At 44.4% G+C, this 268,905-nt stretch overlaps 1 protein-coding gene across 4 annotated transcripts; it reads left to right on the top strand.

Moving 5' to 3' along the window:
• The first annotated feature begins 93,935 nt into the window (after positions 1-93,935).
• Positions 93,936-248,507, top strand: PI4KB (phosphatidylinositol 4-kinase beta). Of its 4 annotated transcripts, XM_078670474.1 has the most exons (13): positions 93,973-94,137; positions 121,007-121,991; positions 170,552-170,596; positions 199,067-199,294; positions 203,063-203,290; positions 206,972-207,081; positions 207,529-207,633; positions 207,981-208,104; positions 212,423-212,688; positions 216,753-216,885; positions 237,862-237,982; positions 239,562-239,624; positions 246,801-247,133. In XM_078670474.1, exons 2-13 carry the CDS (start codon positions 121,035-121,037, stop codon positions 246,980-246,982), a joined length of 2,562 nt encoding a protein of 853 aa, XP_078526600.1. In that variant the 5' UTR covers positions 93,973-94,137; positions 121,007-121,034; the 3' UTR covers positions 246,983-247,133. The 4 variants fall into 4 exon arrangements, with proteins under 4 accessions (XP_078526603.1, XP_078526600.1, XP_078526602.1 ...); XM_078670477.1 differs by lacking the exon at positions 239,562-239,624 and having other exon boundaries at positions 93,936-94,137; positions 246,801-248,507; XM_078670476.1 differs by lacking the exon at positions 170,552-170,596.
• Positions 248,508-268,905: the final 20,398 nt, after the last annotated feature.

Raw genomic sequence — 268,905 nt, 5'->3', positions numbered from 1 at the left:
AGCAGATACATCAGACTGTCTTGTTTTTTAATCTGTCCACTTTTAGTACATTATTTTGTCTTCTACCAGACATCATTATGTCGTTTTTTGCTGACTCACCCTGATTTCACATGGAATCTTGGAAAGGCTGTGTCCTTGCTTCCGAAAGCTGTGATCACTTAAGTGGCACTTCAAGGGTTCTTCACCTGTATTTTACACTGAAAAGAACTAACCAGGCTGCAATTAGAATTTGGTTCTGTTGGCCTGGTCTCCTAAGTTGGTTTAGAAAATGGTAATTGTCACTCTCTGGATCCAACACGAGTGATGCACTCTCCCACACCATCCATGCATCCACCACTAATTGTACTTGCTATTATATGCTGGGCAATAGTAGAATCAAGGAAAGCCAAATTGAATAAGAGAAAAAACACACTGGATACAACCACTCTGTCACTTCTAGACGGTGACATCTGCAGGTCAGAGGAGATTTAAAGGCAGTAAAAGATATAGTAGTAATCTGCCATCATTGTTTTGCATCTAATGTAATCAGTGAAGGGATACTGTAAAGTTATCTCTGCAGAACCTATTCTCTGTGTTTTTGGTATGAAACATTTCTGATGGATAGATCCACCAGCAGATTCCTTGCATGTTGAATCTGGAAACTTCAAAGTTCTTTGATGCCGGTAGGGGGCGCTGGCTCTGAATTGCTGCTGGAAGTCTTTTCCTGGTGATGTAACCGAAACCATATAGCACCCACCCAGGGCAATAACATCAGTTCCCTTTTTTCCACGCCTTCATTGCAGATCCGGAGCTCGTGCTCTCAGTTTTGCACTAATGCCACCAGTACCTCAAAAAATAATAATAAATAAGAGATGTTTCCCCCGCTTTAATCCGTATAGGGACAAATTCCCATTACTGACCCTCACTCGATCTGCCTATGGTGCCTGGGGGTCAGACCATTACTCTAAGTCATGTGAGTCTCGCCTCAGTATGCAGCTTCATGGCATGAGCACATGATGACAAGAGATGCAGGCATCACTCCCAGGTCCGCTCGAGGTCACCATCTTCCTACTCTTCTATATGCATGCCATTCATGCGGATTAGGGCGTCTTTTGGAGTCGACTCAACACCAGCCACGCTCATTACTTCATGCAGGTCGAGAGGTGCACGACTCCACAAATGGCACTACCCCGCAAATGGCACTACCCCAAGGCTGCTGATGCTGTCTCCTCACCCTTTTGAGAACCCACTGAGTTAAGCACCACCTGCGCCTAGTTTCAGACCCAAAGATTATTGGAAGAGGTGAGCTATAGCAAAAACAATCTGCTCTTTCCTATGGCCACACAATCCACGATCTCTTTTGGTCTAATTCTGATCCCCTTACTCTTTATGGGACTGAAGAAGGGTTGGAACAAGGCTCTATTTACCCAGCTGCTGACTGTGTTGGCTTTACTCTGTCCAGTGCCCTCTACCTCTCCTGAAATAGAAATAGTGTACCCTTCCGGTCCTCTCCACCTGAGATCACATCTTTCCACTCCCTGGTGAGGAAGTAGACCGAGGTTCTGGAGTTGACCCTGCGTCCACTGAAACCAAGACCAATGTTCTCACTGCGGTTCTTAGGGTTTTGTCCGGTCATTTGAACCACTAGTCAACGTTAATGAGGCAGTACTGGACCAGTACCGTTAATATAAGAGAAGCCCTCTTCTGCAGTAAATAGATAGGTGGAAAAATACATTTGTCCTGCCCCTGGGGACCCATATTTCTGTCCACCATTCCTCTCCAGAGAGCTTGGTAACTTAAGCTTCTTGTTCTCCAGGACAGGTCTCTGGAATGTTTTAGTCTCTTACGTCTGATAGAAGATCTAAATGCCTGGATACATGGGGTAATTTTTAGGTCGAGCCTAGAGCAGCTGCTTGCTCGACTTTTAGTAAGGGGGTTTTCAAAGTGCTACCCGCAAGCTTTTCCTGGGCTCAAGCTCGCGTGCACGCGCGCAGCCGCCATCTGCCTTTCTTAGCTATTCCTCCGCATCGCTGGCCATTACTTTCACTTTCGCGGCCTCACACGCCACGATTGTATCCGGTGCAACCCCGGTCAACTGGAATTCCCAGCAGCAGCACTTACCGTTTCCAACACTGCAACCCGGCTCGGGGTTTTAAAGTTTATTCTATCTACTGAGCTAGTGGCTTAAGCAAGTGCTTCGGTGTGTGGTGTTTTCTCGAGACCCGCCAGGAATATCAATGAAACCCCTGGTGCTGCCCCCCTTTCGCCAACACAAAGAACTACTTTCTCTGTGTATTAACCTTTTATAGACTGCCATGGATATTTGTTAAAAAGAATTATGCAAGGCGCATTTCAAACAGGAAGGCTGTACCCCGCTCACTTCAATCTGCGAATGAAAAACAATTACATATAAATACAACAAACAGAACCACTGTTCCATCGAGTTCAGAGTAACCGACTTTAATAAATATGAAAAACAAGCCGAGATTCAATCTGACACCACAAACATCTTACTTCAATTTGCCGCACAGCCCTCATTTTAAAGTTGCCTTTCTGAATATTAAATGTAAAGCGGTGTAAACAGGCAGAACTGAGCGCGCTTGCCGTTCTTAGTCGCGTTGGCCAGCTCTGACACTTTTCTCAATGGCATGGCGACAGCGTCCTCTGGCACTCTGGGGCTCTCCACATACTTCACCCTTCGGATTGGCCTTGATTCTTTCTTGAGTCAAGTCAAGTCTTGTTTTTTTTACTTTTCACATTCTTGTTCTTTTCCTCTTCTCCTCCATGTTACTCTCTCCCTGTTAGTTTGCTTCCCTTCCCTCCACCGACCGTGTTGCTGCCCTTCCCCCCATGCATTCCCTGCCCTCTGTTGCTTCCGCCGCTCTCCTATTTCTCCCCTCTCCCGTGGTGTTTGTAATCCTGCCCCTTGCGTGCCCCCTCGCCCTCCACTGGGCTGTCTCTCACTCATGCTGCTTCATTTCCACTTGACTCCCAGAGAGGCTGAGGACATTTGGATCAGGTTCACCAGCGGGGCAAATGAATTGCACAACTCTTGATAACTTTTGTGGGGGGCGGCCTGGGGTGTCACAGTGGAGGTCAGGCCCCCTGCTTTCTATCTCTGAAGTGCACAACTGCCCCCTCTAATGCATAACTCCAGCTATACTGCTGCTCTCCCAGAGACTCTGCAGAAGAGCAAAGCGGACATACCTTCCTTTTGCTCCACAGCTTCAGATTGGAATCTGAGGGTTGCACAGTTTTACTACATTACAATTTGTAGTTATTCCTACGCGGCCGCTTTTAGCTGCCTATAGGTGAAACATTGTTGTGACCACAGAGCTTCCAGTGGGATGAAAAACAGTGGAATGGCCTTAGTAATGAAGGGCGTGACTTAAATCATGTGAGCGGCTATCGTGTGCTTTACAAAGTGTGCTGTCTGACCGACATTAAGGTGCCGTTTGTGAGTATTCTGCTGTTGCTTCCAGACTTAGGTCTGGCTGCTTTGTGAGTGCTTGTTTGCAGTTTGATATAAATGAAGAACAACAAGGATTATGTTGTAAATTATTATAACTAGTCATTATAGATGGTACACACGTGACCATCACAATGTGTGCACTGGAGAGAGGCCAAAGACTGGATGATCCTGTAGTCTGAACACTGTTATGGCTTGCACTGCCTTCAGCCTCATCTCCAGTGCTCTCAGTCTTGCCCCTCTTGTGAACACCCTCCCACCACCAGAACTCATCAAAATGCGACTCAGCTGACAAATATATACTGCGCGAGCAATGGAAAACCCAATGACTCAGCAAAGAGTTTACCAATGTTAACAAACACAAAGTCTTTACTTGCATAAAATATGCAATGTGCGTACAGTGACTTGATGCTAAAACCAATGGAAATCCAACAGGTTCCCAAAGGCAAGGCCTTTTGGCTTTGTAGTGAGTTTTAGTGCAAAACATCAAAGAGCTATGTTGCCCTTCTTGCAAGGTTTGTGCTATTTGGCCAAACCCAAAACGTGACCTCCAAATACTTGTAATCATGAACCCACACATTGAGTCATACACGTTTCGACTCATCATCCCACATATTCCTGTGTATCCTAAGCAGGCGATCATGTTGATCCCACCAGCAACTTCCACCAAGAAACGCCCCAGACCTGTATCCATGCAGTAGTAACACAAGGCCTATCCCACTGTTAACTGCTGCCCAGTGGCTATTACTTGCCTAAGAGATGTGTAAGTAACTTTTACGTGCCCTCCTGCAGACTTGTCAGGTACCACAGCTCACATGCTTACTGCTCATGGAACATAACTGAGCCACCCAACCAGAGAGAGATACGAGAGCACAGAAACCAAATAACAAAATCACAGGAATGACTGACTCTGGTCTGAGATAGAAACCTTGGAATCCCCTCTGGAGCTACAACATCGTATTATTGCAGCCTGTTTGCCTTACCTGGTAACCAAAAAGTGAGCAACCCAATATACCCTTGAGGGTTTGGGCAATATGTACGGTAGGGTGAAAATACATTCAAGGGATTTTACTGCTGTTAGATTTTAAACAAAGTTTCAAACATCAATTGGCGGTCTAAGCAACTTGGTGCCGATAGTGCAAAAAACTGCAACAGAATTGTTATATGGAAGTTCTCTTTGATTGATATACATGAAATGTACTTCTTATAACAGTGCTATCTATTTTGTACCCTTTATCTTGTGAAGTATTAAATACAAAAAAGTTCATATACACCTGTTCTTAGCTCTCATTCTCATTAAGATCACCTTTGGTGGCTTGTGTATATTGACCAAATACTTGCTGTTGCAGTTTTTTGCACTATCGGCACCAAGTGGCTTAAACCGCTAATTGATGTTTGAAACTTTGTTTAAAATCTAACAGCAGTAAAATCCCTTGAAACTGTTTGCCTTACCAGCAGCATCGGATGTCAGCTGAAAGGTACTGGCAGATGCACCTACCAGTGTCGGACAGAAATGGCAACAGGCTGCACTGTAGTGAAGTATAACAACCATTGGCATAGCCAATAGGTCTCGCCTTTGGGACCTTATAAGTGTTTAGCCATGCAACACTTGATGTTGTACCAAGGATATTGTACTGGATAACTAAACAATTATAAGGTCCCAAAGGCAAAACCTATTGGCTATGCCAATGCTTGTTTTTTATGTCAGCAGTATCACAATATAATCTTTGAACACCACAAGCCTTTTGCCAGATATACCGTTTAGGACATGACCCAACCGGTTAGTTCCCAAGTTCCTGATGACCTTAAAGCTCATTACTTAGAGGTAATTTGGGATGGCCTAGATGCTTCAAGGCACATGATCAAATCTGATCTTGATACTTCTGACTCAGTGGCACAAGCTATGGGGTCCTCTGTCACTGCTCATCATCTTGCTTGACTTTGCACGTCTAACTTTTCTACGGACAGGCCGCACTCATGGACCTCCCATTTCACAGGGCACAATTTTTTGGAGACAAGGCTGACTCCGCCTTGAAATAATTCAGGCCAGTATGGCTACTACTGGGTCTCGAGGCCAGCAACAACAACCTCAGAAGAAATATCGGCCGTTTTGCTACTTTCTGGGATTTTCAAGAGGTTTCAGTTGTCGTCAGTGACATTCTGTCCAGTCACAGCAGCAATCCCCAAATCTCCACATCAGACAATTCAGGGGCAGAAGTAAAGGTTGACATTAACAACATCCTGGTATCTCCTTCTCCCCTGCACCACTGGGAATGCAGCTTTAGTTTACCAGAGCACCCTGAACCTGTGGGAGGCTGGATGTCTACCCTTCTAACGGAAAGCCATCACTTTGGACTACAGAGCCCTATAAATAGTAGAAATCTGGTATCCCCTACCCTCCCTTCATGCCCCTCCACTATTGCTCCCGAAACTTCTTCCTTTTCAGAAGATCACCTCTCCACTTTATAGCTGAAGGTGGCAGTGCTGCTTCTGAAGGGAATGGATGAGTTGGTGCCAGAGCAGAAAATTGGACACGTTTGCCGTTTTTCAATCCTTCTTTGCTCCCAAAAATGATGGTGGTCCATGTCCAATGCTAGACCTCCGGATCCTGAACTTTTTCCCCAAGAAGGGAAACTTCAAGATTCTGAACCTAGCTCATTTCCTATTGTTCTTGACTGGTTGGTGTCATTCGATGTGCAGGATGTATACTTTCATGTTCCGAACCTGCAGTCGCATAGGAAGTACCTGCCTTTTGTGGTGGGCTCCATCCATTACCAATTTAGCTGTACTCCTGTTCGGCTTGATATTAGCTCCTCGGATCTTCACCTAGGTGACGGTAGTGCTTGTGGCAGATCTGTTTCTTGTGGATCCCGGTTTTCCCATACCTGTACGGCTGGCTGATCACAGCTGAGTCCCCAGAGGTGGTGAGATGCTCTCAGCAATAGTCGGCAGTTCTGAAGTTCGACCTGGGCTTTTTGAATAACAAGCCCAAAACTCACCTGGAGCCCTCACCCTCTATTTCATAGGGCATTGCTGAACATTACCCTTGTGCTTGCCTTTCTTTCTCAGCGGAGGATCCGAGACATCCGGATGATGGATACATCTTTACAGGAAATCACACAAGATCCAGTCCTGATGGTCTTGCTCCTTCTAGGTCTACTAGCCTCCTGTGATCAGGTCATGCATGTGCATTGGCACACTAGGGCTCTCCTTTGTTTCCTCCACTGGCAGTGGTTCCAGCATGGAGGAGACCTGTCAGGCACCATTGTGGTCTCATGAAATGCTGTGGCAGATGTGGTCTGGTGGGGGACTGAGGAAAACCTTTTGGAGGAATGTCCTTTGTTACCCCACCAGTCGTCACCACAGTAGTGAAGGATGCCCATCTGGAAATCAGGGCCTCTGATCTCTAAAAGAGCAGGTGTTTCTTTTTAATGTGCTAATGCTGAGGGAGATCCAGCTGGCACTGAAGGCCTTCATCCCCTCCATTTGTGGCCGGTATATCAAGATCGTGATGGACAAAACAACATCGATGGTTCACATGAAAAAACAAGGAGAGTAGGGTTTCAGCTCGTTTGTCATGAGGTGTTGAGGCTGTGGTTTTGGGCACACCATCAAGGGGTCTTGGTTAACAGTCAATCACATAGTGGCTTCTCTGAATGCCATAACTGACAACCTGAACTGGTGTTACCTCTGATCACGAGTGGTGTCTTCTACCGGATGTCATCCTAAACGTCTTCCTCCGGTGGGGCACTCTTAAGGTGCACTTGTTTGCTCCCTGGGAAAATGCTCAGCACCAGCAGTTCTGTCCCTCAAGTATCTGTTTGGGGGAGCATTTCAGTTGAAGTGGAACTTTCTGCTTCACCACATGTTTCCCCCATGCCTTGATTCCTCGAGTTCTGAGAAAGATTTGCCAAGATCAGGACTAAGTTATTCACCCAGTTTGGCCTAGAAGGGTGTGGTATGCAGACCTTCTGCACCTCTCCCTGTGTCTCCTTCATTGTCTTTTTCCAGGGCTGGACTGGGAACAGAAACCAGCCCTGGTAAACTGCTCAGCAGGCCCCCCCGGGGGTGAGGGGGAGTGCAGCCGAGCAGTTTGTGAGGGCCAGTTTTGGCCGATTTTGTTACAGGGGGTCAATATTGCCGACCCCTGGTAAAAAAAAACGGCCCCCCAGGGGCCCAAAACCGGCCCCCACCCTGGTGGCCTACTGGGGAAACGCCTGGTGCCCGCTATGGCCAGTCTGGCCCTGTCTTTCTCTCATGGTAGACCTCTTCTCCTAGTCAGGGGAGGATGGCTCTGCACCCCAGTCTTCAAATACTCCACCTTCATGCCTGGAAATTGAACAGGGACACCTGAACTTCTTTCGACTGCCACCGGAGGTGGTGCATAGCAATTGCCCGCTCTCCACCTTTCCAAGAAATATATGTACTCCAGGAGGTGGAACTGTTTTTTCTCATGGCAGAGGGACAAAAATGTAGATCCTGTGTAGGCCCAATCGACAGACGTCCTTTAGTTTACACTTTCTCTTGCTCAGAAAAGATGTGCGCTGGGCACTGTCCAGGATTATTTGGCTGCATCGTCTGTGTTCCTCGTATCTTCCAAACTAACCTTGTTCAGGTCTCCTATTGCAATGAGGTTCCTTAAAGGACTTACCAAGTAGTAGCCCTAACCTACTTGTGTTGTTCCTCATTTGGCCCTAAATCTCATTCTTAATTTTTGATGGGTTCTCAGTTTGAGCTTTATAGTTGCCGGTTTCAAATGTTAACCTTAAAGATGGTCGTTTTACTTTCCATTACATTGGTGAGACACATCAGTGAGCCATTCAAGATCTTTTTCTTTTACAGGGTAGTGTTGTGAACCGGAGCTGCTTTCCCTCCCAACATGGTAACTTCCTTTCTCCTTCTATCACTCCTTCACCCGTCATTCTTTCTACCCCACCACACAACATCCCACAAAGGCAAAGTAGCAGCTTTTTTTGTCTGGCTCCATGGAGGGTGGTTAGTTTCTATATCAACTACACAAAGGACAATAGATCAGACGGCCAGCTTTTTGTGGGCTACTGAGACAGTAGGAAGAGCAAAGCGGTTCAGAAGTGAGAGTTTTCCTGCAGGACCATCCTCCGCATCAGAATGAGCTATGCCCTTGCCTAAAAATAACCATCTGAAGGAATCAGGGCCCGTTCCACCAGAGCGAAGTCATTGTCTTCTGCTATTGTGAACGGTATTTCCATCAAAGAGATCTGTATGGCAAAGGCATGGGCAACTCTACACATTCGCCAAGCACTACTGTTCAGACTCGGAGGTTCACAGGACACATAGCCAAATTAGTGCTAGAAGATATCCTCATTTAACTACCAAGCAGCCTTCCTCCTGGGTGGTATTACTTGGAAATGTATTGAACATGGAAAAATCTGCAGGTAGAAGTATCCATCAGAAGAAAAAGTTACTTACCTTCAGTAACAATGTTTCAGGTGGCTACTGTATCTGCGTGCAGATTCCTCACTAAACCCACCCACCTCCCTGTCTGATGAATGGATATACAGGGGCAGTTTTATAAGGTTCCAATTAGTGTTTTGCACTGCACTATATCCGATGGCTGTTGTGCCATCTGTTTGCTTCGAAGGCACGAAAAACAAGATGGAAATTGACATTGTCACATCAGGGTTGGCGCTCTATGGCTTTGTGACATCACCAGGTCTGACGTCCAGTGCCCCCTACCGGAGTCAAGGAGTTTTGAAGTTTCTGTATCCAGTGTGACGCCTGGGTTAATTCAACAGGTGAAGAATATGTAGGTTGATATGGTATCCACAAGACAGATAGTTACCGAGGGTAAGTAATTTTTTCATGTGAAGCACACTGTGATAGAAGTGACTTTAAAGGGCGGACAACTCTCCCTTTTTGTTAGTAAGGTAGCTACCTCAATCTTCATACATATGCACCTTCTGTTACTGATTGCCAAAGGATCTCACTTCTTTTTTTTATGCAACTGTAAAAGCAATTAAATAATGACCTTTCATTTTCAAGCTGCAAATACCATTTGCACCTTAAATTCACATTCATGAATAATATTCTCTTGGTGCAAGAATTTTTCTGTTTGTTTAAGAAGAACTCCAATGGTCATGAAATGTAATAAATCCTTTAATAAAGTTAAATGTTCAAAAATTCGTTCAAAGCTCGTTTTCCAGCACAATTTGATTTTCACAATATTTCTCTGTATTCAAAATGCTCTTTCACAAACTCTCAAGAACATAATAGTTCACCAACACAAATTCAAAAGCAAGGTTCCTGGCAGCATCAACATTGTAGCAGAATTGTCGTGAGACAAGAGGAAAGGTATACACAATCATACAAGATGGCTACCTCCATCTCCAAACATTGTGAGAGTTGGCGGCTTCCTCGAAACTCTAGTTTCGTAGTAGCGCGTTGCCCTGTAAGGGCATTCACCACTAACTTAAGTCCAACGTAGTACGCTATGCAAACTTCCAGAGTTTTCCCCCTACCGAGTCACCATTAGTAAGCCACCATTAGTAAGCCCTGCTCCAGGTATGCCTCTAGATGGTACCTTGTAATATTCAACTAGTCTCATTGAAGTTGGCTTTTGTGGTAGAGGATAAAATGGGTGAGTTGCAATCACTGTTTGCTGTTGAATGTTACACAGTATTTCAAAGGGATAAAGTTGTCTTCAGGATGCATTGTTTGCAGACGTTCCTTCAGCTCTATACCCCTAGTTATTCGAAATAGGGCACTGGAATCACCCGGATACAACACATGGTTTTAAACAATTTTCTGCACTTGCCCAGTAAAGGCTCATCTTGCTGAGATGGCTCTCAAGAGTGCAGAAGCTGCTTCCTTCTGCAGAATCTTCTATTGTTACAATCAGAGGATGATAGCAAAGGTCACTTAACGCTGGAAATTCAGAAGATCCCGCCCTCTCTTTCTTGAAACGTCCTGTGCCTGCTGCAATTAACTTCTGGGACCACGGGAAAGTGACAGTCTCCAGGAGTGACCCCGGCTTTCAAAACCAGCCTCCAATGGCTCCAGCCCACCGGAGAAATGTTCGGTGGAATAAAAGGCCTGTCCACCCCACTTGAACCAACTCTACTAGGCAATGCAATGTATTTGAAATATATTCACATTTTGAATTAGAATGCTCCACCAAGCCATTTGGATTCTTAATTTGTTCTGAGCTCACCCTGTTCAAAATATCCGCAACATTTATTACAACATTTTTTACAACATTTGTTGCTTACTGAACAGGTAGGGAAAGCCATTGCAAGATTTATGTGAAGAATATGTGGATTTAGGAGTCCTCTCCTAAGGAGGTTTTGCGTAATCTGAGATTAGTCGCAGAGAAACTTTTCAATCTCAGTCTTTAGGTGAACATGGCCTAATCATCTTTAATCCTTTCTCAGAGGGCATATTTCATAGATAAGGAGGCATGGATGTGATTCTGGATTGGGCTTGGGGTACAGGGCCTTATTTAAAAAGTCACCCTTTCAATTGTTTGATTTCCCTGCTCTATTTAGAGGTTGGGGAAGCACCAGTTTCCCAGCCTCTGCTGGATCCACAAGTCTAAACCTCTTTAATGTCAGCCCCTCTGCCAAAGCATCACCAGTCCACAGTGATAGCTGACCTACCCTATTAAGAACAGTGTAACCATCACTGATTTTCCCTGCCCACATAATGGACACAGACTGCAAACATGTAGATTGCCCTCGCGTGCGGGGAAAAAACTCTCTGCACATTGAGGCCATTTATTTTTTGTTTCGCAAAAGGAAACTCGTGCAGAGCGGATGCTTTAAATATGGGCGCCCACTGTGCAATATTTCAATGCATTGAAGGGAGCCGTGAGCAGAGTGTATGAGGGGACATAGCCGCAATACCATCTGCTTATCGTTGTGTCCAAATTAAATCAAGGCTACAGTGGTGGGCATTATGGAATTCTATTCTGCTTTCTAGTGGCCTCCCTTTATTTACTGATTGATTTATTAATATCACATTTATGACGAGCACAATTCAACATTATTTTTCGGCTATGTGTGATCTTAATTCTCATGACTGCGGGTCTACAGTGAGAAAACCAAATCACGAACTTGCTGTTACCCTCCACACTGAATAAAGTTACAAAGAAGTATGACTGAGGGATTTGTCTAAGTCCAGTTCTGTTTTTGTTTTGCAGTTTTATATAGTGCACACTCGACCCAAATTTATTGGAGTGTTTTACATGAGCACCAGTTACATTACACAAGGACACATTCAATTTTTGTAGGCAGGGGGAGATTAAGTGATTTGCCCCGAATCTCAGGATGTTGAGCCAACGCCGAGACTAGAACCCAGTTCCCCAGTTTTAAAGTCGCCAGCTCAGGTTGTTAGGCCACATCCTCTCCCTTGTTCTACTTCAGAGGTTTAAAGGTAATTTTTTGTAGAGTTTAGCACCCAAACAGCAAACCATCTTTCCGCCATAGTGTAGAGTTTAAGATGCTGATGCGTCTGTAGACTCAGTTTTTTTAATCTTATTATTCCGATTGATTTGTGCATTGTGATAGCTTTTTATTAATATATCACACAAGTAGCTGTGGTATTTCAAACAAACATATAGGAATGTAATATATATTCTGTCTCCCGCTAGAAGCCAATGTTGGGACTGTTTGTCCTTCAACAGGTGATATTCCTCATGGAGGCCAAATATGAGGCCTGTATTCTGTACTTTTCTTTATATTTTAACTAACAGTATACAGAGCGCAAACATAATCAATACAATATTTAATTATAAACAAGCTTTCATATTTCAGGGAATCGTGTTGATCACTTTATTTCATTTTGTGAGGCTGGTACAGAAAAGGCTCTTCTGTCGCATCAACTTCTGCATCTATAGATTAGGTGATATCCAGAAAATAGGCACTGAATACTTAATCCTAGGGTTTGGCAGTCATGTGGATGGTTACATCTGCGTATCAGGTTCTGGTACAAAAGACACTGTTAGGTCCTGACAGTGGACCTAGCAGGAAAATCTGTTTTCCTCAATAAAATGAAGTAAGCTTCATTCACTGCTCAATATATTTAAGGCATATTACAGATTCTCCTGATTGAGAATCCTGCACTTTGATCATAACCTGTGCATCTGCATATGATTAATACAGATGATGCCTGTGGATAATGTCCATCAGTGGCTAAGGATACATATTTAAAAGAGCTCCTGTTGTAAGTTCTGCAGGCTTTGGAATCAAATGACCTTCATTCCTATGGGTCCTCCAAGGACCAGAATAGATTACACTTGTAGGAAGGTGGATACCTGACTATGGTTACCCCAGATGTTTTACCTTGTGTTTAGCTGGTTTTCGACTTAGTTGGCCTGGGATCCTGCTAATCAGGGCCCCAGGCTATCTGCTCTCACTGTAAAATGGACTCCATGTACTTTAGGTACATCTCCAATTGAATGTTGAGTCACCTTGTGAGACCCTGTATAGTGTACCATAGGTACCCAGGGCATAGGTGCATCCAAGGCCTACCAGGGGCTGCAGCATGAATTATGCCACCCCTGGCTGGCCATCCAAATTGACACAACTGGGTGATCACTCAGCTGGGGCAAGGTTGTGTAATCACCCCTTGCTTAGGTATAGTATTCCTATACCTGTCATTATATATAGACACATATATACCTATAGGTCACTCCTATGGCAGGCCTTAACAATCCTGAAGGCCGAGTGCTTGGTTTTATGTGAGATGAGGCTCTAGCATGAGCTGAGCCTGTCTGCAGCTTTCGGAATCATGTCCTTATAGCTGTTCTATGATATAGCCATACCATATACTCTTAAGTGCATTATAATCCTCGCGGTTAAATGCTAACTCTGGTTTGGCTTTATCAAAACATGTTGTGTAAGGTGTCATACACTTTGGAATACTACCCCCTCACCAGTTCTGGTGACGGGGGTAGCATTCCACCCTTCTAGAGGGAGAAGACATGTTGTTCCTGTTAATCCCGGTTAAAGGTAACCAGTGCCTCAGCATCACAAAAAGGATGCTGCTGCCACAGACACAAATCTGACCTCCTGCTGCTGGGAGTCCTTGCAGCGAGGGAGGCTTGGACAATAGGTTTCCTGTCTTGGGAGGTGCTAGCACCACCCCAGACAGGCCATAGTGTATTGGGGCAGGGAGGGCTGAATGAAATGAGACTCTGTCTGGGGCACACAAGGTGTCCCATGCATAGCTCGGTTCAAACCAGTTGCTGGGGCACTCCAGCCCCAGCTCTGGTACGAAACTGGACAAAGGGAAAGGGGTGTAACCACCCCCTTCCCTGGTCCCACCCATAGGATTGACCTAGCAGGTAATCTAGCCCCTCAGATTAGTGTATAGGTAGGAGCTGAGTCAAGAGACGTTAGATTTATCCTGAACTGAAACTTGTAACGAAACTCTGGACCTTCGACATTCTACTGCAACTAGAAGACTGAAGAATCTCCCTTGTGGACAAGGAGTGACCACCCTGTGCAAACAGGCACCATCCAGCGATCTGCGGTTTACTTTGTCGACGCTCCCGCCAGAGCCCGAGCACAGAGTCCGACAAGAGCCAGACTTCCAGACTTCTTTAACCCCGATCCACAGTCCCTGCAAAGCTGAGACCCGTGGAGGCGACGAGAGACGTGGGACCGGCCATCTTGAAAAACCTGCTCCTTGCTACTTGTGCAGCTTCTGAGGCACCCTCGAAGTTGTGCATTGGGGATTGAGAAGCCCCAGCCCCGAGCATCATCTGCACCGAAGATCAGCCCTCCACACTCCACGAGTTCTGCCTGGGGCCCTTCTGCATTTTCCTGCTCGACGCGTCTGTCCGGTTACTTGCCCGTTGGCTAGTGGCCTCTGTAACAACGAACCTTTGAATCTACACCACCTGCCTGGTTGCTCCAGGTGGGCCCTGCTTCCCTGCAAAGGAGAAGCCCCATAGACCTTGCTGGTCTAACCCGAAGCGAATATTCGATTCCTGCGTGGGTTGAATTTACCAAGGCCTGTTGACTCCAATCCGGAAGCCGACGCCGCCAACAGCGAGATCCTTCGTGGGACAGTCCGTATCCAGCTCCTGGTCATCATCGACGCCTCCTGGTCCACGTGGCTGCAGAGTCAAGCTTCACGACATCACCTGATTGCATCCCGACATCGCCTGGTTCCTTCCTGGTCACTGGCTAGTGACCCAGACTCTGTCCCCTCTGCTTTCAGGTACTCTTCATCCTCGATCCGCCCTTGGATCCAACCGGACACTTCTCTCCTGGTCGCCTGCAGCATCTTTTTACAGGTCTCCATAGGAATCAGCGACGAAACCCGACACACTTTGACACCTATGCACCCGGCTCCTGTGGGTGAGGTAACGCGAGTACTTTGGTGCTCCTGTGGGTATTGACTATCCTAGTGTCTTAGTTTTAAGTAGCTTTCTCCCAGTCCATCCGGAAGTGTCCTAAAAGAACTAGTTTCCAATTCTTTCGTTCCCAATATAACTCTATGGTAACTCGCGTGTGTGTGTAGACACTGCACACGCTTCCCGTGGGCCTCCTGCTTCCTAACTCTTGGTAGTACAGCGTAGCCCCAGCGATTCCCTAGGCCCTAGATCTATTCCTTGTCCGTGACGTGGTTCTTATACCACTATTTTAGTATATGGTTTTACGTGCCCCTCGGGCTTTACTGTATATTGTGCAACTTATTGTATGATAATTAAGTATCTTGTTATGTGCTTGTGCCTCTGACCTCATAAAGAGTTCAGAGGGTTGTGTTAGTAATAAATACATATATATTTTATATATAACCTGTGTGGTGTCTTTTCATTTGATTTTAAAGGGGTTACATATGGTAAAACAGCTTGCTTCACATGCTCTCTGAAGTTTTAGCCTAAGACTGCTTTGTCCATGCTACCTCTAGGATAGCTGGTCTATAAGGTTGACTTTACAACCATCACCATAAGGGTTGTATGGACTGGTGCAAGGTGCTCACTAGAATAGTGAACATCATTTACCAGTGAAGAAGTGTGGCTCACTGGTTAGAGGCGGCAGACCTGTAAGCAGAGGACGGCCCGGGACCAGGGTTCGATTCCCGACGCGGCAGGGTCGTGGACCAGGGTCAGCGGGCTCGATAATTCTCGCCTCGGTGCCTACTCTAGTCAGGGACCACACTCGGCAACTCTGGGCATTAGCTTGCCTCATCTTCACAACGGCCCCCCCAGACTGCCGGGGATGCTTGGTCGCACCTTAGAGATACCCATTAGGGACCATCTCTCAGGGTGAGCCAGGACGGGTTCCCCAGCGGTCGAAGCGCGGAGATACTCCTCCGGGAGTCGATCCTAGCGCTATATAAACCTGCAATTAATTAATTAATTAATTAATTAATTAATTAATTAACTTCTCACATTGGTGTGCAGCGGTTGGGATAAGAGCTTGCTGTTGTTTTACCAATTGTAATCTTTGAGATATCATTTGAAAGATCACATTAGGTACCATAGGTACATATAACAAAACTTATAATACTTAAGTTCTACTGAACTTAGTTGTTGTAGACCAAAGGGCCTAGCACACCCTGACTACAACTCCTAGAGAGGTTTAGTAGGAAACACTTAGTGTAGGTAGGTGCACACACCACACCTCACTAGATCATGTCTCTGAGCACAGAACCAAGTGGATCTCTCCCAGCGGAGGTGGATCCTATAAGGATACCTTCCAGATATGATACTCTAACTTTCCAAGAGCTAAGGCACTTGTGCACCTCTAGACGGTTAAAGCAGGGTTCTCACCCTACCCTCAGACACCTGATTGAGCTCATGGAGGAACATGATGCTCTCAAGGCCTCTAGCAAAGGTCTGTCAGTCAATGGAGATGAGGTCCTACCCTCAGCAGAAGATGCCACTGACCCTACTATCATAGATGATGATGAGGATGTGGAGACAGAAGATTCTGGGGAGGAAGTAGACAGCCAGGTCCAAGTTAGTAGACTTAGCCAGGCTAACCTAAGCCTACATGTGGCTGTGAATGGGCTAGCCACATACAGGCCTCTAAGTGGACTTGACCAGAGGTATAGGAGGAGAAGGTCCCACTCCAGGGACTCTCTCCACTCTAATGCTTCTAGGCACTCTAATGGCTCTGCTCAGAGGGGAATGACTTCCCCTCAGAGGAGAGAACATCAGGCAAGAATGAAGGAAGTCAATCTGAGGATCCAGAGGGAGGAAACTGCCCTCGTCAAGGAGAAACTTGCCCTTGCCAGAGAGCAAAAATTATGTGGATTAGATTCCACTGGTGGCAGCAATATCCCTTAGGATAAAGATAGGTCCTATGATACTAGAAACCTAAGCAAGATTGTCCCACCCTAAAAAGTTGGGGATGACATCCACAAGTGGATTACTGCTTTGGAGAGGGCTTGCAAAGTGCAGCAGGTACCCCAAAGTCAGTGGGCAGCAATCTTACGGCTCTCCTTTTCAGAAAAAAGGCAGAGATAAGCTCCTCACAGTTAGTGATGAGGATGCTAACAACTACTCAGTCCTGAAGAGTGCTCTAATTGATGGGTTTGGCTTAACCACTGAGCAATATAGGTTGTTGTTCAGGGATACCCAGAAGACACAGACTCAGGACTGGACTGATTTTGTAGATTGTGCTACTAAGGCTCTGGAGGTCTGGGTATTGGGCAGCAAAGTACAGGACTTTACAGGATTGTATAATTTGATTATGAGGGAGCAGATCCTTAATAATTGTCAGAACCAGCTTCTACGCCAACACCTGGTGGACTCTGATCTGACCTCCCCACAAGAATTGGGTAAGAGGGCAGACAAATGGGTCAGAACCAGGATAAGGCCTAAAAATCAGGGTGGTGACCAGAAGAAAGATTCTACCAAGCCTCAAGAGAAAGGTGGGGATAAATCAAAAGACAAATCCTCCATAGGGCCCCAAAACTCCAATGGTGGGGGGGTGTCCCAAAACAGTTCCTCTACCCAAAAGAAACCTTATTGCCATGTCTGTAAACAGCCTGGCCACTGGAAGACTGACAGTAGTTGCCCAAAGGCCAACAATAAGGAAAACATTCCACCAAGTAATACTCCCAGACCTCCTGTTACTATTAGTAGTAATCCCCCAGGTGGTGGGAGTGCACCCCACAATGTGGCTGGGTATACTTGGGGATCTCAGGTGGACTCTGGCCTAACCAGGTCCCCTAACAAAGAAACTCTAGTCTGTGAGGATGGCATGGGGTTGCCAACTTTTCTGCTTGTCCCAACACTTTGGACAAGTACAGACAGGAGCCCATCATCAATAGCCAGAAAGTTGAAGCCTACAGAGACACAGGGGCTAGCATCACTATGGTGACTGACAGTCTAGCCCCCTCATGACAACTTTTAACTGGGTTCACCTATCAGGTGACCAACATTGATGGAGTGCAGAAAGATCATCCCATGGCAGTAGTAAATCTGAGCTGGGGAGGTGTCACTGGCCCAAAGAGAGTGGCAGTGTCTACAAACTTGCCGTTTAGATTGTCTACTGGGAAATGGCATACTCAGCAGCTCAATTAAGAGCTCTTCAGGGGACTTATGAACTTGATGGAACTTCCAAGGCCATTTTAGTGCGTGAGGGCATACTGGCCCATAACATCTACCCACACCCAGACCGCCGCGGCTATCTCCCACCTCAGAGCGCTGAACTAGCCCACTTTAACTCAGGGGCGGAAATAGAGCCTAACCGTTGCACGAAACAATCTAGTGGTCTGGAAGTCTACTATTTAAATACACGGTCCCTTGGGAAACATCAGCTAGAGACTTTTTCTCTGATAGACATACGCAGGCCTGACATTCTATTCTTGGCAGAAACGTGGCTGTCCACCGACTCAAACCCTGACATCTTGGCGGCCATTCCGGACTCTTATTATATAATCCATGAAGATAGAGCAACTGGAAAAAAGGGTGGGGGTGTTGCGGCTATCATTAACCAGAAACATCAATTCACCTCGCTCACAACCAGACGGATTCCTTATACGGAAAGCCTTACAATCAAACTTGAATCGTCCCAAACTGCCTTGGCATGCGTGATTATGTACCGACCTCCCCAACATATGCCCTCATTTCCCCATGAATTTGGCGACATGATTGCGCAGCTGGTGATTAATCACTCAAGAGTCCTAATAATAGGGGACTTTAACTACTGGCCTGAGGACAAAAATGAATGCACTTCTTCTCGAGAATTTACGGAAATCCTCGCCAGCCTAAATCGCACGCAGCATGTACAAGTCGCCACACATATCAAGGGTCATTCCCTTGACCAAGTGTGGACACAAAATTTGACCATCTCACAGTTGGCAATCTCCCCTTGCACCTGGTCTGACCACTGCCTGCTAACCTTTAAGATCCTTGACATTCCCGTCCCTATTATGCTAAAGCCTGGTAACATGAAAGCAAGAAATTGGAGCAGAGCATGTCTTGAGTCATTCCATTCCACCTTAGTAGACTCGGCTCCCCCGACCTTCGATGGCTCTCTTTAAAATCAAACCAGGAATCTCACAACTTGGTTAAAGCTGGCCAGCGATAAAGTAGCTCCCCTGAAAAACATTAAAATTAAAAGAGCTCATGATGCCCAAAGATGGGTTTCTCCCAGCCTAAAAAAGCTCAAACTAGGATTGCGATGTTGAGCGGCGTCCTCGGCCAGATTCATTCGGCGTCACATTTCTGAAACTTGGCTCGCCAGTGCGAGAAGTAATGGCGTCTCCTGCCAGATTGATTCGGCGCTTCATACCACGGAGTCTGTATACCCGTAGACCCACTTCTCAAGAGCCGTCAACTGTGGATCTTACTATACGATTTTTCTGGAACCATAATAGTGAAGTCGTGCCTGACTCTTCTTAGTTATGGGACCCATACCATGGCAAGTGATCCCATGTGACCACAGTCCTCGACCTTGTACCAATTGATTCAACAACCAAGGTTGCTGGCCCCATATTCTGTCCTGATGAAGACCCCACAGCAAGGGCACGATTAATCCCTGCGAACATTTGAGGGTCGAAACGTCGACAACAACCTATTTGATTATCAACTTCACGCCATTATCCTTACATTCATTGTATTTTGTGAAGTATGATATTGTTTTTGATTTAAACTTCGAACCATTGGTCCTTTGTTTTGTATATCTTGCTAATTCAGTTATGTCAACTGGCTGATTTTACTGTCACTGATTCCCTTCCATCACCACATCCTCACTTGATCACCCTTTCCCTTCCTCCCTGGTGCACTGTACAACCGTTTACTATTATTGATCAGTTGTGTGTATATTAAGTATACCCAGTCCCACTGTGAATAAAACAGTGTGGATGCATTCATTGTTTGTATGAATAATTTGTTGAATCGTACAATTTACATTTCACACACGCTGGGACCCCTTCCTCTCAGTAACTATATAACCCAGGTCCCAGTGACTATGTTTGGGTAAACCCCCCTACTTATACACAAACTAGGACTCAGACAAGCTGAGCGAAAATGGAGAAGGAACTATTCACCGGAACTTAAATTAACTTATCTGTCCCTCCTTAAAGAGTATAAGTTCTCCTCTTGTAAAACTGAGTATTTTTCGTTAAAAATCCAAAAATCTGCCAATAAAACAAAAGAGATCTTCTCTATCGTGGACGAACTGACAGGCCCCGAGCGAGTCTCTGCGCAATCAGTACATTCACAATCTCTTTGCGACTCACTAAACCACTATTTCTTTGATAAAATAACCACAATAAAGGCTAGCATGCCAGTGAATAACATCTCTATGGCTTCATCTGTCGCAACGCAAAAACCGGATGTATTAAGCCATTTCCCTCACATCACCACGGAAATCTTCTTCAATCTGATAGATAAAGTTAAGTCGGGAACCCCACTCGACAGTGGCCCTCCACACATCCTGCCTGAAGCTTTCCGCACCTGCCCTGACCCTCCTCGCTCTCTTCTTAACACCTCTTATCAGTAGTGGCACGGTCCCCGAATCTTTTAAAGACGCAGAGATACTTGCCATTCTAAAGAAACCTGGCGCTGATCCTCAAGTTATGAGCAATTATCGCCCGATTTCCCTTTTATCGTACTTGAGCAAGATTTTGGAGGCTCATGTGGCTGGCTGCTTGAGCTTGTTCATAGAGGAGTCACTCCACCTTGATTCCCACCAGGCAGGTTTTCGACCAGCTCACTCAACAGAGGCAGTCATTTTGACAGTCTTGGGCGAATTAGGAGCTGGCGCAGATCAGAACTCTCCCCAGGCATTGATACTCCTTGATCTGTCAGCTGCATTTGACACGGTCGATCACAACATCTTGATCGACCGTGTCCGCAGTGCAGGGGTTGGAGCTCAGGCATTAAACTGGATCCAGTCCTTTCTGACAGACAGACATCAATCAGTCCGCCTGGGCAACTTCTGTTCAGAAAAAGGAAAACTTCAATGTGGAGTCCCACAGGGCTCCTCATTATCTCCTCTTTTATTTAATCTATATCTGCAGCCCCTGATCCGCGCACTGAAGGAAATGGAAGTCTTGGTCTTCAACTATGCAGACGACCTCCAATTAATCTTCAACATACAACCCACCAGCTCTTCAAAGGTCAATTTGAAGTCTGTTATGACATACATCAGCAACTGGATGAGCGCCAATCAGCTCAAGCTGAACCCTGATAAAACGGAGCTTATTTTGACAGGAGGCACCCTTAATGCTTGGAACACCAATCTTTGGGCTCCCCACCTGTCCCTGCACTTAAAGTAAAAAGTCTGGGGATAATGATAAGCAACGACTTATCGATGAATCCTCAGATCAGCTCCGTAGTGTCGACTTGTTTTTTCCTTCTACGGAAAATAAAGAAAATAATAAGATTCCTCTCAAGAGAAGCAATAACTCTGGTCGTCATGGCACTCATCATTTCTCGACTGGATTATGCCAACTCCCTTTATGCTGGTATCCCAGCCTATCAAGCTCAGCGTTTGCAGCTGATTCAGAATCATGCGGCCAGACTTATTCTCCAACTTCCTGTGCACCAGCATGTGAAACCAATGCTGAGACAACTGCATTGGCTTCCGGTGCGCCAACGCAGTGTCTTTAAACTGGCCTGCATTGTTCATAAGGCGATACTTGGAGGAGGTCCCAGGTTTATCTCTAATAAGATCAGGAATTATACCCCGTCCCGCACTCTTCGTTCCTCTAGTCAACATCTATTGACCATCCCTAAGTTCAAGCGGGTCAAACACGGAGGGTTGTGATTTTCCACACTTGCCCCTCAAGAGTGGAACAAAATCCCCTTACCAATACGGACAACAAATAATCACCTTCAGTTCAGGAAGCAGTTGAAAACCTGGCTCTTTTCACAAGCATTTTCTAACTAACCATTTCTTACAGTCAGAGCCCTGCCCTCCGAAGCGCCTAGAAACCTACCCGGTGAACGTAGCGCTATATAAGCACCTTTTTACATTACATTACATTACATAAATGATCTAGAGATCTCAGCCTGGGCTGGGGTAGAAAAAGAAACCCATTCCAAAATGGTAGGCCTCCCAGAAAAGGTTAGTGGGGCTGTGATGGCTACAGCCCCAGCTCAAGCAGAGTTCCTTCCTAAAGAGGTTGGAAGGGCTGTGATGGCCACAGCCCAAGCTCAAGCAGACTTTCCTGAAAAGGTTGGCAGGGCTGTGATGGTCACAGCCCACACACAAACGGAGTTCCTTCCTGAAAAGGTTGGTAGGGCTGTGATGGTCACAACCCAAACTCAAACAGATTTTAGTGTTGTGAAGCCTGAAACTATGGATCACTCCACTCAGACAGAGAGTATTGGGGAGGAAGAGAAGTCTCCCTCTCACCAGACCTTAGGTGAGAGTCAGCCTCCTCAGGGAACTGACCCTACCCCTTGTGAAGGAACTGCCCCAGAGGTAGTCAGGCCTAGCCTGGCAGAGCCCCTGATGTCAGTGGACCCTTCCAAGGTGGGACCCAGTCTGGAGCAGGTAACCCGCCCCTCTCTACCCTTCCTCAGTCAGCCCAGGGCTGTAGAGGTCAGGGAGGCCAGTGGACCCCAAAGGGCCCCCTGTCCACAGGAACCCCCCATCAGCAGATTAGGGGCACCAAAGCTAGCACCCTTGCAAGGTGAAAATTCCAAAAACTCCTGAGGGATCTCGCTTACTCTTAGTTAGGAACCTCCCCCAGATGGACTCTGTTGGGCACAGCCAAACATGGGACCTGATGGCCCCAAACCTGACCTGTCCCTTCAGTAAGCCAACAACAGGGACCCAGCCTCCAGCTATAGGCAGCCAGAGGTTGACCCTGAGAGCCCAGTGCAACTCAGTCATGGAAAGAAAGGCATGTATGGTGGATAGTGATTGGAGGAAGCTGAGCCCTACATTAGTGGAGCCTCACTTCAGTACTCCATCTCAACACCAGCCTTTTACTTTGCCAAAACACACCACAGGTAGAGATTCCCTATGGTGAAGACCCTCTGATACCCCTAGGGTGAGGGATTGCTTAGTGGACCATGAGACAGGGGGTAACCATGCTAGTGCAGGTACTTCCTTATATGGCCACTTAGGCAATATAGGCTTACCTGGTCAATGATAGCCTTATCTCCTTTCGTTTTGGGGGGGGGGGGTTGTGTAGGAAGGTGGATACCTGACTATGGTTACCCCAGATTTTTTGCCTAGTGTTTAGCTGGTTTTCGACTTAGTTGGCCTGGGATCCTGCTAATCAGGGCCCCAGGCTATCTGCTCTCACTGTAAAATGGACTCCATGTACTTTAGGTACATCTCCAATTGGATGTTGGGTCACCTTGTGAGCCCCTGTATAGTGTACCATAGGTACCCAGGGCATAGGTGCATCCGAAGCCTACCAGGGGCTGCAGCATGAATTTTGCCACCCCTGGCTGGCCATCCAAATTGACACAACTGGCTGATCACTCAGCTGGGGCAAGGTCGTGTAATCACCCCTTGCTTAGGTATAGTATTCCTATACCTGCCATTATATATAGACACATATATACCTATAAGTCACTCCTATGGCAGGCCTTAACAATCCTGAAGGCAGAGTGCTTGGTTGTATGTGAGATGAGGCTCTAGCATGAGCTGAGCCTGTCTGCAGCTTTCGGAACCATGTCCTCATAGCTGTTCTATGATATAGCCATACCATATACTCTTAAGTGCATTAAAATCCTTGCGGTTAAATGCTAACTCTGGTTTGGCTTTATCAAAACATGTCGTGTAAAGTGTCATACGCTTTGGAATACTACCCCCTCACCAGTTCTGGTGACGGGGGTAGCATTCCACCCTTCTAGAGGGAGAAGACATGTTGTTCCTGTTAATCCCGGTTAAAGTAAACCAGAGCCTCAGCATCACAAAATGGATGCTGCTGCCACGGACACAAGTCTGACCTCCTGCTGCTGGGAGTCCTTCCAGCGAGGGAGGCTTGGACAATAGGTTCCTGTCTTGGGAGGTGCTAGCACCACCCCAGACAGGCCATATTGTATTGGGGCAGGGAGGGCTGAATGAAATGAGACACTGCCAGGGGCACACAAGGTGTCCCATGCACAGCCTGGTTCAAACCAGTTGCTGGGGAACTCCAGCCCCAGCTCTGGCGCGAAACTGTACAAAGGGAAAAGGGTGTAACCACCCCCTTCCCTGGTCCCACCCATAGGAGGGCCCTAGCAGGTAATCCAGCCCCTCAGATTAGTGTATAGGTATGAACTGAGTCAAGAGACTTTAGATTTATCCTGAACTGAAACTTGTAACGAAACTCTGGACCTTCGACATTCTACTGCAACTAGAAGACTGAAGTATCTCCCTTGTGGTCAAGGAGTGACCACCCTGTGCAAACAGGCACCATCCAGCGATCTGCGGTTTACTTTGTCAATGCTCCCGCCGGAGCCCGAGCACAAAATCCAACAAGAGCCAGACTTCCAGACTTCTTTGACCCCGATCCACAGTCCCTGCAAAGCTGAGACCCGTGGAGGTGACGAGAGACGTGGGACCGGCCATCTTGAAAAACCTGCTCCTTGCTACTTGTGCAGCTTCTGAGGCACCCTCGAAGTTGTGCATTGGGGATTGAGAAGCCCCAGCCCCGAGCATCATCTGCACCGAAGATCAGCCCTCCACACTCCACGAGTTCTGTGTGGGTCCCTTCTGCATTTTCCTGCTCGGCGCGTCTGTCCGGTTACTTGCCCGTTGGCTAGTGGCCTCTGTGACGACGAAACTTTGAATCTACACCACCTGCCTGGTTGCTCCAGGTGGACCCCTGCTTCCCTGCAAAGGAGAAGCCCCATAGACCTTGCTGGTCTAACACGAAGCGAATATTCGATTCCTGCGTGGGTTGCATTTGCCAAGGCCTGTTGACTCCAATCCGGAAGCCGACGCCGCCAACAGCGAGATCCTTCGTGGGACAGTCCGTATCCAGCTCCTGGTCATCGTCGACGCCTCCTGGTCCACGTGGCTGCAGAGTCAAGCTTCACGACATCACCTGATTGCATCCCGACATCGCCTGGTTCCTTCCTGGTCACTGGCTAGTGACCCAGACTCTGTCCCCTCTGCTTTCAGGTACTCTTCATCCTCGATCCACCCTTGGATCGAACCGGACACTTCTCTCCTGGTCGCCTGCAGCATCTTTTTACAGGTCTCCATAGGAATCAGCGACAAAACCCGACACACTTTGACACCTATGCACCCGGCTCCTGTGGGTGAGGTAACGCGAGTACTTCGGTGCTCCTGTGGGTATTGACTATCCTAGTGTCTTAGTTTTAAGTAGCTTTCTCCTAGTCCATCCAGAAGTGTCCTAAAAGAACTAGTTTCCAATTCTTTCGTTCCCATTATAACTCCATGGTAACTTGCGTGTGTGTGTAGACACTGCACATGGTTCCCATGGGCCTCCTGCTTCCTAACTCTTGGTAGTACAGCATAGCCCCAGCAATTCCCTAGGCCCTAGGCCTATTCCTTGTCCGTGACGTGGTTCTTATGCCACTATTTTAGTATATGGTTTTACGTGCCCCTAGGGCTCTACTGTATATTGTGCAACTTATTGTATGATAATTAAGTATCTTGTTATGTGCTTGTGCCTCTGACCTCATAAAGAGTTCAGAGGGTTGTGTTAGTAATAAATACATATATATTTTATATATAACCTGTGTGGTGTCTTTTCATTTGATATTAAAGGGGTTACATATGGTAAAACAGCTTGCTTCACATGCTCTCTGAAGTTTTAGCATAAGACTGCTTTGTCCATGCTACCACTAGGATAGCTGGTCTATAAGGTTGACTTTACAACCATCACCATAAGGGGTGTTTGGACTGGTGCAAAGTGCTCACTAGAATAGTGAACATCATATACCAGGCCAACTTCTCACAACACTTTCCACATCATGTGTTCAAGTTCACTTTCATCAAATCCAGTTGATTGAGCCGCGTACTTGTACCTTTTAACAACATGAACATAGTGTTCTACAAAAATATGGTAGTTCTCAGTAGACATCCATCTTCTCTACCAGCATACTGCCTACCTCCCACCAGAGTCTGAGATTTACAGTTCATATATTTAGCAGTCAAAGAAATAAAAAAACAAAGTGGTCAAGAAAGGATAAGGTATGTCAGATCCTCTGAGAATGTATGACTTTCTCAAACAGTAATCTATAAGATTTCCAAAGGTCAGTTTTCCTTTGCTTTTAATGCTGTTTGGTTTTCTACCGGGAAATTCATCTGTCGTCCCCCCCCTTGCTAAACTGCACACCACAGCCAGCTATATAAAACATGAACTGAGAGGAAATCTGACATTTTGCCTTTTCACTCTCATTTTCTTCTGCAACATTTGTTGTAGCATTCCAGCTCACGAGCCACTGACGCATGATCATTTTGGCACTTTTTATATGTTGCCTTCCTGTAGTCTTAATAAGTCAGTTACCTGGTGTATCTATTTGGCTCTTGAAACAGTTGCTTATTTTGTATTGGGGTTTCAAGGTGCCCTGTGCACGTTTTTGGGTTGTCACCTACCTTCTTGAATCCTGTTTGGTTCAGTGTATTCCTATTCTAGCAGGATTTCAACCTCTGGCGATTAACGCTAAAGCTGTTTGCCCATCCTCCTAAAGACACGCCCCTATCAGTGTTATCTGTAAAGCATCCACCTAGTCTACACCTAATGTTTTCTGTAAGCTTTAAACTTTGTCTGTTGTTTTGAGGTCCAGTTTTGTTGGTGCCACACTAGAAAAAGTTGACCTCCTAAAGCGTCAGTCCCTTCTCGCTGGACTCGCATGATTAGGTATAGCACTATGATGCTGAATCAAGTGGCCTGGGAAGTGAGATTCAGTCACTATGTATTCTGATTTACACAATTGCCATGTTGACCTTGAATCACACAAAAAGCTTTGTGTATCAGGCCCCTGTGTGTAAATACTAAAGCTCTTTAACAGTAATACTAATTTCAAGAGGAACACTTTGATGCACAATATAATCACCACTGGTCAGTGGTGTGGGATGACCCTTTAATTTAATGTTCACCGTAAGGGCAATTTAGACAATTGAGCAATATGTACAAATATGGCTTCATCCGATATTACAGCACCGCCTTATCGATAGCATGACAGCATCCAAATGAGGCTATGACCAGGACTCATTTGGATTGTAAATTTGCACTTTAGTGAGCTTAGTAAAATACTTACCCTAGCAAGCAAATATTGCAGTCTTCTTGGTACTGTTAATTGCCATTTAAAAACTTTAGGAATGAACATTATGCCACAGCTTCTTTGGTAGTTTGCCACATTTGACTGTTCCCTCCTTTCACGGGTTGCCTAGTTTTATTTGATAGTGGCCCATCGCTCCTGTTCATGACCACAAGGCCTGGCTGCCTGTACTCACAGAATACCTGTATGTTGCTCCTCTGTCATCATTCATATCATTTTTATTGCTAGTTAGGGATCATACAATGTTCGTAGAATGTGTGGCTGTAGATACATATACTCTGCATACTCTAGTGTTGGGCTCAGAAGTTTCAACTTGTTTGTTTTTCTGTGAAGAATTCTTTTGAATCAGGTGGTATAGTAACATCCCTCTAAGTTGGCAATGCATAGGTATCGGCTCCATTGCTAGATTGTTTTACTCCACCATCGAGTTCAGAAGTGTTTTGACTGCTTCCAGAATCAAAGCGTTCGATGTTTTTGAAGCACCATCTCTCCAGTTTCATCATCGAGAAAACCTTTCTAGGTTGTTCTTTCTTCACCCTTGATGCACTTCAGAGACTGTCATCAAAGACAGGGCTCCTTCCCTTACGTATTGACTACAGACAATAATGAGACCCTCATTGCTACGCCTAATACTCATGTGCCGAACCTCATAGGGTTTGTAATGTTTGTCTCTTCTCAGAACACAGCGGCACTTGATGTGCCTTCTGCCTTGCCTACAAGTGCTAAAAGAACCTTTGGCAGTGGGAAGACAAATGCTGGGCTCACCTCAAGATGCAGGAATCATTCAAGGAGATGCAGGACATTTTTGGCAAAGCAGACCCGTTCAGCACCAAGGAAGACAACGCAGGCTCCCCAGACATCCCTGCCCACCAGCTCAGTCTGTGGGTCATGGTCTCTAACTCTTCGGAGCCCCAAAAGATGTAGAAGGAGGAAGAGGTCAAAGGTGCTCCGCCCCCCTCCTCATCACAGGCCCACACACCAGGACGATGCGAGAAGATGTGAGTACATCCTACTCACAAGCCTCTTAAACGGCCACACATGAATCAGAGCACTTCCCCCACTGGGGTCAGCCATCTAGCCCCATGCACAAGTCACTACCAGTTCAATATGTGACGTTGTCCATGTGCACCGGACATCATCAAGGCAAGGCGTTGAAGCCTTGATGGGATCCAGTCAAGGTGCTCAACTCTCATCAGCCTTCGAGACCGAAGACACATCAAAGTGGTTCTCATAAAAACCGACAACCTGACCACCATGTACTATCTACAGAAACAAGGTGGCATTCATTCCCTGCAGTTGTCAGCACTGGAGCAGAGTACTTGACATTGGTCAATTCACCATTGATCACTTCCAGCTGGAGTACATTCTGGGAACGGACAAGGTCTTTGCAGACCTGCTCAGCAGTATGCAGCAACAAGCCCACGAGTGAGAACTCTACCCGAAAGTCACACTCTTGTACTTCCAACATTTCTGGGGTCCAGAGGTCCACCTACTTATCACTGCACAAAATGCCACAACTTTGCCTCCAGGTTTCCCCACCTTCAATCCATGGGCAATGCTCAGTGGATGAACTGGTCAGGGATCTTTGTGTACGCTTTCCTCCTCTCCAACTCCTTCAGCACATGGTGGGAAGCTCCAGCAAACCTCCCTTACTTTCATATGGTGGCTCCCACAGGGCACAGACAACCCTGGTCCGCAACTCTTCTTGAGGTGTCTATTGAGCCCCACGAAAAGCTCCCCAAAAGGCTGGACCTTCTCACGCAGAACCAAGGCAGAATCAGACACACAAACCCAATGCAGCTCAATCCAGCAGTTTGGCTCCTTAGGTCTTGGAATTTGATCACCTTAATCTGCATCAAGAATACACAGACATTCTCATACAATATCGCAAACCCACTGTGCGCACTTGTTATGCTGCCAAGTGGAAATCATTTGTCCACTACTGCATTCCAAAGCACCTGGATCCTCTCAAACCTGAAGTCCCAAATATTGTCTGGCACCTCCTTCACCTGCAGAAATCCGGTCTAGCTTACACGCCATACGCCTCCAATTAGTCGCTATTGCAGCTTACATGCAGAACAGGGAACTGTCTTCATTGTTCAGAATCCCTATCGTCAAGGCTTTTATGGAAGAGCTCAAGTGGTCATCCCAGCTAGAATTCCCCCTGCCCTGGAATCTTAAAGTTAATCTTACCAGACTCATGGGCCCTTTCTTTCAACCACTACAGTTATGCCCCTTACAGTTCTTCTCTTGGAAGGTTGCTTTCCTTGTCGCTATTGCCCCTAAGGGGTGTTAGCGAGCTACCGGCCCTCACTTTTTAGGAGCCTGTCTTTCAAGTCCTTAATTAGAGTTTTCCTTGGTACAAATCCCAAGTGCCTTCCAAAGTATCCTCTTTCCATCTCGATCAGACTATATTGCTCCTTGCCATGTTTTCGCTCAACCAGACCCAGATGCAAAAGGGCTCTTCATACATAGGCTGTGCCCTCATGTACTACATTGAAAGGGCTAAGCCTTTCAGCAAGTCACAGCAACTCTTTGTTCCATTTGTTAAACCTCAGAAAGGTCATTCTTTGTCAAAGGTGGGAATTGCCAGGTGGACTGTTAAATGCACCCAATCCTGCTACCTCAATACTTAAAAAGAACGTTGCCTGCCCTGCCCAGGCAGCCTTTCACACATAAAAAAGGAGCCACCATGGCTTTCCTTAGTCATTCCCTCAAACTGGTAAAGCAGCTACATAGTCTATTCCACACAGTCAGTCACAAAACTTTATGTGGGCAATCAGGGCCATAAAAGTAAAGATAATATAAAAATTTCATAAATATAGCAGCATCTCAAGATTCAAAACACAATTAATTGCAGACCGTAAACTACAAAAATGTCTTACCAACAATAAAAAGCATACAATATATATAACAAGCCCATAGAGTCTTATACGAAAAGTTTGGAAGATTAAAAATTATGGGATCGGATCCTAAAAGTTAATAAAACAAAAGAAGAGAGATTAAACTGACCCATATTTATTTCTAACCCCCAGTGAGTAGAGGACAACATTTCCCACTGCTAGTCAAATTTCTCTCACTTTCGAACCTTTGCAGTCACTCAAAAGCCTCCTTATAGGAGTTTGCGTTAAAAGAGCGAAAGATAGGACACAGAAATCAATTTCTGGTATAAGCATTTGTTGAAAATTAGTACGTTTTGGTGAACATTATCTGCGCCATCTTGCCTCTTCCCCTGATGCCACACTTTTGTCGTGCGCGCCCGCCATTTTTTTAAGATGCCCCGATCAGAGCGAACCCTTTTGCATGCTGCTGGCCCCTGACATAGCCCTTCGCCTTCACTAAGCCTGCACGCTGACCACCCCCCTGCTTGCACCTGCCTTGAGTCATAAACCCCTCTTCGGCGCTGCTCTGCCCCAGGCCCTCATCCTGTTCCCAGCGCGACACCTCCCTGCTTCCCTTTCATGATCTCCGGCCCTTAGATGCAAACCCCCTTTTTTCCCTGTGTGCCCGTTTTGTCTTCCCCGTTCCCAGGCCGACACCCAGCTCTGCCGATACCATTCCTTGCCCCTCCCCGTACAATAGAAAGCTTCCCCCATCAAAGGATCCCCGGGTTGATCAAAGCCCCCACTCCATGAGATCCGATCAAACCCCCCACATTCCGTGAATCGGCGGAACATCCAGCTGCGTGATACTCATCACCTATTATGATTAGGGTGGGGACTTCAACTGTAAATGTGTGTGGGAACGGGCCCAAAGGGGATTTCCGGGAATGTCTTTTCCATACATCAAAGCTTTAACATGAATGTGTAATCTACAATAAAGTCATAAACCAGTGTATAAGAGGCCAGGCCTCAGAAATGAATGTAGAGCACCTCAGAACGATACCTTCTGTCCGTTTCGTTGTGTTCTCCTCCGGAGAAAATAAAAACCTTGTTTCCTGCTTTCCAGTCTCCAGCGCCTGCCTCTTCATTGGTTAATTAACTAGAGGGTCACAGAGGCAATACCGCCGGGCAAATATCGATTGTCCCCGACCCGACTCAGGTTTTTACAATTGGCGTCCCAAGCGTGGGGCCCATCAGCGACTCGTGGATCCAGTGGGAGAGGTCCCGACGACAGAGTGAACGACTGCAACGATCGGGAGAGCTCTTGCCCAATAGACCCTCGTCTGGCAGCCGATCATCCGAACTTCACTAGTTCCGAACAGACCTCTCTCGAGTGATCTACGGTCCTGACTGGGGACCATCAGGAGTGCCGTGAGAAATACGAGAAAAAGAGGACGATCGGGCGCTGGATTCGGAAGACAAGAAACTGTCCACATGGTCCGGGTAAGGTCGTGTAATCACGACGAGTCGCGAAACAATTGCTTGATTGTTTGATTGTTTAAAAATACTAGTATTGCTCTTTATTTTATTTGGAGATTCACTGTCTACAAACGGAGAAACAACGGGCTCTCTCTTTGCAAGCAGTGGAGGATAGGTAGGGCAGCAGCCGTGCTTATTTTTTCTCCCCCACTCAATAATTACTTGAAACTGAACTGTTGTTCGCAAAACTATTGTTTCCTGGAGATTCCCTGTCTGCAAACAGGGAAGAGACCACCCTTTTTGCAGATAGTGAAAAGGGTAGGTAACGCAGATCTTTGCGGACCTACTCATTCTCCCCATTGTTATTTATTGGTCTTTTTATTATTTTTGATCCATGAGGTGTTCACTGCCTGCAAACAACGTTGAATAGAAATATTCTGTCCGGTCTTTGCACCTAGTGATAAGATAGGCAGTGCTGACTTTTTAGTCCCTCGTTACGAGCCGTCATGTCTGTCTTCTCCCCACTGATTAATAGCCTGTTTAGCCCGGACCGTTTATTAGAGGTGGACCATATAGCTCCACTAGAAGGCACCCCTAATAAGGACATGTTCATAAACTATGGATTAGTCACCATAGCCTATAATAAATTGTGGCACAGGTATACCGAAGAGAGTCAAGACAAACAGTGGCCACTGGCAGGATCCTTTGACCTTGATAAAATAGAAACGTTAGAAATAGCCCTTCGAAATAATAAGACAACGCCAATTATGCTCGACAGTCTCGGTATGTGGCGCAGAGAGGCTATGCAACGACAGAGAAAAGACGAGGACAAACCAAGTAGAGAAATATACCGACAGGACAACCCCAGGACATCGCTACCCACAACTTATCCCCCGACACTAGGCAAAAGACGACCAGACTTAGGGCCAGACCAATGCGCTTTTTGTAGGTATGTCGGACACTGGAAAGCCCAATGCCCGACTCTACTGAGCGTGAGTAAAGGCAAAGGGCCGACAGGAACGACAGACCGGCAGTACAAGAAGAAGCGCGAGACAAAGAAGAACCCGACTTACATAGACAGACCAGACAGAACCACCACGTTTGATTATGCCCGATGGCACAGATTTCGCCAGGACAATTTCAGCGGCATGCTCAAGTTCTCCTAGGTCGGGCAACGTCAAGACGGGAACCCAGCCTCGTTTCAAATTCACAGACGGAAAGAGATAATTATGACCAATAACTGTTTTATATTCGTCTTGGGTCTTTGTATGTCGTACTTGTACTGTCCCCCCCCCGTCTGAGTTTGTGTGTATGTAATGTACAAATCTGCGTCATCCCTCTACACGTGTTTCCGTGTTATTCAACCTCTGTTAGCAGAAACTTAGCATAAAAGCAACCTGGAAAGGAAGAAATGGTAAAACAAAATCCGTAGACCATTAATGAACTTGAACTTTTAATTTAGCACAACAAACAAGGAATAATAACGGTAAACTGTAGAAAATGAAAGTCAAACAGAACATTCGCCCCCCCCCATTCTGGAACCTTCCAAAGTAGGGCAGGGTTACGGCTACGCCCAACCAACGGCAACCCATATAAGGCGGGCCCGGTCGCCAACTCTTGGTCAGGAAATCTTAACGTATGGGGGAGCCGGAGGAGAGGCAGGAGCCAGCAGCCCGGGCAGTTGTAGGTAGTCCCGCCACATGTCTCCTCAGCCAGCCGCAACGGGCCTGGATAGACTTAAGTAGTCCCGCCACATGTCCAGAGGAGAACGAGGCACCTTTTTTTTCCTTTTCTCTTCCGTAACAGCCGCAGCAGCTCTGGACGGCGGGATGTCCTGCACGTACCTCCACAACAATTTGTCCAAGTTGGGCTGGGAGGGAGAGGCGACGCGGACGAGCCTCTCCCACCTCCACCGATAGGAGGTCTCCCAGCCCCCGGCCCGACGCCGAACACCCCCAGTCAGGCGATGGTGCCAATACTTCCACAGCACCGAACACACCATGGTGGCACCCCGGTACTTGCGCAGCACCGAACGTGCAATGGTGGCCATATTTTCGGAACACCAAACCTGCAATGACTGCACTGATACTCGTGCCGCGCCGAATGCGCGCCACAGGTGGCCATACTCCCACAGCACTGAGCACAGGACTTGGGGAACACCGGATGTGGAGAGACCTTCATGCGGGGCGATGAAAAGGAGCGGCATGGAGTGCACCGGGAGAAGGAGACGATGCGGACGAGTCTCCCTCGCCCCCCCCCAGGTGGGGGCATCACAGCTGCACCCCAGCTGAACGTCCCGCTTTCACACAACAGGGACCTCTTCCTTTCACTCCGAAGGATCTCTCCCACTCTTGCAAACTCGACGAGAGTGGCCCCTGTAGGGCCTCAAAATGGCGTCTGGGTCCGCTGGAAGGCGGGCCCCGGCCACTAGAGTAACTTTGACCAGCAATATAACTCGAACATTTGCCCCCTGGAGCACGAGCCCCCATCTCCGACAGCATCTCCGCAGCCTTGAAAATCCTACAAAGGTCCCCGGCGGAACCTTCGGCCTCTGCAGGCTTCCGGTAAGGGACGACTGCCTTGGTCGCCAACGAAACAAACATGACATTACCACTCCTTCTGTTAGCATGAATTCTAGAACTGCCGAAAAGGACTCTGGTCCAAACTGCCAGTAATGGGAAACATTTCCCCCTGATGCTGCTTCCGGACTGAGCCGGCCCCGCCCAAAATGGCGCTGGTATCAGTCGGAACTTACGAACACCTCGTGGTGTTCCTTCGCACTAATATAAACTTGATGTTCTGAGATTTTATATGATCCTTTGTACACTTGGCTAGAAAAGACAAGGAGAACTCACTCGACGAACAGTATGAAAGGATCCCCGTTACAAATGTTGATTACAAATGTACAATGTATTATATTTTTATAACTGATGTAAACCTCATTTACGACGCACACGTACGGTATGCATATAGGAAATCTGATTACCACTATTATGATAATGCTTCTAAATTATGAAAATAAATGCCCCCGAACCCCCAGCCAATTAATAGACGTTTTAGTCTCTTACAAATGAATGAGTAAAACTTTCCGATGTTTTTATTGCTGCAAACGACACCCCCCACTGTACGCACTTTAGCCATTGCCACGACCGGCCAAATACGACCGCACCCTCATAATCCTCATGCTGAAATGATTTTGCAAAATAAAGTTTTTGAAACTATGGACGGGTATTGCATGCTTTATTTTAAAAATGTGGGATCGGTGGGAAAGTTCTTTTCTGTGCACCCTACTCTGCTCTCTCTTTAAGGTTAAAAGAAGATGGTTGCCCAGCCCTGGAGGACGGATCGGATCGACGACACGACACTCCGCCTTCAAAGTACGCGACTGACTCATGAACTCTCGCGTAGAGGAAGACCTTGACCCCCAAGGATGGGTAAAACGAACGGTGTAAATGAGGGAATGTAAAAGGAGGGTGAAATGAAATAATGTAAATGTGATAAAGTACAACGTTCCAAAGTATCAGGGAACGGAGCTGACCCAAGAACCGAAGAACCTTAGAACGCCACAGCGTTGAAAGAGGTTTAAGGATCCCGATAGCGAGATACATCCTTTGACTAGATACCTCGCACTAAGCACCTCTGGTTTCCTTTTTACGTTTCCCCGCACACGACCTATATGGACACACTACCCCCCCTCGACTCCAGAAACCATATCCCCGGGGACCCTGCCCCGAGGAGGAAAGACGAGTAAGAGGTAAGTAAAGGACTTATGAATTCATGTATTTGAATATGCGCGAATGCTGTCTCCCCCACCCCCTTTTTTCCCTCCCTCTGCAGGTTACATCAGAGATTACAGCCGAGGTGTGGCGAAGATCTGAAGCCTTGCCATGTCTAATACACGAAGCTGACTAGCGCCGCAAGGTGGTGTCTAAGCGCGCCTGCAAACTACTCACGTATCGAACAAACCCGAAAAATTAGCGCAACCTGATAAAAAGTGATCACCCTTAAACCCGACCGGACGAATGAACCCATGTCACGTATGATGCGAAACTATGAGGGAATGTGTGTGTGTGACTGAGGCGTCGACCCAACTGGTCGAAGGACCGAGAATGCGAGAAGTGCGACAAAATGGTACCTCCTTTCTTCTTTCCTTTTTCTCAAGGCACGTCCCCTCTACCCTGTCTAATGCTCAAACTGCATGATTACAAGATTCTAACGCAGACCCGTGAATGCCCTTTACTGTGTAATGCACTAAATAGCCTTTCTTGAATACACTGCCACCCTCTCTGTTGCACGTGTACTATTTAGCCTGCCGTTGCACTCTCTCTCTCTCTCTCTCTCTCTCCCTCTCTCTCTCTCTCTCTCTCTCTCTCTCTCTCTCTCTCTCTCTCTCTCTCTCTCTCTCTCTCTCTCTCTCTCCCTCTATTTTTGCACTCCCACTCTTCCGAGTGATTAGCCCCGAAATTGGCAGACTGCCACCCCTAGCACACCACCTAATTGGCTTCAAATACCGTCCGTATTTGCACAAAAACTTGTCTTTAATACAATCACCCTGAAGCCGCGTCATTACCTCTCCTTTTCCGCTAGAGGTCAATGAACCGAGGTTGGGCCGTAAGGGAAAGGACAGGTAAGACGACAGAGGTTCCCTAATCTGACCCGAAATAAGGGAACTACCTGTCAACGGCTCCTATGGTATAAAACAAGGACCTCAGAATACGCGACCCTCCCCTCCCCGAATTGTCGCAATACCCAAACCGGAAAAATGATCACCCCTGTTACCTCCCCTGTATCGGCCGCCCAAAAACTGGAATTATGAAACTACCCCTCATTTCCGGTTGTGAGAGATGGGTCGATTTATGCCCTTACCACAAGTTTCCTATGTCCCTGGTTGTTCCCCATAAAACCCCTGTCCTTCCTAATTAAGTAATCGGGCTGTAAAAGGTTACGTAGGATCCAGAGTGATGTTTTACAAGGTTAACAGACTAGTCCAAGGTAAAGAAATCATCGAAATGAACCCCGTAGTAGTTGAAAGGCAGGATGCATCGATAGAAAGGAAATGTTTAGCCATGTTCGTCTCTCAGCAAAATACCTGTGTAGTACCATGTTGACGACTCACAGTACCCTTTGTAAATGTAAAACTCTAGAGAACGACATATCTTTGCCAGGTTCGTCTCACGAAGGTGGGTCACCATCAGATGAACTGTCGTAACTGTAATAAATAATTGTAAAGGAAAGTCATAGTAAATCCAACAGGCCCGTCACCGGTCATTCATATGCCAGTTGTGAACACTAATATAACGGGCATTTTTCATTCTTTGCCTGGAGCTGGGAGAGAAATAGACTTTTTGATTATCTTCATCTGCAAATTCTCTAAAGACTGTCTTTTCAAACTTGTTTAAGGGTACTGCTGTTGGAGGAGAGAAGGACCGGATGTGGGAGCACGAGGCCTGACTACAGACTAAGGAACACCTGCGACATTAGCCAAGGCGAGACCACGACAGAAAAGAGCTGCAGGACGAGGCACTGTTTTCGACAACATGAGAAGAAAGGGTCGACCTGATGCCCCTGCTCGATGTCCAGTGTCTGTCGACAAGTCCCCGCTCTCTGAATTCGGTCACACGCCCGCCTATTTGAAGTCTCTCGTTCCCCTAGTTTGTTCCTAATTTGGCCTTGCTCCATCCCCCTTTTCCTCTGACCTACCCTATGGACTGTTTCGTACACTCTTCTTCCCTCTGAACTTTTTGACAATCACTTCAAAGGACACAGGGCGAAAAGGACCTTTCCGACCAGAAACGCAAGGAAAGGGTCGTGCCCTGCAACGCAGAACTTAGAACAGAGCTGGACTTGTAGCTCCACCGCCGGTGCTCAACAGCGCCAACGAAAGGCAACAAAGAATGATGAGAACTCGTTAAACTTCGAACATTTGACATCCCCAATCGCCGTTTCTGCTAGACCTCATTTCTCTCCCAGCCGCCATTGTATTGATCATGCTCCAATCCGAACCTGATATATATGTAATAACTTGCCAGTATGAAATATGCTTGCTGCTCTCGCTACAGAATCGTTTTTGTATTGCATTCCTATGACTTTCCTGCTAAACAAATTGATCAAAGTTTATCAAATAGGCCCACCTCCTAAAAACTAGAAATGTTAAAATGTATTGTTTACGACTCTTTTCATCTAGGGTTCCTACCGTTTTCTTTCTCATGCCCACCACAATAGAACCGAGTAGAAAATGAACCAGCAAGATGTCTTGAATATGTTAAAGGGAGGACTGTTGAAAATTAGTACGTTTTGGTGAACATTATCTGCGCCATCTTGCCTCTTCCCCTGATGCCACACTTTTGTCGTGCGCGCCCGCCATTTTTTTAAGATGCCCCGATCAGAGCGAACCCTTTTGCATGCTGCTGGCCCCTGACATAGCCCTTCGCCTTCACTAAGCCTGCACGCTGACCACCCCCCTGCTTGCACCTGCCTTGAGTCATAAACCCCTCTTCGGCGCTGCTCTGCCCCAGGCCCTCATCCTGTTCCCAGCGCGACACCTCCCTGCTTCCCTTTCATGATCTCCGGCCCTTAGATGCAAACCCCCTTTTTTCCCCGTGTGCCCGTTTTGTCTTCCCCGTTCCCAGGCCGACACCCAGCTCTGCCGATACCATTCCTTGCCCCTCCCCGTACAATAGAAAGCTTCCCCCATCAAAGGATCCCCGGGTTGATCAAAGCCCCCACTCCATGAGATCCGATCAAACCCCCCACATTCCGTGAATCGGCGGAACATCCAGCTGCGTGATACTCATCACCTATTATGATTAGGGTGGGGACTTCAACTGTAAATGTGTGTGGGAACGGGCCCAAAGGGGATTTCCGGGAATGTCTTTTCCATACATCAAAGCTTTAACATGAATGTGTAATCTACAATAAAGTCATAAACCAGTGTATAAGAGGCCAGGCCTCAGAAATGAATGTAGAGCACCTCAGAACGATACCTTCTGTCCGTTTCGTTGTGTTCTCCTCCGGAGAAAATAAAAACCTTGTTTCCTGCTTTCCAGTCTCCAGCGCCTGCCTCTTCATTGGTTAATTAACTAGAGGGTCACAGAGGCAATACCGCCGGGCAAATATCGATTGTCCCCGACCCGACTCAGGTTTTTACACATTTGCCCCTAGATTCATCAAAGTCCTGTTTTGCGAGTCCTTAATAGCGATTTTTGAGGAATCGCTATTAAAGACTCGCAAAACGGGATTCATGTAGAAATCGCAATAATTAAAGCGATTTCTACTGCCTCCTTATTTGCGATTCGCTAATTGCTAATCGCAAATAAGGAATGGCATTCCCATTCATTCCTATGGGCCTGAAGGCCCATAGGAATGAATGGGGAGTCATAATGTCTTAATGACTTCGTTTCAAACTTCTGCACTGTCCACTGGCTGACCATCGCTTATGAGAGTACTGCTTTGTAGTCTTTGCAGAGCATGTGTATCTACAGGCAGACTTGAAAGGAAAATGTTACTTACACTATAAGTATTGTTCATAGCGTGCATTGCTGTACATTCACATGCGCACACCAGCCTCCCAGGGAGCCCGTGGTTGCTGCAGATGTTCTTTTTTTATTTATACATTTAATATGTTCTGCATAACTTCACACAGGGCCATTTATCTGTGCTACCTAGTGCTCCATCACTACACTTACCTGATGTGCGAAAAACAATCTAACAATGGAGCTGAGGCTCATGCATTACCAACTAAGGGAGGAGTCACTATGCCTTGTGACCTGAAAGGCTGTTTTGAAGAAAAACAAATTGCAAACGTCCAAGCCCAACACTAAATGGCAAGAGTATGCAGAGCATGTGAATCTACAGCACGACACACTACATACAGAGGCTTACAGGGTAATGTTGATGATTTTACAAAAGTGCTGGATTGGACCAAATAGGAAGTGAAGGTGTTCTTGATTGGTGGCACCCAGGGGAGCAATTCAGCACAGTTAGCTTTCAAAAGAACTAAAACAGCTTTTTGATGTACACTTGCAGCCTCAGTTGCCCGACGGTTGGCCCTCATGAGGACTGCTTTCATTTACTCCAAAAGAATACAACATTTAACTCTAATTCATCTTCAGCAAATGCCTGGCAGTCACAGGGGAAGGCTTCACAATTTCCCCAGGTAGGCATCATGAGTCAATAACAATGGTTTGATATTTAAATGCCCCCCTATTCTGCCACATAAATATCTCCTGCAGACGACTTAACTCTGAGTAACTCTAATGGGGCATGCAGTTGGCAGGGTCTCCACTTATGGTTTTAGGCAGACAGCACATGCCCACAAGTACTCAGCATACCTACAGTTGTTTTTTTTTTACTTTGGCATTGAAAAATCAATTCAAGCAAAAACGGATAACTAACCAGTCAGATTATTCTACAAGTTCCATTTTGTTGTTATTCAATGTAAAAAAAACGTTTTAGACACTATCTCTGAACCACTTTTATGTCTTTGGTTGGACATTAGCGTCTAGCCTCTTAGAAATACTTCTCAAAAGCTGCTAAGACCTGTAACTCCTGCCTTTGTACCTCAGGCAATCACCATCACTGCCGCAATTCAGGATGGACCTCAAGACCTGGCTCTTCACCTGAACCGCAGACCCACCTCTCCGCCAACCCACCCCTCACCCCACTCAGTGCCTTGAAACCCTCACGGGTGAGTAGTTGCACTTTAGAAGAAATATGATTGATTGAAAAGCAGCATGTCAAGAGGAAAGCATGTTTGATTATTGCCAGCAAAAGTACAATATCTGCATATAATAGGCATGGGACCTTCATCTGTTATCCATAGGGCAATACATGCCAGAGATCCTTAAGGTACAGTACATATCATTAATAAAGACATCAAATAATGTTGGTCCATAAGGCACCCCTCCCCCACTCCTTCAGTAACAGAAAACGGTACCATACATGGCTCCTTGTTAATGAAGACTGGATTTCACTACTCATCACACATGACAACAAAACACTTCCCAGACAGGCATACAACTAAACTCTGACCATGTGCACTGTCCTTCACTCGTCTTCCCTCTGTTACACGTTTATGCGACGCAATCGATGGCAAAGTAAGGGCACCTCTTTGGTCAATCACACATGACACCAAAATACTTCCCACATAGGACACACTCCAGTTGAACAGCCTCACAAATAAACACTTCACCCACATTGTAGTGTGCGATCCGTCTGCCAATGGGCTTTGGCACCTCCTCTGGGGTGCGAAACATTATGCAAGCACAAAAAAAAAAAAAACAAAAAAAAAAAAATGATAACACAAAATAATAGCAAGGCCCTGCATCCTGTTCAAATTCTGGAGTAGAGTCATGAGTAGAGTGCACTTTTTTTTAAAAATACGTTTAATTGTAATTTTCACATTATTACAACATTTTTCCTTATATCGGAAACATATTAAGAGCCGTTCTTCTTTTAATCTTAGGGTTCGGTCCTCATTGATCACATTCACATTAGTTTCTATGCCAATTCTAACAAAAGTCAACTTCCCCCCTTATGTGTCTAATCGTCACAGAACTCAACTTCCTTCACCATCACAGTAGCCATCATCCAGAACCCAGTACATTTAACTCCGATAACAATTTATTTTTCACCCTCTCTCCCAGTCCCTTCCTTTTAGAGCAGTGCCCTTCTGTAACTAGTTGGTGAGCAATAGGACATTTTTAAGTAGTCCCATTGAATCCTCCCAAATCCTAGATAGTACAAGAAAAAAACTGTAGATCAGCGAAGTTAGCTACTGACAGCAAAAATGTCTGTAGTCCTTGCTCATAACTGTTTTACCAGATATATGTCTCTAAAAAGGGCAGGAACCTACCACCTCCCAACGATATATAAGACATGCTTCATCATCGGGACCCACTTTACTTTGACTTATCCTGTGTTGGTCCACAGCAGGCTCACAAGCAGCTCTTGGGGCAGGGAATGCGGTTTGTCAACACAATTCAGTATCACAGTATGCAGTCTAGCTATGGTTCCCAGTCTTATAAAGGACTATGTTAACACCACTCTTCTTTTCTCCGAGGTTAGATGCTAAAGACCTAGTTATAAATGGGTTGGGAGTGGTACGTCAATGCCTCAATTTAGTACAAACTCTCTTCTCACATGCTTTAAAGTAACCTACCTATAGGGGGGGTTAGTGCCCCTATAGGATAAGTGTCTTGTTTCTGCCCTCTAGGTGCCTATCTTGAGTCAAAAACATTCATCAATAGGGGGTCCTTATCAATCTGGTGCTGTCTATAAAATATCTTAGACTGAAACAAGAGGGCGTGGTATTGACACAGAGAAAGTGATTCACACACATGCATTGGTTGGGTGTAGGTGTAGATGGAAACCCCTCCCGCTCCGGTTCCAGTGACCAGACATTTGACAGCCTAGTCCCCTGGCTTTGCAGTTGTCACCAAGTGGAGCACTTAAATATAGGACTCCAGCTCCTTGCACCCAGTCCCCAGCAAGCTTTAAGCAGCGCACTACTATAAGTAAATTCATGAAAGGTCATCTTGTCACCAAGACGAAGTCACTGTAACGTTTATTGTACGCGCTCATTTTTTGTGGTTTTGACCCTTCCGCTGAAAACCGGAGGAATTTGTTTAGTGTCCTCTTTTTAGTGGTGCTGCTTTTATGGAGTAAATGAAATCCACCATTTGTAGGTAATGATACAGAACATACTCTAGCAAATTTCCTGTATATGGGTATTGTCGCATACGTCGTGTATATAAGGTTGCCAAGTTTTAGCGCGGGGATACCGAAAGGCCAGAATCCCCACTGTGTCCAGTAATCCTACACCAAAAACTGGTGATTATGACGTTTCCCTTCGAATGGCAAATAATTGCCCAGATCCAAAGGTCCGGGTTCGTTTTCTGTGTGGTTTTCCCCAAAACCATCTGCCATTTTCTGCCTGCTCTGAGCCCGTGGAATGCATCACACGGAGGGCACTGGGGCTTGGCGATGGCTGTGGTGGGGCGGGGGCTCTTGGCAGGCTTGGGCTGTTTGGCGGGTGGCTGCATTGTCTGCTCCTCCTGTGCTGAAGCAGGGATATCGGAGGAGCCAGGTTACATACAGTCCAACATTTCAGGCGGAAGACTCAAGGTTTTTGAAGGCTTTATTTTTAGCTATCTCCAGACCATTCTCCTACTTTCCTCTTCTAAAATGTTAGCATGTATCAGGGTATGCTCTGCTTGATGCTCTTGTAGCATGTAAAAGAGTTTGGTGCCTCCGAGCCCATGATTATCAGGTGTACAGACTTTTAGGGACCTGATAATTCCTGGCCCGGAGACGCCTGGAGTGGTTATCACGACCAATGGAATTCCACCACCAATTATAATCAGACCCTTAATATTCAGTATGCAAACGCTGTCCATTTCTGTGGTCATTCTGATTCTGCGCAATGTCAGAATAATTTTTTTTCTAGCTGACGCGACACGAATTTTCAATTCTCTGTGTTTTGCAGTAAAGCAAAGAGAAGCATAATCAGAGCCTCCGTGGACTGACATAGAATTAATAATATGTAAACTGTGAATTGTCAGCATTCACACAGCTATCAAGAGCCTGGTCTGTGAGAGAGGCTTCCGGGCGGGCAGGAAGCCTTGCGCTGATAGGCTGCCCTGGCTCAATGACATAATCCCGTTGACCTTGACGTGAGTGAGCCAATCACGTGCCACTGAACCGCATCGAAAGCTTCACTTGTTTTTAGTGAAAAGGCTGTTTGGTAAATACAGGTCCCCGATTTAGGATACGGCCGCATGCACGGGTTATTTACAGGACACACCATGGAGTAACCTGTAAACCAGCAGCAAGAGGACAAACGAAAAGGTCACTCGGGAAGCAGAAGTGGCCCAGCTCAGACCAGAGCACGGCTTCTGGTGTGAGCTGCGACCGGCAGGAAGAGGTTTAAGTGAAAGCAATTTAACTAGACGATAGGAATCAGCAGAGAAAGACACACGCTTTAGATTAAGAACATGTTTCCAGTGATAGAGGCTACCTTTGACAAGGGCTTGGCAGAGTCATTTCAAGGAGGGCTGTCTTTTTTCCTGCCTCCTCTCCTTCTGAGTGAGTTGTTGCTGAAGGAAATAAATTCACTTGTTTCAGGAAAGACAGACTGTGGGCCAGTCACAATATAGTGTAACTCATTCACTTCTGGGATTCAGAGTTACACAGACAGCTCAAGCTGACAAAAAACATCTCCACATTTTTTTTTATTAGAGGTTAATTGTGATGTCACAACTCAGCTTTATTATTAAAATAGCATTACTTCTGTACTAGACTAGTTTATTACAGATGAACTGTGAGGTCAGAAGGCCTGCTGCCAGTAGACAGAGTGAAAGGTAGGCTAGTGAGCAGAATTACAACAAATGTTTAAAAAATGGAAATGAGAACTAGCTTTTCTACTCCTTCTTTTAAAATAAATTCTGTGACATTTTACAGGTAGCTGATAAGGAGACGTTTGTGACGTTAGGTTTATGTATTGCTCAGATCCAGTTCTTCACGTGGAAGCAGGAATCTCTCTACATGTGCTGTGAGGGGCCCTTGTTCTCAGGATGAGATGCTCTTAGATGTAGGTGGAAAGCAGCTCTAGTTTGGATATTTCTATCCCCTTCCACATGGAGCCTCAAACCACCCTGTTTGACCGCATCGAGGGCATAGGGATCAGATATGGGACTATTCTGCCACTGCCCTTCCTTACTGCTTTCCTTGGTCTTACCAGAAGGTTCACTCAAGGTTCATCTTTAAGTCACACTTTAATCAACAACTAAGTCTCTTCCTGTCTTAACTCTTATTCAGGTTTATGCTTTATATGTACCCAATGTATTATTTCTTAAGACTTGAACATCTATGCATAGTGTCATTTTCAAGACTGTCTCATTAAAACTCAATCAAGCTGAACACATATAAGCTCGAGATTTAATTATTTGCCCCTCTTGTGACCTCTGGTAAGGTGAGCAGTGGCTCCCAACTATGGGACTAGCTCCTAAGCTACGCTACTCTCTCTGTAACTTGTAAGTTTGTAGGACAGTGTTATCCATTAGGTCATAAATTAGCAAACTTGCCTCAAGTATTTCCTCCGCCTGAAAACCTCAAAGAAAACCTTACCTTTTCCAATGCTTAGCCACTGAAAACTGTAATCTAAGCGGCTGTCATTCCCTGCTTGGACTTCAGCAATTCCCAGTATTTGAAGGCATGCAAATATTTAATTTCCAAAATGTAGCTTAGCCAAAGTGTTGTGGCTTGTCTGACCCTGGGATTGAATCTTGCTCCGTACCCGCTAGATTAGGCTTTTCTCTAATGGAAGTACAGTAGCTTTTATCTCCCAGAGTGTGAGTACCTTGGGATACCTTTTATGTGTCATCAAGAGGGACATACTGTCAAGGGGCCAGCAAGGACTGTACACAAACCAAACCTGCTGCTCGGCAGGCGTCTATATCAACCAGAGTGGCCAGCAAAGCATTCTATACTGTGCTGATACATAGAGCGCGCTGGAAGATATGAGAAGATATGAGAACTAAACAAGGGAAGAGAGGCACTTGTCTGGGTTCGTATGAAGTCTCACAGATGGTTCCAAAAGCTGGGAGACTGAAACAAGAAATGCGTAAGTAAGAGTATATATATTGATTAGGAATGGAACACAGAGAACATGGATGCTAAACCCACCCTCCAAAGGCCAGATGGGAGCTTTGATCTGAGGATGAGTTCTGAAGACATCAAGGATGAACCAGGACTCTGCAGAATATATAAAAAGAGAGGGGAGAAGAGAGAGAGAGCAAGTAAAGCAAACGCTAGCCCACTAATCAAAGGAATTGAGGGAACGACAAAAATAAACATGCAGAACGCAGAGTAGTGGGATGCGAAATTAAAAAGAAGTGAGCAAGCCCACCAACTCGCAGTATTCCAGCCAGGCAATACATGATTTTCCATGTGGCCTTCTATACTTCTAACATAACATGGAAGTGAAACCATCACGGGAAGTTAACATGCAAAATGTGGTAAAGAACAGTGGTCCCCATGCAAAATATCCCAAAGCAAGATGGCCGCTTGCCCACATCTTACATCAATGTGCCCATTCTCTGTAACCCCTTTTTCTTCCCAATTTGGCCACTGCTAGTGCCAGCATAGCTACTGCACACTGCTACAAAAACACACAACTATGCAATATCCAGCCTCCACCGTTCCCACCCTCTGTGAATTCTTCTCTTGGGTACAGTTTTCTGTAAGGAAGTAGCCACATGCTGCTGCTGAGTGTGATGCCATGATAGACACTGAATCCCAATACATACAATACACTGGTCCTTTTTAGGCAGAGATTCAAGAGTCACTCATAACCTCCTCTATTATCCAATGCTTATATTAAATTAAAAACAGGATTATTTTGTGCCAAGAAAGACTGCACAACAGTGGTTTTCTGCAATCAGATGAATACTGGAAATGCAAGTCAAAAATAGCACGTCTATTGAGCACACATTTTTTCTTTATTCATGTCTCAATATATTCTGGTCAAAAATACATTTAGCAAAGTCGTCTTTCGAAGCCAGGCCCTAATATTAATTACTTAATTTAGCCTTTTGCTACAATCCCATAGCTACCTATCAGTGCAGGATCAAACTCCTGGATACGATTTTGGCCTGCACACTTCTGTTTTTTTTTTGTTTAATAATTGTATTAGTTTTTAGGTCGAAGCCTGCGTTTCAGCGCATGCGCTGTTGCAGGCGAGAGTTCTTGTAAGCAAGAAGGGGCATGAAACCACGCCCCTTCTGCCATTGGCCGGCCTCGCGAAATGGAGGCCTGCCATTGGACAATGCCCCTGTTTGGATGATTTGTCCGCTATACTCCCTCCTTTTGAGGACTCCCTGACCTGACTTCTGGTGTCGCAAGCCGATTTCCTGAAACATTGCTATGGCAACCACAAGGCCGGTCACGGAGTCCTGGAGGCGAGGGATTCAGTAGCTGTTTCCGCCCCTTTTTTTTTTAATGCGTGCGGTTTTCTGTCATTGTTACCTCGTTCTCCTTGCTGGAAGGAGGCATTGCAGTGGTTGTATATACATATTATTACCTTTAGGAGTTAGAGGATGGACCCTCCTTGTCTTTGGAGGATGACCGTTTACGGAGCAACACAAAGGTAACAGTGTTTTCATTCTTTTATTAACATTATAGTTACTGCGTTTGTCCGCAATGTTCCCCGTTGTTTGTTATTAATGCTTATTGTCTGTTTTTCCCCCTTTAGGAGTTTGAGGGTGGACTCTCCCTGTCTACGGAGGATGACCGGTTACGGAGCAACACAAAGGTAAGTGTGTTGTCATGCATTTATTAACAGTATAATCACTGCGTTTGTCCGCAATGGCCCTCGTTGTTTGTTATTAATGACTGTTTTCTGTTTTATTCCCCTTTAGGAGTTAGAGGACGAACCCTCCTCGTCTACGGAGCAACTCGAAGGTAAGTGTGTTGTCATGCATTTATTAACGTAATTCTCCCCCGTTGTTTGTTATTAATGACTGTTTTTTGTTTTATTCCCCTTTAGGAGATAGAGGACCCTCCTCGTCTACGGAGCAACTCGAAGGTAAGGGTGTTGTCATGCATTTATTAACAGTATAATCACTGCGTTTGTCCGCAATGGCCCTTAACATGCATGTTCATTTTTTTAAATATCAAATGTGCGTACTTTAAAGTTATTCTACTGGTGTTCTTTCATCAACACAAAACAACTGCAGGAGATTGCATACACTATAAAGGTAAAAGTAGATTTATGTTTCTTACGGTATATATGTTAACAATTGAAAACGTTGTTTTTAAACTACTCATTTACCCTTAATGTAGCGACGTATTTTAGACATGCTTGCATTTGTTTACAGTAATTCTCCCTATAAAATACACAAATGCTTATTAGCAATATAAACATATCTCTTTTGCATGTATTTATTGTAATCTGAGTGGACATAGTTGGATAACCGGTATTTTGCTAATGAAGCAAACTGTTTTCTTTTGTAATGTGTGTGGCCTTCTTCTGTTAAGATTTTGCATCCAACAACAAAATGGTCTGCTGTAAACATGTGCTGTGACTTCTAAAATCTGTTTTACACATTTAGCTATGTCTAAAGTGTTAGTTTTTAGGTCGAAGCCTGCGTTGCAGCGCATGCGCTGTCGCAGGTGAGAGTTCTTGTTAGCAAGAAGGGGCATGAAACCACGCCCCTTCTTCCATTGGCCGGCCTCGCCAAACGGAGGCCTGCCACTGGACAAAGCCCGTGTTCGGATGATTTGTCCGGCTGTGATCCCGCCTCTCAAGGACTGGGTGACGTGACTTACGGTGTCACAAGCGTAATTTCTAAAATATCGCCATGGCAACCATGAGTCAGGTCACCAGTCCGGGAGGGGCGGGATTCATTATCGCGTTTCCGGCTATTTTTTTGTTTGTTGCTTTTTTGCAGTCATTCCTGCGCGTTCCTCGGCGGTGGAGGAGGTAGGGGAGAGGCGGTGCTGGTTATATATGAGATGCAAAATCTAATAAGAAGGCAAGCAGTAGCGATATGTACAATCAAAGTGCATATTAACCAACTTCACATTTAAAATCCCAGAATATACATTTCCATTAGCCTTTTAAATTAGAACGTAGCGAGCGAAAAATTCCGCACCTTAGGAAACACGAGAAAACAGAGCAAACGGGGCGTGTTTTTACTAGGCCAACAATGCATCACACACACTCACGGGGACAGGAGGGTGTTTCCTTTCTAGCCTCTCGGTTGCGTTTCAGGAGCAAGGGCCCAGTCAATCTTCGAGTGTGTCAGCCATCACTAGGCCCCAGCCAGGCAGCTGTGACTGGTTGGGTGTTATTTACTTTAATTCAAAGTGCGGTGCCCGCTTCACGGACACAGCGCTCTGGTTTATTTTTATATACACAAGGACACATTCATGTGCTCCGAAACTAGGACTGCAGGGCACAGGGTCGTCAGACATAAGAGGGTCAGGAGCGCCTTATCATACCATACGGAGGATTTCCGCTGCTCCTGCACCCGCTCACACCCTATGCACAGTGCTCTAACTTTAACACCATACTTAGCACCAAGCACGAGAGGAGCGAAAATTTTTTAGGAGCTTGCTGGTTTGATTCCGCCGATACCTCAGATCTAGGCGCCCCTCTGGGTAAAAGACGCTCACTCAATTTGTGGAGCTTAGATAACACAACATATCACACTATACAGAACACTGCCCTCCTGACACATTCCTGACGCTTTCTTGATGCAATCTAATACGCTTTGCTTGCTTGGCTGGTCTGGACACAATCCACTCGCCAGACCTGTTACTTGCTTTATACTTGTCTGCAAACTGGCATTCCTGCCTCAAAAGCCCTACAGCTCCAGCAGTCAGGCAGCAGGACCAGTAGGATCAGCAGGGCGGACTCAACACTGTGAGTGAGTATGAACAAACCCAGCCGGAAGAAGAGGTGGCGGAGGCAACAACAGGCAGCAAACGGGACGTAAAAAACGCAGACCTCAGGTGCGTCACTTGGGTGCATCAAAGAAAAGTAAGTCTCTGTGGCACAGGGTTGAGTGTGGAAGCAGCCAAAATAGTGTCCACTGCGGCTTGTTTTTCCTTCCATTTTGCTAATCTCCGACACCAGCGCTGGTGAGTCCAGTTTATAACAACAAAAAGGTGAGAGCTTTAATTGTGTCACTAATACTAATGGATGGATGCTGGTTCAAGATGTGACTAAACAAATGTGTCTACAACTGAAGCGTGCCTGCAAAAGTGTGTCAGCTTGATTTTATGTTATTCTCTCACAAAGAAGGAAGTAGGCTTCTGTGATTTTTCTGTGTTATCTTAGGGTATCTCGCGGGCATGCTGTGAATGGCTGCTTCTTCTCTCAGTACATGCTGTCTTGCCCTGTTAATGTCTTCCTGTCCCTGCTCGTGTGGTTTTCAGTGTTCATCCACCGTTCCACCAACAGTGTGCTCTTGTGGTGCTCCCAGCTCTCTCGAACGCTGTTCCGGTTCTCCAGTGCGTCTGAACTAGGCCTTGCGATGGTAGTTCTTGGTGTCCGGTCCTGGCCAAAGACTAGTGGAGTGATTTGTCTGCTGTGAGTGCTGGGGCCGTCGTTGGTCGGATGTGCAAAGAACCAGCTCGGGGGTGATTTGAAATGCTGGATGGACTCTGGGTGTTGTGCAAATCAAAGGCTGTAAACATAGCTCCCCAGCTGTACGATAAATGTAATTTTATTTCTAACTAATTATTATGACAACAGAGAAGATAAACTAAAACCGTACACACGCTAAAGTGCCACATTACCTTGAATACCTGAATAATGTCTCACATTCTAAGCAGGAGCCTAAGAGGGTCTCTAAGGTGAGAGAGAAGGGTGGGAGGAAAGCTTCTCAGCGTTAGCAATGTTCTGAAATGGAGATAGCTGTATTTATCTTAAGCTTTCTTCACCTGCCCCACCTTCAGAGCACTGAGTACGGGGCGTGCCCTGCCACACCTGCCCCATAGGTGTGTGATGTACAAGCTAAAAGCAGAATCTTTGTACCAAATTGTGGAATTTTGCAGGGGTATGTGGATGGGTGTGCAAAATTACAAAAACTCACATATTAGATTCTTGTAAAAACTCCACAGTTTCATTAATTTTTCAAACTTTATCAGCAGGAAGGGTAAAAACGAAAATAGCTTTGTAAAACTGTCACAGGCGTAATTGTTTAAAACAAATTTCTAATAATGTATTTCGCATAAAAGCTAAAGTTTTGCACGATCCTACATTTAGATATCCCTTTTTATGACGGGCAGATGCTGATGAGCTTGGCGGGGTTAGCAGGGGGTAAAAGACATTATTATTTACAACGCCAATAACTAAATTAAGCGAATGCGAGACCTAATGCATTTCCAATGCTTGTTATGGCAATAGATAACATAATCTACAAAATACACTGTTGAAATAGGTCTGACAAGATCTATGTGGGACAAGGACAGAAGGGGGATTTAGTGCCTGATTTAGATTTTGGTGAATGGAGGATACCCTGTCGGGATGGCACAGACCATTACATCCTCGATCCAGAGGGACGTCCACCTGCTAAATTTAGAGATGTCCGGTAGCCCTGAGGACAACTCTATACAATGACTGGAACCGCCATCATGGCGGCTGCTGTCAGTGTATGAAAAGTTTAACGGATGGTACCATCACCAATAACCGACGGACGTCAACTTTATAAAAAAAATTTTTTTTTAAATCCTCCAAAATTGGGAATTACCTTCACAAGTGGGAATTTGTTTTTGAAAAATAGAAAACCAATGACCACCATACTGTGGGAGGAAGGGTTTGCTAAACAGGCGAGGAGGCTGGAGAAGTGGTTTGAAAGAAGGAGTTTTATTAATAACAGAAGGGGTTGTGAATTGGTGGGTTGACTGTTCCTCGGGTTCTTCCTCTTCTGATGTATCCTGTGATGAGCTGGAGGGGGTCGAGACTTGCAGAGGTGATGACTTGCTCTCTTTGTCCTCTTGACTGAGGCGGTCTCCCCGGAGGCTCATAGGAGGGTGAGAAACAAATGAGGGAACCGTAAGAATTATGTTCTATGTAAGATTGTTTTACTTCCACCTTCACCGCACCTTTTGTGTTCTAGATATTTCGGGTGTGCATAAGAAAATCAGGGGTGGGAAAGTTTGGGTGCCCAGGTAAGGTTTTGAAAGGGGCGGGTCAGGTTAGTTTAGTGCCTAGGGGTGGGTTTGTAAAGGAGTGCTTAATGGGAACAAAATGACGGCAAGATGATGTGACTGGTTTACAAAAGAAAACACGATATGTTGCAATATCACCGAGTATCCTGGCCAGGAAGACATCTAGAGACCTCCCTCTATCCCTGGCCCCACCCGATACTCCCTCCCGCTTCCCCCAACCCACTCCCTGGTAACCTTGAGCCGCTAGTACTCAACGGCTCCGCCGCAACTCTCCAGAGTCGTGGCCGCTCCCCAGCATCCTCCGGACACCACCAGTACTCGCACCAGCTTTCTTCTCCCTCCTCCAAGTTCACTGGGGGTCTTGCATCCGGTGTCTCGGGTCCCGCGTCTTCTCTCTTGGGTCCCGCGTCTTCTTCCTCGGGTCCCACGTCTTCTCTCTTTGCTTCCTCGCTCCAACTTCTCTCTGCTCCCTTCGCGCCAACGTTCTCTGACCTTGCCCTTTGAACTTGGTCTTTTTTCATTTGCCCGTCCCTAATGCTTCCGGAGTTCGTAGGGGTCGCTTCCGGGTTGTTGTTCTCGCCGGCGCTTTCCTGTGGAGAAACAGGAAAGGAGCATGGGATCGGTAGTCCTGGGTTAAAACGCCGAGACTGAATCCGTGGTTGTTGCTCCACACCCGGCGATAGTCCGGTAAGTCTGTCCACTACTCCCATGACTCCCTCACACATACCGTGGGGGTACTCACCCATGGTGAGTGGCTTTTTCTCTTGTCCCTTACGACTAGGCTTTTTCTGACCGGGACGCACAGGAAAAAGCCTTTACACCATCCACCCTAAATAGGAAGGATGGTGTAAACTTTTCCTCCAACGTACTCTACTCTATTAGGCTGTCGGAGGAAGTATTCCGTCAATGGAGCCTCATTAGCTCGCATAGCTTACTTATGGTCTGCCTGACTATAAATGAGGTGGGGAGACAGTTAGTTTGGAGGACAGGGTACTTTGTTGCATTAGCGATGAAGTACCATATCTGCTAAAATCTAAGTTAGCCCCTTTGTTGTTAATTGGTTCATTTAGTATGTGGCTGAATTTTTCTGCCCAAATGTTGATGGTTCAGTGTTAGGGTATTCTTAACATGTCTAAATTATGTATTTTTATATATTATTACATCATTCCAGATTTAGGTAGACCTGTTGATGTTGGCTGGTTTGTGTTCAATTGTAAGTGGAACCTGTTTTGAAGTTCCATTTTGTCATTGTCCTTTTCGTACTAAGGTTTAGGCTTTGAAAGTTTTTTTAATCGGATGGTGGGAGATTAAACTGTTTAAATCATTTTGTCAGGGGATTTATGAAGTTGCTGGATGAGGTTAAGATGAATAATACCACTCTGTATCCGTTTATCCCAAAAGGGAATGGGATGCTGCATTTAGATAACTACTGCGCCTGATGCAGTTGCCACACCATATATTTTTTTGTTGAGCCCCATAGTTTGGTATATTTGTTTAAAAATTTGTAAGTGTTTGTAACAATGGTTATGGCGTGGGTTTTGGTAGGGAGGCTTCTATCTTATCCCCTTGTGGTGCACTGCGGCTTATCTGGCCTTTTTGCCAAAGGTTTGTTTTATCCGGATTATGTCTGGATATATATGAAAATTATTGGGGAAATTAATTTCTCTTCTTGTTTATTTTTGTAGTCTTTGTAGGGATGGTTTGGGGTGTTTGCCTTTACAGAGGAACTTTGTTACTGTTTTGTTGATCCCCTTTAAGAAATGTGTGATAGTGGGATAGGGAACATGATAATGGGGCATAAGATTTTGGATGTAGGCATCATTTTGATCATTTCTAGACTGCCCCACCAAGATGGGTTCAGCGATGACCATGCTAGAGCTCCCTTTTTGATATCTGCTAGTATTTGAAATCATATATTGTTGATTGTTGCGGAAATGCAGTTTGCTCATGGAATTGCTGAATAATTCATATAACAGGGGTTCCATATGAATATAGATTTTGTTATGTAGTGCTTTGTAAATAACTTACCCAGCAGAATCACCTCCATATTAATGTAATTTAGTGTGTAGCCTAGCCAGGAATGTCACCATAGCCCGTGCTTTCCTTCAGTAGATTAGGTAAGGAGTTTTCCAATTTGATTAGAAGGGCAAAAATGTTATCTGCATATAGCGCGCAAACTTTATAAATTGACTTACACCTAGATGCCACGAATCTGGGCATTTCGCACACTTAGGGGCAGATTTACAATAACTGGCGCATCCCTGCATATCAGCAGGGATGCGCCAGTTATTGTGCGCCACGGCTCCACCACCATGGATGCGCCACATTTACAATGCGGTGCACCATGGTGAAAAAACGGCACAGATGCGTGGCGCATCTGTGCCGTAAGGGCGGTGCATTGCTTGAGTTGCGTCGCAAGCGCTACGCAGCTCCAGCAATACTCTGGGGTGCCCTTTCTGTACAATGCTGCGTCAATCCTTACGCCTGCTTCAAGCAGGCTCGGGTTTTGACACAGCATGGGTTAAAAAGTGACTGAGTTAATCTTGTAGATTTCACTCAGTCATTTCACACATGTTATTTTGGTTATTTTTTTGGGGGGGTACCATGCCATTCTAACAAGCTTTAAAGCTATGTCTATTCTATGTGGACAAAGGCTCTTTCACGACAAAATGGTCTATGGCACCATATTCTTTCTTGTTCATTCTCAGCTGAAACAATGATGTTGATGAGAAGCCTGGTGTTAGCAGGTGATCCGTCCTTTTACAAACTTATTTGATCAGCATTTTATGAGGTGAAGAATAATATCTTGTGGTCAGGAGATCAAGACTTTTGCTAATATTTTGCGGTGGGATTTACTGGAAAGACCGGCCCATCATTTTTGGAGAATTGTATGTCTTGTCCCCCTTTAACCCCTTCGGGGCTGATGACGAGCTGGGCTCGTCATGGCGTAGCCTCCTCGCACGCTCATGACGAGCCCAGCTCGTCATGAGCCCCACCCTCGGGGGAAGCGCCAGCGCTCCCTCCGAGTCTGCCTGATTTTTTTTGTTTTTGCGGGGATGGCAGGGGAAGACCTTCCCCTGCCTCCCCCCGCCCTCCCCGCCCACGTCATCAATGACGTCAGCGCGCAAGGCGCGCTGACGTCACCGGAGGCTTCCTTTGTTTACAGACGCGCAGGGAAGCCATTTGCTTCCTGCGCGTCGTTGCACAAAGAGGTTAGTTTTGCGGCTGGGGCGGGGGGGATTGTGATGCAACTTGCATCGAGGGAAAGGAAAGGCTTTTCCTTTCCCTCGGTGGCATTTTAGAGGTTTCCTGCTGCACGATCGTGCGATCGTGCAGCAGGAATGTTAGGGATTTTTTTTTTTTTTGGTTTTGTGATCAGTTTCTTAGTTCGGGGAGCGGCCCCTTGGGGAAGGGTCGCTCCCCTTGTTGGGGGAACATTATCTATGAAGTCTTCTCTTGGCTGCAATGTTGTGGAAAGGCCGTTTTTTGTACAAAAATGCTGATGGGGGTCATTTATAAAGTAAAATGATAGTGCTCATTGTAATGAAGGATGCAAGTGCCTCTGTCCTTCATTACTTATACTGATGTGTGTTTCTGAAGTGGCTAAAAAACACACCTGTGCTGCCTAGGCAAAGCTCACTAGTGTTTTTGGCCTGATGAATGTTTTTTTTTGTGTGCTGCTTTTCAAACACATGCTTTGTCTCCAGTGACCATGTGTGTGTTACTATGCCATGTGCGAAGGGGTCCCTTGAGTGAGCTGTCCATCATAGTGGGAAGCTCACAAATGTTTTTGGGCTGTTGATTGTTACCTGAATTTGTGCTGCAACTCTAGCGCCATCTTTGTCTCCATTGACCATGTGTGCGTTACTATGCAACTGCACAAATGTGCGCAGGGGTCCCTTGAGTGAGCTGTCCATCATAGTGGGAAGCTCACAAATGTTTTTGTGTTGATGATTGTTTTCCTGAGTTTGTGCCGCAACTCGAGCGCCATCTTTGTCTCCAGTGTCCATGTGTGCGTTACTATGCAATTGCACAGATGTGCGCAGGGGTCCCTTGTGTGAGCTGTCCATCATAGTGCTTGGTGTATGCACGAAACATGTCGACGATAGGAGTTGATAGGTACATCTGGACACATTACGTTTAGGGCAGCCTATCTTTCCACCCCGTTTATTACCACCTAGAGGCAAGAATAAAGTTTATTGTAAACCTACTGGGCAGGTATTTCACACATCACATAGTCCACTCCTCAAATACACATGCACCACACATAGTCTAATAAAGTGCTCCTACGTAACTTTCGCAAGTCGCAGCACGCCCCAGCCCGTAGAGGACTGGGATGGCCCCAATGATGAAGCATGTCACCGTGGGGCAACCCTGGTGAGTGAGGGGACACCTAAAAGAGGAGCATTTCTCCCCTTTTTTGTACACAATACCATATTTTCACAATCGACCCCAGTGTGTGTTGGTTGTTATCTGAATAAACTAGCAAGGCTCTTAGGTATCTGGAAACAGAGACCATTTGTTCATCATAGTGGGAAGTTCACAAATGTTTTTGGGCTGATGATTGCTTTCCTGAGTTTGTGCTGCAACTCGAGCCCCATCTTTGTCTCCAGTGTCCATGTGTGCGTTACTATGCAATTGCACAGATGTGCGCAGGGGTCCCTTGTGTGAGCTGTGAATCATAGTGGGAAGGTCACAAATGTTTTTGGGCTGATGAATGTTTGCCTGAATTTGTGCTGCAACTCGAGCGCTTGCTTTGTCTCCAGTGTCCGTGTGTGTTACTATGCCATCGCACCAATGTGTGCACAGGTCCCTTGAGTGAGCTGTCCATCATAGTGGGTAAATTTAGGAAAGATGGTGCACTCCGCTAGTTGGTGGGCGTTGCCAATAGGGGATCTTCTGTGTGAGTTCACATGCCTCTTATGTGTATAAATGGTCAGAGACTGTTGAGAGCAGCAGATGGGGAGAAAGAAGCTCCTGGTCATAGGAACTGTTTTAGGATTGCGCTTGTGAAAATCAAGGATGCAAGTGCCTCTGTCCAGCATCGCAGTTAACCACAGTAATTCTGTTGTCTCCCTCCCCATGAGAATCCCTGATGATGTCAGCGCGCACAGCACGCGCCAACATCTTCAGGGATTCCCAGGCGGTCGGGAAGCCATTTGCTTCCTGCGCCTGGAGGTGTTAGGTTGGTTTTGAGATATTTGGGGGGGTTTGCAAAGAGGCTTCAGGGGAGAGGTAAGTGATTTTCCTCTCTTCTGATGTCTCTTTGCAGGGCATTTCTGGCTCACGGTCGCGCACAGCATTGCGATTGTGCGGTGGAAATGCCCCCACTAGCACCAGGGATTTTATTTTAGATTGTAGGAAGTGACCCATTGTGCAAGGGTCGCTTTCAGGTGGGTCGGATTTTAAATTTAGATTTTCTGGCCACCCCCCCCGGTGGGCAAATCAACCCGTACTTTTGTCCGTTTTGCCCTTTTTGATGGCCCATCTGTGTGGATGTGATTTTGGGGGTACATTTGTGTATTGTTTATTCATTTGTTATGTTGTTTGTGAAATGTAGTATTAAATTATTTTTTTTCTTCTTTGTTTTTGATCCAGGCTTTTGCTGTTTGTATTGGTGTAGGTTGTGGTTTGGTTAATGCTGGTTTTGCAGTTTGTGTAGTTGCATGTGCTTGGTAAGTAAATGTTTTTTGTACTATTTTTCCTAGATAAATGTGTTGTTATGAAAAGTGAAGTTATTGCTGTTTGTGTGGCTTTGTGTTTCTTGATTGTTAACTTTTTTTTTGTATTGCTGCTTGATGTGTACTTTGTCTAATCTATACTTGTTTTTTTTTCTTTCCAGTGGGATTTCCTTTCTTTTTGCTGTGTTTCAGCAGAGTAGGTGCTGGTGAGTCTTCTTATATTTGGTTAGATTTGAATTGTTTTTGAGTGTATTGATTTTTGTGTGAAGACTCTACCTTGTTTACTTCTTCCTTTGCACAGTGTAGGTTGTTGTTCACTTGTGTGTGTAGTCTTCTTGATTTGTAAGGATAATGGCTGCTCGCAGGATTACTGCTAAGCAGGTTGTTAGTTTGCTTTTTGAGTCTTCCTCTGACCATGGTCCAGACACTGACTCCGATTCGGAGCTTGAGTTAGGTGCAGAAGATTCAGGCAGTGAGTTTTCTCTTCGCATGGTATCATCGGATGATGATTCTTCTTCTAGTGCTGATGAAGTGCCTGTGGTAGAGAGGGACATTGATGTGCCGGTAGAGAGGGAAGAGCCATGTGAGCGGCAGCCTAGGTCCTCAAGGTTTCCCTTTTTTTCTCGTCAGGAACAGGCAAGTGTGGTAAAGGCTGCGCCCAAAAGGTTTCACATTGCTGTGGTGCGCCAAAGGTTATCTGGTGCTGCTAGTCTTCCTGTTGTTGAGCAGCATGAGGCATCTGGTGCTGCTAGTCTTTCTGTTGTTGTTGAGCAGCAAGTGGCATCTGGGGATGCGAGTTCTTCTGTTGATGTTGAGATGCAAGAGGCAGCTGGGGATGTGAGTTCTTCTGTTGGTGAAGAGATGCAAAATGTATCTGGGGATGCTAGTATTCCTGTTGGTGTAGTGAGGCAAGAGGCATCTGGGGATGCTAGTGTTCCCGTTGATGTAGTGCAGCAAGAGGCATCTGGCCTGCAGGCTAGGGTGGCTTCTTCTCCTCATGTTAGTGATGACGTCTGGGTTGCCCCTGGCATGGTGCAGCCGGAATTGCCAGACTTCACTGGTGTTCCAGGGTGTAGAGTGGATACTGACAATTTTTTGCCAATTCAATATTTTCAATTGTTTTTTGACGATGAGTTTTTGCAGGAGATTGTGGAGCAAACTAATTTGTATGCAGAGCAGTATTTGAGGGACCACAGTGCCAGCCTTAAGCCCCATTCCAGAGCTACCCATTGGTCTCCCACATATGTTGAAGAGATGAAGAAGTTTTTGGGATTAACTTTTTTGATGGGCTTGCTAAGGAAGCCATCAATGTCTTCTTATTGGTCCACTAGTCCCTTGATGGCAACATCTATATTTCCAGCAGTTATGACTCGTGATCGATATATGCTTCTTCTTCGCATGATGCATTTTGTTGATAATGATTTAGCGTTGCCACGCGATCACCCTGATTGTGACCGTCTTTTTAAGATTCGGCCTGTCCTTGATCACTTTGTTGATCGTTTTCCTGAGATGTTTGCACCTGGAAGAGAAATAGCTGTGGTCGAGTCTTTGGTGTTGTTCAAGGGCCGCTTGGTTTTTAGGCAATACATTCCTAGTAAGAGGGCACGCTATGGCATCAAACTGTATATGCTGTGTGACAGTGAGACTGGATATGTTTATAATTTCAGGGTGTACACCGGTAAGGATTCCAGCATTAACACTTCTGCTTGTCCGTCCACTTTTGGAGTGACTGAGAAAATTGTGTGGGAACTAGGTAGACGATTATTTAACAAAGGCCACCATTTATATGTAGATAACTTCTACACTAGTGTGCGTTTGTTCAAGGAGTTGGCCAAAGTGGGCACTGTTGCATGTGGCACGATGCGCAGTAACCGGAAAGGTTTTCCAATAGAACTTGTTTGCAAAAGGCTTGTGCGGGGACAGTCTACTGCATTGCGATGTGGGAAGCTTCTAGCTGTGAAGTTTTCAGACAGGAGAGATGTTTACATGCTGACTACTATCCATGACGAAAGCACTGAAGCTCTGCCAGTTCGGGGTGAGACTGCTGAAGTGCGTAAACCTGTGTGCATTTTAGACTATAATAGGCACATGGGTGGTGTTGACAGAGTAGATCAGAGGTTGGAACCTTATGCTGCTCTTCGAAAGGCTTACGTTTGGTACAAGAAGTTGGCTATCCATCTTTTCCACTTGGCATCCTTTAATGCTTTTGTTGTTTTCCAGAAATCTTGTCCTGAGTCAAAGATGCCTTTTGTTAAGTTTCAGGAGACTATAATAGGCAGCCTTGTACTAGTGGAACAGGCAAGTGTGCCAAGATTTGGAGTGGTGGAGGAAGTGGCTAGACTGAAAGATCGCCACTTTCCAGAATACATTCCTCCCACAACTGCAAAAGACAATCCCACTAAAAGATGTAGAGTCTGTTGGCGAAGAGAAGTGCGGAGGGAGTCTCGTATGCACTGTCCTGACTGTCCTTCAAATCCTGGATTGTGTGTGCCAGCTTGTTTTAAATCGTACCACACACAAAAGAAGTTTTGGGAGTTTCATTGAGCTTGTAAGTATACTGTCTGGTTTGTTTTCTGTAATATTTTTTTGTTTGCTTTTAGGTTTGCATTAGTGCAAAGCATTTAGGTTTTGAATTTGTGTTAGCAGATTTGTAGGTTTCTACATTTGATTTGTGGTATTTCTTTAAAAAATTCTAATTTCGATGGTGGTGTGTGCAGGATCGTGCTTGGATTGTTGGTGTGCGTGGACAGGCGCTTGGCTGGTGGTGTGCGTGGTCTGGTGCTTGGCTGGAATAGTGCATGGATTGGAGTTGTGCTGGGGGGGTTAGTGGACTTTTGCTTGGCTGGCGGAGTGTATGGTTAGGTGCTTGGCTGGCGGTGTGAGTGGAGTGGTGCTTGGCTGGCGGTGTGTGTGGAGTGGTGCTTGGCTGGCGGCGTGTGTGGAGTGGTGCTTGGATGGTGTTGTGTTTGTGGAGTGGCGCTTGGCTGGTGGTGTGCGTGGAGTGATGCTTGGCTGGTGGTGTGTGTGGAGTGGTAGTTGGCTGTCGGTGTGCGCTGAGTGGTGTTTGGCTGGCAGTGTGCATGGTCTGGTGCTTGGATGGTGGTGTGGGTGGACTGGCGCTCGGCAGGCGGTGTGTGAGTAGTTACTTTCTGTTGGTCACTACACACACTGCTAGTTGAGTGACACTCCACACAGTCCATCATTTTGTGTAGTTGCAGTGTCAGAAATGTGGGCGTGTGAAAGTGATGGGCCCTTGAATGGCGCTGTTTGCTGGTGTGAGTGTTGAAATGTGATGGGTCCGCGGCTGGCGGTGTGAATGTTTTGTATGTGTCACGCGTACGAAAGGTGTATGAATGGCCTGTAAAGAGGTTGGTGCCTTGACGTGGCTTTACAGCTCACGAGCTGCGAGTCAGTGGTTCAGTTTATCATACTTTCAATTATACGCAGTGTATTTCATTTTTGATGAAATTACTTGCGTATCCAATTGTATGTACTGAATCATCACTCACCCTCGTGCCAAATCCAACCAGTATGTGTGTGTGCTTGCGGATTAGATGGGTGTGCAGTAATAATTGTTTTTTTTCTAATTTCTGCAGTAGGGTGTACCTTGCCCCTTATTGTGATTGTTGTTATGTGTTGCTTTTCCATTCGGATGGTGTCAATGGTCTGGTTTGTATCAGGTATGAAAGGTGCGTGAATGGCCTGTAAAACGGTTGGTGCCTTGTCGTGGCTTTACAGCTCACGAGTTGCGAGTCACTGGTTCAGTTTTTATGCATTTATTTATTGACAGAGCATTTCATTTTTTTGAAATATCTTGTTAATAAAATTTTATGTACTGAACCATCACTCGCCCTCGTGCCAAATCCAACCTGTATGTGTGTGTCTTTGAGGAATAGATAGCCGTGCTTGAATGTTTGACTTTTGAGTAACTCTGTTAAGGTGTGGTATCCTTTTACTTGGGAGAACAAGGGGAGCGCAGGGTGGTAGGACTTTTTTGCCGGCACGGCGATCCCACGCCAAAATGTTTGGAAAAGTGCTATTTTTACCTATTTTTAAGGTTTGCAAGGAGTTCTGGGTAGGAAAACATTGGTGGACCCACACATGCCATACCTCCCTGGACTCTCCCGGGTGTCTAGTTTTCAGAACTGTTTGGGTTTGCTACTTTCCAAAGAATACCACCCACCCCGGGCCAAAAACTCAGGTGCCTCCCCCCAAAAAAATCAAAGTTATATTGCTTCAGGGTATTTTATATTCACCACTGTTAGATTTGGACCTTTTCCTGTTGCAGCCACTATGGCTACCCACGCAAGTGAGGTACCGTTTTTATCGGGAGACCTGGGGGAATGCTGGGTGGGAGGTAATTTGTGTGAGCCCAGTGATGCCACGCTTTCCCAGACTACAACGTGTGAAAAAATTGATTTTTTTCTGCTAAAATTGAGGTTTGCAAGGGATTCTGGGTAAAGGAACGTTGGCAGATCCATGCAAGCCATACCTCCTTGGAAGCGCCCGGGTGTCTAATTTTCAGAAATGTGTGGGTTTGGTAGGTTTCCATAGATGGCTGTCTCGCACGGGGCCAGAAACCCAGGTAACCCCTAAGTCCACCAGCTTTTGCAAGAGGGGTTACTTGGGTTTTTGGCCCCGTGCGAGACAGCCATCTAGGGAAACCTACCAATCCCACACATTTCTGAAAAGTAGACAACCGGGGGCTTCCAAGGAGGTATGGCTTGCGTGGATCCTCCAACGTTCCTTTACCCAGAATCCCTTGCAAACCTCATTTTTTGCATGGTAAAAAATCTGTTTTTTCACACGTTTTAGTGTGGGAAAGCGTGGCATCACTGGGCACACACAAATTACCTCCCACCCAGCGTTCCCCAAGGTCTCCCGATAAAAATGGTACCTCACTTGCGTGGGTAGGCATAGCGGCTGCTTTAGGAAAAGGCCCAATTCATACTGTGGAGACGAAAACATTACCTTTAGCCAAATAATCTTATTTTTTGAGGGGGTCACCTGAGCTTTTGGCCCGGGGCTTGGCAGGCATCTTTGGAAACTACCAAACCCAAACAGTTCTGAGAACTAGACACCCCGGGGAGTCCAGGGTGGTATGGCATGCGTGGGTCCCCCAATGTTTTCCTACCCAGAAACCCCTGCAAACCTGAAATTTTGGTCAAAAAACCCACTTTTCCATACTTTTTTGGGTGGGATCTCGCTGCCGGAACAAATGTCCTACCACCCAGTGTTTCCCTTGTTCTCCCGAGTAAAATGATACCTCACTTGTGTGGGTGGGCCAAAGGCATGTGACTTAGGCTGGGGTGCTTAATTTGTAAAACGTAAATATGAGTAAAAACTAATTTTTTCAAAATTCATTTTTGGCGTATTCTGCTTTGGGGCACCCACACAAGTGAGGTATCCTTTTACTCGGGAGAACAAGGGGAACGCAGGGTGGTATGACTTTTTTGCCGACCCGGCGATCCCACGCCAAAAAGTTTGGAAAAGTGCAATTTTTACCTAATTTTAAGGTTTGCAGAGAGTTCTGGGTAGGAAAACATTGGGGGACCCATGCATGCCATACCTCCCTGGAGTCCCCCGGGTGTCTAGTTTTCAGAACTGTTTGGGTTTGCTACTTTGCAAAGAATACCACCGAGCCCCGGGCCACAAACTCAGAGGCCCCCCCCCCAAAATCAAGGTAGTTTTGCAATAAGGTAATGTAAATTCACCACCGTACAATTTGAACCGTTTCCTGTTGCAGCCACTATGTTTACCCACGCAAGTGAGGTACCGTTTTTTTCGGGAGACCTGGGGGCACGCTGGGTGGGTGGAAATTTGTTGCTCCACGCAGATTCCAGAACTTTCCACCACAGAAATGTGAGGAAAATGTGTTTTTTTGGTCAAATTTTTATTTTTGCAAGGGATTCTGGGTAACAAAACCTGGGGGTAGGCAGGCGAGTCACCCCATCCTGAATTCCCCTGGGTGTCTAGTTTTCAAAAATGTATAGGTTTGCTAGGTTTCCCTAGGTGCTGGCAGAGCTACGGCGCAAAAACAAAAGGTAGTCTTTTTGTCCGAATCGTGCTAAATTTCACTGGGAAATTGAGGTGCGACCATGCTGCGTTTTGCGCTGTTTCATGTCGCAGCCACTATGCCTACCCACGCAAGTGAGGTACCGTTTTTTTCGGGAGACCTGGGGGCACGCTGGGTGGGTGGAAATTTGTTGATCCACGCAGATTCCAGAACTTTCCACCACAGAAATGTGAGGAAAATGTGTTTTTTTGGTCCAATTTTTATGTTTGCAAGGGATTCTGGGTAACAAAACCTGGGGGTAGGCAGGCGAGTCACCCCATCCTGAATTCCCCTGGGTGTCTAGTTTTCAAAAATGTATAGGTTTGCTAGGTTTCCCTAGGTGCTGGCAGAGCTACGGCGCAAAAACAAAAGGTAGTCTTTTTGTCCGAATCGTGCTAAATTTCACTGGGAAATTGAGGTGCGACCATGCTGCGTTTTGCGCTGTTTCATGTCGCAGCCACTATGCCTACCCACGCAAGTGAGGTACCGTTTTTTTCGGGAGACCTGGGGGCACGCTGGGTGGGTGGAAATTTGTTGATCCACGCAGATTCCAGAACTTTCCACCACAGAAATGTGAGGAAAATGTGTTTTTTTGGTCAAATTTTTATGTTTGCAAGGGATTCTGGGTAACAAAACCTGGGGGTAGGCAGGCGAGTTACCCCATCCTGAATTCCCCTGGGTGTCTACTTTTCAAAAATGTATAGGTTTGCTAGGTTTCCCTAGGTGCTGGCAGAGCTATGGCGCAAAAACAAAAGGTAGTCTTTTTGTCCGAATCGTGCTAAATTTCACTGGGAAATTGAGGTGCGACCATGCTGCGTTTTGCGCTGTTTCATGTCGCAGCCACTATGCCTACCCACGCAAGTGAGGTACCGTTTTTTTCGGGAGACCTGGGGGCACGCTGGGTGGGTGGAAATTTGTTGATCCACGCAGATTCCAGAACTTTCCACCACAGAAATGTGAGGAAAATGTGTTTTTTTGGTCAAATTTTTATGTTTGCAAGGGATTCTGGGTAACAAAACCTGGGGGTAGGCAGGCGAGTCACCCCATCCTGAATTCCCCTGGGTGTCTAGTTTTCAAAAATGTATAGGTTTGCTAGGTTTCCCTAGGTGCTGGCAGAGCTACGGCGCAAAAACAAAAGGTAGTCTTTTTGTCCGAATCGTGCTAAATTTCACTGGGAAATTGAGGTGCGACCATGCTGCGTTTTGCGCTGTTTCATGTCGCAGCCACTATGCCTACCCACGCAAGTGAGGTACCATTTTTTTCGGGAGACCTGGGGGCACGCTGGGTGGGTGGAAATTTGTTGATCCACGCAGATTCCAGAACTTTCCACCACAGAAATGTGAGGAAAATGTGTTTTTTTGGTCAAATTTTTATGTTTGCAAGGGATTCTGGGTAACAAAACCTGGGGGTGGGCAGGCGAGTCACCCCATCCTGAATTCCCCTGGGTGTCTAGTTTTCAAAAATGTATAGGTTTGCTAGGTTTCCTTAGGTGCTGGCAGAGCTACGGCGCAAAAACAAAAGGTAGTCTTTTTGTCCGAATCGTGCTAAATTTCACTGGGAAATTGAGGTGCGACCATGCTGCGTTTTGCGCTGTTTCATGTCGCAGCCACTATGCCTACCCACGCAAGTGAGGTACCGTTTTTTTCGGGAGACCTGGGGGCACGCTGGGTGGGTGGAAATTTGTTGATCCACGCAGATTCCAGAACTTTCCACCACAGAAATGTGAGGAAAATGTGTTTTTTTGGTCAAATTTTTATGTTTGCAAGGGATTCTGGGTAACAAAACCTGGGGGTAGGCAGGCGAGTCACCCCATCCTGAATTCCCCTGGGTGTCTAGTTTTCAAAAATGTATAGGTTTGCTAGGTTTCCCTAGGTGCTGGCAGAGCTACGGCGCAAAAACAAAAGGTAGTCTTTTTGTCCGAATCGTGCTAAATTTCACTGGGAAATTGAGGTGCGACCATGCTGCGTTTTGCGCTGTTTCATGTCGCAGCCACTATGCCTACCCACGCAAGTGAGGTACCGTTTTATTCGGGAGACCTGGGGGCACGCTGGGTGGGTGGAAATTTGTTGATCCACGCAGATTCCAGAACTTTCCACCACAGAAATGTGAGGAAAATGTGTTTTTTTTGTCAAATTTTTATGTTTTCAAGGGATTCTGGGTAACAAAACCTGGGGGTAGGCAGGCGAGTCACCCCATCCTGAATTGCCCTGGGTGTCTAGTTTTCAAAAATGTATAGGTTTGCTAGCTTTCCCTAGGTGCTGGCAGAGCTACGGCGCAAAAACAAAAGGTAGTCTTTTTGTCCGAATCGTGCTAAATTTCACTGGGAAATTGAGGTGCGACCATGCTGCGTTTTGCGCTGTTTCATGTCGCAGCCACTATGCCTACCCACGCAAGTGAGGTACCATTTTTTTCGGGAGACCTGGGGGCACGCTGGGTGGGTGGAAATTTGTTGATCCACGCAGATTCCAGAACTTTCCACCACAGAAATGTGAGGAAAATGTGTTTATTTTGTGAAAAACTTAGCTTTGCAAGGGATTCTGGGTAACAAAACCTGGTGGTAGGCAGTCGAGTCACCCCATCCTGAATTCCCCTGGGCGTCTACTTTCCAAAAATGTATAGGTTTGCAAGGTTTCCCTAGGTGCCGGCAGAGCTAGGGTGCAAAAACTACAGGTAGGCACTTTGCCAAAAAAGGGTCAATTTGTAACTGCTAAATTTAGGTGTGACCACGTTGCATTTTCCGCCGTTTCCTGTCGCAGGCACAAGGCCGACCCACACAAGTGAGGTACCGTTTTTATCGGGACACTTGGGGTAATTCAGATTTGTAAATCAACTGTTATTACCAATTGAGCTTTCATGCATTTCTCCCTTTGAATGAAAGACATTGAGTAAAAAAAAAATCTTTATGAAAAATGACCAATAATTCTCATGCTAGTATGAGTATTCCCAACTTTGAAAATGTGCAATTATATACTGTTTCTGAAGTCTATAATTTGTACCCAATTCAGAAATACATAGGTGTCTTTCATACAGATTATTCCATGTATACATTTTCCAAGACAAAGTGCACTATACCCAGTAAATGAAAAAATACCATTGCAAGTTGCTGCTCAGTTTTTGGATCTGGGTTCGTCGGGTTCTTGGTGAAACTACAAGTCCTATATATCCCCACAACCAGGAAGGTCTAACGGATGTAACGGTATATTGCTTTCCAAGAGCTGTCAAAATTAGAAAAAGTTATAGGTGAAAACGTTGAGACAAAAGGCTGTTTTTTTCAACAAAATTTCAAATATTCCAATATCTAACTGTTAGTTTCTATAACGAAACCTTCATGGATTTAGACAAATGACCCCTTCCTGAATTCAGAATTTTGTCTACTTTTCGAAAATGTAAAGCTTTCCAGGATCCATTATTGCTTTCAAACTCATTTCTACCATTAACTGGAAGGAGGTGGAAAGCTCTAAAAATAGCAAAAATAGGCTATGTCCCAGAAAAATGCCAAAACTGAGTGAAAAATTTCGGTTCTCTGACAAAAGTCTGTCATTCCCTGAAAGCTGAGAAAATGGAGATTTCAGCCCCACAAACCTTTTTGTGATACCATTTTCAGGGAAACACCCAGAGGCTTTCATTTGCAGCCCGTTTTTCCCATTTTTCTGAAAAAAACAAAAAAATCACTATATTTTGCTAAATTTCTGGGCCCCCTCCAAGGGAATCCACAAACCCAGGGCGCCTTTAGAATCCACATGATGTTGGAAGAAAAGGACGCAAATTTGGCGTGGATACCTTATGTGGTCAAAAAGTTACAAGGGCCTAAGCGCGCACTACTCCAAAACGCCAAAAAAAGCCTCAGCACAGGAGGGGAAAAGGCCTAGCAGCGAAGGGACCATTGTGGCCTGACCCCTTCAAAGAATAACCACAATGTAATGGGCTGCTTGAAGTTATAAAACAAAGGCGGCCTGTTACATCTAACGGTAACATACAAAGAGAGTTTGAGGTGTTAGCCTCAGCAAAGCTATTCAGGACACAGTTCAATGCTCGCCCTAATCTAGTCAGCTGTTTTAGCCCTTAATTTGTGTGACAATATTAACCATTGAGGTGATGCGGGGACGTTACTGAAAATGTGTTACTATAACACAAGATGCGTGGCACTTGGCAGGGCTGGGTACAAAGAAAGTAAAGTCCGCCTATGTTCATTGATTTTTTTTGTCAAATCTGTTTATTGGCATTTTTGAATAAAGACATCACATTGTATGAGATGGTTCAACAGTAAGTAGACAGTAAGCGGGTATGTCAGGTGTCTTTTAAGAGTCATACACCATACACGCAGGCGTTCAAGTCTCTGATCGAAGTGAGAGAGAATTGTCCCGCATACTGCTGGCAAATCATAAGTTATCGGGCACCCGCCACGAGGTAAGTCCGTGACTGCCCACACGCCAAGTAGGTGTACTTTAGCAAAATATATAGGGTGGATCTTCTCTACACCAGTGTTATGCACATCTTTGACATTTATACAAGAACTGCAAATCAACAGTAAAGTAAGCACGTGTGAAACAACAGCGGCATGAGCACTAATAAAGATATCATATAGTACAGTTCCTCCGCCTATGTTCATTGATGATTGTTCCTCTGCTTCAACAGTCGTCTTGGAAAGGCATTGGAAAAGGGTCCAGCTTTGCATCCATTTGGCCCTATTAACATCCCTTACTTCGCAACTCTCTTCTACAGCAATACACTCTATGAACAAGAAAATAAAAGAGGAAGAGGAGAGGAAACATATTTGAACTTTACTGTCAGTTCATTGGAAGCCACATCCCCAGCAGTTATCTTTATTAACGTTTATTGCACCAATTTCTTCTCTGCATTGGTATTTTAGGACACCCAAATGATATGATGCCTACTAATCCTACTAATTCACGCCTTTCATTATCTAATTTTAACCGCAAATCATGTATCCTCTCTGCATGATTCCCAGTGCAAAAAGAAAACCTACGAACAAATGGTCACTTTGCGCCCAAATAACCCTCCTTCATGACCTTTCGATTGACAATTTCTTCTGGATCCTATCCGGAGGATATTGCGCATGCAAAGCAGTGGTGGGAATAGCGGCATGCACAACAAAGTTCATATAAAATGTTTTTTTGTACATCATTTAACATTATGCATTTCAGAAGTAAAAATCGTTTGCAAAACCAAACCAATGTTGTTCCATATATCCCAACAGGTAAGATGGGGATTCGGAAACTAAAACTGGGAGAATAAAAATAGGCATTGAAGAGAACAAATTTTAAGTGGGAGAAAGCAAAAATACAGTCACTTTTGGATTAAAAACAATAAATGGGAATTCTTTCACCTGAGTCAAGCATATTGGCCTACAAGTCTTGCTCGAAGCACTTAATTATCGCTGTTCTAAGTACTGTTATTATGTCTCTTGTACAATATGTTCGATCAAACTGTCATTGGTATGTAAATAAATAATATATTTGTACTGGTGAGTTTTTGCACCCATTGTTACTGCACAATTTAGAATGAGTTATATTCTAAATAATTTGCTCATGCATGTCCCTTTCTACATATGCAAGCCAATATGATGCTGACTTTAGACCTATTTATTCTTTTACGTTTTAATGCATATTTGTTTATTTTATTTCTTCAATATTACTTATACCTGATACTCTGAAATCATTCCATGTTTGATTATTTTCTTTGCACTTTAAAATAAATAAAAACTTCTAATGTTGCAAAAGCAATGAGAAAATCCGGAATTATGGTAAAAGGCACCACTGGGACTAATGAGGGTGCTTCGCAGGCATGCAAATCTCAAAACTGTGTAACAGAAGTGCTCATGATATAACAACTAATGTTATGATGCTGAGATTTTCATATTTGTAGCTTTACAGTTTTACAGGCACTTGTGTTGTATAATTTTTATAATAAGTTATTGAACATAGCATATTCTCAGAACTCTCAAATGTTTATCAGTTTTTCGGAGAACTAATAAACAGATTAATGTTATCAAGGATTGTGATGTCACACGACCTTTGACATTGAAGACTACACAGGTAGTTACATAGTGAAAGTAACAAAAATTCTAAATAAATGTCAAATTAATAAAATAACACTAATCCTTCACTGGAATAGATACACAAAGAAAATCACCCTGAATTGATAATATGCTCAGGCGTTCTAAACCCAACACTCTTCCAACCATATACTCCGAAAGGGCACCAAGGTACTGATGCAAAACTGAGTGAATTGCGGCCTCGTCAGGGGTATGAAGTGATATATAAATGTAACAATACAACGAAGATGAAATATTTAAAATGTGTTATCACCAAAAGATTGAGCACATATCTTGAATACATGTTCCGCCTCCAAACAAGCAAACTGCCTCCCATAGATTCAATGTTTCACCGCCATGGAAACCTTCCTCACCCTCCAAAAAAAGGTATCTCTTTCTAGTGGTTTTCGTGGGAACACCCTAAAAAGCAACTAAATTGCACCCTCCGTGGAGACTCAAAAGGTTGAATATTAAAATATTTGTGTCTCATTCGCACAGAGGGAAACTTGGGGGCTCTGTATTTCTGTAATAAGACATATATATTGCAAAAGAATATGATGATTTGCGCATCCATTAAAGCTGGATCTGAATAAAGCTAGAGAGTCTTTTATGAGAATGGATGACATATCTCATGACAAATCTGACATAGCAGAATACTGAAAACTGTGTGACAAACTGAATGATGAACAGTAGACCCATATGCACAACAAAGTCTGATGTGATGGAAGCCGCCCATGTCCGCAAGGAAATTCAGTGTCAAAAATGGCGCTCGGTGCAAATGCAAGAAATAAGTGGGATTGCACTGGACCCCGGTTTGAGCAGCTACTTCTGAGCTAGATTTGGGAAACAGTCGACCCACGAAATACACTGAATTTGTCATGGTGTAATTGTCCGACACTGGGGCACATTTTCTTTCTGTTCGGAACAGCAACCTGCCGGTGGCAGAGCTTTCATATTTTGACTTTCACCCGGGACCAAAATAAAGGCCTGATTTGAAGGGCCATCAGCCCTTCTTTTGTTCAAGTATCATCCTGACTCGGAGCCTACCGAAGCCTAACAATTAAATGCCAATGCAATGGAATGATAAAAGGCACACAACCTATCACTTCATATGCACTTTAGAGAAACTATGATTTTGAGGCAGGTGTTGACTTTGTTTGACTCCTCTTTGAAAGAGATGTGCATGCCCTGTTAAAAATACCAGACGGTCCTGTGTGTATGAGTACTTAAACACAAAAAAGGTGATGGGAGGATGCTTGCAATAAGTCTAACCACTGGCTATCACTTGAGGTTGCATTCCAACCCATCATTTTTTGCCCACCGCACCACCTCAGATTAGACCCAGCTGAATGCAAATCACTCTTAACCCTGCTCCAATAGGTACAGTCCAGCCCAGCCAGGCCCCCACTGAGCCAGAACACAAGCAACCCAAGAATGTTTTCACCCTGGAACCAAGCTGTACCTGTTTATGAACTCCTATCAGGGTGTAACCGGTCCTAGTTAGCTTGTGTTGCAGTTCGATGAGTACTTGGCCTGGCAGTTCGACCTGACTGTTACCTTGAGGAGCAGGGTCAAGACTGATTTACAAATGGCTGGGTCCAAACTGAGGTAGCATGTTGAGCAAAAGAATGATAGGTTGGGATGCTACCCCTAGTAATTGCCAGTGGTTAGACAATTTTAAAACATACCTCCCACCACCTTTTGTGTGTTTGATGTACTAGTGCTTTCACAAGTAACTTAAATGGCACTTACTAATTAATTTTTTTCATTTATTTTATGGCTCTAATCATTCCAGTGTCAGAGCGCTTTATATTACACACACAGAGACAAGTAATCAAAGAAGTGTGTAAACCAGTGTACAGATAATTTTACATAAGACAAAGTTAATAAAGCTGTAGGAGTCACACAATGCCATTGACATTAAATGTTAAGAGTGCATGGCTGGGAGAAACAAAAATTAAAGATTTAAAACGTAGCACAGTGAAGGGGGTTGCCTGTGTTAACAACATTTTAGCCCTTCCCAGAGGAACCTTTCTTTGCAAGCTTAGAAAAATAACCACAAAGATCACATGATTGCAGTTTGCATGCAGCTCTTTGCTGTTGGTTTATAGCACCCTGTGCAGGGCACAAGTCGGGGATACATGGCGTCCACCCACTATTTTCAAAGGATGGACGCCGTCCACCATGCAAGAAGTGGGCTCCACTGAAATATTCTGAACTAGCTGTACCAGTGTCATTTTCAGACACCGGAATACATTCATGAGCGCCTGCACCATGTCTGCTTTCCATTTAAAGCGGCAACGGTGCAGGTCGTGAGGGGATCCAAAATTTCAGACTCCAGCCGGATCCATATCAAAGGTTGAATTTAAGGGTCCATCAGGCCTCCTTTTGTCCCACTTTACTGACAGGGAGCTATCGGAGCCTCACATCTAGATGCAAATGCAAGGCAGGGGAAATGAAAGTACGCAGCGTATCTCAACACTATGCTTAGATTGGAGTGGGAACAGTACAATTGACCCCCAGTGGCATAACAAAAGTTGAAGGGGCCCCCTGCAAGGTACACAGAGGGGCCGCTGCTCCAATTTAATCCAGAGCTCTCAGGCCTGAGTACTCTGCTGCGGGGGTCCCCTGCAGCTCGGGGGCCCCCACACACTGCGGGTGCTGCGGGGGCCTTTGTTACGCCCATGTTGACCCATCCAAAATCCAGCACTTTCCCTACTTTTGCTTGGCTACGAGTGGTAATATGCATGTAATATTTTTTATTGTTTTAAAATATGTTTATTAATTATTTATAAAATTAATTAATATTTTTTAGATGTTATTTTGTAATTTGTTTAACTTATTCTTTATTATTGTTTTATATAATTTGCTACTGAGTTTTGTTATATATGTTTATTATTAATATTTATTGTAAGTATTCTTACTTTTAATTTAACTTATTTTGTGTTGAATGTTTAAATAATGTTTTAACTTTATGAAAGTATATATTTTTAATTTTTTATACATTTATTTTAAATCTTTTTTTAACATGTTTATTTAATTTAATTGTATTATTGTTTACTATCTGAATTAAAATAAATATTGAAGAATCAAAGACTTGTGTGAGCGAGGGTCGCCGTACATGCTGCAAATGCTGGGTGGAAGTCAGACAGCAGTATTTGTTAAGGAAAGTTACCATGTGGCACATTCTTGATGCTTTATGGTTGGTTTATGCCTCATTCTGGGAGTTATCGCAATCAGGGCCCTCACCCAATTCTGCGTTCTCTGACTCTAAATGTCCATCTGAAAAGGTTTTAGAACCTGAAGAATGTTCCCTTGCACTTCAGGTGCTGCAGTGATGAAGAAAATACAGTTTGCTGTTTTCCCCAGTTCGTACTGTGATTTATTTATTACACAGTTCTGTAAAGCGCCAACAAGGTCTTGACTGGCATCGGCTGTGCAGGAGTAGAATAATAAAAATAAAAATATAAGCAACAGAGCAACGAGCTACATGGTGTCGCAAGGATGCAAAAATGGAGTGCTTCAGCCAAACACTGTTTAGCGGCCTGAGCACAGTACAGGTGCAGTATGGACCCACCAGTGAGGTACAGACATAAAGCTGCACTACAGACATACAGGTGCAGTACAGATGTACAGGTGAGGTATGGACGCAACGGTGGTAGTACAGACGCACAGGAGCACTACAGACGTACAAGTGCAGGATAGATGAACAGGTGCAGTCATTGCTTAATTTAAGACGGTTGTATCAGGTGTTTGCCACTGGCGCTTAATTTTCAACGATGGCACTTATGACAGACTGCCACCTGGTGGTGCTGTTAGTCCAATTTAGAGATGAGCACAACAACAGTGGATTATTAATTCAATACACATTAAAAATGACTAATATCTGCCAACCAAGCCATTCTTCAAGCTTTGGGAACCTGGACCTTGTTGTTATTACTTCACAAATACTTAAGAGAGGCATGCTTTTTACATTATTCAATCTGTTTATATAAGCATATCGGGTGGGTTGCTCTGTTCCAGTATTTACACAAATAATAACTTAAGTACCACTATTTTGTTTTACTTCTTTTATAGTGCTACTCATCTGAAAGCAGTGTCAGAACGCTTTACATCGCACATACACATTATACATTGACAATAAATATTATAAATGTGTAAATCCATGTACAAAATGTGATACATAAGACAGTGAAGGTTAGAATGTATAGGAGTCACCTGTCCTTCATAGCTTGCTGTGCTGTTAGAAGGATTACAATTTATGAACTGTGAGTTACAAAAGGCTGTCTGTGTTAAAACCAGTAACTCACTAACCTAACTACATAAAATACAAATCTGTCATCTCCATGTTAGATGCTGTGCTTTGCAGGAGACACGTTAACCCTCTACGCTACTTTGAATCAAAACTGGGACTAGAGAAAACACAGGTTCCTCTAGCAAATGTGTTACCCTCCAAAGTAATCTTATCATTATTATTGTTTCGTTGGCACACAAAGATCTCTGCAGTAGGTGCCTTAACATATAAACACAAAGTGTTCCCTTGGTAAGTGTCTGGTAATCCGTTTAAATTATTTATCTACCTTACCTACTCTCCTCATACAATCCAGTATTTCTTATTAAAATCTCATCCTAATCATGCTGGACTTTTTCTCAACCACCTTTGATCTAAGTAGAACCACAAAAGGCACTTAACACAATAGAAAATATTTAGCCAAACGATGCCAATTTATGCATTATGTTAAATTTTATTAAAACATTTAAAAACACCTATCTTCATTGATTAGTTGTACATATATTTCTCAGTTTATAGTGGTTCATCAAACACATTTACTATAATCTCACACTTTACGAAACATCATCATCATACTCAACATTTCATTAAAAACATGTGTGTATATAATTTTAATAAAACCACAGAAGTATATTGTCGACGCGTTTCGGTGGATCCGCTTTCGCATCACCTTCCTCAGGACAGTTAAAAACACACAATGAGCTTTAAAGGCTTTTCAGGTTCCCTGATCTTTCATCCAAGGAAACTGCAGTCCGCTTCACCAGTATTCGTTTTTTGAGACCTCGTTTAAGATGTTGGGTGTGTGATATTATGTCATTTCCCAATCATCCTATTTTTCTGATGGTGTGGGTTTCTTGTCAGCTCTTCACCACAATTGTTCCCCCGTTAGTACGTCGTGTTCTCCCTCTACTTGTGGGGGTTAATGCATAATTGTCAACACAAGATTGGAGCGCCCCTCTCTTTTCTGTAATGGAATTATTCAATTATGCAGAATAGATTTACTGCCACGTTTCTCCTTGTTGCCAACTTCTTTGTGGCAGAGTTTTTAAAAAATAAATGTATAAATTGAGGACCACATTTTGTGTCAGACTGTGTTGCTTTTTTGGCAGAACCCAGGCGCAAAATCACTTGTTAAATCTCATAATGCGTTCAAATGTTCTCATGACAGACCTGCAAACATGTATGTGAAGTATTAATATCTGAGGTCCCTTTTTGTGATGTCACCTCCTGTGATGCCATGATGTAGCGCTGGATGTCACGTGCCATAATGTCACTTGCATACTGCCTAATTTGGTTAGTCCCCCACTTCTGTTTTTTAGGACTTGTGCCCTGACCATGTGCTATATTAGAAGGATTGCAAGTAAGAGGCCGCTGTTGCTCAGTAGCGAACCCTCTTTCCATTCCATCCTTCCAACTGTTGCACTGTTTTTCCACCCAGGGCAGCGATTCCGCCACCGGAGTGCGGGCAGATCACCTGGAGTTAGATTTCGCCCTGCTCCAATCGAGCATCGCGGAGATCTCGGCGGTGACGTCCCTCGCACTTGTGATACTGGGATGGCACCCAGGGAGCTGTGAGAACTCGCCCGGTGCCGAAGGAGGTGCACTGCGGTGCTGCCGACCCCCACTCTATCCTGCGTACAGGAGTGGCTGCTGTGAGCCGCGGTCTGGTCCTGACACCTTGGACAGCCTATTGGGACAAAATCGGACATCCGTCTGTAGGAAACTCCAGCTCGGGATGACGGGGCTCGGGAGCGGAAGAGTTTCCTCAAGATGGCGCTGCGGGCTCTCGAGGTTGCCGGATGAGAGCTGTAATCTGTGGCATGCCTCCAGTGTAACCCACAGGGAAACAGAGGCGACTGGAGGCAGACTGTCCTTTCAGCGGGATCGATGGAGAGCTGAGAGACTGACTATTGGCAACGCCGCAGGTGGCCCTCAGGAGCCGCTTGGGCGGCGAGTTGTGTTCCGGAGGCCCTTCACGATGTTCTGTTGGAGCCTGCCCTGGAGACAGTGAGTGAAGGGGCAGCAGGATTATCAGCAATACCCGTGGGAAGCCAGGGGAGCGGAGAGAATCTTTTAAGCATGGCGCACCACTGCTTTCACCCTTAAAAGTGCAACTTTTGGACTAGGACTCATATGCACCCCGCCATTTTGGGACTATCTCCTAAAGACACTCTTGTTCTATCGGCCATCTTAGCGAGCTTGGTCCATACCTCCAGTCCCGCCGGTCTCTAGCTGGGCGTCCTGTCGATCATCTATCTTCTCCACAGATCTACTCATCGTTTGTGAATATTGCTGATGCCACTGATCCCATCACTCATCTCCTCCTCCCTCACTCTCTTTCTACCTCCCCTATTCCTTTCCTCTCTCCCCTGAATTTCTCTCCCCTTGCCTGCTTTTTCCCTAGCCTGAGCCATGCTTCTGTAACTCATAAATATATATATGTAAATATGTAATATATAATTGTCCAAGCCTAATCGCTGTTAAAATGTAACCCTGTGTGAATTTATTATTTGTATATATAGAACTCTAACCATTAGTATATGCAGTAGACCTTTGTTCTTACTACCATTCCTATGTGATTTTTTGTTTTTCCGTTTGTATCTCTTCCTTGAGTGACTTTTCAACTGGTACATTTGCAATTTTCTTCTGTTTGTATATTTTCCTTGATTGACTTTACAACTTGTACATTTGCAACATTTTTCTGTTTGTATCTCTTATGTAACTTATGCAATCCAAAGTCCTTATGTAACGCAACTGGTTCTTTTGTACAGTGCTCTAACACCTTCGGGTAATGTTTGCGCTAAAATCGCATTAAATACATAAATATGAAATGAAATTAAATGAAATGAAAAGAGGATTTATAAAGCGCGATTGCTTCCCTGGGGCGTCCAAGCGCTAAAGAAAGTGGTGCTAACCGCTGAACCAATCGTTACAGAGAACTAGTTATATGTGTTAAAAAGAAAAGTTTTTAGTTGCTTACGAAAGGAAAGCAAATTAGGGTTAGCCCTGAGCTGAAGTGGGAGTTGATTCCACAGTTTGGCGGCATTGTAAGAAAACAGCCTTCCACCTACTCTAGTTCTCTTAACTCGGGGGACTGTGGCCAAAAAGGCCTGACTTGAACGGAGTTGTTTACTGGGGTGGTAAGGTATGATCAGCCCACGACTGATTGCCGGGCCCGACTGCCAATAGGCCTGGTGGGAGATGCACATTGCTTTGAAGCAAATTCTTTCCCGCACCGGCAGCGAATGTAAGCTCCTAAGCTCAGGATTTGCTGACACTTTGCGGGGCAGCTGAAGCAGCGTGCGGGCAGCGCAATTCTGAATAATCTGCAGTTTCCGCAGTGTGTAGTCAGGCGCACCTCGGTACAGGGCATTACTAAAGTCTAATTGAGACTGGATCAGACCTTGGATGACTGTCTGTTTGGCTTCCCAAGGTAAAAGTGGAAGAACTTTTTTCAGCATCCTGAGAAGACCAAAACAGATTGATGATAGCTTTGTTGCCTGGGTGTTAAAAGTCAGGGATTTGTCCAACCATACCCCTAGACTTTTTATATTGTCTTTAGGTGTAGGTGGTGTACCCAGGCTGGGGGGCCATGGAAAGTTCATATTAGAGAGGGCAGCAGGGCCAAGGAGCATCAGCTCTGTTTTGTCTCCATTGAGCTTGAGACAGGATATCGTCATCCAGTTTTTTACTTCCTCCAGACATTTCATCAGGCCACTCAGTGCTGGCTGGCCGTCTTCCTGTGGAGGGAGACCACTAGCTGAGTGTCGTCAGCATATTTAATGATCTTAATGCCAAATGGAAGGACGACCTCAGCCAGTGGTCTCATATAAACGTTGAATAACGCAGGGCTCAAAGATGAACCCTGCGGAACCCCGCAACTCAGTGGTTTGCTGGAGGAGACAGTATCTCCCTCAAAGACCTGAAAAGTCCTATTACTCAGGAAGGATTTGAGCCAGATTATTGCTCTTCCTGATATTCCCAAATCAGAAAGGCGACACAGTAGCTTGTCATGATTGACCGTGTCGAATGCCGCACTCAGATCGAGAAGGACCACTGCCACTGATCCTCCTCGGTCCAGAATCCTTCTGGTTTCCTCGATGACTTCTAGGAGAGCGGTCTCCGTGCCATGTTTGGGACGAAAACCCGTCTGAGTGGCGTCAAGCAAATGGTTACTTTCGAGAAAATTCATTAAGTGAATATTAACATGTTTTTCAAGAATTTTGCTCACCCAGGGGAGCAGGGAGATGGGACGATAGTTATTAAAATTACCATGGTCTGCATTTGGTTTCTTCAAAAGTGCACGCACCATGGCTTGTTTCCAGGTGGGTGGAACTATCCCGGAAGACAGGGAGGCATTAAGAAGGTTCATAAGTGGAAACAACAAGGACCCCCTGGGTAGTATATAGACTCCTAGGGCAGGGTAGCAACTGGTGTGAGGAAAATCCCAGGACGTCTAAATATATAGTGTGAACAATCAGGAGGAATCAGTGGTCAGGAAGGAATAATCGAACAATTAACAATGTTTATACAAAGTAAATATTTTTAATGATTATTTGTTTAAAAAACCATACAGAGTATGACCAAAAGGTCTAACTATATGATAAAGATAAAAATTGCTTCAATTACATACAATTCTAATAGTCATATAACATAAAATTCATAATCAATACAGTGAAATTCATACACAAAAATACACATAATAAATCAAATTAAAACATAAAAACTCGACGCGCGTTTCGGCAGTGAACCGCCTTCTTCAGGAGACATAGAATAAATCCTGAAAATATATATATGAGAAAGAAATATATATTAAAATATCGTCCATATATATATATATATATAATCATTCGTTTAAATGCCAGCTAATATATATTTAATAAACATTGCAAATGACTGGAAAAACATATTAAACAATATCACCACATTAAATACGACAATCCTTCCTATCTGACTGACCCTCCATTACAATTTGCTCACCCAATGGCAATAATTTACCAGAATAATATCTCGTGATTGTACAGTACTGACTCAACAATAACTGATCATAAATGGATCATTCGTAACCGGTTCCAACCTTTATCGTTGAAAAGCACACTCTAATAAACTCTTCCTAGATAGCCATATTTTCGTTATATTCCAAACTTTACATTTTGTTTCCCCATTGATGGAGGTTGTAAATATGGGGTTAATCAACTCCTCATATTCCTTTAAATAAATTACAGGCAACACATAGCAGTACACGATCAATTACTTACAACATTGGACGCTCTATCCATGCAGTAACTAAGATGGAAGGTAGACTCTTCTGTAATTATGATGGTAATAGTGAAGATTCAAAGTGGAGATAGTCCTGATAATATAAGAGGGGACATGACTGAAACAGGGGTACAATCCAGGATATATACATTCAAAATTGCGACAGAATGGGTCAAATACACTGCGCAAGACATGTGGATACCCCTACACTTTAAGGTAATTTAATTACTAATATAGACGACAGAGGAGGCCAGTGCACATGAGAATTTCAGTGTGTATATAGCCTGTAGGTGGTAACCCATTTCATTGTCAACCATTCTCATAGAAGGCCGTAGATATATATTTTTTATTTTTTATACCTGATCTCCACAGTAGTGGGTAGAAATCAATACTCGGGATAAACGTTGCCTTGTCCAAATGCGGCTTAATATGATATCCAAATGCTCTCAATTGACTGGTAGATGGAGAAAGGGCGGATGATATACAAAAAGGGAGGAAAAGGAAAATATTGAATGGTAGCTAATCAGCATTATATATGGTAAATAGTATTTATTATTTAAACTCAACATGTTTCTACCATTGTGCACAATTGCGTTATATGTATACCTGGGGATATCCAAGGAGGATGGTGGTATATATAGCGTCGATATAAACCGTTCTGAAAACGATAGTCGCACTGTAGCTGGTTGGAAACATTAGAAGAATGCATAAAGGCACTATTAGGGGTAGTAATACATAGGTTTGATTATAACGGACTTTATCTGAGGCTAAAACTAATGTAACAGCTACAGTACTAAGCGTCTCAATTACCTTTAGATATCGCGTGATGTAGAGAATGGTAGTTCCGATGAGTATTGCCCGATAATGGTTAACTCAAAAGAAGGGTAAAAGAAGTGTCTGTAAAATAAAATTACGAGTACGGGTCAAAAGACAGTTTAAACCGCAATCTGCAATAAGGCAAATGCCGGAAAGTTTTGAGTGCGCCTAGCAGAATGGAGTCCTTACCTTAAATTAATAAATAATAAACGGACAGCAGAATAGTGCTGCTCCGACGCTTGTGTTGTGGGGATCCAACCTCCACATACAGAGAAAGATGAGACGTCTCTGTGAGAAAAATAACGATTGAGAATCAGAACAGAATTGAATCTCAATCCGTGATCACGCAAAATGCTCGTAATATCAGAGCGCCCACCGCGACGGGATTCTTACCTAACGATAGTAGACGGTGCACGGACAGCAAGGTAGTGCTGCTCCGACGTTCTGTGGGGACCCGGCCTCCACCCAAAATGAAGATAGCCGCCGGTTTGTTGGTGTGGAATTTAAACGCAGTTCTTGGCGCGAAATCCCCGGCACTACTATTAATGTTAGTAGATCTAAAAAGAGGACTACTGAGGAAATAGAGGAAATAGAGGTCCTTAAAGCGTCCCAATCTAACATGGCGCTTAAACACTCTCGGGTTTGTACGATTGTTATAGAATATATATACACATACAACATGATCGCGGTTTCCTTTCAGATGAAAATATAATTTGTATAAAGTCTAGGTATTATAAGCCCACAGAATACGCTATTTAAAATATTATTTTACATTAAAAAATTTTTTTGGGGTCGAATTGTTCAGTTTTAACAAAAAAGACGGTACTGTCAGTCAATAGATATATAATTATGTATATGATCTCAACCTATATCTATATATCAAGATGTGAGGTTCCTACTGAAAAAGCCCTATTATTTTGAATATTGATCCTTAATAATGATAGAAAGTTCAAATAAAGAATTCAAAACAGAGAGGATGTTCGAACGTATTGACCTTCCATTTCATAGATGGAAGGTGTCTGAAGTATATTTACCTGAATCTTTTACAGACTCTTAGTTGTATTTACGGAACCCCGAATTGGCAATGTTAACAGTTTGGGAGATCCAGGAGATATTTCCACTCAGGACTAAGATAGTGTGACTCTATATACTTGGTCACATCTATCAATGAATGTATCATTTCTACATATATGTCTACAGACTGACACAGAGGAATAATATAAACTCCTAAATATATTAGATGATTACTAGTTAATGGAATCTTGATTGGAAATAGAGTAATTACATGATGTTAGTTATGTCCTTCAAATGATTAATATGTATAGGGCATATATGTTTTAAGAAGAACTGCTATCGGAAAGTAATATTTTTCTAAATAGGTTCAGTAACATTCATAATTTCATAGCGAAAACGCCGAAAGGCATGACGCAGCGAATGAAAATGGAACAGGCCAAAAATAGTTTATAAACGGATGCTAAAGGATTGCATTCTCCCAAGGAATTTCGGCATTAAGGCCCTTCTTGAAAGTTCCCAGGGAGAAGATCCAAAACACCTCCCTTTTCTTTCTGACTTGCTCGCCACCTTTGTTATTTGGAATTCTAATTTTCTCCAAAATGCGCCATTTGAAATCATCTGGAGCATGGCGATTTTCATTAAAGTGTTTCACTAAAGGGGCTAGTTGTTTGTTTGTACGGATAGCTGACCTATGTTCTGTAAGTCTAGTTTGGACCGACCTGGAGGTTTCACCTACGTAGCCAAGTTGGCATGGGCACAAAATAAAGTAAATACAGTTCATAGTTTTACAATTCCACATGTCTTGGGCAGAAGTTCGACAGCCATTATGTTCAAAGAACTCACCTTCAATGATGTTACTGCAGGATTTACAGGATGAGCATTTGACAGTGCCTCTAACAGGAAAATTATTTCTGATTGATCTCTGCACAAATTCTGAATGGGCATTATTTGTTGTAAAGCGAGAATGTACTATGAGATCCTTAAGATTTTTATTTCTCTTATGAGCAAAGATAGGCTTGTCTAATTTAATGCTGGTGGGGTTAGCATTGAGAATATGCCAGTTTGAGTTGACTATGTGTCTGACTGTATTGTCAAGAGTAGAATGTTTTGTGATACATACTAGTTGGTCTTTAGTTGTAGGTGGTTTTGTTCTAAGGAGGTGGTCGCGATCGTAAAATCTTGCTCGTTTGTATGAGTCTCGTATCAATCTATGTGGGTAACCTCTATTGAGAAATTTCTGTCTCATTATTTTGGCCTGGGTGTCAAAGTCTACTAGGTTCGAACAGTTCCTCCTAACTCGGAGGAATTGGGAGAAAGGAATACTCTCTCTTTGACACCGCGGGTGAAAGCTTTTGAAATGAAGGAGGGTATTCCTCGCTGTCGATTTGATAAACAGATCAACGATGAGTTTATTGTTTTGATTCTTAATGATGATATCTAAGAATTCGACCTGTGTTTCACTGTATTGGGCAGTGAATTTGAGATTCACATCTGTCAGATTTATCCACTCAAGAAATTCAAGGAGCGAATCTTTCCCATTGGTCCAGATAAAAAAGATGTCGTCTATATATCTGGACCAATGGGAGATGGATTCGAAAAAGGGGGCTACCTCATTATAAATGAATCTAGCTTCAAAGGCTGCCATGTAGATATTGGCAATAGAGGGAGCCACAGATGCCCCCATACTGACGCCTTTGACTTGGCGAAATAAGGAATTTCCAAACTCAACAATATTCTCAGAGAGGACTATCTGTAAGAGATCAAGTATGAAGTCTTTAGGACATAAGATGTTAAAGGTTTCAATAAACCAACTGGTTGCTAGTATTGCTTCTTGCTGCGGGATATTGCTGTACAGCGCCTCGATGTCCATCGTGACCAACAGATCTTTGTTGGGATCAAATGGTAAATTTTCTATTTTTGATATCATTGCGCCTGTATCTCTAATGTACGAGGCGATTTCCGGCACATGAGGGCGTAAGTAGGAGTCAATAAATTTGGAAAGTGGTTCTGTATTAGTGCCTATTGTAGACACGATGGGTCTGTAAGGCGGGTCTGTTTGGTCTTTATGGATTTTAGGCATGCCATAGATGCATGCAGTTTTATGTTGATGATTATTGAGATAGTCAAATTCTTTTTGGTTAATCTCTCCTGAGGTAAATGCTGTTAATGTTAGGTTATATATCTTTTTAGAGATTGAACTAATCGGATTCATTTTTATCTGAGAATAAGTGGCAGTATCTGACAGCATGGTTATCATTTTTTGTTCATATTGTACACTGTCTAGCAAGACAATGCCACCTCCCTTATCGCAGCTCTTGATTATTAGTTTGTTATCTTTTCTCAGATTTTGGAGAGCTTCTGATTCGTCTCTACTTAGATTATATATGGGTTTCGGTATGAATCTAAGGGACCTTTCTAATTGTTGAAGAACAACAAGTTCAAAACTGGCCACCTCTGGTCCTAGTTGGTCTAAGGAGGGGTTAAAAGTGGAAGGTAGCGATAGCTGGCTAGTTGTTTGAGTTAAATCATTGGTGTCTAAACTGGAGGCCGAGAAGAACTTCTTCAATCTAATTTTTCGAAAGAAAGAGATAATATCTTTTTGCAGTTCGAATATATTGACTTGTGCATGGGGGACATATGATAGACCTTTCGAGAGTAATGACTCAGTGTGGATGTCTAGATGTTTGGAGGACAGATTAAAAATGGGGATCACATCCCCTGACCCCAATACTGACGATTCCGCGTTTCGCGGATGAATTGGGGTTCCTGCGGTTGATGTTGGTATTGTTGATGTTGTTGCTGGTGATGGTGGGCTTGCTGGAAATTGCCTCTGGATTGATTTTGAAAATGGACTCTCGGTCTCCCTCGTCGTGGGCCCCGGTTGGCTAAAAAAGGCTGTTTAGTATGGGGTCCATTATGTTGATTATAATTCTCCGCCTCATAATAATTGCTATTTCCCTCATTCTCTGAGTCTGAGGAGTCTGTGAAGTTGTTAACTCTTTGTGGAGTAGGTCTAGTTTCATCATTGTAGTGGTTCTGTTTATAAAAGTCTTGTCTCAAAAATGGGTAAGTGCCTTCCAGTGTACAAAAACGTTTGTCTTTTGTTAATTTGTCGTTTTTGCGTTTGTTAAGGTATGCACTGAATGACTCTAGTTCTTTATTAGCCTCTTCGATTTTCCTTATTGCTTCATCTATGTTACCGGAGTTTTTAAGTTTGGTCTCTAAATCATCGATTTCTTTCTTGATATCTGCGGCTAGTTCTCTAGCGGTTTCGATAATGAGGATCATAAGATCGCGGGAGCATCTGTTGGCAATAAGGCTCCATTTTTCAAGGAACGGCCTATGATGGACAAAAAGGCCAGGAATATTCCGTACTCTAAGTCCCATGGGGATGATGCCATTTTTAAGATATGCTAACATAAATTCCCCATGGGCTTCCATGCGTGTTAATTTCTTTTTAAGATCAAGAAGTTTGCGACTATCTTCATTATTGGTTATATTAGTGGTGCCACTGTTATTGGCCACCGAACTAGCTCCTACTAGGGAAGCGAAGACATCGTCTGAGAACCCAAAGGTAGGTAGTTGGGCCATAATGTGAAGGGTATAAATCTAGAGGGAATATATAAACAACCACGGAACAAACTAATGATCCAGTCAGTACTAACAATCTTTGATGACAATTGTAATGATACTAAAGAAGCACATAGCCCTACACAGACAAGCTGTGGGTAAACAAGTGGAAACAACAAGGACCCCCTGGGTAGTATATAGACTCCTAGGGCAGGGTAGCAACTGGTGTGAGGAAAATCCCAGGACGTCTAAATATATAGTGTGAACAATCAGGAGGAATCAGTGGTCAGGAAGGAATAATCGAACAATTAACAATGTTTATACAAAGTAAATATTTTTAATGATTATTTGTTTAAAAAACCATACAGAGTATGACCAAAAGGTCTAACTATATGATAAAGATAAAAATTGCTTCAATTACATACAATTCTAATAGTCATATAACATAAAATTCATAATCAATACAGTGAAATTCATACACAAAAATACACATAATAAATCAAATTAAAACATAAAAACTCGACGCGCGTTTCGGCAGTGAACCGCCTTCTTCAGGAGACATAGAATAAATCCTGAAAATATATATATGAGAAAGAAATATATATTAAAATATCGTCCATATATATATATATATATAATCATTCGTTTAAATGCCAGCTAATATATATTTAATAAACATTGCAAATGACTGGAAAAACATATTAAACAATATCACCACATTAAATACGACAATCCTTCCTATCTGACTGACCCTCCATTACAATTTGCTCACCCAATGGCAATAATTTACCAGAATAATATCTCGTGATTGTACAGTACTGACTCAACAATAACTGATCATAAATGGATCATTCGTAACCGGTTCCAACCTTTATCGTTGAAAAGCACACTCTAATAAACTCTTCCTAGATAGCCATATTTTCGTTATATTCCAAACTTTACATTTTGTTTCCCCATTGATGGAGGTTGTAAATATGGGGTTAATCAACTCCTCATATTCCTTTAAATAAATTACAGGCAACACATAGCAGTACACGATCAATTACTTACAACATTGGACGCTCTATCCATGCAGTAACTAAGATGGAAGGTAGACTCTTCTGTAATTATGATGGTAATAGTGAAGATTCAAAGTGGAGATAGTCCTGATAATATAAGAGGGGACATGACTGAAACAGGGGTACAATCCAGGATATATACATTCAAAATTGCGACAGAATGGGTCAAATACACTGCGCAAGACATGTGGATACCCCTACACTTTAAGGTAATTTAATTACTAATATAGACGACAGAGGAGGCCAGTGCACATGAGAATTTCAGTGTGTATATAGCCTGTAGGTGGTAACCCATTTCATTGTCAACCATTCTCATAGAAGGCCGTAGATATATATTTTTTATTTTTTATACCTGATCTCCACAGTAGTGGGTAGAAATCAATACTCGGGATAAACGTTGCCTTGTCCAAATGCGGCTTAATATGATATCCAAATGCTCTCAATTGACTGGTAGATGGAGAAAGGGCGGATGATATACAAAAAGGGAGGAAAAGGAAAATATTGAATGGTAGCTAATCAGCATTATATATGGTAAATAGTATTTATTATTTAAACTCAACATGTTTCTACCATTGTGCACAATTGCGTTATATGTATACCTGGGGATATCCAAGGAGGATGGTGGTATATATAGCGTCGATATAAACCGTTCTGAAAACGATAGTCGCACTGTAGCTGGTTGGAAACATTAGAAGAATGCATAAAGGCACTATTAGGGGTAGTAATACATAGGTTTGATTATAACGGACTTTATCTGAGGCTAAAACTAATGTAACAGCTACAGTACTAAGCGTCTCAATTACCTTTAGATATCGCGTGATGTAGAGAATGGTAGTTCCGATGAGTATTGCCCGATAATGGTTAACTCAAAAGAAGGGTAAAAGAAGTGTCTGTAAAATAAAATTACGAGTACGGGTCAAAAGACAGTTTAAACCGCAATCTGCAATAAGGCAAATGCCGGAAAGTTTTGAGTGCGCCTAGCAGAATGGAGTCCTTACCTTAAATTAATAAATAATAAACGGACAGCAGAATAGTGCTGCTCCGACGCTTGTGTTGTGGGGATCCAACCTCCACATACAGAGAAAGATGAGACGTCTCTGTGAGAAAAATAACGATTGAGAATCAGAACAGAATTGAATCTCAATCCGTGATCACGCAAAATGCTCGTAATATCAGAGCGCCCACCGCGACGGGATTCTTACCTAACGATAGTAGACGGTGCACGGACAGCAAGGTAGTGCTGCTCCGACGTTCTGTGGGGACCCGGCCTCCACCCAAAATGAAGATAGCCGCCGGTTTGTTGGTGTGGAATTTAAACGCAGTTCTTGGCGCGAAATCCCCGGCACTACTATTAATGTTAGTAGATCTAAAAAGAGGACTACTGAGGAAATAGAGGAAATAGAGGTCCTTAAAGCGTCCCAATCTAACATGGCGCTTAAACACTCTCGGGTTTGTACGATTGTTATAGAATATATATACACATACAACATGATCGCGGTTTCCTTTCAGATGAAAATATAATTTGTATAAAGTCTAGGTATTATAAGCCCACAGAATACGCTATTTAAAATATTATTTTACATTAAAAAATTTTTTTGGGGTCGAATTGTTCAGTTTTAACAAAAAAGACGGTACTGTCAGTCAATAGATATATAATTATGTATATGATCTCAACCTATATCTATATATCAAGATGTGAGGTTCCTACTGAAAAAGCCCTATTATTTTGAATATTGATCCTTAATAATGATAGAAAGTTCAAATAAAGAATTCAAAACAGAGAGGATGTTCGAACGTATTGACCTTCCATTTCATAGATGGAAGGTGTCTGAAGTATATTTACCTGAATCTTTTACAGACTCTTAGTTGTATTTACGGAACCCCGAATTGGCAATGTTAACAGTTTGGGAGATCCAGGAGATATTTCCACTCAGGACTAAGATAGTGTGACTCTATATACTTGGTCACATCTATCAATGAATGTATCATTTCTACATATATGTCTACAGACTGACACAGAGGAATAATATAAACTCCTAAATATATTAGATGATTACTAGTTAATGGAATCTTGATTGGAAATAGAGTAATTACATGATGTTAGTTATGTCCTTCAAATGATTAATATGTATAGGGCATATATGTTTTAAGAAGAACTGCTATCGGAAAGTAATATTTTTCTAAATAGGTTCAGTAACATTCATAATTTCATAGCGAAAACGCCGAAAGGCATGACGCAGCGAATGAAAATGGAACAGGCCAAAAATAGTTTATAAACGGATGCTAAAGGATTGCATTCTCCCAAGGAATTTCGGCATTAAGGCCCTTCTTGAAAGTTCCCAGGGAGAAGATCCAAAACACCTCCCTTTTCTTTCTGACTTGCTCGCCACCTTTGTTATTTGGAATTCTAATTTTCTCCAAAATGCGCCATTTGAAATCATCTGGAGCATGGCGATTTTCATTAAAGTGTTTCACTAAAGGGGCTAGTTGTTTGTTTGTACGGATAGCTGACCTATGTTCTGTAAGTCTAGTTTGGACCGACCTGGAGGTTTCACCTACGTAGCCAAGTTGGCATGGGCACAAAATAAAGTAAATACAGTTCATAGTTTTACAATTCCACATGTCTTGGGCAGAAGTTCGACAGCCATTATGTTCAAAGAACTCACCTTCAATGATGTTACTGCAGGATTTACAGGATGAGCATTTGACAGTGCCTCTAACAGGAAAATTATTTCTGATTGATCTCTGCACAAATTCTGAATGGGCATTATTTGTTGTAAAGCGAGAATGTACTATGAGATCCTTAAGATTTTTATTTCTCTTATGAGCAAAGATAGGCTTGTCTAATTTAATGCTGGTGGGGTTAGCATTGAGAATATGCCAGTTTGAGTTGACTATGTGTCTGACTGTATTGTCAAGAGTAGAATGTTTTGTGATACATACTAGTTGGTCTTTAGTTGTAGGTGGTTTTGTTCTAAGGAGGTGGTCGCGATCGTAAAATCTTGCTCGTTTGTATGAGTCTCGTATCAATCTATGTGGGTAACCTCTATTGAGAAATTTCTGTCTCATTATTTTGGCCTGGGTGTCAAAGTCTACTAGGTTCGAACAGTTCCTCCTAACTCGGAGGAATTGGGAGAAAGGAATACTCTCTCTTTGACACCGCGGGTGAAAGCTTTTGAAATGAAGGAGGGTATTCCTCGCTGTCGATTTGATAAACAGATCAACGATGAGTTTATTGTTTTGATTCTTAATGATGATATCTAAGAATTCGACCTGTGTTTCACTGTATTGGGCAGTGAATTTGAGATTCACATCTGTCAGATTTATCCACTCAAGAAATTCAAGGAGCGAATCTTTCCCATTGGTCCAGATAAAAAAGATGTCGTCTATATATCTGGACCAATGGGAGATGGATTCGAAAAAGGGGGCTACCTCATTATAAATGAATCTAGCTTCAAAGGCTGCCATGTAGATATTGGCAATAGAGGGAGCCACAGATGCCCCCATACTGACGCCTTTGACTTGGCGAAATAAGGAATCATGTAATTACTCTATTTCCAATCAAGATTCCATTAACTAGTAATCATCTAATATATTTAGGAGTTTATATTATTCCTCTGTGTCAGTCTGTAGACATATATGTAGAAATGATACATTCATTGATAGATGTGACCAAGTATATAGAGTCACACTATCTTAGTCCTGAGTGGAAATATCTCCTGGATCTCCCAAACTGTTAACATTGCCAATTCGGGGTTCCGTAAATACAACTAAGAGTCTGTAAAAGATTCAGGTAAATATACTTCAGACACCTTCCATCTATGAAATGGAAGGTCAATACGTTCGAACATCCTCTCTGTTTTGAATTCTTTATTTGAACTTTCTATCATTATTAAGGATCAATATTCAAAATAATAGGGCTTTTTCAGTAGGAACCTCACATCTTGATATATAGATATAGGTTGAGATCATATACATAATTATATATCTATTGACTGACAGTACCGTCTTTTTTGTTAAAACTGAACAATTCGACCCCAAAAAATTTTTTTAATGTAAAATAATATTTTAAATAGCGTATTCTGTGGGCTTATAATACCTAGACTTTATACAAATTATATTTTCATCTGAAAGGAAACCGCGATCATGTTGTATGTGTATATATATTCTATAACAATCGTACAAACCCGAGAGTGTTTAAGCGCCATGTTAGATTGGGACGCTTTAAGGACCTCTATTTCCTCTATTTCCTCAGTAGTCCTCTTTTTAGATCTACTAACATTAATAGTAGTGCCGGGGATTTCGCGCCAAGAACTGCGTTTAAATTCCACACCAACAAACCGGCGGCTATCTTCATTTTGGGTGGAGGCCGGGTCCCCACAGAACGTCGGAGCAGCACTACCTTGCTGTCCGTGCACCGTCTACTATCGTTAGGTAAGAATCCCGTCGCGGTGGGCGCTCTGATATTACGAGCATTTTGCGTGATCACGGATTGAGATTCAATTCTGTTCTGATTCTCAATCGTTATTTTTCTCACAGAGACGTCTCATCTTTCTCTGTATGTGGAGGTTGGATCCCCACAACACAAGCGTCGGAGCAGCACTATTCTGCTGTCCGTTTATTATTTATTAATTTAAGGTAAGGACTCCATTCTGCTAGGCGCACTCAAAACTTTCCGGCATTTGCCTTATTGCAGATTGCGGTTTAAACTGTCTTTTGACCCGTACTCGTAATTTTATTTTACAGACACTTCTTTTACCCTTCTTTTGAGTTAACCATTATCGGGCAATACTCATCGGAACTACCATTCTCTACATCACGCGATATCTAAAGGTAATTGAGACGCTTAGTACTGTAGCTGTTACATTAGTTTTAGCCTCAGATAAAGTCCGTTATAATCAAACCTATGTATTACTACCCCTAATAGTGCCTTTATGCATTCTTCTAATGTTTCCAACCAGCTACAGTGCGACTATCGTTTTCAGAACGGTTTATATCGACGCTATATATACCACCATCCTCCTTGGATATCCCCAGGTATACATATAACGCAATTGTGCACAATGGTAGAAACATGTTGAGTTTAAATAATAAATACTATTTACCATATATAATGCTGATTAGCTACCATTCAATATTTTCCTTTTCCTCCCTTTTTGTATATCATCCGCCCTTTCTCCATCTACCAGTCAATTGAGAGCATTTGGATATCATATTAAGCCGCATTTGGACAAGGCAACGTTTATCCCGAGTATTGATTTCTACCCACTACTGTGGAGATCAGGTATAAAAAATAAAAAATATATATCTACGGCCTTCTATGAGAATGGTTGACAATGAAATGGGTTACCACCTACAGGCTATATACACACTGAAATTCTCATGTGCACTGGCCTCCTCTGTCGTCTATATTAGTAATTAAATTACCTTAAAGTGTAGGGGTATCCACATGTCTTGCGCAGTGTATTTGACCCATTCTGTCGCAATTTTGAATGTATATATCCTGGATTGTACCCCTGTTTCAGTCATGTCCCCTCTTATATTATCAGGACTATCTCCACTTTGAATCTTCACTATTACCATCATAATTACAGAAGAGTCTACCTTCCATCTTAGTTACTGCATGGATAGAGCGTCCAATGTTGTAAGTAATTGATCGTGTACTGCTATGTGTTGCCTGTAATTTATTTAAAGGAATATGAGGAGTTGATTAACCCCATATTTACAACCTCCATCAATGGGGAAACAAAATGTAAAGTTTGGAATATAACGAAAATATGGCTATCTAGGAAGAGTTTATTAGAGTGTGCTTTTCAACGATAAAGGTTGGAACCGGTTACGAATGATCCATTTATGATCAGTTATTGTTGAGTCAGTACTGTACAATCACGAGATATTATTCTGGTAAATTATTGCCATTGGGTGAGCAAATTGTAATGGAGGGTCAGTCAGATAGGAAGGATTGTCGTATTTAATGTGGTGATATTGTTTAATATGTTTTTCCAGTCATTTGCAATGTTTATTAAATATATATTAGCTGGCATTTAAACGAATGATTATATATATATATATATATGGACGATATTTTAATATATATTTCTTTCTCATATATATATTTTCAGGATTTATTCTATGTCTCCTGAAGAAGGCGGTTCACTGCCGAAACGCGCGTCGAGTTTTTATGTTTTAATTTGATTTATTATGTGTATTTTTGTGTATGAATTTCACTGTATTGATTATGAATTTTATGTTATATGACTATTAGAATTGTATGTAATTGAAGCAATTTTTATCTTTATCATATAGTTAGACCTTTTGGTCATACTCTGTATGGTTTTTTAAACAAATAATCATTAAAAATATTTACTTTGTATAAACATTGTTAATTGTTCGATTATTCCTTCCTGACCACTGATTCCTCCTGATTGTTCACACTATATATTTAGACGTCCTGGGATTTTCCTCACACCAATTAAGAAGGTTCATAACAGTGGGGAGGACAACCTGGCTTATCGAGACTAGTACGTCCGGTGGGGCTGGGTCACAAGGGGAGCCTGACTTTACTTGAAGCATCATTAATTCAAGGGTCTCATGATCAAGTAAAGGAAACTGATCAAGTAAAGGGGACTGGTCCAGAGTGGCTGGAACCTGATGGGCAACTTCTTGACCAGAAGGGTCTGGGTCCACCACCGTGAATGATACATAGATTTGATGCACCTTTTGGTAGAAGAATTCTGCCAAATTATTGCAGTGAGCCGTTGTGTTACAATTGGACACAGGGGGGGGGAGAGGGTTTAGTAAGACTCTTTACTATTTGAAAAATGTCTTTTGGTTTTGATTTAGCCAACGTAATTTTTTCTGTGAAGTAAGCCGCTTGTGCGCTTATTATCTCTTGTTTGTAGGCTCGTATCGCCTCCCTATATAGAATTTTATCAGAGGAGGCGAATTCCAGGCGCCACCTTCTTTCTAATTTTTTACATTGTCGTTTTTTTTTATCCTAAGCTCCATTGAGTACCAAGGGGTGGTTTTCGACGACCGCTTCAAAGTAGTTTTACAGAGGGGAAGTGTAGCCTCGAGAGAGTTTAGAATCCACTCATCATACTCCCTGTTGGCTACATAGGGATCCTTATTAGGTGGGGGTCTAGAGGTCATAAGAGCATCGGTCCACTGTTCCAAAGGGAGTCTGGACCAGTTTCTAGCTTTCCGTGGAGTAGGAATCAAAGAGGATGGCTTGCTTATAGACCATGTAAGAGGAATCAGTGAGTGGTCAGTCCAAGGCAGCCAAAAATTGGGACAACTCTGAGCTCAGAGCAATTACTGAAAACTGGATCCAAAAGATGGCCCCTATTATGGGTTGAGGAGACCACCAGTTGTTCCAGTTGTAATGCGGCTAGGTCGTCCGCCAGCTCCATTGCAGTGCGGTCAGTGGTAATGTCAAAATGGATGTTAAGGTCGCCTAGTAGCGTAAAGTTGGCAGGAATTGTGACCAACTCGGCGACAATCGGTGGTAAAGCTTTATGAAACTGCTTAGGGGGGCCTGGGGCGGTATATAAGAGTGCCCGAAAAACAATTGTTGGGGGAAAAATCAATACTGAAAGATAAACTTTCACAGTCTGGGATAGAGTCTGGGGAACATCGGCAAGTGTACTGTTCTTTATAGATAATTGCCACGCCACCTCCTCTCCCTAGTGCGCGGTCTTTTCGCATGATCTGATAGCCCGGAGGTAATGCCTGTATTACGTCTGGTTCGGAATCTGGCGTCAGCCAGGTTTCCGTTAAAAAGACTGCGTCTGGCAGATGTTCCTCCAGCAATAGGGCAATTTCTATGCTATGTTTAGGTAAAGACCTACAGTTTACGAGCAGCATGTTGATGTCCCGCTTCCCATCCTGATATTGGGTGGTGTTCAGCTTGTATTTACAAAGGGGACAAACCGCGGGCAGCTCTAGAGCGTGATAAGAGTGCGCACAGCTATTTTCTATACTGGTCCTCATGCTAAGAAGGGAATCAGAACTATAATACCTTCTCTGTGCAGGAAAAGATGCAGGGGTTGCGGCCCCTGGCCCCATCCGGCCGCGGACGGGCGCAGACGGGCTTGCCTTAGGCGCCTGAAAGTAACAAAATGATCTTTGTGTCAAAAGCAGTAACCCACTTACCTATATAAAACACAAATCTGTGATCTGCATGTCACACAATGTGCTTTGCAGCAGGCAGCTTAACCCTTTATGCGTCAAAACTGTGAAGACAAAACACAGATCGCTCAAGCGAGTGCATGAACCACCAGAGTTAACTTACCATTATTATTATAATGCCCTCAAATTTCATGGGCACACAAAGATCTCTGCAGCAAATATCTTACCCATAAAATGTTTTAAAACAGAACTTCTTGTGATCAGAACAGATACACTATCACGTTTCTCCTTGTTGCCAATTTCTTTGCGGTATATATATATATATATATATATATATATATATATATATATATATATATATATATATATATATATATATATATATATATATATATTTGTATAAGATGACTCTACCCCTTTTCCACTGCCACACCTTGACCCCCAGTTTATGGGTTTTCTTTACTAACCAGTGTCCAATCCCAGCACTAGTGCCACTAACATGATATAACTCTGATATTAAGGATCCGGTGGATCCTCTTCCGTAGTCTTTCTTTCCTGACAGTTGTGCGCGTGTCGATTCGAAGGAGAGCCTTGGTTCAGCTTTCAACTAAAGCTCTCGGAACCCATGTTGAGATGGGAAAGTACAGCTTTCAGAACTAAAGTTTTTACGTAAACTGAAAATGTTATTTACCAATTCAAGTGAAGTCTATTTTTTACTGACAGCCAGGTACATTTATTTATGAGCGTTACCAGATATATTTAAAATTTGCGACTGTGGTTATAGAAACGACATTTTATAGAGGCCGTTTAAGAGCGTCGCGGGTCACTGCTCTAAGGGACCAGAATGATTCCACGGGGCCCGTTCTAAGGCAGAAGGCCCTCCTCGCCTCCCTCTGCGAAGCTGCGCCATTCCAGTCCTCTTTCCATGCGCATGACAGCTGGCGGCGCTCTGTCCACGTCTCTATGGCGCCCCCTTCCGGTGTCCGAGGCCCGGCTGTGACAGGTCCTGCGGATCCTGCGCTGGGGCTGAGGCGGGGGCGGTTTCCGGTGCCAGTGGAGCCAGGATGGATTCAGAGGCTGCAGCTGGGCTATGAGGAGCGCGGGGCGACATGGAGGGGCGCCCCGCCTGAGGGAGGTGAGAAGGGGCCGTGGGGAGCGGGTGAAAGGAGGGGAGCTGGTGAAAGGAGGGGAGCTGACACAGGTGAAAGGTGTATGTTTGGAAGACGTCCAGGGGGATGAAGAGCGCCTAGAGCAGTGCTGCCCCAGATTAAGGGAAAGGACTGGGGCTCCGCATAGAGTGAGCAGCCAGGTTCTGCCCCCTTTGTATTTAATGTTTGTGTGCCCCCAGATTATCTGTCATACCCAGCCAGGTTCTGCCCCCTTTGTATTTAATGTGTGTGTACCCCCAGATTAACCTGTCATACCCCCGCTCTCTTTCGCACCTATGCGGGGAGGAGACACTGTGACAGCCCTTGTTTCGCTCCTGCCCCCTTCGCATTGTGCAGACTGTCACCTGGATTTGACGAGCCTAGATTAGTATTTTGCTTCAATGGATGACCCGGCTTTTCTTGTTCTCTTGGTTGCTTCTGTCATGTGCAAGGGCCAGGCTTGTTTTCGGTCTTGCAGCTCGTATTCATTCACATGAGTTCTGCCGGCTCTTGGGTGTGCAGCACCATTGTGCATGAGCATTACGGGTTCCTGGTGTGCTGTCTTCGTGTATGTACGTTCTGCTGGTGCGCTCATCCCCGAGCTTTGGGGGTACTCGGAGCCGCTGCACTTGTGCCACTTGGACTGTACTGGTTCACCGGCCGTGCACTGAAGTGCATGAGCTTGGTGGTTCGCCGAAGTGCTGAGCTCGGCAGGTTCTCGGGGCAGTTGCTGGCATGTCCGTGAACTCTGCTGCTTCTAGTAGCTTTTTGCACTTAATTGCATGAGCTTTTTCTGCTTCTATGAGTTGCTGTTCCAACCGTGGACATCAATCTGCCAGTCCCCCTAGATGCCGCAATGGTTACTGTGCTCCCTTGGTTCTGGAAGCAGCTGGACTCACATAGCGAGCTTTTCTGGTTCTCAGAGCTGCTGCACCCCAACTCGGTTCTTCGAGCTGTTGGGAATGTGTACCTGAACTTGAGTTGTCTCTGCTTCTCTCGTGTACATAAGCCTAGGGTGTCTGTCGGAAGTGCTGCACTTGGAACTGAGCTGTGCCTGTTTTCACATTCTACAGCGACGGTCTCTGCTGGCTCTCGAGGGTGCTGCACTTGGCCCTGGGCTGTGCCTGGTATCACATTCTGCAGCGACGGTCTCTGCTGGCCCTCGGAGGTGCCACACCATGTCCTTGAGCTCTGGTGATTATTGGAAGTGATGCCATTCAAGTAGTGTTGTTCATTAGTTACATAATGTATTTAGGTGTGTTGCAGAGGTGTCCATATGCTCTTTGAGTTCTCTGACATGTTGGTGCTTGTGTATGAGTTATTATTATGTGGGCTGTCCGAAGTGCTGTTTCTATCGTATTGGGATTTTCAGGAGGACAGGGCCAGAATGTGCTTCCTATCACCGATACTTCTGAGTTCTGATTTAAGGAAGTAAGGACGCGAGTTCTAAAATGATCCCAAATATGTTACACTCAGTACTTGAGTTCTGTGTGGTCAGAGTTGTAGCACTTATTAAACCCTGTTTTTTGGCTATCACAGATGCTGCACTGTGGCTGATCTATATTCTTAGAGCTGCACCCATGCACGGTTATTTATCCTGCATTTGTGTACATAGGTTCTGTTGGTTATCAAGACGCGCCAGCCCTCGTTTAAGGATTTTGTTAATTAATGTTGGGTATGGGACATTTGCTGGGTGAATTCTCAGAGCTCTAGAACCCCAGATACAAAGGTGTTTTGAGTTTCTTTGATGTACTGTTACTTTTACGTGGATTCTGCGAGGTCCTTTAAGTTTCTGACCCACATCTTTTATTATCTCTGTGATGTTTCTAGTAACCCATAATTGGCTGCCTCCATTCTGTTAGGTGTACAAAGGGCCTGGTTCTCATATACACAGGTTCTTTTAAGGAGTCCAGAAGTGCTGAAGTTATTCAGTGTAAGGGTTCTATGCATGTTCGGAGGGATTAGCACTTTATGATTATGGGCTTTCAGATGCTTGACATCGGGCACTAAAATTATGCGAGAGTTTCAGAACTGATGCACCAAGATACATAAACACTATGTAGTCTTGGTGGTACTTCTACTACTGTGTGCTGTACAGGCTTTCTTAGATGATGCACCCGCACATGAGTTACGTTGAGTTGTCCACTACCATGTTGCATATACAGTTTCTGAAGATTCACATGTTCTGTGAAATTATCAGAGGTGCTCTCCTCGAACAGGTCTTCTGTGAGATTCTAGTGCTTTTGAGTTAACAGGTGCTGGCTTTTTGTATATCGACTGTGTGAGTTGTCAGGTGCTAGAGAAGGCGTACAGCCACTAGTGTAAGGATTTCAGCAGTGCCCTGATGCATTAGGCTTGCATGAACTCAGGTGGTCTTCTGGTGGACATGGGTTCTATGATTTCTCAGATAATCTAGCAGATGGGCATATCGGTTATTGAGGGTTCTCTTAAGTGCTGAAATTAGCCTAATTGGCTTCTATGATGTCTTCGTGAATGGGGCTTTTAATTAAATGGCTTTTTTGAGGTCCTCAGATGTGCATGGAATTTGAGGTCCTCTGCGGTACCTAACCTCATGTAAATAAGCACTCCTATTTGATTTTTCTTGGATACATGAGTCGGTGTCCCTTGAGAAACTGACCCTGTGTTAATGTTTTTAGTGGGTTCTCAGTAAAATATACCAATTGTCTCCATATTTATGTTGAGAAATTTGCTCGGTGTAGAGAAGAGCCAGGAAATTCAAGCAATACAATGCTCTCCCTTGACTGTTGATATTACTTAATTTCAGAACTGTAGCAATCGCAATTTTCAAATTAGTTTTTCTAAAGCTGTTACTTTCCTTTTTGCTGTCCATAATGGTGGTATTTGTGCGTACAAAAAAATGTAAATACATTTTTAAAGGCAGACCACCTTCTTTTGTGTCATTGATCCATGCTGGACCATGCATAGCTTTTTCCAAATTCACTTCGTAATGTTTTAGCAAACATTATCCACCAGAAAACAAATATCAGTAGGGATTAAGCTGACATGCAGTGAGTATGGAATTCCACACCTTCTAATCATCGATCAAGCAGAGCGAGAAATAAAGCGGTGTGGAGTGTTATATTTGTGTTGTGGAAACTCTGTGCGTTGCCAATACATACTCATCTTACTCCAGCAAGGGGGTTGTGTTTTGGGCATAGAATAATGTCATCTGAAGAGAGGACTGAACCGTACATTTTGCTCTATCACCTACTGTAGGAAACCTACCTCTTTGTACAGTGTACCACAATGTGGCACACCGTGCAGAGAGACCCTTATTGGTTTACAGCGCCAAAAGTAGATCATACTAATGCTGTATTTTGTGGTAGTGTGGGTGAGCAGTTAGGCGTATCAGAGGGCATTGCTAAGCATTTGTTGTACACACAGAGGCAATACATGTAACACACTCAAGAATGAAGTCAAGACAGATTTATTGAATATATAAATATTGTATATATATTTTGAACCAAGAACTTCAGTTACAGGTAACAATAAGCAAGATAAGTACAAGCAGTAAATAGTTGTGCGCAATTACGCACAATGTTATCCTATGTAGAAAAAAAATAGAATGCAATATATCATAGTGCAGTAGGTCTTGGGGGTTCACCTTCTAGAATTTGAATGTTGGGGAGCCATGGTCCAACGTTCCACCAGCAGTTTCTCAGGAGCGTCCCTGTTTCGTCCAGGAGCAGGGTGCTGGAAGAGTAAGTAGCTGACCCGGTATGACGAAGGGGGGCCACCTAAAAACAGACTGCACAGGGGGACTTGTAGACAGGTCTGAGGGCACTCATGTATAGAGGTCGCAAGGGCTTGGGGACCACAGGAGTACAAAGGTTTTCGAGATTCCAGTGGGGCTGGGTGCAGAGCAAAGAGGTGGTCCAAGCTCTGGTGTGCAAAGTGCATCTCGTGGTCGGGGGCAAACACCTCGGAGGGACTGGTGCAGGCTGGCTGAGCCATTCAGCGAGTGAGTCTTAGGGCTGCTGACACCCTTGACAGGTGCCTGGTCCTCAGGCATTTGGAGTCCGGCCTGGTCTCTCGTAGTTGGTCTTGGGTTGCAGGGCATCCAGTAGGTGATTGGCTTCGGAAGATTGTGGTGCCTCCAAACTTGTCGAGGAGGCAGAGTTGTTCCTACAGAGCTTCTGTAACTTCACTTGGACAGTGGCTGCGTCAACAGAGCCAGAGAGCCAGAAGCCGAGAGTTCAGACTTTGCGGTTTTGATGCCTGGGGAGTAACTGCTCCACTCCAAGGGAGTTCTTAGGCAATTTGGCAAAGTGCTGGAGGGCCCCATTGTTTTGTAGAGGTCTGTCATTGGCAAGACAAGACAGTGTTCCACGTTTGTCTAGTCTTTTGATAGCAGGCAGGGTTTTGCGCCAAAATCCAGTCCTAAGCTTTGTCCTTGGCCTTCTTGTGTCTGTCGAATTTGAAAATTCAGTACTCAGGGGTGCCACCTAAATACTACATATAGGGGCGTTAAAGGGAGTGCCAGGTAGTAGCCAATGAAATACCTACCTTTAGGGTGATTACACCCTCTAAATGCTCACCCCATGTGGGGGGTGGGTATGACCCTGCTAGGTAATTTTTCCCATCTTCAAAATGGTGGAAAGTGAGCTGGGGGCCCTGCCTTAGAGATGGGGCAGGTTGACTGGGGACCCTCCTCCTTATCGAGCTAATTTTTCCTTTCCTCCAACTGAAAGTGGGGTCAGGACAGGGGGTTTGCCATCTGTTGCTAGCAGAAGAGGCGTGGGTCAGAGTTCAAAGGTGGCATCACCTTTGAAGCGTCCAACCCTGGAAAGCTGTTCCTACTTGGGGAGGTGTGAAGTACCTTTGCCCAGGGCAAGCATTTTTTCTGGCCCATGAAAGCGCAGGCTGTCACCCAGTGGGTTCAGAAACATGTCTACTAGTGGCAGGCTGGTGGAGACCAGTCAGGAACACACTAGAAGTTGGTAGGTTTCAGGGGACCCTTCTGAAGAGTCCTCTGGATTTTTATTAATAAATCTGATGCTGGAATCAGTGCTGGTTTTTCAAGTCGAGATGTTTGGTACCAAACATCCCATAATACTGTGAAGCCATCATGGAGTTGGGAAACCTGTAATGTTGAGTGTTCAGCCAATGTACTCTCTATGGCATCCCTGTTCACTTACAATATCCCAAAATGTACATGGATATATCAGGGGCACATCTATTCATGCAGATATGCCCTCACAGGAGATGTAGTGCACCCTACCTTTGGGCTGAGGCATGCTAGAGGGGTGTCTTACCTATATCCCATGCAGTGTTTGTGGGCATGCACACAGGGATGAGTACCATGTCGACTCTTCGTTTTTGTCTGCACCAAGGCACGCCGTCTGCAAATGCAGCATATATTTCTGCTACCCTTGGGGTCCCTCTTCGGTGCCAATGCCCTAGGTACCAAGGGTACCCTTTAGTGGGGGCTTACAAGGGATACTGAGTGGTGCCAATTGGGAAACGAAAGGTACAGTTAAGGGGACGAGCTCTGACATAGGAGACCTGCTTGGCTGGGACCCTGTGCATTTCCAGTCGAAATTACCTAATTTTCCAGGCAAAAAGTGGGGCTAACCATGTCCAAAAAAGGCATTTTTCTACACCTACGAGATAACTCTTAATAATGTGAGTTTGTCATTATACGGGGTTTCAGCTAAACTAGCAACATTCTGTATGATCATTTGGAGAGTGGGCTCTGGTACTCAGCTAAGATTTACAACTCAGATGGTACCTGTATTAATGTGACTTATGCCTAGTTTTGAGGTATGGTATTAAAATATAGGTCTGATGTACAAGGCCTAAGCCCGAAGATCAAGTAATGGTGTAGGTCTATCCTGAAAGCCTCATTGTCAAGTAATGCAGAGTAGAGCATCATGTGAGGATTAATTGTGGGAAGGTTGTGTAAATTGAGCTATAACTATCCGAGATCAGAGCTTGTAAAGTTTTTGTCACTCATGGGTAGTTGTCTTTTGGAAGTGCAGAGCTTGAAGGGTTTTTGTAACCTGGAGAATCTTCTTTTAGTCTGGCAGACCTGGGTATTCAGAAGGTATAGGTCTTTCTCCACCTTTAAATTCTTAACTCCGTTTTTCTCTTGATTTGAATATGTAAATCCTGGTGAATTAACAGTTGTGAACTAGTAAAATCTGTGTGTAATCCGAGGAGTATCCATTGCCTGAGGATGTGACTGTTCTGAAGTCTTGAAATAAAATTAGTGATATAGTGAACCAAATTGTTAAATTCGTAACATAAAAATCAAGCCTCTAGAGAGAAAAAAAAGTAAATAGTAGTTACACCCTTGACAAAGAAACGTGCAAGCACATCTCCTTTTCAGAAAAATTGTTCTCTAGTGTTACGTTTTAGAATCTGCAATTGTCACTTTAACAGTCAATATTGGTCATTTTTTATTCCGCGTTTCCAGAAAAAATGATTTATAATAAAAAATCGGTAAACCAGTGAAAGTTTAAGTTCACGATGGATTCTGAAAGATAGTTCTGTCCTGCCGTAAACATAGCTGCAATCTTTGGACGCATCTTTTTTGTTGGGCAACCACGCTTTCCACGTTGTGGAAAATCAGCAGAGTGGGCGTGATTTTTTTTCTTGTTAAAGCTGATATAGGAGGATAGCGTTTCTGTTTATCCCCTTCTTGCTTATTTATAAGCAGAAACCGTCTACTGCTGTGAGATCTGTGTAACTTGATGGCTTTGTGCTGCATGTCTGTGAAACCTGCGACTTCTGGGTTATAAGTCCATTTGGTTTATTACGTTCTGCTCTTTAAGCAACTATTGGGTGCAGAGCATCTTGTTGTATACATCTACATTAACATTCGATTCGATAGCGAAGATCAATACGACATTGCATTTGAATAACATCTGCAGTTGTGAAATACTTCCATTCCAGTCCAGCGTACAAAATGTGCTGCGTAAAGTCACGTTGAGGTTTATTAAATCCACACACTTTTCTCTCCCCAGGCAACGCGTTGACAAACAGAGTGGATTAGGCAATTTTTATTTTTGTGTTCTGAGAACGCCAGATCTTGGAACTGCAGCCCGATTCATTTAAAGTGCGTTTCCTGCACTCTAGGCCCAAGCGCTGGACCAGGCAGCATGATTACAATTGCAGCGAGACTCCCCAGCTACATTTCAGCTGTCTATTGTGACACTCGTGTGGCCTGTTGTAACTTGGGCCCTTCTCTCGCACCCTTTCTCTCGCCTGTTTTTGGAAGGTTCAAGCTTACTGTCTTCGTGAAACAGCATTCGTTGTTTTTTTCCTCATAAATTCGGGCATGAGGACAGCCCTCCATTAGCCTGGCCGTTGAGTGTTTCCTTGCACTTTTGAGTCGGATAGAACAGCAGGTTGCTGTGCAGATGTAGACATTTGAGAATCCTTTTGCTATTTGTTGCCGATCACACAATAATTCGCTACCAAGCAAAGTAAATTTCTCCAGTGACAAATGTATTCCACGTCAGTAGAATGTGAAAAGGGGCAAGGATAATGTTGCATCACAGCTGCTTTTGGTCGTATTTGTTTCAGAATAGAAATGTCAGGTGCCCACAAACTGATTCTTGTATACCTTTATAAATGTATCGTGTGTCTGGCAGTGTATGTGTAAGGCTTTAGATGAGGCGGTGCTTCTTTTTAACAACTATATTATTAGTGTTTGGGTGACATCATGTTCTATGATGTAATTACTAAACTTGTTACTGACAGTCTTATCTTTGTCTACCGCACAGCATTAGTACGATAGTGTGTAAACGAGTGGACAGTCGTGCTTTTAAAAGATAAGCGCTCGATATTTGAAGCTTAGATAATGGACAAGAGCATATAAACTTCCAGGAGCTCATTGGTGGTAGCAGCAATTTATTAGTACTCTGGCACTGGTTGGTTTTCATACATCTTGTTACGGCCTCTATCACGATTGCAAGTGAGACTCCCATTGGCAAAACAGAAAAGCTGCATCCCTGCATGGGGAAGCATGCGCGGTTTGTATTTAGAACATGTACCAAATAAGCGGTCACTTTAAATCAATGGTAGATCCATCAGTTGTAGTTAGGTCAATTATAATTTCCGAGGCACTTCCTAGCCCACAATCTTGCACGGATGTATGACGTTACAACGCAGGCTATTACAACGACTGCCTTTACAACGCGTTTTTTACATCGCAAACCTTTACAACGCATAGGCCTTAGAGGTGCTGGATAGTAAAAAGTTTAATTTTCTATTCCAACTCCAGTCCCCGTGGACACTAGGGAAGGTGTTGGATAGAAAATTAAACTTATTCCCTTTCCCAGAACGCCCCCCAGCGCAATGCGTTGTAATAGTTTGCGTTGTAATGACCGCGTTGTAATGGTAGTGCGTTGTAAAAGTTTCGTTGTAAAGGTTGTTCACCATCTTGCACACAACGCAAAGACACATGGTCGGTATTCTCCAAAGAAACAAAGGAGTGGACCTGCTGACTGGGTAGAGACCTGAAAGACAAAGTACCACACAGTGACCGACCCTGGTGTTGTTTCAGAAACGTTCTAGGCAGTATTTATTCAAAATGTAAAACAAGACTCAATTGACACAAACGAAAAACTTGCATAAACATATCACATTTACACTATTTACGTACTTTGCATCCTTTGTTTACATCTTGGTGGGGACAGAAAAAAAACTGTGTACAGAAGTCATAACACCAGTCATCACACTGGCAAATTGGCCTCCTGATTTACCACCATCTGGCTCTTCCTGATTGCTTACGACAGGCCCCCACGTACACTCAAGCCACTTAGGAACCTAGGCACTGTAGCCAAAACATGGAACAGTGCCAGATTACATGCTGACCCAAACCATGGCAAAGGCATCACCCCCTGGCACTCTCCAGGAGATGAGCCTGGTAAGTGTGCCAAACTTGGTTCTCTAGTGCAAGTGCCCTATTCGCAAACCCCAAGGGCACTTTGTGGAGAACTTGCAAAGGGCTAGACTGCTACGTAAAGGTCCCTAGCATCCCACTGTCAGCTTTAGTACTACAGAGGCTATACTTTGGTAAAACAGCCAGGTCCCAGACATGCCCTTAGTTGAAGTATGATGTCACATGTATCAAGCAGGGGAAGAACAGAAACGCTACCCCCCTCTGTTAGCAGCTTTAACAAGAAAAAAACACATGTCCACGCTTCAATTTTCCAAAACATATAGTAGCCACTTCCCCGACACAGAAGACACGTCCTGACTTTGCAGCTATGTTTATGGCAGGATAGAATTGTCTTTCAATTTTCATCATGAACTCGAACTTTAATTTTTTAACAATTGATCCTGACCGATTTTTACTATTCACCTGACTTTCTGGAAATACTGCGTAAAAGACCAATATTGACTGTTAATGTGACATTTGGAGATTTTAAAACGTAAGACTGGAGAAAGATTTTTCGGAAAAGCAGATGTGCTTGCATTTTTCTTTGTCATGGGTGTTTCCACGATTATTGACTGTTTTTGCTCTATAGGGGCTTGATTTTTATCTAATGAGCCTTACAATTCGGTTCAGTATATCTCACATTTTATTTCAAGACTTCATACGACAGTCACATCCTAGGTGATAGATACTCTTCGGATTTTACACAGATTTTACTAGTTCACAACAACTGATATTCATCAGGATTTACACATTCAAATATAGAGCAAAACAGGATTACACATTCAAGATTGCCACAAGTCTTTCCTGGCAGAATAAGGCAGACTAAATGGGAAAATGTTTGCTGAACCTAGAAAAGAAAGAACACCCTACCTTCACTAGGTTCTCAAGGGTTGTGTGAGTGGGATATTAAACTCCAAACTGCTGTGTCAGGAGTGGGCTAAGAGCCTAACATCATGAGTTGGAGAATGCTCACCCCTGGCGACCATGTCCCTCAGCTGCTGTTACCATTTGCTGTCACCGCCTTATCCAAACATGAGACCCCATCTGGTCAGGTTCCTGCCACCAGGCTGCCAAAAAGTTCAGAATGCCCTGACCATTGTCATTGGGCTCACACACTTTCCCTGTCGACCCCGCTTCAACTGTCAGCACACTTAAAGTTGGGTTGTGCTTCCCTCCGTTAATTTCAGTTTGTTCTATGGTCAGGTTTGCTACAAAAATAAAGATGTATGTAAGATGACAGTCATGCGTCATTGAAATATGCATAACATGCGACTGGTTATAGGCGTAGCACTTAAACCACCTTAAGGTCCCTTTACAATGCAGAGGCATTCTGAGATGCTATTGTCATGTTTTTACTTTATGTATTTATTATTCTAATGCTGATGTTACCATAATGACTTCTTACTTGTGCCATGATGGAGAACATATGCTAGTTAACCCTTTTGGGTAAGGATGATGAACTCCTATTATCGTTCTTTACTTCATAATTATTGACCTCCAATAGAGGTCTACGATCAACATAGTAAAAGACATAATAAAACACAACAAACCATAATAAAACCACCATCATACAGAATTTGAACAATAGACTAATAAAATCCATTCAGCAAGAAATTGCTAAAAAACATTAAAACAGTGTATGCACTTTAAAAAAAAATTAGTTTGATTTGTTTTTTAACAACTCTATTATAACTTGTGTGTGTCCAAATTATAACTCTTCATCAGCAGTAGTAAGTATTTGGCTCTAGCTTCATTTAATCCCAAACATATCTCGAATTCCTGTATAGCATAAATCACAGGCACTGGGTTTTTTGGAGGTCTTGGACCATTTCACCAACACATTATTTATTTAAAGGAACTTTTCCAGAGCGTATGGTTACAATGAGATATCTAATGCTGTGCAGACTTTGAAAGGATAAGTATGGCCGGGCCAATCCTAAAGAAATGTTATTACATACAGTGTCATAGGATTTCAGAGAAATACTGTGATCCTTATCCATCTTAAAGCTAAGACACAGAGATTGGGATCTAGGAAAGTGTTGAAAGTTCCCTGTGGACCATCCCTTTAAAAGAAGCATATTGCCCTCAAAATATTCTAAGACTCTAAACAAATTTCCCTAACTCTGTGTAGTTTGCGGTATTATACAACATCTCTGTTCTAAGCAGAGATCAAAGAGATTTACTTAAGGTATAGAGTATTTTAAATCCTCATTGAATAATGTTGGCTAAAGATTGCACAAATGTACCCACTATTAAGATCGGGATGGAGTAACTTTATGAACAAAATGTTGTCACAATATTCCCTAGGCATTTGTTTAAGAACCCCCAAGAGCCAATCAGAGTGTGCTTTAGGACGTGGGATAATGTGGGGGGAATTTTTGTTTAACTTAATTCTAGGTGATCGGAATGTCATCTTCCCATAGAACAGTAATAAAACTGCAGAAAATGTGCATGCCCAAGTGCTTTGTTACATAATTTTGTGCTGTGGACCTCATCCGTTAAATTTTCACAAAAGGTTTTACTCAGATTTGTATAAATATTTACTTTTTACAATTTTTTGTTTCTTAAATACCCGTTGAACTTTGGGGCTTTTCACCTCCCCTAAAAACTAGGATTTTTATTATTGCTGTATTCACTTTTAAAAAGTGCTTCTGTGCAAATTAATACAAACTGTTCAGACTCATCTGAAGACCAATGGGAGTTCGATCAATTAAGAATATGTTGTCCGCATTCAGAAGAGTGAGCAAACATTTAGAACCTATTAGGTAATGGAATACAGGGAACCCAACAGGCGCAATAGATCAATCAGTATCCCTAGAGCAGATAACTTCTGCCATAAAGTTGGTCTGTTCACAGAGTCAAATGCAGTAGAGAAATCAATAAAAACTATATATAAATACAACTTGTTTCTTACAACATAGTTCTCTACTAAAAATTGTTAACCTGCTATATTGGCGATGACCAACCGGTTTGCTCTAAAACCAGACTGTTCAGGGGAAAGATGTTTGCGTCCTGCACCCATTTATGCATGTGTTCTAAGATCCTCATTGCAAAGACCTTCCCTACTGTGTCCAACAACGAGATCTGCCGATAATTCCCTGGCAACTGTTTACTTCCTGTCTCATGCATAGGGACAATGACGCTACCCCCTTCAGGTTTCTGGCAAATAGCCAGTAGTAAAGCAAATTTTAAATAAAGGAACAAGACAATTGGCCCACATTTCTGGATTCTTTTTCAACACCAAAATAGGGACTCCATCTGGGCCCTATTGCTGCCAAGCTCTTGCTTTCTTAATGTACCCTATCAACTGATCATAAGTGGCTGACTGAATAACTTCTGAACTTTGCAGATAAATTTCAAGAGAGCCCATGACCTTATTTTATTTATATTAAACCGTGATATAATCATACGAGGTAGCGAATGGAATCTCGTATGCTGTCAAGTCCGTTTCTGAAGGAATTTTGAGCAGTGATGCTCCAGAAAGCACAAGTATTATTCTCTGAAGCTGTTTGCTGTTGAGAGATCCATAACAGATCTTGTTGCTTAATCTTTACTGTTTTTCTATACGGTTTCGTTTTCTTCTTCATGGTCTTTAGTAACTTTGTACGCTCTCTGGTGGATAATTTATGTTTCTGAATTAAGTTATTTATGATATATACAGTTGGGTTTCTACAATATCCTTAGATGGTCTTTCAATTCTTTGCTTATTTTCCCCTTTTTTTTTTAAAACCGTTAACTGTTTCAACCATTAGACACTCCTAATAGGTCACTGACAATACACGGGCACACTTGGTCAAATTCGAAGTGTGTTTCCATTAATATTCAGGGATAGTGATGTGTGTTTTAAATATTGTAAATTAGCTGCATCTCCCTAATATTATTGCAAATAATCTTTATGCCCCACTGCCATTTCTCATATGTGAGGTCAAATTTTGATCTAATAGGAACTTTTTTTATGGGTGTTGCATGGTGTTGAAAAACATAAACACAACATTTATCTGCCAAATATCTGTAAAAGACTCCCACACATCACCCATATCGTAAATAAATTCAAGGAAAATAGTATTTCAAACAATGTTTAAGAATCGGGCATGGTCTTCAGGGCAGGACTGAGTGGCGAACAGAGCCTGATCTATTACCCCCCCCCCCCCTTTAAAGGCTGGGGTCCTGGTCCAGACTCCGCTTTACCTATGCCTTAAAACATCTGAGTTGTTATTGGAGGTGTGACTCACTCAAGGTGCAGTTGTCGTCTCTCCTTTGTGCTATTTGTCAGTGCTTTCACCTACCTCTGTCTTCTCATCAGGATGCCTCACTTGCTCAGAATTCTATGCCCTCTGCCACCTTGCAGATTGCTGTCCTTTCCAAATGCAAGTCTTGGGTTTCTGTTCCCTCAAATGCACCCAGCCGACTGTTCCATCCACTAAGGTTGCTCTGCCTTTCTGCCTTGCTTCTTAATAAATACCTTCAAAAACAGACCTGAATCCATTCAAATTGACTGTTATTTCATCTATATAGCTCTGGAAGCCTATTCTACTAAGCAGTTTTGTAACTCTATAGCTACTATGTATCTTGTTGTTTCTTTCCTCATTTTGTATGTTTTACCTGTTATATGTACAGTATTTACTATTGCTTGTCTACTTGTTTAATATGTCTGCTTCTTTGTACAGCGCTGTGATACCTAGACGGATCATGTTCGCACTATATAAAACTTCTCAAATAAATGCCATGAAACTGGGTTGCTTGTCTGTACTCCGCCAGTCTACCAAGGAAAGCGGTTTCCTTTTTATTAAACAAAGCCACGTTGTGGGTATTTACAATGTAATTTACCTCTTTCTTTATAAATCTCTGCCAACCCAGAATAGGCACACAGTGACCAGTCCTTCACGCTTTCAGGAATTGATTTTAGAACAGAGCTGAGATTTTAATGATCACCGTATGGAGTTTCTATCACTGAGAAGTGTGCTACTAAGTGGGATGTTGTATAAGAGATATGGTAAGGGCCACTGAAATTATGCAATTGTGTGGCGATGTTCACATAATTAGAGATTTGGCACATAATCCATCATCTGCCACATAATCTGCTGATTTTAACAATGAATTTGGTTTCTAGCTCTGGTTGCACCGGTGCTAATGAGGTACAACAAATGCCCAGACACTGTTAACTGTAAGCATTGAAAATTAATAAAGTAATACTATCAGAAAAGATGCCACATTACGCAGCATAATTTGTTTTTTCTTGCTGCATAATTTACTCAGCCCTGCCACATAATTTGGCCCACCCCGCCGCATAATTGTCATTGCCCTGAGTATAGTCAATGATGGAGGAACAAAAAGAGATACTTCGATTCACTTTTGCCGGAATGTCAGATTATTTTCGACCATTCAAATGGATCATACCCAAGAGGCTTAACTCTTCCAGAAGGAGAACACCCCTTCTGTTACGCATACTGGGATTCGGGAATTTTGCCGCAAGTATTCTCCAACTTCTTCTACCTCAATGTTATGTTTGAGCTCCAGCAAGGTGTTTGGAATTTTTGCATTAAATTCTCCCGTAATCAGGATCTGAGATATTTTCTTTATCTGTTATTTCCTTTATCTTCCTTGCCATTTCCTTTATCTTCATTGCCATTTCCTTTATTTGCATTGTTCTGGAGGCATGTAAACGTTAAATATTAGAAAGGAGTTTCCACAGGGAGGTAGGTAGCATGAGTGACAGTGAAATCTTTAAATCTTGGAGGTATTTACTTTCTATAGGTATTCGAAATTTCCAATCAAACTTTGTTGAAAGCAACATAGCCAGAACCCCTTTAGCATGGCTTCTTTCCGTTGCCACTGCTGGGCAACTAAACGCACAGTAAGAGCATAAAGAGAACAAGGAAACATTCCTAGGGTAGGAGACACAATAGAATAAGAGTGAAGCATGTTTGGGGATAGAGAATGTGGGAAAATGGGACTTAATATTTTTAGTTGCAGGAGTATGGTTGCAAACTTCCAATGCCATGACCTACGGAGAGAGAGATTCTGTTTGCATAGAGCGAGAATATACAGTTTACCTTATGTTTGTACAGTCTGCTTCTGTGGATTTCCCTTTACTTAGTGCAGTAGAAAAAGGGTATTTACAACTTAATGTTACTTTGTTTTTCAACAAATAGAATCCTAGGATGCTAAGTTAGACCTGTTGGAATTCACACGCATCACCCTCGGGTTCCACACAGATTCTGCAGGAGATATTCGCAAATATATATATAAAATTGTCCATTAGTTTGTTCTTTAACTAATGTAAACTAGTAAAGTGCAGATAAATTAATAATTATTGGCCTGTTTTATTGACATAACTAATTTTCCAGTACATTTAACTTAGACAAATTATCTTGTTTGGGAGCATTAAATCTTTCTTTGTGGGGACCTAAAACGTAAAGGAATTGCATATTTACCCTTGTAGGTTCTAAAAATCCTATTTCTGTGTTATATTTTGTTGAGCATACGTTGTTGTGTATTGCTTGTTAGGAGTTTCTTCTTAGGTGTACGTTACGGAGAGAAAAGCTGTAGGCACCTGCCTGTAGGGGATGTATTTAGGATTGCATAGCATTTCTTACCAGCTACTTTTACATTATTATTCGTACCAAACCAGTCCTTCAGAAGGCCAAAAACTACTGAAAAGTGGAAAATTTCTAGAGCTCGGTGTGCAGTGCAAATTGTAATGAGACTAGGCATGTAGATTGTGCATCATACGTTCTAACAAACGACCAATACTCAGGTCCTATGGAAAATGGAGATTGCCCGGAGGGTGCGGTTTTAAAGTACAGAAGGTAAAGCTGTTCCATTTCAAGGCGAATTGGGCAGCTATTGTGTCACATTCTCCGTCACCCTCCACGCACAGGTACTCGCAGCGGCACGGAGTGCACTAAATATGCTTTTTTCACAGAATGATTTGGCATTCTTGGTCACCTTACTTCTGTAAGCACGCACTGAATATGTGTATCAAAATCTATTTTTCTCTTTTCGTCAACAGTTGGTGGTTAGAAGGTGATACATTATTTAAGCAATGTCTGCTAAAGGGAGGCTTGCTTACATATGACACCGAGCTTAGTAAAGAAGTTAAGCTTCATGCTTATAAAAGGCAGAACTGGCTCAATGCAGATCTGAACATCGACCCACCCTGAGAGGAACCACAAAATAGGACTACCAGGCTCTCCCAGAGGTGATGATTTATCTTTTCAAAGTTATCCACCAAATGCCAGTCCAAGAGCAGCATTCCTCGTACCCTAATCTCCACTTCATGCGCCGGCTTGAGGGATAGAGTTCTCATTTTGATGATTACTGTGTCTAAGATTTTTTGGGTGGCAAACTGACTACTAATCTGAGAACTGTCATTCTTCATCCAGCAAGGATGGGAAAGTGTTTGAAATTCCAGCCAAGCTGGAGGGCTATTTTGAAGAACCAACCCGTCCGAAGACAGTCCAGCACTCGAGTGCCTAGTCTTCGTTTAGTCTGTTGTCTCATTCGTGAATTTCACTGAATGAGCGTAAAGCTACCTTGACGTCAACCCTCCTTCCGGTTCTCCTCTTCATCTCCTTCACTTTTCCAACCCCTTTGTGCTACATATTGTATTTTTTTTTTACCCTGTATCTTTCTTCTTACTTTGTCCTTGTTTATGTTGTGCAGTCTCTGTAAAAAGTACCTGATACCTACGGGTCAAGTTCGCGCTAAATAAAAACTCGAAAAGTAAAAATAAATATGCAAGAGTTACGGCATAGCAGTGAAGTATGAGAGCCAAATCACACTAACGGCAACTGTTGTGAAAACGCTCCAATCCAGCCCTCTCTTCCGGTTTAGAGTGTGTTCCTTGCAACAGCAGCATCCGTTGTGACCCGAGCTCCGGCAGTATCAAGGCTGCCGGCCTTCTGCCAGTGTTTGTTTTGCTGCAGTGAGCTTTCTGATTGACAACGAGGCCGAGCTCAGTGCTGGTGGCACTAGGCAATCTCAGCCACAGCCGGCCATGGGGACGTAAAGGGAAGTTTGTTCAAACACTGCGCACGTCTGCTTTAAGACCAAAGGAAATTATGGTTTCAAGCAGTTTTCTTCTTGTCCAATAGGCAGAAAATCCATGTGGTAGAAGGAGGTAGCTTCGGAGAGAATGTTTTCATTTATCCAATTAAGTTCTCCTCTTCTTGGTATTAAAACAGTAATTAGATGTACAGACATCATTATTTCCTCTGCTTTTGTGTCTGTGTTTAAATGTAACCTTGTTAGTTACGTTTTACTGTTCGAAGACATGCTCAACATCCTAAAGAAATGTATAGTGCTAACACAAAATCACAGACGCAGAGAATGTGCATTCGCATCCTAGGTAGGAAATATTACATAAAGGAAAAATGATTCGACTGAAAAAAAAATATATTTAGAGTAAATCTTTTCAAAGTATTTCCTCATCTTTGCATATAGCTAATGTTTCTTTGTTTACTGGTATATTAATAGTGTGACACGTAGGCACAGTTTACCAGAGACTAATACAACTACACTTCACTTGCACCATTTGAAGTTCCTGGGACAAATGCCGTGGGACGTAGTAAAAACCCACTTACCTTCAAACTACCGTCCCCACCTCCTTCAGTTGGGTATTTGTAGTAAATTAATATATAATTCCAAATAACAGAATTGTAGATGGGTGTTAATTAGGTGTTTTTCACGGAGGCATCCAGAGTGACGTACACAACAAGAGCAATATTTGAGTTGTCTCCATCTCTGCCTAGATGGAAGTTAATACAATTGTTGTAAATAAAGCATATATATTTTAATTTTTGTGAACTGCAGCTTTTCAGTTAATTGTGTGATATATTTATATTACTTGATGGTTATCTTGTTTGCCATTATTAATCATATTTTTTCATTCGAAGGTTCTTGATGATTTTTTGTTTATTTGAGCATGGCATTGTTTTGCTGTGTATTGCTGGTGTCCTTTTCATTCAGGAGATATGCGCTTTTATTGTAGGTATGGTCATTGGTTTAGGGAGCTGAGCTCTCATGGGGGGTTTTACTTAGGAACAGTTACGATGTCGCATCAGCGAAAATCTTATTTTTTAAAAAGTGAGTTCGCTTTTCACCAAGGTATTCAAATAGACATTGTGGACAACAAGAGCTATATGTGCGTGGCTGTAGTGTCATTGGCTGAAAACTCATCAGTACCAATAAGTATGCAAACTCGAAATTTATGAAGGCTGTGAACCCTATGTAAGTTGAGTTCATTACCAGTGCAAGGCAAGCTGAGGCGAGAGGAGTCCTGGAGTGCAATGCAAAAATTCCCATATTTGCTGTATCGCACCGCCCAAAGTCCTCCCTACCCATTCCAATGTTTTAAGCAAAGGATAGAAGTGTGGTTTTCGCCATCCTTCCTTGTGGCATTATCTGCTTTTGAGCTCTAAGGAGGGTATGAGCTGCGCCTGCAGCGGAGCTGTTGTCGCTGTTGAGCATGGAAAGAAGCCTGCTCTCTGGCACACTTCTGCAGGTATATGTGGCAGGCAGGAAACCCTGTGCTGGGAGGCACCACGTCATCACTTGCCCTAGCACAAGGCGAAGCCCTGAGGGAGTTGGTGATTTGTCATCTGCCATTCCTTCTCCTCCCTTGAGGCTTGGCGAGGTGGGGAAGACCTTTGAAGCATACGCTGACTCACACCACGGAATCCAGTGATGTTGCTAATGATTCAGCCGAACTCATTCGCTAGTGTGGAGTAGGCGAGTTGAAATCACCTTATCTGTAGTGATCCACACTCTGCAAACGCCAAGCTAAAAATCAAAGTTACTCACATGCTTCTGACGCCTTCTTCGAAAGCATAAGGTTGTTTTACAACCAGAGTATGCTGGGAGTTTCCAAATGGTTGTGAATTGTACGTGTCATCCTTTGTACAACTCCTTTCTAAGTTCTACACGTGGTTTTTGTATGTTTAGACCTCACCGCTTTGGCAAGATCTTGCTGAGCAGGAATCGAAGACCCAGTTTACTTGGATTATGGCGTTCAAACTGCTGTGAGTTTCTGATGGACTTGAGATAACCACCCACTTAGGAGGTTGTGATGGATGTGAAACTCAGTGGAAAAAGGATATTTCTCCCAGTCCGAGGCACAGACTAGTAGATGTGTGTAGTGATTTCTAGTGCCCATGGGAGAAAGAGCCGTGTTTTCATACCACTTATGGGGCCCGCCGTGCTGTAGGGGATAGAGTAGTAAGAACCTGCTCTCTTGGGCCTGGTTTGAGGAGGGTGGTTTAGGTGAGAGTTATGAGTGAGCTGTTCTAGGGTAGGGCATTAGGTTTGGAGGTGAGCTCCGATACTGTCGCGCCAGGCGTTGGCTGGCATATTACTGCACGTTGCAAGTCAGTAATGAGTGGGATACGGTTGCATTTTATATGTATGACTTGAAGTTTTTGTTGGTTGAGGCCTGTTGACATGATTGGTACCCCGTGCATCTATTCCCCGGTCCCAGAGGAGAGAAGCAGCTCTCCGCCTGGAAGGTAACTGTTGGGCTTGGCAAGACCCTCAGAAAAACAGGAAAATAGGCTTTGCTCCTAATCGCTTTCTAATTTCTCTGGCGCTTCTCCCCATAGCGCGTGACTGCGCGGCTTCTCTGTCCTTCGCTCGGGCCCTTTGGTTCAGAACCGTCCAGCCCGGCCATGAACTGCTGTAACCCCGGCACGGAAACGAGCCATCCGAAATAGCAAAAAAAAAACAGGGAGCCAGGGAAACACAAATAAAGAGCTGTCCTCACGCGGGCGGAGGCGGGATGGCCGAGGTTCAGAAGGGCTGTTTGTTGAATGTGACTGAAAGGGCCGGGAAAGCCGCCTGGCGTGACCCGTGGAAGGTTATGAAGGTAGCGTGTGGGAAGGGCAGGGCCGGGCATCAGCGTGGGCAGCCCTGGCACTCCTGTGTGCGGTTCAGCTGCTTGTGGGGCTCGGCACCGGACGCTGTGAACTAGTCACCCATTGTGGAGCTTGGCAGCCCTACCTGTTGTGCCGGCACACCCGGGTGCCAGGGAGACTCTTAGATACATGCATATTGATGACGGATCGCACCCCTGGGCCATCTAGTCGTCCCCTTTTCTGGAGACAACCACTCCAGGCCACATTTAAAGTGCGTATTTCTGTGATGATGTCTTCACTGCTCTAATCTGCATATTTTACTGCAGGTGAAGCCTGTCTGGTGCATATGCGATGCCCATTACGATAATAACTGCCAGGGCGGGTGAATAGGCCTATTTCCATTCAGAAAATGACATCAAACAAAACAATTTGCCCATTTAGGTTCAGATAACGGCTGCCAGACATGCACCCATGTATCAAGCCTGCTAGTATCCATCCGATAATGTTATCTGGCTCATCCTATATATCCAAATCCCACAGATTGCGGCCATCAGGCATATCCAGTCTGCCCGGTTCCTGGGTATATATGATCCCCGGTTTACTGCCTGCCCTTTTGCTGTGTCAGAAAACACTCTAGCTCTGTCTTTGCTTTCAAGCTATCCTTTCTCCTTGTGCTTGTACTAGGCTTTTCGGCTCTGTTTTCACCATGCACCTATCTGACAGACCTCTGTCTTGCTATGTCCTTGATGGTTTAGAAGTCCCCCTCCCGTTACTCTCTCCATCCATCCCTTCCTTCTTTCCCCTATGTGCTTCTCGTTACCATAGCCACCGTGTTATTCCTCCCTCCAGCTTCCCATTTGTGCTTCTGGGGCTGTTCATTTTTTTTCCTCCTAGAATCAAAAGGCTGTCTATATTGAAATCTGTTACCTTCTGTACACACCAGCTTTTGTATCCGTCAATTGAAGATCAAGTGGCAAGGGTGCCTTCATGAAAGTTTTTCCTTACTTTTAACGTCATCGAAATTATGACTATAATTCAGCCTCCCAGTCTTTCTAAGTTTTATTTTAATTGGAAATAAAAACAGGACGGTATTGAAGACAAGGGGTTCTGCTGGACGAGAGCGGTTGTGCGACTCCCACATCCTTAAAAAGCTCCCAGGCTGTGTGACTTGGCCTTCCAGTGAATGAACAAAAACTTTCTTTGCAGGGACATTAGGGCGGTTCAACTGCAAATTCATGCCTAGCCTAGCCTGTTGTACTAGTACCTTCAAAAACAAGCTTGATACCTGGCCGAACAAGTTGCAATATAAATGCTTCCGCAAACTTTTCGTGCTTCCACAATGCTAAAGTCTTTTGCAGATCAGGTTAGAATTTAATCTGACAAGGCACCACCTGCTATTAAAACCCAGGTTCCTATCATACTATGCAAAACTAGAAACCGCATCAGTGGGTTCACTGAAGTGTGTCCCATGGCAATCAATAACACAAGTAAACTCTGTTTAGAGCCAGTACTTTGATTCCACAGTGAACAAATTGGAGGCTGGTGAATTAAGGAGGGCGCACCGCCTGCAAAAACACAACGATATGCTGCTGGCAAAGCAGACCAAAATGACAGCAGAAGACCTTGATAGAAAGGATCTGTTTGGCAAGTTCCATGGCAGCTGGGCCACCAATTTGTTTGATCGATACTCTGTTTCAATCACTTTCCAAGATGCAGAAGAGGCTACTAATGTGCTGTGATTTGGATTAATTCCGTTGAAAGCCTACCAATATGGTAAGTTAAGTGGAGGCACTGATTGCATGTGTGGAATATGTGGCCTGGTGACCGAATCGCTTAGTTACGTGGTGTGCATGTGCAAGAAGCTGTTTCCTCTTAGGAAATTCTGGTTGTCCCTGATCTTCAGAATTCTGAACCTTCGTACATGTAATGCGGCGACTCATTGCTGTTTAAAAGGAGAATCAACGCAGTTTCCCAAATTATTATTGGTGGCCGTGAATGAACTGAATGAAGCCGATGCCCAAGTAAAGAACTAGAAGGAATAAGTTACAGACACCAAAGCTTTTCAGGAGTCCCCCATATTGCAAAGTGCTATAGAGTACAGTCCTTAATGATATTTCACTGTCTTGCGAATTGTTGTCGTAAGAGTTTTAGGTAATGGTAATGAAGTCCCAAAAGGCCCGAAAAAAGCGGGAACCATGGACAGTATGTGATTAGTCGAAATAGTAATGATTTTAATTCCAGGGGGAATCCTATTAAGGTGAACCTATTAAGATGAATTCCGCACTAAAAGCACTCTGTGCGTTTTTAGCTGATTGTTTTAAACCGTACCCCAGATATGTACGCACAGTGCGGTTTTCTCAAATTTCTTAGCCTAGTTTGTGAAGCACTTTAATTGTCTAGGCACCCCGTCCCTTGTGCCAGCGTAGAAGATGGGTTAAGAACTTTTGGGGTGAGGTGGGCCAAGTAGGGTTTGGTCATTGACTGAATCGTCCTATGGGTAACGGTTTGGAGAAAAGCCGGGTGGGAACAGCAATTATTTATGTAGGGGCTCAGGCTCTGAAGCACTCCTGAACTCTTTTAGAGGCTTCACAGCTGTGAGTTTTAGCTGAGGAGAAGCTTTTGTGTATATATATGATCCATCTGTGTTTTATTGTTATGAATTAAATAATTGTTCTTTTTATTTAAAAAAAATCTAATCTGAATAGAAGGGAGCCTTCAAATAGGCCGTTTTCTGTTCCCTGAATTTGTCAACTTTTTTTTGTTGCTTATGTAGCATACTTTTATCCCATTAAGCCAAGATCCATTGGCTGTGCAAGTGGTTGTTTTAGCTCTGGCTATGTTTTTGCCCCCCCCCCCCCTTTTTACCGCAGTGAGACAGTCTTGTGCATTTGACAGCTGTACATACGAGCGTCCATAGTTCTCTGTGCCAAATGGCAGCGCTACTAACAAACATGTCTCAGGTGATAGCCTCTCCTGTATTCAGCTATCAGTCCACAGGGTCTTGTGGCTGTGTTGTGAAGAGTGATATTTTCAGCTCACTGTATATTTCATCCTTCGCCGTGCATGTCTCGGGACTAAGAACAGGTAGGTTTCATGTCCATTAAGTGCTGGTTCTCTTCCATGGGTGTCTGATATGGCTTTAGGTCCTAGTTTCTAGTACGGCAGTACCATATTCTAGTTGGCTGTCATAAATGGCATCTGTTGTGATCCCAGTTGCTCCTCACAAAATGGCAGGTGTCTCCCGTTCACACTTGAGGGATGGACAGTGTCTGTCATGGGTAGTACCCTTCATAGATCGTCCTATTATTATAGCACTATTTATTTTTATGTATTCACGTCTCTTTGCATTTAAGAGTTGTATTTTTACAGACGGAGATGGGTTTTAGTCAAGACTTTGGATCTGCAAGTGATGCACATTTATTTATTTGCAGAGTTTTATATAGCGCTGGCTAGACCCGGAAGTATCAGAGCGCTTTACATGAGGATTAGCGAGTTACAAAATTACGTCAGTTACAGGAGTTAAGTATAACATAGAGGGAAAAAACAGTGTTACACAGTAACATGAGTTACTAGAGCATAGCTTAACATATACACCTACATTAGAAATAAAATAGCGCCCATCTTTCTCAGAAGGCAAGCCACACATTTCTGTGAAGACTTCTTAAATAGACTTGTTTATTCCTAGTATCTATGGCAACTGTTACAACTCAGAGATGCAAACCCACAGCTATTCTCAAAGACATCACTTCCGTATTTAAATAAACCCTTACAAAGAATGTTTAAATGACTCTGTGGTGAAGAGTGACCCAGGTTGGGATAGGTCATGGCATGTCATTGTTAAAGAGACTCATTTGAAGGTGCTTTGGAGAACTGGTCTAGTGTTTCGAAATGTGTACCGAGTGAGCAATGCGTGTGCCCTGGCCTGTGAGTGGAAGCAGCTGGAAAGAATTCAGAGGCCAAGAATGTTAGCTGAAGAAGGGCGTGGAGCCCCACCCGGATTATGACTTCGCACACGGGCACACTTTTATTTTCTCTCTCTCTCTAACGCACTGTGCACTTTTTTAACGCAACACAACCGTTTTCTTAAACTATATATATCCACCCACAGAATATGTAGTCCTGTCGTGCAGAACATATTAATTTAAATAATGATCTTCATTACAGAATCGGATAAAAAAAAATATTTTGCCTATTTAAATGCCCAAAAATAATTGACTCTTAGCGCTTTGACGTAGTTTATTACTGGCCGATAAAATATTTTTGTTTCATTTTTATTAAATGTTCCACAAAAAATAAGCCTATATATACACGTAAAATGTAAAAAATGAACCACACGTTTTAATGTATTAATAATGCATGTCTAGCATCTTTTTCGAATATTGTTACGAGTTAGAATTAATAGGCAGGGTAAAAGAAAGTGAGTTTTTCCCCCAATGTAGGGCATGGCAGAACATTTTAATTAGGGAAAAAAAAGTGTAACCCCTGTGGGGGTCCGTGACCCGCAGTTAAGTGGTACCTGTTTTTTCAGTCTTTGGAAGATGAAAGGCTGAGTCAGCCTTTCTGGGCTAGGTTACGGGCTGTTCCAGAGTAGCGGGCCACACGCCGAAAAGCACTTTGACACCTCATCAGGGGTAGCAAGCGCTATTTAAATGCAAACCCTCTCCTATCCCTCCACTATAACAAACTAACATGTCCACCGCTCAAATTAATTTAATATATCCCTATACTAATTCACAGCTAATCCTTTTTGGGTTCCGGAGTAGAGGCTAGTCGCCGAGAAAGTGCTTTGACATCTCATCAGGGGTAGTAAACGCTATATAAATGCAATTACATTCCCAATGATTTGAAGCAGCGAAGAATGTCCTATCTAGGTTGAACAGCTTTTTGAAAGAATCTTATGCCTGATTACTGAATGTCTCGTAGGGTGCACTTTCAATGGGCAGGAATCACTTACTTGACTTGTTATTGTGCAGATGTGTGCTGCAACATGCCTTAAAGCCCGAGGCCCAAACTGTGATTTAAGGTTTCTTTACAAACTGCTTAGTGCAAAGCTTGAACAGGTCTGTCAGCCTCAAGCCACTTCTGCTTCTCAGACTTGTTGCTGCATTCCTTTCCTGCCCCTCTTCCATAGGATTGGCAATATCAACTCACATTTTCCAGACCCCAGAGGGCAGAAATATTCAGGCATTTTCCCTCTTTCGAACTGGTCTGTCTTCAATTGGAAAATAGTTCTTATACCTTCTGAGTATAGAGCAATCATTGGATGAGAAAATGGGGGGGGGGGGGGGGGCATGAACCTGTGGCTATATGGTGCCTGTGGGAAGGTTGGAATATGTGAGCTGGAGATGCTCTTATGGATTAAGAAAACAAACAAGAGCCCGAATGTGGTATCATGTTTTTTGATGCGATGTTCATGGGTGTACTTGGAGAGGCTTGTTTTAATCTTCAATTATTCAGTGTGCGTGTATCCATGGTTCCGTTCTGCTTTGTCAATACAGGTCCTTCAACATAAGTTTTCAATTCCATATGCTGCGATGTCAGTATATGAGTAACCTCTCCCGCCGTCTCTCTACCAGTTTTCTTGTTTTCTCCCTTCGCCTCTGTCTGTAGTACACTTCTTCTTTCCATGCTTCTCTTTTACTTCCCGACTACATCTGTGTGCTTGTTCCATTCCTTTAGTCTCTACTTTTGTATTCGTCCTTTGAGTTCCATTCTTTTCTCCGGATGTCTACATCCGTTACATGCCCAGTGTCTTGCGCCCTTCCTTAAGTCGGTTTTGACTTCCATTCCTTCCTTCTATCAATATCTATGTGTAGGTCAATTCTTTGCCTTCTCCTCTATGCCACATACCTACATTTCCTTTTCTGAGGCTTTCCAATAGAGATTATTTCTTCCACCTCACGTCTGGGTGCCAGGTTAAATGGCGGAACCATAGCTTCCCCGTCTACCTTTGTAGAGGTTCTATTCCTTCTGCCCTGTGTGTGTTCACAAACCTTGTTCCTGTCTTCTGCATGAGTTTCTAGGTGCCCTTCCTTCATTCTGATACACGTATGCAAGCACACCACTTCTTGTATTCCTGCTCTGTGACCTCCTGGAGGCTGAGGCCTCCAGATAAATGTGCCTATTTACGAGCGAGAGTGCAGCACTTTATATCTTCTCTCTCGCTCCTCAGCGTTTCTTCAAGAAATATTTATTTTAATTATTTTTGGCCTGGGTTAAAACTAGATTCTAGAACCTGCTAGTTAAGTTTAGTGCAATTGTGAAGCGGGCACCGAACCCGGGAGAGTATTGTGGCACAGATATATATTTTTTCCCCATAAGGTGAAAGCCCTTGGATGCATTTCTTGGGCTTTTTATACCTATTGTATGTAATTCTAAAATATATATATATATATATATATATATAAAGTCCTGATCTGGTTGTGGGGCATGTATTTTTCATGTAAGCAAGGTTCCATAAAACGGAGATACTCGTTTCTAGTCTGACATAACTTTCTATGTGTGTATTAATGCAAGAACGGTTCTAAAAGAGGTCCCATAGTACTACAGCAATTCGGTTAGTAGTGTTAAGACACAAGCCCCCCCCCTCGCCTCCCAACAAGGGCTGCTATTTACAGCAGAACGAATTGTATCAGACACATCATATACATCCTTTTGATAAAGAATGTTTTAACTTTTCAGTGTTCAGACGCTGCAACTTCTGTAGGAGAACCTCAACGTTTACCAGCAAGTGTCAATGTTGGTTCTACTGCTTTAACCTTAAAAAGGGCAGTGTCACTGAAAGAAAGCAGCACGGAAATCCAGAATTAAAGTAACTTAAAAAAAATATACTAGTCAACGTCTACTATCTGCGCAATTTAAGCAATGCATTGTATTTCAGTTTTCGTAACTTGTGAATAAAAAGGTGGTTTGAGCGCAAGTACTAAGTTAGCAACATTTAATAAAACATGTTCCCTTGTGTGAACTTTCTTCTAAACGCTGCAGCTACTGAACACAGTTATATCTTGCTAACCTGATGAATATTGTGTCATAAACAAAGTTTGAGAGTATTTGTGCCCATAAATGTTAAACCTATCTTCTATGTCTTTTTCATAGCTTTGAATTGAGTAGCCTTGCAACAGAAATGGGAGACATCATGGTGGAACCAGTCCCAGAGAAACCCTTGGATCGGGTGCCGACACCGGGCTCACCAGTCAATGGAGGGGTACCTCTCGATGTCATCTCAGAAGGCATGGGTGAACTCCCTCTAGTGATCGACCCTGAGGTGGCAAAAAAGGCCTGCGAAGAAGTGCTGGAGAAGGTCAAATTGCTGCATGGCGCTTCTGTGGAGAGTCTGGATCAGATCGATGGGTGCGAATCAATGGAAGAGGACAGCGATCATCATGGTGAGGCTGGGCTGGTGAACGGAGATGTGAACGGGCGAAATGGGCATCGAAACCTCGAAACTACCGTGGGGACCCCCACAAAAATCAGAGAGGAGGACGAGTCGCCAATTGACATTAATACTGTCAAAAATGCTAGGAGGCGACAAAAGAACAATTCGGCCAAGCAGTCCTGGCTGCTGAGGCTCTTTGAGTCTAAACTCTTTGACATCTCCATGGCCATATCCTACTTGTACAATTCCAAGGAGCCTGGGGTTCAGGCTTACATTGGAAATCGACTCTTTTATTTCCGTAATGAGGATGTGGACTTTTACTTGCCGCAGCTGCTGAACATGTACATCCACATGGACGAAGACGTTGGGGACGCCATTAAGCCATACATCGTACACCGCTGTCGGCAGAGTATCAACTTCTCGCTGCAGTGCGCCTGGCTTCTTGGCGCCTACTCCTCGGACATGCACATCTCTACCCAGCGCCACTCCCGTGGGACCAAGCTGCGCAAACTCATCCTTTCTGATGAGCTGAAGCCAGCGCACAAGAGGAGGGAGCTGCCCACTCTCAGTCCAGCCCCTGACATGGGGCTGTCCCCTTCCAAACGAACTCACCAGCGCTCCAAATCCGATGCAACGGTCAGCATCAGCCTGAACAGCAGCCTGAAGCGAACAGCAAGCAACCCCAAAGTGGAGAACGATGATGAGGTAATGGGAGGCATTTGAGGGTTTGACTGAGCATGTTGGCATGTCCCATTTGTATGTACATTTGTCAGCATTAATGCTAATGAAAACGTTTGTAAACTGTCTATGGATCTTTTTAACTAATTGGTTCCTTATTATCCTCTTCAAATTAGTGGAGATTGGCATCAACTTGTGTGCTCCATTACACAAATATGGAGGATTCTAGACCCTTTGTATGTAATCATTTTTATATGACAAATCAATTCACCCAGTACTGCTTCTTTTTTCTGCTGCAGAGCAGCATCCACCTGGAGAGTGCATTGCTGAGGGAAGGACATTGTGCCCTTAGTAAGCGAATACTACACCTCGCCGCATGGGGGAGGGGGGCAGGTATCCGGAGACGACAGAAGCAATACAGCCTTCGCTTGAGAGCCAGCCACGTGACTGAGAGCAGGGTTGTGCAGTCAACTCACAGAATACAAACTGGTAGCCTTTTTCTGCTGCAGATTCCAAAGGATGTGCAGGATTGTTTTCCTTTTAGTAAACTGCCATTTCTGTGTGACGTTTGCTCTACGATTACATCAGTCCTGGTTGTGTTTTAAGTTTTGCCATGTGGAATTATTGTACAATAACTTGGTGTTTACTCCAGAAATTAACTGTTTGCTATATGCAGAATATATTGTTGCTATTGGCAGTTCAAATTAAAGTACTACAGGTCCACTTGCCAGACTCAACAGAACACATTTACTGCATAATCCATTTTTAGGGCTCGCCTGGCGTTGGAGCGAGAAGCGCTCCCGCCAGCGAGTTCTATAGCCGCCTTGCTCCCTGTCAAGGGAGTAGCAGCTGTGAACGAGCCCGACACAGAGCTGGGAACGAGCCGACTGAGGTCCGTGAACGCGCGGGAACGTCAACGTGCACGTTCACGCGCGTCACGCTCCTGTCCTCCCGCGTCTCTGCCGAGGCGCGCTCCAGTCCGACTTGCGGTGTGCGTCACAGCGTGTTCCAGCGGCCGGAGGTAGGTAAGTGAGGGCGGGGGGGGGGCGGTGGGATTTGTTTGCTTTGTTGCTAGCTTGTGTTTTTTTTCCTGTTGGTTTGTGAGCGCTGTATATAGAATGGGCGAAGTCCATTGGCCTTGGGCGAAGTAGCATGTGCTGAATGTATATTTGAGACCCCCTCCCCCAGCCCCCGAGGCTCTTGTGCTATCGATGCCCTCGTGAGAATGTACCGACATTAAAATGCTGGACCAACTTGAACTTTACATTGAAATGCCTTAAGATGCATGAGTGAATTTAACTGAGAACAATTGACTGTATGATAAACGAAATTATTTGATTTGTTCTATTTTCGAGTTGTTAAGACCAAACGAGGTATGGGTAAAAGTTTTTCATATGGTGTTTGCAGCCATTAGAATTAGCACCTACGTTTTTTGCACAAGTGTTCAACTTTCGATTTGTTATCCATTTAATATTGGCTTCTAGCTGGCGGTGAACAGCACGCATGATAATTTTATGCGCAAAAACAGGAACAAAGTAGTGTTTCTACACTTTTTCGTTCCTGTTTACCCTGGTTTGTAAATTGGACAAAAAAATACTAGAGCCCACTGCAAAGCTGACATGCGAAATCGCGTGTTTACACACCGTCGTACTTGTTGGGTCTGAGTGATCTGTTAGTATATCGATATCCTGCTACCATTCTGTAGCTTCCCAGGTTATGTGATGAGTTATGCAAATGCCGATCTGACGCTGGTGCACTTTTGAAGTCTAGGAAGGGTGTTCTGTGGAGGATAGAGACGAAACAATGATTTCAAAACTATGTTTTCGCAACATCCAACAAGGCTCGCCAGTCCGCAGCAGGGAGTGTTGTTGAGTCTCCTTCCAGTGAGTTTCCGAGAAAATAACTACTCAGGTGCTTCCTTAGTAAAGGTATCAGTAAGGGTGCATGAAGGACTTTACTTTGTATTACAGTCTTACGTCTTGCAGAATCCTTAAACGTAATTACCTGCGCGCGCTTCTCCTTTCACGTTATAACAACGCATAACCCATTCAATATGGGGTACTACGAGGTGGGGCAACCCCCCAAGTCCTCCACTTTTTCGGTCTAGTCAGTCAAGACCTTTTGATTTTACTAAAATTATATGTATAATGTCCTTTTTATAGGGGCTTTCAGCAGCCCTCTATATCCATTGCTCTGTTATTGTAATTCACCTTTCTTACGACCTCCACAGCATATATCTTGGGGCAGTGGGCCAGCCATTACCCAACTGTAGGGTGAATGTCTTCTATCTGCTATTTCGTAAGGAGATCATCCATACACAAAGTAGTTATTTTTAGTGCCAGGAACTACTGTGGCAATATGTGCTTTTTGATGCTAAAAATATTTTGTATGTTAGCCTGTGTGTGTTTTGTTGAATTATATATAAATAAGTGGAGGGGACTTTCCACAGCAATAAAGTTTGGCAAAAGCCATGACCAACTTGGACCAAGCTGAAAGGCTGGTGGCCCAGATGTGTTATCAACCCCCTTACCACCCCCCCACCCCCCGTAGTAAGGCTGGCTTTCATTGTATTCTCTGCTGGGATTTTACCCGAGTCTTCCCATGTATAAATACACCCTTGTTAAATGTCTTGCATATAAGCTGGTTAGATGGTTATGCAGGTTTCATAAACGCTGACTGAAGGGTGGTTCAATGAGCCTTTACTGGATTGAAAGAGAGGGGAGGCCATTGTGTTGTTATGGTGAGCAGGGGCACATGGAATAAACCACCTGCTCTGTTTCAAATCAGAAGCATGTGTTAGATGCGATATCCCCTTCCAGGAATTAACCAGATTGGGACCTTTGAAAAGGGAAAGAGGAACATGGCGGCTATCCTGATAAAATGCAGTACCACGTTTGTGGCAAGTATGGTTTGATTCAAGCATGCCGTACTATTTTTGGGTTTCACCTGCGCACATCCTAAGTATGGGTCAGCGATTACCTATTCCACCCAATAGGTGAACAGGCATATTTGTGGAACACAAAATCACCCCCTAGGAGCTGCCCTGGTGGGGCCTCTGAATAAAGATAATGATGGAGAGTAACTCCTTTAAATACATTTACAGAACTACTACCGTATGAGAGATTGAGCCTCAGCTTTCATTCTGTTCTTTGTAGTTTTATTTATTTCGTGGCAGCAGTGGCTAGCTACTTTATTTTACAGCTGCTGGGAACGCACAGTACTTGACACGGATGCTGTTTTAATGAACTCTGTATGATCACAAACATAGTGGCACCTCTGATAGCTCTCTATAAATGTTTGCCCGCAGGGCTTAGTTTATTGAAGAATAAGTGATGGTGCCCAAAGCTTTGCCCAGAATCCCGCGGCTGGCAGCCACACACCGAATATCAAGGCCGCATAGTCTGGAATCAATCTCATGCCTCTTTAACCTGCCCCTTTATCTCTCTTTTGCAGGTTTCTGCTTTATCTCTGTATGACTCTTTTCCCCTCATTCTTGTTCTTTCTCCATTGTGATTTTTCGCTCTCGGGAAATATTGGATGAAGAAAAATAAATGCCAGTACCAAAAAAATTGTGCATTTGGCCCCCAATGCAACCAATGGCCCAAATTACATGGCATCCTCTGGAGAATGCTTGGAGGTATTCTAGTGCCATCAACTTGGCAGCATCTGAAGCTATGGAAAAACTACTGGTTGTTGCCACTCAGAACAAGATAATGTTTGGCTTTTTGTCTCATACAAGAAAGGGCATACTACTCCCAGATTCAAAAGAAGGAAAGCGTGGTCTACCCTCAGGGCGAAACAGTTGCATTAATTTTTTAATTTTTAAGCAATTTAAATTTCACCAACCACACTAGTATCAATCGTAGTTTCTTGGGTTCACCACCACTTTTGTCCCCTCTCATCTGTGTTAATTCCTGGTTTGTCCAGAGCTCTCAGGACTTTAGGTTCTTGTCTACACAAGCAGTGGGGCTGGAAAATCACGTATGGGGGGGGCTTTCTGCTGTCGTCTTATATCAGGGCATGTGTCAGATGCTGCTATGCCGAGTTGTCAGCACAGTGGATAACAGCAGGATCAGAAGAACTGTACAACTGTGTTTCATTGAAGAGCAGGGGGATTTTCATTAGCATGCTAGGAGTTTCCACCCACTTCCCATTTCCCGCTATGGGTGGTGATTTATTCCCAGGCAGATGGATTGGATTGTGTCTTTTTTTTCCTCCCTGAGCGTTTTTGGTGCTAGACGTTGGCTCATTTGGAAAATTGATGTATCATAGCATGGCAGCTCCCAATCATACTGACTAGGAGCTATGTTGCCTTTTGTAAGCATTGCTAATTGCATCAATTCTGTGACTTCATTAAAATCTAATTTTCTTTGGGATTTGAAGGAGCCTGCTTGTGACCAGAGTCCTTTCAGGCCTTTTTTACAGATGTGCTGCAATTCCGCGTTGGACTGATAATAGAAGTTACTGGTAAGATCGTGTATTACAAACACTCTGAGGAAACTGCTTTTCCTGTGTATTTTCTGGGATTTTTACATTTTGAAAGCAGGAAAAAGGGATGTGAAAGTTGGCCAACTGAGGGGGAAACCTTTATGAATCGGTGCTGAAATCTAGATTGTTATTCTCCATTTCCAAGTACACAACATTTAATAGATTGGTACCAGTCCGTGAGATCTGCGTTCCTCTAATCTGGGCCAAGAGCCTTCCTCGACGTGCTCAAGTGGGTGTTAAATCGAGATGCCTATCTTGAGCACTTTACAAGGGTCATCTTCAGGTCTCGGCATTCTACAATGAAGTATTATGGGATGTACTGTGTGGTCTTGCATGATTGAATATTTCTTCCTTGATGAAGCCATTCCTGATTGTTCTCTACCTTCTTTAGGGGGACTTTTTGTATGATCTGTGTAAACATTTACATCAATTGGGCATTTTTCAAACCGTCGTTGGAGGAATGTTCTTTCCTCCTGATTGTGAACCACTTCCTGTTGAAGCCTGAGTTTGAACCATTCCCATCTCTTTGGGGTTGTGTGACACTGTTGGACTTCAGGGCCACCTGTTGGTCTGATGACTTAGCTTTTCTGTGTAGTAAATTTTCTAAGATTAGCGATGAAACTCGGAACCAGTAGAGGGGAGGAATAATGGTCCTGTGTGTTTAATAACTCCTACTGATTGTACTTTATTATGGATGAAATATTTATAACCAGGTACCTCCTTACCTTTTTTTATAAGACGATCCCCGTGCTGAATAATTTATATCTTATATATTGCTGTTAAACAGGTTTTTAGTATGGTTTTTACAATGTATGAGATACTGTTTTTTAAAATACTGTACGTTTATGGTATTGCTTTATGCCAAATAAAGTATATTTTGATTTGATTTGACTTAACTCAAAATATTTGAAGAGTTTGTGAGGCTTTGTGGCACCTGTTGCAGTAAGGAATCAGGAGAACTGTATGGACTTTACATTTTAAGGATCAGCGGTCTTCCTGTATGCAGGTTTTCTACAGCATTGGTTTTTTAGGTCTCGCCCTGCGACGACCTATAGTCGTCAGCTTAGCGTACAACGAGGCAAGAGGAGACTAGAGATGTGCACGCGCCGCCTTCCGTAATCTGATCAGGTCGCGCGCGCGTTCACCATCTCCTGTCTCCTTTAGCCTCCAACACACACAGGCACACCTCCCCCTGCTTTCGCACACGCACACAGACAGACACACACACGAGTGCACCTACACGCACGCACACATACGAGCGCACACATACAGAGACAGATGACACCACCTCCCACCCCCACACACACACGAGCGCATACACGCACACATACAGAGCTCCCGCCCCCCGCACACACACGAGCACACACACGCACACATACAGAGACACCCCCCCCCTCCGTACAACTAACGCAGAGGCAGAACAGTGCAGGATATAGTTGGTAAAGGAAAATGGTCTGAAATCGTGACAAGCTGGAAGGTCTACAGCCTTGTGAAAGGGTTCCGTTTCTGAGGGAGTGTGGCCAGCATTCGGTTCACTGGTAAAGGGACGGACTGTAACATGAATGCCGGCCCATAGGTGATGGGACAGGCTGGTGAGTGAGGGGCTTTCCGATTAGGTACCCGTCTGAAGGGGGCTAGCTGGTGGGCGAGCAGGCACGGCAGTGTGTAATGTGGAGACCGGGTGGTGAGGCGGACGGTAAGTGAGCAGGCAGGCTAGAGGGGGAGGGAACTGGGCTGAGGGTTTCTGGACGGCCGCTGGGCGAGGGACCGGTCCTTGGAGTTCGGGAACAGGCAGGGGGCGGGGAGCCGGGCTGTACAGAAGTGCTCTGGCCCTCCCTTTCGGGCCTGCTTTATACCAGGTCGCGCTCTCTAGTGGTCGCTAACCCCGGTCATCCGCTCCTCCCACGGGACTTCCCCAGTACCTGAGACCGAGGGCAAGCTCTCGTCGATCACCCCTTCCTGGCTCTCCGGCCTCCGCTCGCAGACTCAGCCACTGCTCTTCCTGCCTTCCTCGCCGGTGCCCCCTCTGTTCTGTGGGAGGTGGCTCCTCCCTAGCGCCCGCCCCGGAGGGGGAGCTGAGTCGATGACTGCCAGCGGTGAAGGAGTTTGGGGGTGGTCACATGGGGGTGAATTACACTGAGCAGCAGAGAGGAATGGAGAAGACTCACACGGGGAATCAAAAGGGGGTGAATATATGCAGCATTCAAATAAAACTTGCATTTAGTCAAAAATCGCGGGAGTTTAAATTTCTATATTTACTCGCGGCTTAAGTTGAGTAGGTTTTGGGGACAGGAGGAAGTTAAAATAAAGCATTTTTTGCTTTCAAATTAATCAAAGACTTTAGGTGTACAGCAGGAGAGGGCAGATGAAATAGTGGGTCTGCTGTAAGTCGGGCGGGTTCTGCCGGATCTAGGAAAACTATGTTTGAAAGGGGTCCCTATCAGATAATCAATGTCAGTGAAGCTTTCCCAGTTTGCATTTTAAGTTTTACTTAACTTTTAATTGCATTCATTAAGAGTATTTTATTTTCCAGATGTTTTTTTTCTGTGGCTTTGTTCAGGTCTTTAAGTGGTATGAAAAAGTGTATGGTCCCCTAAAGGTGCAGATGTAATTAAGGGTGTGAATTAAACACCGAAACTGAACTTCTGTTTCTCATAGTGTGCCCCCTTCTAGTATTTTGGTTCATATCTGAGCTTTCTGTTATTGTATACAGATATATAACACAACTGATATACACTTAAAACCAACCAGGAGTATTGGCTTTGTCAGTGGTTTAAGATAATTCAGTGACAACAACACACTGACACAGTTTGGGGCCAGAGCTGGGGTGAGATACCGTACCACAGTACGCACTTCTTGAACCTTTTGCCACTGCTGGCCCAGCTAGGGTGACCAACCGTCCGTAAATTTCACAGACCATCCGTAATTTGGGCCTCACGTCCGTTGTCCGTGAGAATCCCTTTTACGGACGCCCTTTGTCTGTAATTTTGGGCATTGGCTTGTGGAACATCACTGTTCCTTTGCCAGAACCCTCAGCTGTGACAGGGCGCCTCGCACTGCTCTGAGCACACACATAGCCGCACCGAGTACTTCACAGGTCTTTCAAAGACCAATTACGCGTTAACAAGGCTTTGTTGTTTTTTACGCCCCTTCATCTCCACACTCCCTGCCTATTGCTGGAAGAATTAGACCCCCACCACGGCTCTGAAATGTGTAGTAGCCCTCACCCCCCCCCCCCCGCCGAAAAATGTGGCTATCGTTGCGCCTCGGATTGTGAGTGACAGGTAAGGCTTGGCTGTTTAGCTGTCGGTGCTGTATTTGGATGTGTCCTCTGCGGGTGGTGTCAGGAGAAGAGAGACTGAACATTACTGACACGAACAGGCCTGCAGGGGGCAGTGCTGGGAAGAGTAGGCCCGCAGGGCCATGGCCTTGAAGAACAGCGCTCCCAGGACCTTGATCCGAAGCATATGGATGACAGCGTTGGGGTGTGAAGGGCAAGGACAGCACAGGACACTGTGGGCATGCCTCTGTGTGTTGGTGGGACAGGCCCATGGAATGTGGTTCTTGTACCGCCGAGTTGCAAACTGTGGGGCTCTGAGCCCAGTGGTGAGTGTATGGCTGCAAAGTGACAGTGTACGGAGGGCAATGCAATAGGTCTCTCGTTGACGCGAGTTTTAGCTATTGACATTGCAAATAACAATGCCTTTTATTTTTGTTTTCTTTTTAAAAACATAAATAAAAGGCATTGTTATTTACAATGTCAATAGCTCAGACTTGTGTAAATGCGAGACCTATTGCATTGCAAATGCTTGTTAAATCTATTTCAGCCCCCTCCCCCCTCTTTTCTGGTCGGTACCAGTATAATTGAGAGGATGCTACATTATTTTTAAAATATACAGTATTGCAGCATTTTACTTTCCCAATTATAAGATTAGGAGACTGAACGTTGTTGGTCTCTAGTCAGTCTTGTTTAGATGAAAGAGTACGAAGGTGGCCCAGGCTTTTATTCTTTTACTTCAGTCAAAACGTAAGACTTTGAAGCAAAAACGCTACAAGTGAGTTTTGTAACTTTAAAATCCTCATTCGATAGGACAGGAAGTTAGGCACCCGGAGTACGATTAACAACTTGCTAATAATGGGTGATTAATTATTCAATATTTAATATTGTATTGCAGGCAATGAAATGTAGTCAATTGAAGGAAAACTAGTGCCTTCCTTAAACTGGTGGAACTGCTTTGAGGTGGTTCTCTTTCAAGTGTCCCAGGCTGCTCTCCATGCGTTACCTTTGTGTAGAGTGATGCTTTAACACTTGGTAGCACTGAAGCTGTCTCAAAACTGGAGCACCCAAAACATGGTCATAATGAAGTGTGAAGGTTCTGCACCTAGGTGTCATCACAGAACTGTGAAACTTTGACATTAGTAGGACAGTCTCTCACCTACGCAGATAAAAAGGTCTGGGCAACTATAAGATATCAAAACCCCGTATGCTATCGCCACCGCCTTATGTGCTAAAGCAAGGTTAGGGACAGTAGTCCTCAATCCACTATAGGAGCACGCTTCGTGCGCCCCTCCAGGTTACAGGACCAGTCCTGGGCCTCACATTCTTCACATTGTGAAGGACTGGCCTCGGCGTTCACACTAGATTATAGTGATACAAGGGCCAAAATAAATGTAAGGATACTAGATGCCCACGCAGATGGGCAGTCTTGGCAAGGGAACAAGGCTGCACCACGCAGATGACATTACAATCTCAAAAGAAATCAATCCTAGCGGCAGACAGACTGTTTGTCTGCTTATAGTGCCTACCAAAAATACTATCTCACATGCAAACGTGGTTTTCTTACTTAAGAATCTGGAAATTGCCCCGTACTATTCTGGAGTCTTTTCATCCCTCTCTGGTCTTCTGTTGTTAATTATAATTTCTCTATGAGCTAACTTGAAATCCATTTTGGGGTCCTTTTCGCCTCATACTCGGCCTAGTTCGTGATAAACAGTTACAGTTAACTTGTACTTTGCGTTTGATCACCCGCTTATTTTTCCTCTTGTTAATAATTAGAGACCACAAATCATCCTCAAGCGGGCCATGCCAGCCATATCTTGCCTGTCATTTATTTTATGGTTACCAGAAGACTTCATGTCACCAAGGGAGCAATGCTTCAGTCTTCGATTTTTTTCTTTTCTTTTCAGGTGAATTAGTTCATTTGAATCAACTAGAGGCGCAAACCAGGGCTTCCTCTCCAATAACGTGTTAGGTTAGAACTGAAGACCCTTGAGTCATCCGGTAAACTTGAAATTGTTCATACTTTTATTACAGGAAATTTGCAGGTTGACTCTCTCCGAGATTGGGGTAGTGAAAGGAGAACAACGGAAATCATTTCCAGCTGCTGGGGAGTGTAACCATGCACAGATGTGCATTCACTGGGCTCGGAAGTGGGGTGTGCCCAAAAAGCTGTTCTCCGCATTCCCAAGGAAGGTCGCCCATATATTGTAATATATAGCACTTACTGTCCCTGACGAGGCGTTGAAGCGCTTTTCGGCGAGTAGCACGCTACCCCGGAACCCAAACAGGATTAGTGGTGAAATAGTATAGGGAAAAATTTAATTAATTTGAGCGGTGGACATGAGTCTGCTAGTCGGATTGAAAAGGATAGTGGGGATGGAAGAGGAAGGGCCAGACCGGCTCCCAGCAAACGTTTGCTCCAAATAATGAAGTTTCGAGGAGGCTGTGTCGACTCCTGCACAGCCAGCCGTTCTGCAGCAGGTTTTGATTTTTCATCTTTCTTTTTCCTCCTTCAGCTTGTGGTTTGAAACAAAGCCATAGCTGAGTCGGCAGAGGAATGTGTGCCTGGCGAGCCGCACAATCTGCCTTGACGTTTGGTGGAAAGGAGACTTTGAACTTTTTCAAACTTGGGGGAAGCAGGAGTTGGCTGTGCTGACTGAGAGTTTCACGTTTCAAGGAATGTGCATTCGAAAGAGCAGTGTTTTCACAGCTGGTGGGGTTGGCACTTCTTCCCCATCCAGGAGAAGGAAGGCTTCAGGGATGTCCCATGGAATTTCCTTTCCCAGAGGGCTCTCCCTCGCTCGTGGCTGTGTTCCAGAAGCATGGCATTGTTGTGGAAAGCTTACGGGTGGCGAAGTTGGATGCTCACCAAGCTTTTCACGGGTTAAAGTTTTTGTGGGGATTTAGGACGGTCTTTATTATGTCTTCAAATTGGCACAGCATGAGAAACTTCTAGTGATCTGAATCACTTTTTGGTACTTGCAAGAATTTGGGTGTGAGCTTGTGTGTGGGTTGAAAGCCCGCAACTTAAGTCCTCCTCGGCAGTAAAATCTTATCACAATTGCAACACTTCAGGCAACTTTCTAGTGCCAACTTGTACTGAACTTCTTATTGCCCACGGGTGAGAGGTTCTTGTGCAACCCAAGGGTGAGCGGTTCTTGTGCTGCCAACGGGTGATAGGTTCTTGTGCTGCCCACGGGTGAGAGGTGCTTGTGCTGCCCACGGGTGAGAGGTTCTTGTGCTGCCCACGGGTGATGGGTTCTTGTGCTGCCCGCAGGTGAGAGGTTCTTGTGCTGCCCGCAGGTGAGAGGTTCTTGTGCTGCCCGCGGGTGAGAGGTTCTTGTGCAACCCAAGGGTGAGAGGTTCTTGTGCAACCCAAGGGTGAGAGGTTCTTGTGCAACCCAAGGGTGAGCGGTTCTTGTGCTGCCCACGGGTGATAGGTTCTTGTGCAACCCAAGGGTGAGAGGTTCTTGTGCAACCCAAGGGTGAGCGGTTCTTGTGCTGCCCACGGGTGATAGGTTCTTGTGCTGCCCACGGGTGAGAGGTTCTTGTGCTGCCCACGGGTGAGAGGTTCTTATTGCCCACGGGTGAGAGGTTCTTGTGCAACCCAAGGGTGAGCGGTTCTTGTGCTGCCAACGGGTGATAGGTTCTTGTGCTGCCCACGGGTGAGAGGTGCTTGTGCTGCCCACGGGTGAGAGGTTCTTGTGCTGCCCACGGGTGATGGGTTCTTGTGCTGCCCGCAGGTGAGAGGTTCTTGTGCTGCCCGCAGGTGAGAGGTTCTTGTGCTGCCCGCGGGTGAGAGGTTCTTGTGCAACCCAAGGGTGAGCGGTTCTTGTGCTGCCCACGGGTGATAGGTTCTTGTGCAACCCAAGGGTGAGAGGTTCTTGTGCAACCCAAGGGTGAGCGGTTCTTGAGCTGCCAACGGGTGATAGGTTCTTGTGCTGCCCACGGGTGAGAGGTGCTTGTGCTGCCCACGGGTGAGAGGTTCTTGTGCTGCCCACGGGTGATGGGTTCTTGTGCTGCCCGCAGGTGAGAGGTTCTTGTGCTGCCCGCAGGTGAGAGGTTCTTGTGCTGCCCGCGGGTGAGAGGTTCTTGTGCAACCCAAGGGTGAGAGGTTCTTGTGCAACCCAAGGGTGAGAGGTTCTTGTGCAACCCAAGGGTGAGCGGTTCTTGTGCTGCCCACGGGTGATAGGTTCTTGTGCAACCCAAGGGTGAGAGGTTCTTGTGCAACCCAAGGGTGAGCGGTTCTTGTGCTGCCCACGGGTGATAGGTTCTTGTGCTGCCCACGGGTGAGAGGTTCTTGTGCTGCCCACGGGTGAGAGGTTCTTATTGCCCACGGGTGAGAGGTTCTTGTGCAACCCAAGGGTGAGCGGTTCTTGTGCTGCCAACGGGTGATAGGTTCTTGTGCTGCCCACGGGTGAGAGGTGCTTGTGCTGCCCACGGGTGAGAGGTTCTTGTGCTGCCCACGGGTGATGGGTTCTTGTGCTGCCCGCAGGTGAGAGGTTCTTGTGCTGCCCGCAGGTGAGAGGTTCTTGTGCTGCCCGCGGGTGAGAGGTTCTTGTGCAACCCAAGGGTGAGCGGTTCTTGTGCTGCCCACGGGTGATAGGTTCTTGTGCTGCCCACGGGTGATAGGTTCTTGTGCTGCCCACGGGTGAGAGGTGCTTGTGCTGCCCACGGGTGAGAGGTTCTTGTGCTGCCCACGGGTGATAGGTTCTTGTGCTATCCGCAGGTGAGAGGTTCTTGTGCTGCCCGCAGGTGAGAGGTTCTTGTGCTGCCCGCGGGTGAGAGGTTCTTGTGCTGCCCGCGGGTGAGAGGTTCTTGTGCTGCCCACGGGTGAGAGGTTCTTGTGCTGCCCACGGGTGAGAGGTGCTTGTGCTGCCCACGGGTGAGAGGTTCTTGTGCTGCCCACGGGTGAGAGGTTCTTGTGCTGCCTACGGGTGAGAGGTTCTTGTGCTGCCCACGGGTGAGAGGTGCTTGTGCTGCCCACGGGTGAGAGGTGCTTGTGCTGCCCACGGGTGAGAGGTTATTGTGCTGCCCACGGGTGAGAGGTTCTTGTGCTGCCTACGGGTGAGAGGTGCTTGTGCTGCCCACAGGTGAGAGGTGCTTGTGCTGCCCACGGGTGAGAGGTGCTTGTGCTGCCCACGGGTGAGAGGTGCTTGTGCTGCCCACGGGTGAGAGGTTCTTGTGCTGCCCACGGGTGAGAGGTTATTGTGCTGCCCACGGGTGAGAGGTTCTTGTGCTGCCTACGGGTGAGAGGTGCTTGTGCTGCCCACGGGTGAGAGGTGCTTGTGCTGCCCACGGGTGAGAGGTGCTTGTGCTGCCCACGGGTGAGAGGTTCTTGTGCTGCCCACGGGTGAGGGGTTCTTGTGCTGCCGGCAGGTGAGAGGTTCTTGTGCTGCCCACGGGTGAGAGGGTCCCGCGCACCCCAGCACCGCACGTGCGAGAGGGTCTCGCGCACCCCACATGTGAGAGGGTCTCGCGCACCCCACGCGTGGGAGGGTCTCGCGCACCCCACGCGTGGGAGGGTCTCGCGCACCCCACGCGTGGGAGGGTCTCGCGCACCCCACGCGTGGGAGGGTCTCGCGCACCCCACGCGTGGGAGGGTCTCGCGCACCCCACGCGTGGGAGGGTCTCGCGCACCCCACGCCTGGGAGGGTCTCGCGCACCCCACGCCTGGGAGGGTCTCGCGCACCCCACGCCTGGGAGGGTCTCGCGCACCCCACGCCTGGGAGGGTCTCGCGCACCCCACGCCTGGGAGGGTCTCGCGCACCCCACGCCTGGGAGGGTCTCGCGCACCCCACGCCTGGGAGGGTCTCGCGCACCCCACGCCTGGGAGGGTCTCGCGCACCCCACGCCTGGGAGGGTCTCGCGCACCCCACGCCTGGGAGGATCATGCGCACCCCTGAGAGGTTCTCCGGCTGCCCACCCAGTGAGAGCTTACCCGCTCTGCCCCTGGGTTAGCGAGCGCTTGTACATCGAAGGTGTACCATGCAGCTCATGTATGTGCATCCAATATGCCCAGGAGCATTGCAGGGGAGTATTAGATTCCAGGCATGTCCAGTTCTTAGTCTCTGATGAGGTAGCTATTAGGATGTTGGTTTTGTGCCGCTTGTGATGATGGTGTTGAGTAAACCATATAGGAGAAGAGTTACATACAGTGCACTGGGCAGCATGTAATATGGGTAGTTATGATTCGGAGTGGCTAGAAGGTGAGCAGAAAGATGACACCTCGCTCTACAAACTGAGTGTGTGGCATGCATATCAGTCATAATGCACTGTGAGGGCATACATGGGTCTAATAACCAGTAGGAGGTATCTTTACTCTTGGACACGATAGGGGGTGGGACTGGGTCCACAAATTAAACAAAGATTTTGTAATCCCAGTTGAGGGGGTCAGAGTTCACACCATTGACCTCCTGGCTGAGTTCCGTGAGCTCTGGATCCTAAATGAAAGTGCTGGCTGGTTCATGGCACTCTGTACAGTACATCAATGTCTAGGAAGGCTCTCTTGTTGCTTGGTGGTACTAAGGGTCACCCAGGACTAAGGTTGGCCGGGAGCTTCTGCTCATGCCACATCAGTTGGAGGCTGTGGGCGTTCAGGGATTGTGCAGGGGAAGTTTACATTTTAAGAAAGGGTCTCTCCGTGTTGAAGGGAGGAGCATGTTCTTCAGGCAGAATCACTGCTCCTGGCGCTGTTCACCTGCACGTAGTCATCCTTTACTGTCTCAGGTGGGTAGTGTCTAAATGGCTATAAAGCACTCTGCGAAGCAGCTCTAGATTTCTCTGGCTGGGTGGGTTCTCCTAATGGGCAACACGTCCAGTCAACAGGGAGGTAAGCTGCTGCAGAAACACATGCAGAATTGCTGGTCTGGCCCTAGGCTTGAGGGGGACTGGCAGCTGCCAGTACTCCGTCTTTTAAGCACCACCAATCCACGCTAGAGTAGTTCAGTTTCCTCTCTAAACCGCCAAAGCTTCAGTTATCCTCCCATTGAGAACAATTGGGTCAGGGGCCTGCTGCCAATCTGATTCGAGGCAGAGTTCCAAGGCTGGCTCCAGTGATTTGTCCTTGCGTCCCGGAAAGGCCAGATGGTCATTCCAGAGGGACGTGCCAGACATCCATAGTAGAGGCATTCTGTTGCTGGTGGAATAAGGTATGCTCTGTTGTCAACATGATTTGAGATGCCAAATTATTTTTGATTGATTGAGTTGCCTCAGGTATGCTGCTGGGCAGATTACATGGGCTCCTTTTCAGTGAAGCTGCCTATACTTGCATATTTTTGGATTCCTACCTGCAGTGTGGACGAAGAAAGAAGTGGAGTTTACCAGGTTCTTGTGCTAGCTGGCAAACCCTGACAGTGACTCGCCTATGTCTGCTGAAATGCAGTTACACGAATAACATTATGTGCTGCAGAATTGCTGGATAAATGTAATAACCCGATGTTACATGTGGCAGTCGGTACCTATGGCCTGTGAGAAAATCATGCAGTGTTCAATAAAATAATAAATTAACTGGACTAACCATACTGTAAGGGTGTTGAGGAAGATGCCTCATGAAGTGCACATTACAGGGGTAACTTTTTGGTGTCCTCTTGTCTACGCAGTAGCCTAGAGCTCTGCTAGGGAGTGCCGATCTTTCTACCTATATGTATGTACTTCAACACAACGTGTAGAACAATATAATTAAACGCAGGAAAAGTCTGCAACGTTATAAATTCATTTTGTACGACATTTTCTGAACAAAAGCGTTTTTTTTTATTTTGCAGGTTTGCATAACCTGTAGACTATCATTATTTTAGGGCGTGATAAGTGAAAAAACAGCAGCTATTTAAGTTCAAGTAAGTTCTAGGCAAGTAGATGTGGAAAGCTACATTGTGGCTGAATACTTGATGCTGGTTAATCGCTACTGCATGTGACTGCGTCCTGCTGTAGTGAACAGGATGAAGGCACATGATCTGAGACGGAAGCAATGGTTACAAGAGTCTTTCTTCAATTCCCTTGTGTGTTTGCGGGCCTTATGAAATAACACTACATATACTGACTTGTGCCCTACCTCTGCCCCAGTCAAGCAGTATCTTCTCCCCTGCCTGTTCTTTAGTGCATCAGCACACCACCAAATGCATCGAAGCTCCACAATATCAAAAGCATCCCTCTTCCTTGTGTTTGAGGCTTCCCTGCCAAGGATTGCGCTGCTTTTTAGGGTCAAATCTTCCTTTGACCATCTCTGTTTCCTGTGCAACTGCCATGTTTTTTTAAATGCCTAACCACAATGTCGAAACATTGGAAATCCAACAGGCAAACGTGGCTACTCAGCAGAATGTCACTGATGTGGTAATCCTTCAGTTCAAGAACAGTTGCACCATGAACCCTCAGAACCCGTCTTACGCCTTGGATTCCAGTGATGACAGGTGGGCAGCGGTACCGACTGTTTTGTGGTCATGCTCTCTTTGGAAGCGGAGTGTTAAATTCCTGGGGCACATGGTCAAGGCTGTGCCAGCTGTTTTTGCTCTTATGTCGGAACAAATGTTAAGTCTAAATACATACTCTTGTCACACCAGCTGTAAAGGCAGCTCTAAGCCTTGGTTGGCAGTAGTACAGCTGAGCACTTTTCATGCCCTTGTCGGCAAGCTCCTCAATAGTATTCCGTTTTCTCCTGTGGATGATAGTAGTGAACTTAACTGGATTTTTTGTCTTTAGTTTGTAAAACTCCCCCATTAGTGGCAGCGCATTTTGGTCGTAGCTTTGGCCTGCATCCCCTCCCCTTTCTAAAAACTCGCTTCATAGTGTAGCAGAGACTTCGCCTGGACTCTTAATTTAACCAGGTAATAACTCTTTAAGATCTGTTATATCTGCCGAGGGGCGATGTACACTAACTACCCTTGCCAGACTCCTAGTAACGATCTGTATTTGCATCTATATTTGGTTCCAGTTCTAACATGTTACGTGATGAGTAAGATAAGCAGGGCTTAATTTGTTGTAGTTCCTTAAGGATCAAAATGTTAGATGACGATTCAGAAATCAAACCAGCCCCTCTGCAATCATCTTATTTTTTTGGGCTAAAGATTAGCCATACCACCGGCTTCTCTGGACTGTTCTATTCTTCATGGCTTTATCGCCATTTGTGTCCTAATAGACTTTAAGGGTAAACACCAGGCGATTCCACCCTTGTTGGCGGACTGCCTCAGCTTCCAAGTATTGTTACATTTCAACTTACTTTTCGCCTCGCGTCTACCTATATCCCAACGCGGGCCGAGGCGCCTCTACAGAGGAATATAGTGCATTATATAGCTGCTTCTTCTCCAGATGTGTAGAAGTGATAGATGGGAGAAAGGATGAAGCACTCTCTGAGTTCCTAGGACCCTGCCTCGGGGAACTTCCACTTCAAATCTCGCTGCTGATGGTTTCCACCTTTTCCAGAGAAAAATAATGGCCATTTGTTCACGTTTCAAAATTTTACCAAAGGCCCCGAAAATTATACTTAAATACAACTTTATATAAAAATCGTCTGTCCTTATTTCGAACGTGGCTTTTCTTTGTTTTCTTTAATTATCAACCAGTGATAATTGAGGCAGCTGCAGAAAACATTGTAATCTTTTTTTCTTTTATCAGGTTTACAATTTAAAGCTTGCACAGATAAGGTGGGATATGCGTGCTTAAGGTGATTTTTCCTATTTTTTTCACCGGCCGACACATACTGGCCATGCTGATAAAACCCGGCGAGCTGGCAGCCCGTGGTGTGCCCCCGCGCACGTGACGTGTCGTCGCACTGGTTCAAGCCGCCCTCGCTCCCCCGCCGCCGGGCAGGGATATTGCTTACAAGTAACTTTCCCCGCTCGGTTCTTCCATCTGAATTATAAATGAGGCTCTGGTTTCCACTATGTGGGACACGGCCGTGCGGAAACAATAGGAGCGAAGGGTTTACCAAATCCGAAGGGCGCAAAACGAGCGAGTTAGTCAGGCCCGTCACCCGCCCTCCTGGGGACTTTTCTACCGTGGCTTTCAGCAGCTTGTTTGTCTGCAGAACAATGCGCAAAAAACCCCGTCCCGCGCGCCGCCCGCTGACGCACGCGGCATCGACGTCTATTGTGAGGAGCCCGGCGCGGCTCGAGTTTCCTCGGCCCGGCTCGGGTTCCCTCGGCCGCCTCCGGTGGCCCCATTATTCAAATATGGTTCAAGGTGGAGGATAGCGTGAGGCGGTGTGTGCGCGCCTACCTTGAGCTGGCTGCATCTCAAGTCCGTACTTAATTATCAAGCGAGGGGTATAAGCTGGGCCCTATACAGAATATTAAATGATATACAGTACGTGAAGGGGCCCAACGTTTTCCATAGAATACCAAGGCTGGGTAGTTTTGATTCCACCTCATGCCCTTCTTCCCCCGCTCTACACTTCCGGTTTCCTTTTCTCACGCTTGCAGGTTCTGTTCCATCCTAGTTTTCTCCCAAATGGGTCGCGCGGCAGGTACCAGTACCTGCACTCTTACCACTGCTGCTGTACATCTAATGATACAATGCCGGCACTTCTTTAATTTGAAAGGGGAAGTTCCTGCACTTCTCAGCCCTGCTGAAATAATTTAATGAGGGAATAACGGCACTACTTTAATTTGAAAGGGAGAGTACCTGCACTTTTCTGCACGGCTGCCATACATTTAATGAGAGACTACTGACACTTATTTAATTTGAAAGGGGAGTACATGCACTTCTCTGCAGAGGGGCAGGAGTTGTAGCATAAGTGTCAGCCCTTCTCAGTAGTAACTAGGTGCTCTGACATAGTTTACCTCGAGATCTGTTTTTCTACCTTTTCTCAACTTTTGCCTATCTTTCATTTTCCTCCTTTCTTTCTGTCGCTTACTCTGGTTCTAAAGTCAGATGATAAACCATGTCGCAGGCCCGAATTACGCACTGAGCACGCCTGCCAAGCCCACGTAATGGGCAACGTTTTCATCCCATCCTGTCGTTTTTAGCCAAAGGCACTCTTGTTTTAACCCTAGACAAACAGTGTTAAAAGTGTAACTGCACTTCCCAGTGCTAGCTGCTGAGTGATCAAATAAAGGACTGGCGGAAGGCGTCGCACATGACATGGGGCCACTTGGCAGCCGTAGCTGGTACAGGGTAAAACTGCTGATGCACGCTGCTTCCCTCGAGGCCCACGTGGTCCAACTGAAACTAATGCATCTCACGCTAAGGGGAGAATGCATCTATTGCTCAACTGCAGAGCGCCTGGGTGTCATAAGACTTCATGACTCAATTCCCTCTTTTGTACTCTGCCCACACTTTCTCCGAATATCCTAAATGATATTTTTTTTTGCATGTCGGAAAATGCAGAGGTTCTCCTAGCAAACAGAAACATCTTAGTGACGCACTAAAGTTACAGTTCAATTTTTTTTAATCCCCTGAAATACCATATCAGCATGTATCTTCCAGACCTATTTCTTTAAGAAAACATGTTTGCTTTGAAAATACTCAGGGTTTGCACAATTATATAAAAATAAGTGTTGTCAAAAGTATAGTTGGTTCCATTTGCAGCAATTTTAGCACTCTCCTCTATTTCCCCTAGGAGTAAATTGACATTTTCAGACTACATCGGCCATGAACTTAGCCAAGGTTCAGGTCGGTATCTACTCGACAAGACTCCTGCCCGCACTTAGTCTCCTGGCCCCCTATTGCTTCCAGTCTTCTTTACCTTCTGACGCCTAAATAGGCTACAGCTGCCTTCATACAACCTCTTCTCCTATACACTGGCATCACCTGTCCTGGTGTGAGTGGTCTTTGGACTTGAAGGGAATGGTGGGATTTGAGCTTTTGGGATATGCTGCAGAACTAGTAGTAGGTACTGCTGTCCCAGCTTTTTTGTTTCCAGATGGTACTCTGCTTTATGTGGACCTCCGGCTCTTCAGAGTTGGCCGAGGCACTGTCTCTGTGGATGCGCAGATGAGCACTTGAAGGCTTGCACGCGTGTGCTAGGTAGTGTTCCATTCCATGTGTGTAGCAGGCTTAAAAAGAACTACTGCGGGCACATCCTTTCACTTGTAGGCCTATCCTTTCACTTGTAGGCCTATATTATCCTTGTAATGAGAATATCTGCAGCATCGTTGTGTTCTGTATCCTGTTCTGTTGCCAAGGTCTGTCAGATGCCAAACTCCTCTTCCACTCGTCCGCAGACTTCTGGTTTATGACCTTAGATTGCTTGTTTCATTCCTATTGGTTCTGACGCTGACCATTGTTTTCCTTTCTGTCCCTGTAAGCCTTCTTCCCTTTTTGATGTGTTTTTCCAGGGTTCCTTGCCTTGCAGTTTATTCTTCAAGCACCTTTATTCCCTTGGTACTTGAACAGGATAGTTGGAAGTTCTCGGAAGTTCTCGTTTAACCAGTCTTTGCCTTTCTCTCCTCAGGAGTTAAGTGACAAGGTAGGCTGTCTGTCTTAGGAATGCTGCCCTTCCTTGGTGGATCTATGATTCTTGGATCCATATAAGGGTAGCACACGTTGGAAGAAGGGGTGCATACCTTTTTAGTCTCGCTTTTCAGGCATTGCGCTTTCGCAGAATCTGCAACATGGCAAATTTCCTAAGGATTCACATAACCGAGTTTCTCGCTTTACTTACCCTCAGTGCAGTTATTTCCTTGTCTTGGAATGGCCTGTGCATGCTTTATGTTTACTGAACTGCCGTTGAGTTAACTTGCTGCTTACATTTTAGATGTTTTGAGAGTATTTAATACCCCAAGACGTGCAATCACCTCAAACGTGCAAGCCTGCTGTATTTGCTGTTGCTCACAGTCGACGTTAGGAGCCATTTTGTAATTGTGAACTTTTAGGATTCAGCCAGTTGTCCTGAAAAGACTCCCCTTCCTCCCTCGGCAACCTTTGTACAGCGATAGCCGGTCTGGCTCCCTTGCTGGGGGACAAGTTGCTGTGGAGATCAGCTGTAGTGATGTCATGCTGCTGGCCTAGCAGACTGCAGCCCTGGGCTGATGACTCAGGTTCAGGGGGGGGAGGCGGGAGTCCTGGTTCAGTGGAGAGAGCAAAGCTCCACGTTGGTGGAAATGCAGGCTTAACGTGTTTGAAGTTGCTCTGAGGGCTCGGCTGGCTTTAGTCGAGAATCCTCCAGCCTCTAGTTGCTTGCATCTAATCACCACCGAGCACAAAGAAACCAGAATTTTAAAGAGAGACCAAAAACGGAAAATAAATCCCGCCTCAGCCTCGGTCACACAGATTCCTCATTGCTTTAAATTGGAATGGGCAGCAGTCTTCACTTCGCCTCACCTAGGGTTACATAGCTCCAAGTGCAGAGCCACGTTTACATTTTTGTAAATGTGCTGCTGTGCAAAGTGTGCCTCGTAGATTCTTATACTCCACAAAAGTAGTACTGGCTCAACCCTTCGCCATTAGCTGGATATACACCAGATCAGGTGGGAGGCCCATAACCTAGTTTAAAAAAAATCTGTTAATGTCTCTTTGGATTACCTTTTGACAGGTTGGACCATCTTGAGTGGGAGAACCAAGTTATATTTTGATCTGGGCACCATATGTGTGTCGGTCCGCCTCCCATATGTACATCTGTCTGTCTCCTAGCTCTTTTCTTGGTTTAACACTTAAATATTTAAGGCCTCGCAGTTTGTGGTGCATGCCCCTCTTGTGTGGGAATATATGTACACTTGAGTGATGGATAACACAGGCAATTCTCTTGGGTCTTTTGGGTTTTGCTTATCCCTTTCTCCTCAACCATCTATTGGTGGCACCTTAATTTGCAGACCTTCAGGCAAGGCAGGGGTATTTCTGAATGCCGTGGGGGATGCCATGTCGTACTTGACAATTCGGTTCTCGCATTTCATACACTTGGTGACTTTAATATTCATTTAGACTGCACCACAACTAATGAGCCAGTATCTTTGTTGAATACTGTGTACTCTACTGGCGGGTCATATGAACAAATTGTATTCCCATGTCAAAGTGCAGATGCAGGTCCCCCTTCCCTTACCTTGGATGGACCACTTCCTAATTAGATGCAGTTGGCCTGCCACATTCTTTAAGTATGGTCAGGTAGGGGGCGCCCTCTTCTGATATAGACCATGCAGTAAAGTTAAGGAAAGTGAGCTTCTGGCCTCTCTTAACTGAGACCACCCCCAAGCTCTTGGGCAAAACTGAAACTGACTCTGTCCAGATGGATAGCTGGATTTTTTTTTTCTTTTAAAGAATGAACAAATGCATTCATTGACAGTTTGAATAATCAAAATCATTACAGTAAAAAAAAAATAGAAAACATTAAAACGGACCCTCCCTACCCCATCCCCTCCCTTAGCTTTGTCCTTATAATCAGCTTTGACCCTTAGCTCATTTGTGCAGGTTCTCAAAGTTACTTGTAATTGCATGTTGAATTAAACCGATAAAACAAATAAATACTGGGACTTTAAGTCTGGTTTGGTTATTTAAACTTCAAGTTATGAATAAAAAGATAGACCTCCTTAGGCTGGGACCATCCTACTGACTTCACCATGTTATTGAATAAATCATGCCAATAATGAAAAGCGGTCAATTAGTCTGTTGCTGAAGTGGTATCGCCTTGCACCGCCTCGTTTATGGCAATCCTAATTGAGTGCCTGAATTTCCCCAGTCTTGCTAGGTTTCTTGTCGATGATTCAGTGAAGCACAGGGCCGAAGCCTCTCTACAGGTCCTTATTCCATTTACCATAAGTATCGGGCGAAGCAAGAGTTGACACTCGTTATTCAGTTCGGGGCAACAGCACAGGAGGTGCAGCCAGGATACTTTGTAAAGGAACATAGCCTGCACTTGAAGTTTTCCCCCTGCATACCCACGCTGGGTTGAAATCTGTGATGCGTAGAGTGATCAGTCTCATGTAGAGAATTTTCCTGCGGACTTGTATCATTAATGCCTACCGTAGATAGGGTTGAGCTTTTCCCGAAATGTATGATTTATCCAAAGGCTCTGTGATTGAACTAGGGCGGAGAGTTTCGATGTCTTGAGCGAACGATATTTCCAGAACCTGTTTCTTCACACTTTCTTCCAGGCCGAAAAAGGAATTTCTCCTAATTGTAAACTTGCTTCCTCTATCCTCGGGGTGTTTGGGGCCTGGCCCAGGATGGCGTGCCAGGCTGAACCTTCCACCTCAAAAACTGACCTCTGCTGGTATCTGAGTGAGTCTGCTGGTGCCCTCAGGATCCTGAGGTATAGCTTTATCAGGTCCCCCTCGCATGACAGGGCTGGGCTCCCGAGACCGAGCTCCAGTCTCAGCCTTGAATTCCTTGCTGACCGCAGGATGAGCAGCACAGATTTGTATGCTTAGGTTCGGGTTGTATTTAAGAACTTGTCCAGCGCTCAAGGAAAAGCCAGATGACCGCAACAGATGGCAGCTAGCAATTTTGCTTTCAAGACGGACAGTACCGGCTCGGCTGATGGATGTAGCAGATGTTGGCTCGGTTGTCTTAATAGGTGCATGACGTTGTTGGCCTTGGTGTTAAGATGTTTTCGGTGTATATTTGAGTTGGCACTTTCTGAGAGCCGGACCCCAAGGAAATTGTAGGCTTTTACTGTTCCAATTTGCAGGTCGCCCAGAAGCCAGTGTGCTTGACTTTTGTGTTGATGTTTCCCAAACACCACTACCTTGGTCTTCCCCTGATTTACCCGCTGGATTCGCTCGGTGGTCACCAAGCTTGCCCCTATTAAGTGTAGGAAATCTGGCAGAAGCAAATCTTCTTTTCCTTGGTTTACTGAAGCTCAACTACTCTTTCTGCGGCGGTGGTTTCCTGCTGGTTGGAAGTAGGCCAAAATCCTACCCCTATTGAAGGCGTTGGTCGACCCCAATGTACCTGGCAACTATAGGCCCATCTCCCTGCTTCAGTACTGTCAAAGCTTTTAGAGAAACTTGTGAACAGGCAACTTTCCTGCTATCTGGAGATGAATGATCTCCTGCATCCCAGTCAGCCAGGTTTCAGGCAGAATCTGATAACTGAAACGGCCCTATTTGAGATATCTGAGCAAATCAAAAGCATTTTGGATACAGGAGGTAAGGCCGTGCTGATTTTGTTGGATCTATCAGCAACCTTTGGTACATTACCTCATTCTATCCTCGTGGGCTGCCTCCAGATGATCGGAGTAAAGAGGTTGACACTAAAGGGAATGGACTCTTCTAGGAAATGGAGAACAAGAGATTTGGACCCCACCTTTTTGCATCAGACAACAAGGCTATAACCCTTCGTCCCACTTTGTTTATGATCTATTTTGCCCTTCTTGTCTTCCTAGTCGAATCATTTGATGCCAAGATTACATCGTATGCAGATGACACTCAGATTCTCTTTTTCTTTGTTAAAGGCGATGACATTGCCCTTGACTTAAGTAGGCCATGCCTGGTTGCAGTGTTCTCCTGGATGCATCAAAAACAGCTGATGTGTAACACTGACAAGACAGAAATATTCTTCTTTGGCACACAGACTCCTACTAATTGGCTGGCATGTTGGCCGGAGGAAGGTTCTCTTCTGGCTTCTCAAACTGAGGTTGTTAAGCACCTAGGAATTAAATCTGATCACTGGTTATTATTCCAGCCACATGCTAGATTTGTGGTTGGACCCTGTTTCGGGTTTCTCCGCACACTGAAAAAGTTCCTGTTCTTGTCTGGTTCATCTAGGAAAACTGTGATTCAGGACCTTATTACTACTCAGTTGGATTATGCCAACGCTCTGTATTTTGGACTACCCGATTATGCCGTATATAGATTACAGGTGATCCAAAATGCTGCGACACAGTTATCACTTAATCTAACTTTGAGAACTCTGGTCTCCAAGTACCTTCATACTCTGCAGTGGCTCCCTGTAAGGTAACTCATTTTGTTTAAGACTCTGGTGCTGATTTATTTTGCTCTGCATCAGATTGGCCGAAGTTACTAGTCCACCAGAATCCATTTCTACTGCCCTACTAGGAACATCTGATCTTCTAATAGGGCCTTAGCCTGTGGAAATCTATCGGCTAGAGCCAGGGGTCGTTCTTTCTCCTGCCGAGGTCCCTCCGAGCAGGGCCAGACTGGCTGTAGCGGGCACTGGGCGTTTCCCGGTGGGCTGGTTTTGTAGGAGTGCTGCAATATTGGGAACCTGTAACAAAAGCGGGAGCAGTGCTTCTCACTAGCACCCCAACCTCCCGGGGGCAGTTGAGCAGCAATCTGCCACGCTTGGTTGCTGTTCTCAGTCCGGCCGTGCCTCAGAGCGGAATTAATTTACCCTGGACCTTCAGCTGGAGGACTCAGGGAACAGCATTTTAAAACAGAAGTTACAAGCTTGGCTTTTCACCCAGACTTAGATGAATGCTGAAAGACTAGCGCCGGAAGACTCCTAGGAGCATCTGTGCACTCTACAAATCCCTCTCATCATCATCATCATCTTGTTTGTAGTTTAATAGTTCATATATCTTTGTGTGTAAGGAACAGGGCCCTTATTTTCTGGATCTTGTGGTTCTTTCTGTGCTAGTTCTGTGTTATTTGGTTCTCATAGGATTTTTGTATACTAATTAACATATGACCTTCTACCAACCTTAGATCAGGTTTGGACCATTTAGTTAATTCAGTACCTGTGAGCAAATCCATCAACGCAGTCCTCCCTTTAGACATAGCCAGCATAACTCAGAGCAGATGTTGTTGTTACAGCTCAAGGGTGTAATTGTGGGATAAGTTATGCTCATCGGTCAGTTGATCCTGGTTTGATAAATTGATATGACTTTCAGCTCCAGTATCCAGGAAGAGGTGTGGCGCCGCGGCTAGGGTGACTGACTCCGGAATCTGGGGATCACGGTTCGATCCCCAGTGCCGGCGGCAGAATAGCACAGCACCATGTGACTCTGGGCAATAGCTTGCTTAATCTTCCCGACGGCCCCCAGCGCCTAGAGACCCTTACGGGTGATTGTGCGCTTTACAAATGTGGATTATTATTATGGCAATTGAAGTGGCTTGCTTCCTGGTTAGGAGGGATTGCCTCGAAGTAAGCTTGCTACTGGAAGTCTGGACGGAAACTCTTGATTGGCCGTTCTTTCCAGAATCTTTCAAAGCTTGGTTGGTCTCTAAAGATCTGGGCCCATTTGCCGTATGCATTTGTCTTTATTCAATGTTTTTTCTGCTTCAACTTCAATTGGTGCGGAGTGTCTAAATCGGAGGTGTCTTTTAATGGTAATGGAAAGCCATCTAAATGGGACACTGTGTGATTCTGCTTCTTTGGATTGAAGCATGGATTAGAATCCTTATTCTCTGTAGTTTCAGTACGTGTTTTTGGTTATGTCTTTGTGCATAGTGGTGAAGTAGTCCGAAGACCTAGGGATCCACGCTCTGATTATATGATGTTTTCAGTTGGAGATGCAAGTATAGGCAGTTGCTTGTACCCTTCCCCTGCACTTTAAGTTAGGGAGCACAGTCGATCTGATTCGGATAAGATTCAAAGGTTCCTCACCTTTTCAGTGGGGTTGGTTGGTCGCCTAGATTTTGGGGTTAGTAAAAGTTGGAGAGATAGTTGCATTGCACATATCCAGGATTACAGTTGCATTTGTTGTGCTTCGGCACACACTGTACTCCTTCATCCAAAGATGCAATTTTTCTCCATATTGAAGTATACTACACTGTTTCTTTATTCGTCTTCTCAGTGTAAGGTGACCACGTTTCGAAAACCAAAACAGAACATTACACAGACCTAGACATAGGGCTCCAATTTTGAATCTACAAGGAGCACATAATAACTTAATTGACATCTCCCACCAACAAAGGAAGCACCGACAATGAGGCAGTAGGAGGAAATACATGCTATCTTTACACACAGTAGCAGCTATGTTAACTAAATTGCTTTGTACTAGGGGGTCCTACCCAATTATGCAACACAACCTATGAAAACCTGCCTCCCCCTGTTCAGTCGACCTTCTTTCAAAACCGAGACGTGCTAAATTTACCAGTACAGATTGTGAAAACTCGGGACAGTCCTGGCAAATCCAGGCTGTCTGGTCACCCTATATTAGTCAGTGATGATGTTTTTTACTAACGTCTGCATAGATTTGTAAGCGTAGGTGATTTTGTTCTATGTCAGTTATTCCAATTCTAGATTAATTGAATTGTATGTGTACTTATGTGAGTATCTGGAAAGTCTAGCTTGACTCCACCCCTATTTCACCTATAAAGGACAGTTCTGGTTAGCAGGTCTGAAACTTGATTGCTGACGAAGAACGGAGACTGTTAGCTTGTAAGTACTCATAAAAGTTTTTTCAACTTTTCCATTATCTTACTTGGCTATTATACCTTAGACATCCATATGTAGGTGGACAGATCTATGTGGAAGTATATGAGCTTCTTGAGAAAATGAGTTGTAGCATAATCAGTCCTAAAAACATTGACTTGCAAGAGGATGGCATTTACATCTTCTATTACAAAGGGCAGAATTAGTTCAGGGCTGCCCACAATTTGATTTTTTTTTCTAAACCTTCCTTCCGGGATGTGCTAATTGGTGATCGCAGAAGTGGGAAACATAAAAAAGAGGCATCTAGTATGAGAGGAAATGGTCATGGGTGTGGATTGTTCACAATGAAGTAGTCCAGATGCAGTGAAACCATTTGTTGGCTGTGATCTTTGAACAGCTTAACTCTGTAGTTCGGTACGTTAATGATTCTTTGTGTGTAGTGTAGATTTTTTGCTTGACATCTCAGCAGTACCCTCTCCCATGAATCTTAATTGTTGTGTCCATTTTAGAATCACTAACCACATTTTGTTAAAGATTGAAATCCTTCAGTTTCAAGGTCATAAGTTTATGATCAAACCATTGAAATAGCTATTTGTTGCAATGATACTAGAGTGCATGGTTTTAACTCTTCATCCGGGTTGACTCATGCACGATTGGAGTAAGTGATTTAATATCCTAACAAACACTGCTTGGATCCAGCCTTTTAAAAAATGTATTTTTAGTTTTGTATGCGCACACAAGCCTGTTCAGTGTTGCCTATGGACAGCTATGGTTATTGATTGTAGCCAACCCAATGTTGATGTCTTCAAAGATGAGGATTTACTGGGTTTTCCACGCCTTTGTGTGGGAAGGTTGAGGAATTTCTTGTGGCACTCAAAATTCTGTATCAGTTATCCTATGCATGAGGCCGAGTCTGAGCAGTATAGGAAGGAATGCTTGAATGTTGCACAGAAATAAAGTCCATATCCGTGCCTGGAAGGCCTTGTTGAGATGGTCTTTGACCTTGGCCATTGCAAGGGAGGGTGTGAGCCATGATTCAAAGGATACAGCTCACCATGATTAGGTGTCACAGTGAAATTAGTGAGGTATTTCTGGTGCCAATAATATGCTCAAACGTTGTGGCTTCTTGGTAGGATTATGAGGTCTCTATATATTTGACTCATGGCCATAGTGGGCCTCCTGAGTCCAACTCTTTTTTTTCGCCGCTTACTGTCCGCCTTCTGCTAGGTATATTGGTATTGTAGGGCTGCGTAACTCATGTGAAGAAGAAAATAATTGGTTCCTTATCCTTCACCTGCTTTTGACTTTATATTTATGGGATGCGTTCTTCCGTTTAAAATGAATAATTGAAGCTGTGTCTCTGGATTCTGTTGTCATTAACCTGCTTCTTTTTTTTTTTGGAGTGCAGGCGTGCACAGTCCCAATACACATAACTGGAACTTTGCATAGCCTCTACCGCTTCACCATCACCTGCTCCATCTGTTGATACTGTAGGAAATGCTACCTTCTGTGAGCAGAGTAGAATCGCCAATCAGCACCATTGTTAAACCCGTAGCTCATCAACAATGTCTGCAGCTCCTTTTACATAGGAAAGAAAAAGATGTGTGCTTCGTTTTTGGCGGTGTGTGGGCAAGCAATAGGGTCTCCGAATATGAGAGACCGTACCTTAGATGTCTACTGGTTGCCGAATGAATGCTCTCTACAGTTTCGTTTGCTAAGCTACCACTGTGAAAAGTGGGCTTTCTTTGTGCTGTCTAATTTTTTTATTGCTTTGCAATATAACCAAGACCTTTTTTTCTAGTTGATACTTTTGGCTGCAAATCCTGGAGCATGGCATATCACGGACTATGCATGAACAAGCAGGGTCTCTCGAGTCACTTTCTCTAGGACTCCACCTTTGAACCTATGATAGTGGAGGGTACAGAGGTATAGAATATCGGACAGTCATTACCCGTCCTAGTCTGAAAGTTCAGGAAATCCTCCCTTATTCCTGGAATGCACACAGAGCAGCATGAGGGTTGGGTCTGAGATTTGCAGAAGGAGGGTCTGGATTGGATTGGTGGCTTGCTTTGTAACTGCTTACGTCTCTCCCACTTGGCACCGCTGAGCATTGCGAATCTGTTCTCGCCTTTACGGCACTGGTTTTGGACACCTCTTCTTGCAAGTGAGAGGGTGGAGGAGCATCTCTGCAAGACTGAAGAAATTGATGTCACTGAAAATATTGACTGTAAATTTGGTAATAAACTAAGAGGTTTATAGACTTTTCCCTTCTTTAGATACTGCACTATTATTCCACATATTTAGGGGCCGCATCCTGTCTTTGTCTGTAATGGAAGAAACCACTTAAAGCCACTTCTAATCATTACCCGTTAAAAATGCTAAAATTTGGCAAAATAAAGCCAGTCATAAACACCACCAGCTGGCTAGACATTACGTAACAAATAGGCTACTTACAGACAGGTTTTGTGGTGGTCAATTACGAGACTTACATTCTCATCCCGGGCTTGTGCTTTTCCAGCGGGCCCATCATGTAAGTGAAATGTTCAACAAATATACTATCGAATTATACCAAAATGGGCTACCCAATGGCACAGACTATGTACTGTGCCGGCCACAGCATTATCTCATGCTAGGGATTGTGGATAGCTGCAGGTTGCCGGTAAATGCACAGTTTAGATGCTGGGCCAAAGTATATGAATAATGTTTGGTATATGAGTTGAGTCACAGACGGTAGTGTTGTATGCGACTAGTTTCATAACCAGGATTTGTTTTCTTATAGCAGCGTCTCTTTGTAAGGGTACTAATTTGTCCGCCCACACTCTTTTGTAGTTGCAAAAGAGAGTGGGCTGTTTCCGACTGAGGGGAAAGTTAAAGATCTTGCCTTCCACAAGCTCTTTTACCTTAGTGCTGTGAAGCTAAATATGGCAATTAAAATATGTGCTTTGATCCAATAGAAAGTATTGTGCGGCTGCTTGCTACAGTGCTCAGTGAATCATAATTGTGTTATACATTATTTTTATTTACAAGTCTCCTGGATTAGAGGGGAAAACACTGGGAATAGTCTCTTGGACTAGCACCCTCACTATGCCTTAAGCCGTATTATTGAGAGGTAAGACTGTTGTGGGGGCAGTGCATAACTTGTGCAGTTGGTTGGAGGTGGTGGGTACCGACACACACACACACACACACACACACACACACACACACACACACACACACACACACATATATATATTCCACAGAATCCTCTTTTCTTTCCAAAAAAGGACGGCAAGCCACACCAGCCAGGTACGTGTAGATTATTTTATTCGGGCAAAAAACAGACGCGTTTCGAGCTCACGGGCTCTTGGTCACATATATATCTATATCTTTTTTTGTTGTTTGTAAATATGACTTATTTTTTATTATTAGACTTTTACCCAAAGTAGTCAAGAGAGAAAGGGAGAAAAGAATGATGGGAAAACATTAATACAAGGTTGAAGCAGGAATGAGAGAACATTCAAGAGACCTAGGCAGGAAGTGTAGGCTGGTCAAAGAGAGGTATGAGGAGGAGGTGTAAGTATTGCTATTTGGCCGTGGGCTCTAGAAGGGAGGGAGAGACGCGCAGTAAAAAAAATAAAGCAGTTATCTCACATTGTTTTTTGGTTTTTTTCCTATGCAATTGTTTTTACCCCCCCAGTTCAGATTTCCAAATGTTAGAATGTGAGATAATATGATTTTGGTTGTACTGAAAGGTTCTCTTTTCTGCGTTCAGAGCTCGGATTGGAGAGATTATTTCTCAAGCTTCTCCCTGTTAAATGTGGAGGGAATTGTTCTGGGGAGAACTGTGAGATTAGGTGAAATGAACTCCGCCTTGAAACATCAGATTGGGTGAATACAGAGTTCTCGCCCAGTTTGACAAATTTAAAGTAAACCTTTGAATAATGAACACTTTCATACATAGATATGCATTTTATTTAAAACTAAAGTGATGAATCCCTCCAAGTCCCCCAATGGTTGCGAAGGAGACATTAAGAGGAGAAACAGTGTAGCATAATTGTAATAGTTGGAACGGATGCTTTCTCTAGTTGTATCTTTTACTGATAGTAACTTATTTGTTCTGTCTCAGTGATGGTTAATGTGGGACAAGTAACCTTACTGATGTGAAATAATCTTTGGACCAAAAGTCTTTCACCCCATTACTGTTGGAGAGTTTCTTCTGACTTGCTGCAGGGTCAGGAAGCATGCTTTAATTTTATGGAACTTGCTTGCTCATATATTTCTTTTTGTGCGGTCGTTCGTTCTGAGGTTGACCATTGTTCATTGAGGGCCGGAATGGAATGCAATGACTCAGTTGCCGCCTCCTTCGTCTTCCAGCGGTCCGCGTCTGTGCCAACTGTATCTCCTTTTACAGTTGCTTGTCGCTTCCCACTCTGGGCACATTGTACGCCATGGACAATGCCGTGCCAGCTTTGTCACAAAGCTCATCACAGTGGCCTAGGCAGAAAGGGCACAAGCGGGAGCCAAGGCGGGGCTTTCCTCTCCCTGGAAACAATCAGCTGTTGAGGCCAGTGATGCTGCAGTCAACGGCTCCCATTCATTGTCCCAACCAGCAGAAATGCAAGGTACCCATGACGATGTCGCTGAATGTTCGCAGAGCGGATCCTTGAGAGCCCAGCCACCCGGCATTGGCTCTTCGTCGCTTGCGGACAGGTTCTAGTGGTTGAGCATGTGCATGAAATCTGGCATAATGGGATCCTCCTTGGATTCTCACAGCTTTACCTAGATCACGGTGGAACCCTGCAGGCAGTACATTCAGATCATACAGTTTAGAGTTGTGATCGACTGTTGCAAAAAATTGCAAAACGTGTTGTTTTTAAAAATCTCCCAGTACTATCGATCTGAATGCTACACCAATCGCGGTTTTAACATTTCGCAAAGAGATCACTGGTGATTCAGCATTAATATTTAAAGGGAAAAGCACACAGTCAACTTGCATTTCATCATACAGTTTAATGATGGACTCGACACTGTTATCTTTTAAGTTGTTAGTCCTAAAACATTACTTTGCATTGAGAAAAAGGAAAGATTGGTTAATAACCCTCTTTATTTCCCCCCAAACGCTCGACCTCGCCGTCAGCCCATCCTGGGGACGGCAGGCTGTATATTTATTGCACTTTATCTTCAGCTGCACAAGTGTTTCCAAACTGCAACGCTTCCTTCATCGGATCTGCATCCTGTGTGGACGGCTGTGTCGACGTGAAACAAAGTTACTCAATGACAACAAAGAAACGTTGGCACAGAAGCATCCAGCCTGCTTTCCGGCCACTGAAAACATTTGTAAATGTGTAGCCATGGATTTAGAGCTTCCTCGTCGGAGCTGCCAGATTCTCAAGGTAACGAAATCCTCTTTGTTGTTCCTCCATTGCCGTCTCCTCACAAAGGGTTTATGGAACAGTTGTCTCAGGATGTGTTCAGATACAAGCATTGATGAGGAATGGAAGGAAGTGCACCGCAGGGCCTGGCACTAAGTGGCTTGGTAAAAAGTTGCAATGGCCAAGGTTCTCATGAGCCTGTTCTAGGTGGCAGGTGGGTGGCATTGAGGTATATTCGGGCACAGTCCGCACTTCATGATCAACCTGCCCGAGGGGGTGGTTGCAGGCTCAGTGGAAATGAAATGGTGGACAAGTTCTCATCTGCAGCATCCGGCATCTGATGTTTTCTCCAACAATTGAGTGGAGGGGGCGGGGGGTCCCTTCCTGCTCTTTTCGTGTCTAGACCGGGATCTGTACACAGTTAGGTGGATGCTTTGATTTTCTATTTCTCAGACTTTGAAAAGTACTAGGAACGCTATTTTCATATGCTTTAGCAATTGAGTTGCCCTTTTTGTGGGTGGATGCCGGAAACTAAGACCAAGTTCCGGTTGTCAGGACTGTAATATTGCCAGGTAAGCTGCTATAACACAGTGCTATCTACTCACATAAGGTGATGAGAGGAAGGTTTGCAAATAGTCTAAACCACTGGCAACCTCTGGGTAGCCTTGTATTTCAACCAGCGTTTTTTGCCAGCTGTACCACTCTGGACGGTGGCACACCTTATGCAAATCAGTATCGACCCTTCTCATGGGAGCAGCCGGACGTGTCTCTGTGCAGAAGGGTAGCCTCCCTTCTGAAGACCAGACTAGTTTTGGTCCCGTTAGGCCTTGTCTGCGCGATATAGATTGGATCCTGTGGCACAGCGAACATAGGACACAAGTCTGGGCATACCCTTTACAAAGTAGTGCGTTACAGTAAACACATAATAGGTGATGGGAGGAATGCTTGCAAATAGTTTAACCCCTGGCAATCGCTATGGGTAGCATTCCAACCGATTCCCTTTCACCCATTGTGATATTCCTCCATTATGCAAATCGGTACTGATCTTTCTCCTGCGAACTATTTGCCTCAGTTGCGTGCACCACCCAAGGTTTTGGTGGTTCATTGTGGTAAATAAATAAATAGATTTATTAGCAAAGCATACCTCGATGAATGAGATTGATTGTTAAGTCTGACAGAAGAGAGCACTATGGTAATTCCTGTTGATAATCTAGCACCTAGTTTATCTTTTTTATACCGTCGAAATTTCTGAGGTTGACTATTGTTCATTGTGGGCTCGGAATGGAATGTGTTGACTCAGTTGCCTCCTCCTTCGTCTTCCAGCAGTCAGTGCCTGTGCCAACTGTATCTCCTTTTACAGTTGCTTCTCGCATCCCACTCCTGGTACATTGTGCCCCTTGAAAAATGTCATGCCAGCTTGGTCATTAAACTAATCACAGTGGCCTAGGCAGAAAGGGCACACGTGGGAGCCAAGGCGAGGCTTTCCTCTCCCAGGAAACAATCAGCTGTTGAGGCCAGTGATGCTGCAGGCAAAGTTTATCTTTTTTTTTATTGGGAGTTTTATATAGTGTGAACTAGATCCAAAGATATCAGAGCGCTTTACATGAGCACCAGTTGCGTTACATGCGGACACTTTAATTTTTTGTTTTGTTTTGTTAGGCACAAGGAGATTACGTGATTTGACCAGAATCACAGGATGTTGAGCGTCCCAGACAAGACTCTAACCCGGTCCCAAGCTTCGAGGTCGACCGCTCTAGCTGTTTAACCTAAGGCTTATTGCTTACTAACGAGAGTCCTGTGTTCTTAGATTACAAGATTTTACTCTGACATTGAACATGTATTTTTGAACTGTTTAACCTATTGCTACATTGTGATTTAGTACCTCATACAGTAGCAATGAATGATGCAAATATCCAGCTTGTAAGAGAAATGAAGAATTTTAGCAGCAGACCTGCTATTAAAGGGTGCTACTGCCAATACAGTTGAAGACCGTTACCTGTTGAGCGTCATTCACAATACGTTTGTCACTCCCCACTGGGACACATTGTAAGCTCACCCATATTTTCAATAATACCCTAGAATGTAAAGAATTCAGGAACGTTTTGTGGATTTGTTTTTCTCAAGTGTCTTTCATTGATTTTCAAAACTTACTGCAAGCTAAAGCCCATCAACATAGCATGTCGACAATAGAGCAGTTTGTTTGTTTTCATGCTCATATTGGTGATGAAATCAGAAAGGAGCATGTCAGAGGTTGACCCTGATAGTGCAGAAGCAGCTTATTGGTGACTTACTCTGCAATACTTTAGCAGACGAAGCGACACAGGACGGATCAGGGGATCCTCTGCCGGCCATACCAAGCACAGCAGCGCGACCTAGGCTGTGCCGTGATGCACCACTAAGCAGGATATTCAACCCATAGTCTGCCTCACAGGTCCATAGTATTGTGCTGGTGAACATACTATGATACAAAGAACTTCAGCAGGTGAAGCCAGAGGGAATGTGGCAGAGAGTGTCGTCCAAGTGTACCAGTGATCTCACCATCGAAGAAGGTTACGTCCGCTCATGTGTGATGTTAAGAGCATCAAGATTTGAACCCACTCGGGTGGTATCTGGCAGTGCTGCCATTGGTAGGCAGGTTATTTCACCTATACTATCAAATGCATCAGCAGCAGATTAGACAAACTGTGCTGAGTGGTACAGCAACACCATGCTTATGACATCGCCTTTGACCTAGAAACAATCAAATGGTGAGTCACTGGGTACTTTTAGAATGAAAAACGATAACCATTATGCTTAAATTTCAGCTTTTTCCTGATATGTTCTTCTGGTTGCCTGACCCTCACAATGTTGCTTTATTGTGGGTCTTCAAAGTGCCATTAGAATTCCTTTGTCGCTCGCCGTGGACAACTGTTTCATTTCAACATTTTCCCAGCACTGTTCCGCCGGCATTATGTAGAAATGTACAAATGCAATCCCTAACCATGGACCAGGAGCTGCAAAAGCTCTGAAGTACTCCATGGCTTCCCACGCCTGATCCGGATGAGTCATATGAACTTGCATTCATCAGGGTTGTACAATGCGCTCTACTCCCACGCACGTCGGTGTTGTGGCCTTCACAAAGACCAGGTATTATTCTGAAGTTTCTGCCTCCCTGCATGTACAATAAAACTACATTGTCAACTGCTCAACATCTCGCTGTGCCTTTTTGAGTGTTCGTACATTCATTAAGAGGTTGGGTAAAGCTTTGCTGTGTCTGCGTAAAAGCATGTCCTTTTGGCTTTCCCTGTACCGGGTGCATAGGTGACCGTGATACACTTCCAGAAGAATCTCCATTGCCCTGTGTTGTTTGACTGTCCGGTGGTCTACAAAATCAGACTTTATTCAGTGGTGACGGGCATCAGCAAACTGCCATACCATTGGTCTGTTTGGAGTGGTATATGCTAGAACTGCAGACCGTCGCGAAGGACTGCCTGCAGAAGTCCACTGCCCTGTGCTTTATTTCGCAGTTTGAAAGGCCTACTACTCAAAAACAGACTATAAATCACACCGCATATAGTGGTAGCAGTTTGTCCACAAATTCACGCAGCACTGGTAAGAGTCCACACTCTTGCACTGGTCTGTGAAAGTCAAGGCATTGTTTATTCTGCCCTGTGCAGTGAAAGTCTTCAGTGTTGCTGATGTGGGTCTGATTTGGCTTGCGAAACTGTTATTAATAGTGTTTGTGGAGTTCTGTGACTTTTTTTCATAAAGTATGTATCTCTCTTCGATGTGTCCCTAAGTGTGAGTTGAGGTCTCCATATTAATTTGGTGCTGCCTGGGTTTTTTGGTTTGTGTTTGCTCAGCATTCATAATTTGAGTTAGGTGGGCGACACTGGTGGTTATTGTAGGAAGCATGACAGCCACCTTGACTTTCTCTGAAGGTGTTGGATGGCTGTTATTTGTCAGATGTTGTTCCGTTAGTGATGTTTGAGTGACATGTTGTGAACGAAAGTGCTGGCCTGAGAACATGAGATGGCAACTTTGACAGACCTGTGCTGTGTTGGAGGTATGTGAAGTGTTTGTTCGTATTTTGGGTATGGTTTTTCTTTGTGGTCAGTACCACTTTAAGCACATAGATACCCAGCTATGCACTGTTTTTAGTATTGTGGATTATAATGGGAAAATAAGAAAAATCTGACTCTACTGGGATGTGATGAGCAGATGGGTGTCGTATCCCACGACATTTGATCTGCAGTTTATTCGATCTGTAGTTTATAAAACCGATTTCCTGGCAAGGAGCGTGTTTAATTTCTCAGACAAACATCCTTTCCCTGATGCTTTGAGCCAAAGTTCAGTGGTTCAAACTCCACTTGCCAGAGCTTGCGAATGGTTGGAAGCCTACAGATTAGGTGACAGATTGGTGGAGGACCACGTTTACAAAGGGGCTTAGGAGCCCCTCGGAGGTCACAAACTAAAATCATTGGTTTAAGACTTTTGTATTGAGAAAGCGTGTTGGTAAAATTTAGAAAGCAGCATTATAAGAGCAGCAGCAGTGAGAGCTTCAGTCGGTTTGTAGGAAACCTAAGACCACTCCGTCACCTTAGCCAAAGTATAACTTTGTGCATGGGCTACATGGCCTATGGGGGCGATTGGGGCCAGGGTGTACAAGTAAGGGTTAGGAGAAGGGAGTACAGGCAGGTTCCACCAGACATTGGCGCATGGAGTAGAGGGTGCTTGTGGTCATGGAAGGTGAATGGTGTTAGAGTAGTAATGTGACTCAATTGCCAAGGGTGGCACAGGAGCGAAGTGATGAAATGGGTAGCAGAAGATGGTTCAGCTGAACGACAAAGGGGGCACAGATGAGCGCTGGCAGGGAGTCTCAGGGAAGCCAAGCAGGGAGGTGGCGTCGGAGACACACTTTGGAAGGCTGAAGAGTCACGAGTGGAGAGGTGGAGAATGGGCTCAAGCAGGCTGACATATGAGGTAAATGGAAGCACGGGAGTCATGGCCTCGTACAAGGAAAGACGGTGTTACCTGCTTGAAATTGTAGAGTACATGGACTCCAAGGCAAGTGAGACAGAGTGGCAGCTCCTCGGAAGCACAGTGGACACAAACTGTTGGTATTGAGAGTCAGTAGTCATGTCACAGGAGGCATGTGGAGAGTTTCTAGGGTGGCTCCAGGGTAACATGCGAAGTGCACAGAGTGGGGTGATAGTAAATAAAAAAAAGTGTGACTAAGAGCTGGCAGCCGTGTTATGGGAGAGTAACAAGTGAAGGAGGAAGCACAGTGGGTGAGGCTGTGGCCACGGTGGTACATGCCAATAGAGGCATGGCACGTTGAATGTGCTGGTTGGTCCTGGCCAGATGGGGTTTCACACACAACAAAAGATCCCTTGTGTGGTAAGGTGCTTACCAGGGGCACTCAGACTCCACTTGCACGTGGGAGTTCCAGGCTCATGCAACACCGCTTTCGCAGAGCAAGCTTCTTTCGCATACATATCGGGCACTTCACAAGGAAAGCAGGTATAGTATGTTCAACAAAAGTGCATGTTTCGCGAGTTCACAGACACAAATGCACTGGCAGGAGGATCCTCCATATCATAAGACCTCAGCAGAGCAGTCCGTTTGCGACATTTCCGAACTTATCTTTCAAGAGCGACACCCGTGCATGCTTCTCTAGCACATGTAATAAAGGTACAATACAGACTGCATCATTGCAAGATTTCTCTGCCCTTGCTTTCAGTACAGTACGCTGCAGCATTGCTAGCTTCCTTACACACAGATAGCTTCTTACATTGGGTATATGAGAGATAGCTTCTTATATTGGGCTTTTATGCAAATCCCTGTGATGGAGTAGAAACCTCTTATTGGTTTTATGAGCTTTCATTGAGCATGAAAATAACATTTTTAGGTGAATTGCAGAGAGCCACATCTGACCCTGCTCAACGGTTCATATCGGCTTGTTTTAAGATGGCTGCATATTTGGTGAAGTCTGCCTAGATGTTCTAAGGAAATCCTTTAGGCATATGCTCTCAAGCTGGTATGTTAGACAGCAGCCACCATATAACGACCACACAAGAAATCTTGTACTTCGAGAAGGTGCAGGGCTGTTACTTTAGTGTGGTTAGGTCCCTCTCGTTCCATCATGATCTGCATGCTGCTTACGGTGAAGCATTGATTTGAATATTAAATACATCATAGTTGAAGCAATGAGTATCAGAGAGCATTGTTGTAAGGGCACATGATGCTGCTTGTTACCTTTATGCTTGGGCCCACACCTCTTGAATCATTAATGCACTACTTTGACTCTGTCAGTGCTACTTTTCATCATAAACAAAAGCTGCTGCGGTTCCTGGAGAACCACAACTTGGATCTGAGGTCTTCAGTGCAGTTAAAGAAATAAAGTCAAACGTTTGGATATCTGGAAGGTGGTTGAGAGTTGGGTTCATGAACCTCACTGGATGAGAGCTTCAGAAGTAGAGTAACTGTTTGGCTGTTAGAAGATGACACAAAGGAATCGCCACAGCAGGCAGATTCCAAAAGCTGGAAAAAACAAAACCGACAAACTGCACAGGCTAGCCAGAATTAGGATAGTGATCACAGATGGAGCTGGTCTAATAAAGGCACTTATGTTATTGGTTAAGTCTTCCTCGCAACTCACAGAATTATGCAATTATGGCGAGGGGTTGAGTAATAGCTGTCTGTGTGTGTGAACTTTATCATAGGGGACCATTATCTTTGTAACGCGATGGAAAACGTTTATAGGAATAGACTTTAATCAGAGAGTGATCGAGTATGGCGAGGTTTTTCCATTCTTTATCAAAACAAATGGTTAGTGAATGATCTATTTGCAAAGTTGTATCTTCTTGGAGCCGTCTTACCTAGTTTTCAGCCTTGTGTCGCTGTAGTTTTGTGTACAGTATTAGCCATTGTGACACTGGTAACAGCTTTTGCCTAGTAAATCCTTAATACACACCTTGAATAGAAGTTCCTCGAATTTAAGACGGGTTATGTTGAACAAGCTTTACTTGGGAAGGAAACTGAATGTATAATTTAAGAGATCGAAAATCGTTAGAAGAACTCGCAATAGCACAATTCAGTGTTACAGTAAGAAAATAAAGGGAGGGTGAGCTTTTACTAACAATAGTATAATGTGAGAAATGAGTATGGTATGTATCAACAGGAAGAAGTTCGGTTTTGTATATTCTCTCCAAGGCTGGGATTTCGGAGAGTCCTTTTAAGTTTGAAATGCTCCTATTTCTCGAGGGACAGCACATAAAATCTGCAGCTGGAAGGTGTTCTTCGTTGGTTTCGCTTGGCTTTATCACCTGCTCTGGTTGCAAGAGCGCTTTTTTCCACCCAAAGCTGATTCGTTCCGAAGGAATGAGGCCTACGAAAGGAAATGCCTGCATGTCAGAAATTTGGCAGCAATGCTGGCAGTTTTTGGCCGTGGCCTCAGAAATAGGATTGTCCTCGCAAGCACCATCATTGGTTTTGTAGCGGGATGTGAATTGGATTTAAAGTACCTTTTCAAAATGGCATTCTTATAAGCTTCAAGCGTTTGATAGTAAGTTGGAAGGATGATCTACTTTAGCATCAACTTAATTTACCTGATTCTCATAATAAGAGTTGCTACTTTTGTTTTCGAGGCACTTTTAATGCAAAGATACGTTAAGGGGGTAAGAGCTCTTGAATGGTGACCGTGCCAGAGTAAAACAAAATGCAGTATTTACCTGACTATGCCCCTTTTACCATAAAGGCCCTCACCAACCAGTGTAGCACGTTATCTGCTTCTTGCTCACAATTCCAACGAGGAGCTCTGGCCTGCTTTGTTTTAATTTTTATCACTGTTTTTCTCTTCTCTTACCCTCCAGCATTGGCATCTTATGTGGCAACAAGCTTGTGAGTCTCAGCAGTTTACAGCTCTTGACCTGCATACTCTTTGCATATTGTTAAAGCCATACGGTGCATCCTGTCCTCCTTGTGAGCAGTCCTGGTGAGTCCCAAAAGGCCTTCTGGTGTGCAGATATGAAACCGAAAGGTAGGGGCTTGAAATCCAGGCGCGATACAGAACAACTCTTCACCAGCAGAGCAGTGAGGGCCATCCACTCTTTGTGTAGTGGTGATGGCCATGTCCTGGACGGGGAATACTTTGTCCTTCTAAATGGATAAGTCTGGGCAAGTTCTGAAGAACAATTACCCAATCGGTTGATTCTTCCTGAGTTAAGCTAATGCCAATGCAGTAATTACCAGCAACTGACATCACTGCATTTAGTAACGCGCCCGTCGAGAATGGAGTCTGTGTCCGCAGTGTGCCCTTGCCCATTAGACACTTCAATGTGGCAGTATAAGGTGGACCTTTCTCGTTACCAATGGTTAGCACCTGCTATCCTCACTGTGTCTAGTGCTGTTTCGATACCTCATGGCTGATATCTTGTGTCCGAATGGAATATTCTGCCACTCCAAAAGAACTACAAAGTTGGCTGCTGGCTCACAATAGAGTTGTATTGTCCACCTGCATGTGCAATATTTTGCACAAAAATTAAGAACACAATCACTGCAATTTCAACCCTACATTCAGAGGACTACATGCTACAGTTCTTTTATTCCAATTGGTGAATCATTTGTACTATCACTTTGGATAATTTGTTATCCGATGATTAGGAACCAGAGAAAATTGTGGTGGCCGGGCAGCTTGTCTTTTAAGTTAGCATAACATTTTCTTTTGTTTCCACTCTTGTAGTTTTTTTGTCTGTTCAGTTGCTTCTAGTCTTTGCCGCATTTCTGGGGCTTCCTGCCTATTTTGGAGTACCAATGTTAAGTCACGTTATTTTGAGCAGAGTGCTTCCTATCGTTCCTTGTATTGTCCTAATATTAGGCTGCAGCATTCCACCGCTGGACTTCAGTCTGAAATTGGCGTTGCTCATGACTTCATAAGTCAACCAGAGTGATCCTCCTTGTGGCCTGATCTCACATCAAGCTTGGGTACATAACTTTGTAGACTCAACAAAATGCAACAACATTGGGGTTTGGATAGTCTGAGGTACATGGTCCTTTGGGGACAGTCTGGGGCCACTGATTGACCACACTGGTACACAGTTTTGCAGTTCCTGGACTTCAGTCATTTCTGTTGGGAGTTTAGTTGGTTTGATTGAACGAAACCAAGGCTACAACTCCTTGGTTGAATTGCTAAATGCAACCTATGATTTAAAATGCAGGCTTCTGGCAACACTGTCTCTTCTTTTGAATCTAATACGGCCTTTTTTATCGACTGTTGGGAAAATTCATGTCTGTCTTTTCATCCCCCATCCTGTTTCCAAGGGTTCTTCAAAGGATCCAGTGCTACCATCAAGCCTCATTATCCTTATGTCCTTGGTCGCCAGTCCCGGTTATCCATCTTCTTCAGAGTTTTGCTCTGACAACCCAAGGCAAGGTTTCCCATCCATGGAAGAGTGCTTTCCACCCCTACCTACAGTTACTCAGCTGAGTGCTTTCCACCCCTACCTACAGTTTCTCAGCGGAAGTGACTGTATTCTGAGGGAGTAATCCTTTCCCACCCAGTCATTTTTTTGAGTATGACATTTTTACTAAGAAACTAACCACCAAGTCTCAATACACAACAAATAGTTGGGTTTTTGAGATTGAAACTTTCTTAAGGTATCTGTCCTTTTGCCTGATGTACAGGTGATGTCATTTCATTCTCAAAAGTAAACAAATGCAACAGATCAGTTTGGTGACCTGTTGCATTCGTTTAATTTTGTGAAAAATCCTGCAGCGTTATGCTCTCTGGTTCTTAGGTTTTCTCATCTGATTCTGTAGTTGTTGAGATCCATGGGCCTACTGTGACACGAGTCAGTCAACTTTAGTGGAAAGCTAATTTCTTGCTAGTCAATGCCTATTTATAGAAGTTGGGTAAGTGAGCTATAAGTCTTATACTCCTCTTAACCACTCGAAATCTTTCATGGGGGCTAGGTGGTACTCTGAACTCTTTATACCAGAGGGTCTTAAGGCGGCAGTGATGTAAATCCTGCATTGGCATTACTCACCCTTGAAGAATTAACAAGGAAGATCACAATATGGAGGAAAGCAATAATGGAAAGCAAAACATGAAAAAGGAGGCTGAGGGGATTATTAAATTAGGATCGGTATAAATTGAGCATTTATTTTTACAATGTTCAAGGCATAGACGATGTAAAATCCGTTATAATATTGTCCCAACCCTTACTTCTGCAAGGAACACTAATTTTCTCCAGAGCTTCCGAGGACACACAGTGAAGAATAGTGCTGAGGCCAAGTTCTTAACATGGTGGTATGCTAAGCAGGATATTTTGAAATAAGTTATGCTCCTTAATCAGCTTCCATACTTTTTAGAGGGACAGTCCTTCACAAATCTAAACTGGGTTTTACTGCAGCATTCTGATGTAGCTATGATATATGTATATAATAGAGCAACTGCAAGGCAAGTGAAATGCTTTACCATAGCCTTCCCCTGGAATTGATGGGTACACATACTCAAGAGCCCATAGATTAGGCGAGAGTTAGGGGCAGATATTACAAAGATTATTTTCTTTAAAAAACAAAATAGGCAGTCCTTGTTGACCTATCTGAATTGATGGACCCAGGGGCGCTGTACAATGTCAGGAAATTAAAGGGCAATGGAAGGGTTTGTCATATGTTCTGAGCTTTTCTTCCTGTGGTTCTGCTAGGTGCTGTTTAGTGCAATAAACCTTTAGGTTTTAAGATCCTCTGTCTAACAGATGAAATCCACACTCAACGCAGCGGCTAGATATCTCTCTGGAGAGTGGTGATATGACCAATTCATTCCCACACTTAACTCTCAACTGGCTACCTGTCGAAGTGAGAAGCATACTCAAAACTGCTTGCATAATCCACAAATCTCTCTGCACTGGAAATCAAAGCTTCCTCAGTAGCAAACTTTTAAAAGCTGGCCAAAAGAGGCATCTGTGCAACTCACTCTCTGCCCCTGATTCCGCCCAAATGTAAGTACAAAAGAAACATTCATCTGTTCCTTCTCTGGGAATACCCCCAGATTTTGGAACGCTCTGCCTCAAGAACTTCGTGACAATCAGTCATACCTATATCTCAGGAAAAAACGTAAAATATTTCTTCTCAACAAATACCTGAACCCACACTCCTAAAATAATCAACGTGCTCAGATGCACTTCCCCCAACCATCGAAGAGCAGGTCTCTACCCCCGAAACAACTGCGAATTAATTTGCCAACCCGTTACATCCCTACCATCGCTACCCCCGAACTGTAGCAGCCACTTATTCCACCCCCTTTTGTATATTATTTCCTTATATTTATATTGCTGTATGTAGGCATACTATTTTTGTTGTGTATTCCTTTTAAATGCTGTCTATACAAACTTTGTAAAGCACTCATGCCCTCGGGTCAAGTCTGCACTTTATAAAAACTTGAGAAATAAATAAATTGAAAGCACTGAACCCCGAGGAAGCAAACAGCACATGATAATAAAAAAACTAAGCCAACTACGTCATATGTAAGTGGATTACGACAACATTTTATTTTTATAATTGCTTAAGATATTTAGACGTTGCACTTCTCATAGAAAAAGGTTTCATTGCACAGTTTGGGAGTAATAGTGAAAGAATAAAGGTGGGATACAGAACATAAGAAAAATAATGAAGCAGAACGATGCATCTGGTGGGTTTTACAGAGAAACGTAAGAACATAAGTAAGGAGTGGCCAAAGAATACATTTATTTAAAAATATGTTGCTCAAATGTGAATTTACCTTGAAAAATAAAAGGTAAGAGGTGTTTGGCAAAACAGGAACAGTTGGTTTAAGAAAATGCTGCGACCGGGAGAGCAGCGACAGAGACTGTCTCAAAGTACAATGGTTTAGGCCAGCATTCTATCGATTTCTCGGAGTGTCATAAAACAATTTGTACATTCCTTTAGTGAATGAAATCCGGGCCTAGTCACAGAGTCCTAAATCTGACTACCTGAGATAGAGCACAGGTGGGTCACGGCCTTTCATGGGCATGGTGCTGGCCCGTGGGTACGTGTCCAGATATCCGGGATAGGGAGCACATGATCACTGCGTGTAGTGTGCATTCTGTGTTCTGATTGGCTGAGTGTTCCTAACTTCATGTGGCATATAACTTTATGATGTTTAGGGAATGCCACATTTCCGGTCAAATGTGTTTTTATTGGGGCCACTCTCCTTGGACCATTGTGGTGTTGCTGCCGATCAGGGTTTTTCCTGTTCGCCATTCATCTATGGGCTACATGCCACCCCATCTGTGGTCTGTCAATCTGTTGCTTCAGGCCTAGGTTGCAGGGCCTGCCTGGCTACATATTTCTGACTCTCAGTTAACGGGGATGTCATATCGGGTGGATTCAAAAACAGTGATGCGAGTTCGTTGTTATGCATACATATGCCATGGCGTACACTGACATCGTATTTTCTAATGCTAGCAATTAGACAAAATGAAACTTAATTAGAGAATGAATAGTAAGCCCGCGAAGGAGAGGTATGTCCCTGGTAAGGCTGAGGAAACAAAAAATTAACATATGTTTTTCGGGTAAAAAAGAATCAGTGGAGGAGTGGGAAAAAGGAAAGTAGCAGGACAAAATAAAATCTGTTTTTCATGATCGAGTGAGAAAATGAGAAGATATCTAAGCTTGAACAGCAGCAGGACACATGTCAAAGAGAACAGAGAAGATTCAGGAACTCTGGGGGACTCAAGGGTCTTTGCCAATTTGAATACGTACTCATCCATCCTAAAGATGTTCTCTGAATTTTTTACAGCGCATCCTGATCTTATGTTGTCTGCTGATCATCTGTCCTCTTTACTTCTGTTGCACAAAACAAGGAATCTGGCATGAATGCAGGCAAGGTCCTTTCTAAAACTCCTGTACCTTTAACTCTTAAAAGGTAAAGGCATCTCTTCCATTGACTAGCTATCCATTCCTCAAGCCCATAAGTGCCTTCGATTACGCCCTTCAGGCTTGCTCCCGTCAGATCTGCAGACCGACTACCGGGTCTTCCTAGCGCGCTTTCAGCAAGCATTGTGCTGTTTATTTTTGCAGGAGTCAGTGCACAATGTCGCTCGCAGGGATTAGTAATCTGTTTTCATAATACATTGACTACTTAATGCTGCCTTTCTCCTCTTCCCAGTTATTGTGCTGTGGTATCTTCCATATAATGTCAAGGAAGGATACAATTAAGGAGATAGTTATGCCTGGTCTATAGAAACTGTTCAGATCACAACTGCCTCCACTTATCTCTGCAATCACTCAAAACCACTCGTTATTAAGAGACCTAACATCTAGTTAGTACATGTCCGTGCCTATGTAGTAGCAGTAGTAGCAGCCTTCCAATCTATGATTATTCAGCTTTAAAGAAAGACTTTTAGTCTTGCCAGTAGTGGGCTGTATACCTACTGGTTGGGGCTAAGCATTAGTTCTAGAGGTACAGAGTCACATTAAAGAAAATATTTTCCTCTTTTGGACACCTGTTCAGCAGTTTATTATTCTGCATTTCTAACTTGTGACTGCTGTGTGCTGGGAAGAGTTTTATTGGGAGATGTATCAAAACTACAGCCATATGACTTTCTTAAATAACCCAGCAGGCGATAGTCTTGTTTTTCTGGTTATGGTAATATGATCACACAGCGTGCACCTCAGCGCTGTCAGTTTTCCCAATTACCATCACGCCCCTCCCGGTATAACTCTGATGAGGAGTGTCTTAAAAGTTTTGACACATTGATTGTTATATATCTACAGGAGGCCAACCACGTAGAGTAATAATTTTTCTTTTTAAATGTAAAAGTTTCCCCAAAAAAACACGTGCATACAGTGCAGTGCGTCTTCCAAAATATTTGAGCAATCTAAAGCTTACTCTTTCAGTTCACCCACGCGGGTAGGAAAGGATTTAGGAGAAAGATGAGCCCCTTTGAGAAACCTTTATTAGTAAAGGTGAGGGGCAAGAAGACTGGTCTGATACGTCTAAAGGTTGGTTACAGCTCTGCATGGTGGAGTCCCAGCATGGACACTTAGCGGAGCTGTGAAGAGTTAACTGTAGGCAGATAGTTCTGCTGCGTGCAAGTTATAAGCCAAGGTGGCCTACTAGCTCAATGTATTTAAATGAAGTAATACTTATCCATTGCCAGTGCTGCTAGCCCCACTGTGAAGTAAGGAAACCTGTGATATTCACTGTGACAAAAAAAGGAGTCATCAACACTTTTGGCAAGCATAACAGTATCAACTGGTCTTGATGGGATACTTTCAGACAGTCTTGCAGATTTGAAGTGCAATACATGAGGTGTCACTTTTACTCGCATGGTGATTATCATTTTATTGACCTTCAAAGCGTAAAAATACTGGGCAGTCCTCAAAGCGATATAAATTGTACACTGCGGTGGGTTGGACAGACAGGCTGCACACAACGCGGTCAATGCGCAAGCCATTCCTGCGCTTTATTCACAGTGCCTTAAGACAGTGCAGTAACCGCTTGAACGCCTTGACATTAATATTGCTTTTTGCATTAGTTAGTACTTAGGTTACCGATCTAGTATGTGCATATTTGCGATGAAATCAACAATTGCTAAATTGCTTGAGAAAAATGTAGTCCATCCATCAATAAGCCCACATCTCCCAGGACATCCGTTCTGTTCCGAGTACTTCGACCAGGCCTTTAAACCCTCTGTAACCTCATCTCCGCCCGATATATCCGTTCACCATATGAATCCCAGTGAAAGATGGGCATACTTTATTTAGTTGGAGCTTCTTCTTTAGTAAGTGGAGTTATTGTTCCTGTGTTCTTTTAGCAACACCTCCTAGATTTTGTGGTAAACTCCTTCAGATGAGGGTTTGACTGAACGCGCTCACTGTTAATCAGAATGTCCACACACGCCACTGGGTATTTCCGCTCAGAGTGACATTTCGTCCTGGCTAAAGTGCCAACTGGAATTTCAGATTTGTGCCTTTGTCCTCATTGCTGACTTGAACAGATTCTGTGAATCTGGGCAAGTTGTTTAATTTCCATGCCCAAATCCTTAGGTTCCCAAATCAGGAGCACATCGAGATAGGCTATATCAAATATTGCATAAATGTACTTAGATGAGATCTGCAGGCTTCAAACGATCACAGGGAAACAGCAAGTAACGGATGGAGGCACACTATATTTTAAGGTAAAACAAACCCACACAGATTATTTACTTTACAACTCCCCTAGGGGAAACGTGATATTTTATTCAGATTACCTCGCTCGCTAATCTGTGGCCTGAAGATTAGACCCCCAGTATGCCGTAAAGCCAGAACACACCTTGATATATAGTTGTCCTGTTTGCCGACATGCCTGTCTGATCTATCAAACTATGGGGCCACTCCAAACGTAAAGGAACTAAGCAAGATATGCCAGAAATATGATTTTCACCTTATTGTCCAACTCCTCTGTAGAATTATATTAAGAAATCAGTGATCATGGTCCGTGTGACTTCCGCTGCAGGAAGGAAAGATGCCCTTCAAACAACAATGGAACTTGGAAATAGTTTGCAGCCAAGTTAGAGGAAGGAAGACCTACTTCACTGCAATGCAATCTGGGGGCGGATCATAAAAATGTATGTTTGCATAGAAATGTCACTTTTGATTTGAGTCTGTTTGTGTTAACAAGGGAACCATGTCCTTTCTTGAGGGACATCATGGAGTCTGTTTACATCTGAAGATCAACCTAAAATATAATTTTAGCTCCAGTATTTGTCGCTTCTAACGTGCATTTTCTTTTTTAGGTCTAATCCGTGTGTTATCGCTGCTGTGTGTCCCTAGTGTAATTTGTGCATATGTTGTTAACAATTAAGTTTATCTCCATGTTTATTGAAAAAGCAGAGTGTGTGCACATTTTCAAGGAAAATTACCCTTGGTGCTAAAGTGATATTGGCTCCCCCATCCGAAATTCCGACTACACCCTCTGCTTCTGCCACCTCGGATTTGAACATTTAACACGATAGATATGCTTTTCTTGTTTCCAGGCTTGGAATAAGGCCTGTTACTGCCAGAAAGATATTCACTGCAGTTGTTTTGCTTACCACAGTAGTAATGCCCAATGTTTATCCCAACATCCCCCTCCCTCTGGAGGCACTAAACTTGGGAACAGTTAATTGGATATTATCTCTTTTATTGAAAACCAAAAGTGATTTTAATGAAAGTAGAGCTTAATTGTTGACTTTTTCTTCTCTCCATACCCCTCCTATTATCTCTCCTTCTCCTTCCACAACCTCTCCTCCATTTCCCAGGAACTTTCATCGAGTTCGGAAAGTCTCGATAAATCGTTCTGTTCCGTAAGTCGCCAGTTTTATTTCCATGGCTGGGTGGCTGGCTTCCTTCCTTCCTTTTCACAACAGCATTTCCTTTACCAAAGCGGCACGCTCCTAGGAGAGTCCGACTGAGCGCAATTTTGGCCGCACTGGGATAGGTCCTGGTCACCTGGTAAGGGCCTTCCTGCTGTGAATGGCACCCCATATACTAGACACAGTGCATGTCTTTCTTTTGGCTGATTCTGTTTGTGATCCTGTGCACCGCATGTGCTTAGTACAGAATTACCAGCGACTGTTTGTTTGGCTGGCTGTGCTCAAGCTTGAGCCCAGTGTTATCCTTTGTCCTGTCTAGCAGTGCTCACACCCTCTCACTGTGCCAACAGAGAACGTAAAAAGGTGGTATGAAAATTCTGTTCTTGGATAGAGAAAGTTCCATGGTTTATATTGTTTAATAGACGAGAAAAGCATGTTTGCCGGGAAGAAACTTGGATCAGCATTGTTGCAGCTTGATTATCTAGGTTTTGACATGAGGCCATTGAATGTATGTCCTGGTGCTCAACTTGATGAAGTTTTGCTTTGGCCGTGATAGACTGGTTCTGTTCTTGCAGTTTACTTCCATGAAATTGTGTCTTCAAATGCCCAGAATGGTTGAGCTCCTTTGCCTATTTATTGTATAGGTGATGAAGTTGTTGTCTAGGACTAATTACAGGCTTATTTGGTCATCCCGCAGACTAACTTGGTCTTCCCACACAGGAGCTGCTTATTTAGAAAAGAGTCAACTTGGCAGCATGAACGAGCAGATTCATAGCACTTTAACAGAATTTGATTTCTACTGAAGCATTTTCTGCAGGTTTCCCTTCGCTTGTACAGTTATTTGGGTGTTTCAGGGAATAAAAATGTTTTGGAAGAACAAAGCCTGCAAAGAATGATGTTTGGTAGTGACCAGGCTGTTCTCTGCGTCTCTGAACACTAGATGATTTTAGGTGGCAGCTTGTACGTCCAGTAGAGAACTTGTGAAGCTGTAGTGGACTATGGACGAGGATGTATTAGAAATATGTTTCTTGTGGAAGGGGAATTGGACATTTTCGAATACTGTCGGTTGATGACCAAGGAGAGTTGCCCTTTGGTACCAAGGGTTTTTATGGTTGATCAGTAGCCTGTCAACTTCCCAAAAACGAGGCGTTGGAGCCATTTTTTGTAAAGTATGAAAGTATGTAAGAGGAAATGCTGTCTTCTCAAGAAAATTGTGGCTTTTTTGTTAATTTCAGACTTTTACCTAAACTCCCACAATCAGTGTGCCTCTCTGGAAATTCGCCTTTCTCAATAAGATCTGTCTAATTTCTTTATAACCTTTTCTTAAACTAATATTTAATCTAAAATACTTTGTATTCCTCTGTCCTAACCATATCGATTTACACATATTTCTCATACATGGTTTGTTTCCAATTTGCTGAGGTAAGTATTCTTCACAAAATGTTATATTAAAAAGAGGCATGAAGTCTGCTTCTTTCTATTCAGCTTCGAAAAGTCACCACAGAAGAAATACAACTAAGGTTTGGACACCAAAGGAGGAACATTGTTACTGCTTTTCTTATTAATTGAAATTGCTGTCCTTGTCACTGTTTGCAGCTGGTTTTTATTGATGCGTTACATTACAGCCAGTTGACTTAGTCCCTCATCCAAACGTCTTGATCTAACCTTGTTGCCTCAGTATCAGTTTATGCTCTTACAACCATGTGACTATTAATGATGGAATGCCTTAAAAAAATGATCTAAGTGCTTTTGTCTATTTTCCATTTGTTTGTTTGTTTAAATTAAAAAAACATTGGCATTCACATAGCTTCCCATGGCCAACTCTACCCATTGTCCTGAACATGCAGACTAATAGGTATTGACCCCGTTGCAGAATCCTCCTCTTTCCTGTTTACAGTTATGAACTTGTTGAGAACAAATCTTAGAGCTCCTTGTGGGATGATTATCCCTTAAAATAACCTGCTTTCTAAAGCCTGTTCAATTTGTTGGACACATTATGTTGCTATTGCTCCATTTAAATTATTGAACCATAATAAGGACAACTTACCTAACCGCAAAGGTAAATGGCTTTGTTTGCACCATCAAACAAACCCATTTCTAAGTTTTGTAGCCTGTTCCCAAGGTTTTGCTGGATTCTCAGAGATCTACTCTTAAGATGTACTGCGTCTGCACTTTGTTCCAGTGTAAGATGAAGACAATTAGGAGCTTTAGACTATAATAAATTATATATCTTAATATAGAGGCTCACCTCTACCCACATTTGGCAGTATTAATGCAGATTTTGTTACAGTGCCATCTTGTTGCTGAACCTGGAACAGTCTGTACCTCGTTAGAAGCAATGGCTTCCGATCAAAAGAAAAGGTCCCGCGGGCTCGTACCACTCCTTGCATTTTATTTTTTATTAGTAGTGGATTATGATCCGAGGTAATTCTCCGGGAAATCTGTATCTGCTCTTCGGCTAAAAGCGCTCTAGTAACAAAAAAAGAATGGAAACCTGCTAACTTCTGATACGGACAGGAGTAGTGCGTGTATCCGGGATCAGATTATTTTAATCTAGGCCAAGCATCAAACAGACCATGCTCATATATAAGTTGCTGTAACGCCTTACAGACCTTGGGTTTCTGACCATAATATTTATCTCTAATAGGGCCCTGGGTGACTTCTTCAAGTTGAATATTGGATTCTCTGCATAATATCAGGGGAGATAGCCAAGAGGCTAACTCTGTATTCAGATGATCTAATGAGTTTCATCATGATGAAACCACACATTCGACAATTACCCAGCGACCACATTTATCCGCAAGGCTTTTCCCTACCATTAAGTTTTTTTTCTTTCTGCTAAAATAGGCACCCCTCTAGTTGCAGTCCCTTGTGATGTGCAGGCCAGTAGTTTATATCCTACCTCCGTTAACACCTTGTGCTTAGTCAAGGGAATATGTGTCACTAGGAGACACTTCAGGGGACATGTTTGTAATCGCTTGTGCTACCCTTTGCCGTTTAGCATTCTCATTGAGACACCAAACATTAAATAAGCCTATTGAAAATATATACGCCATCAACCTACTTCAAAACTAGAAAAAACACTCCCTCTCTCCCAATGCACCACATAATTTCTTCTTGTTTGCTATTTTTAAACCCCATAACAGCCACCCCCGCCCCACTAGCCCAACCCTTCCTCACCCCAGTGTCTCGTCTGCGAGCAGAGCCCCCCCTGCGCACCCATCCATACAGGCTGCAAGAACCATTGGTCTTGGATAATGGAGAGCCTTGCCCCAATGCCGATCGCCCCCTCCCCCAGAATTCACCCAACCAATGTGCTATTAACCCCAATTACTCAGGCTCGACCAAATAAGTGCTCGAAGAAAAAAAGAGAAAAGTGAAAGCACAATTGGAGCATATCCTTGTATATAGCTCACATACCAAGAACATTAATATATAGCATCCTTATAATATAGATACGGTCTGTATAACTTAATCTACCACAGCCGCCTCCTCTGGAACTTAAGATTTAATATCATGAAGGTATTCTTTGGCCTTGACCTCAGATATGAAAAACAGCGTATTGTCCTTATATATAATCTTAAATTCAGCTGGACTCAGGAGGAATGCTTGGGCACCTTTACCCTGAAATGGAGATATTAACTACCGGAGTCGCCACACTTTTTCTGCTATTTGATGACAATAGTCAGGACGGACAAAGAACTCCAACCCATTCCCTTTTCTCCTCCTATCTGGCCTAGTCAAATCATACAGAGCCTGCCTAGATAGGACATTGGATAGACAAATGAGAATTGCTCTAGGTTGTATAGCAGATTTACTGGTCCCCTTAAAGTTGCTTTGCCGAAAGGGGAACCGATGGGCCCGTTGGACCTCAATGTCCCATGCCCAGTGCGTCTGCTCCGGCAAGGCTTCTGTAAATAGTCCGACCACAAACTTCCGCCGGCCAGAACCTTCGATGCCTTCAGGCAGACCAAGAATCCTTAGGTTGTTGCGGCGGAGTCGATTTTCCATGTCTTCAAGTTTCCAGGCCATTTCACTACGCTGTGTTGACAGGGCATTTGTAGCCGCTTTATGAGCAGTCATTTTGTCTTCATCATACTGCATTATTGTTGATGTAACTCAATACTTCAATAACGTTTATAAAAAAAAAAAGTGGAGATCCTGTTCTCAGCTTCAGTTATCTGCTCAGCAACTTCCGAGCAGGACTTGGCCACTCGCCTAAGTGAGGTGTGTAGCTTTCGACAAGCTCTCTGTGTTTTTTGGCTCTCTGCCCGAGTTTCCTCTCTATGTGACCTAATTGTCTCATAAATGACGGCCAGGGAAATGTCTTCAGTGTGATCTATTGAATTATGCTGCTTTTGTCGTGATGCCCCCTCTGAGGACACAGTTGGGCCTAGCTTAAACGTGGGAGGCTATGTTTGGATGGACATAGTCACTGCATCTATTGCCATTCTGGGCGTCGCTGTTGGTGTTTTTTTTCATATTGTATCTGGGCCAGACATCCTGGTCCAATTCACCGGGGTCTCATCTTGATGAATGCTGCTAGTCTCACTCCACTGTCCGCTTCTTGAACCAGAGGGACCATCAGATATCTGTGCAGACTCATCACCTGATGAGTTAGAATGGTCAGACAGTGAGAAGAAATGATCACCCATATCTGCTTCAGGCAGTTCTTGAGACTTGCTCTGATCTATCTGATCACCAATGGGCAAAATGTCACAGGCTTTTTTATCCATCTCTGGTTTACCAACTATTGGTACCATTTTGAAAATCTCAGTTTCTGAGCTCTCATGCTGCAGGGCCCAAGCCTTCCTCTCCCACAGTCCTACTCCCTTAAACCGATTTTTTTTATCCCTTAGCACCTTCAGGGCCCTTGCTTCAATACCACAATATGTCTGTCTGAGCACCTCTTAATTTGACCCAGAGTCCAGTGTTCACAACTTTCTTCCCCAGGACCCTTTTCTTCTAGTACCCGCAACTGTGTTTGCGCTACCAAATCTCTTTCAAGAACATTGTATAATCTTTCAGGTTTTGCATCTTCAGATCCTATCATATCTTGGAGCAGTGTACATTCAGTTTTTATTGTGCTCTGTGTTTTTTATTAAGTTTAACAATCCTGGTTCTTTTGTTACCCTGCAATTTCTTACTCTGCATTGTGATTAACTGGCAAGGAATGTTCTAATTTTTTTTGGTTTGAATTGGCTTGAGTTTCAGTTTAATGTAAACTCCTCGTTTTGTAGAGGAACTACGTTTTTAGGTTTTACCAGATGTGTCATTGCTTATTTATTAAGTAGTTTAATGAAGAACATAGTTTAAGCTTGTAGCCATTTCTAAGAACTAAATTAAGCATACGTTTTTCCATCGAGCATAGGATGCAGACAGATAGAATCCAACTGTATGCAGAAGTTAACATCTGCTGAACAGCTGCCATTCAATTTGTGTGCCATCAGTAGACATCTTTTCTAAATAGCCTGTTTAAAAGAATGTGGCCGGCCTTAATAGATATACACAGAGTACCCTAAATGCATGCCATCATACCATATGTCGCATACCTGTGAGATTAGTTTCAAAATGTGGTGATCCTCTTTTGACGTTGCTTTACTTTTTGCAACTCTTGTGTTAAGAGTGAGATACATGGAGGACAGGGTTGTTAGAGTGGGCCTAGGCTCGGGTGAAAAGAAGGTTTTCAGAGGCTGTCAGGGAAAGTCTGATTCAGACCGTTGGCCTCTAGGGCAACACAACCGGAAACATCTTACACAAATGTCAAGAAAAGGTTTATCATTTTGAATCAGTTGAATGTCGGAGCACTCTTCAGTGTACAGTTTTGCCAACTGTAGAGAATGGTTCATGGTCTAGTCCAAGGGGTCTCCACCCTTTTCTGTAACAAGGGATACTTATGTTCAGTGAAAATTATCCCAATCTATTATTATTATCAGTGACGTAATAGTGACCATCAGAAACGAATACAATAGCGGCTGCCCAATGCAAGAGGGCAAGTAGTGAGCCCCTCAGAGCATCAGGGAAGGTTTTCAGAAAAAAGGAAAAACGCCTTTGTCCATTTAGAATGCCTTTACATAGGTAATACATAAAAGCCATAGCTGCAGTGCTCTTGGCATCTAGGTAATAATAATAGTAATAGGTCTCCAGCCCCACATAATTATTTACTCAAATTTCAGCTTTAACTGTATTTTGAAAATCAAACCAATTTATAAAAACAAACATCTTATGAATTCAGAAGATGCACACTTTTTCGTCTCAAATACACACTTTTCAATTTTGATATAAATATATTATTCAGCCATGCTAATGATTCTAATTTAGTAGGCTGGCCTGCTTACAGGAGAGCTACTCAAGGTAGCTAGAGAGTTACCTATAGCTCCCGAGCTACTCATTGGAGATGCCTGGTCTAGTCGCTACCGGTTTTAAGGCCACATCACGTTTTATAAACTAGAGAAGTCTGAGACTGTGCTGCAGGTAGGTTTCCTAATGGACGTGAGGGGTGTGGTGCAATAAATGACTGATGTGCCTTGGAAGATGTAAATCTTTGTAAATGTTTAAGATGAATGCTTCAACTATGGCCACCAAATAACCTTGTTTCATATCTACACATTTTTTAACTTCAGAATGAAACGGAAAACATCAGTTTTTTTTTAAAGAGTTTGGTCGTCAACAACATCCCTCTTCCCATAGTATCTCATTGTTAGAAAATGTACCTAATCAGCTAAGATTGTTTCCCGCTGTCTACGGTTCTTGAGCCTGCATCAAAGCCATTGGAAAAAAAATGTCAATCTTTAATGTAGTCATGAATTGCAGTCTTGCGTTTTTGCAAACCAGCACAGAAATTATTTATGGCACACATATTTAACATTTTAATGTACTGGGAAGGAAACCTAGATGACCATGAGACAAAACTGTAAGAACATCCCAACTGCTTGGTATTAAATTGGTAGGCTTTCTCCAAGTGCCTAGCATTTATGCTTTCCATTTCAAAAAGGTTTGTATTCGCACAGTCATTCCCCTATCTCCTTAGCAAGCTAGTCTGAGTAGGAAATGTTTGAAAATGTCCTCGAGCTGCAGAATGAACTGTGACTCCTGAAATGGGTAGGATATAAAGTTAATGTGTATAGGTTGCTAATTCAGTCTTCACAATAAATTTAATTTTTGTTTATGATTGTACATTCTCAAAATACTCTATGAATAAGAGAAACGTGATATCATTTAATGTAATCTCTTACTTCTTTTACTCCGTATGTCTGAAAGCCAGTGTCTTTAAATCCCTATTGGGCATGTATATTCCTAGTTCAATTTCCATGCTTGTGAATGGAGCCTTACAAGAGTGCCTGTTCAACCAACGGGCACAGGCAAAGAGAAATCCATACCCAAATTGTAGTGGAATTCTTGCATTGGTAAAATCTGAAGAACTTTCTGAAAGGAAGTTTTTTGGTCTGCCACTTCTAGATAAGGCACTCACCAGGCATGCTTGCGATATAAGAGAAATTAGTTGGAACTGAGGGCATTCAGACTTGTTCTACGGTTCGTTATTATAAAGTTTTAACAGCAAAATACTGCATTGGTTCAGAGACATCCCTCACACTGATGCACTACATTTAGAAACTGCAAGAGACACCTTTTCATCTACTTTTTTGAGCAAGCCTAGCAGTTGAGGCTTGGGGTGATAGTGAATGAAGTTGCTCTCTTGAGTAACACTTTCCTTGAAATTGGGTAATTAAGCAGACCGCTTTTGAGAATGTTGCAAATAGGGGTTATATAATAAGTGATCCAAGCTACCTAACATCAATGGATGTTCTTTCTCTACTTGAAAATTAAATATTGTATCGTGAAAAAAGAAAATTAAAATATCAAAAATTTGTGTCTTAGTTTTTATAAATGGTCTCTTCAGAGGTTTGCTCTAAAGAATAGACAAGGCCATTCATGTGTACATGCTCAGTGCTTGGGAAAGTCATTCATAAGAAGGTACTATTATGATGAGAGATGATTATTATTGTCTTAATGATAAATGGAGGTCAGACGAAAGAAGTTGGCACTCAAATAAATAAGTTTTGCTTTTAAAGAGGAAAGTGAAGAAATCTTCAACAAGAGACCTAATTTAATGCAGTGCCTTACGTCTTTGGAGATTTGTGTTATCTTTCCGGTTCATGCCTCGGCGTATACCCAGATCTAAAGTAATGTCTCCCTCTGGCCTTAATAAAGGCTTCTTCATGTTAATTTAAAGTTGGTTTGTCTTAACAGTAAAGAGTACTGTTTCAGGCCACACAACGTGATTTCTAATACCTTCACTTTAAAGTAGATTTTATTATAGCCACAGTTGATGGGCTTAGAGAGTTGTGTGTTCTCCTCGTTGATGAGCCAATCATTGTCTTTCAAAGACATAGTCCTGCTTTGACACCTTCAAGCCTTTCTCCCTAGAGTACTGTCAAACATTCATACAAGATACCTTCTTTGATTGCCATTATATTTCCCTTGTCAGGGGTATCTAATGCTCTATTTTACCATATGGGCATGCTAAGGATTTCATCCAAAGAAATGTTTGCTTTTGGCTCAGCTCATTATGATCAGGCCTTGTCCACGTTATAAATTAACTTGTTTACTGTACCATGTGCTCACATTGCTAGCAATATTGCTTATAATTGACTAGCTCACCTTTGCCTGGAAATCATAGAGCAGCACACCTATACGGATTAAGACTTCAACACACACTTCTAAGCAATAGTTGGTCGCACACATTCAGCACAGAAGCAAAGTGAAGTTCTGGACAAACTTTCAGTAAGTCCAACTTCTTTGATTCTTAAACCTGAGTTGATTCTCAAGTAGATTCCCATACATGTGAAGATGCAAAGGTATCTCTAAAACCAATGGAAAACTATCTAGACAACTTTCCCTTTTAACTCACTCACTTCCAAATATTTGAATCTATTTCCTACTGAATAAACTGGGGCATATATTCATTAGTTCAATTTCTATTTGACTTTCATGGTATGGACAATTTAGGGTAACATCATTGTGCTTGATGACTACAATGTTGCATCCATGATTAAAAGAGAGTAAGTAAGAGGCACTTAGGATAGAAGAAAAGATTTAAACCTGGAAATGGAGGATTTTGTGAGTGGCTGGCAAATGTTGGCAACATAAGAACTGCCTCAAAAAAATCTTTATTCTGAAGTGAATCCATTATCTTACAACTACATTCAACAAAATAAATACATCTTGGTGATCATTCTAAACTTAAATGAAAAACTAACACTAGATTAAGATTACACTTTGTCGACTCCCTGGATGCGGAAAACAAGAGGCCAGCCCAAAAGAGGTCTTAATTATTCCAGCATGAAGTACTGAAATCGACAATATGTGTCTAATGTGAAAAAATAAGCTTACAGTACTTAAGGCTTTCATGACGATTGTTTGTCGATATTTTGTCAGAACATCAGAACTGGCCATTTAAGATTAAGTATCATTTCTGTAAAGTAATCCGTATTCTTCTTTCGAATGTGAAGATTTTATGCTGATGACCGAATACATCTCTTCGAATTACAGCAGTCCAATTCATTCATGTAGGCTTCAAAAATAGTGAACAGAAGAATTAAAATTACCCATCACTATTTTAATATATATTTTTAATGTGTGAAAAATGTATGTTCCTTGAAGAAAAAAGTCTAGTAAATTGATCCAAAACAGGTGACGCATATTATCGATCGTCCAGGCCTCTTCTCTGCCTCTTATTGAGTATCTATTAACATTGGACTACAAGCGGGGGTCCTCGACTTTCAAGGACAAATGTAGGTTAAAAATATGTATATGTACTATTGCAGCAATAACTATAAATAGAACTACTAATGGGTCAGGTAGCTTTGTTACTCTATATGTGTTGGTGTCCCTAAATTCAGCAGTTGACTGTATTTAGGCAGAAAACTAAAAGGGAAGAGAATTGTGGAGGTGAAAAAATTAAGAGTCATCTAGTATTGTTGGGGCCATCGGTGTGTAGAATTGAAGCCACACTTTCGATGTTAAAAGTTCTAGACTGCTGAGGATGACTCTGGTAGGCTGATAACCTCACTGATCAACGTACCTACAGAAAGAAAGTTTGAAATAATTTGATGCTTTGTAAGGTTTGTCCTTTTAATGTTTCTGCTGCTACAATCACAAGCAAGAAATAGTTTTGAGAATGAGGAGCTTTTACCAAATATTGTTCTTTAGGAAAAATCAAAATGGGTTATTTACCAATAGATAGTGTGCATCACATTATATACACATTATATAACAGACCGCATACGTTAGACTTCTTCCTACCGTCACTTCTTCCTACCGTCAGCAAAGGCACCCAAAGATGGAACTGAGCCAATGAGCCGCTACATTTTAAGAAGTCTTTGCCCCCCATTAAAATGGACCACTCCCATGTAACACCTAAATTGAGACAGAATTTAAAAATACATCTTGTCCAGTCCAAATATTCAATCTGAGAGAACATACAATGCCTATGCTTGTTTTTGGAACCGTAGGATAATACAGGAGTATGCTAAGGTGCTGCTCCTTCTGTGAATACTTATTTTTTTAACTAACCAGATTAGGATTTGGTAGCAATGACATCTGAAATGATTCTGCCTATCTGTTTATCTGCCTAGCCTCCTTTTCTCTTGTATTGAACTCCTGGTTGAGAGAAAATATGAGACGCTTTGGTGACAAGTGACTTAATGTTCAATATTTCTTGGTAATTGTACTTGTAAAAATGGTTAGTTTGTCAGTCCATTTTTTTAGTACCACACATATGTTTTATAAAAGAGTTATTATGCCAGCACCTTTGCAAGCTCTGCCAATATGCCGATTGAAACATTTAAAACTCCAAGTGTTATTTATTAGTTCAGTAACATTGCTCTGTAAGGCAGGTAAGCAGCCCTCCTGCTTTAACCTTTGAAGAGCCATGTCCACAAACACATAGATGTTTTGTTGTAGACCCATTGTAAATTCATTCCTCAAGCTGTGTGTATTCCATGGTTAGGTTCATGGTTTTATTCTTTTGTACGATTCATTAAAACCATTGCCATCCATCCATACATTCATTATGTAATGCGAGGAAACACAAGTTATAAAACACAGGTTAGAAAAGAAAAAGTGCAAAGAAGTAGAAATGTATCACAATGACAACAATTAAAATAATACGAGTCATGGAAATCTCTGCTGCAGGTAGCTACACAAACTACTATGATAAACTTGGGAATTTTAATCAGCAATTGGTGCAACATGTGTAAGCAGACGTGATGAAGTCAGTGACAATTCTATATCTCATGAAAGTTGAAAACCAGTGGCTCCCAACTAAATAAGTTGGGGAGCCAGTGCTTGCCATGGTACACCCTGCACGATCTTAAAGTGATGTATGGAAACGTATACTTCCCAGAGACTGATGTGCAGGTTATCCACTAGGATACAAAGAGGAGCTATGGGAGCTTTAAAGTGCCAAAAGAATAGTTCGGTGGAGACCAAATCAGATTCTGTATGCACTCATCTGGCCCCCAAGGCAGCCAGTACAAGAAAGCAACGAGAGAGAGGACCCTCCTACATGGTCAGCGACTAGCTGCCGCCTCCCCCCCAATCCGGCACCCAATACCCAGGAACGTGGACACGAGACGTCTTTACTTTTTGGAAGGCGGGCGCTAGTCGCCCGGCCGTATTTATTAAAGTATGAAATTAAAAAAGGTTTAATTGCATAATCAACAATTTATACAAAAATTCAGCAGGACATTTAGGTTTAGCAATAAGTTTGAGAGCCTGACTTTAACAAAACTCTAATACATGTTATTTTCCTAACTTATACTAAACATCCTCATCTAGAATTTTTGTACATTTCTGGCCATATGGCAGGGTCACTACCGGTGTCAGGTCCTACAAGCTGCGCCTCCCCTCTGGATGTGCGCATGCGCAGTGTTACCCCGGGAATTGCCCGGTCTACGCCCTGAACTCCATTTACCCACTAAAGGAGGGCCCTTACTCTGCGCCGGTGGCGTCATGAGTCCACGCGCGCGGGGTGGCTACCAGCCTAAGGAAAGCGTGAACTACTCCTACCCGCGCTCCTTTGCTTTGTAGCATCCATTACCTTGCCCCTGGAGTTGTGGGAGTGGCCCGCAGGCCCCTCCCCCTGGGCGGGAACCTCCATAGGATGATGCCCGCCCCCTCAGACCTCAAATATGTGCTCACCGATAATGACCTTACCGCATGCCCCATACCTAATAAATACGACGACCTAAGGGAAAAAATTCTAAAGGATAGCTACACTGGCTAATAAAACAGTATCAACGTATAGCTACAAAGGGAAAAAAGGCCTAAAGACACATAGCATTAAATACAGTTCACTTCAAACAGTATCACGTATAGCTACAAAGGGAAAAAAGGCCTAAAGATACATAGCATTAAACACAGTTCACTTCAAACAGTATCAACGTATAGCTACAAAGGGAAAAAAGGCCTAAAGATACATAGCATTAAACACAGTTCACTTCAAACAGTATCAACGTATAGCTACAAAGGGAAAAAAGGCCTAAAGACACATAGCATTAAATACAGTTCACTTCACACATGACTTGATAAAAGGGGAAAAAACTCCTAGACAAAAGCATCAACAAAATATACCAACAGTTCATCACTATTACCCTGTGAGACCCGTGGACCGTACATCCAGAACTTACCATTCAACCAGACATAAGAACTGCTACCAAACATTTTTGTTCCAAGGGATGGTGGGTGGGAAAACAAAGAAGCCCCGAGCGCGGGGCACACCGTTTCGGCGAGGGAGCGTCCAGGGACAAGGGGGTCTCCTGGGCGCTCCCTATCTCTTTATTCCCGAGGGGCCAGGTGGCCCCTCCTCTAGCCCGCCCCCCTTGACCCGGACCCACTTCCCAGGATCCGGGTCAAGGTGGCCGCCAGCCAACCGGCGGTGGGCCGCGCCCCCCAGGGCACGCCCCCACCGCCGAATGGCAACAAAGGAAACTGTGGGGGCGACGGTCGCCGCGCCGCCATGCGTGCGGGGGGGCCGAGGGCCCCCCCTTTTCACATGGTCAGCGACTAGCTGCCGCCTCCCCCCCAATCCGGCACCCAATACCCAGGAACGTGGACACGAGACGTCTTTACTTTTTGGAAGGCGGGCGCTAGTCGCCCGGCCGTATTTATTAAAGTATGAAATTAAAAAAGGTTTAATTGCATAATCAACAATTTATACAAAAATTCAGCAGGACATTTAGGTTTAGCAATAAGTTTGAGAGCCTGACTTTAACAAAACTCTAATACATGTTATTTTCCTAACTTATACTAAACATCCTCATCTAGAATTTTTGTACATTTCTGGCCATATGGCAGGGTCACTACCGGTGTCAGGTCCTACAAGCTGCGCCTCCCCTCTGGATGTGCGCATGCGCAGTGTTACCCCGGGAATTGCCCGGTCTACGCCCTGAACTCCATTTACCCACTAAAGGAGGGCCCTTACTCTGCGCCGGTGGCGTCATGAGTCCACGCGCGCGGGGTGGCTACCAGCCTAAGGAAAGCGTGAACTACTCCTACCCGCGCTCCTTTGCTTTGTAGCATCCATTACCTTGCCCCTGGAGTTGTGGGAGTGGCCCGCAGGCCCCTCCCCCTGGGCGGGAACCTCCATAGGATGATGCCCGCCCCCTCAGACCTCAAATATGTGCTCACCGATAATGACCTTACCGCCACAGGCCAGCATTGTTAACCGACGATCTGGCCTCCTCCTGCCTAGACCTACCCTAGAAAGTTCTCACTCTAGCAAACCCTCCAACCAGACCCGGACCCCAGGCCCCTTCCTTCCTCCGTCAAATGGACTCCCCTTACCAGGTAGGACAAATACACCCATGTTGGATCATCTGGAACCGGGACTTGAAATAATTTGTCCCGCTGTGTGTTGATCCTCTTTATCGAGTGATTCAACGCCCTGACCGGGTCCTTGCCACCCTGGGATCAGTTGAGAACCACCCACTGTGCCACCCGGGCTTGTCCTGAAGACCCACCCACAGAGGAGATGAACCCATCAATGAGTATTCGCCTCCCCAGTTTGGCCCATTCAGTCCCCCCCTAGGTGAGGTATCACCACTGACAGGGGGTCGGGCTGCTGAGCTAAAAGTCCCTGAAAGCAGTTCCTGAACTCACCATGGCACAGACCCTCAAACCCACTCTTCCCTGTCCTGCGTCCGGCACGTTGTTTGTGCTGGCACATTTTTAGCTCCTCAACTTCTGACGAGGAGTTCCTCCCCTGCGTGGCAGGTTTGAGAAACTGCAAGAACCAGAAAAAGACCAAGAAAGCCTGGGCAACCATTTTGAGCTCCTCAACTTCTGGTGAGGAGTTCCTCCCCTGCGTGGCAGGTTTGAGAAACTGCAAGAACCAGAAAAAAGACCAAGAAAACCTGGGTAACCATTCCCACTTCCACCTTAGGGAATGGGTAACACTTACACCTGCCAGCAATACTTGGGCCCTTGGTGTCTTCTTTCTCGACGTATGCTTTCCTTTTGACGTCCACCCACTGATGATGTTGCGGTGTGGACTACTCCTCAGATATCCGCCATGGACCCAGCCGTGACTGACGTAAGCATCCTTTGGGCTGTCCACCTGTTGCAGCTGTTGTGATATGGAGCACTCCAGGTACCAACCATGGACCCGGTCATACATAAATTGGAAAGATAGACACACACCATTAGTCTTTCCGGCAATAACTGCTGTACACGTGTCAGACTTACATTACCATCAGTCGCTAAACTTAGCTAATCTTAATGCCAGATCCGAACACCTCAACACGCCGACCGCAAATGTTAAGCATAGCCTCAGTTCGTCTGCTTCCTACCCACGTCTTTATGCATAGGATCTATGTGTTAAAACAAGACGGCTTACTTAGCAGTGCAGTATCACAGTTGTTGGCTAAAGATTTAGCACAGTCCAAACTCCGCCAGGCCCTAAGCTGGCCCCAAGGACCTTTTAAGTACGCCACTTTGGCTTCTGGGAAATATCATCCCAGCCACCCGGACATGATCACATGCATCCCCAGAACTATGTGATGCCGCAACTAGGCTCTTGGGCACCTTTTAGGTGTGACATCAGGGTGTGTATGATTATCAGGACCCCCAAGTAGTCTCTCTACAGGCTCCAGGCCCTGTTTCCATGCCATTCGTGGTTCCCCTACCACATTAATATATGGCTTTGATACACCCCTAGAGCTCAACGTATATGGTGCTAAATCACTTGTGTGCAATATAAGTTTACACACTGTAATTATTCGCCTCTAATCTCATCATAGGCTCAACGTATATTGTGCCAATTTACTTGCGTCTTAAATAAGTTTACTGACTGTAATTTCTTGCCTTTAGCCTCGGAAATGAACTAAAGGGATGTGTTTTAGAACAAATACATATATTTGTTATACATCTGTTCTTTTCCATTTACTCATTCATGAGATTATAGACTGGTAAAACAAGCTGCTCTACATTCCCTCAAGAATTAGCCTGGAGGCAGCACGCCATACAGCTACCACTAAGATAGCTTACTAATAATGTTGACTTTACCTGTCATCAATGAATAGTCGATTGGACTGGTGCAATGTCCCCCCCTAGAATAGTGAACAGCACCTCGGATGTTCATTACCTTTACAATGAAATAAGTCCCTTGTATGACTTACTGCTTTGGCTTGCAACGGAATGTGGGACCTGGGAAACTGGCTCTCAGTCTCGTCAAGCCCTACCCTTAGATGTGCATTAATCCCCAGGAGGACCCCAAGAGAAGGGGAATACCCTATTCGTGAATCGTTCCACTATTGTTCTAACTATCCCCTCAGCAGACACCAATGATAGTAATTCTAGAGTGTCAAAATTTGACTTATGTCAATGGCTGTTCCTCGCGTAAGATAAATAAGCAGCAACCATGGCTTGGATAAAATATTGCAAGTGCCTGGAGGACATCAATGAAAAAGCCCAGGAATGAACACCAAATTACTACTCTTTGTGCTCTGCAGCTCAGAAACCAGTTGGTGTGCCCAGCATGGACGCAGAGTGTTTGCGTTCTGCTTCTGATACGTGCCCTGTACCATTACAATACAGTGGATTCCCTTGGAAACGCTAAAAAATGTGGGGCCTTGGTGGGATGCCTACCAAACATTGTTTGTATAGTCGGCCCTCAATACTGCTGTTAATACTAGGAACAATTGTATAGTGAAAGCAGCCGTATAACCCTTTTCCCGCTATCCAGACCGTCATCATTGTGTGGTGCATTCCCTAAAGTATCTTGGCTGGGAGCCATCTGGAGTCTCACACCTAGATGTAAATACAATGGAGGCGAAACAAAGGCACACAGCTGAATATTGCTTTCCAAGTACCTAAGAGAGGCATTGTTTCGCCTTTTTTCGGTGCCGATATATGGGAATATGCATGCACTGTCACAATGTCAGATGTGTTTTACTGTCCCAGTATTTACTCATATTCCAATTTAAAACCCACAATTTTTGCCTTTTATAGTGCTACTCATCTCAATGCAGGGTGTCAGAGCACTTTACATTACACATACCCCTTATACATTGAAAATAAATTGTGTGTGTAAACCACTGAACAGTGTGTGTAACTTAAGACCAGGGCCACCGAAATTACGCGGCAATGAAGGATTAAATTAAGTAGCAGGGCTTGCTAAATTATGCAGCATAATGCGGCACATCTTTGGGTTAGTACCAGTTCTTTATTCTGTCATATGTTCACATCTTAACACTATCTGGATAAAAGGTCTTATCTTATAAGTATTAATTGAACACCCCAATACACAACGTGCACTTGAAAGGTGAACAGTCAGCTTTTGCAAAGTGCATTCCGCTTCATAGGAACATGCATTTCTAGTAACTTTTGTTCATTTTGCGCTAAGAACAACTTGTAAATTATGCAGCAGAAGATGTAATATGTGGCAAATGTAGCCAATCCAGTACCATGTGAAACAATTGCAGTGGCAGCAGAATCACATAATGCCAGTGGGCCTGCATGAGATAGTGAGGGATACATGATGCAGGAGACACACGTCCTTCCTAGCTCACTGTGCAATGTTAGAAGGGTTGTGATTTATGAACTGCAAATAACAAAAGGATCTCTGTGCTAAAAGCAGTTACCCACTTACCTACCTACATAGATGACAAAATCTGTCATCTGCATATTACATGATGAACTTAGTAGGAGAAACATTAACCCTCCACGCTACTCTAATCTAAAACTGGGATTGGAGAAAACGTATATTCCTCCATGAGAGAACTGTCTCTAGATTAATGACTGCCGCAGGGACCTAAATGCACAGCAGTGCCTGGCTAAAGGGCACAGCTGCACATTTAAATGTAAACACCTCCTTGAGGACCAACAGCAAGATCAAATAGCTCTATGCCACCAGTGACGCTATGCTCCAGGCAAGTGGCTTTTCGTTTACAAATCTTTTTCCGGATGTGTTAGTTCAATTAAATAAACTGTCACGAGCTAAGACTACGATATATAGACTGTACAGGAAACCCTATCTTTTAGCAGAACACACGTTTAAAGGGATATTTCGGTGCAGACATTCGTTTCGCATATTTTTGCTTTTCATCGACTTATTTCCAATGAAGTGATACTTCAGCTGAACAACAAAAAGGGAACTTAAACTTGGCGCATTTAACTTACAATATTCCCAAGCCTTTCCTTGGTACCGCTGAATGCTTCTGGCTAAGTTAAGAACATGCATTCTTCATTGTTTTCAAGCATGGTGTTCAGATAGAGTCAAGTAAAATTTATGATTACGGATGTTTAGCGTCGATACCGAGGCTCAAACCTACATCCCCAGTTCGTACAGCATGAACACGAATCAGAGCGCCTTACATAGCACCAGTTACATTACATGAAGACACCTTCATTTTTTTTTTTTTTTTTTTTTTTTTTTTTTTTTTTTTGGGTGACTAAGTGAATAGCCATGACTCACAAGATGGCTAGCGTCGATACCGAGTCTCGAAACTTGGAATCTTTAAAGCCACATCCATTATCATAAGTAACATAACCCAACTTCCTAGTCGTTGCAAACAAGAATGACACAACCCACTCATCGAAATTGATACCCCACCCCTATTACATAAAAGTCTTAACCAACGACACACCACCCTGACCCTACCCTTCAGGGCTAAACACCCGCCAACAACACCACGGTCAGTGCAAGCACAGACCATCCCTCACGAAAACACCTCCCTCTTCTTCCACTCTACATCGCTCGTATCAAGTCCCAGATGAAAATATGCATTTACTTGTTGCATTATAAAGCTCCTATTCCACCCAAACGGGTTTGTTAGTTGTGCAGTTGCGGATCTCAGTAAATTTTACTGAAATGCTCCGCTGTTATATCAGGCTAAAGGCTTCCACTGACTTCTATGCTCTCCACGTCAAAACCCTTATCTGCAGCCTCCGAACTTGTCAGAACAGCAACGCATCCTCCACACTCGTCGCTGTACAGTGTACACACCATCTCACCTGACTCCTGTAGTGTTTTGCGTTTGTTCCCCACATCAACAGCATTCTCAAGAAGCTATTGGCCTGTCTCTGCAACAAACTGAGCCCATTATTACTCAACCTCGCCGGGCTCCGATAGCGGATCTCACCAGCGTCGCTCCCCTCGCACCCAACCTCTTTATTCGAGCTGTATCACATCGGTGCCCTTTAACTTGCACTTGAGGGGGGTTACAATCACAGCCCTCCCAACTCTGGTGGGCCCGCGCCCCTTCCCGAAAGCACCACCCGCCTACCTATGCAACTGCCGAGTGCTCCCACGCTCGCTCCTCAGCCCCCGCTCCGTAGCCTCTTCCTCTCTTCTCTCCTTCCTTGTCCTCCCGACAGCCGAGGACCCCCGCCGATGACCCTCGCAGCCTTGTATCTCCGGGCGCCATCGCGTTCTTCTCGCCTTTGCTCGATGCCCTGTAGCAAGAAAACAAAAACAAAGAAGCCCCGAGCGCGGGGCACACCGTTTCGGCGAGGGAGCGTCCAGGGACAAGGGGGTCTCCTGGGCGCTCCCTATCTCTTTATTCCCGAGGGGCCAGGTGGCCCCTCCTCTAGCCCGCCCCCCTTGACCCGGACCCACTTCCCAGGATCCGGGTCAAGGTGGCCGCCAGCCAACCGGCGGTGGGCCGCGCCCCCCAGGGCACGCCCCCACCGCCGAATGGCAACAAAGGAAACTGTGGGGGCGACGGTCGCCGCGCCGCCATGCGTGCGGGGGGGCCGAGGGCCCCCCCTTTTCAGAATCTAAAGTGCTAAAGCTGTGCAATAGAACTCATCAGTTGTATAAGCTATGGCTGCAGAGCAGGAATCCCTTGTGAGATCAAAAGTTCAAATGCAGCTGTGCAAGGAAGTCACACAAGGGAGGTCCCTCCTGGATTCTTAAGTGCCAAAACTATGCAATGCAAATCCCATCAGTTGTTCAAACTGTGGCTGCAGAGCGGGAATCCCTTGTGAGATCAAAAGTGTAAATGCAGCTGTGCAAGGAAGCAACACAAGGGAGGTCCCTCCTAGTGTCTAAAGTGCCAAAACTATGCAATGCAGATCCCAGCAGTTCAAGTTGTGGCTGCTGAGAATCCTTACCTCATGAGATCAAAACGTGTAAGTGCAGTACAGTGTGCCTAGTGTGGTCAAAAGTGCAAATGCAGTACAGTGTGCCACGCCCATCATGGTGGAAAGTGTGCTCATTAGCCATCAGTGTCTAGGAAAAAATTAGATAAGCTGCATAACTGGAAAAACAGTCAAGCTAATTCAATGAAGTCTATACTCAATCTGGAAAAAGGGTAGAGCAGGACCTCCTGTTAGCGCTACGGTGTTGCATTATTCAGCAGCGCTGATGCAGCCTTCATAAACTTTCCAAATCTTGTGTGGCAAAGTTTTCTTTGCGGTACCACATCTTCTGCATGAGACATCCTGGTCGTCGGTTAGCTATCTAAACTTGTAATCTTTGAGTGGTATTATGACAAGCTGCAATAGTTGTAATTTGATTTGGAGTTTAGTTGGATATGATAGATACACCAAGAGGGTTGTAGGTTGGTATAAGCCCACCGTTAAATGTGTGTTCATTTTTGTACAGATTTTTATTTAAAGCTTCTTGGGCTGACAGTAGCCTAGCTTGTTTCAGGAGAATTTTTGCCCAGAGTACAACTTGCTAAAGCTCTTTAGTGGCTAGTTGCTCAACTGCCTGCCAACTGTACGTGTGGAATTCTAATGATTTATCTTGGACAATGTCACACGAGCTGCTCAGTTGGCGATAGCTCAGCACAAAGAGAAAGAAAGCTTGCGTTGAGCACATACTCTAGACGTGCCAAATTAAACTCCAAGTGGTCAACTGAAGTTACCAGAATTTTTTACGGATCCATTTTTAACACCAAAGATCACTGCATATACACAGTATCTTAAGAGGGCACTAATTTATTACGTTGATTAGAATGAGGAGTTTTGAAAAAAGCTAGTGAACTTTTCTAAACTCTGATTCTCAAAACAAGTACACTACTAAGATGATTTTGCATGCTGTATGATGAATTGTATTTACTTATGTTTTTTATTATTTCACAAAACCCTGTATTTCACACCAGAGCCAGACTCTAAACTGGAAAAACTTTTGTTGTAAACCGCTTCACCAACATATATGAAAAGCTGAAATGTGATCGTCCATGCACATGTTCACTAGGCATTTCATAGTGGATAGTCTGGCAAGGAAAGTGGCAGCAGTAGGTTAGAAATGTCTATTCCACTGCAATGTCACACCCATTTCGCATGGAGTGGGGAATACTATTTTTCATTTACTTTACAGAAGGTCGATCTATAAGAGATTCCCCACTTGAACGAACTAACTTAGCAATGGTTAAAAAATAAACCTTTTTATTAACATGCTCAAACCTCAACCATTCAAGTATGTATTTAGTACAGTATATTACAAGTTGCATGCTTTTCATTTTGGCGTTTCTTAGACAGGGCACACATGAAGCTTCAGTCACATCCCTCCCCTACCTCCTATGCTTATACATTATTTGCCTCAGTAGGTCCACCAGGGTCCCCAAACCTTTTCCCATTTCTTCGGTCACCCTCTGTCCTGGTAAATCATGTGTTCTGCTTGTTGACACCAGTCTAGGTCAGAGATCCAATTTGCCACTTCAGGTGGGGCGACCGCCCCCGTGCTTAGCAGTGTTTCGTTCCGCGACTACTGCAACTAATGTTAGCCATATGTTCGTGTAGGTGGGTCAAGTCTGTTCATTCAATATCAGCAGTAGGAATCACCTGGAGTCATGTAAAACCTTTCTCCCAACCACCTCGGTCATTATTTTCCCAATATTTTGCCAATAAGTTTGTAGCAATGGCCACTCCCACAACAGATGAAAAATGATCCCTCCTGCCCACACCACCTATGGCATTGACTACTCCCAGTGTCCCCCATGTATTTTAATGTGGTTCGAGGATAATACACCCTGTGTAGGATTTTAAGCTGGATAAGTCGGAACCTGGCACGAATTGCTACTTCCTGCGGTCCCTGTATAGCCTCTTTCCATTCTTCATCATCTATCTGCTCTGTCATTTTCCCAGCGAGCTCTCAATGTTTCTAAGAGGTCTGGGGAGTTATTGAGTAGTTTTCTGTATATACATGAAATGGCGCTGGTGGTCACTGGTTCAGCCAGCAGTCTGTCCTCTAGTGAAGATGCTGATAGAAGTGTGGCCATTCTTGTACGTAGTTTTTAAGGGCATGTCCTACCTGGAGGTACCTCAGCCATTCTCCTTGTATCAACTCATGCTCTGTTTGCATAGTTGCAAACGTTATGTAGGTGCTGCCTCTCCATACATTCCCCAGTTTTTCAAGACCCAGTAACTTCCATTTATTGAAGTTTTGCAGACTGCGTATTTTGTGTAGCTGCTTGCTGTCCCAAAACCGGGTCATCTCTGTTAGCTTCCCTTCCCATCCCAGGTATCTGGTAGCCGCATTCCATGCCTTAACTACGGTTTGTGTATGTGGCAGGAGATCCCTTATCCCTCCTATCCTGTAAAGAAGGGAAGGATAACCTCTCTCTCCCATGCTTAGTCTGTCGACTCGATAGGCCGGTTCCGTCCTGTCTCCGAACAACCAGTCATTAACACTCACTAACTGCGAGGCCCAATAGTATAACTTAATGTCTGGCACCGCTAATCCTCCTTCATAAACTCCTCTCTGTGGTTGTGGATGGGCTTGTCCCAGCTAAAACTCAATAACCAAAAGACCAAATTGATGTTATTGGGCAGGAATGCATCATTCAACTTCCCCACGCTATGGCTATCTTCTATGGGCGCTAGCCCAACTCCAATAAACGTGATCAAGAGTCTGGGTTTTTGGCTAGACAACGATCTTACTTTCAAAGTACAAGCCAGAAAGACTGCGGCCACCTGCTTCTGCTTGCTCAAATCCATCCATAAAATCCTCCCCCAACTGCCCGACAGAGCAAAAAAAATTCTGATCCAAGCCATGATCTTGTTGAGGCTGGATTACGGTAACGCGCTCTACCTGGGAGCCCCAGTCTCCGTAATTCAGAAACTACAGGTGGTACAAAACTCCGCCGCTAGATTGCTGACGAGCACTAACTACCGCTCCTCAGCGAAACCAGCGTTGAAATCACTCCACTGGTTACCCATACAGGAATGGGTACATTTCAAGGCCCTCTGTATAGCCCATAAAAATGTTCAGGGTAAAGGCCCCCCCATTCTTGCCCAATCTGATTAAACCACATAGAACCCCCAGAAACCTCCGTCCCAACGAGCTTAACCTGGCACAAGTCAGCAGAATTAATAAGGCTCGTACGGGTGGCCGCCTCTTCTCCTACAACACCTCAAGGTTGTGGAACTCCATGCCCCTCCCGCTTCGACAGGAGCCCAACCATCTTTCCTTCCGTAAGAAATTAAAAACTTGGCTCTTCCCTACAAAATAATGATACCTAACCTGTCCTTCTTCAACCTCCTCTTCTCGTGGCTGCAAGCGCTGGGATGCCCCCGGGTAGCCATGCGCTATACAAGAATCCTTTCAATTCAATTCAATTCAACGTGAAGCAATTCGTGGGGGGACCCGTTCCAAATCAACGCTCTTAAGTCTGCCTCAATTCTCCAGAAAAACGAATCTGGGAGCTTATTGGGGGTGTTTTGTATGGCGCACAATAGTCGTGGAAGGGTCGTCATCTCAAATAAAGCTACAAGACCCATCAAAGTGAGAGGCATCGTTTTCCATCATTCAGCATCCGCACTAAATCTGATCAGTTACTGTTCAACATTTCTCTTCTAGAAGTCCTGTGGGCTTCTGGTTATATTAATCCCCAAGTACTTAAAGCCTTCAATTTCGACTGGGATCGTGCTTCGACTTGTGGCTTTCGGGATGCCTCAAGCCAGAGGAAAGAGCAGCGACTTGTCCCAATTAATACGGTACCCAGAGTAGTCTCTGTAAATACGGAGGATTTGAAGTATTCTATCTATAGATTGCCTTGGCTTCCTGGTGTAGAGCATAACATCATCTGCATACAAGGATATGCGTTCTTCCCATTCCTCTCCAATTGGTATCCCTCATATCAGCAGGTCGCGTCTCACCCATGCGGCCAGGGATTCCAGGACCGGGGCAAAAAGCAATGGGGACAGAGGGCATCCCTGTCTAGTACCCTCTTGCAATGTAAACACTCGGGAGGTGGTTAAGTTGAGCCTCACCCTCGTGCGGGGTCGGTAATAGCAGTAACAATAGTTATACAAATTGAAGGTGTCAGATTTACATCCAACCTCGCAATAAACGGTGGGAATCAGTAATGAGAGTATTACATTACATGTACTTAATAGTATATTCATTTTCTTACATTTTGCTTGAAAGCAGGGGGAAATGCAAATTGAAGACTATTCTAAAATGTCGGGTGGTGTTACTTTTTGTTTGATGCCCACCATCCTAAGATTTAACTAAATGGATGATATTTGGAATCCAACCGCTGGATGCCATATGTTTCCACGCCATGTGAATCTAGAATGTTGTCAAGCATGTATGGATCAGCAACTTGTTTCTAAGAAGCTGTAAGGGCGAAGGTAAAAACTTGAAGGTTTGCAGGGAGGGAGATTTGTAGCTAGTATAGCTTAGCGAAATGAGAGTCTATGATGAAGACTAGGGATTAGTGACAACAGTGATGGATGTGGGAATTGGTTTAAAGCAGATCCCAATTTAAATGCAAGGTACAGAAAGTGGCAAACAAAGTTATCGATTGAGAAATGAGAGGCAAATGGAAGTTGCAAAAGAAGCCTTACAGAAGCTTTCAACACATAAAAGGATGCATGGCAGAGTAAATTGAAGATCCATGCTACAGAACAAATTACTTAAGCTGTAACTTGAATTCCTTTTATGGATTTGAATGCAGTGATTTTCCCCATTGTTAAGATTAGCAGATCTTAATGCACTACAGCTTATAGGTGAAGCTGTCTATAGCTGCAACTTATAAAGGATTCTCTGATTCCTGTCCACATCATCTTGGTCCCATTGCAAAATCTCCTTCTAAAGATAAGAGTATTTTACATGTTAAAGGACTGTTTCTTATCTTACCTCAGTGATAAATGTAAAGGTGCAAGCTGCAAACCTCGTACAACAGGTATACAACTTAGCACCCTATTGAGACCTGACAAGCTGTACTCTGTTCCCCCAGGACAGTGTAGGGATGTGCTCTGCTTCCCTGGCAGACTACAGTGTGCCATTTTTAGAGATCACTGCCTGCCAGGCAGTGCTTAATTTGAGCCGTTGGTTTCCGGTGCTCGGCACTGATACTTAATTGTCAGCACTGGGGCCGTGACAAGTCTGCCACAGGGTGGCGCTGTCTGGCTAATTTAGACGTGATCACAACAACAGTTCATTATTAACTGAATATACATTAAAAATTAATATCACCTGCCACCCAAGCCATTCTTATAGGTTTGGGGGCATGAAATAGTCCGACCTGTCACACTTGCAGGAGTGTGATGGTTAGTACTTGTTGTTATTATCATTGGCGGCGCTGGCAGGGGCAGTGGGTGGTGCAAGCTGCAGTGGTCTCCTGACCAGAGCCCTAGCACTTATTTCTTTTGCAAAGTAAGCAGTGCTGCCAGTTAGAGATCTCTGTGCCTTTTTAGATGAGCAACTGCCAGCTCCATTTTTACTGCACTAGCATAACAACGTTTTTTGTTTTACCAAAGCAAACTCGGAGGTTGTTTTGTGTGAAATAGAATGCAAATGTCCCTGGCTCGCTGGGCGTTTACTCTCACAGTGTGGGGGTAATTTTTGTGTTTTGATGTTCGGGACAAAATACCCCAGAACGTTCTCCCTAAAAAAAGGTAGATGGTCAGGGATGCTTAAAGCGACGTTGCAATGTCCATCGGGCCATAGATTTAGGGGCTCCACATTGGAACATGAGGGTTCCACCAATTCTGAATTGAACTGGCAAACCAGGACTTCGGCTGACACATTACTGCACCAAACTCAAATGAGGCCCGAAATCTCATTAATTGCACTTTCATGTTGATGAGCGCTCCTTTCGCATTAATTGAACCTTCAGGTTATGCAACACTAAAATTATAAAAGGTTGCTTCCAAACTTAGCTTCAGAAAGGTGGTTTCACCAAACTATCGAATTGTTTGAGTTTGTACTAGGAAAGGTTTAACTTAATAAAGGTTAAAAGGGCCTTGTAAGATGCAAATAATGCTCAATAACTAACCAGTATGTGATGTGGAGATTCCTCAAACCCAGTAAATAGAAGAGTTTCCATTTGTAGCAATACATAGTCCCAGTGGATTGATTGCTGGCTTCCATAATGTGCTCTTGGAACCTTTTGTTCAAAGCTAGACCTGGTTAGTCTCGCCCTTTAGGTAATCACCCCCGGTGATTTGCGCGCTTTACAAAAAAATACATACATACATAACCAACATGCAAACTGTGTCAAGATGGTTGATGGCGGGGCAATCATCCTTTTCTATCTGTCTTTTAAGCTGAGGTTTTGGGGATAGGCCAAGGAGTTTGAAGTACAGAGTACAGGACTACGGTTGAACTGCCACACCAGCATGGGAACCACCCTGTTTAACAAGTAAACTCACTGTGGCAAAACTTCCAAAACCGTTAGGTAGCCTACAGTCCCACTAAATAAAAATGCTTTCACATTTATGGGCAACACCTTGTTGGCAAGTGTTTATATTTACTCACAGTTCCCTTCAGAAGTTGTCTCTGGAAACCTTTCTGATGAGAAGGGCGGCTGTTTAGAGGGTTATATAAGAATGTATTTCCTGATAGTACAGGGTGTTGGTTTGATGTGGTGTTTGTTGTAACATGCTTGCACTGAATGTTTGTATCACAGTCGGTCTATCATTCCCTGTTGCACCAGCTTTTTGCTGCATCAATGTGCTTTTTCTAACAGTTTGTTTGTTAATGTATAAACATTTCTGACCTGACATTTCTTATAATAGGCTGTTGGTTGCCTCCTTTTAATTTTACAGGCGCCTGATTAACAGAGGTTTCATATTTTTACAATCCTAGTCACTTCAGCACACCCACTGGTCCTGCCGTGTCATGTTTTATGGGACATATTTTAGGGTGACCGAGCTCTGTCTAATGCATGCATGTGAACTAGCGTGCACATTTGAACTTGCCCTGTAGAGATGTACTTTTAGAAGTTTATTTCCGATTGAGTTCTCTTCTTTTGAGTCAGGACTTTTATTAACTTAGTAAAACTGACAAGTAAGCCAAGCATAGGCCAAGAAGAATGTGTAGTCACCTGGAGTGTGGCAGACTTCAGCCGATTCCACCTTGGAAGCATTTCGAAGGTGATCTCCGCTTACAGAATTAGTTGATTCAGGTTCCTGCAGATCTGAATCGTGTGGGTCTCTAAGTGTTCTGGGAAGGCTTGAGCAGGACCCAGTGCTCCCTCTAATCTTACTAACATACTCCAGTGGGGCCTATGAGGTTGTCACTGTTCAGAACAACGTATCCACTCTGAATGCAGACAGTTGAGAGTTAATCTTGCAGTGTTTCAGATTACACATGGAATGCTATCCTCTTCCCTAGACCACGTTTCCTTTGACACTACTAGATAGGCTGTGTCAGTTGGTCACTGCAGTTTTTCGAGACGCCCTCCCATAATTATGGAAGGCACACGTGTGGGTAGCAGCCAGGCTTTTGCATTTAAATAAGTTAATTTAGAACAATCAAGTCATAACTAAGTGGAGTGGCACATTTTGTAATTTAATTTGTTTTTTTTCCTGCAAAACAATTATTTTGCATTATTTAATCCCGCTTAGAGCATTATTAAATAAACTTATCAGGAAAATTGCTCGTAATGAGCGTGTGTGTAGATATATATATATATATATATATATATATATATATATATATATATATACATACAGGAGCTGAACCGACTAAAGTAGAAGTTTTGGAAATGTGAAGATTCATCAAGCGGGAAAAAGTTATTGGCAAAACAAAAAACTCTCTTCCTATAGAAACTAGATCCTAACTATAACGACCGCCAGTAGGTGATATATAAATATATATATATATATATATATTACCATTATTAGGGGAATTATTTCTGAAGCATGCAGAGCAACATTAAATATTGCAAAATAATTGTGTTGAAGACCAAGTACTGTGAACTTTAAAATACACCACATGGCTCTGATGCCGTTCTTTTAAGATAACAAATTGAAATTTTAGAGCTTGGATTATATCCATGCATGGACCTTGTATAATCGAGGGTGGGTCTCCGTGAATTTCAGTGTTTATTGCTCCCTAATGTAGTCTAGGAATGTCGGATACCTAGTAATTTCGTACCAACAAACGTTTGAGTACAATAACGAAGCTTGCAAATTATTTTAGTTTATATCTGTTCAGATTTGGATGCCCCTGCAAAGTTTGAAATTTCAAAGGCAGTAACCTGTATTGAGTTTTTGGGTGGGATCTTTTACAGGTTCCTGCGCGAGTTTGATGTCCGAAGCTCACTTTTTATTCCTCCCGAACATATTTGGAGACTGGGTGGGGAATTCTTGTCGATCTCTAAATCAAGTATTTACTTTTCCTTACCCATTTAGTTTTGTTTTGAAGGTGGAAGGAAAATGACAATAATAACAGTGAGGTTACGCTTGTAAGGAAACACCACTTTCTTATGGCGCAAATGCATATTTCCACTTAGTTCTGCTTTCGAATTAAATTGCAGCATTTGTATTCGCTGTTTCCCGGTGTTGAACTTCCTGTAGTGTTGATTGATAATTGTGAGAAAAGTAAAAATTGAAAATCTGTTCCTTGCATTAAGATGATTATGGTCTTCAAGGGTGGTTCCAGCAGAAATGTTGATCATGTGCCTGAAATCATTGTTTTGAGCTGCAGAAGTGACTGTGATGGGCAGTGAGCAGTCCGCAGTGAGGTAACTCCGGCTTTCGTTTCCACCCTTGCAGCCTGTACGCTTGGCTCCTGAACGCGAGTTCATCAAGTCGATGATGGCGATCGGGAAGCGGTTAGCCACTCTGCCCACCAAGGAGCAGAAGACCCAGCGGCTCATCTCTGAGCTGTCGCTGCTGAACCATAAGCTTCCGGCCCGGGTCTGGCTGCCCACTGCCGCCTTCGATCACCATGTCGTACGAGTGCCCCACACCCAGGCCGTGGTGCTGAACTCCAAGGACAAGGTAGGTCCTGTCTGAGCAGGCTCTAATCCTCTTGGAAATTGAGAAGATTATCTCCATCAGGCTGGAGCTTTGTGCCACCAAGTTCAATGGAAAATGCACACTCACTGGGATTACAGAGGATTGGGATAATGCCTGTCAGGGTGGCTGGTCATGGACTGTGCAAGGGAAGCTTGAGATGACCTGCAGGCGTATGGGTTATGCATGACTACAAACATTGGAGAAATTTCGTTAGTATTTTTAGTATACATTTCTTAAACTCACGCTGCACAAATAACCTAGGTGTTGCATTTTATGGAAGCACAGAGGAGGGTGTGTTCTCTGTAAATATGGGCAGCTCTGGTAAACGTCTGAAAACCTTAAGAGAGATAAATATCAGGCAAAATATCTATAACAATAGGGATTTGTGCACAGTTGTCATTAGCAATGTTTATTTATGTCTCAAGACCTTTAATTGCAGCAACTACAATTCATGGGCTGCAAGATCTACCTGCCCTGGTGCGTGACACAGGAGGTCTTTCCCAGAATCCCCAGGTCTTCTGCATGTGTGCTGGATGGGTTAATAATGGAGTCAAATACCTGCTCTGAATTGAGGTCAGATGGGGCCTGTGTCTGTAGTCCTAGTTACATTCAGCCTCAATGTTCACATTGCTTTAAACGTTTGAGCCTCTGTCCTGCATCCAGATATTGTTTGTTCTTCTAAGTAGAAAAGCAGATTTAGGCATAAGTTTTATCCAGAAAAGGACAGATTTTCCAGCCCCAGACCTCTGTTTGAACAGAATAGTCAAAGCCATGCCAAGCCAAATGCTCCATTACCCTTGCCCACGTCACCCACAGCCCTGCACTTTCCAGTGGCACGTTTGTGTCCACATGAGGAAAGTAATCTTTTGGTCTAGGCTGTACTGACATACCTCGATTTTCTAGAACTCTTGAAGTTGCACTAGGCCGCCTTAAAGCAGTCATAGAGGCACGTGGTTCTTCTTAGCCTCAGACAGGCGCCTTTACCCAACACTAAGGCCGCTTTGAAACACCCATAAATCTGTATTCAGAGGACTTTATCCATGAATAGCGATGGCTTCTCTCATTTGCAGTGGAGCACCCAGCGTTTGCCTTTTTTTAAGTTCATAAAAAATAAGCAGTTGTCTGAAAATTGCTACCTGGCAAAATAATTTCCTCTTGAAAGCACAAAACTGTCGCAAAACAGTGCATTTTGAGTCCATTTTGTTTTGCTGCACACAGAACAGTTTGAATAAGATGCAGGGGCTACCCTAGAATGGCAGTGAAATATATATATATATATATATATATATATATATATATATATATATATATATATATTATACACACGAAAGTTGCCCCAATGGAAGGAAACCAGCCGGCAGATGATTGAATCCCTCTTTATTAACAGCATTCATGCAAGCAGGCAGCTGAGAGTTCAAATGCACTCGAATTCATCTAGAGCCAAACGCGTTTCGGGAAATCCCTTTCCCTTCTTCAATGGCTGGTGGTGCTAAAATAACATGACGGCTTGCATCACAATATATAGTTCCAAGGTCCTGCCCCAGTGGGCGTGGCAACTATGCACTCTGGTCCTTGTAGTGCCGTTTCAAACGGAAGCAAGTCTGTCACTGTTACAGTCAATAAGCAAGTATTCCCCTCGTGGGTTCATGCAATGTCCTTTCAACATCACCTGCTCCGCTTTTTTAAATGTTGCTGGATTACTGCCTCCCGTTCTTGCTGATGCTCAAATGACACCAACACGGGCCCGCTGTTCAGGCGGTGAGCTTCCTTCCGCGGCCTGGCAAAGCCGCTAAAAATTATACACACGAAAGTTGCCCCAATGGAAGGAAACCAGCCGGCAGATGATTGAATTTGCGTTTGGCTCTAGATGAATTCGAGTGCATTTGAACTCTCAGCTGCCTGCTTGCATGAATGCTGTTAATAAAGAGGGATTCAATCATCTGCCGGCTGGTTTCCTTCCATTGGGGCAACTTTCGTGTGTATAATATATATATATATATATATATTTATATATATTTATTTAAATTGCACGTATTTGACCAGAAGAGATTTTCAGCCAATATGTTCCTCTGGATGCTTAAAAATTCCCACAAACCTCATTCGTGAATTTAGACTGATTGTGCACCCCTGGGCAGCTGCTACAATGTTCGTGTATGCTTTGCTTACCCAAATGGGACTGCGTGTCCCGTTCTGCTTAATAATAATAAAAAAAGGCTGCCATGAGCTGTCAGCTATGCCACATGTACAACAGTCGGGTAACCATTCAGCATTTTTAGGTGAGGCTTGATCAGTGAAGCGGTGTCTGTTGATCTATTGTTGGCACGGCTCTAAAATGTACGTAGAGTGGGCTCTGGCGCCACCCAGAGGAGAATTACTCTCTCCACGCTGTTGACTGATGCATTATTCCACCTTCAGTGGAGTTATTGCATTTCATGCATGAGGGGCTGTTTTAGATCTCACAGTAGACGGAATTATCACATGTTAAATGGTTTATGTCAAACATGTGTTCTATATGGAAAGCAGTCATTTAGTTTTTTACAATGCAACAGGCTATTTTATTGTTTTAGCCTTGAATCATGTGTAAGTCACTTGCACTTATGTTCACTTGCACACAGGCATGCATTCTTGCTGCTTTTAACTAAATACAGATTGGCAGAGCACATTGGTCCAGCTTTAATGTGACAACAATGAAAACTCTGATTCACAAACGCAGTTTCCATGCGTTAGCACATTAACAGACCTTTGGGTATTGGAGAGCTTGTTACTCCTGGAACAAGACTGCTAGTTTCTCCCTCTTTGTTGTGACACATTGCCCCAAACTGTTCTGTAGCCCTGTAAGATCCCTGCCCAGTGATTCCCAATTATTGGCTCCAGCAAACCTGTGATGCTATCCTGGACGAGAGCCCTTTGGCCTCATTATCCCCCTGTTCTTCATCCCCATCATTCTGGGACTGTGGTGGGAAGCTTTTCAGGAAGGTCAGATGCAAAGCATTAGGACTCAAATGCCGGGTGTTGATTCTCTCTGGGGCCTTTGAAACACCTTGTCATATTCCCACTGTTTCAGAGATGTAGAGATGACGGTGGATTTTACTAAAGGGAAGTATTCTCTGCACATTTTCAACCAAAGAACATGCTTTGACTCCCCCCCCCCCCCCCCCCCCCCCCCCCCGCCATGATACATTCATGAAGAAACGTACACACTGTATAATGTTAAGGAAGACCACATGGAGGCTGACCAACCCAACTGACATGGTTTATGTGGAGGGTCAAAGGACCCAGGACCCCACTGGCATACAACCTTAAAAGCCTTAACCTTCACATAGGTTTGTCTGCCTTCTTACAATGATTTACCCCCCTTTGGAATACACTCTGAGCCAGCACCACCCCATTCTCACTATAGTGGGCCTGTTTTGTCCACTGCCAACGTCATGGACAACTTTCTGTGGACAAACCTACAATGATGGAATACACGTCCGCAGAGGAAAGCACTAGTGTGCCCAGAAATTGGCGCTCCTGCACCATATCAACTTTGTACTACATAATATAATTGACTATGAACTCAAAAAAGCCAGAGACTAAAGCAGCAGTCCTGAAGCAGGGAAGAATCTCGCATGAATCCGAAGGAGAGTGAGTAGACTAGATAGGTCATAGTTTGTGTGAACTGATTGAGATCTGAAGTTGAAAATGTCCCCTTTTTGTTTTTGTGGATTTTCCATCCCATGTTTTGAACACAATTTCCTATTCCCCCAGGCTCCATATCTAGTGTATGTCGAAGTACTTGAATGTGAAAACTTCGAGACCTCGGTGGTACCTGTCCGTATTCCAGAGAATCGCATCATGAGCACGCGCTCGGTGGAAAACCTTCTGGACTGTGGGATAACCCATGAGCAGAGGGCCAGCAGCTTCACCACCGTTCCCAACTATGACAATGACGACGAAGCGTGGTCTGTGGATGACATTGGGGAGCTCCAGGTGGAGGTGAGCGTGGAATGTTTTGAGTCTGCGCCAGGGAATTGGGAGTAAAACCTTTAGAAACATCATTGAGGTGGTGTAGGGATCATTAGGAAGAAGGATGAAGTCAGGTGAGGTGTCTCTGATGAAGTACAAAGGTTTTAAAAAAATAATAATTTTCTTTAATTAAAAGAGAACATAACAGATGAAAGGAGTGTAGTACATTACAGCAAATATATTAAATTACAACATGCACAATAAGCCGTCTCAATCAGCGTGGAAGTGTTCCGCGAGCTAGAGCGCAAAGGAGGTTAAACAAGACCATTGAACACCAGGCTGCTTTGGCCCTTCCCCTATACTGTCCTGAACTATTCACAGTGGTTTGTCGCATGATTTCTGGGTTAGGTTCAGGAGAATGGTTCCCACCCCAACATCCCTGGCAGTCCGTCTTTTTTTCCTGCTTTATAGTTTAAGTGGCGCCTCACGACGTCCTCTGCTTCTGCCAACCTGTTCCAAGGGGTTTCCGTGTTCAGGAGCTTCTGTAAACGGAAATGATTCATTTTAATGACTGACTCATAATTTAGGGTTTAATGAATTTGCTACATGTGCAAAGGCTGTTGTATAGGCCAGGCAGAATTTGGAGTTGACGGCATGCTACGGCAGGTAAGAAGGGCGAAAAAGGCAGTCAACGTTGGGGGGGGGGGGGGGTGCATCTAAAAGCATATAGCTTCATGCTTTAAGACAGCAATTAATGTGTATAGATCTTGCTAAAGATGTGCTAAAGATGCTAGTTGATGCTGTGGTAGATAGAGGTGATCGTGTGGGAGGCAGTGGGGTTAAGAATTCCTTTTATTGAGCAGCAGGGAGCCTCTTGAGTTGAGGCCTAAAATTGTGTTGATCGTACTTACCACTGCCGTTGAAGTGAAGGCTCAGATTTAAAACAGTGTTCCCCATGAACAAGGACTTTTGGGCCAAAGAGCCTGGCCAGCTTCAGAAATAGTGATTCATTACAGCTGCACAAAGACACCTTTGGTATGTCTCCTCTCTCCCCTTTCACCTGCCAGCCTCCAAAAGGCCAAATCATGGAGGCAGTCTTCCAGTCCATCAACATACCCCATGTACAATGAACTGTGCTTTAACTACATACGTTTAAACCAGTAATGGTAATGGTTGCTTCAGTCGTAAAACAGTGAACACAAGTGGGCTAGATTTTACATCGTTTTGCTCGTCTTAGTTGTTCTAGAAAAGGTTAAAGAGATACCCGCAAGTTTTTTATTTAACCACCTATAGTTTATTAAATCGACTTAAGGGAAGTGTTTTTACCTAATTCAAGAGCATATCTTGTTAACCAAAGAGCTTTATAAAAATATTTTGAATTTAGTAGAAAATGATTTCATCTAAATATCGTGTAGCTACTGATGTATGTGTATGTTATCAAACAGTTAGTAAAACTGTAATATTTACAAAGTGAAACTAGCATACAAAATGCAACTTTCATCAAGCAGATACATATAATAATTCTATCACATGCATGTAATAATAAGCCTCTATCACACACTTTATTCGTACATGTGCTTTGTGCATGGGGAAATCTTGAGATAGGATTATTTCTCTTATTCTATTTCTGGACAGTTCTGAATCAAAACAATACATCTTCAGATAGGAAGATATTAATCCCATATCAGCATATGTATTAAGTTGCAGATTGATGCACGTGCACAGTTGCGTTCTAAACATCACTTACTATGGATGTTTAATGAATAAAGATGTATGCCAAGTACTTGCAATGACTCGAACAGGGAAGTTTTCCGAAAACGCTGATGGAGCACCAAAATACCTATAAGTTGTCAGCAATTTTATTGTCACTTGTTTTCAAAGAGAGGATTATTTTCTGTCTTGATATATTTTGTGCTGATATAGAGTGTGTAGTGTTATCTGTTTCGGTGATTATCACAACTTGGTGGAGCAGAAGATAAGACTGTGATTTTGTTTCAGATATAATAGATTGGAACATTTATTTATGCTGACCTACCTTTTTTAGGTCACTCATCGTTTGATTTATGTTAAACATGAATATTTGTAGACACATTTTTGGATTCAGTCATTGCGTAATTTTTTTTATAAACCACAGTAACAAGGGTAGACAAGATTGTGTTTTATGTACATTAGGGATTAAGGACTCCATTAAGGTCTTCTTTAAATGAACAGTGGTAGACCAACCATAGAGGGTATCTCTTGAATTACTGTCCTTGTGATTTTCTCAAACCTATAGGATGTAATAGGAAACGCACCCCACACTTGATGAATTTTGTTTCAGAATGGGCCAATTGTATTCAAACGAGTCCATCTCAGCCTAAAGTGTTTGTATGACCCAGACCTCTTGGCCACATCCCCACTGCCTGAACAAACAAGGAACCCAAAGTGTGTTTCAAACTTGTTGTCTTGTATAATAGTTGCATTTGTATAGCACTTCATACCTCTGACGAGGTGCTGAAGTGCATAGTGGCTGGTAGCATGTTACTTCGTAGAATGTGCTTGGTTGGAAGAACGTTGAATTCCATTTTAGCTCACATGAGTAGTGGTTTTATGTTGTTCGTGATGACCAGAGTGGTGCTGTTATCCTGGCTTCAGTCACTGCACATAAGCAAGATGTGAAGCACCTAGATTTGTTCTAAATTATTGTGTGTGGTTGGACAGACGTGTGTTATATTGGCTAGTGTTGAAGAACCTTGTTTCTTTGAGTATGGTCCCATTCCATACTTTTTTGTTTGGGCAATACAATGTGTTTACAGTTCGATGTGTACCATCATCCTTTGTTTGGGAAGAGACCGGTGTTACTAGCCTGGTCAATGAAGTGCAGGTCACAGTAAGTCTTAAGATACCGAACAGGAGGTCACTCAACTAGTGGATGCTCCCCAGAGATCAAAATGTGATGGGAATGATTGACCTCTGCTTCTCAAATCCTGCGAATCAGCTTAGTATTGTCTTTCATATTCAACTCAACTCTGCCATTCCAGAAGACCAACCTTATTCAAAAGACCCCACATCGAGACAGTAGCAATAGGCTGACCTCAACAACTAGGCCACATGCAATCTGCGGCAAATAAGGGGAATAGCATAAAGAAGAAGAACATTAGGGTAAATGTTAACGTAGGCAGCGAAAGTGGTTTAAAAGAGTTTGCTCAAGTATATTTCCTCAGCAGTTTTTGTTTGCCCGAAGGGTGTTCAGTATGTTCACAAATGTACCACTTAATGCACTAAGGCTTCAAGGTATACCTTACTGATGCAGTCATAATGCTTCTTGGATGACTTGCTGTCTAGTGTAATGACAAAGTAGTCAAGCAGGGTGGACAAGCTGTTTTTAGGCAGGGTTGGACTAATTTGTTTCAATCGAGTTCACTTGTGCAATTGAACGCTCAAACAGCATAATTATGAAACGGTGCTCTTAGGATTACCAGACATTAGAAGGGCATGTTCGAGCACTTCCGTAATAGTATTTTATTCTCCGGAATTGCGGTTGGTCTTTGAGTGTCCGCTGTGAACCTTTCAAATGCAGACCACTCATTCTTGGTGGCCAGGTGTTTTGTTCTCTTAAACTTCTAATGTGTTATGGACAAGGTCCACTCCTAAGCTGCACATGCATACTGATTAATCTGCACAAACCTGCCTGTCTTGTATGGTGGAACCAATCCCTTTCTTTCTGTGCAGCTGCCCGAGGTCCACACCAACAGCTGTGACAATATTTCGCAGTTTTCCGTGGACAGCATCACCAGTCAAGAAAGCAAGGAGCCGGTCTTCATCGCTGCTGGAGATATCAGGTGAGGGCCCAAGCGAGACGCTGCCCCATGTGTATTACTGAAAGACATCCTTGCAGCTACCACAAGTCATTCGGTTTCCCACTTTAAAAATAGGGCATACAACGGTAGCACAGAGTTGACAACACACATGGGTGACCTGATCCTTGTTTTCAATATGCTTCTGTCTGAAGCAGCCTGGATTAGGCTGCTGATCCAGTAGCAAACTGGAGAAGAGAAAGCAAGCCATAGGGAGTTACAGATGGGAAACATTTTTCAGACTAGAGGCAGTATGTTTGTTGCAAAAATGTGAAGTAATCGTTCACACCCTAAAAGGGGCACAAGGTGAAGAAAAACACTGTTCTTATTAGTGACCTGGTGCCGGAGATTGACGAACCAAGTACATATTAACAATATCCTCTCTTTCATTACATTGTTTTTTTCAGTTGTTAATGTGCTTTACCCTTTTAGACGACGTCTGTCCGAGAACCTTGCACATGCGCCAACAACATTTCGAAGAGATCCTGATGACCCATCCGCAGTGGCTCTGAAGGAGCCCTGGCAGGAGAAAGTCCGGTAGGTGTTACCACCTCACAACTGAATTTTGGAACTCCTCTTCCAGGACACACAGTGAAAACGTATGCCTCTTGAATTGGAGGAAGGGAAGGCGCAGACATGCCAAAGGGGCAAACTGAAGCACTCCTGGGTATTCCTGTTCTAAGTATCTAGAGTATCCTGGAATCTCTGGGCTGTTGGTATATATTCTATTTATCAGTGAGAAATTTGGCTCAATCATTTCTCTCTGGGTTTGTGTGGCTGTCACTTTGCATTGATGATTGCCTATGAGATTTCGTCCTAGACATAGCTTTCTGAAACCTTCGGCCTTGTTGTACTAAATTTTGATATTCTCTCTTTCTCTACAGGCGGATCCGGGAAGGTTCCCCATACGGGCACTTTCCTAATTGGCGACTCCTCTCCGTGATTGTGAAATGTGGGGATGACCTCCGCCAAGAGCTGCTAGCTTTCCAAGTACTCAAACAGTTACAGGCAAGTACCTTTGCTCATGATAAGCTCTCCAGGTCCGAACCAGTGCAAAGTATGGCATACGAAGAAGACCTGGTCGATTTTCTTAAGGTGCATGAATACACATTATACAGAATATTGAAGTCTAGCTTTGTAATTGTATATGCTAACATCTCTAAATCCTGGCTGTTATAGAAATCCAGCCTAGAAAAAAACTCATGCTGACACAATGTTTGCCTGTTGATCATTGGATGTCATTCCTACTATTTGGGTTAGAATTATTCCAGGGCCTTAGGCTGGAGAATTGCCTTTCCTTTATTTCTAGCGGTTGAGTTTTGATTCCTTGCACAATTGCCTTGACCAACCTAGGAGCCTAATTCTTCATGGATGTAGTGAAGGATGACGTTTTGGGCATATGCTGAGCATGTTCCTGCAAAGATTTGAAAGACAATGCAAAAGAATATGTACATTTAATTTTTGTCCACTGGAAGTCAGTGAAAGTCTTTCAGGGCTAAGGTGAAGTGGTTGATTTCCTCAGATTCAGGGAAAGTCTAGTGCTTGAGTTTGGCTTCAAGACACTTCTTGATTATAAGTTATCCGGCTTGTGTTATCAGTTGACCCCAAACACTACACCTCCACCCATAAGTAAAGGCTGAGGAGCTCAGTCTTGGCTCATTTTTGAAGTTTCAGGCAGTCCCTGATTTTATTTCCATGTTCCTCACATATTTAAATCCTGTTCAGGGACAGAGTATTATCCTCATCCATTAGAAACTGTTGTTGATGTGAAGTAATTACCTTACCCAAAGGTTGTTCATAGTGTTAACGACTTGTAGCGTAATTGAGGAACCTTGGGGAAGTGATTTGAAAACACCCATCCAATGCCCTTTTCAGGGTTCTTAGTAATATTGGTGCATGCGCATGGAGTTGATGGAACAGAGGTGGGTAATAAGGCTCTGGGTCTTCTCGATCAAGTGAGATCTGCCCTTTTGTGATATTCACTCTTATTTTTTCATTCTTGTGGCTTTCTCTGACTATCAAAATTTGACTGTTTTAGGGTGGTTGAATTAGATAATGTGGCTAGTCCATCTTGAGCTCTTTCATGAGGGGAAGTAAAACTCATTTAGCTGCTCGCCTGATTCATGACGGTGCATACTAATTTGAGCATTAACCTATTTAGGTGATAAGTCATCTCTCCACTTTATGCTGTCACAACCGTGCTGTCACTGATCACTTGCATCTCTGATTGCAACTGTGTGTGTGGCAGGTGATACAAATGTGACACATGTATATTGTTGATGGCGAAAGGTATGGAGATAATACATGGCATGATGGGGTGCATAACATGTAAGCTTTGTGGGAGAGAGGAAAACTGCTAGTTGGTTGTAAAGGAATTGGATAAGAGCTCAGGCTTTGTTGAGACAGGAAGCATAGCCTGAAGCCAAACTGAGCTACACAGTGCTTTATGTTGGTTGTCTGTTTGCTTGCGAAAGATAAGAGAAGGTTGAGGGAGGGAGGGGTTTGCTCGATATATCTTCTGAGTGCCAGCTACCCAACTTGTAATATGCCATATTAAAGGGAACTGGTATGGCGGTAGGGTGTGAGATGCTACATTTTCTGTGTTGGTGGAACCCAAATCATGGCTTTCAACACAGCTAACATTGATCATCCTTTATTTGCACTGGCAAAAAAAATAGACTAGGGTACACCGGTTTTCCATACAAAAAAGTTGACTTTTCGCTAGAAGTGCGGTGTATTTTTCAATCAGAAGAGAAGGGAAACAGCCATGTGCTTTTGAATTTTGGAGCGCATAGGAATGATTCAGCGTCAGGAATTCCATTCACCATGTAGTTTTACTTTCCTGCTGTTGTATGGAGTTTGCTTCAGGAATATTTCTGCTTGAACCCTGCTCTAGTTCAGGAAAGAGCCTAAGACCCACCGCTTTAAAGAGCGCTGCATCACAATGCAGTAAGAGTCCACTTCGACTCTCAGCATCCAGCTAACCCTTCTATCACTAATTGGCTGTATCTTTGCCATTAACCATATATAGTGCTTGCTGCCTTTCAACTAGGTTTGCGCTTTACAAATAACATATATATACGTTACTGCCCTTCTGGAACCCTCCTGATTTCTGAGCCTGATGAGGCCACTAGTGAACTACACACTTTGTACTTCATTATGTCAGCAGTAACTACTGTCTTCTATGCAACCTCGCCAATTAATTATTAGCACAAACAGCTCATGGGTCCACAGCAGTAGCAAAGGGGAGCAGGCAGCTCTGGTGTTCTTTTATTTTTATGCCCATCGAGCTGGGATTTTCATTCTATTCAAGGCAATGTTTCCGCTTGTGGCAAACGTTGTGAAGGATATTCGGTGGCATCTTTAGAGGCTATAGTTATTCCTCAGACCCAGGGGTAGACCCACCTGCAACCTTGTGAGGTTAGAGAGAAAAAGTATCTGAAAATCCTGATTGAAACCTTTGCCAGGCTTTCTTTTGTAGCAAATGCTTTGAGCAGCAGTTAGGAGCTGAGCTATCTATGATCAGCGCGTTCTGTACTCACTACACAGGCTGCAATGGCGTACTCTGGCATCCATCTTCCAGCCACTATAAAACTTTCAGTGTCCGCCCCTATATGCCCAGCAGGCGTACAAGCAAAACACTAAGTTTTTATTTAGCATTTTTCTGTCTACATCAGCAACATGATTCAGAGCTTTTAAAGCAAAGTCATTTCTAAATGCCTCTACAGTGGAAGAGAAATGCTGTGAAAATATTATTTTGGAATTTGGATCTCTATAGCCGCTTGATTTATGTATGCCATTCTCTGTTCTTCTAGTTAATCCACTCCCTTTTATAGTTGCATGCTTATATGACTATATAAGAACCGGCACACTGAAAGTATCTCATGTATTCTTATTTTGTCTCTTTCCGAAGGGCCAGAGAATGCCCACTCGAAAGGTACAACCTGAAAAGCATCTTTTCACCTAAACTCTGCACTTTGCGAAGTTTATAAAACATCCTTCAAAGTTGCTAGTTCTCTAACTTCTCAACTTCGAGCTCTCATAATGCAAATATTGCCCAATAAATAGCAATTCAAAAGTCCTTTTCGTTGCACTCTTTTCTGAAAAGTGTGTCTTTGCAGTTTAAAACACATCAGATTAATTTAACTAATATACCATATCCTCCCACCCATACCATAGAACTAACGTAAGATGGCACACAAAAAGAGGGAATGTTGTATTGATACAGATGCTGAATATGAAGTTGGAAATTATCAAGGTCCACGCCACCCAACCACATTAATCCATTGGTACTGCTGAAGCCATGCAGGCGCTGGAGTTGGCGACACCTACCAGTCTAGCTGGTTTGTGGTATATTCTTGCTTCATTGAACCCTTCCAAGCCTATTCTAGCCATATACAGTATGTTTTGGAACAGTCTGTATCCTTATTGACAAGGCCACATCTAGGGCCACTTGTATCATTATTTCAAAAAGCGATGACCTAATTGCGATTCTCTGCGATTCACAATTAGGTAATCGCTATTTGAATGTATGAAACTCCATAAGTTTTATTTAGCGTTTCCTAATGGGTCGCAAATCAACCTACCTCCTTAATATTAAGGAGGCTGGTCGCAATTTGCAACCCATTCGGAATCGCTAAAATCACAGGGATGGTGGCCTTCTGGGGTCAGCAGACCACCCTGTCTGTTGTTGCTCTTAAATAAAGCTTTTTTTTTAAAATGCAGCCCATTTTCCTAAAAGGGAAACAGGTTGCGTTTCGGAATTTTTTTTTACATTTTTCTTTTCATTTGTCAAGAGCAGACAGTGGTCCGTGGGACCACTGTATGCTCTTAAACATTTTTACGACCATTCACAAAGGGGAAGGGGTCCCTTGGGGCCTCCATACCATTTGTGAATGGGTTACCACCTACTTCAAGTAGGTGGTAAAATGCAGGTCTGGCACCCTACGACCCCTCAGGTAGGTAAACTATTCTGAATACCCTATTGTGTACCTTAGGATTTCGCAGGATTTAAAGAATTCACAAATCGTGGATGCAGCAGAAACTTTGTAACTAAGTATTGTCCACCTTTCCACCTCGGGGCAGATAGTTTATAGAAGTGTGCGTGTTGGTTCCAGTGCTCTGGGTGTTCGCTGAAGATAGGAAAGTTTAGGTTGGAAATTGAATGTCCGTAACAATGGCATTGTCAATGCCCCAGAACCAGGACTGCCTTTTGCCTTGCCATCATTCCTATCCTCATATTCACAGCTAATAGAAGTTTCCACCTGTGCTCTATAGGTTAACTACTGCTTTGGAAACTAATTCCTTAATGTCTATTTTCTTCTAGGTAATCTGGGAGCAGGAACGTGTTCCTCTGTGGATCAAACCATACAAAATCCTGGTTATCTCCTCCGACAGCGGCATGATTGAGCCCATTGTCAACGCTGTCTCTATCCATCAGGTGAAGAAGCAATCTCAGCTCTTGCTGCTGGACTACTTCCTCCAAGAGCACGGCAGCTATACCACCGAAGCTTTCCTGACCGCTCAGCGCAACTTTGTACAAAGCTGTGCCGGCTACTGTCTGGTGTGCTACCTGTTACAGGTCAAGGACCGGTGAGTTTTAATACTTCGTGTTTTGCTTTGGGTGATATATTATTATTATTATTATTATTATTATTAAAAAGGATTTGGTACCGCGCACATACACCAATTGGTTTCTTGGCGCTCGAGACCGGGTGGGAGGAGAACATTCGGGGACAGGGCCGCTAGCCGTGCGCCAGACGGAACAAGTAGGTTTTCAGAGAGTTGCGAAAGCAACAATAATCGGTAGACAAACGAATGGCAAGAGGGAGGGAGTTCCAGGTAACAGGAGCAAGGAAGGAGAAGCAGGCTCCTCCATGTTTCTTGCGGTTGAACCTAGGGGTGATCAGAAGGTTATGAGCCGAAGATCTGAGGTGACGGGAAGGGATATAGGCGTGCAAACAAGAAGAAATAAAGGCGGGAGCGCATGAAAACAAGGATTTGAAAATAGTGCAGGCCATTTTAAAGACACACCGCTGTGCAACTGGGAGCCAGTGTAAAGTTTTCAGCAAAGGGGTGACATGCTGATGTTTAGGCTGCCGAAAAATTAATCTGGCTGCCTGGTTCTGGACCAGTTGGAGTCGGGAAAGATGGCAGGCGGGGACCCCCACGTATAGACAGTTGGCATAATCTAGACGTGAGGTGATGAGCGACCAGGCATCTCAGAGTACTGATTTTTCACCATCTGTTTCAACCTATTTCAGTTAACTTAGCACAGATCCTCTTTTTCAAAGAGGGTCAACTAAACAGGGCGAGTTACTATTCCATGGGTCTTCCAGTGCATAATTAATTGTAAGTCACTATCAGAAACAATTGTAGATAAAACAGATGATAACATGCGTAAAACAAATGCATTTAATTGCCCTTAATGCCTCATTGTTTCTGTGTTTCTGAGTACTTTTAATTAAGTCATTTTGTGCCTCTTGTTCGATACAAAATTGTAGTCCTACTTCATGGTTTGTGGAATGACCCAGTTGTTGGTTTTCAGGATCTTTTCACTCAAGTGAAATAGAACCAGAATATTGCCTCCAGGCGCTAAGGATACAATAATACAAAAAGTAGCTGCCTTCAGAAAATAAGGTAGAACTAAATATATGAAGGATTGGCCAGGCCTCTGATTGGATCCACTTCCATTCCTATTTCTAAACAAACTTATTCAAAGGCTTTGCTCCCTGAAACATCACAAGTGTAATGAAACCTAATAGACTTTTTGACAGTCAATGGCTTCTAAAGAGCTGGGTAGTGTACATTGTCATCCGTTAGAGGTGAGGCTATTTTGACAATCACCCACTTTAGAGTTATACTTCTGGTTCAAAGTGTTATCTTTCTCATCGGGAGTTCCCAGAGATAGATAGTATCACTTTGAACAGGGAAAATAATGAAATATTGAACATTCTTCATTTCATTAAATGGTCTTTCAGGGTTTTTGCGAACACAGTTTAGACTGCAAGTGTGTCTTTGAGCATAGAAAAGAGTCAATACTTTATATAATTGAAAAACAGGACCCCCTTGAAAAAGGGATGCCTACATTCTGTGCTTCTTCAGAAATTGAGATCTGAGGATCCCAGTTCATGCACTGGGAAGTGTTGTATCTTTAAATTTCAATATCTGGAAGGTCTGACTGTTGGCTGTTTGGATTACAAATTGTCCAGCAATGTGTACAGCTGTTGGTTTATGAGGCATGTCCCTTAGGAAGGAGGCATAATCAAGTTGGTTGTCAGGATTTCTCTCAAGAATTAATTAGTTTACTGATTTGTCTATAACAGTTCATGATCCCATCCAACCTCCTGATTCCTAATTGCCAACTTTAACCATCAAACTCCACTTTACTCTCTGTTCTTCGCATTGTGCCTCGCACCTCCTCTAATCTTTTTGTCTTTCTAGAGCCCTACGTCTGTCCTTGCCTTGCTCTCCTTTTTCCTATGCTTCCCTTATGTTTTTTAGATTCTCTTCTGTCCATCCTGTGCTCTTCTATTCCTGTAAATATTCTCTGTCCGATGCAGTGCTTATTTTGGTCCCAAGCTATGCTTCTTTTCGTCCCATGCGATGGCTCCCTCTGTCCCATGCAATGGTTCCCTCTGTCCCAAGCGATGGTTCCATCGGTCCTGAGCGATGGCTCCATCGGTCCTGAGCGATGGTTCCATCGGTCCTGAGCGATGGTTCCATCGGTCCTGAGCGATGGTTCCATCGGTCCTGAGCGATGGTTCCATCGGTCCTGAGCGATGGTTCCATCGGTCCCGAGCGATGGTTCCATCGGTCCCGGGCGATGGTACCTCGGTCCCGAGCGATGGTACCTCTGTCCCGAGCGATGGTTCCTCGGTCCCGAGCGATGGTTCCTCGGTTCAGAGCGATGGTACCTCGGTCCCGAGCGATGGCTCCTCGGTTCAGAGCGATGGTTCCCTCGGTTCAGAGCGATGGTTCCCTCGGTTCCGAGCGATGGTTCCCTCGGTTCCGAGCGATGGTTCCCTCGGTTCCGAGCGATGGTTCCCTCGGTTCCGAGCGATGGTTCCCTCGGTTCCGAGCGATGGTTCCCTCGGTTCCGAGCGATGGTTCCCTCGGTTCCGAGCGATGGTTCCCTCGGTTCCGAGCGATGGTTCCCTCGGTTCCGAGCGATGGTTCCCTCGGTTCCGAGCGATGGTTCCCTCAGTCTCGAGCAATGGTCCCGAGCGACGGTTCCCTCTGTCCCAAGCAGCAATTTTCTGGGTCCCAGCTAACCGCTCTCTGGGTCCCAGCCGACGGCTCTCTGGGTCCCAGCCGACGGCTCTCTGGGTCCCAGCCGACGGCTCTCTGGGTCCCAGCCGACGGCTCTCTGGGTCCCAGCGGACGGCTCTCTGGGTCCCAGCCGACGGCTCTCTGGGTCCCAGCCGACGGCTCTCTGGGTCCCAGCCGACGGCTCTCGGGGTCCCAGCCGACGGCTCTCGGGGTCCCAGCCGACGGCTCTCGGGGTCCCAGCCGACGGCTCTCGGGGTCCCAGCCGACGGCTCTCGGGGTCCCAGCCGACGGCTCTCGGGGTCCCAGCCGACGGCTCTCGGGGTCCCAGCCGACGGCTCTCGGGGTCCCAAGGGGCGCTTCTCTGGGTCCCAAGGGGCGCTTCTCTGGGTCCCATTCCATGATGGCTCTCTGGGTCTCATTCCATGATGGCTCTCTGGGTCTCATTCACGGATGATTCTCTGGGTCCCATTCGCGGATGGTTCTCTGGGTCCCATTCGCGGATGGTTCTCTGGGTCCCATTCGCGGATGGTTCTCTGGGTCCCATTCGCGGATGGTTCTCTGGGTCCCATTCGCGGATGGTTCTCTGGATCCCATTCGCGGATGGTTCTCTGGGTCCCATTCGCGGATGGTTCTCTGGATCCCATACCATGATGGTTCTCTGGGTCCCATTCCATTATGGTTTTTTCGGTCTCAAGCGATGGATCTCCCGTTCCCAAATGCTTTCTCCAGTTCCCCAGTGTTCTATCACCCTCCCCAGGCTCTTTCTCTTTCCCGTATGCTCTCTTCTCAGTGTGCTCCTTTTCTTCCATGTGCGCTCGGTCTCTGCTTCTCCCTGTGGTCTTTCTCCACTTCCCCCTGCGCTCATTTCCTTTGAGGTCTGTCTCTCCTTCCCTATGCGCTCCTTTTCTCCTACCTGTGCTCTCCTTTTTTTGGCTCCTTCAGTTCATCCTTTGCCCTCCTGTTGCCTGTGCTACTTCTCCCACACTGCTCCTGTATTTATATCCACCACACTCCTCTGTCCCATGCTGTCCACAGTCTTCCAATACTGTCATTCTCCTTCCCATGCTGTTTCTTCTCCCCTTCATCTGTTCCGTGCGCTACTTCTGTCCCTTCCTCTCCTTCTCTACATCATGTGCTTTCCTCTATCCTAAGTAATCCTTTTAAGTATCCCATTGTTTCTTTTGCCATTTACTGCTCTCCCTAGCTCACATTCTCCTTCTGTCCTTATCTCACCAACCCCTCCTTTTTTTACTCTCCTTTTTGCCCATTCCATTCTCTCCAGGTTACGTCTCGCCCCTTTCCTCTGTTCCTTGTCCCCTTTCTTTCACTTGTCCCATGCTCCCCGTGTCTCTCACCCATCTCATGACATCTTCTTTTTTTCATAGGCACAATGGGAACATCTTGCTGGACGCGGAGGGGCACATCATCCACATTGACTTTGGATTCATTCTCTCCAGCTCTCCAAGAAACCTTGGCTTTGAGACATCTGCTTTCAAGCTCACCTCTGAGTTTGTTGATGTAAGTGACGTGTGATTGAAGGCTACCTCAGTTGTGCTAGTTTGTCAAAAGGTTTATGCAAGGAAGGCATTATCAGGAGCGGTTTGTACGCTGTCAGCTTCTGTATCTAGTAGCTTCACTGATATTCATAAAGGCTCAACTGCTCCTCCTTTGTATGGGGTCTGGTACCTTTTACAGGGAAAAAACCCCACAAACTTAACTAAAGTAAATTTTTTATAAGAAGGCACTTTAACCTGAAATGTGATTAAAATGATTGTATTAACCGACACGTAGATTAATTTTTACAACACAAATAAAACCTGGGGGGCAGATAGGCAGCACAGCTGTCCAAGAAAAAAAAGCTTTATTGTTTTATTCGGTCCCTAGGCGGATCTGCCCTTTCCAGGAGGCCACGGATTTTACAGTTGCCCGCCAGTTCTTTGTTCCTGTCAATGAAGAAAGAAGCCCCCAACACGGTGCCATGCCCTTTTTGCTAATTTGACTAATATTCAGATATGGCTAATATTCAGTTACATTTCTATTTTTAACGCCTTTCTACACCGATTAATGTGGTCTTTCACCTGCAGTAGGTTGTGTTAGTAAACTTTGACTACATTTTCATCCCAAGCACCATTGTGCCTTCATTACTTTGAAGTGCACTTCATCTGGTGAAAAGAAATCAGAACAAAGAGCCACTTATTGTGCGCTTTCCTGACTGCCTTTCTATTAGGACAGAAAATGTACACTGAGACCCTCACTGATCATAAAGGGATTTGCTACAGATCAGGAACATTTTAGAACCTCGTGTCCTGCGTCAGATGGTTCTCAGGTGACTATCAGTCTCCACCTTGTGCTCCAAAACCATAGGTGTCTCCTCTTTGGATGTTTCCTAGAATGACTGAAAGGAACTGATCATATAAATCCCACTGTTACTGTTTGCTGAAGAGAGAGATGTTGTTGAAGTCTTCAGCCCTTAGGTGGGCTAGTCCTTCTGAAGGATCAGTCAATGATTCAATTGGTTTTAGGCCCTGTGATGATGACATGAAATTCAGCAACCCTGTGCTTGCTCAATAAGTACAAGTAACGAACAAGTCCCAGGGGTCCTCTGATTAGATCCACCACTTGAGTCAGTCAACATCTCAGCCATGAGGGCGCACAATCCATTGTCCACAATCTTTGGGCCATGCAGTTAAGGAAATCCACAAAATAGACATCGTAGGAATAAAACTAGGCGATAATTTGCTGCCCATCTAGGAAGCTATGACCTTTCACTTGAGAGATGGTGCAGACACACATTTCACTTTCCTAGAGACCAGATTTTATGGACGTGGTCAACAAAGGCATGCAAGTCCATTGAGTACACTAGTGCCTCAGCAGATGGTGCAGGCTTTGTACCTTGACGAAATACATGTATATCTTCCTGTTATGCAGATGTGGATTTATCCCTAGTAAATTTAAACGTACCTGTTTATACTTCCCTTAACAATTGCCTGTATGTCGATATTTTATCAGGACCACTTTTTTGTATCCTCGATGTTCTGACCAACAACCATGAAGGAATTATGTAGGAAAGTTCCCCTTTTTGACATGGTCACCCCCACTTTGCCTGGTATTTGATGTTATTTCGACTAGAATTGCATTAGGTCCCTGATACCAAGGTCCCCAGTGCCAGATCTCTTTCCCAAAACTGTACAGTTGTTCCCTGAATTGGCAATACCTTTAGCACTCTCTGTGAGTCCCTAGTAAATGGTACTCCGGTACTTAAGGCCTGAGGTACTAAATGTCTGTGGGTTACAGCACAAATTGTGCCACCCTAACAGACCCCTCACCAAACACATGCAAAACTGCCACTGCAGGCTGCGTGTTTTGGTGCAAACAAAAGTGTGTGCCTTGTCCACTAATATTGAGTGTGGTATTTGTATATCACCACTACAGCAGGCCTTACAGCCCTAAGGCAGGCTGTCTAATATTACTTGTGAGGACATATCTACATGAACAGATATATCCTTGTGCTTTTCAGTTCCATTACTGCCAGTGTAAATGAACAAGAACCCATTTTAAAACAAGTGCTGGACACTGGAGAAAACAAGTTCCCCAGCTTCTTGATGGCTTCACTGAAAATAGGAATGTTTGATATCAAACATCTTATTAATAAACCAACACTGATTTCAGTCTTGGATTTATTAATACATGCACCCGGAGGGCACCTCAGAGGTGGCCCCTAAAAACCTACCAGCCACTGGTGTGTTGACTGACTGTTTTTTTCCAGCCTTCCACCAGAGACGAGTTTCTGACCCCCAAAGGTGAGGCATATCGCATAAGAGTGGTTGACGGGGAGCGAAATGAAAAACCGGTCCAGTACCCGTGCTCCCATGGCGAACGTAATAATCACACTGGGGTAACCGTTCCTAAAGTAATGGAGAGCTGGCCTATTGTGGTCGCTGGGGGAAACTGCGAGTGATTACCTCACAGGGCAGGTTGGAAACAGAATAGTGTGGAGGTGAGACAATTCCTCCTTTTGGAAGTAGTGCCCTCACACACCCTTGAGAATTTCATGCTTCATCATCGGGCGTTGCTCCTCTTGGGGTGGCGCTGCAGTCCCCCACGGGCCCCGCGAGAGGGCTCTTTGTCTGAGTTCTTTTTATGAGTAACGCCGCAGTTGTGAGTGCGGGTGTGTGGGGGAGAGAGAAAAGAGAGGTGAGTGAATAAAATAACCAGACTGGCACCCTAAAGAATCTTTAATCAGGAGTCTGTGTGGTTGGGTTAAAACTAATGACATAGAAGGCCTCTAGGAAAATTATATCTGAGGGGTGAATATTTTCCTTCTGTGTTGTCAACGGGTGACGAAATGTGATAGTGGTGAGTGAATGTGTTGGGTCGACATGTTTCACGCCTTTGGAGGGTCCCTAATGGATCCCGTGACGTTTCTTCAGGACCGTGCTAAAAGTGCAGAGAGAATTAAAAATAGGAATCTGAGACGGCGACAGCGGTGGGCAGGTAATAGGTTGCTTTTACGGGAGAGGCTACATATCCTCTGCCATTCCACGCTACAAACGCCGATGAGGCCAACCTTAACTTCTGGTGGGGTTGGACTCAGGAACTCCTGGAGGATGTTCCTCAAGGTGCATTGATATCCCTTTTTAATCTGAATATAGGTACCGTAGGAATACTGGATGTCGCAGTCTCAGACTTTAGATAAGCAAATCTCTCATAGCACAACTCATTATGCTTTTTCTCAGCCCTCCCCTGACAAGCTCATAATTTCCTTGTTGATTCCTTTCGTTTGCCTGTGCTTGTTCAGTTGATCGGAAGCCATACTGCTCAATGTTATGTTCTCATAATACGAACTATGTAATGCCAGTACCAAGAGCATTAACCTGACTTTGCAGTGTGCTGTCTTTTTGGGTGTTAAATGTTTAGCCTAAATAGCCATTTCTGTTTGGTTACACCTCTCCGGAGGCGTCTTGGGCGCTAACTGCACCAAGGTAAGTCTTAATAGAATCTCTTTGGATACTTGAGCCGTTCGGTAAATAGTGAATTACTGAGTGTATTTAGGAGGAGAACACAGCTGTATCCTGTTCTTAAAAGCCCACAAACTAAAACAAAGCCTTTTACTGTGGTATTGTTTTCTGAAGTGAAGTTGCCTGGAGTATTGCTAAGTTTCCTCTGGCAGTTGATGGTAATGAACTTATCTGACTAGTAACAAAGTGAATAATTTGTGTAGAGGGGCGAAAATCTTAGCTGTTACCTGAGTTAGGCATTCCTCCCCTTATGTCGAAAAGGTTTGGGAAACAAATCGTATTCATCAGGGTAGATTAGTCTGAGGTACATGTGGGGTGCTTGTGAGACCTGGGAATTACTTTGCAAACCAAAGAATATGTAAGGGTGGAACGTGGGTGTCTTTCTATTGAACATGGTGTCTCACCAAAAGCGTCTCCCCCATGAAAGTAGCTTACTTAAGCCACTGATTGTTCCTTTAAGATAGACATCCAGTACTTCTTGCAATGGGTCGTTGGTTATCTCAGAATAGATGTGTGCTGTTGGGTGAAATAGGGCTGTGCAGCAGGTTGAATTGAAAATTGAATTGAAAATTAATTTATATAGCGCGATTGCTGCCCAATGGGCGTCCAAGCGCTGAGCAAGTAGACAGAGCTGGGCAGTGCGAGAGATTAGGACTCAGTAGACCTTGCGAACAGAAGCGTTTTAAGTTGTTTGCGGAAGGAGAGCAAATTCGAGTTGGACCGGAGATGTAAAGGAAGTGCGTTCCACAGTTTCGAGGCATTTAGAGAGAACATCCTACCTCCGGTCCTAGCTCTCCTTACTTTGGGAGTCACAGCCAAGAAAGCATCCGTTGATCGAAGATTTCTGGTTGGGTGGTAGTGGGTGACTAAGTTATTACAGATTGCTGGGCCTGTCTTCCAGAAGGCCCGGTGAGCAATACATAGTGCCTTAAATGCCACTCTTTGTTTCACTGGTAGCCAGCGCAAGCTTTTCAGTCCGGTTCTGGCTGACTGGGTGCGTGGGATCTGTAGCAAGGTGCGGGCTGCACTGTTTTGTACCACTTGCAGCTTCCGTAAAGTCATCTCAGGGGCTCCTACGTATAAGGCGTTGTTTGAGTCTAACCGCGACTGAATCAGGCCCTGTACTGCCACCTTTTTTGCCTCCATTGGCAGAAGAGGAAGGACTTTCCTCAGAGTTCTGAGTAATCCAACACATGTGGCGGATACCTTAGTGGCCTGAGTGGAGAAGGAGAGATTTTTGTCGAGCCATACTCCTAGGCTTTTTACACTCTCCTTTGTAGTAGGAGGTGTTCCCAAGCAAGCAGGCCATAGGGAGGTGAATGACACTGGGGGGGCTGGGCCCAGGAGCGTGAGCTCCGTTTTATCTCCATTAAGTTTTAAGAAGGAAGATGACATCCAGGCCTTGACATCTTCTAGGCATTTCATCAGGCCTTCCGATGTTTGCCTGTTACCCTCCTGAGCCAGGGAGACCACTGGCTGGGTGTCGTCGGCATACGATATAATTGTGATACCGTATGGTTCGACGACCCCGGCAAGTGGTTTCATATATATATTAAACAGCGCAGGGCTCAGAGACGAGCCCTGCGGCACCCCACAGCTCAGTGGTTTCCTGGCTGACACCATTTCCCCGTCAAAGATCTGAAAAGATCTGTTGGTCAGGAAGGAGTCGAACCCCCTTAGTGCGTCGCCTGATACTCCGATGTTACATAAACGGTTCAGCAAGATGGAATAGCTGACCGTATCGAAGGCCGCACTTAGGTCAAGGAGGATCACTGCCACTGATCCCCCTTGATCTAGTATCCTGCGGGCTTCCTCAGTGACCGCTAATAAGGCGGTTTCAGTGCCATGCTTAGGTCTGAAGCCCGTTTGGGTTGAATCCAATAGCGAGTTGCTTTCAAGAAATTGTACCAGCTGGGTATTTATATATTTCTCCAGGACCTTGCTTGCCCAGGGGAGTAGTGAGATGGGGCGGTAACTGGCGTGATCTTCTGGGTCAAGGTTGGTCTTTTTTAACAGTGCTCGTACCATGGCTCTCTTCCATACGGAGGGCACTGTGCACGAGGAGATGGAGGAGTTTAATAGGTCCAGTATCACTGGCAAGGTGGCTTGACTTGCCTGAAGCAGAAAATCTGGGAGAGCTGGGTCGCAGGGGGAGCCTGATTTGACTTGGCGAGCTAATTGGTAGAGGGTGTCAGAATCTAAAAGGGGGAAGTGTTCTAATTTTGGCAAACCTGGGGGTGTGAGGTGTCCCGGAGATGTTTTGTCGGTTATTTCTGGGTTAGTGGCTGCCGTCGGGAAAGAGGAGTAGATCTGGGTGACTTTATTATGAAAGTAGTCCGCTAACTCATTGCATTGTTTTTGAGTTTTTGCTAAGGGGGGGGCTGTGTTCACTATAGTACATTTTTTTACTAAGTGAAAAATTTCCCTGGGCTTGGATTTGGCTTCCATGATTTTGTCTGCGAAGTAGGTGGCCTGGGCTGCCCTGACCCCATCTCTATAGGCCTTTATTGCTTCTTTATATTTGGCCTTTTTTTCGGGTAGGAAGTCTAATCGCCACGCTCTCTCTTGTTTCCTACAGAGGCGTTTTTGTTCTCTTAGGGTGTTTGAGAACCAGGGTGAAGATTTGTGCAGCTTCTTTGAGGTAGATCTCTGCAAGGGCAGAATCGTATCCAGTGAGCCCCTGATCCAGTCCTCGTAGTTCTTGTTTGCTATGTTGGGATCTGGGCAGGGGAGGGGGCGAGTGGATTCTAAGTTGTTAATCCAGGACTCCATAGATAGTTTTGCCCAGTTCCTCTTCATTGAGACCTGGGGGGTAGGCAGGGGGGTCTTGCCGGTGAGCCAGGAAAATGGGACCAAGAAATGATCTGACCAAGGAAGGTGGATGGGTTGGCCTACCCTCAGCTCGGTACAGTTGCTAAAAATTGGGTCGAGTAGGTTGCCCTTTTCATGAGTGGGGGCTAGGACCAGCTGAGTTAGTTGTAAGGCTGCTAGATCATCTGTTAGTTCCATGGCAGTATGATCTGTGGGGGAGTTAAAATGGTAATTAAGGTCTCCTAGAATCGTGTAATTAGCGGAGGTCATGATTCGTTTGGCTATGATGTCTGGAAGAGATCTATGAAACAACTTAGCCGGCTCTGGGGGGCGATATATCAGAGTGCCGGAAAAGGAGCTGTTCACAGTGAAGTCTATGCTGAATGCTAGGCTTTCGCACTCAGGGATAGTTTCGGTTGTGGTGCGACAGCAATACTGGTCTTTTAAAATGATAGCCAGGCCTCCTCCTCTCCCTACAGTTCGATCTAGCCTGTAGATTTGGAAACCGGGGGGTAAGGCTGAGATTATGTCTGGCTCCGAGTGGGATGTAAGCCATGTTTCTGTTAGAAAAATAGCGTCCGGCTTGCGCTCTTCAAGAAGTAGGTTGATTTGTGTGCTGTGCCTCGGTAGTGACCGACAGTTTAGCACATACATATGGTATTCCTGCGTCGCGGTGGATGGCGTAGTGTTACGAAAGTGATGGTTACATCCATGGCAACGAGAGGGGAAGTCACCTGGTGAGTACATGTGAGTACAGTGTGTAGCCGCTGCAGTTCCTATGTTGTGAATCTCTGCAGAGCTGTACGACCTGATCTTTTTTGCGTGGGAACCAGGGGTTATGGCCCCTGGTCCCGTTAGGTCGCGGACGGGCGCAGACGGGCTTGCCTTTGGCGCGCCTTCGGCGCACCGCCGGCGCGCCCGCTGCACCCGTCCGCTGCGCCTCCTGGAACAACACATTGTTTTATGTCGGGGGGAGGGGGGTGTGGCCTGGGTCAGTGGGCGGTGCCCGGAGGTCACGGTGATTTCCCTGCGACCCGCTGCAGCGCCTGACTCGGCTGCGCGGGGAGGAGAATCACGGAGGAGGTAGGAGGTCTGGTGGTTTTAAAAACACAAATTATCACAGTGCCAATTTCTAAAAAGTAATCTTTTAAAAACGGAGTTCTGCACTAGAGTAGTTTTAAAACACACAGGTAAACACAATCACAATTTTTTTAAAGTAATCTTTAAAAAGTCCTCTGCTCTCGGCTACAGCCTCAAGAGCTCAATCTAATGCGAGCGCTGACCAAAGCGCGCCTTACATAGCAAGGGGGCGTGGCCTGGGTCAGTGGGCGGTGCCCGGAGGTCACGGTGATTTCCCTGCGACCCGCTGCAGTGCCTGACTCGGCTGCGCGGGGAGGAGAATCACGGAGGAGGTAGGAGGTCTGGTGGTTTTAAAAACACAAATTATCACAGTTCCAAATTATCACAGTCCCAGGTTGCCCTGCTACTGATGTAAAACATTCTGGTGAGTTATGGAATATATCCGGAACATTTTCCACTTACGCACCTAGAGAAATTTGAAAGCAAGTAAGACAGTATGGATACTAGAATTTTGGTGTGTGGAGAGGCTGGCATTGGAGGTGCACTTCCAAATTCACCAACGTGGCATCAAACTGTACTACAATCATATCTGATTTGATAGGTATTGCTATCTGAGGGAGCAGACTGGTGCTCCTCAAACAAGGTTCTATTCCATGACTCGCAAGCTAGGGTCGCTCGAGGTTTTTATGCGATTCTGAATTACTTTGACGGCATCGAGAACGTTCGCTTTTCAGAAAAGGAATTTGACCCCATGGTCTCTAAAATATTCTTTTCTGAAAGCAAAGAACATGTTTTAGGGTCTGCATCTATGTTTTCCAAGGGAAGGCCCAGCCTTTCATACTCAGAATGGAATCTGGATAGTTAGTTCTGGGATTCGTACAAAGGTTGATTTCTCGCCTGACAGACCCAGGTGAATGTCTTAAGCTCCCATTAGAGCGGAGCGATAAACGAGGTTTTGAATCCGCTTCTGTTGACAATTGTCGATATAACTGTTTGTATCCCTTTGTTTCTGCGTCTGGTCTATAACATTTTGAAGTCCGAGTACCATTTGGTCTTTAGGGACAATTTTCAGGATGACGGAGGGTGTGAAAATGACATTTTACACCAGTGTTTTCTCTGTGTTTGAGTCTCTTTTGGATATAATGTGCCTCTTGCCCTGAAAAATGCTCTGGCACTTTTTTGAAGGCTTAAAGTACTTACAACAATCGAAGTGATTACAGAGATACTTTTCGGCAGGCCTGCAGTTCTGTTTGGATTTAATTCCTCAGATATTTTGTTACAAATTCTTTTTTTTCCCCCAGAATATCGGGAAGGCTGAGTTTTTCGACATAGAATGCTGGAGTTTGGGGGTTGGAACCAACTTTAGATGCCTCTGCACAGTGTTGTTGATCGAAACGTTTTGTTGACTGCAACCAAATGTTTCTCTGTGCTCGTTTTCAGAACCTTGGTTTGGAAACTGGCACAAACTTTGCAACCGATGTCCTCATAAACTAGAGAAAGACCAAAATTACACACATTGTGGAAATGTATATTCATAATATCGAGCGATGGGGACCCTGGACATTGGGTGAAGGAAAAATGTTTATTCAGGTACATTGGCAAACAGTGGAAGTGCTATATGGCAATGGACATGGTCATTGGGATTACACAGTGTAGAAATAAAAATGAGAGAGACATTCACTATTTAGAGAGACATTTCCATTGTCCTATTCAGTGTGAAGTGGTACATGGTACAAATAAAATGAAAGCTGTTCCCAGATATGAGTGAAGTTAAACAGTCGAGGTGAGAGGAAAATAAAGTGTTTAGTGAGATGTAGTGTGATCTGGGTTCCAGAGATGAATGCAATTTACTTTGGGTCTCTGACAAGGTGATGTGTAAGAATCCTCTTTAAGACATGTTGATGTGCCTGCCCGATATGTACTGGAAACGCACTAAATAATTGTTGCCTATTTCTAGCAAACATTTCCTTGAGAGTTGTTTTTCTGAATTTGGGTTTGTCCAGCTTGAGACTGGCTTGAATTCTTTGGTCTCAGTTTCCACCAGTGTTCTGAAGTTTTTAAAGATGGATATCCAGGCTTACTTTGGTAGTCTTGTAGCACAATCAGTGTTCTAGAGGAATACAGTCTAGGAATGTAAAGACGGGTGTGATGCTTTCCGATCTTTTCATATTTGAAATTAAATGGGCTGTCGCTTCGAGTACCACATTTAGGGGGCTAGGCAAGATTTCTTTTAGAAGGAAAATTAAATATGATCTATTCACTGAAACCTTTAATAACACGGAGGGCAAAGCTTAAAAGACATTTCCTTCATCCTAAAACTAAAACTCACCCAAAGGTTCTTTAATGTTACATTTTTGTCTCATTCCTTTTATGACGAGGTCTGTTGGAGCACCACCGTTTCGTAGCCAGAGCTCTTCAGGTCCTGGAACAATTGATTTTTTAGAGGTTTGAGGCAATGTCATAGCGAGGCTATCGAGATACAGCTTCAGTTGGCGATTTGGTAAATATTGAGTGAATTTTCCATCTTTAGCAGAATAGCAACAGATGGGAAGCATACCCTTGGCTACAGCAGCTGAAAAGTTGTAATACTGAGAAGGAGATGCAAAGTAACATGGATTGATACATTGTGGAGATCTTTACAGCTTTAGAGTTTTGGGTGAACTGTTCAGCTTTTGCTAAGCATTGCGGTCTGCGGTGCCATTTTATTTTATTACTGGTATGTTTCTTACCGCTAACAGATTGTCCCTTTACTAGCATTTACATGCTAAAAGGCTCACCTTCTGAAAAGAGAGTTAAACATAAAACATTTTCCAGCCACAGACAAATAACTCAGATAGATCTTCATCTGACTCTCTATTGGTATCAAACATTAAAGGGCAGCATGTAGTAGTTAACACTGGTAGTTGCTCCAAGGCGGTAGCCGTGGCATAGCTTCAGGAGCCTGTTAAGGTGGTGAAAATAGTTGTGATTCCTTCATGGGTAGAGAATCTGGAACTGTTGAGACTGGACACAGTCATCTTCAGGACAGATTTTGAAGGAGCCTGAGATTGTTTGCCAAGGCCTAATTTACTTTGCACAGGATTCAGCCATTTGTCCTCTGCATTAGGTCAGGGAACCGAGTCACGGGCATCCAGAGTAAGTGTCATGCTGAGTACACCTTCTGCCTCAGACAGCAGCTGAATGAGGGCAGTAGATGGCACCTTCCCTATAAAAGCTGGGCCTGTGGAGAGGTATTTGGGGGGACGCAGGACACAAGAGAGAAAGTTACAAAATACATGCAATGTCATGGAGTGCTGAAAGAAAAAAGTAGTTCCTTAAATGTGAAAAGTGGGAGGATAACAGTCGGGGAGAAACATGAGGAGGCCCCTGGAATTTTGTCATTTTTGTGGCAGAGGCATTTTTTTTCATAATTATGGATTTGCAGCATTTGCCATATAATCCATTAACTGCTGCGTAATCTGCAGATTTTAACAAAAACATTTGTTTTTGCTGAAACTGCTCAAAAGTTTAAAAAAAAAGTATTAACACGTTTTGCCGCAAAGTAGAAAGCCCTTCACAAAGGTCGACTGGTCACCTTTCAGTTGATGTTGATGTGGTTGGGTGTTAAACTGATATTACTGAGGTGAAACCTTTGCTCATACGCATAACATGAGTAAAAATATCAAAATAATGAAGTAATATGATGAAAGAAGGTACCTACCGCATATCACAACCAAGCATAACAATGTGTACACCAAAGTCTGAGGTGTGCCACAGGGCATTGTAAAGAGAAACGTTCTCTTTCCTGCCTCTTTTTTGCCCAAAACCATTTTTCTCACTCAGAGGTGCACTTGACGTATCATCAGCCGTGGAAGCAACAGAGACCAGGACAGAAGGACCTACCTCCCTGGCATTGGTGACCCTGGCAGAGCAAGAAAGTGGCCAGTCAGTGGCCTCTGTTCGACTGCCACCCGAATGCTGGTGTTAATGTCATACAATATGCATCAGCCTTAAGAAGTTATGATGATGGGTTTATTTAATATATTATTTAATTCGAGTGAACTCGCGTTAATTCAGATATATCTGGATGAACCAGTTCTGAAGAGTCCAGTTTTGCAATGGCTTGAGAATGTATTTTAAATATGAGATGTCTCTTTCCAGCTGCTTCCAGATGTGCAAAAAAAGTTGCATGTCATCAGCCAATGTGGTAAGTCCAATGTCTTGATTAACAGTTGAAGCTAGGATAGAACTGGAGGTGGCCTGCATGACGCACAACTCTCTCCACGATTCTGGTCCTAAATACTTGGCGAATAGAATCAAGCTTTCAGAAGGTAGAAGGGACTTGAGAAGTGCTAGTTCCCTCACACTGGAACCAACCAGATTCAAAGAAAGGAAAACACATGGACGCACTTTCGCAGGATTGGCTCCAAAGATTTGGAGCACCCAACCACCCTCAACAAGATCAGTTACATCTCTCGGTATCTTCTTAAAAGAAGTAAAAGCCTTACTACTAGAAAAGCATGTTTTAAGAGAACTCTTTCAAAACTGTAACTCACTCTATTGTATATCATATCCTGTTGCTCTGGAACCTGCACTCCGAATACTATTTACAGTTTCATACGTGAAAGGTGTGTTACTGTACAGCAGCTATCATCAGCTCTCTCTTCGTACAGTACTCTGATAATGTGATTGTCATGTTCACGCTTTATAAAATATTATAAATAAATAATATATATATATATATTTTTTAAATGCGAGGGCAAAAATGGGAAGCCCTGTGTGCCTCAACAAGTACTGATTGTTGTAGGAGAGCTTATTTTGAATTATGCTGGCCTGTGAGGCCTGGCTAGAAAGAAATGGCCTCATCCATTTGATGGCGTTAACAGATACCTCTGTGTCTACGCTGCAGTGTATGAGTGACGTCTAATGGTCCATGGCGTTAACATGTAGCTGGTAAGTTTAACATCCCCAGAAGAGGTGCTTCATCTTTCTGTGCACGATCACCCGTTGCTCTCAAGTCCTTCAGGACTTCCTTAGATGACCTCCCTAGCCTCTCATCCATTGCCTGTAACCCACGGTTACTGGAGTACAATTCGAGGTTTTCTGTTCTCGCCTTTTCCTGCTACAAAGGGGCCGTTCGAGATAATGCCTTAAAACAGATCTGATTCATGCAGTGGAAGTGTTAACCAAAGAAGTGATCTAGGCTGACTTAAGGTATTCTGGAAATGTGGCTCGCTCCAGACCAGTGCTCGCCATATTCCACCTTAGGCCCAGTAGCTTTGCTTGGGCCAGGTTCATTGTGGTTAACATGGGATCATTCACTTGCACGGTTACAGGTTGTAAGTTTGTGTGTGCCTTCTTTCTTGGTCTTTATGCTTTTTTACTGAATCTTTTCAAAAGAGTTTAGCATTGTTTTTGGGTTGTACTGTTACTCCAGTATTGGAGCTTTCATAGATTCACATACCTGAATCATTTCCCCGTCGTCGAGACGGAAGTCTCCGGTACATAAAAAAGTAATGGTTAGCAGTATAGCTAACTGTAAAACAGGCCAAGGCCCATTTTTCTTTTGCAACCCATAACCTTCGTTATGTAAAAAAGGACCAAACTTTTCTCTTAGCCAATCGGAGGCACTCACCCTCTAGAACCCTTCTGAGAGAACCTCTTGCCCCTCATATTTTCTACCGGCACGTTGTGCTAGGGAGTCTCCTTTTGAGCTCTGCTCAAAATCTGGATTTCCAACTTTGTAGAAGCTTCATATTCAGACTTTTCTTCTGGAATTAGAGAAATTAGAGTCTGTCTCTTATCTACATTCCTGAAAATGGCTGGAAAGGAGAAAAAGGGTATGTTTAGAGCCTGTGCTACCTGCTCTAAAAAGAGACTCTACACAGATGACCCACATGAAGACTGTATATATTGTCTTTACCCGGACCACCAAGCAAAGGATTGCAAGGTATGTCACACTTTCTCTAGTAAGACCCTTAGAGATTGTGAAGGACGCCTTCTAATTTGGCTTCAGAAGATCAAGGCCAGAAAGGAGGTGGTTTCTAGCGATAGTGACCAGGAATCTTCCACTTCTTCCAGTAGATCTCAAAAAAGATCAAGATCTCCTCAGGCTCATTCCTCAGGGGACCGTCCTGAGAAGGCCCTAAAAAAGACCAGCCAAGGGTCTTCCGGGCGTAGTCCTTCAAAATCTCCTCAGAAAAAATCAAAGGAGAGTAAAGGACTCACTTTAAAAGAGAAAGAATCCAAAAGAGCCTCTTCTGAGCCTTCAAAGACGCCACCATCGGCTCCGGCATCATTCAAAAAGCCATCCTCTAGTATTCCTGAGGAGAAAGTTAAAAAATCCAAATCGGCGACGGGAGTGTCGACGAGGCCGTCGACGACTAAGTCATCGACTATGGCGATGACTAAGGTATTGGAGCCAGCGTCGACGGGAGCGTCGACAAAGAAATCGTCGACTGCGGAGGCGTCGACAGCGAAGGTATCGACGACGGGAGCGTAGACGACGACCGTGTCGACGCCGGTGACATCGTCGGCGACAGTGTCGACGACGGGATCGTCGAGGACGGTGATGACAATGAGATCGTCGACGGGAACGTCGACGACGATTACTATGTCGCTGGTGAAGAGTGGATCTATGGCGCTGACAACAGCTTCATCGACGGTGGTAGCGACGACGATCTCGCCGACGGGCTCGTCGACGAGACAAACCCCGGAAAAGAGCAGGAAGAAGATCACGCCAGCAGTAACTTCTCCTAGTAAAATTACTCCATTGGTCCCGTCGCACCTTTTGGAGGAAGAAGATTCAGAAGATGAGGAAGATGATGGGCCCTTTGGGTATGCCACAAGCCCATCGGAGCTCTATGTGAAATGTCAAGATGAGGATGATGAGGAAGGGTACGAGGAATACCACAGTGTCACTTACCACCGCTACCAACAAGAAACTCAGGAGCAGATGGTAGCAATGCCATCATCCATGTTGACGGATTTGCAATCCATGTTGGCGGATTATAAACTGAGGTTTCCGACGTCGGGAGTTTCTCACGACATTCCACCTTCAGGTCCTCGTTCAATTCCGGCAACTCCAGTCCGCAGTACAGAAAACCTGTTGAACACTGCTACGCTGACACCTCCGAACCGTCAGCAGCAGGATCCTGTGACATCAGATGATGATGATGATGACCGCGAAGAAGGGGAACTACCAGAACCCCACAGAGAATGGAATGATTATCTGATTCCTTCTCCGCCTTCGCCCACCCAAGTACCGGCAGATTCTCTGCCGGTGGATATTGGTGGATTTCACAACTTGATGGAGAGAGCGGCGAAAAGATTCCAACTGTCAATGAGAACAACTCAAACAGAATGTTTTCTTTATGACTTTAAAGAGCCATATCAAAGATTGGTCAGGTCTATACCAATTATTGACCACATATGGAAGGAAGGATTGCAGGTCATGACAACTCCAGCAACGGTTACACCAGTACTAGCGGGGCTGGATAAAAAATATAAGGCATCTGCGGACGCTCCAACGTGTTTACTGGGCCATCCTAAACCGGACCCCATCATCTCGCAAGCAGCGCAGCAGAAGTCAAAAAATCCAGCAGCACCTATTTCGGCACCTCCGGACAGGAAGGACGGCGTTTAGATAACGCAGGTAAAAGATTCTCCTCCATGTCCGCGCTCCTAGTCAGAGCTGCAAATGCCCTTGCCATCCTGGGCAGATATGACAGACCGCTGTGGTGTGATGTAGCACCCTATATCGACCTCCTCCCGAAAGACTCTAAGCAGGAGGTGAAGAAGGTTTTACAAGAAGGGGAGAGAACTTCGGCTGAAGTTATTGATTGCGCTATGGACATAGCTACCACAGCGTTTTGTTCCCTCGGTGGAGCAGCAGTTTTGAGGCGCCAAGGTTGGCTGAGGGCCACTTCCTTTAGACCAGAGGTCCAAAATAAGATTCTGGACCTACCCTTTGATTGGGAGGATCTCTTTGGGCGCATGGTGGATGACACCCTTCAAAATATTACAAAAGACACGGATACAGCTAAATCTTTAGGTGCATTACAGTACCGGAAGGGGCCTTTTCGAGGCGCCCGTGGAATAGGACAACCCTCATATAGAGGTGGATACCAGCAAGGAAGATATACATCCTATTCTTCCTCTTCGCAGCCCTATCGGCAGCAATATGGCCAGAAACAATCGGGAGGCTACTCTAAGTCAACTACCAGAGGAAGAGGAGGGAGTTCAGGAAGAGGTAATAATAATAAAAGACAATGACAACCTACAGATTGCGGATCCTTCTCCTCCTATCCTGTCAAATGTTCCCCTGGGTGGAAGAGTGACTCCTTATTTACCACAGTGGCGGAAGATAACATCGGACAAATGGGTTCTCCACGTGATACAATTCGGACATACATTAGAATTCCTCCACTTCCCTCCTCCCACGCCACCGACATAACAAGAAGCAAAACACCTATCCCAGATGCGTCGGGAGATTCGGGCAATGCCCTGAAAGGGAGCAATAGAACCGGTGCCGAACTCCCAGAGAGGAAGAGGATTTTATTCCCGTTTCTTCTTGATCAGAAAAGATGCTCTCAGGTGTCGTCCGATCTTGGACTTAAGGTCCCTAAATGCTTACCTCAAGAAACAGTCATTCAGAATGATAACCCTGCTGGATATTCTACTGCTCTTAAACCCAGGGGATCAGATGACCTCCCTCGATTTACAAGATGCATATTTCCATATCCCCATCCATCAGTCCCACAGAAAGTTCCTTCGTTTTGCAGTGGCAAAAGACCATTACCACTTCAAGGTGCTACCATTCGGCCTAAAGTCTGCACCGAGAATATTTACAAAATGTCTGGTGCCGGTGACGGCCTATCTAAGAAGACAAAAACACCAGATATTTCCATACCTGGACGACTGGTTGATAAAGGCACTGTCGCAGGAAGCAGCTCAACCTTCCACCGTAGCATGCAGGGAGCTGTTTGCGGATCTGGGCCTGACCTTGAATGTAGAAAAAACATCTCTACAGCCATCAAAGTTTCTAGGTGCAATCCTGGATACAACACTAAACAAGGCATTCCCGTCAGTGGAAAGACAGTTGGGACTTGTAAATCTAGCCAAGGGATTCGGCAAAAGAAAGTCTCTTTCAGTCAGAAGATGCAAGTCGCTTCTGGGAACAATGTCCTCATGCATACCACTCATTCCCCTATGTCGCTTACGAATGTGACCGTTACAAGAAGAACTGGATCTTCAGTGGTGCTAAGCAAAGGGATCCTTCGAAGACAAGATAAGAATTACGCGTCCAATGTTGCAGGCAGCAAAGTGGTGGACTCGCAGGAAAAATATCTCTGTGGGTCTCTTACCTGACCGAACCAGCTCCGTTGGTAGTCACCACGGATGCCTATCTCGAGGGATGGGGAGCCGTCCTACAGGAGTTACAGGTCAGCGGTCGATGGCGCAGACAGGAACAACACCTTCACATAAACCTATTGGAGTTAAGGACAATAGGATTAGTGTTGTTGGCCTTCCTACCAAGAATAGAAGGGAGATCAGTGTTAGTGCGGACAGACAACACAATTGCAATGCACTATATAAACAAGCAGGGAAGAACAAGATCTCTCTCTCTCTCTGTCAAAAGAGGCACAGAAAATATGGAAATGGGCGATAGATCACGGAGTGACTCTGAAAGCCATACATCTGCCAGGAGATCAAAACACAACACCCTCAGCAGGCAAAAAACGACCTGTCACGAGTGAGAGCTGGATCAGGACACACTGATGTCCATCTTTGCCAAGTGGATAATACCAACGGTGGATCTATTTGCCACAGCCCAGAACAGGAAATGCTGATTCTTTGCAAGTTGGCGTCACCAAAGGGGATCATTGGGGAATGCGTTTTTGACGGCATGGTCAGGCGTCCTTGCCTACGCATTTCCGCCGATTCCTCTCCTGCCATGAGTACTCACGAAGATGAAAAAAGAACCGTGCAGGATAATATTGATAGCTCCTTGGTGGCCCAGGCAGCATTGGTTCACAGAGCTGCTCCTTTTATCGGAGACCGAGCCAAAACGTCTTCGACCAATTCCAACACTGCTGACTATGGAGAAGGGACAAGTACGGCATCCAGACCCGACATCATTGCAATTAGCGGCCTGGCTCCTTAACACTGAGAATTTCAGCACTTGAACATTCCAGCAGAATGCAGAGAGATTCTGGCAAAAGCAAGAACGGGAAGCACTGATAGAACGTACAGGATGAAATGGAAGAGATTCTGTTTATGGTGTCAGGAGAATGCCTTACATCCTCTGCGGGCAGAGGCGCATCAGATTATCCCATATTTGCTAAAACTAGCGAAATCAGGATTAGCCCATGCATCTATTAAGGTGCATTTGGCGGCAATTTCACGATACAGGAGAAACTCAGCACGTCCTTCTCTGTGGTCGGAGAGAATTGTGAAGCAATTTATGAAGGGGTTATTTCGAGTTTACCCACCTATACGGCCTCCACCACCTGTATGGCAACTGAACGTTGTCTTGTCACAACTTATGAAACCGCCATTTGAGCCAATACACAAAGCCGATCTAAAATTCCTCTCCTGGAAGGTGGCTCTTTTAATAGCTCTAACACCAGCCAGAAGGGTAGGAGAAATACAAGCCCTTACAACGCAAGATCCATTTCTCCAATTCAAGGAAGACAGATTAGTCCTCAGAACGAATCCAAAATTCATTCCGAAAGTACCAACAACTTTCCATTAGAATGAGTCCTTAATCGTGAAAAGATTTTTTCCTCAACCATCGACTGCGGCGGAAAGGACTCTCCACACTCTGGATGTCCAGCGTTGCCTGCAGTTCTATTTGCAAAGGACAAAGCCGTTTAGAAAGTCTACACAATTGTTTGTGGCATTTAGTGCCCCCAGAAAAGGTTTCCCGTTATCAAAACGAGGAATCTCAAGATGGATCTCGAGTGCTATCCAGTTCTGTCACCAAGCAGCGGGAAAGCCATTGACTGCACGTGTTTGTGCGCATTCCACAAGAGCGATATCAACCTCAACTGCTCTATTTTCAGGCGTCTCCATACAGGACATCTGCAGAGCAGCCACCTGGAGGAGTACGCATACCTTCACCAGGCATTACTGCCTGGATGCTCATGCAAGAAGCGATGTAGCAGTGGGACAGGCAGTGCTGAGGAACCTTTTCCAATAATGGGGAGCCTCTTTCTCGTCCCTCCTTCCTTTTCTTGGGTAAGGAAAGCACATTTTATTGTTGATTGATATTGGAGATGTCATTGAGAGGAAATATGTCTATGTATATATTGATATGGTTGCTACTATGTGCAAGTATCATGTATTGCATGTTAATGAGAACAAGGTGACAAAGACAAAATGTGCTATGATTTACTGCTCGCTATTCTGATTCAGGCATGTGAATCTATGAAAGCTCCAATACTGGAGTAAGAAAAAAAGTTACTCACCTGTAACTGTAGTTCTCCAGTATTGGAAGCTTTCATAGATTCACATACGCCCGCCCTCCTCCCCCGAGAGGCTCACCTCGGATTGGGTACGGAAAGTATTATAGCACAAGTGCCCGAAAATCTGAGGGGCAAGAGGTTCTCTCAGAAGGGTTCTAGAGGGTGAGTGCCTCTGATTGGCTAAGAGAAAATGTTGGTCCTTTTTAAATAACGAAGGTTATGGATTGCAAAAGAAAAATGGGTCTAGGCCTGTTTTACAGTTAGCTATACTGCTAACCATTACTTTTTTATGTACCGGAGATTCCTGTCTCGACGACGGGGAAATGATTCAGGTATGTGAATCTACGAAAGCTTCCAATACTGGAGAACTACAGTTACAGGTAAGTAACTTGTTTTCTTTTAGCTGTTGCCACATTTTTGTAATTGACTTGACACATTTTTGTAATTGGGAAATTAATCAACTGGGAGGGATGAGGAATTTGCGTGTCCGTTTCTTTCCCCAAGGTATTCACTTAGCAATCAACAAAAAAGGACACTTGTAACACTGCTCGACTTTCGGTTCAGTGCAAATAAGGAAACCCTCAGAGAGGTCAATGTATACTTGCGAGTAGCGGTATATTAGCTTCATCCGCCCCACATTGACACTCATGCAGTTATCATCGGGTTTTTCCTCTTGGTATGTACTGCTAGCCTCATCCAGAGGCACCTCAAGTCTCGAGTGTAGTGTCCAGAGACAAAAGGACTTTCCCAAAAGGATTGATTAAAAATGAAAAAGAGTACCCAGAATTTTTTTTAATATTGGGTAAACTTACATTATTAAAAATTGTGAATACTCATTGGTAGACCAAGTTACATGACTACATGGTATTGCTAAAGTGGTTTTGTCGACATGTTTCAGCTCTATTGGGCCAGGCGGTCTGTAGAGCTTTCGTCAGGACTAACAGGGGATAATACAAACAAACATATATAAAACTACTCACACGAATTGTGCGGTAATCCCACAACTCAATACATTGATTTGAGTATTCTTCTCAATCTATGAAGAAATATACACATAAAGCTATGTTATACTTCATGCTGTGAGGCCTAGAGGGAGGTAAGTGCAGTAACATGCATAGTGCTAATATTAACACTCTTGCAGGAATCATGAGATATTATCATGAAGAAGAGCGTTAATGTTTCAGGTAATAGAATTGCTTTACACTGAAAAACGCTCGTGAACTATTGGGAAGGTAAGTGGCTGTGGCTATAGATGCTATTTTCAAAATAAGTACAAGCGCTAAAAGATTTAGTGGCGTGATGTAGTCAAACACTGGTAATCACAAGTGCAAACGCAACCACGCATCGTCTGTGGTATTACATGATCATTCATACAGTCACATGGTTGCCGTTTCATTCGCTTCGATTATTTACTTAGAAATGCATATCAATATTGACATAACTCTCATTTTTGTAATTGACTGGACACATTTTTGTAATAGACTGGACACATTTTTGTAATTGCTGTCCTTCTCGGGCAGTGCCCCCAAAACCTGGAACTCCTGATCAGCAGATCTCGGACCAACCCCTACTTCATGATCTTTAAGAGAAAACTAAAGGACCTCCTCCTCGATCAGCACCTTAACCCTCTGGACAGTAAATCCTAGCACATCTTAGCTGCCTACAATCCAGTAATGCTCAACTCTGGTAATTACTTCTACCTACAGCTGGGTGTCTGTTTGTTTTATTGCCTGTGTAAATGTCGTAAAGTGCTCTGATAACCACAGGTCTTGCCAGCGCTATATTAAACTCTCTTACTAAAAAAAAAGTTTGTTCATATTTAAAAGGGTAATAATTGTACTGCAAGTCTCCAATATGCCTCATCGAGCTAATACAACCCTTTCGTTTTTGGAAGCTACCCATCATCTTATATTGACCAAGATTTCACTTTAAGTTTTTACATCCGTTTTATTCCTCTGAGGCATGACATCCACATTGCGGGTTTGCTGCTCTCGTGAATGGTTTGTGAAATCTGAGGAGACTGAATGTCCTTGATACCCTGGTTTCGATTTTTTTGTTGGTCATTCCTTTAGGTTCAACACTAGGGCTTTGTCCATCCCTCTAGATGTCTAACTTCTGTGCCTGGATTAATTTTGCAGGTGATGGGAGGCCTCGACGGTGACATGTTCAACTACTACAAGATGCTGATGCTGCAGGGACTCATTGCTGCTCGGAAGCACATGGACAAAGTGGTGCAGATAGTGGAGATAATGCAGCAAGGTACGGGAGCCCCAAGAGTGAGGGCATAGAACCGTGTACCCCTCAACCATGTCGCTGAATGTTGCAACTGACAGGGTGTTTTGGAAGGTGTAAACTGGCGGCATGTTCCTTAAGACTGACTGATGCATAAAACCCGATAGACTCGGTCCCTCCAATGAACATGTAGATGACAAACAAACGCACATTCAGACCGACAGTAAAAAGTCTGCCTGACACAGTTTGTTCATTTCTAGCTGACTAGTAAATGCCCATGTCAGTCGCCTTCTTCCCTCTGTAAAGCTCAGTTTTTTATGAATCTGTTTCTGGTGCCTCTCTCAAAACGAGGCTGTTGTGTAGTTACTTTAAAAAAACATAACTAACTCCCCACTCAATATATTGGTCCTCTTGTCTCATTTGGAAGACAGATTGTAAGCAAGAGTTGTCAGTCACAGCACTGTGTGTATCATACAGCACTCCTTAATGCCAAAAGCTTTGGTCATTTCTGTCAGAACTTCTTAGTTGTGAGGGTTAAGCAGCAGATCACAACCCACCTACCCAGGTTGAAATGAAATGTACTAGATGGGAGTTTAAAGAGCTGAAGCACCGTATCTCTACTGGGCCACCCTCAAACCTCTGATGTTTGCCCTCCTGCTTGTGAGCACCGCAGACTTAAACCCCCCCCCCCACACACACACACCCTTCTCACTGTGAACTGCACTACATGCCCTTGGAAGACTTTGTTCTTGTATGTTAACTTGATTTTAATTCACTATTCCTTGGTAGTGAATGATCTGTTCACATGCAAAAGGTTTCTGGATACTTACTTTTTCACATAGCAGAAGTAATCGCTGCACAAGGCGGCGTTGTTTAAACTGAGAATCATTTACTCTGAGCACAGGACTTTCACACCCTGTCCCCATCATTGAACATACCCCATAACCTTTGATGAAGGCAGGCTCGGAGTTCATAGTTTCTAATACACTACAGTCACAGCTTAATGTACAACATCCTAGAAGATGCTGAGCCCCCAAATGTCTTGTGTCCAATTCCTTGGAGTACACTTTTGTGATCCAGTGCAAAAGGTGGCAGGCATAAGTTCAGTTAAGTTAGTCAAAGACTAGGCCCTTGCATGCAGTATTTTTAAAGATCCTGGCCTCATTAGGAGAACTCTAGGCACACTGCTTCGTAAGACTGTCGACCTTTAATCCTACTCTGTCGCTACCACCTTTCTTACTCGGGCCCCAAAGATGCGCCCTCGTTGCCCTGGATTTGCACACAGTTTAACTCCTCTCAGTCCCTCTACCCTTCCTGCTGAATTCTTTTGACACGAGCTGAACACGCCTATGACACCGAGCCTCCAAATTGCTCATTGCCACTTCAACTGCCTTGATCTTTATAGGAATACAACCTTCAATTCTAGGCATCTGCTTCTTCAGACCGGACCTAGTGCAGTCTTACTTTTCCTCTAATGTCCTAATTATGCCTAGTTAATTGTTGACGAGCAGAGGTCTCTTGTTAACAAAAGTTTTTTTTTCCTCCAGCTTTACAACAGAAACAAAAAAATATAATGTAACTGAGCGAATGTCAGTCTGTTCCACAGGTTGCCGCAGGTGTTCAAGAGCAGCCCAGCAGAGCCAGACCTTTACCTTAGCTCAGATCATCTGTGAGTGTCAGAAGCTAGCATAGACTAGGACTCAGACAGATAAGTTTCTATTTTCCCATCCCTAATGTGAAGCAATTTGTTGCAAAAGCTGTTATATGAATCTTGAGGGGTCTTTGCTCTGTAATGTAATCCAATCAGTTCATTAGGAAGAACTATTTCTCTCTCTTCTGACTGTAATTAGTAGGGAGGTGGTGCCTCCACCAGTATGGCGATGAAATATTTATTCGGTCAAAAAAAGAAACCATATTAAATCAGATTCTGTTCATGGTCCACTATTGTTGGACTAAATCATTGAGCGTACAATAAGCTTAAGAAGACTTGTTCATGAAAATTTCTTTATCCCCTTCAAAATCAATGTTGTGGTTCTTGACTGAGAATTTACCATTGTCCTCAAGAGGCACCACCTCCTGTCAGTTATGGACTCTTAAAGTGTAGTAATGTAGAAGTGTTTGGTCTGCTTCCCAGTTCTGTACTCTCCAATGGAAGATTTGCCCCAAACTTAATTGGTGGTTTCCACATATTACCTGCTGCACATAGTCTACAGTGCAACCTCCTCTACTGTTGGGGCATATCTCTCTGATAAAAGATTAAAAAACAAACTCTAATGTCAAGTGCACATAACAAAATAACAGTACAACCATATAAAACGTGTACATTGATACCTTACTTTACACATCAAAGTTTACTTTCTCCACCTAGCAAAATTCTCTTTTTAAGAAGTAGCAGCAGCTGAGACCAGTGGCAGCTGGCATAGCGCCATGGCCTGCGTCTCTGCTCCTGCTCTCCTTGAGGAACAGGAAGCACAGCCATGCCCCACTGACCAATCACAACTCTGCAATGCAGCGTTGTCATTGGTTTTGAGCCTCCTGCTTCGACGCTCAACCAGGGAATGGAGGCCTGGGCATGTTCTCCGGCATGTTCTCCACGCAGGCTGTAATGCAGCCTGCATGGAGAGAGGGCTGACCAAACCGTCATTGCGCACTTAGAAATGGCCCAACCACTACTCCCCTGCACTGAGAGCAGAGCAGCCCTGCCCAGTAGCACGAACATAAAATGATAATAACTGAAAGTTATTATCATTTTATGTTTCTACTTCTCGCACTGTTTAAAAGCAGTGGGGCAACGTTCCTCCGCCATAGCGGAGGAGCCGCTACTGGCTGAGACGAAGTAAACGCTTTGCAAATTTACACCGCACTCTTGCAAGCTAAATTTCAAAGACTGCTCACCTGTACGTTAGATTGGGTATAAAAGCAAGTTGAGTGCAAATAAGCCAACATGGGAAGCAGGAGGTCTCACTCCCATAAAACATGTTCAGTACTTTCTGTGGTTGTATTTTACGCTTAAAAAATAAATCTCTCTATCACTGTCCTCCCATCATCTCGGACGTCTATTATGATGTAAATTCTTTCAAATAAATATGGAGTGAGCATCACCTGTACCTAGAGAAGTACTAATGCTATTGGCTGTTCGGTGTATCATTCCACCGCCTAAGGAATACTTGCATTGTAATGCAAAAGGGACTATTTTATGTCTGAAACGTACCCTGAAGAATCACACTTTAAATTCTTGGTCTTACATGTGCATTTCATATAGAGTGTTAGCTTTCTCTTTTGTTTTTCTGCACAGTGATGAAAGGCTTTTTCTTAAGGATGTAATCATGACTCAACATCGAAGTCTGACCTATTGGCTTTGCTTGCGCATGTGTTATGACTGTGCCCATATGGGTGCACGTAAGTCGAATAAGGATCATTTTGTCCAGTGGTACCATGATTAAAGGTGTAAGGCTACTAGCCCTTTATATTAAGAATTATAGATGTATAACGGTGAATATGTGGGATGTTTTTCAACAAGGAGACTGGAGTGTCACAGGGTAGAAATCATCCCTGTTCTTCACTTTTTACTCATCTATAATTTTTGTATGTATGCCCCCCAAATCGTCTTCACTTTCTTTCAGATTCTACACAGGAGTAGATGTGTAAAGTGTGAGCCAAGCCTAAATTGCACCTCTTTCCAGTCCCTAATGTAACAAGCATTTGCAATGCAATAGGTCTCGCATTTACGCGATTTTGACCTATTGGCATTGTAAATGACAATGGCTTTTATTTGTTTCAAAAACCAAAACATAAATAAAAGGCAATGTCATTTACAATAAAAATAGCTCAAACTCTCGCAAATGCGAGACCTATTGCATTGCAAATGCTTTTCTTTTTTACAGGTGAGTACCATTGAATCCCACCAGACTAAGCTCGGGAACTGGGGCTAGTTACAGGAGCCAAAATGCTGCGCACCCAGCTGTGTACAAGGGTGTGTAGTGGGGGGGGGTTCTCCCTAGCCAAGATCAGGCCCTGCAGGACACTGTACGCCCACTGAACAACTTTAGGCTGATTGACTTTGCCTGGATCGGTGTCCGGGATAATAGGAGCAGAAATGTGCTATGCATGGCACTGTACTGACCCCCTGGGGAGAAGTGTGACGACTCCAGGCGTGGGGCACAATTGAGAACATACCCACCGCCGCCACCACACATAGCCTGTGCTCCTCCCTTGCGGCCGTAGGCCAGAACCGCAGTAGCCGCACGTTCAATCATAAATTTACACCTGACAGCGGCCATGGAGGTGCAATAAGCATTGCAACTAAATAAATACAAGTATTATTCCTGAAATTGAAACATGCATAAAAACTAGTAGAAGTATTTGAAAGGCAATAAATCTGTGCGATGTAAGTGGGGGATTCATTGATGGAGTGTGGAAAAGTGAATGAAGTTGCCAAAGCTGCAGTGGAAATGGGCATTGTGCCTGCTTTGGAATTTGAAGACCGGAGTGACCGCGAGGATCAGCGCAGCATTTCAAAGCCCTGCTGCTAAACTGTGTAATCGCCTGTGCCGCAACAAAAGCAAAGCGCGTCCATATGGTTTTTCCTTAAGACCAAAGCAGAGCGCGAAGCAGAGAGTGTGCATGTTTTGTCCTGCGTGCGCACAGCTAAGCTGTTACACAGACGTACATGTGCCCAAGAAAAGCGAAAGTAAATACCGTGCCGCAACAAAAGCAAAGCACGTGCATATGGTTTGTCCTGCGTGCGCACAGCTAAGCTGTTAGACGTACACGTGCCCCCTGCCGAGTACACTTTACTCAAGAGGGGCTTTCAGGCCATTGTGTGCAGCAGCCGCGGCCCTCCATCCGTCCCTCATTGACTACAGACCGAGGAAGTCGGTGCATGGAGTTGAGAGCAACAGAGAAGGGAGCCCGGGGACGCAAAATAGACATCAGACTGCAAGGTGATTAACGTCGCTTTGGAGAAAATGCAAGGTAAGGCTGTTTCAAGAGCGAGGTCACGGGTGGGCTGCAGGTGCAGTTGTTTTGGCCAGTGCTTATTTATGGAAGGGTTGCTATGATACTCATCGCGGAGTTGGGGGGGGCTTTATGACTCGGCCTCATGCCCTGGGCTGCATGCGCTAGTTAAAAAGAACAAACTCAAACAGACGCTGTGAGAAAGGTCGCAACGCGTCGCAAGTTGGCCCGTGCACATGTGCAGTCCTCCTGCTGTCTGCATCGTGAACCCCTCCGAGGAGCTCTTTGAGACAGGAAACTTCTAAAGCCCATGTTGTAATGCGCCCGGGCGCTTTACTAACCTGCATTTTTCTGTCCCGTCTTGCACAGAACAGGAGAGTCACTGCACCAACACTGGGCCCCCGCAGCAGCGCACGAGGCATGGTAACGCGTTGCAAGTTGGCGCATGCACATGTGCAGTCCTCTGACTTGTTCAGCAAGGAAGCAGGAGGTATGTTAACGCAGCGCAAGCTGGTGCGTGCATATCACCTGTCCTGCGAGTTGTGGTAACGCTGCCGAACGCGTGCACAACAGCTGTCCTTGGTCCGCGTCCACATCTCCTCTCCCCCTTCCGAACTCAAGTCGGTAACAATAGATCTCGCCTAGGTGAGTAGCGCATGGCGCTGCGTTGCTAGGCAAGACCTAAAAACAAAGAAAGACCTCTTTCCACCCAACCCCACATCCTCTGTGCCTTCTCTCCACCCCTTTCACAGCGTGCCCTCTGCTGTCCATGGAAGCATAGAGCCATCTCTGCACTGACAGGCTCTCAGAGAACCCTGATAGAGCAGCTTGAAATTCCTTTATGACGTGACAACAATGAAAAACCACTCTTGTTTCCAACTGTTATGTTCTAGCAGTGAATAACCAGATTCAGAATCTCTCTCAGTGGGAGTGCTACATAACATAGAATTATAGATATATAACGGGGGTGTTTTCCACCAAAGGGTTAGGAGTTGCATCAAAGGGACAACAAGAGCAAAGCTCAAGTAGAGTATAGAAAAGTTATCCCAGACTTTCTACAAATGCATAGTTCCAACTCAAGACTACAAATGAGACCTCAGCAAGAGTGTGTGTATAGAACCCCCGGAGTTAGTGCTAACTGTGAGGACACATCACTGCGGTCAACGATGGCTATGCAATCTTTCCCACTCTGGTTAAAAGTGAAAACCTGGGGAAAGCAGTGCAGTTCCATCAACGAAAATCGGCCACACCATGGTGACTGTTCATTTGCCCCTCGTTGCTAGGGAGTATGTTTTGAAAGTGGCCACACAAGGAGCTACATATCACATAAAGATACTAGATCTGACTGCGAAAATGCAACAAATAAATGTTTCTGCTGTCGTCAAAGCCTTGCTTAATTTATGCAAGTATTTGCAGATGGTGGGCAGCAGCATTTTATTTTAAGAACTTATTTTTCATCAGCAGACTTTAACCTAGAGCAAGACAGCGAAATGTAGGAAAGGGAGATCTAATAAAAAAGAGATAAGAAAACAGGGACAAATGGAGAAAGCAGGAATCAAAATGAATCTGCATGCATGAGATAAAAAGACAGGAAGTGTAAGGTCAGACGAAAAAAAAGGTATGAAGTTGCATCAAGACTAGAAGTCTTTGTAATCGGCCCCTTGGCATTCAACAGCTTTTAGCGGTGGGGCCCTTTCACTTTAAAAATAACAATTGCTATGAGAAGATGTTGAAAGGAAATTCATGTTTACGTGTGAAGTCCGGCCTTAGTGTTCACTCTGATAGTGATATGTTTTATTGTGCTCATCCTTTCTGATCGACTTGCAACTACAGATTCCTCACCTTGTGAATTTCCCTATGAGCCAGACTTGATCCAGATACTTTAAAGCAATTCCTCTGGGCATCGGAAGGTGGTGTTGTGTGGCTCTGCATCGGATCTGTCCACTCCAGATGTGACACATGGAGATATATATATATATATATATATATATATATATATATATATATATATATATATATATATATATATATAGATAGATATAGATATAGATATAGATATATATACCCCACTTCTGCGCGCTGTTGGTCGCATGAGCCATTGAAACCAGATGGTGCAGCGTGCAAATGTTTTGGATTGGCATTCTATTAATATACCTATGAGCCCTTCCACAGAACAGGGAGGAGGGAGGGTCAGTGAAGAATCTGCAGTTCGATAGAGTCTCTACCAGAAAAGGTGTTACTGAAAGTAAGTAACTCATGGAGCCTTCTTACTGCATAATCCTAACCTTGTGATTGATACCAAAGCAATGCACCTCCCCTGTTGGTGGGGCTGTGGAATGGTTCTGACCAGGAAATCCTGCAGGACAGATCAGGCAAAGTACTCAACTCTCAATCCAGGCAGGAATGCTTGGTGAACATGTGGAAGGACACCCATGAAGCAGCCTGACAAATGTCCGTGACTGACGCACCATTCGTCAAGGCCATGGTAGCGACCTTTGCTGTGCTGGAATGAGCACACATGCCTTCTGGGTGCTGCATACAACATGCTATCTGGAGATAGTTTCTGTTGGCATCATTGTCACTCTTCTTTTCTGCCTCCTATTCAACCAGTGAATGCCGTGCGTCACTTCCTTTTCTGTCTGTGGTACACAGATTGATTCATTTAAATTAGAGCCCATCCACTGCTCACGGTGGTATTGAGGTACTGTGTACTTTTTTTTTGGTGTACATTTTTATCATGTGAAATCGACCATACTCAAAGGTATTAGATCGCTTTACATGGGCACTAGTTACAATACACAAGATCACATTCATTTTTTAGGCACTGCCGATTAAGTGATTTGCTTGCATCAATCAGTGCCACTTCACTTTAGTCATTGTCACTCCACTTAGTTGTAACTGTGTTTATATAGTGCTTACTACTCCGACGAGGCGCTGAAGTCCTTTGAGGCTTTCCATTCTGTACCACTCCACTCTGCCACTTCACTCCACATCACACAGTGCCACTCCATGCCACATAGCACTACTCCACACAGTGTCACTCCACATCACAAAATACCACTCTACTCAGCTACACACAATCACTCTACTCCGTGCTTCACAATCCCACATTATTCCACGCCTTGTAATGCCAGTCCACACAATGCCATTCTTCTCCATACATTGCCAATCTACTCCTTGCCACCCACCACCCCTCCCGCCACACCTCTCCACCAAAGTCAATAGATGTCACATAAGCAAGACCTATTGATCTTGTAAATGCTTGTCTCTACATCTCTCACACCCTTTCTTTCATATTTTTGATAAGTGGAACTTTTAAAATCCTCACGGCAGAATCTGTTTTTCCTGTGGCAGCATAAGGCTGCCAGGGCTGAGGTTACCAGCAAAGTGTGATCTGTGAGGCTAGCCTCCTCACTTTTCCTGATGTTCGAACACCTCTCCAATTTGTGATATGAAATGTATACCAGAAACCATGCACCCTGATGTGTAAGTGGGAGTTTATAGCTGTTGCATCAAACAGTGCCCTAGATTATGTTTATAAAACCTATTCACACTATGGATCTACAGTGAACTGATTTTAGTTCACTAATAACGATTAATGGTGTATTTCCCCATAACATTTGCCTTATTGGTGGTCTGACGAGGAAAAGACCTGGCCTTTTTGCGTAGCCTTGCAATCATTGTTTTCCACTTGTCCTATTTTTTTATTGTACCTACTAGCATCTTTGTAACATTGGCCGTTTTATGATGATACTGGTTGTGGAATTGAAGCTGTGTTCCTCTGGAGGACAGCATCTCACTAATTCTTTTCATGGTTCTTTATCATAAGTGGTTGTAGTACTTGCTTAAAGTGTTTCTCACTGTTCTTTGTCTTAACCTTTTCCAACAGGTTCCCAGTTGCCCTGCTTTCATGGCTCCAGCACCATTCGCAACCTGAAGGAGCGATTTCATATGAACATGACCGAAGAGCAGCTGCAGCTACTGGTTGAGCAGCTTGTTGATGGTAGTATGCGGTCCATCACCACCAAGCTGTACGATGGATTCCAGTACCTGACGAACGGCATCATGTGACCCCTCTCCTGTGCCACCGGGTTCCAGATCACAGGTGCTGGGTGATACCCTGGACACCACTACCAATAGAAGCAAGGTTTTGCTCCCAAGTGGAGAGACTGTGCCCCACCCGTCGTTGACGGGCATCGTCCCATTGACCTTTTACCAGTCTCTTTTTAGAAATGCAATTTGGAAAACAATGAATGTCCGCAAACTAAAGGATCATGTTGGAACTGTTGGTGTCCATGTTTAGGGCATGCCTGAGAAAGGGAAGGTCATGACCCTAATAGATCTGAGGATCCTGAAAAAGACCACTGCCCTCTTTCTAACACAGTATTATGCCTGCAATCTTCCAGACACCTCTCACTTGTGTTTGGGACTTCTGAAAGCCTCATAGACGGCCTTGCCAATCATGCTTTCAAACATTTCCTGGTGTTTCCTGAAAGAAAGGCGCTGTGGGGCTGGCCCTGTATAGAACTTCCCCCATCCAGCACCATCAGCATTACTACCCCTTCGCCTTTGCACATAATCAAGAAATAGTACCCGCTCCCTCCGGGCGGACCAGTTTGTCACACTCTGCACTGTATGAAGATGGAGCTTTCTGCCAGAGCCCATCTCTTCTGAAATAACCTAGATCCCATCTTTTGTTCACTGAAATTCTCTTTTTTGATGTCCTGTCTTACTTGCACGTTCTTCAGTGGTCACAGCATCATGAAGATGATCGTCACAGACCCCGGACTGGCTCTTTCCATCCTGAATGGCCTCACACCCCTAACCTTCATTTTCATGGCCTTGGTTGGAATGATTGAGATGCCTCTTATGCCATCCTTCCTCATCTGCTTATGTATGTCCTGGCTTTGCTCCAATTATTGTGCAAGTTGCATGGTCCTAGACTGGTAGAGTGAGGAAAGACTTGAACTCCCAGACAACAATGTCTCATTACGTTTGTGTGTAACTTTTATGTGGTATTTTGTACAGTCTTAGCCATGACGTTTCATGCCTGTCTTTCTTACGGGGTTGCAATTATTTTTTAAGAGAACTATTTGTGTTTCCTTAAATCTTTCCTGTCCGATGTTGTTTTTCAGCCTTCGATCCCCAATTTCTCGAATACCCCTTCCTTACTTAGTAAGTTAGGGAGAGGACCCATACTTTACAGCACCAGATACTTGTCAGACATGTTGAACCCTTCTTAAAGATCTCTATCTGATATTTGGCAGATCGGGGAGGACGCTGGTGCCTTTTGAGAACACACCGAAGAATTACTGTGTGACCCACATGCAGAAACAGGTCGACAGTCCACGGTGGAACCCACCCGCACAGGGTGATCCCAAAGAAATGAGCTAGGTTGCATCCCGCCGAAGGTGGCAGGATGCAAGCTGTAGGTTTGTGAGACACTTGTTGCACTACTGTCCACAAAGGGTGGAATTGGGGGAGGGTGGGGGGATCAGAGGGGATCATTACTTTTTAAAGAGAGCAATGAGCCACTGAATGCAGACGCTTTCCTGTTTCTTTGTATTAAAATAAGATGAATCTAGTGAGACCAGAAGGCTTTTTGACAAGTTTGTAATGTATGTGTCTAGTGCATTCACATACTCGATGGTTAACAACCAGCTGCTTTTAGGTGTGGGATGTAAACTTCTGTACAATGGCTACATATTGGGAAAATGCAGCAAAAACAGCACAGCCTTTGGCTCCTTTGGTGAAGAAGATGGTTTAAAGAGTGGGAATCGGTGTGTGTTGTGGTGTGTATGGCGCGGTTGTGCTTTTGGTGTGTGTGTGTTCATGTACATTTACAAAAGACTAAAGTAGGATTTGAAGTACCCTGCTCTGAGACCCAGCTGCATGCAGTAAGAAGTAAGTTGAGGAACACCTAAGGGGGTAATACCGTGTAAAGACCCTTATCCACTTAGTTCGGGCTGGACTGTTGCCATGAGGCACAAGGTCAGACTGATTTGCATATGGCCATGTCTGAACTGGGGTGGCAGAGTGGGCTAAAGAACGGTGATGGATTAAACCTAGATCAGTTGACTGGGGGTGAGTGTTTGATTTGCTCAAAAGCTCCGTCCATCATCCCCTTTGGTAAGACTCTTATCCAGTACATACCTGTTCCAGCGACATTCAAACCAAATCCCAGTTCCCCAGCCGCTTGTGAAAACCAGTTATGGAGGTGCCAAATCTTACCATAATCTTCTGTTTAGGAAATATGACCCTCCTAAAATTCAGTAACTTCTAAAATGCATTTGGCTGAAAAAACCTCTATTTCCAACTTCAGTTTTTAAACAAAATGCAAAAGGAATATGTAACCGCTATATTAGGCTTCATGAACAGGACTAAATGACTCTGCACCATAAGGATTCTTAAAGCTGTCAGTCTTCCCATCATGCAGAGCAGGATCACTGAGATAGTTAGTTTTTTAAGTAAATTCAGTGCAAGATTGACTACCTTTTCAGCATTTCCTCAGTGCATTTGGAAAATGGTAGACAAGAGGGTTGATAATGGATTCTGACAACACCCATGACAGAACTAGGATTCTCCAGTATTAGGGGTGTCTTTCATAGATTCACATGCTTGAATATCCCCCGTCGTCGAAGTGGGAGTCCCACGGTACATAAAATAGCAGTCATATATGCATGTATACATGAAAAATATAACTAATAAAAATATACATACATATAGTGCAGTAAATTGTAAATTCTAAAAGTACCATAGAACATAATAGGCCCATTGAAAAGCCTAAGGGAGAACTCACTTTAGTAGCATATCAGAGTCATTATGTGTTGGATCACATTCCAGCCAATCAGGCTGTAGCCTCCTCTAGAACCTTCTCCTCAGAAGCCCAAGTCCTCAGATTTTCTACCGCACGTCGTGTGAAGGGAGTCTCCCTGAGCTCTGCTCAGTTTTCTTCAACTTTACCTGTTTTTTTCTTCAAGAAAATGTCTTCAAACAAGAAATCTCTGTTTAAAGCCTGCCCTTCATGTGGTAAACTGCGCCTTTTCCACGAGGATCCACACAGTAAATGCATTTACTGTCTCTACCCAGACCATGAGGTGAAAAACTGTAAGTACTGTCGCACTTTCCCTCCTAAGACTCTGAGAGATAGAGAGGCCCGTCTCCTTCTGTGGCTACAGAAGTTGAGGACTTCGGAGTCTGTGGTTTCTGATGTGGAGAGCCTGTCATCTTTTGCTTCAAAGTCCTCTCAGAAGCGTGGGTCTGAGACCGAGGCTCCTTCTCCTTTTCTCAAGAAGAGTAGACTGTTGGAGTCCTCTAGGATTGTCTCCCCACAGGATTCGCTTCAGGGCACGTCTACGGGACCTGGTTCTCTGACGTCTGCGCCCAAAGCCTTACCTACCAGTAAGAAATCTGGTTTTGGCTCGTCGACGGGCTCGTCGTCGCGCCCGTCGACGTCTTCAGCGTCGACGAAATCCATTTCTACCACCTCCACGTCGACGACGACATGTTCCATGTCCACCGGCGCTACGTCGACGACGACCACCTCGTCGACGGCGACCTCGAAGGTGAGACCCATCTCTTCAGTGGTGAAGATCTCGTCGACGACCGTCAAGGATAGACCGTCGACGACGAAGCCGTCGACGCATACACCGTCGACGAAGACCAAGCCTCCACTCAGCGCCCCGTCGACGACGAAGCCGTCGACGCATCCATCGTCGGCGCATCCATCGTCGACGAAGACCAAGCCTCCACCCAGCACCCCGTCGACGGGCCCGTCGACGGTGCCCCCGTCGACGACGTCTCTGTCGACCAGCATTACTTCGTCGACGGCCTCGTCGACGACTCTCATACCGTCGACGCCTTCGTCGTCGACGGCCAAAGCTCCACTCTCGTCGACGAACAAAGCCCCGCTCCCGTCGACGGGCCCGTCGACGGGCAAGGAATCCTCGTCGACGAAGAAAATCCCGTCCAAGTCGCCACAGGGTGTTGCTGACGGTGCCGCATTTACGCCAATGGGCTCGTTGGCGTCGCACCAACCTCTACCAAAGACGGCTTCCATCTACACAGTGGTTACTGCTTCTTCTTTGCGGACCATACCACTCATCCAACTGAGTCCTGTGAGGAGTGGTGCTCGTCTTCCAGACAAATTATTCCAGTCTGGTGAGGAAGAATCCGGAAACGATTCGGAAGTGGAAGGATTATTTAAACAGGCAACAAGTCCTTCGGATTTGAACATTAAGTGCCAGGAATATAGTGACGAGGGTGATGTGGTGGACAATGTCGAAGATGGGACTGACTTGTTTCCTGTTGATACGTCCGAACCGGTGCCTTCAGAGCCTGTTACCCAGATACCTCTGTCCTTGGTGATGAACCTTCAGCACATGCTGGATGATTATAACCGCAGGTTTCCTTCTTCTACTCCTGCTTCTCCAGCACCACTGCCTCCTCCGCAGCCTCAACCGCAACTTCCTCAGGCACCTACACCAGTTTCACCGGCTTCACCGGATGGTGCTCGCCCTGACACTGGCGACGAGGATCCGGATCCTCACAACACAGATGACGACGACAATGACGCCGACATGGCTGAGTGGGACGATTATAGGGCTCAAACACCTTCCACTCCACCCACCTCGCCTCTACATTCGCCCCCAGTGGACATGGCACATTTCCACAATTTGATGATCCGGGCTACTAAACGGTTTCATCTCAAAGTCGAACAACAACAGCATGAAAGTGATTGCTTTCTATATGACTTTAAAGACATCTCACAAAGGCAATCCCACACTATACCAATCGTGGAATATATTTGGAAGGAAGGCCTTAAATTGATGGAACGTCCCAATTCTGTTCCTGCGGTCTTACCCAGATTGGACAGGAAATACAAAGCACCGGCGTCTTCTCCGGCCTGCTTGGTGTCTCAACCGAAGGCAGATTCGGTAATTACTCAGGCTGCGCAAAAAAGATCGCGCAATCCTGCAACGCCACTCACGTCTCCTCCTGATCAGGAAGGCCGCAAATTGGATTCCATAGGAAAGAAATTCACGACCATGGCGGCTACTACAGTGAGGGCGGCAAACACTCTGGCTATACTGGGCCGTTATGACCGCCAGATGTGGTCCGAGATTGCTGCATTGATTCCTCAGCTGCCTGAGGCAATCCGGACAGAAGCACAGGCGATTATTCACGAGGGAGAGTTGATTTCTTCCGAAATCATTGAGTGTGCACTCGATATTTCCTCCACGGGATTTCGACAATTGGCGGGGGCTGCAGTCTTGAGGCGTCAAGGCTGGCTGCGCTCTACCACTTTCCGTCCTGAAGTACAGGCAAGAGTCCTAGATTTACCTTATGACGGAGAATTATTGTTTGGCAAACATGTGGATGATGCCCTTGAGGCGATAAAAAAGGACACTGACACTGCGAAATCCTTGGCGAGCCTACAATACAAGAAACGGCCTTTTCGGGGTGCACGGGGTAGAGGCGGAGGCTCCTCTACTTTTCGTGGCTCAAGTCAATATCGTTCATTCAACACCTACAACGATAACAGACAGCGGGGTGCCTATCAATCTCAAACTCGACAATCCACCTCCAGGCCTTACCAAAGGAAATCCACTTATAGAGGTGGATCAAACACCAAAAAGCAGTGACTGCCTCAGACCCTTCCTTTTGCCGACCGTACATCTTGGAGGTCGCATCTCGAAATACTTTTACAAATGGTCTACAATCACCTCCGACCAATGGGTCCTGGACGTTATATCCAAAGGACATACCCTGGAATTCACAAAATTTCCACCCAATCATCCACCTTCGGGGCCACCACCCCCTCATTTCAAGGACCTTCTGGCCCAGGTGAATTTAATGATCAAAAAAGGAGCCATCGAACTAGTGCCGCAAGATCAACGCGGCAAGGGGTTCTATTCCCGCTTTTTCTTAGTCAAGAAGAAGTCGGGGGAATGGCGTCCAATATTGGATCTACGAGCTCTAAACAAATTTCTAATTTCAAAAACTTTTCAGATGTTAACTCTGATCCAAATTCTGAATTTTCTCAATCCAAGCGAGTTCTATTCCACAATCGACCTTCAGGACGCTTACTTCCATGTGCCAATCCACCCCAGACACAGGAAGTATCTCCGCTTCACGGTCGGGCAGCTACACTTCCAATTCAAAGTCCTGCCATTCGGCCTCCGCTCAGCACCAAGGGTTTTTACCAAGATCTTGGCCCCCGTAGCTGCCTTCCTACGTCTCCAAGGTATCCAATTTTACCCATACCTGGACGACTGCCTCATCAAGGCAAGCACTTTTCACCAGACGGAGCAGCACACTCAAGTTTGCGTCTCCCTTTTCCACGCCTTGGGGCTTTCAATCAATTGCCAGAAGTCACACTTTCAACCATCGCAACGGAGAAATTTTCTCGGAGCCTTGCTAGATTCTCGGCAGGGAAAAGTGTTCGTTTCCCAGGAAAGACAGGACCGCATGTTAATGATGGTGCGCTCCCTCCAATCAAAACTGTCCGTTTCTGTCCGAATGTTCAAATCATTCCTTGGCATGGCATCCTCGTGCATCCACCTCATTCCAAATTGCAGATTGCACATGAGGACTCTCCAGGAGGAACTGGACAGGCAGTGGAAACAGGTGTCGGGGTCCTTCGAGGACAAGGTCCTTTTAACACCTCGCATACAGAAAGCGCTGGAGTGGTGGGCTCACCCTCCACACATATCTGCGGGCCGTTCATTCCAGGACGAACCCCCAACTCTGACGCTTACGACAGACGCGTCTCTCGAAGGCTGGGGAGCGCATCTCGACGGCATGTCTGTGAAAGGGAAGTGGACGGCAATACAACGAACTTGGCACATCAATCGTCTGGAACTCTTGGCGATTTTCTTAGCCCTCAAATCTTTCCAGAGGTTAGTGCGGGGACACACTTTGCTGGTGAGGACGGACAACACCACCAGCATGCACTACCTCAACAAGCAGGGCGGCACGAGGTCTCTTCCACTTTCTCAACTAGCACAAGAAATATGGGATTGGGCGATCCAACGTCAAATTCATCTCACAGCCATTCACGTGCCAGGCGTGGCCAATGTTCTGGCGGATTCACTCAGCCGAGCGTCATCAGACAATCACGAGTGGGAACTCAATCAGCCCACGGTCGAGTACATCTTCCGGCGGTGGGGCCAGCCACGGATGGATCTTTTCGCGACTGCTGTCAACAAGAAATGCCCACGCTTTGCAAGTCGGCATCCCCACAGAGAGTCGAGCGGGAATGCATTTTCGATCGATTGGTCGAACGATTTCATCTATGCTTTCCCTCCACTTCCTCTGATCCCTCGTTTGTTACACAGGATGAGGTTCCAACCTTGTCGCATCATCCTGATCGCACCCAAGTGGCCGAGACGTCCATGGTTCACGGACCTGCTCCTCTTCTCGCAGTCCGATCCGTTGCCACTCCATCCTCTGCCGCACCTCCTCACGATGCAGCAGGGACTAATTTGTCATCCGGATCCAGCATACCTTCAACTCCATGCCTGGAACCTGAGTACAATGAATTTGCACGTTTAACTATTGACAAGGACTGCAGGGAGGTGTTAGCGCGGGCTCGCGCGCCCTCCACCATAAAAACGTACCAACTCAAGTGGAAACGTTTCTGTGTCTGGTGCCGCACCAAGGATTTGGACCCAATGACTGCAAAACCTGAACAAATTTTACCTTTCTTTTTATCCCTGGCAAAATCAGGTCTGTCCCACTCAACTCTTAAAGTGTTTCTGGCGGCGATTTCCCGTTTCCGCCATGATGGTTCCACATCTTTATGTTCTTCAAGGATCATTAAACAATTTTACAAGGGCCTTTTTAGGATGTTTCCACCTATCAGTCGCCCTCCGCCTGCCTGGCGTTTGAATTTGGTCTTGTCTCAACTACTTCTACCACCATTTGAACCTATTCACTCGGCAACTCTTAAATTTCTCACGTGGAAAGTTGCTCTTTTACTCGCCTTAACGTCCTCAAGACGTGTCAGTGACATCCAGGCGTTTACCATACAGCCTCCTTTCCTAAAATTCTCCAAAGAGGCTGTGACATTACGAACTAATCCTAAGTTCATCCCGAAGGTTCCCAGTGACTTTCATCTCAACGAACCTGTAATTCTGAAAACTTTCTTTCCTGCTCCGCAAACTCCAGCTGAGCGGTCATTGCATTCATTAGATTTGAAACGTTGTCTCAAATTCTACATTCAACGAACTGCACCTATCAGAAAATCGGATCAATTGTTTGTGGCATATGGTCCAACTTGCAAAGGACAACCTGTTACCAAGCAGACTATAACCAGGTGGATCTCCTCTACCATATCCTTCTGCCACCAACGGGCTGGAAAGCCCCTTCCTGCTCCTGTTCGAGCTCATTCAACTAGAGCAGTGTCTACTTCGGCTGCCCTTTTTGCGGGTGTACCCTTACGCCAGATCTGCAGAGCTGCTACTTGGTCGAGCAGCCATACTTTTACTAAGCACTACTGCCTGCAATCAACAGACGCCGCGGATGCGGCAGTGGGTCAAGCGGTGCTGCGGAATCTTTTCCAGTAAAGGTGAGCCTCTGTTGCTACCCGCCTCCAGTCATAAAGGTTTTTCATAATTATGTTTTGGTATTTAGTGCATATTACCATATATATATTTATATTTCCCTTCTTTGCTTGATGTATTACCTTTATGACTCCTGTGAGGTTTTTTACTGCTTTCTACTCTATTCAAGCATGTGAATCTATGAAAGACACCCCTAATACTGGAGAAGAACTATAGTTACTTACCTGTAAACTGTGGTTCTCCAGTATTGGTGTCTTTCATAGATTCACATGCGACCCTCCCATCCTCCCCTCAGAGGCTCTCTTCTCCTCAGGCACTTTTACTTACTCTGTGCTACGAAAATCTGAGGACTTGGGCTTCTGAGGAGAAGGTTCTAGAGGAGGCTACAGCCTGATTGGCTGGAATGTGATCCAACACATAATGACTCTGATATGCTACTAAAGTGAGTTCTCCCTTAGGCTTTTCAATGGGCCTATTATGTTCTATGGTACTTTTAGAATTTACAATTTACTGCACTATATGTATGTATATTTTTATTAGTTATATTTTTCATGTATACATGCATATATGACTGCTATTTTATGTACCGTGGGACTCCCACTTCGACGACGGGGGATATTCAAGCATGTGAATCTATGAAAGACACCAATACTGGAGAACCACACTTTACAGGTAAGTAACTATAGTTCTTACAGATACATAACTTTTCCTTCCTTGTCATGGGATATTCTCCAAAAACAGTAGAATGGGTAAACAATCCTCAGCCCCTGTGGATGGTTACAAAGACATAGGCCTAAACGTAAAGAATTCCCAAGCAAATAAATTATTCAGGTAGGCCTGACTCACAATTGTATCTGTTCTGGAACCGGACACTATGATCAGTGTTGTAGAGCTAGGGAAATGTGTGAACCGATCATCCAGTTGCTGTTCTGCAATTGTCAAGTAATTTCTCATCAGGGCAGCAGTAGCCACTTTTTCCTTTATTGAAATATCCTTTAGTCTTACCCAGTAGAGGCATGTTATCCTACGGTTTACAAAACATTACACAGGAAACAATCCATCAATCTATGGTTTTCTTAAATGTTTTCCAAACTAGTACAGGCAGCCGCATGATTAAATGTTTAGTCTAATTTCTTTTAGTCTTATGTAGGTAAAATTTCTGTATCCTATTCACATCTAAATTATGTAATGTTGCCTGGGTACCTCACATGACTGGGCCCTGCTGTTTCCTCTTGGTTCTACTTAGAAGAGTACTTCTGGTAGTTAAATCTAAGCTCCGCAGTTAGCACTCAAATAGCATAGCTTCCCAGGCTGGTTCCTTAGTAGCCATATTCCCTAGATAACACCACCTCTTTGAGAATTTGGTGGTGCAAACCTTATCATGAAAGCTTAATTCTTATACCTTGCCTTCTGTTCCACCAGACAGAAAGTCAGAGTGGATCGAGTCCACGGGCAAATCGATCTGTTCTTTAGGCAGTCTGGCGCTACACTTCTTGTCTGCTATTCAGTATTGTGGTACTCTTTGGGAGATACATTGTTAGGAATTTTTCCGTCTCTTCTGAAAGACTTGCTTGCTTCTTTTGCTTAAACTGTTCAGGATGATCAAGATGTGGCCAAGCCGATCTTACAATCTGACTTGACCTCAAAGGGTCAGTTGGCATTTTTATAGGAGCTGGGTCTACTTTTGTAAATTGCGTAGATTCGTTCCACAAGATTTTCGCAAGATATCTTGGCTGCTTTTACAACATGTCCTTCGATGCTGTTTGGAAACAAGGTTGACTCTGACATGAAAAAATCATCAAAAATACTGGATGTTGCAGGGCTACTCTGACTGCCTCCCCTTCAGTCAGAGGCAGCTGAAGCATGCTACAGCCCAGTCAGCGCTTCACAGACTGCTGGGCCATGCTGATATGCAAGTCCAGGGACCGTGAGAAAAACAGTTTCCTACTACTCCTTCTCCACTACTACTGCTGCATCAGAATTCATCCTTGGGAGAACGAGTGGACAGTTGGGCATGAGATGTATGACATTTTTGTACTGCTGGCACTCCCATCACTCCGGAGTGTGAGTCCCTCAGTTTATCCGGTTTAGATCTGCCTCGCCTTTTCAGGTGATCAACCCCATATTCTGACTGCTTATTCCGCGGTCTTAGAGGATCATGGGCAGGTTCTCTCCAGAGATATGTTGACCGTACTTTACAATGGTAGACCCAAGATTGCTACGTCTGCCACTTCATGATGCAGTTTGTGGTGGGATTCACCTACCACCAATTTGCAGCCCTCCCCTTTTGCTTTACATCAGCCCTTCTGGTCTTTACTAAAGTCATGTCGGTGGTCCGAGCCCATTTTCAAATTTCAGGGATACATGAATTCCTATAATGTGATAACTTACAACTGGAGTTTTAAGGCTGGCTTGCCACAGCCGGTGTCGGAACCATTAAGAGTTTAACAACAGTTACACCTTGTTCTGAATGTGGTCTATGTAGCCCCTACAATCCATGCTTCATCAGAGCAGTTTTAAGGCTTTCCACTCTTATAGGTCCGTGGCTTTCATAGTATCACCCTATTGTGTTAGTCGGGAGCTTTCCTTCCAGCTTTAATATTTTTTCCGTTGGAAGTCCTGTTGTCCTCTTGCATCATCTTGGTGCCATTGACGAGGATGCGAATGCTGGCCTTAAGAATGGGAGAGCATTTTGGGCACAAACTGCATCTTTGACGATGTTTCTCAAGACCTGGTAGTGAGTGGCAACCTGACTTGTGACGGCCATTCTGCCCTCCTCCGTCATTTGCCATGATGATGACTAGTTGACTGATGCATCGTCTGTTGGATGGAAGAGAGCAGGGGTTGTCACCGGCACGAAGTGAAGAATTTTTTTACTGTTGGAACAGAGCTGCCACGTAAATGTGCTGATTTGCGGTCTTTCTGTCCTTGACCAAGGGCAAGCTTTTTTAGGTCCTCACTGACAACATGATTGTCAGGTGATAATGCAACATGCAAGATGATGTGGGATTACAAACTCTTCACCCTTAAGAGCTGAGGATGTGGTGCTGGCTTTCTGTGATCAGGATCTCACTTTCTGTGATCAGGATCTCACTTTCTGTGAATCCTCTGTCAGGCTCCCTCAGCGTCAAGGCAGACCCACTAAGCAGACATTATTGTGTCAACCATTAGTGGTGTCGGCACCAAGAGGTGGTCTTTGGAATTTTCTTCCAGTGGGGTATGCCCTGGGTGAACCTTGTTGCCAACTCTGAAAGCATTCTAAAAGCACGTGGTTTCTTCCATTCCCCAGTGAGGGCCCTGGGAGACACGTTTTGCCTTTGGTAGGACTCCAACCTTCTGTATATGTTTCCATCATTCCTCGGATCCCATGTGATTTATGGAAGGTTAAGTGTGACTGAGCACAAATTATCGTCATGGCCCTTGAATGGGCTCGGAGGGTCTGGCAGTACATACTATGGGCAAAGAGTGTTTGTCATCCTCTTGGACTCCACTCCAAGAGGGTCTGTTGTTCCACTACCAGGACACTACCTTCACAGCTGCCCCTTCATGCCTGGAGTTTAAGCAGTGCCAACTGAGAGGCTTTGACCCCGTGGCGGGTGACGTGGATGTCTTTGTGGCTGTTCATCGCTCATCCACCAAAACTATGTAATCTTTTTGCTGGACTCGCTTTGTCTTGTGGTGTGCAGAAATGCGTGTAGACCCTTCAGAGGCTGTGTTATCCAATGTGTTTAATTTCCTCTTTATTTGGTCTAGTAAGGCTTTGTTGTGCGTGCTGTTAAAGGTTGCATATTTGCCTTTTTGGCTTCTACTTATTTGTTTGGTCAGTCCTCATTGTTTAAATCACCTGTTAAGATGCATTTCTTTAAAGGGCTGTTACTATTTTGCCTCGACTTCTTTTGATATTTTGCAGTGGGACCATAAGTTGGACCAGACCTTTTTGACGTTTGCACAATTTGTACCAGTCCATAGCTGTGGGCTTTGGCTTCCTATTTTATAAACCGTGTTCCTCTGCTCAGCAGGTTTCAAGCTTTGTCAGCCTACCCTCCATATCCATACTCTATTTTTCCTGGACAGGTTGGTGCTTGGTAAACATTGCTCATTTCCTCCGAAGGTGGTGTCACTGTTTCTTGTGGGGCACACTGTTACACTGCCTATGTTCTTTCCTCCACCATACATATCTAAGGAGGAAAAAGAGGTTATGCCAGTTGGATCCGCATAGTGCTCTTAGTTTTTTACGTTGATTGGACAAAAGAGCATCATATTAATTATCAACTGTTTGTGGGGTACATCAGTATGAAGCAATGTAAAGCTGTCCAGCGAAGGGCTTTATCCTGATGTATTGCTCTTGGGATTAAACTGTGGTTTGTCCTGGCAAAGGAGGAGTCTCCGGAGAGCATCTTGGCTGATTCCTTAATCGTGACAACTACAACTGGGGCTCTGTCTAGGGCTGTTTCCGCTCTGGACACTAATTAAGCCACTATGTGAGCATATGTCTACACTTTCACCAAGCACTACACTGTTCCACAGGGGGGATCTTTTTACCCATTCATCTTGCAGGATTTCTAGATGTAATCTGCTTCTCTTACCCACCTCCTAATTTGATGGGGTGAAACTGTATGTATACTGATTCAAGTGGTCAGGAATCTTTGGGTAGATGTATTCATTCAAAACATTTTACTCACCCTTGGTGACATTGTTTCTAGGAGATAATTTAGCGGCCTGCACATTCTTCCTTCTGTGCCTGCCACGACTCTTGTGGAATAGACTTTCAGCACTTAATGCGTTTCCAGGTGTGGTCCTGTAACCCAGATTGTACATGTTCAGGTAAAGTTGATATAATCTTAGCACACCACTTTAATGTATAAGAGTTCAGTAATTGCAAACAGAGTCCAAATTCAAGTGTTAACCTGTATTATTTAGCATTGGAACAAACTGCCAAAGTATGTTTCACTCCAGCCAACAGGCTGATAAGCCACAAAGCTTTCCCAGGACTTGATAAGCTGTGTTCTATAGATGGGTAATCTCATGTGCCTTGATTATGGTGAAGCTGAACAATTGAGGTTTTGGTATCAATTGCACAGTCCTATCAGTCTGTGTACTCCTTTAAGAAACGCTTCTTTCTCTCCTTTTGAGATCATCTTTATGGATGTGGAAGGATTTGGTTCTAAGAAACCGTCATTAAAACGTTTTTGCTTTACATAGTATGAAAAATTGTGAAGATGTATTAAAAAAAATGCTTGTCACCATTTAAAATCTGGGCCAAATCAGCCTTCGTGCTACTGAAGTCAAATACTTGAGCACCAACCGTTATGAGTAATAGGAACACCTGCTATTTAGTGTATTCAATTGGTGGAAATGCTAAATGGAACTGTATGTGAAATTATTGTTCCTAAGCTAACATTTTCAAGTTTGTAACCTGTGGAAGGAAGTCCCATCAGAGCTCTACTCAAAAACCATTTTCTGCTATCCAGAATGAATTTCTACAATTTCCTCTGGTTCCCTACAGCATCTGAGGCCCCCTTATCAGGGGTCCTGTTCCTGGAGTTTGACCTAGGGGGTGGCTAGCCTTTCTTTGCTATGGCAAAATCCAAGAAAGGTTTATTTCGACCTTGCGCCTCATGTGGAAAAAAGAAGCACCACACCGAGGAGCCTCATGCAGACTGTATTTACTGTCTACCCTAGACATAAAACTAGAGACCTCAAAATGTGTTACTCTTTCTACACACAAAAAATCCCCAACTGTGAGGTCCTCTTCTCCGGTAGCTGCACAGCAAGAAGGTGATGGAACAACCTGATTCAAGTAAGGATTTCTCAACTGAAATTACACAACAAGGAAACTAGAGGGAGGTAAAACATATATGAAGATGATCCCAAGGAGGTGTCCCCCATATTAGAGGAATGGCCCAAAAAAATCAACTGTGAAATACAACAGACGGGCAGCTAGTGCATCAAGTCTTCTATTAGATTATCCATAGACGACTATTAGATTGTCCATGTATGTTCTGACAACAACCTCAGCAACGTCATCCCTTCCTACCTGTGTACAGTAAACTGTAATTTTTTGTACAAAGGCCCTCAGGGTTTTGTGTCCTGAATGCGTGCACTACTACCTTGGTGACATTAGACTTCCATGTTTTGACAGGAAGGTTGGAACTTTTCTAAATCCAGTTGATGCCACTCATCCATACTGTAATCTGTTTGATGCACTTGCACTGCTCCCTCGAAACAATCTATAGATAGTAACTTAATTTTTAACCTCCAATTTCAAATTCCTTCAAATTTACTGAACGCTTTACACTTTTCAATTGTCATTTTTTAAGTTTATTTATATACACTTTATCTCCTAGTTCTATTTATTTTCTAATCAGTCGCAGACCCCCGGAGATCTGGAACCACAGGTTAAGAGCCACTGTTCTACAACATTACAGCAGAGCACGTTTTCCCTTTGCATGACCAAGAAGCTCTTTGACACTGATCAATAAATCAATCAGGTTATTGTGAAGCGGGCTACTCACCAGTGAGGGTCCCAATGCGCTACGGGAGGGGAAGGGGAGCAGCTCCGGTCAGAGAGCCAGGTCTTGAGGGTGTTCCTGAAAATGTGCAGAGTGGGGGCTCGTTTGATGTCGATTGGGAGCTTGCTCCAGGTCTTAGCCGTGTTGTAGGAGAAGGCTCTTCCCCCGTTCTTGCTCTGCGGATGCGCGGGTCACTGAGGCAAAACACAGGATGTGGATCCATTCAGGCCACTAGCAGCCCACCTCGTCTTCATGTGACGTATCAAGAAGAGGATGATGATCATTACACTCAGGGTAGAGCTGAGGAGGAGAAACCATGCCATTATTATGGAGCAGAGGAGGAAGAGAAAGAGGAGAAACACTTGGTATGACTAAACTTATGATGACTATTGCTAAGAGTCCCAGTACCAAGGGCAACCTACGTTGAGGATGTGAAAAAATCTGATCAATGCATTACGTCAGATGATGTTGAACTACTGCTACCACCCACAATTTCCCCCTCTAGTGAATCTGCAAGGACTCCGACATCGCAAACCCCAGGCTCCTCCTGTTCATTCAAGGTTGATCCATGCACGTAATCCTACACCTCAACCGCCAGTTTTGCCCCTGCTGCTTCTGGTAGGAACTGCCCTGGTGCCACCTCCGGTGGACAGGAATTCAACAGATGAGGACCAGGAGGAGAAGTGAACTATTGGAACACCTTCCATGCCCAAGGGGACTTTAGACCTTATCCCAAAATCCCTACAAAATACAGGCTTTTACTCATTTTTTTCTAGTTCAGAGGTCAGGAGAGTGGTACTTTCATTTGGATCTCACAAGTACCTACTGAAACAATCCTTGAGAATGTTCATCTTACTGAAGGCATTGCAACTGTTCCAAAATGGGGAGTACATGACTGTTGTATTTGCAGGATGCATGGTGCTGTAGTGTACTTCATCCAACTGCAAATATCTACAGTTCGGTGAAGGCAAGTGCCACTATAAGTTTGGGGTGTTGCTCTTTGGTCACAACTCAGCACCAATAATTTATACAATGTGTTCACCCTGTGGCAGAATGTTTAAAAAGCAAAGTACATCAAATATTTATGTTCATTTGATGACTGGTTGGTCAAGAGATAGCCATTCACTAGGGCCCGATCATCAACACAAGTAAGTCTGTATCTTTTTCAGTTTTCGGCTCTTGCGCTCTGTGCAGCCAAATCGAACCATCAGCTATCTAAGCCCACAGGGGGTAATCTGGATAGAGCGTTGGGGAAGGCCTTCCCACCACAATAAAGTTTTTAAAAAATAGAAGCCTTAACATTTCAAACTTGTGGATTAAAATGTTTCAGTCTGTAGTTTCAGGTCTGTCCTGGGCATGATGCTCTCATATGTTCCACCAGTTTCCCACTGCAGACCGCGCTGGTGTCTTTTGAATGATGAGTTGAATGGCTAAAGATTTCATGTGGACAGATCCTTTGCAATTCGGATTCAGATGATGCCTCAAATGAGATCTGTGTTGGAATTATGGAACACAAAATCGAGCTTGGTGGAGGATCTTCAGTTTCAATTGCAAGCTGTCCGGTAGGTGATGAGAACAGACGTATAACTAGAAAGATGGAACACTCACCTGCGCAGTGTGAAGGTCGGAGAGCACTGTTCGGAAGCAGATAACCAACTCCATATCCACATTCTATATCTTAAATTGGTGAGAAGAGGGCTTCAGTAATTTCTTCTAAGACTGATGAGATCAGTGTTCATAAGAACAGGCAAACACAACAACGATGTTTTACTTAAACAAGCAGGCACCAAGTCCCCAGCATTTTCAGAACAGTCATAGCATCTTTGGAACTTGATAATCAGTCATGCCATTTCACTAGCAGCAGCAAGTTGTGAATGGGAACTCAACGAAGACCTGGTGGTGGTGATCATTCATCACTGGCTCCAACTGGTGTTTGATTGCTTTAACAAAATCAAGAACAAGAAATACTGATTGTTTGGATTCTGGCGCCCAGGATTAAGAGTGTAGGAAGCGGTCTCTTTTTAAGTGATATATCAATAACTTGATATACTGTGTAAAGAGTCAAGGGGTTCCTTTATGAGTGTACAGGGCTTGCTGTGCAAACCCAAAGTGCTCTGTTAGGGGGTAGTGTGGTCGAGCAGTCTTGGGCTTAACCCAAGAGGAGTGCAAGACATTTGCAAAATACACATAATGATTAATAAATGACTTCACGGCTCAAGAAGGAGATCCACACCAATTTATGAAAATAGTAAGTATTTTTATATATATATAGGCATCAGAGAAAAATCGTTCAGTTAAGTACGTTTTTAAATATAAATTCTTTTCAGTTCAAAAAGTGGACACAGTGCAATTTTTTAGTTCTGCAATGTTATCCTCTGTAAGGAAGAACACATTCTGCAAACAGGTACAGTATATTGACTTACAGGACCAATCTCCAGGAGTTAAGGTGAGTGGTGGGTAAGGTCCAAGGCAGCACCAACAGTGCTCCACCAGGAGCACGAAGGCAACCTGGGGCAGGGTGCAAAACAGCTTCAGGTGCCCAATTTGTTTCAGTGGGGATCGATCACTGTAAAAAGAGACTGCAGGTTCTGGCTAGGAAGCCAGTTGGGCTGAACCAACAGGGGAGTTCAAGGCTTGCGATGCTTGGGGATGTAGGGACACCTTGGGTCTTCTCCATGGCCCGGGGGCGATGTATGCAGATGTGTCTTAAAGTGTTTGTTTTCTCTTACCGGGAGCAGTCGCAGTGTAGTGGGCTTGTTTGCAGAGGCTGCAGCTGACATTAGGCAGTCCATGAGGTGTGAGACCACGATGGAATGAAGCTCTGGAGGGCTGGGAAACCTTGCTGGCACTGGTGGCCCAGTTCAATTTAAACCAGAGGCGACGGGTGCAGTGGTGGCTTCGGCTGTCGGATTTTGGCGGTTCGGGAGGCCTCAAAGTCTTCTCTTGTGGTGTTTCTATAGGATGCAGGGAACAGTTCCCCGGTTCTTCAGGAGGTCTTGGTCTTTTTTGAAGGCCGGCAATCCTCCCAGGTGATGGAAGCACTCTGCTGCAGGATGAGTCGTCTTTGGCTCAGGGTCAACAGAGAACAGCAGACAGGAAAGCAAGGAGTGGCCAAGTCAGGTGCTCTCTTCGTGCTTCTGCAGCTCCTCATGTCCTTCTCCGTAGGTCATCAGGATCTGCTTCTCTGGTGCCATGGACACCCCTAAATACTTAATTTAGGGGAGTGTAGGGTAGTAGTAAATGGGCTACTAACCCTTGGGGTCATAGTCAGCCCCCTATATGACCACTTCCTTTGGGAAGTGGGGCATGACCATGTAGGTGAATTCCTAAGTATGTCATCACATAGATGGCTCCTTCTGAAAAACTGTGTCCACCTCACATTAGCCAATTTTATGGGTGGTACTAGCCGGGAGATGGCATGCCTAACTAACGAGCTCATTTTCTCATCTCTCCAGGTGCCAAGGGGGCTTCTGGGGGGGGGAGGTTTGGGTGACTTCCTCTCCTTTGAGGGGAGCCAGGTTTGCAGCTTCTTTAAAGCTCACCGGCCTAAGAAGGCTAATCAGCAGGTCATCCTGTGGGAGGGGGTGTTGCACCCTTTTCCCGGACAGGCTTTTGTTCTGGGTCCACTGACTGCAAAGGCACTTGCCCTAGGAGGTCAGAACAGCGTCTCGGGTGATAGGCTGGCAGAAACCAGTCAGTAAGCATACCAGAGGCTGGTAGGTTTTCAGGGGGCACCTCTGAGGTGCCCTCTGGGTGGATGTATTGATAAATCCAACACGAAAGAACACTGGTACTGGGGACCTGGTTAGCAGAAACCCATTACACTTCAATCAAAGGTGCCTCAAATACCAGGCAAAAAGTGGGGAGGGGTGGTACTGCAACAAGTACCCAGGTTCCTACGTCAGAAGGCCCTTTCATTCCATTAACCAGTCGCCAGGACCTTGCATTTAGGGAAATAGCGGCCAGATTCTTCACCACAATCCTCGTCATAGCAATTTGTTGACATGATCTGTTTACTATTAGCTTTCCCAACTAGAGATTCCTCTGAATTGCCGGGCTTTGCTTATCTTCCATCGGGCATGTGCAGTTTCAATAATTAACAAGCATTGGCATAGCCTATAGGTCTCGCCTTTGGGACCTTATAAGTGTTTAGCCGTGCAACAGTTGATGTTGTTGCACCAAGGATATTATGCTGCATAACTAAATACTTATAAGGTCCCAAAAGCGAGACCTATTGGCTATGCCAATGCTTTTTGTTTGTGCGACTTTAAGTTGTTGCATGGGAGTGCTGTTCAACTGCCCGGAAATATTTCTGCAGTTTGTTTTTGGTTCTGGCATGCTGCACCATGGCCATGTATGAAAGCTAAACGGTTAGGCAGAGACTGGTGCTTGAGAGAGAGGCAGGGACGGTCAGTGGAAGAGATAGAGAGGAAAGGCAGACAAGAGGCAGTGATAGGCACAGTGTAAAAGTCAGAGAAACTGGGGCACAGAGCAAGGCAGAGGCAAGTTGTGGAAAAGCTAGCGATGCAGAGTCCGTGGAAAAGATAGACACAGACAGCAGAAAAGACAAACAGGTAAAGATAGAAAGACACCCTGGAAAACAGAGAGAGGCAAAGACTGAGACTCTTGGAGAGATGGACCGACCTTTGAAAAAGGCAGCGACAGACACAGTTCCAGTGTGTTTCCACGTGTCCACTTAGGGTGCTCCGTGTGTGTAAGAACGCCTTCTTCCTATTTCAATGAAATTGCGTCAGACTGGAATGTAAGCAGGTAGGCCTCTTCATGTTGACAAAACACAGGACACTCGCATTGCCATTCCGCGCCGTCAAAATAATTGCCCTTCTATGTGTGACGGGGAAAAGCGTCAAACATTTCTAATCTTTCTAAACCAGCCTAGGCCAATCGAGCCAGAGAGCCCTTTTTTCTGTTGATCTGCATTGCACTGAGTTTTGGGATTTCTTTAGGGAGCAGGGAGACCTTGTTCTACTGATAGTGTCAGATACCACGGACAGCGAAACGCGACCCAGAGAGGGCTGCATGGTATACAGGGCACCCCAAGGCACTGTTATACCTCGAGGTGTCTGACTGCACCACTGGATGGAAAGAAGAGCATCCCAGGGCCTGTCTGTCTCACTGCTCACATTAACGTGCTGATTAAGAAGAATCTAAAGAAAACTGAATAGGTTCTAGTAAGTAAAGTAAAGTGTGCTCTTCGGGTGAAGTCGAAGGGCGCAAGAGCAAAAAGGGCGCAGCTGGTAAATAATGTGGAGCTGTGATGACCTTAACTGGAGTGATGTAGTAGGCTCTTAGAAGGAATACAGAGAGCTCACAGGAGCCAGGATGGCAGGTGCAGCGTGAAGAAAACTAATGGTACACTTACTGAAATAATGTTGTATTCAGGAATGACTCGTGCGTAGAGAAACACTTGTGGGAGCTTCTCGGGGTGAAGCGCGCTGTATTCAAGCCATATACTAGTGGGGGAGAGGGTACAATAAGTATTGTGATAGGCAGAGGGGGGAACCGTACTGCAGCAGCTAGCACTTAAGTTATGCAACGAGTGTAAGTAATTAGCAGAAGGTTTGTTCGGAATCTGGCAAGCGCCGTCCAAAGGATCAGAACATCCGGGTTGAAGGTGCCTGTTGTGAACCCTCGTGGAAAAACAAGTCTTGAAGCAGGATGATTTAAGGTAAGTTTAATTGTACTGCACAACCTGGCATCATTTCATTTTTCATTTTCAAATTTTTTTGAGCGCACTGTTACCCGGAGGTGTCCTGGCGCTGTGTGACTAAGGGTGCATGTGTTACATTTATTGCCTTTAGAGAGGTCAGTTTGTAAAAAGCCAGGTCTTTAGAGCTCTTCTGAACGATAGAAGGTCTTGTGTCTGTCTTAGGCTGGGCGGTAGAGCGTTCCATGCCTTGGCCGCTCCCAAGGAAAAGCTCCTACCCCCCCAGCGAGCTTTCCTAACTCTGGGGACTACCACCAGCCATTGCTCAGCCGATCTAAGAGCTCTTACTGGTTTATACCAGTGGAAGAGCGAGGCCAGGCAATGAGGGCCCAAGCCATTGAGTGCCTTGAAGACAGTGCACAGTGATTTGAATATTATTCTTTTGCGGACTGGGAGCCAGTGAAGCGTCACCAGGTCCCGAGCCACCGAAACCCGTTTAGGCGTTCCTGTGATCAGACGGGCCGCTGCGTTTTGCAACATTTGCAATTTATTAAGAATACTCTGTTGTGCGTTTAAGAGCAGACTATTGCAGTAGTCTAGGCGTGATAGCACTAGACTAGTAACCACTGTTTTTTTATGCTCTTCTGCAAGAACCGGTAGAACTTTCCGTATAGCTTTCAGCATAAAATGGATGGATGAGGAAAGGGCATTTATGTGGGGCCTGAAGGATAGAGAGTCATCCATCATGACTCCCAGATTTTTAACTTTCGTGGCCGGTGTTGGAGGCGTCCCCATTTCCTCTGGCCACCAGCGAGGGGACCAGAAATTATCTCTGGCTCCAAAAAGCAAGACTTCAGTTTTCGCTGAATTTAATTTTAGGCAGTTGCCGGCCATCCAGGAACTGACTTCCCGCATGCATCCTCTGAATCTGTCTGCTGTGTTATCTGTTTCCCCCGGAAGTAGAGACACCACTATCTGGGTGTCGTCCGCATACGAGGTTAATTGGAAGCCAAAGGATCTGATCACTGGTGCCAAGGTGGAAACATAAACATTAAAAAGGGTGGGGCTCAGGGAGGACCCCTGAGGGACGCCACATGGAAGAACAAAGGGGTCGGACTCAAAGGTGCCTAATGCGACCTTTTGCGTCCGTCCAGCTAGGAAGGCATGTAAGATTTTAAGGGCCTTACCTTGTATCCCACAGGCCCTCAGCCGGTCCACCAAGATTTTATGGTGGACCGTATCGAAGGCCGC

Source organism: Lissotriton helveticus, chromosome 12, assembly GCF_964261635.1.
Source record: "Lissotriton helveticus chromosome 12, aLisHel1.1, whole genome shotgun sequence".
Taxonomy (NCBI): domain Eukaryota; kingdom Metazoa; phylum Chordata; class Amphibia; order Caudata; family Salamandridae; genus Lissotriton; species Lissotriton helveticus.
This window is presented reverse-complemented; position numbering and strand designations above follow the sequence as displayed.

Bases quoted from the DNA above. Each gene is read 5' to 3' on its own strand.
- PI4KB (XM_078670474.1), top strand. From the start codon at position 121,035: ATGGGAGACATCATGGTGGAACCAGTCCCAGAGAAACCCTTGGATCGG. The intron at 199,295-203,062 runs GTAGGTCCTGTC...CTATTCCCCCAG, and splicing joins TGCTGAACTCCAAGGACAAG to GCTCCATATCTAGTGTATGT. The intron at 208,105-212,422 runs GCAAGTACCTTT...ATTTTCTTCTAG, and splicing joins AAGTACTCAAACAGTTACAG to GTAATCTGGGAGCAGGAACG.